The sequence below is a fragment of the Lepisma saccharinum genome, chromosome 15 (assembly GCF_977018435.1).
Source record: "Lepisma saccharinum chromosome 15, izLepSacc3.1, whole genome shotgun sequence".
NCBI lineage: Eukaryota > Metazoa > Arthropoda > Insecta > Zygentoma > Lepismatidae > Lepisma > Lepisma saccharinum.
The window spans coordinates 7541074-7779760 of record NC_139243.1 but is presented as its reverse complement, the minus strand read 5'-3'; the positions used below and the strand labels follow the sequence as shown (position 1 = coordinate 7779760).

Below are 238687 nucleotides of genomic sequence, written 5' to 3'. Positions count from 1 at the left end.
GCCAATTTTGCCTAATTGTGAGATGAATGATGATATGATGAAATTGATGATACACACTCAAGGAATACCCATGCCCTTACCGGAATTCGAACCTGGGACCCTCTACTCTATCTGTTAGTACTACTCAGATGCTATTTCGGGGGTGAACTTCCTCTCGGCATGCCCTTTCTTCTCCTGATCTATTTTTGTTTTTATAAGAATTATATCATTCAAATATTTCTTGTAATTAGTTCCAAAGTGTGTGAGAAAATGAACTATATTTGTATCTTGTTAACATAGTTTAATTCCACATGTGTTTTTGTTTATTTAGTATGCTGCAGAATTAGGTGCAAAACTTCCTCTTCTATTAAACAACTCTTTGTGGAATTTGTAAGTTTATTTCAATGGTAGGGTAAGGCATCTGAAGTACAATATTTTTTGGATCATCATCTCACCATCAAAGCTTGCTGATTCAAATCCTGACATGCAGTGGCGTGCCCAAGGGTGGTTGGTGGGGGTCATAACCCTCCCCCCCTTTTGACTCAGTATTCCTAAAGAAAAGAACGTCAAAGCTAGGAAAATATGGCAAAATGAGAGATGACTACCATAAATGGTGTCCAAAACCCCACCCTTTGGAAAATCCTGGGTACGCCACTGCTGGCATGGGTGTCCTTTTACATTCATACACCCTACGGCAAAAGTAATAGTAAGCGATTACTCTATTACCATTTTCATTGTCAGTTTGATCATGAAGTGAAATGAAACTGTAAGTAACCAGAGAACAACATCTGCGTCGCGTCAAGAGAATTCCATTCCTTAAACCAACACAGGATGAAGAATAAAAATGATAAAAATAACGATGGACAATTTGACTACTATTATTGTCTTTGCCGTTGGCTGTACATATAACAAAGGAATTCAGAGTTTCATGGTTTGACACTTCGTGGATTGTTTACAACTGTTTCAACTTTGAAGAGGAAGATGGAATTTTTAAAATAGCATCATGGCTATACCGTGGTAAAACAGTTCTACTGTTTCAAGCACTTAATAACAGTCGAAATGTTCCGTTGTCGAGAATGTTCAAACAGATAGTTGTAGTGCTTTGTACGAGTTCCGATATTTGTAGACCAATGAATAGGCATGACCAATGCAGTATATGCAGTTTCAATACAAACCTGCAACAAGAATTTAAATTCCTCCATCATGACACAAACTGAAAAGACAAATCTTGTTTTGTGTCAGATGTGTGGGGAGTTTTATGAACTGTTGATGAAAAATAAAGTTGTTCTCAAGAAGATGATTGGTTCTTTTGATGAATACTTCTGGGACTCTGGCACTCCTCAACTTCAGCATCAGGCTAACATCAAAGGTCAGAAGAGACCAGAAACACTATATAAGTCATACCGCATTTATATGCCTTTTGACAACGGGAGATCATATTTCATTTATTGTTCATGATGTATCATTTTTGTGATCCATATTTAATAACAATAATTTTAAAATTGGCTCTAATCGATTTTTCAGAAAGGATGGGGGGGGGGGGTGCATAAACTGACCTTCGGTATATCCCTTTTTGGGAACAAAATATTATGGTCACCCTAGTGAAAAATGAATCATCGTTTAAGACTTAAAGGATGAATCAAGTAAACAATTGGGAAGATTTGAATTGTTGTTTTTAAGTCCACTTTATGCACAGAAAGGTAATGTGGACTGGATCTACAGTTTAAAGTTGGATCCGAACCACTATGTGACAGCTGGGTATTGAAGCCGGGACCCCTTGATTACAAGGAGACGACGCTATCACTGCGCCATCGGAGAGGCATAAGTGGGAAAAGGGAGAATATAAAGTTAAAGGTACTTTTTGTTAGAAGTGTCGTCCGACGCAGAAGGAAAGAAAAATATAGAAAAAGGAGAAGATAATATAACGAGAGAGAGAGAGAAGGAGAGAGACAGAAACAAAGGAAGGAATACTGAAATAGAAAAGGATGAGTGAATGGTGGTAGAGATAGAGAAACAAAAAATGGAATAGACAAACTGAGGAAGAGCTGTACACAAAGAAAAGGAAGACATTGTTTTGTCAAAGTCTCAAGACTTCCTTATATTCCTTCACCCAATTTTACTTCCATTTAATTCGTAGTATGTGGTATTATGTGTGCTTCAGTGTCCATGTTGTCATGGCCAGTTCAGAGTCCAGCATGTCCTTAGCGAGGGTTAGGCAAGGAGGACTGAAGCCTAGAGCGCCATTCAAAGTTTTCTTTTTCTTTTTTAAGACAACAAAGTCAGAATATGTGAGTAATGCGACGGAGAAATTTACACTTGGAATTTTCTGTTTCCAAAAGTACTAGTTTTAAAGATATTCTTAAAACACCAAGACTGGAAGACAGAACTGAAATATTCTTATAAATGTGCTAAACTTTTTAAAATCAGAAATGCTAAATGAATGAGTTTTTCTTTGTTTCCTAATTTCAAAATTTGTAGGATGTAAACATCACAAACCATGGCATAAGAAAATATCGAAGGACGTACAGTCAACGGCAAAGATAATAGTAGGCAAATTAGCTATCCATCACTATTTTCATTACTCTTTATTCCACACCCTGTGTTGTTTTAAGGAATGAATTTCTGTTGGTACATAGCAGATGTTGTGCTCTGCCTATTGACGTTTTTACTTCAATTCATGATCATCACATTGTGGAAAATGGACTGAATGAAAATGGTGATGGACAATTTGCCTACTATTTCTTTCGCCGCAGTGCTTAGTAGTGGGGGTGCTGCCGGGGCGCCAAAATATATAGGTACGGAACTGAAATCCAGTTTCAAGCTCACAAGATTAAAATTTGATTGAAAGGTGTAAAATAATCTCCCGGAATTTTATTCTTTAAAGTTGGCAAGCCTATCCACAGTATAATCGACGTAAGATGCTAATATACAGATACACGCAAAATAAATATCCAACCCATGTTACCGATTTGAAGGGATGCTAACACAACCGGCATATCTCGGCGAGCTGTACTGGCTACCTGTAACCCTTCTACAAGTTGGCACCACTGGACAAGCCAAGCCAAGGTGTTTGTGTGAATTAATTATCTCACTCCATCAGCTGGCGGCAAGCGCTGAACTTGGACATGACAACATACATGAGTGTTACAAGCTTTGTATCAAACTCAGTCATACAACCATCTATATAGTTTTTTTGTATTTCTTACAATGCAAAAAGAGAAGAACAGAATGTATTAATATTTGAAATGTGCCCAGATCAATAACAAGAAAGGATTATACACTGGCGTGTATTTTTCATGATTTTCAACTAAGTACAGACATCTGGCTACAAATCCAAGAAAAGGTTAAAGGAACACTCCTTCCCCCATAATGAAACACTACCCTACGCAGGATTTTATTTTCGTAGGGGGCTGGAGTTGTAAAGGTGGATATTATATAGCTACATTCGGAGGTGGGGGAGGGTTAACAGTATTTTGTAATTACAATTTTTAACATATGTTTTAAAAGTTGTTGAAAAACAAAAATAGTAATCGGAGGTTATTTTAAGGGAGATTTCAAACCGAAGCGACACGCAACACAACGCTTGGGAACGAACCAATCAATCAAAGTTTCGTAACGATGTGCTCGCTGGTAACTGCATAACAGGCTGCACAAGCCTGTGTTTGATTGGTGAAATCCCCAAGCGACACGTGTCGCTTGACGCTTCGGTCTGAAATACCCTTAAGGGGAGTTTGTTTTTAGCACTGTCGTTTTCCCCAAGTTCCTCTACGATTTCATTTGAAAATTTTGATTTTCTCAAAATTTCTGTAGGGGCTGTAACATCAGATCGCCCCACCTTCTGTACGCCATTGAGCAGAACAGAATATTCCGAAATGTGCACTCCTTGTAATATACATTCACATGTATCAGGGACGTAGCGGCCGCCCCCCAACCCCCCGCAATGTTCTCTGTGTGCTCCTGAAATTTTGAATAATACCAGAAAAAAAGTGTCATTTATTAAGAAAAATGACAATAATGACACAATTCGAACTAGAAATTCTTTGAGGAGAGCACTGAATTGACTTTAGTTTAAAGCTGTACAAATTGAAAAGAAATTGTAAGAGGGGGAAATTCGCTGACTCCCCCGTCCCCTACAATGCTAAAAATTGCTGGTAGTAGTAGAATGGTTGTCTTGGAAATAAAAATTGAACCAAACGTGAGGAACATCACATTTACGCATTTATACCTCCATATTTTTAAATAAAAACGTCACAAATATTACAGCGCCTTGAATACCAATAAATCTCAGTGAAGATGACTGACTGGTAACACTTTTCAAGCAGAGCTAATGTTTCATGCTGGCAATGAGGAGACATTGTAAGATTCTCGGGCTCAGTGAAATCACAGATACACGAATAATATGTTTATCTGTGGTAAAATATCCCTTACTCTCAGCGCTCCATATTTGGCAAGTGGAACAGCCATAGGCGGAGTTCTGGAGAGGCCAGGGAGGGCCTGGGCCCCAATTTAATAAAGGCTAAAAAATAACACATGATTAAGTTCAGTTACTACATTTTTGTTATGAAGCCATACCGCAAATCTTGACGTTTGGCATGATGGCATGTGCGGTAATTACGCTGCAATAGCGGGCCTTAGACGATTTGATTGATGTGTAGTTTGAAGAAAGAAAAATGTAAAATTACTTTGTGTTGAGTCAACAGTTACTGCTGAGGCATCAAAAGAATTTTCAATTTAATTTTTCTAAAATTTCTGAAGCTTACTATTGTACCGTAACTTTTTTAAAGTAATACGAGTATTTATTGCATCAATAAAAAGTTAATGAAATGCAATAATCGTACTGTTTTGCTTCTTTTAAAACTGACAACCAATATACTAATTAATATTTGTTTACTTAAGCGAGGATATTTAACATTTTCAAATCTAAAAGGCCTAGAAGTCAGTGTTTTTAAGTTGTTTTTTTTTTTTTTTAAAAAAAATCCGGGGGAAGGCCTCCGGACCCCTTCAATAACCCTCAGGTACATCATATGCTTCTCCCAGAGTCTGCCCCCCCCCCCCCCCCAAAGCAAAAGCTCAAACTCCGCCCATGGGAACAGCACAGCCAAATCCCAAACAAAACATAGGGACGTGACGTGAGATATCTGGTCAACAACCGTTTTGTATTCCCACCTTTCTGACTGGCTTCACAGCCAAGCAGGAGATTAGATAAGGAAATCTTTACAAAGCAGTGTTGCTGGATAAGTACAAAATTATTTCTTCCCGAGTGCGAGCCGGCGAGCCGTACGTGCTCAGTTCTGAAATACATTCTTTAAATAATAATACCAGAGGCGAAGATATAGTACAAGCAATGCAAGCACTGCTTGCATTATTCGAATATCATTTAATGTACTTAATGTTTTAGCCTTATTTCGTTTCCATCGCACTCGATTTAGCGAAAATTTACGGCCGCAAACTCCCTCAGCAGCTCTGTAGCAAGCACCAGCCTCAATGCTTGCGGCTGCTCTGCGGGAAAATAACGCACCCGAAGGAGTCACATGGCGAAGCGTGAAATTCGAGTGGAACCCGTCCACAACGCTTATACCAAAAGCTCTGCTTGCTGAGCTTGCGTTATTCCCGAAAATAGCCGAGCTCAACCGAAAGCAGAAGGATATAGTATTGCCACCAAAAACTAGGAGTAAAGAATATTTGTCTTCATGAACACGTAAATAAGATCGCGAATATAAAAATATTTCTTAGTCATAAAATAACTAAAATAAGTTATTATCATTGTTCTAAATTCCATATATATATATCATTTTATATTACAATTTATTTTAGATTTCGCGAATTGTAAAACGCGTAGAAAAATGGATATTGGGAGTTCGGGCGAGATGGTAAAGGGCGGGGGTTTGTGTTTCCAGGAAGTGAGATGTCTGCACCCCAGAGTTTCCCCAGGGAGGGAGGGAAGATTCGACGAACCTTGGTCTGCAGCCTGTGTCCAGCTCGGTCCAGCTCAAATTACGTCAAAAGTGTTGACCGCACCAGTGTTTGCAACTGCCAAATTATTTACACAGTAATTCAAGTGAGCTGTTTCACAAATTTTACAACCACATTCAATAAATTGACTGCTTTTGAATAAAACTTGGGGTGAAAATAAAGCTATCTAAAAAGAACTCTCTACTGATATTTACACAGCACAATTAAATCGTATACATTGTACACATTATGAACACAAGAACATGTTTTAAGTTTTATTATTATGACACAAGTGGTGCTCCCAGGATTTTTTGTAGTAGTCTCCTCATTTTGTCATCTTTTCCTGCCTTTGACTTTCCTTTTCTTAGGAATACTGGGCCAAAGGGGGGGCAACCCTCCCCCAGCCCCGGCCCCGCCTCTGTATGACACTTTATTACTTAAATATTATGTATATACTCTTTCTGCTGTAATGATTCTGATTCCACCGCTTAATTTCTATCTCCATACTGATATATATTTCCTTCCCATGAGGGTTAAAATGAAGGAAATAGGTTGGTATCACTTTCGGTCGTTTCAGAGATTTCCAAAGTGATCTTGCGTGGATGCTTTCCAGTTGTGGAAAGAGCATGGGAGTGTCTTCACGTTTTGAGAACCTTGAAGCCCTAAGATTTGTTGAATTGTTCGATAGCGGGAAATTTCCTATATATGCAAAGGAGTTTGGAATTCTTTGTGGTGAGTACATCGTCTATGCATGTGTTTCTTTTGTTTGAAATGGATTTTTTAAAGTTTGTGTTTAACTTTTTATTTTAATGTTTGACTCCGAATGCGATTTTTAGGGTGCCCACAAATCCTAAATTACAATCACGCAGTGTAAATTAAATAAATGAGTTATTTTACCTAAATCCGTTTGGTCACCGTTTGTCCACATTAAAAAATTATGAACAAATAAAAGTACTAATATATAAATAAGAAAATACGTACCCCTTTAGTCGTATGCGGAAAGTTCGCATATGTAAGACGTTTACTACCATACGAATAACGTTACCTGGAATTTCGAAAGTAAATGTGACGTTTGAGGATCATATGGTTTATTTTTAGAACCGTCACTTTATTATGATATTTTGACAAATCCAGCGACCGGGCCAATGAGGCTATAAACCTTCAATCCCCCTCTTGGCGTGCCATTGTACTACATGTTTTGTTGTACTGAAACATTGCTTGCCTCCTTCGTAAGACTACGCTTCGCTACTGAATAATACAAAGGAATAGATGAAGTTGTAAGTTACCGGCAAGACATTTTATGTTGATTGCACACATACAGACCAGCGCGCTACGACGCCAGGTGTCCAGGGTTCGAATCCCGGGCTAGGCATGGGTGTTCTTAGTGATTGTTCCTTCATCAATTTCATATTATCACTCATCGTCATCTTCACGATTGGCCAAAAGTGGCAGAAAAACGAAGTAAAATAAACCAATCAGTGAACAACGACAGACGTTCACAGCACTGAAAAACATCACAGAGCGACCATACCACAAACAAGAAAACCGGCTAAAATTCTTCACGCACCTTATCGGTTCAACTCGGGCCATAAGGAAGCATGCTCAACTTCACCCCTTCCCTCCAGTGAAAATACGATGTACAGGAGTCGCAGGTCTGCGCAGGCTCTTTTTCCTCTGGTTCCACTATAGCAACTTCTCATTGAGACATTTTTCTCGTTAAGGTCTCGTTTCGGACCTACGAGCCCTCGAAAAAAGGGCATTTTCTATATAGTCCCCTCCTCGTGTGTATGCAACTGCGCTGCACTGACTGTTATAGTGATTCACTGTTTAGTCTCAGAGCTCAAAATAATTTTATTAACTATTTTTTATTGTGTTTGTGTCTCATAAAAAGAAGCAACCTTTAGTTGCCACTTGGTACTATGCATACAATGGCGTACGCAGGGGGAGCTGATGGCGGTACAGTCCCCTCCGAACTTTCAGGAAAATCAACATATCCAAAGGAAAGCAGTAAGAACTCGGGGGGGAGAGAAGCAATAGTGGTAAATGCAACCCACCCTTCAAATTTAACTTAAATCAAAGTATTAATTACGAAATATTCTATTATGTATCCACTCACTCCCCTTAGAACGCAGCCCCTCCGAAAAAAAATCCTGCGTACGCTAGTGCATGCACAGCACATAATCAAATCATCTGATTCTTACAGTCAGAGGCGAGGTGTCCGGTCATCGGGAGATGCGGCGATGGCCAAGCAAAATATTAACAATATTGCATTTTAAATATTTTAGAGAAGAAGTACGAAATAAGTCAGAATATTCGCATATTTGTGCGAAGTAAGCCAAGCGAGAGGATGAAACAGCTCGAAATACGCAAGAGATTCGCTAAAGTGTAGCGCATCGAAATGAGAGCACGATACTACCTCTCGCACCGAACCCTACCGCCAAGTTTCCTATTGAAGCCAATGGTACGAATCCCTCTGGTTTCTGTCGGTGCCGAGAACAGCCGAACGCTTCCGAACAGACAGACCCTACGACAAGGCCCAACAAATACTTTCCCTCACTCTTGAAGGTCTGGGTCATAACAGGCCTTTTTTCAGCCCCCATCCCCATGTTTACAGCCACGGCAGGGTTTCTCTGGAGTCATCAAGATTCTTCCCAGTGTCCAGTGGCGTACTCAAGGAGGGGTTGGTGAGGGTCATAATCCCTGATTAGGCTCAATATTATTTAAAAGAGAACGTCAAGGACAGAAAAAGATGGCAAAATGAGGAATGACTACTAAAAAAGTACACGTGGTAACTCACCCCTCTTCGAAAATCCTGGGCACGCCACTGTGAATGTCTGCTATTTACATTTGTTAAGAGGAAAAACACATATTGAACGATATAATCATATTTAATAATTCTCATCGTATGGGATAGAATTGTGTGTTTTTTGTAGTTGTAAGGTCTGTGCAGAGAAATATTGTGACTACGTGAAGATGTCACGCTTCGCCACTGCTTACAGTCTTACAGAAATGGTATCGTGAGTCGGACTCTTGCAGTAGCGAAGCGTAGTCTTACGAAGGAGGCAAGCAATGTTTCAGTACAACAAAACATGTAGTACAACGACATGCCGAGGGGAAAGATTCAAGGTTTATAGCCTCATTTACCCAGTCGCTGGATTTGTCAAAATATCATAATAAAGTGACTGTACTAAAAATAAACCATATGATCCGCAAACGTCACATTTACTTTTTTTAAAAAATCCAGGTAACGTTATTCATATGATATTAAACGTTTTGCATATGCAAACTTTCCGCATACGACTAAAGGGAGACGGAATTTCTTACTTACTTATTAGTACCTTTATTTGTTCATTATTATTTAATATGGTCAAACGGTGACCAAACCGATTTAGATAAAAAAAATGGGAATCATTTGTTTATTTTACGCTGCATGATGTAATTTAGTATTTTTGGGCACCCTAAAAACCGCATTGGAGTAACTTAAACACTAAATAAAAAGTTAAACACAAACAATAAAAAAATCATCTCAAAGCAAAGAAACACATGCATAGACGATGTACTCACCACAATAAATTTCAAACTCTTGGTCCATTGGATGCCACCCTTAGTGACGATATTCATACTCCATTCTTCTTTTCTTCTCTAGAAAATGTTTAAGCACACAATCGTAAAATTGTGAGATTCTGCTTTTTCATGTCTCTGTAATGCATTGTGCACGTTATTCAGATCACAGTATCCCTCACTTGACCACACGGAGTTCGTCTTGTGCACGGCGAACAATACGCATGGCCAACAGTACAACCTACTGCGTGCTTCACAACCTGCTAGCCAAATAAACTTGTGGTACAAATTGCTTTGGAAATGTCGCACAAAGCCCCTTGGGCTAACTTGTTTTAAGTCCGGTAAATGCGGTGTTGGTCGACCCCCTTCCACGATTTTCATTTTAACACTTATCTCTCTCGAGCTAAACGAAGCAATTTTCAATTGCTCAATAATACACCCGCACTTCACATCAACCGTTCCTATGTAAATACGCGTTCATTCCGATAAATTCACAGCACAAACACCAAGCAACAAACACTCACACTATCCCACGCGCTTTCCACAACTGCAAATGCAAGCATCCACACAAGATCACTTTGAAAATCTCTGAAACAACAGAAAGTGATACCAACCTATTTCCTTAATTTTATCCGTCACAAAGGAAAGATATATCAGTTTGGAGATAAAAATTACGCGGAGGAATCAGAATCATTTCAGCAGAACGAGTATGTACATTAATATTTAAGTAATAAAGTGTCATTCAATGGCGTGCCCGGGGCGAAGGGGGGGGGTGGTAGATATAACCCCCTTTTGGCCCAGTATATCTAAGAAAAAACGTCAAAGGAAGGAAAAGGTGACAAAATGGGGACCGTAAAAAGACCCTGGGAACACCACTTGCGTCATAATAATAGAACTTAAAACATATTCGGGCCTCCCCGATGGCGCAGTGGTAGTGTCGTCGCCTTGTAATCAAGGGGTTCCGGGTTCGATACCCGGTGGAGGCACAAGTGTTTCAGATCCCATTTCAAACTGTAGGTCCAGTCCCGATTAGCCTTACTGTGCATAAAGTGGACTTAAAACAACAAATCAATCAATCAATCATTAAAACATATTCTTGTGCTCATAATATGCAGAATGTATACGATTTACTTCTATGCCATGTACAAATATCAGTAGATAGTTCTTTCTCAGATAGCTTTATTTTCACCCCAAGTTTTATTCAAAAGCAGTCAATTTATTGATTGTAAAATTTGTGAAAGAGCTCACTTGAATTACTGCGTAAATAATTTGGCAGTTGCAAACACTGGTAGCGGTCAACACTTCTGGCGTAATTTGAGCTGGACCGACCAGGAAGCAGGGTGCAGGACCAAGGTCCAATCTTCCCTTCCTCCCTGAGAAAACTCTTCACGGGGGTGCAGAAATTCCACTGCCCCAACTCCCAATGTCAACTTTTTTTACGCGTTTTACATTTCGCGAAATCTAAAATAATTTGTAATATAATATGATATATATATGGAATTTAGAACAGTGATAATAACTTCTTTTAGTTATTTTATGACTAACAATTATTATTATATTTGCGATCTTGTTTACGTGTTCATGAAGACAAATATTCGTTACTAGTTTTTGCTGCCAACGTACCCATACATGAATCCTTCTGCTTTCGGTTGAACTCGGCTATTTTCGGGAATCACGCAAGCTCGGAAAGCACAGCTTTTTGTAGAAGCTTTGTGGACGGGTTCCACCAAAATTTCACGCTTCGCCATGTGACTCCTTCGGAGGCCTTATTTTCCAGCAGAACGGCTGCAAGCATTGAGGCTGGTGCTTGCTACAGAGCTGCTGGGGGAGTTTGCGGCAGCATTTTTTCGCGAAATCGAGTGCGATGGAAACTAAATACGGTTAGAACATTAAGTACATTAAATGATATTCGAATTATGCAAGCAGTGCTTGCATTGCTTGTACTATATCTTCGCCACTGGACTCTTGGATCTATTTCTTAGCAAACTAACAATCATTACTGTGGTTCAGGGGTGCCCATCCCCCCCCCAAGGCCCATGATGCACTCCCCCCAAAAAAGGTAGAACATTTCCTCCCCGTTTATGCCGAATTAATTACTCAAATTACTTTTGTCAGACAAAATTTGCGGAAAAATATAATACCAGAGGTGCAACCACGAATTTTTGACTGGGGTGTGTGGCAAGTACCAGGATAAACGTACCAATAATAATAATAACATTAATGATGGCTTTATTATTACTACGTAGTAGTAGTAGCATGAAAGACGTTATTATCCTCAACAATTACGCAAAAAGGGGGTAAAAGTTTGTGGTAAGGCATTTGTTTGGAACAAACGATTTGAAATATTTTTCCAACGCCGTCAATTCCACATTGGCTAATAATGGATATCAAGCACACAAACTGTATTTTTGAACGGCAGAAAATGAATGATAATTGCATTCCGAAGATACGTGTGTAACTTTCACGTACAACATATGTTTTACACATATGCAACATGGAGCGACATAAAATAGAAAATACATATGCAACAAGCTGACACTAAATTGTGTACGTATTCAAAGCTTATTCAATACAAATATAGAACACATATTATTATTACATTACAGAAAAGAAGTAGAATGCGAGCGAAGCGAGCAAGAAGATTTTTAGATCCAATGTTTGCAATTGAAAACAATATTGATTTAGTAGGGCGCAAATAATTTCACTGTACGCTATGGCATTCTCTCTTTTACAACTTTTTTTCATTTAGATAATTCGGCGCCCATGGCCGACTTTCGCCGCCCCAAGTTACAGCTCTGAACTTGACGAAAACGAGAAAAGCATATAATGCGAGCGAAGCAGCAACAAAATTTTACAAAATGAATTTGTATTTGCATAAAATGTGAAGTCGAAGTGGTAATTGCTTCTCTGTGCCACCCCTGCAGTTGCCCTTGGCCTTCAATGTTTGTCCCCCCTTGCTACCCTAGAATTGACTTCCGCCGAAGGTTGGTGAGGGGGCAATGCAACACTGTGGTTGCGTCACTGTATAATACGTACATATTTAAGCAATATATGTTTACTTTAGATACTTTAGGCTGACTGCCATTAGTCAACCTTATTTCGCACAGTTTGTCTGCTCGACTAACCTTGTATTAATGCGAGTACCACACCTCCCCTCCTCCATCCAAACCGATTCTAAAGGCATAAGAGGTGGTGTTTCATTTCAACCCTATCGCCGCGATCACCCCACAGGTAGGTAGAAGAACTGTACATAATAACCAAAACTAAAAAGCAATAACAAGTAAATCAAACGAAACGATCCACCCCATTTTTGTGGGAAGATACAGATAGAATTGGTATAAAATTTTGTCCCCCCAAGAAACCCCCTGTGGGCACCCCTGCTGTGGTTCCAACTTGTTCCTGGTGCCCTCTTGTCTCAGCGACAGCAACTTGATACCCTCGCTTGACTACTCAGGAATGCTGCCCCCCCCCCCACCTCCGCTACATCCTACAAAGAATTCGAGCGTTCAGCTGAGCACGTCTCGCTCAAGATTCCATTTCAACACAAACTGAGCAAGTGAGCATCGACAAATAATATAACACCTTTTATGCAAAAGCTGACGCTTACGTGTGAGTGTGAGTCATTTGACAGTTGTTGAGGAACTGGGGAGGGGGAGGGGGAGAGGTTCGTTATCCTCGTTGCAGGAAATAAATACACTTCTCCCCCGCGTGTTTGGGTTACAAGCTTGCAATGTGGACAAACGACAGGGTTGCCAGTGACAACAAATTTATCAGTGACCGAGAATGTTCATAGTTCTATTTTCGTTGCTTGATCTTGTCGACGAGGACAGTGGCGCCAATGTATAAGGATCCGTGGGGCCTGAGCCCACCCAATATTTTTTCGTTATTATTAGTTTTATATTTAATGTCGTGATTAGTGGCGGACTGCTTATTGAAATCAGTATTTCATTGTTTATTGTTTTTGCTTGTTTATTTTAGTTTATTGTATTTTATCTTATTTTGTATGTGTTTTTTTAACACTAGTGTACTGTTTTACTGTTGTTTCTTTCCGATTTATAATGGCTTCTGATGTAGTCGGAAATTTCAATAAATAAATAAAATAAGGAAGCATTGTATCATTATACTTGGATGAGGATTATTGACAGGGGCGCCAACCTTTTAAAAGACTAGGGTGGACTTAAAAACCTGAATGATAAGTTCATAAAAATGTCATAAATCCTCCATTTCATGATAATAATGCCCACCAACAATGCATCGTAATTTTATTTTAAATATTTACTGATTTCAATAAGCACTCCACCACAAATCACGATAAAAAATATAATATAAATTATAATACCACGACAAATTGTTGGATGGGCTCGGGCTGGCGCCACTGATGAATAATAATATACCGACCGCGATTTTTTTTCCAGTCAACTTGTGAATGCGGTTTCATTTCTTGATCTCTGATTGGCTGTTGGAAAGTTACAGTGCTGGGATTGTGAGAGTATCTTATTTCCTATTTTTCAGCGCAAATTTGCTGCTTTCTAACCTAATCTAATCTAACCTAACGTACAGCGCAAAGAAGATATTCTCACAATCACAGCACCGTAACTTTCCAACAGCCAATCAGAGAGCAAGAAATGAAACCGCATTCACAAGTTGACTGGAAAAAAATGCGCGTGACCCCCATGGTTCGTATAACGTGCTACGATGCCAGGGTTCCAGGGTTACGTTTTTAAAGATTTTCTTCAAGCATAACTGAAATTGTTTCAAATATGCTAAACTTTTTTAAAAATCAGAAATGCAAACAAAATGTGAGTTACATTAAAAGATTCGTAGTTTGCATTTCTTAATTTTTAATGGGTCATATGTTTTCTCATTTCAAAATTTGTAGGATGTAAATGTTACAAAGCATGGCAAAAGAAGAAAATATGGCGCCAAAAATGCGGGGGGGGGGGAATATCTAACTGCAGTGATGCTCTGGGCTTCTGGCTGTGTGGAATCTTCCATTGGGAGGACATATTCTTCTAAGGGCTAAATATTTGCAAAGGACTCACGATTTTATCACTGTGGGTCCTGGCCAAGCTATGAGTGTTGCTTGCGAATGTCCATTCTTCAGTTTTATGTAATCATCACTGGACTTCATAGTCGCTGTTAGTGGGAAGTGCCAGAAGTGACATTGAATACTAACAGAGTGATTTATTAAATTCAGTTATTTTACTTCGCTTTTCTGCTACATTCGTTTAATCGCGACGATGAGAGTGAGTGATAATTGAATTGGTTTATTTTACCCAGGGTGCGAAATCATTGAAAACTGGTGGGGGAGCCCCCACGAACATATGTGTAAATTATACGATATACATATTTGTAATGTTATTAAAAGTAAAAATAAATTACTCAATTTAAAATATATTATTATTATTAATTACATAAAGGAAATTGATTTGTTACTTCTATACGTATCAGATATTGTATAGCAGCTAACTATTTCCTTTATTAACTGGTTGAAGATGTGTTTTTGTTTAGTTTGTGTTTATGTTAATATAAATCAATTAGATTTCATAGTTATTATTGTTTTGCATTCTTGTTTTACTTTTATTGTGCGTATTGATGCAGATTTGTTAATGATCTTTTGAGAGAGAAAAAGCATTGAACACTCACAACTACACTAATTTGTGTGTGTTTTCAATATTATTCTTAGTAAAGTATATTTGAAATTAAAAGTAATTGCTTATCTTCTGTTTGTTATAACAAGAACTCTCCCCCCAGAAATTTTTGGTGGCGGGTATTTTTGAGGCCAAGATTATTGGGGAGAAACCCCCTGTCCCCCCAGAATTTCGCACCCTGATTTTACCTCGCTTTTTTTTGCAAATTTTGGCTAATCGCGAAGATGGGGATGAGTAATGATATGATGAAATTGATTAATGTACACTTACAAAGAACACCCATGCTCAGGCTGGTGTCGTAGCGCGCTGTGCTAACCACTCCGCCACGGGGATGGGCAAGTCTCGGTCTCGTTTTGACAATTCTGCAAAGGTATGCTCTCGTTCTCGTCTCGATTTATGAATACTATCTCGGCCAGGTCTGGAATTTGAAGCGTTCAACAGCACGGAACCACTCTGTACACCAAAAAACAGTGTGCGAAATCCTGAGGGGATTTCCCCCCACCAACAATCTAGGCCTAAAAAAATCATCGCCACCAAAAATTTCCGGGGGGGGAGAGTTTCTGTTACAACAAACAAAAGATAAGCAATTACTTCTAATTTCGAATATACTGTACTAAGAATAATATCGAAAACATGCACAAATTAGTGTAGTTGTGAATGTTCAATGCTTTTTCTCTCTCAAGAGATCATTAACAAATCTACATCAATACGCACAATAAAAGTAAAACAAGAATGCAAAACCATAATAACTATGATATCTAATTGATTTATATTAACATAAAGCAAGAACTAAATAAAACACACACATAATAAAACATTCAACTATTTCATAATTTATTAACATCTTTAACCAGTTAGTAAAGGAAGTAGTTTGCTACTTTATAATATATTGTATATAAATAAAAGTGACAATTTTATTTTGTAATTAATAATTAATTTTTACTTTCAATAACATTATAAATATGTATATCGTAGATCGGGGAAGGGGAGAGGTTTGTAGATTAATATATTTCTCCCCCCCACCAGTCTAAAATGATTTCTCACGCTGTCAAAAAACGAACATAACAGCGCTTATAATCGCATGAAACCCCTATCAGCAACATGTTTTGTATTTTTAACAGTGATTTAAATAATCAATTTGTTTCTACCTTTCCATTTCCTGTTTTTTACACATGTTTCAACCTACATGCAACATCATTCGCTCAAACGACTTTTGATTGATTGATTTGATTAGGTTATTTTACGTTGCTTTTCTGCCATTTTTGGCTAATCGCGACGGATGGTTATAGGTTGAGATGGAGAATACAACAGTCACAAACAGTTTAGTTCATCGAACTCTCCAGCATAACTATTGCCTGTCTTTGGTGGGGGGGCTAGGTTTATTAAGCTCTTGCCTTGGTTCATCTCACCCAACGGTGTCCGGTGAAAATGGCAAATGGAAAAATGGCGAAAGTAAAAATCACAAACAGAAAGCAAAAGCAAATGATAAATAATTGATATAAATAATTCATATGTAAATTGTAAAGAAGAAAAGTATTGATGCTGTGTTTAACAAAATCAATATTGATTCACCTTGGGTTTCGTCACCTCTTACTGTATTTAACTAACAATACTTATTCACCTTTGATATTGTCATTTTACATGCATTGCAACTTTAGGTTATGTGCTGCTCCTCGTAAGAAATCCTGCATTGTTCTTTTCTTAGCACTGTCGGTATAGATTCTCGTAGTTTTCTTCTTTTGTAGTTGTCCTCTCTCGGCCTGCAGAATAATCGCTTTCACTGCTGCATTTTCTTGCTGGGTGCACCTGATTAACTTCCACAATATAGCCTACAGTCTGTACTCGTAGGATGTTTGGAGCCCACCAAATGAAAAACCTTGTTGTTTTATTGTTTCTAACTTCACGTATATTGTATGCAATGTTCTCTTTCCGTCCACCAGAATTAGGACACTTGGCTATCTTTACAGCATCATAATCAGTTCGATGATTATGGTCATAGGAACACACAGGATTTTGTTTCAATAATTTTGTTTTTAGAATTCCTCGACACCTCCACCTTATAACATTTTTCAGATTAGACTGTTTTGTACACGTGTAGAGAGAATAGCTTATATCCAGCTTTCCGAGATTTAACAATTTTCATTTTGAAGAAATTTAATGGGAGGCTTGAAGTCCTATTAGTAACAAACACGTGAGATGGCTCAGCAGGTGAGCGCATCCTGCATTGTTCTTTTTTGTTAGCACTGTCGCTATAAATTCTCTGTTTCCAGTCAAAATGAAAACCCAGACTAAGCTGCCCCCCCGAGTTTCATTACACATGCTTCAAATTATATATAAAGGTTACCTTTTATTAACATGTGATTCTATAGCTGCAGTAACTCCTGCCAAAAGAAATAAATAAACGGCATAATAATTATTTTTGGAAACATCAAATAAAATGTATCCATTCAAAGACAAATTAATATTAATATTAAATTTTAATTTCAAAACTGTGAAATGCGAGAAATTTTTCAATTTTCAAGTAAAATCATAATTGTATTTGCCACTTTTATTCTCGCTATTTCTACCGTTGTCATTTTTTCATTTGCCATTTTTTCCCTTTACCATTTTTCGTTGCCATTTTTGCCTAAATTGCACCCAACAGGTCGGTAGGTGCCGGGGCTTGCCCCGAGTTGATACCTTCCTGGAGATGAGGCCTGCTCGAAGAGGAAATAAAAGGTTTATTTAGAACAGTCACGAACATATGTGGACGACACAACACAATTCCCACAGAGAATTATCCTATATAATATATATATATATATATATATATATGTCTGTGTGTGTGTGTGTGTATGTATGTATGTGTGTGTGTAAATTTACAAAGTTATGGAGTGTAGAAGGGGGCAATATATATTTTCCTGTAGAGAAAAAAACAATATATTTGTGCAAGGAAAGATTCATCTTATTTTTTTTCTATCTAATTTTAACTGAAAAGCTTTCAGAACATAAACCTGTACATTTTATACACCATATTGGAATGTTTTTAACGATCGATAAAATTCTGCAATTTCTCAGCACGCACGGAACTTTTGCCCGTACATGTACTTCATCTAGCTGCTGGAGTTGAACGGAAAGTGGCTTGGCCGCTTGCTTGCTGGCAATCGATATATTCCCACATGCTCAACACAGAGAAATATATGCACAAACTCACTCTTGCTAGCAAATATACACTGCCTTTTACAAAGCAACACGTAACTTTTATTAGAAACACCACTTTATTGTTCCCGGACTTGTTTTAGAATTAAAAACGATTGCCATAAAGCGAAGAATTTTGAGGGTTAAACTGCAGCAGTTGGCAACAATGCAAGCCAACCGAGGACAAAGATAACAGCTCGAACCTGCTGCAGGCGGTTACAGCCAGTTTTCGCTGTTCGATTTGAGTTCGCGCATGCGCCGCTGGGGCTGGGGAAAAGGAAAGGAACCAGGAAGGTCGATCTCGTCTCCGTATGAAGCCAGCGTCTGGCGTTGCTTTGTGCCTCATGCGCTACAGGCAGACTCTAACAGCTATGCAGGCCGCCTTGTATGTTCTCTGGGCACAACATGGCAGTAAATGACTTCAAATAAATGCACAGAATTTCGTTGGCAGGCTTCTAAAGGCGTGGACATTGTCATTGTCATGTTAACGCAAATGAAACTTCAAGTGCAATTCAAGCAATACGAGGCTCTAAATGGGTTGTACGTTATGAAAACACATCAGCCAATCACACTTTATCACCCAATTCTGCATAATAATAGTTCACTGCTTTTTCACTATACAAAAAAAAACTAATTTGTTCAATACCCAACGTGTAACGTGACACAACTATAATAACACTCAATAATGTCTATACTTTCTTATTCAATACTCTGTGACTAATACGTTCATATTTTTTGTTTCCGAACAACAATATTTTTTTCATAAATTGCACACACACATTGTATGCTGTTGATTGTTGTTGTTGATTTGGTGTTTTAAGTCCACTTTATGCACAGTAAGGCTAATCGGGACTGGACATACAGTTTAAAGTGGGATCCGAATCACTATGTACCTCCACCGGGTATCGAACCCGGGGCCCCTTGATTACAAGGCGACGACGCTACCACTGCGCCATCGATGCCAAGATAAAAAAAATATATATATTCAAAAATGATTTTACAATTTAAATTGAATATATCAGTGTAGACTTTCGAGCAAGGGCATATATACCATTTTGAATCTCCCGCGGGGGGGGGGGGAGGTTGCAAATGTGTTTTATGAGAGCGAAAATGTAAATTACCAAATTACCATAAATTAAGTACTTTCAAGACATTTTTGAGGATGTCGGGAAAGTTGATGGAGTTTTGGAGCTGTATGAATAAATAATTTGTTATGATTTATGCATATATTTATGACCTATTAGGGATAGGCACAGCCTTGGAATGCAACAACGCATGGTATCTTTGTTTTGTCTACTAGACATCCACCGTACCTATTACCTATTGCGTAATATAACAATCAGTAGCGTGCCCAAAGGGAGTTGGTGGGGGTTATAAACCCCCCTTTGGCCCAGTATTCTTAAAAAAAGAGAACATCAAAGGTAAGAAAAGATGGCGAAATGAGAGCTGACTACCAGAAAAAGTGTACATAACCCCACCCTTTCGAAAATCCTGGGCACGCCACTGATAACAATATTCCTACTGTAACTTTTTGTGAGGAGTGTATTTGGGTAACAATTTCGTAAAATTATGTCAATTTTTACGCGTTTACGTCGCTCACGACTTTCTTTTTCTCTCTCCATCTTTGTCTCGTTCTTTCTTTTTCTCTATCTTCCCTTTTGTGTCTCTCCCCTCTTTTCTAGGTTCTCTCTTTTAATTTCTATCTCTTCTTCATCCTCCTCCTCTCTCTATATCTCTCACCCTCTGTGTTTATAGATCTTTCCCTCTTTTCACTTCCATTCTCTTTCCTTCTATCTCTTTTTTCGCGTATTTTCTCTCTTTCCATTTCTTTCTCCTTTCTTAATCTCTCTCTCTCTCTCTGTCTGTCTCTCTCCTTTTCTCTCTTTCTCCTTCATTCACTCTCTCTTCTCTATTTTCTCCCTTTCAATTTCTTTATTTTCTTTCTCTCACGCTCTTTCCCTCCTTTTTCTATTATATCTTGCCATTCAGGGTGCCAAATCCCTTCCCCTCCAACCATCTTGAACTAAAGATCCCCTCCCCCACCAAGAAAATCCGGAGAGAGAGTTTTTGTTATAACAACAAAGATAAACAGTTTGTTTTGAATTCAAATATACTTTATAATATTATTATTGCTATTATTTTTGTTATTGTTGCTTTTATTATTATTATTACAAATTATAAAATTCAAATTAAATTGACTTTAAACTATATTGATTAAATTGAGATCAAATTAAACTTTGGCGTTGTATAAAAGTTCAGAATCGAGTCTACTATTTAGATAGAAATTGGATTCGCCTTCCTTCCTTTCAATAAACATCACTTTCTTGATGAACAGTTTATTGTCGTTTTGTACTTTTTTCACAATGCACAGATATCAATCAGACACCACTTAATATACATGATCCATGTTTTTCCGTGCGGAAGGATACGTTAGAAAAGGAATAATTCAAAATTACGGTGTGTGAATTATCGAGGTCAGGTCCCGACTTCGGGAAATGATTTACCAACTATTCGTAATCCAGAAAAGCGAGAAATTAGAAAATGATCTTATTTAAAATATGTTAATTCTTGTCATTTTCTGCGCTAAAAGTGTCTCATATTTCTTCAAATTAAGTTTTTATTCCGGAAGTTCAAACACAGTCACTTGAATGGAAAATGGTGCATCGAGAAATTCCGAAACTTTCCAGACTTGGTCGGGAAATAAAGGATTTTTCCAGTCCCGAAGTCAGGATTATTAATATTTCCTTCCCAATGTCGTCCCGCACAAACCCTAGTTGCTCCTTATCTACAAGACAGGGCAAGTACCCCCGGCCCCTCTCTGCGGGCGCCCTCGACGCCGATTACAATATTTTATAGTGTACCCCACCCCTCCTGGAACGCAGATATCTAATATCCGCCATTATAATTCCATCTCGCTCCGAAAAAGTCACGTCTCTTCTATTTGTACTATTTTATGTATCTTTTGGCTAATCGTGACGATGAGGATGAATAATGATTAAATGAAATTGATAAGGCACGCCCGTGCCAAGGCCAGGATTCTAACTGAGAATCTCAGTGTGACTCGAGTCAAATCTCATTCGTCTCAGTATCATATCTAATAAAAGTGTTAGAAATTATAATTCCATCATTTTCTTCTGACATCTTCGACGTGACGTCACCTATTAGTATTCATTGAATATCCTGAACTGACCAACCTACATAATCATACCTTGGGCTCTGCCTTTCAAAGCACCAACATTTTTTATTTCAAAGAGTGTTTCATTGACAAAATAAATATTGGAAAATAATTTTTATGTAGCAATTAATAAAGGTTACGTATGTCTTTGAGTCCCTTGGTGCAATGCAAATTTGTACCTCAGCGTGTCACATCTTAGATCCTTCTTACTTCTGTGGCAACACTGGCGTTGTACTTGGATTTGAAATTTCGGTTCCTGAAAAGAGGAACAAAACAGTAGAACTACTTTCTTACAAGTAGTGGCGCATGAACATTTTGAAGTTTTGTGTGTATGTGTGTGCGTAGGGTTGTCTATGTAAAAACATGGGCCATTGTATTTCAAAACAGACAACATAGCTCGCAATTTTTTAAATGAAATTTGCATAACTTGTACTTATTGTAATTATTCCTTATTGACGGAGTAGCGTTGATAAAATTTTATGTCATAAAGCAGTTATCTGATTATTGGCGGAATGGAGTGTAACATACCAATATCATATATATAGCTACACGATATATCTGCTGATTGAAAATAAAGGGTTGAAAACGCCAGGGCATCTTGCATTGAGGTAATGTCCTAAAACCATGGCCCTGCATTTTAAAGGACGGAAAAATTCCACATGTACAGCAAAGCAAGTAGTCCATTATATTTGCTTGTAAACTTAAATCAATTAAATTCAATGAGAAAAAAATGGAGTTCCACTTCCACAAATATCAAATTATTTGGCTGACATTTGATTTCAGAGTTGTAGTTTTCTTATCTTTCTGCCTCCTTACGCTAATCGCGACTATGAGGATGGTGAGATGAAATGGATGAAGGGACACTCACCGCACTCAGCAGAAATGGTCTCAGCCCATGGAAACAATGTAGCATAGGCGTGCGCAGGTCCTCTGTTGGGGGGGGGGGGGCGAAAGTTCAGTCAGGGATAGAAAAAAGTACATTTCATCTCACTGTTTTATTGCATTGATGGGAACGAAACGGAGACGTATATAGAGTGTGTTCGGACACATCGAAAATCACTGTATTAGAAGAATTCTGAATTCTCTGACACTCTTTACTTCCCCTCTCTGTGGCTCAGAGACTATTTTACACACAAACATGATTTCGTAATGCAGATTCACAAGAATTACAAGTAGCTAATTTATTCATTTTCAATGTGTGAACAATTTAGTCTGCAGACAAATAGAAGCAACGCAACTAAAAAATTATATACGTGGGACTCTGGGAGTGTTAAGAACAAGAAATTTGTTAGAGAACGAAATATATAGGAACAAATGCAGTCCCGTCCCCCTCCATAGCTGCTTGGAACTTTCGCCGGCTTGAAAATACTTAATTTTTCTTTCGTTTATTAACCGTGATAAGCTTCCTCTACACTAAATTGCTAAGTCAGAGTATTAGGGAAGAACTGTCCCCTGTTTTTCCCCCGTACGCACGCCTATGAGAAAATTTCAAAGTCGTTTATCGTTAAGCTGAAGAATCATATAGTTATAGAGAGAGATGGTATAGAAAGAGAGAAGGGAAGATATAGAAAAGGGGGTAGAAAAGTGACGATAAAAATAAAAGATGTAAGTAGTAAGAAGAAGACAGAGGAAAAATGGAATTGACAAAGAGAGCGGTCGAAAGAGAGTGAATCTACATACAATACATGGAATGAAACCTAATGCAATACAATGATAAAATAGTACAGAAAATTATTTTTTTAAGTTGCTGTTTTAAGTCCACTTTGTGCACAGTAAGGTTCATCGGGACTGGACCTACAGTTTAAAGTGGGATCCGAACCACTTGTACCTCCACCGGGTATCGAACCCTGGACCCCTTGATTACAAGGCAATGACGCTACCACTGCGCCATGGGGGAGGCCCTACAGAAAATTATTGAGTGAATGCAGAATACATATAATAACAAAGATATATCAAATTTGTAAATATAGAAATGTTGTGTACACTTAAATGTATGTGTGTGTGTGTGTATATATATATATATATATATATATATATATATATATATATATATATATACACATATATATAAATATATATACACACACATTGCAAGTATGTAATGTATTTCTTTATGGATGTATGGATGTGTGTATATATATATATATACACACATATATATTTGTTACATATCAAAAAATTCATCCACTTTGTAATACATATTCTCCAAGAGAAATTCCTTGCCATGATTTCTAAATGTTTATTTCTTCATTTTCTTGAATACATTGGATAATTTATTGTATAGTTTTAATCCTGTGTGGTCAATAGTATTTTTTGTTAACTGTAATCTTATGGTCTCTAAACGTTTGCTGTTCTTGTGTTGTGTTCATGGAAGTTGTAATTTTGGTTAAACAAGTGTGCATGCTCGTGTATGAATGTTTCTAAAATATATAAGCAAGGCACTGGTAGTATACAAAGATGTTTAAAGATTGGTTTACTAGGTGCTCTAGGAGCTTCTTGCATTATTATTCTTACAATTTTTTTTTCTGGAGTTTGAAAATAGTTTCTACTAGAGAGGTTGGGGGTTAGCAAAGATTGAAAGTCAAAATTGTTTTGCCCTAATCGAAGTTTTTTTTAGGCCGATGCATGGAGTCCATATGACCAAGGTTCGAAATGGAACGCTTGACTTTCTTTAACATGGTGTTGTCTTTTGTTGTCTCTGAAAATATTACAGCTACGAGATTAACGACCAGTGAAATGACGCGCTGCATTACAATTAATAATTCAGTCGGTAACGCGTCTGACTACCATGCTAAAGGTCCCGGGTTCGATCCCCGGCCGGTTCAAACCCGGGAACTTTTCTAACCATGGAAGCTGCCCCGGCGCCCACCCAGCGTCGATCGACATGGGTACCTGGGGGAAACCCTGGGGGGGGGGTAAAGGCGGTCAGGGGCGTGATGCTGACCACATCACCCCCACTCACGACCGGATCAAGAAAGTATGGGGCGTTACCCCCACACCCCCTATACGCCTTCATGGCGTGGTGCTAAGCACTTTACTTTTTTTAACCTAGTTAATATTAAAATATTTGCAAACATCAAATAATGAAAAATACACGAAGCATCTAGAAATGTCTTCTTTTTAAAATTTAAGCAGACAGAAATCGTGAATGGTAGCCAACTCTCCCGAAAGGGGGAAATAATTCTGAATTAAATGTACATATCCTCAACTGTTTGTCTTAGTAATACTTATTTAAAAATAAATTTGCACAAGTGAAAGGTATTTCTATATTTTCATTTTGCGTGTGATCAAGGATTGGATGGGATGTATTGTTTTACTGTTGAGTTAATCGAGGCAAAGAGGAAAGGGCAACAGAAAAAGCACTAAAAATTGGAAATTAAAGAAAGAGGAAATGCTACAGATGCGCAGGTTGCAATTCCAGCCGTAAGTACTTGTCTCCACCTTAGGTAATACAGGCGTCGTCATACTCTGCTAAAACACCCCCGCGGCAACAACTCATCTCCATGTATAGTGGAAGCTATATAAATGTTATAACATGTAATATTAAGGACTATTAACAATTTAGTTCACACTGAAATGGAAAGTGTAGTGAAACATCTAAATAAAAGTTAGTTAAACGATGCGGACCGGTCCATTGGAAGGGGGAAGGTTAAAGATATTCACGAACCGGAAAGCCGTTCCGGTCCATTTCGAGCCCTGCATACGACTGTACTATGTGCCTCAACCGGGGATCGAATCTGGTACGCCTTAACTACAAGGCAACAATGTAACTACTACAAAAAGGAGCAAAAAGACTCTACTCCCTCTGAAAGTTTTTCGGCAATGTACTGCGACATTCTGTATACACGCCCCTTCCACCTCCCCCATATATATACTTGCAAACTTACAAACCCGAAAAATCGTCAATGTTATTTTCCTAGATTTTTGTAAGTACACATGAAAACATTTTATAATTCGAGGGAGCATGTCTCCCGTGGGCACGCACCTGCCTAATTTCAATATATTTTAAATACATCTACTGCCGCACCCAGGATTTCTTATTTCGTAGAGGGATGGAATTATAAAGGTTGATATTACATAGCTGTGTTCTTGGGGCGGGATAGACTCTCTAAAATATTTCATAATTTCAATTTTTATCCTTCGTCATAAAGGCTGCTCAAACACAAAAAGTTGCATTTTCAGTTACCACTTTCCTTTCTCCCCGAGTTCTTCATTGCAAAATTTTGATTTTTTTTAAAGATTTGTGGGGAAAGGCTGTAGCTCCATCAGCCTCCCTTCTGCATACGCCAATGGCCGCACCCATAGCCAACAACATTACAAGAAGACCGGGAAACAAAATTTTTAAATATACTAGCCTATCCGACGCTATCAATATCTGAAAGTGGTAATTTTCTTCAATTCAGTTTCACTTTTTTAAACACTTCGCAGGTTTGTGTGTGCTCCTCCAGTTGCCGGCGTCTGAATATGCCACTTTCAAGAGGGGAGGGGGGGCATAGATTATGTGCAGGCAAAAGGCCTATTTTAAACAGAAACAGTTTCAATGCGGCAATACTTATTTTTAAAAAATATATAGCTTTTTAAATTTTGAATCTCTTCGATTTTCATTTACCGCGACCTATGAGCAGGCACGGACCTAGAAATATATTTCGGGAGGGATCCATACAGTGCCGGATCTACAATCCGCAAAACCCCGCACTGCGGGGGGGGGGGGGGCGGAGACAAGTAATCTTTTAGGGGGCCCTCGGCCTTCGACATAGTAGAGGGTTCGTATTTGCGTACGTAAAAAATAAACGCAGTTACTCAGGGGTTACAGAAACGAATGCAATATGTACAGGTAAAGGTGAATTTAAAGTTCCCTGTGCATATAGCACCGTTCCATGAAGGCACATTTAGGGGCCCATATATTTTCGCTATCGGACATCTTCGAGGTGATATGGTCAGCACTACGCTCCAACCGCCTTTTTGAGGCTGGTTGGGCCATGGAGCCTATTTATGCGGGGACAAAGGCGGAAGACCTTCAATCACCCACTCCGGGTCTCCCGCGTGGTAGTCAGACTAGAATCAAATCAGGCTAGAATTTCACGAGAAATGCAGCGGTGAAGGTTTCTTCAACATATCTTTAAAACCTATCTTTAATCAGGAAAGTTATGACTGCATGATTGTAACAAATGTATCCTTTTCCAGGTGTGAAAAAACATTGGCATATATATGTATATCACATCACCACGGGCGCCGAAACCTTGAGGGAGGGGCAGGGTGCCAGGACCCCTCCAGTTCTTGTTTGGCCTCCACCTATAAGGAGCCTAATGTAAAACTTTCAACATGTTACATAACTTTTGAACACAGAAACTTCGCACGCAACAGGTTGGAAATTACGCTCTGAAATGGGCAAATTCAGTAATATGGAGGCCTCTCTGATGGAGTAGTGGTAACGTCGTCGCCTTGTAATCAAGGGGTCGTGGGTTCGATACCCGGTGGAGGCACATGGCACAGTGGTTCGGATCATACTTTAAACTGTAAGTCCAGTCCCGATTAGCCTTTCTGTACATAAAGTGGACTTAAAACAACAATTCAATTGATCAATCAATTCAATAATGTGGGACTAGCACTCAGTTTGAGTGTATTTCATGTGCTTGTGCGTTTACTATTTCAGTATTTCCTTTTTCAATCTGACAATGAATTAAGGAAAACGCATGGTATATTATGAATGAATATGTGCGAGAATAGAGAGAAAAGCATGGGAATACTGTAGTCCTCATGCTCTTCAATGAGCCAGTCCCATTGCAAAATAGTCTAAACTGTTTCTATCATGACCAGTCTAACTCCATTACTTTTCATAGGGGGTGTTAAGGGACTTTTGAATCACCCTGTAGGCCCTTGTATGTGACTTTGTCAACATGAGATCAAGAATTACACACACACACACACACATTATACTATATATGTGTGTGTGAAGGTAGGTAGGCAGATGGGGGCCTTTGCTAATATTTTGCGGGGGGGGGGCAAGGTTTGTAGATCCGGCACTGGATCCAAACAAAGTGTCTCACAAATAATAATAATACTATTTATAATTAATATTATTATCACATGAATAGGTAAAAAACGGTATAACGATAGAGATTTAACAGCACGTATTATTAGGAACCTTACTTGTAGTTAAGATCGTTAAAATATGTATAAAAACAACTGTTCTAGCAAGGAAATTTATGTCAAAAATAAAAAAATCGAATATTTATTGAACAACATAAATAATGTTAAATCTAGTTAAAGAAAATAAAGATCGTGATTAATATTTTGTACATATTAGCATGGACGTACGCAGGATTTTTTCCATAGAGGGGCAAGCAAGGTATTTTTTTCCAGGGGGGAGCAAAGGAGGCATATTTTTCCCAATAATTGTGATGCCCCTCAAAAAACACTGCTTCAATATGAAATTATCACGTTCCTTCAACGCCCTTATAATAATTAACATAAATTACTGTGACTGAAATGGAATACTGTGTAAATATATAATTTGTAGGTGGACATTCATTTTCCAGGGAGGCCGTGCCCCCTTCCGGACGTACATGCCCTTTTTGTCTAAGTAGGAGTCAAAGTGTGCATAAATCTTCAATCCCAACCTAATAATGATAATAACAATAATGTTTTTTTTTTTTCATAATACCAAGTACATAGGCCACTGAACAACCCTCGATCATACAACAAATGCTAAACATGTGTTTTTTGATTATTTAATTTTAGTACTTGGTAAATTTAAATATTTTGGGGGAGGGGTCCGGACTCCTTGGACCCCCCTCTAAATACATCCTTGCCAACGAGGGAGTTATCATATTTGTGCCTCCTTCGCGTTAGTCGAATACGCGCCAAAATATTTGTTTTAGCCACCTTACACGAGCCTCTAGACTGAAACTCGCCTACGAGATTTTGTACAAGGACTTCACATAACACAGTGTAGTTATCGATCCTATTTGAAAGCACGTGTGTTATGTTTATTGTTAAATATGTAAAACAAATCATAATAACGTATATATTATGATCCTAAATACCAAAAATTACTTTTTCAGCGTTATTTTTTGTATTATACATTACAGTTTAAATATTAATGAAGGACTACTTTCTTCGCGCGGATGATTCATTGTACCGGTGAATGCTTTTGCTTTCTTTTTTTGGCGCTCTGACTAGCTAGCGTGCAGAAGGTGCTGAGCATCAAGTTCTTTATAGTTTACAGTTAGAAATAAGTAAGTACGTTTCATTGCTTTGAATCTGTAATTTAATCCGGTTCAATTGAGCACGTTGAATACATTATGTAGATTTATTTTGCATATTTTTGTGTACATATTTAGCATAATGCTTAATTGTATTGGACGCTCATTTTATGTACCAATGTCCGTTATTTTAAATCGGTAGACTATAAGAAGTACTTCTGTGCAACAATTGAACGTTGTTCCTATAAATTGCGTGTTTGTGGTGATTCGTAAAATATCTGTAGCAAGTATTGGTATATTTTCTTTACTACGAAAACTTTTTTTTTAATTTTCCGCGGTAAGCTTTGAATGAAGTGCACGTTAAGCATTACCTAATTTCTAGTGCAGTTAAACTGGGAGTTATTTGATTAAGTTTTATTATTTGCTATTAGTATTTCAATATGTTTTGATTTATGTAAGAAGTTGTTTTGTGATAGGTTGGACAGCTCTGTAAATTATTATAAAGGTAGATATTGCTGCTGCAATGCCGGTTCAGGGTTTCCATCTTGTTCTTGTAAATGTTTCAAGTAACAGGTAAAACGTTCATGTTAGGAAGAATTCTTTCGATTATGCCGGTGGAATTTATGCACTGTACTTAACATTATCCGGTATGTACCAGAAGGTAAGTTATAAGAAATGTTAAAGGTCTCACTTTCACCACGTGTTAACACTTTATTTCAATGTCCTTGGCAGTCGAAGAACGTTATGTGAAATACAGGAGTTCGGATTTCAAAATTACATTTTTTGTACTTTTTAAATTTAGTTACTGAGGTCGTTGTTAAATCCGTGGGTGCAACGAACTTCCATTCAAAGAACAATTAAATACCTGTATGTGGGAAGGTCAATGGGGGCGTTTACCTACTGTACCCCCTCGAGAATTACGTCGAATTTGTTTTAATCTACAGTTTTCAATGCTTTACGTAATGTAAAAGTGGTTACAGCGTTAGGAAAGAACAAATAACGGAGATATTTGATCTCAATGGTCCTAGTAAGTTAAAACATGCAATTTTGGAGTATTTTCGCCGCTTTTTGTAAGTAAAAACTGTTGGTGTATGCACACTAAAATAACAAAAGAACACGTCGAAAATAACTATCAGTACTAAACCTAACTACCTGAAATTATAGCTGCTGTTGTGGGAAGTTGTTTTGGGTGCTATGTTCATCCTACTTTGGTAGGTGACTATAAGGTTCATACTTTTTTCCTCTATCTGACTTCTGTGTCAGATTGCTTATTTTTAAGCACAGGAGAGAAACAAATAATGCTTCATTGTTTGACTTTTCATAAGGTGGTGAAGCTAGCTTCAGGCGCGTGCCCAGGATTTTCGTAAGGGGGGGGGGTTATGAATCTAACACATTTTCCAGTTCACAGGTCAAATTTCTTGTAATAAATTAGATAATTAATATACTTGGATTTTACCCCCAATGAACGCAATCAATGTATTTGCTATGGATGCTTCATGTTTTTATTGCATCATATAAAAGCACCTGCTTGAATATTTCCAAATTATTAATATTTTATATTTAATTGCTCAAATATAATTTTTAAACAAAAAGTATGTGCACTCAACATTGTAACAACATTAAAGAGATTAAGACTACTTGATGTCTTAAAGACAGTAATAAATAAGGTACCACAGTTCAACAATTTAAATTCTGAAATTTAGGCATCGAGGTTTCTGTGCGAGTTCTGACAGTATGTCGTCACAAGTAACTTTTATATCACGGTGAATGTTCAGAGCAGCTAACCCATTTAATCTTTCTTCGCAAATGGTATTTCGAAGATAGGTCTTCAAGTGCCTCAAAGTTGAGAATGATTTCTCATTTGATGTTGTTGTTACTGGGATTGTACATAATATGAGCAAACGTGTGTTTACCCAGGGAAATATTACTTCACTGCACATATCAATTGCTTCAAGAGCATTTACTAGACGTCTTTGCATTGCTGCAAGATGACGATACCACAGTTTCATTTCAGGGTGAGCGTCGTCGCCTTGTAATCAAGGTGTCCCGGGTTCAATACCCGGTGGAGGCTAATAGTGGTTCGGATCTCACTTTAAACTTTAGGCCCAGTCCCGATTAGCCTTACTGTGCATAAAGTGGATTTAAAATATCAATTCAATCAACATTGTACTTGTTGTGGAGATGGTTTTGCTAAATATTGTGTACATTTTTGGCATTGTATTATTATATTATTGGTCAAAACATTTGTTTGACAGTCGACAAACAAATACGAACCGCTTCAGTAATTAACATTTTCTACTACAGTGTCATTAATGTGTCATATTCATTTTCATATTAGGTCTATGGAGAGGAATTTTGTATAATGTTAACGTTATGGAACTGCGAAACCAACTGTTGAAGGGGCCACTCCCCCCTTCCGCTCCGAAGCCCAGTACCGCACCACAGGATCTGTCACTGAGCCCGACAAAATCTTGCCAGACAGTGCTCGAAATGCAAATTCGTAGCCGAAAAGGGAGGGGATGTTTGATCGATTTTGGAAATACGAGGGGGTACATCCTTGTATGGATCAACATGGAGACAATACAGTAGGTGGAGGATGCTCAATATGAAAATTATTCTAATTGGGGGTATGATTTGTGAAACTTTCTTAACTGAAGGCAGCATCCCCTACTTCGACCACTGATGCCAGAAAAGATGCTTTCAGAAAATGAATTTATTACTGCACACGTATATTACTTATTGTATTTGTTGCGTTTGTACAAGAGAAACATTCAGAAGATTTGTAAGGAATATTTACAGTTAATAGGATGCCTATCTTGTCTATCCCGTGTCGTAATACAAACTTTATCCCTTTCCTACAAAATAATAAAACTGTCCGTGCCAACCGTGATTTTATAATGTGGTTGCATACATATACACTAGAGACATTAGTGCCACTGCTCCGACGCCAGGGTTTCAAATACCTTGGTGGATCTATAAGATAGGTAATATAGTTTTTCGAGGGTTTGTGAACAAAACAAAAAGTAAATGATTTTAAAGTCCATTTTATATTCAGATACGTTAATCGGGACTGGTCTTAAAGTTTAAATCGGGATACGTACCACTGTGCAATGCACCTTCACAGGGGGTCAAACCCAGGACCTCTTTGATTACACCACCATCGGTGAGGCCCCCGAAATCATTGAGGAAACTTGTTCATCATAATGTTCTCTAGCCCTGCGAAAGTTTATTGGTGATATAGGGTGACATCCTACACACGTCTTCCAGACATACACACTCGGGCACACCCCTCCCCTGCACACACACGATTGTATGCTTACAGCACATGCTGTGCCCTCCCAGAAAAACAATTCTAAATCCGCCTATGGATATATCTGCTATCAAATAATGAACGGCACTTACCTCGACAGTTCCTTGACATAATTTTGCAACAAGGTTTGCAATATCTTCTGTTATGCCTTCTTGTTGAATATCAAGAGTCTGAAAGTTCGCACGTTTCACTCTCGCAATTCGGATGGAATTCCTCTTAACTTAAATCGACCTTTTCTGACGTTCTATTTGTGGAAGGTGAAGCTTCAACTTCCATTTTTTGTTTCTTTTTGAAATAATCTAATAATGTATTTCTCCTCTTTTTTCTATCCATCTTTAGTTCCACGTCAAAAATCTATTACACATGCAGAAACGTAACACACAACACGACCACTTCGACTTGCTACCTTGCAGACTGCAACTCGCTGCAACCCCAGTGAACACCAGGACTTGGGAGAAAGATACCGGGCGGTCGAATGTCTGAACCATGCATCCATCTTGGTCCAGCTCAAATTACGTCACCAGTGTTGACAGCAACCAGTAGTGTCAGTGTCAGTAGTGTTGGCAACTGCTAAATTATTTACGCACAAATTCAAGCGAGATCTTTCACACATGTTACAAGAAAATTCAATAAACTGAAGGCTGGAAATTGGTTGCGAAAAAAATATCTAATTTGTAAAGAGCACAAGAGTAAAACGTATAATATTTTGGCATATTAATTGCTTTTATTTTGTTTATGAAACTGACTGGGCCAGTTGCGCTATATAACGCATCCCTCCCTTCCTCCCGGCATGCTATTGTACAAAACATCGATTGCCTACTTCGTAAAACCATGCCTCGCTACTGCCTGCAACAATTATTATTATTATTATAATTATTGATATTTTGAAATAAATATGCATCCAGGTGCGAAATAAGATTTTGACTTACTTTGCCTACTAATTGTAGTGATTCAAATCTCACAGAACTTTGCTCTGCTGGTATAAATGGTATAAGAAGGGGAAAGAAAGAAATGGGAAGTTAGCAGCACTGTCGTAACAGGAAAGGGACGGTCATTCTCCTAAGAGGGTCATCGTGGGTGAAAGAAAGGGGAGGAGGGATTCCTTCAGTTCGCATTCCAAGGGGTACGGCTCTTTTCTTGACCATACTGAGAAGGAAATTCTCTTTCCTTTTCAGTGACTAAGGAATGAATGAATGCCTGTGCATTGCTGTAACTCAACTCCAATATTATCAAAAGTAATTGAAGAAGCAATACATTTCTCATTGCCAAATGTAAACATTTTACAATATTGGCAATTTATGAAATAAAATGTATTTCTGCTTTGAATTTTTTTAAATGACGAAACCAATGGGGGGGGGGGGGTTTAACCCCCACCAACCCCCCCTGGGCACGCCGGTGGCTAGCTTGGTACTTACTACTTTACTATCCCGGTACACACCTATCAATGATTTATTTCGCAATTTTTTACATTGCTTACATTCTATTCTAGGTAACAGTTTCATGCATCGGAGACACATTTCTTCAATTTTACACAAGAAACTACTTACGGAAATGAGTTTCTCCAAGGTTTACAACCTCCGTCGATATATATTCTTCCTAAAACTTCATCCTACAATGCAGCAGAACAATAAATAATCACTTTTCATGTAATAATATTGCGAATTTTGTGAAAATCGACATCATGCCGTTGTTTCCAAGATGTACCTGCAGATGGCTCTAGCGTCGGAAGTCACGCGATCTCGCTAGTGGAATCAGGGTTTCCAAACGCGCAATTTTTTTCTTCTTCGAGAAAGGAAAATGGTTTTTCGATGAATTTAGGGGTGAAATGGGTGCTAATGGAACCTAACCTAACCTCGTGTGAATGGTTCGTGGGGCTACCCGTGGATGGTTTTTGGGGCTAACGTCAATGGTTTGTGGGGCTAACGTCAATGGTTTGTGGGGCTACCCGTGCATGGTTTTTGATCCCCGGTTTTTTACAACTTTCATGCACAATAGAGTTGGAAACATTGATATTCGAAAACAAAAGAAGCGTTACAATTCGCAAAGCAAGCGATATCGCACCGTGACGTGCTTTCCGTAGCATTAAGGAAAATGGTTTATTTTAGCAGAAAAAGTGTTTGTTTTCGTGCAAAAAGCATATTGGCACCTTCCACTATGTTCCGCAATACATAATTGGTAAGTACAAACCACGAGAAAGACAAAATATCCGATTTAAATGTGTCTCCGATGCATGAAACTGTTACCCTATTCTACATTGCGGAACATTTCTTTAGGTGAAATAATGAATTTCTAATGAAAAATACCTAAATTTAAAAGAAAAATTAAACATTTCACGAAATTTTTTAACCAAGAAAAGTTGAATTTTTGACATAAAGAGTAATTATTAAACCATTGATGTTAGCCCCAAAAACCATTGATGTTAGCCACAAAAATCATTGACGTTAGCTCAAAAATTCACAATGGCCCCACGAACCATCACAGGGACGAGGTATGCCTACTAGGTTAGGTTCCATTAGCACTCCTTTCGTTCAATTTAGCATATACGGACATCAGTTTTTCTCGATGACATGCAGAAAGCAAATGGCGGCAGCGCAATAGCGCGTCTGAAATAGATTTTCGTAAAAAACCACATGCATTCGCATTAAAATGGATCAAAACTACATTCCCGAACGTCAACAACGCTACAGAAAATGATTTGTGTAAGTACTTTCTCCTGTAAATTTGAAGAAATCCGTCTCTGGTATAGTAAAGTGTTACCGCTAGCTTTTGAGCTATTTACTTTAGATTTTAAACTGCATGTGCATGATCTGGCCTGGCCTGCTACATGGATGTGTGTATTCTTTAGTTGATACGTACGAAGCTTACGTCAGTGTGCATTTATTTTCGTGCAGGAGACTTTTTTTTTTATCTATATGCCATGGAGTTGGGAAAGTACCTCACGGTGTTCTGATGTGGACTGGTTCTGCTAACGTTATGAGGGGTATTACATTACTAAATGCTTTCGTTGAGAGGTTTAGGCTATCAGCATTAAAATTACTTCGGAAAATACTTCCCCAACACCTGATCATGTACTTTCTACTATTTTTGCTACTTGGTGATAGAAGCAGTCACATCCATTTTTAATTTAAAATAACTTCTTAGCAGTAAGTTCAACAATGATGAATATAATAATCTAAGATAAAATACAATGTTATGGTATGATTCAGATAATTATGTTGCTGGTTAAAATAGCCACTTACGCTGTTCTCTGCAGCTGGTGAAAATAGCCATAATGCTATTCTCACCATGTGGTGAAAATAGTTGCGGCCTTTTATTTTAGACTTCTCATGGGTGTTCAATGTAAACATCAGGAGTAGGGCTTGAAAAATCCCAGTTGCCATGACGACTAAAAATTTCAGCCTGACAACTGATTTTTTGCTGTAACATTGCCTAGAGTTGCAAAAAGCTGGCTTTTTTTGAATGAATGTTTTTTCGATAAAAAGCTGTCTTTTTTGGAAAATAACCAGAAATTTTGGCTTTTTACCAATTACAGCTAACCTATTGCACTTGAAGTTAGTTATGAGTTTACAGGTATGTAGTAACATGTTCTACAACTAGCTAAAAAAATGGTGTAGCAGCCTAGAGGCAGCAGATCCCAGTTGACACACATTGTACCTAGTCTTACCATAAATACTGTCCCAAAGTTGTAAGTAAATAGACACAAAATGGTGAGAGATATTGTAATATCAGAATAACATGAGGTGCATGGATGCATTATGAACCAAAATCACAAATAATTATTCGAAATGGCCACCTTTAGCACTGACACACTTCTGAAGTCTTCGTGGCCACGCATCAATTGAATTACGCAACACATCGACTGGAAAATGAGCAACTGCCTTCAGAAGAGACCGACCGCTTTAAACTTTCAATATTGGGATGTCTCTTCTTCCAAGCCATCTCCTGAAGCTTGGACCACAATTTGTAGTCCAAAGGGTATAGGTCTGGACTTGCAGAAGGCCAATCTTAAGTGGAAATGAAGTCTGGAACATTTGCTATGAGGGCACGCTCCATTTCTGTGAAAAGGGGGTAAAAACATCAGCTAAAGTGTACCAGCAGACAGTGCTTGAGAAACTATGCAAGAATCTTACCGACACCATCTTCCATGGAGAGAACTGGAGCTTCCAGCAGGACTCAGCCCCAGCACACAAAGCACGCACCACCCAGCACTGGTTGGAGGCAAGTTTTCCTGACTTCATTTCCACGTCAGATTGGCCCTCTGCCAGTCCAGACTTAAACCCTTTGGAATACAAATTGTGGTCCAAGCTTCAGGAGATGGCTTGCAAGAAGAGACATCCCAATATTGACAGTTTAAAGCGGTCTCTTCAGAAGGCAGCTGCGGAGTTTCCACTTGATGTGTTGCGTAATTCCATTGATGAGTGGCCACGAAGACTTCGTAAGTGTGTCAGTGCTAAAGGTGGCCATTTCGAATAATTATTTGTGATTTTGGTTCATAATGCATCCATGCACCTCATGTTATTCTGATATTACAATATCTCTCACCATTTTGTGTCTATTTACTTACAACTTTGGGACAGTATTTATGGTAAGACTAGGTATAGTGGTTCAGGTACAATTTTAACCCTAGCTTACTGAGGGGAGAGGGGAAGAGGACTTGCAGGCCCTCTACATCTACTTTTTAGATTTTTCAACTGTTTGAAAATAATCTACATTGTTCCCTAGGATGTTCCCAGTATTTCTGTATTAATTTTGATCATTAAAAACACAAGTATAATGTAATGAGGAGGCAAAATGCACTTTGTGGGCTTATCAGGCACCTTCATTAAATGTCTCATTCGAGACACTCATGCCAGTGACAGTGTACAATTGGTTGGTAATGATGGTAATTATTATATTTAACAAATTGCACCTTGACAAACATTATGGATTTTGAGTGTTTTAGTGAATGATAAAATACAAGGGTTGGATAAAAAGTAATGGCAACACTGGTATAATTGGTACTTGACTGTATTGGCAGAGGATCACGTGTTACATTCCTTCAAAGTAATCGCCCCTCATCTCTACGACCTTCTGTCACACGTATGGAAGGCGTCGTACACAGTCAGCGTGTCCATCTGTCGATGTCCCGCAGTGACCGCCCTATAGCACGTATGATGGCTTCGCGCGTGTCGTAGTTCTTCCCGCCCAGTGGTTCGTTCATTTTGGCAAAACGGTCGTAATCACACGGTCTCAAACCGGTGAATACGGCGGATGATGGGACACCGTGCCGTCGCTTCCTTCTTAATGCGAGACGAAGGTGGTGTTGCAAGAAGGTGCAGAAGTAGGCTGCATTGACCGTCTGCCTGAGAGATGTTGTTCTTGCCTAAACATATTGTTAGGGCGCTTGCACTCTCGTCCTCTGCTTCAGAGCACTGCACTGTTTTTGACTGAATAACATACAATCGCTCGCACTCACTATACTTCCCCGTCTGACATTCCTTTATCAGCCACGAAACGCTTGTGGCGCTGTGACTCACCCCTTTCACGGGACAGCAGTGTTGCCATTACTTTTTATCCAACCCTTGTATATGTTTGATATGATAGTTTGCTGCATTTTTTGACAGTGCAGGTGTATCACAGTGCCAGGTGGGTGCAAGGGAATGACGTTCAACAAAGTAGATGAATAGCAGTGTTAACGTTCAGAAGTTCCAACAAATGCCTGCCTACATTCCTTTTGTTAGCATACACCACATGCTGCTCTGATCAAGACTTAGTGCAACGGTGCAGACACCAAATCGATGAAGGTGACAACCTGGTATTGCACCGTGCAACCAACTAGATGGGCTCCTCCATGCCAGGTCTTTCCGTTAATATTTTCCGTTTGTTTCTCCAATTCTTCCATTTAAGGCGAGGAGATTCAGTTACGGACTGTGTGCATTTATTTGAATATCGTCGGAATGGGCAATGCTACTGAAGAAAAACGTGGGAGTACAAGAGTATGAATTTCTCCACATGTGGCAGGTCGAAGCATTTTCCAAAGTTAATTATTAAGCTAGATACGACCTGTAAAAATGAATAAGAATTTTCGGAATCCAATGTATCCCTTATGCGCAATGAACTTCAACATCAAGTTACGGCTAATCAAATGGGAGTTTCGACTTTTCTGCTGGGCAATCACTTCTTCAAACTGCTCTCTTCCCGTTGATATCATTTTCGGTACTAGTTTACTATCCTTCGGACACATTTATTTTTACAGAAGACACCACTTACTGTAATAAGTTCCTGTAGCATTGTCGAACATCGGGAAGTTGTTTTTGTGTGATGTGGGAAGAATGTTTCATAGCTGAAATTCATGTTGTTCGTTGAAAATTAATTCTCCGACTGAGAATAGCGTTTGGCACGTACACCTTTGTACACCATCACACGTAGTTTTCTTCATGCATCACTCGTTGTGATTGTGTTTTGTTCATGTTCGTTGGGTATCCAGTGTTTCAAACTGTCTGCATTTGCAACGAGAGTTAGAAGGATGGCATGTCGCTAGCCGCACGAACCATTGGCACGTGGTTAGGTTAGTTCGGTTAGGTTAGGCAAACATAGTTAAAATTTGGTGTCGTGTTATTATCAGGATCTAGAAATTGGAAATAATTGCGAACCATTGGCACTAGCCCCACGAACCATTGGCGCGTGGTTAGGTTAGGAAACATAGTTAAAATTTGGTGTTGTGTTAGTATCAGGATCTAGAAATTGGAAATAATTGCGAACCATTGGCGCTAGCCCCACGAACCATTGGCTCGTGGTTAGGTTAGTTCATTTAGATTAGGAAACTCTTAAAATTTGGTGTTGTGGTAGTATCAGGAATATATATATTTGGTTGTGAAACAAAAAAATTTGTGAAAATAGACAGTTTCAGTTCCGAAAACTAATGCCTTATTATGGCTTATTTTGCAATTTCTAGATGTTTCCCACTTATTCCAGGATGGATAGCACCATGAAAGATTACAATTTTCTTCATAAAAGAATGAAAAAAAATTAAAGAAATAGATCTGATGAACTTTGTTCATAGGCATTTCTTGGGTTCTGAAGGTTCAAACGCTGCATAACAATTGAAAATCAAGACAAGCCCGACGCGTCATTATGTAGGAAGGTGTACGCGCCATATTGTGTGTGAAGCAAGCAGAAAGGCTAGGAGAAAGAAGTACTGGTAATGTGAAAAATTGCTCTTGTTTTCATCAAAACGTCAATACACCTTCAGGAATGTTCCGCGAAGGAGATATGTAAGTACGAATGTCAAAAATTTGACAAGACAAGCACGACGCACGATTATGTAGGAATGTGTACTCGCTATATTGTGTCTCGGGCAAGTGAAAAGGCCTACCAGAAAGACGTACTTCTAATGTTGTAATGTAAAAAATTGCTCTTACTTTCATCAAAACAATGTCAATACACCTTCAGGACCTTCAGGAATGTTCCGTGAAGCAGATACGTAAGTACAAATGTCAAAAATTGACGAAACGAAAAAATTAGAGGTGTCTGAAGGATAGTAAATTTTTACCCTAAAAATACCTATTGATTTATTCTTAATGTGTTGTTAGTTCTGTATACAGGACATGATAAATGCTGGTGCGTGGTACTGGTCTAGGTTATGGATCAGCGGTTCTCACGTGCTGGTTTGCCGGCCCACGTGGCAGAGTGGTTAGCACATCACCAGGGATCCCGGGTTCGTATCCCATCCTGGGCATGGTTGTTTGCAAGTGTCCATCATATCATCACTCATCTCATCTTCACAAATTAGCCAAAAGTGGCACAAAAAGGCAAAGTAAAATAAAGCAAATCAATCATTCGTGTGGTGGTTTGTTTTCAATATCTCATTTGTCAAGAAGTTAGATGAAAGTCTTCTTGCATGTTATGCTCTTGCACCCTAGAGTTTTTAGTCACCTGAATACCAGGAAAGAACTTCATGGCACACATGTAGATGGTGGCTGACACTGATGTTACATTCTAGCTACAGGGCTATATTACTTGTTTGTTGCTGTGTGTGAAATTAGAATTAACTTTATTTTAGGCTTGAGCTGGTAATTATTTTTCAGCCAACAGCCCTGATATTGGTGCACTTGCAGCTGTGATAAGTACGGGAACCTTAGTTTTCTTGCGCCCAAGATATTGCAAAATAAATATTTTCAACTAAGCAGTAATTGTTCAAGTTACTATTCAGATTATTTATTTCTTGCATATAGGTACTTTGTAACTTGAAAACTTTGCGACTTTCATGATCATCCCTACTAAAAGTACAAGATTACATATAGGTGGAATGTGTCCTTCCATCACTGACATAATTATACTAAATTGTGTACATATGTTGCACATTATATTTGGTGTATAGGAGAATGTGATATAAAATCTGCATGTAAAGTTGTCTTTTTAGCGTATAAATTTCTACTAACTTATTTCTCTCGCCAGGCAACAAACATGAAAAAGAAGTACAGGGAATCAGACTCCGATCCTGATGAACCAGACGAGTTGCAAGATTCTTCGGATGACCCAGCATGGAATCCTACGGAAGAAGTTAGTACACTTCTATTCTATTTATTTCTGCAATTTTTTTAAAATTTAGTTGCTCTTGTAGCTGATTGTATTAGTGATTCTGAAATTATGCAATCCTAACTTTGATATTTAACTTTTAAAATCGTCAGGGCATTTGTCCCGTCACTTGGAATGACAGGTGCTCACCTATCAAAAAGACAACTGTTGCAAGCTCTTGGATCAAAGTGGCATGTGATGGTCATACTCAAGAAATGAGCAACCCTTGTCACATTGACTAAGCAGTTTCTTTGTCATCTTGGTCTGTTTAATGCACTTGTGCAGAACTGATTTTATTAATGGGCTGGACTGGAAAATGCCTATTCTGCTGTATCCAATTTGTGGTTGTCTTGTCACTGTATTTGTCCTTATTGGCATATCAATAGCAAGATGTTTTGAATAAGTAATGGGAACATACCTGCAACAGAACAAATTTTCTTATTTCTGTTCTAGTGCCAATTGGAATAATTGAACTTCACGAAACTGCACTATTCACTATTTTGGTTTAAAGGGATAAGACAAAATTCTTCTGGGGTTAGGTCTTAACATGTGTGCTTCTGTGTCACATTTTTATGTGATATTCAAACTGCAAGAATTTTTGTGAATGAACCCATGCCCATTTACCCTCTCCAGTCTTAGCAAAAAAATGCTGATTGTATGAAAGTTTATCATTGCATTGATTAGTCACTAAATTTTATCTGAGGTCAAAGTTAACTTGTGAATTTTCTTCGATTACACATTTCAGCTGTTGTCCTGGTGAACATTTGCCATAAATATGTTGAAAGTGAGCATGTGAGGTAAGATTCAAAGATGGAAGGAAATTAAATTTCGTAGATCTAGTTTCAACAATAGTAATAAACAACTGTGCATGCACGAGTGTAATTAGGTCTTGGAAGCAGTGGCGTAGCAACATATCGCAAGGCCCTGGGCGAGATTAGAGTGCGAGGCCCCCATCCAGTCTTTAAATTTGAAATCTGAATGTGAATCCATATAAAATCTTCAGGGATCCGCCAGCAATTTTTATATTTAAATAATGATAATAAATTACTGATGATAATGATATTTAATAATTTATCTCGCACGCTGTTTTCTGGGACCTGAAATCTGAAGCTGTAGGACAGGCCGGTACCCAGCGGAGGGACCAAGGGGACCATGACTTCTCCTCTTGAACTTGGAGATATAAATACCTAAGGAAATATCATTGACGATTATTCAGATTGTTCAAGAATTTCGATTTAGTCCTTGCATATAAATGTTTTTTTTGGGGGAAGAGCCAGGCCTCCAGAAGCCTGCAGTCTGCAACGTTGAGTAAGTTTTGTTTTATAACATGGATGCAGGTCTACAAGACATCCTGATTTAGTTGGGGCAGTCCATTCTTTTTAATCTCTCAAATTTTTCATCTTGTTTCCAAAAGTTTTTTTTAATTTTGTTAAACTCATTTAGACACATGTTCTTCATTTTAGTAGTCATTGCTAATACATATCATGTAATTTATAAATATATTATTCTCTAACCACATAATTATCATGGCTGTTCAATGGTGCTGGTATAAGAATTTTTTTAAAGAAATGAAAATAATGTTAATTTGCCAAAGATAGTACAATGCGAATACTTCTGAGAATAGAATGTTAACAATAAGCACCAAGCTGTACGCCATTTGACAACCTTTGTCTGTAACCGACTGTGTTGCTCATTGTGTGTGTGTGGGGTGTTTTGGTGAGTTTGTTTGTTTCCAGTTACTTTGGACCACAACATTGTAACCTTGTACTGCCAATATCAGAGAAATTGTTCATTTTTACAATTCTGTTTTTACTGTACATTGTGTTTTGTTGTAAGGGATGCAAAGCTGATGTTGAAATCTGCTTAGTGACCTTTTTATTTCAACATGTTATCACTGTGGAAGACTGAATGAAAATAGTAATGGACATATTACTTTTGCCGTTGGGTGTACACTTAACACTAGCCACAATACTACCATAACATTGGTGATCACATCTAATACTCCCAACAGCTTTTTCCCGACCACCGTGATGCTGCAGTGCCATGCACCCCGGTTTCGAATCCCGAGCTGGGCATGGATGTCCCTTTAAGAATTTCACATCACTCACATTCAACGTCGCAGTTATCCAAAAGTGTCAGAAAATTGAATTAAATAACCTAACTCAATCAATCGAACAGCATTTCGAGTCTTCCCTTTGTTCTACATTTTTGGAGCTGCCCCCACCTCCTCAAAAAAATGCTGGGCACGGGCCTGCTCTATAGGAAGGAAAGAAACAATGCAAGCATTTAAATGCCTTACATCACACTTGCTTTGTGGCAGTTGGAGGTGCTTTATTGTTAACTTATTAAAATCGGGATTGCAAGGTCAAGATAAATAAGAAAACACAAGACAGTGCTTTTTATGTAAATAATATTAAATGTGTAAGAATGTCCAAACAAGTTATTGTGAATTTTTGCGTAAATCTTTGACATGAGAAATATAATTTTTTCCTTGCTTAGGTTTTGTACTAGCCTGCCCCTGATTTGACGTATTCATTCAAATTACGTTTAACTAGAATTTAAAAACAGAATGTTTAATATATTTTTTTCTCAATTCTATTTATTATATTTTTCATATCAGCCTCATGGGACACGTTGCCTCGGGAGGTCGCCCTTCCCTTGCTATGCCCCTGCTTGGAATTTGATGACTAATCATCTTTCTTTCTGAGCCTTGAAAACATAATTTTCATTTTTTGGCTTTTTGGTCCTTTTTCAGTACTATTTGCCATTATTATTGCATATTTTAAATTTTTGAAGGCCTCGGTGGCTCAGTCGGTAACGCGTCTGACTACCATGCTAAAGGTCTCTGATTCGATCCCCGGCCGGTTCAAATCCGGGAACAACTTTTCTAACGATGGAAGCGGCCCCGGCACCCACCGAGCGTCGAATAATATGGGTACCTGGGGAAACCTGGGGGGTAAAGGCAGTCAGGGGCATGGTGCTGATCACATCACCCCCACTCACGACCGGATCAAGAAAGTGTGGGGCGTTACCCTCACACCCCCTATATGCCTTCATGGCGTGGTGCTAACCACAGGGGAACACTTTACTTTTTTTACTTTACATTTTTGAAGATTTTTCCTTCTCCCTCATTTCGTGAATTTTAAATGCATTTGCTAGCATACCTTGCGTAGCAAGTTCGCTCTTAGGGTCAGTGGAAAAGTGCACTTATTATTTTAACTGAAATGTTCAGCAATGCAATAAATAATTTATTGCGGTAAATTTATTTTTCCTCCAGCAGACTTAAAATACTTTGAATGAAGCCTACTTTTGAGTTTCCCTTTGTGGCCTCTTATTGCTTTAATCTGTAGTTTTATAGTAAAATTAGTCACAATATTTATAAAAATATATATGGTGTGCATGAACCACAAGTCTTTTCAGATCCTGGCCAACTCTACTATTGTATCGTGGAAGGTTCACTTTGAAAGATGAATGACATACAGAATAATATTGTGATTAATTTTTTTGTAACTTTGTAGTAAAAATAGAGAACTTGGCACTTAATTGCTTTTATGCCGTTGCTTCACTAGTTTAAACCACCATCCAACTGGTTTTATCAAATTATTCTACTCCCTTGTAATTTATGAAAATATCAAGCTTTCATTTTCAGTAAAAAAAAAATATAGATTTTTAGGTCATAGCTTATAATTTTAAGGCTATTCTACAGGTCATTGACATTTTTTAGGTCGTGAATTTCAGAGCCTTAATCCAATATATATATAGCCCAAATCCCACCACTGACTGACTCACTGACATAAATGTTCTCCATGAAGGAAGACCTGGAAGTGAAAAACACCCAATTACGACCACCCATGAAATTGTCCCAAAAGACCGAGAAAATTAAAAAATCGCTCAATTGGCCCTTCCTTAAGGGTGAAGATGCCCTTTTCTCACGTCCTTAGCAACCGTTGCCATGGGCTTTTTTTGCAGCGCACATTGTTTCCTTCAATTGTTAATTGTCAAGATACATTATATTTCTCACAGATCAATAGCACACAGATGAATGAACTCGTGGTTTTGAAATGGTGCCTGAAACAAGGGTGACATCTACATAAGAAGATTCAGCCCAGATACAATTACGTATATATTGTTATACTCTATGCGTAAATATCTACATCGTGTTTGCTTTAACTAAATGTTTAGGGGGTATAAAGACATGCAATTCCTTAGAGCTTGCCGTGCCTGTTGTCCATGGAAACGGACGTTGCTAGGGAACTTAAAGAAAGTTTTTTTTCACCCCGGAATCTACTGTAAGGGAATTATGCTAGACTTTCCGAATTTCAAAGTACGAGAATTAGAATTTATTACAGAGGCAAGCTAGGAATTTGAGGGGAATGACGGAAAACAGTTATTATCCAATTACGTTCAAAAATGTAAAAAATGACAAAAGAACTTAAATATTGCATTTTCAATTTAGTCTCTATTCAATTCGTTGATGCAAAACATCCAACTACTTATCTTGGAACTGTTATTACTTACTCAGTTCATTATTAAGAAAATAAACAATATTATTTTGAATATTTGCACCTTATTAGAGCCCATACATACATAGTTACTTTCTAAACTTTTCAAATGAGTGAACTTGTACACATGTTCCCCATCATCCAATACAACATGCAGACATTTTCAAAGTCATTAAGATCATTAAGGAACTCCATCTAAAACATGATTGCGTTCACATCGTGGCCGAAGGTCACGCATGCGAGCGTACAAGACGTGGCCAAAGGCCATGTCGAAAAGACGCGAGTATTAAATATATTTCCTTTCTTGAAGCTAGCAAATAATTTAGTGTTATTGTTTGCTATTTGAGGTGTCATGTTTTTTTCTCGAAACTGCCCAATTAGTAATGGTGCATTCTTACATTCCTTCATTTACCTTGAATATTAGTTTGACACTTGATCTTTCTTTTCAAAGGACTCTGGCAAAAGACGATCTGGTCGCCTTCGAAGTGCCCGAATAAGCAATAGGAAACGACAAAAGACAACTGAGAAGAAGTCTCCGGAGAAGACTGAAAAGAAGAAAGAGAAGAAGGAAAAAGAGAAAGCGGAGAGTGAAGAAGAAGAAGAGGTGGAGGATGAAGAAGAGGAGGAGGAGGAGGAAGAAGAGGAGACTCCCAATAGCACCACCACAACCACAAAGACCGCAACTCCTACCCCCGCACCAACGAGCACAGTGTCATCCACCACAACCCCCTCCATGATCAGCGGTCCTCCCATTCTGAACAGACCATTCCAGGTATGAATTTTGCGGTTTTGTTATAAAATGGCCTTCTTTACTTACATGAATGCATAGATGATCGTGGGCTGAAACTACCATCGTGGATTTTTACACAATTATTTCTGTTTATTGTCACACTGAAATGATTCTATGCATTTGATTGTGGGAGACTCAAACTAGTATGATCAAACAAAAATGGTCCCGTGCAGTACTGTAGTGTGCAACAAGCATTTAACTTGCAAAAATGCTATCACCTGATTGACTTGCCTCCATAAAGTGCTTCTTATATTTTCCCACTTTATACATTCAATCTTGATGGTCCCAACATAGCAAAATGTTAAAATTTCCCTCAATTTTACATATTCCTGCATTTTCAGTTTTTTGCAGCCTGGTCCCCCCAAAAATTGTTTCTACAGTATTTAGTGAAACTCTCTTTTTGCATTCCCCTGTTTTAAATGTAGGTAATATTACGGCTAAGCCTATGGTTTGAATTTTTTTCCCCGATACCATTGTTTTGAGCCCCTTTTTAGAGGTTGATATGCCAGCACAAGAAGTCCTGCATATAGATTTTCTGAGAAATGCTGCACAAACCCCTACCCTCCTGGGAAACAGATGATTGACAAGATCAAAGGCAGAGCAAAGTGAAAGCTGCTCCCACACTTCTCAAAGGCATCTGACTGCCTGGTAAAGGCTATGTGGAAATGAAATAAATAATTCATTTCCTATTCCTGGTTGCAAACTCATGGGGTGTTTCTGAGCCAGAGGAACGTGGAGTTGTTAGACAACACGGATTAAAGTTCGGCTGGGCCTTTGACCCATGCCAGTCAGTTTTTTTTTTCGAAAAGCTGCTATGATATTACAAAATCAGTAAAATTACATGTGTTTATAATTCCTTCTAGATCATTCACATGAATTTTGGTGTTTGCTTTCGTTGTTGCCTATATATTCTCAATAGTTTGATCATTACTTAAGTCTAGAAAAACTGAAAGCAAACCACACAAATACCGTATTTATGCATGTATAATGCGCACCCTGGTTTTTGATGGGTAAAACGACAAAAAAAATTCTCTTGTATAATGCGCAGTATAATCCAGGTTCATGAAATAGCTTTCTTAGTTGCAGCTCGTAAAGCTGTTGCTATGCCAATGAAGAGCTAGTAACATCATACCTATTCAATGAGTCAGTCACCTGTTGCTATGTGAACCAAGAAGAGAATATCCTCATGTGTAAACAATGTTGCCAACCCAAGTCACCTCCCCCCCTCTCCTCCATTGTGTTTAGCATCCCAAAGCTTTAACTCTTTAACCACCTGATTTATTCTGTAGTAGTACCGTGCGTCCATTTCGATCTTCAGCCGAGAGATCGGGAGAAGCGTGGCGGGCGGCGCTGACGGAGATGCTGACATTTGCGGCCTGTAATGCCCACTTATTTTTATGGACATATGCAGACATTTATATAAATATTGCAAAACGAGCACTAACCTGTGTTATAAGAGTACGGTTTTAATTTTTGTACCTTAGTGGTTGCATGTGCTGATGATTTTGACACGCCCATCTCCTGTGAAACACGGCGTAGAGGTTTGTTTGGAGAACGTTCTAACGCTGCACCAATTTCATTGCTTCGGTTAGAATCCATCGTTTTTGCTTAGGTGTTTTAAAATTTAACGATCCATTTTATCGTAATTTAAGGACAAGATGTCTAACCATATCTCTATGTGGAGGTGAAATGCTTGGGAATTTATGTACAAATTGCCTACACACGTCTCGACACGAGTCTGTTTTCACGTAAGTGTCATACATAAAAATTCTTTGTTCTAACGTGAACCTTGCAGCTGGCATTCCAATCATCTCACTGACACAACACACTGCAATAATACAAACAAGTAACCAAGAATAACACTCTTGCACAGTACGAAATTAACATGCTCTTGGTGTACATCTGCTCGCCACTATAATCACAGCTCTGTCTTAATCTAGTCGTGAAGGAACAAAAACTAGAGCTCGGAGATTTCGGATTGCAAGGAAGCTCACGAAAACCATTGACTTTTAACGGTTTCGTCTGCAGCGTAATCTTGATACAGTGTTGCACATTCGAAACCTCCAAACGATCCCCATCGATACAAAACTTTCAAGGATATAAACTTAAGCAGGACGTTACTGGTCAAAACTATGATTGAAATGTTTTATTATCTGTGGCTCTTTAACATCGTTTCTAAAGCATATTTATTTGTGTGATGAATTACAGAAGAACGTTTGCGTGTTATAACACAGGTTAGTGCTCGTTTTGCAATATTTATATAAATGTCTGCATATGTCCATAAAAATAAGCAGGCATTACAGGCCGCAAATGTGGGCATCTCCGTCAGCGCCGCCCGCGACGCTTCTCCCGATCTCTCGGCTGAAGATCGAAATGAACGCACATTAGAAAGGGAGATCAAAATTACGTTATGGATTTGCAGTGCTCTGAAAGTTATTTCTCACCCAAGAAATACCGCTGATACACATCGCATGTGATAGGAGGTGCATGATTGAATTCTGCCTGCTTTTTTTGTCGCAGAACATTACATAGCAAAGTGGAAAATCATTGAAAATGGCCTTTAAAATTTTATACGTGGTTTTGATCATTTTCTCTTAACTTTTTCTAAAAAAAACTTCAAAATCTATACTTTTCCATGACTGATGAAACATTTTAGGAGAGGCCCATTCAGGACCCTCAAACTAGCAGTTAGCAGAACAAGATTTCTTTCATTAAGGCATTTACACACTCCATATATGTCATATCATTTGGCCAGTAATACATTTTAATTATTTTCTTTCTCCTCACCTTTTCTTTCATTCAAAGTGCCTAAGAAATCTGAAAGTTCCTTCATTTTGTGATTAGCTTATTTGAACTGCATTGCACATTGGTGTTGCAATCTTGAATGGAATACTGTTGCCATATTCATAAACTACAGAATTCAAGCTTTACAGTGATATATAACATAATAGGGTTCCGTAAACATGAAAAAAAAAATATTCTGTGCATAATACGCACCAGTTTTTGGGTGCAAAAATTTTGGAAAAACTGCACATTATACGTGAGTAAATGGATCTAGAAGGAATTATAAACAGATATAATTTTTCGGATTTTCTAATCTACTTACAGACATGCATATTTCGTTTTTGATGAAAACACAGTGTGAAATAACACATTGTAATGTTAACTTTTCATGTTTCTGAAAAGTGTGAGGTGCATTTTGCTACCCTGTTTTGTCACGAAATAATTAATGTGAAATGAAGTGGAAAATGCGAAAATACTCTTCTGAACATGGAGTTTAGAGTTTATTTACAGACGCGACACTTTCTGAAGTCAGAATTATCCTGCAAGTTATGCTGTGCTATTATTAGAAGAGATGTTTATTTTGTGTAGTAAGTGCAGTTTTTAAATCAAATTTGGGATTATATTCACATTATTTAAAACCAAAATGTCATTTTATATACAGCTTTTTCACCGCAATAACAGCTAAATTAAATTAAATTTAACTCTTTTGAACCCGGAATCCCAAAAGTATGTGCCTCTAATCTTCGAAAAGAGGAAACAAAAATGCTGTCCTGGCGTAGGCCTAAGGTCCAGCCGAGCCTTAAGGTCACTGAAATTTGATTTATTTTATCTATGTTCAAGCAGGAAGGATGGTTGTGGATTTAACAATTTCCTTTTATTCTTTCTATCTTTGTAGGAGTCTTGTGTAATGGTATGGACTGTACCGCAGTGACTTGTTTTTGTAGCAAATGATTGAGAATAAGGGAGAGCAGGGCATAAGAGTATTACGTACTTAATTGTATAGTATCTAAATACATCATTATTTGACTGATGTACTTTGTAATTTATTAGTTGTTGATATATTATCATCTTTTCTACAGCCTGGTGCGTACGTGATACTGAAGACAGACATGGAGAGTGGCTCGAAGGATCCTCCCATTTGGAAGATTGACGGGAAGGCTCTTCTCCAAAAGTATCTGCCTACAGAGATAGATGGCAAATTGTTGTACAAGAATAGTTCAACAGTAAGTATGAACATCTAGTTTTGTTTACCATAAATTTTGTAGGAATGGTAGTGGCTCTTTTTAATATTTCATTTATTTATTAGAAAAAATGTTAAATGTATAGTATTGGCCACATTATGGGACTCATTGTAAAATAGAAGCATATTTCCTTGTTTTGAAAGGGTTCTAACTAACAGAAAACTGTTTGTCTGCTTCGATATAACCTTGATTCCCACAACCCTTTCTTTTACTGCGTCCCAAGAATACATGACAGCACAATTCTTTGCATATTTGCAAAAATGCCTGCAACAATATGTTAATTGTTTATACAGTGTTATTTATGCTATTTGTTTGGTTTTAACAAAGGAAATAATATTAATTCTGTTTTTTGTAAGGGTGTTCTTTATTTGTATCTTTGGAGCAACATGTAATTTCATAACCATGTGGTTTGAAGTTTAGAAAAAGTGACGAAGGAATTGTACACAATGATTAAAATGGGCTCAAAAACAGCCAAAAGTGATCATGTGAAGTACTGACAGTACTTGCAGTGTTTATAACAATGCAATGTGTATCACAAAACATTAAATTTGTCAAATTTCTCTACATAAAGTTAGTTAGTGTGAGTTTCATTTTTTCAAATAATGAGTCCCATAATATGACCAATAATGTAGTTTAATGCAGATGTTTTTTGACAAAAGATTGTCCTTAGTAATAGCTATAGTGGAGGAGGCCTTAGAAAGATCGCTTCGCAGGCTTACAGCAGACTACAATATGAGGGTGTGTCTGCGAGAACCAATCAGGTCCGTGAATGAACGAGCCAGGTTGCCACAGCTAGCTCGCTGGAAGGGTGAATGACCTCTGCCTCTTTCTACCTCGGCCTGTTTGTTCGGCTGAGGAGCAGACGACACGAGAGTATCGGCAACAGTGTGCAAGTGACGTCTGCTGTTAGCCCGTGAAGTGCTCTAAGGCCTCCTGCACTATACACTGATTTTTAGGTTCATAAAATAGGCTCTAAAATCCTAAAATAGGTTCTAAAAATCCTGAAGTAGGTTCCAAAAAACTTAAAATTGTACAAAATTCCTGAAAATACTGATTAGATACAGTCGTTAAGACCAAAATTTCACAAGAACAGTAAGAAATTTTAATAGATATATATATAGCAAACAAATATTAAGTGTCTAGCCAAATTATCAATTCTTTACATAATTTTCAAAATTATCCACAAATTATTGTAATACTATACTTGTGCTGTTAGCAAAAGTTACTTGTTGATATGAAGAATGCATTATGTATGTATAATTTGCTGCACAATATCAGGGTGACTGCTCATTTGGAATTTCTTGAACTCCGGGAATTATACGTGAATTATTGGCACTGGGGATTGTGTGTGAATTTTGGTAAAACATGGAAAAAGGTACAAGCAGATGTTTTCTCTATTCCACTATTTTCCTCGTCTCCCATTATATTTATACATATTTATAAATGCTCCAAGGAAAGCTTCTCTCAGTTTAGCTTTTATTTTTATCGAGGAAGAAAAAGAAAGCAAAATGAAAAGAAAAATAATTTTCTCAATCCATTTGCTTTGTAAGTGTCCTTGCAGGACATTCTGACAGATTATTACAATATCTTGAAGCTGATTAGGTAAATTTTTGGGTACATTGGAATCACATAGACCCTTTATATTGTTAATATATTTGTATGTGGTGGTGGTGAGAATAGGTAATGTGTAAGGTTGGAATAGAGGAAACATCTGCTTGTACCCTTGAATGTTTGGAAAGTTTGGGAACTATACTTGAATTTTATCGTGGCCATAATAATCACCCTGAATTTTTTTCATGTTAACCACAATCAAACGCCACATTTTGTCTGTGAGGATTATTTTGTATGCTGAAAATTATCTTTCAATAGTGCAAATTTGAATACTGAAATGTTACTTCGCAAGGGGGGAATGCCACAAAAGGAGTGAACTGACGTGAAAGTGAACAAGACCACGAGGATCAGAAGTTTGCACCTTTGACAGTTCAGGCTGTAGAGGCCCCAAAACTGGGAAAGTTTACTTTTTCTTAGACAAGGCATAGTACATAGTGATGGGGCAAAAAGTAGGGGGAACTGCCCCCTCTAATCGCCGCCATTGTGTGCAGGTAACAGTGGCGTCAGACATTTTGTTTTCTTTAGAGCTTTGAAAACAACATAGACTGGGAGGGAGGGGAAGTAGACAGAAAACATGTTTCAAACATGCCAGCCATTGAATTGTTTAGTCACCAAACCGATCAAATACCTTTGCGAGATATAAAAATCGTGGAAAACCTAAAATATATATATATAAAAACCTAAAAATAGGTTTAATTTAGACACATAAACCTAAAATAGGTTATTTTAGGCACTAAAACTTAGTCAGTTGTTGCATTTTTAAATGAAATGCCGATATAACTTGTTATTTCTTATTTACCTGCAAAGGAAAAAAATAGGTTAAAAACCTAAAATCCGACGTCTAGTAATAGCACACTAGTTAGTGTGATCGTTGTAATAAAAGCAACCCAGACTCCAATCTGTGCCTCTGTGGCACAGATTTCACTTGAAATGATTCCACTCCTAAAGTCTGCCCGGCCAAGCAATGGACTTGAGGAAACCCAGACTTTCCGCCTCCAGTTCAGGGGTACAAAAGCGGTGTAGCTACCAGTTGCTACACGCCTGATTCTTCTCCAGTCGTCCGCGACACATCTTCCTGTCAACATGCCCCCTTCGCTCACATTTCAGGGAGAGGTAGGGAATTGGAGACCCATTTGCTTGTTACGCGGTGGAAACCATTAGGCTTCTCCATGCTTGGCTTTGATGAGTGTGCCACCTGTTTCAAAAAGTACCCAAAATGAAAAATTTGGCAATGCAGAATACCACGAGAATTCCCCCTCTCCATGGCAAATTGACAAAACAGATTGGTTCAGTGGTTCATGTGCCCCTACATGGCTTTCGACAGAAAAGACAAAAATGGAATATCCAAGTCCATTATTTGGCTGTATCCACTGTAGCATGAAGCAGTCTTTGATTATTGTTCCGTAGCTAAACTAATGTGAATCAAAACATTTAAGCAGTGCTCTATATGTGCCTAAGATCTTCTGTTTCTGTACATTGGCCTGAAGATAGAAGATAAGTAATGTATTACTTCATTTGTGTACTGTTTTTTTTTTTTTTTTCTGTTACGATATGCAGTGTTGTACACAAAATTTTCACACGGTATACACTAAATTTCGTGAAGCGATAAAGTGGAGATTGTTTCCAATAACTTTGGAATGTTTCCATTAAAATTGACTTCACAAAAATGTCATTAGTGTTAGAATAATGATCTACCTATAATTGACATAGGCATTATTACAATAGGAGGCATTTTTAAAACAAAATAATATGAAATTCATATTTTGATGATTGCATCTAAACATACAGGTTGCAAAATTTTATAGGCTACAATACAGGATGTTATTGTATTATTTTTATTGTTGATTTTGCTTTTGTGAATTATCAGTTTGTACACTGTTAAGGTGTGGTGTGACAATTTCACACCAGGCATACATGTATTTAAATATTGTCAGAATGGCCACGCATAATTTGAGAGTATGAATTTCTCCCCATGTTGCTGCAAGTGGAAATTGTTTTTAAAGTTGATTATTAAGTTAGATACCGTGTGAAAAATATAATTAATAACTATTTACAGAATCCAATGTATTCCTTATGGAGAGACAACTTCAAATTCAAGTTATGGCTGAACAAATAGGAGACTCTTTCTAGCACAAATATAATCTTCAATGGATCCTCTACCCGATCATGTGTTTTTTTCTGCCATTGGAAGTTTGATATCCCCAAGAAAACTAATAAAATAATTCTCCCATAAGCACAATGCATTTCTCCTTGCATCCTACTGCCATCTTGGCTGTGTTGCCAAACCTGATGCACGTAAAAGAGGTAAATTTCACCTTAAATTGAGCTAAAGTTGACTTTCAAGGAGCTAGATTTACGATGGCTGGATAAAGTGCCTCCCATGGTAATTTTAGTTGTCAAGGCGATGGGAGGGTGCTGCTAACTTTAAAACGATGACAATTTAGTCTTAGTTTTCACCATCTAGATCTGACGGCATCACCCACAGATGGTTGCATGAAATCGAAAATAAGGGATTACCGGATAACAATATTGTCATCTTCATCTCAGCCAAGGCACTATATAAAAGTAGCTGTGGAGGTAAGATGGGGTGGGACAAAGACGCCAACATAATAATATCATGTCACGTGCAAAATATGCATGGCAAAATTTGGTCTATGTGGGCCAGGGCTAGTGATGGCATCATAGAGAGGCAGGGAGTTGGGTGCCACAATTCACAACCAAACGAGTGCACGAACGAGCCAGATCTGGTCCCAAAAGAGCTATGTTGGCAACAGTGCTCCCAGCTCCCTGAGAGAGAAGGAACTTTAGTATATTGCCACTCTTCCCCTTAATAACTTTAATAATACTGGTAATTACACTAAAATTGAAAAACTGCAAGAACTTGTCACAGGAAGTGAAATTTTGATGCCCCACTTTATTCAAACTCATATTTGGTTGGACCATGCCGACTTTCAAAATTAATATACTGTATTAGACTAAAATTTCATCTCTTTAAAGGTTGAACCGATGCTCTTGGATTTCCACAGATAACTATGCTTTAAAATTGTAACAATAAAGGTTTTTCAAAATATTAATACATCTTTTCCCATTATAAACATCAATTTACCGGTTTTAAAATATTCAAGAAATTACATCAGAATATTGAAGAACCTGTTATGCAATCACAGAATGCAGTTTTCCTAATGAAAGACCAAAAATGCCGGAAAAGTATCGTCTGGTATCAGTAAATAAAATCCAACAACTTTCTGATGCATTGACAAAGCCCTATTTCTTATCCTCCAACTGCACTCTGAAAACTTTACTTCCCACAAGAGCATAGTATTTGTTTGACAATCAAAACCAACTTTAAATGCACAAGTATCGTATATGCTGGCATATTAGGAATCCACCCCCCTTCCCTCTTGTTTTTGCCCACATTTTTTGAGGAAGGTCTTTTCACTGAATGTATAATTAATTTACAGTATTTCAAATGTAATGTCTGTCTACTTATCAACAAATAACTAATGTAATCTAACCAGGAAAAATACATTTTAATCTTTTTCACACACCGCAAGAAAGAAATCAGTATTTCAGAACAGAAAATTTTCAGAAATTAAGGTAATCAAAAACTGACTATTGACATGTAATATGCCCTCTGTTGACCTATTTTTAAAGAGAAAAAATTCATCTTATATTCCAGCTTACGGTTAACTATTTTTTTCCTTTTTTTTAAATAAATCTCTCTAGATATGGAATGTGTTGCTGAAGACCTGAGATCCGGAGAGGCTTTACAGCATAAAAATGTCCCATCTGCTAAAGATAATAATTTTAGATAAAATGACAACACGATTCATGCGTGTAGTTGAAATGTCTGATTCAGGTTTATTCTTTTGTGGTAGCTGTGTGTTTGATATTCATACTGTAATGAATTATTTTGTCCCATTTCAGTATTCTGGTTGGACTCAGCAAAACAGGGATATGTATTTACCTGCACCTGTGAGGTTCAAGGTGCAGAACAGGAAGGAAACAATTGTAGAGTTTCTTCGTGACCAGGTTGTCATGGAAAAGAAGTAAGTGCTTTTTCTGAAATATTCAATTTTTGCCTACAATTTCCCATTAATCCTTTTTCACATGTCCTGAACTATATTTTGTCAAATAAGGTTGAATTTTGAATTTTTTATTACAACCACTGCTTACAGTGGTGAATATAATCCCAAGTTTAATTTTAAAATTATGCTTGTACAAAATAAAATTTTCTTCCTAATAATACATTTATGTAGTTATCCCAGATTATTCAGATTATTCACATGTAAAGTAGTCCATTTAAGCTTCTCAAATTTTTATAGAATTAATAAATTTTCTGTGATTTTGCATAACACTAAGGATAATTCAAACTTCAGAAAGTGTTTTGTTGGTACATAAATAGAGGCACATATTTTGGGTAAATAAAAGAGCAAAATTTCTGTGCAAAAACTGAGTCAATTTCGGATTCAAAAGCATTAAATTAAATTAAATTTGGCTGTTATTGCGGTAAAAAAAAACTGTATATAAAATGACATTTTGGTTTTAAAAAATATGAATATAATCCCAAACTTGATTTAAAAACTGCACTTACTACACAAAATAAACATATCTTCTAATAGCACATTTACGTCCTTACCAGAATATTAATTCATATATGGGAATGAGAGACGTGGTAATAGACAATGAAGGTACTCACGTTTTCCCTGAAGTTGTTATACATTATTTTCTATTAATTTCGGTAGCCACTCCCACCATCCTCGTAAATGTAAAACAGTTTCGTGGGAAACGTGAGTACCAGAAAATTAAGTTTATTCCTGTATAAAGGGTCGATTTTTGCTTCTCAAATATTTACAGCAGAATTAATGTATTTCCATGAATTGCATAACTCTCAGGATAATCCAGACTTTAGAAATTCACATCTGTAAATAAACAAAATTTCGTGTTTGAGCCTATTTCACATTTTGCAGTTCATTTTGCATTATTTCGTGACAAAACAGGGTAGTAAAATGCACCTCACACCTTTCAGAAACTTGAAAAATTAACATGGGAAGCCAGTAAAGTTAGGCCTGCTTTAGACAAAAGCTTTAAAACTTTTCTTAACGTTTTTTCCATGACCAAAATGTTACCGCATAAAGTAAAATATCTTATGGCATTTCAAAGGCCATGGCATATGTTCTAAGTCACGAGTGCAGATCTAATGGCAGCCAAGTGAGATGTAAACAATGTATCACTTCACATTTTTGCAATAGCTATACAACCAAGAGGAATAATGTTTGATACAAATAGGTTTTTGGTACAAAGCAATGGTGCTGCTTAAATACATACTTTATAATGTATACAGTACACGTAAGGAAGAATATTTTATTTCAATGGTAATCACAGAAGCTAACTGAAAACTTACATGAAAAGCATCCGTGTAGAGTACTGTCTGCTGTAATATTTTTGCTATGATGGTTGTCACTGGTTCGAATCTCATCCTGGGCATGTTTTTTTCTGAGTCTCATTTACATTACATTTGTTGAAGTGTGTCCCTATATTATACGTATTACATTTGTTGAAGATTGTAAAGAAAAATTCTATTGTAACAAATATGTAGAGGCACATATTTTTGGTAAATAAAAAAGCAAAATTTCGGTACAAAAACAGTAAATTTCGGGTTCAAAAGCAGTAAATAAAATGAAATTTCGCTGTTATAGTAGTGAAAAAGCGGTATATAAAATGACACATTGGTTTTAAAAATCCAAAATTTGATTTTGAAACTGCACTATTACACAAAATATACATATCCCTTGTAATAGCACATTAAATCATTACCAGAATGTTTATTCCTGTATAAAGGAGTCCATTTTTTCTTTTCAAATGTTTGTAGCAAAATTTATCAATTTTCCGTGAATTGCATAACTCTCAGGATAATTCAGACTTCAGAAATTGTCGAGTCTGTATATAAACTGTAAATTTCGTGTTTAAGAGCCTATTTCGCATTTTGCAGTTCATTTCGCATCATTTCGTGACAAAACAGGGTAGGAAAATGCACCTCACACGTTTCAGAAACATGAAAAATTAACATTACAATGTGTTATTTCACATTTCGTGTTTTCGTCAAAAATGAAATACATGTAGAGGCACATATTTTTGGTAAATAAAAAAGCAAAATTTCTGTACAAAAACTGAGTCAATTTTGGGTTCAAAAGCAGTAAATATAATGAAATTTCACTGTTATAGCAGTGGAAAAGCGACGTAAAATGACATTTTGGTTTTAAAAATATGAATGTAGGTAATCCAAAATTTGATTTAAAAACTGCACTATTACACAAAATGAACATATCCCTTCTAATAGCACATTAAATCATTACCAGAATATTAAGTATATTCTTGTATAAGGGGTTAATTTTTGCTTCTCAAATGTTTGCAACAGAATTAATCAATTTTTCATGAATTGCATAACTCTCAGGATAATTCTGACTTCAGAAAGGGTGGCGTCTGTATATAAACTGTAAATTTCGTGTTTAAGAGCCTATTTCTAGAGGCACATATTTTTGGTAAATAAAGAGGCAAAATTTCGGTACAAAAACTGAGTCAATTTCGGGTTCAAAAGCGGTAAATAAAATAAAATATTGGTGTTATAGCGGTGAAAAAATGGATGAAAAGTGGTATATAAAAAGGCATATTGGTTTTAAAATTGTGAAAATAATCCTAAATTTGATTTAAAAACTACACTTATTCCACAGAATTAACATTTCACTTCTAATAGCACATTTATGTAGTTATCAGAGTATTAAGTTTATTTCTGTGTAAAGGAGTCCATTTTTGCTTCTCCAATATTAACAGCAGAATTAATCAATTTTCCGGAAATTGCATAACTCTCAGGATAATTCAGACCTCGGAAGGTGTCGCGTCCGTGAATAAACCCTGAATTTCGTGTTTAAGAGTTAATTTTGCTTTTTGCTGTTCATTTCGCATTATTTCGTGACAAAATATGGTCACAAAATGCACCTCACACCTTTCAAAAACATGAAAAATTAACACTACAATGTGTTTTTTCAAATTTCGTTTTTTCGTCAAGAACTAAATTTGCATGCCCCTACCTATTTCACATTTTGCAGTTCATTTCGCATAATTTCGTGATAAAACAGTGTAGGGAAATGCACCTCACACCTTTCAGAAACATGAAAAATTAGCATTACATTTTCGTCAAAAACGAAATATGCATGCCTCTACAAATAGGCTATTTTGTCGCAATCAACCATTGAGTGATTTTTATATTTCCAGGGATGAAGATAGTGAATAAGCAGGGATACTCTTTGATGCGAGTGACTGAAGTGAGATGAGGACTGAAATGTTTCGTTTACCTGCAAGTCCTTTACTGCTAATGTGGATGTATCAAGATAAATACAGCTGTTATTTTAAATATCTTTCTGAACATGTACTTGTAGATATTAAGACTAATATAGCCCAAATTTCAGCAACTTTCATATTTTTTAAGAGATTACATGCACTTTACATCCTACTTTCCAGTTAGTGTGGAAGAAGTGTCTGTATTTTAATATTCCTGAGATCTGATTCACACTGGCACAGAGTAGAAACTTCAGTAGAATCGGATACCAAAACACTGAATAAATATTGGCTGAAGTCCAAAATAAAGTTTCCAATCCATGTGTGTGCCACATTATAAGCAAAGATACACATTACCATGTACGTGTAGTTTAATCTTTCCATGCTTCTGAGACTCCAGATTGAACCGTAGTTAGGCTGCAATATTTTTATTAATTTTTAAGAAAAAACTTAAATGTTCTTTGTATTCTGCAATTTCATTTTTGTTACTAGAATCTTGGGTTTTAAGTGTTTTCGAAGTAAGATCCTGGAGTAGTATTGATGGTACAAACTGTAATTTCTTCATAGTTACGATATGTGTATTTGTGTGAATGTGTTAAAGAGTATTTTTTGCATGGAAAGAAAAACTTGAAATTATATTTTTTTTCTATTGATCCTGTACTTGCATTTGTTTACTGATGCTAAAACTTCAATTGTTCAAGAAATATTGTACACATTTTCAATAAACATTAAATGTATATCCTGTTTTTTTATTGGTTTTACTTTGGTACAGTTGTTCTCATATTTCTTAGGGCGTTACTATGTACCGTATCAGCCAGAACTGATGACAATTTTAGTCAGTGACATACTTAACGTAGTTTCCATGGACAAAGTTGCTTTTGCAGAAATTTTCTAATTTAGAAGATAAGTTTCATGAAAAACATATTTTGTTCAGCAACTCCAAGCAATTGAGCTTGCTTATATGAAAAGGGAAGCCAATCGTGGTTCTGCACTATGTATGGCTGAGTATAAAATGCTGGAAATTCCAGCAGAAAACTAGTACATTCTTGTGTAGAGCCAGGATTTCACTAGAAGCCAGTCTTGTTCCTGTTCGAAAAATGTAAATGTGTTCAATATAGGGAATGTATTCCCAAGATTCCTCTTCCTTTCTGCCATTCCAAACAAATTTCCAGTCTATATCTATCCGTAAGCTATGCTTCTTTTCCTGGTGTTACTTTCTTCAATAATATGCACCATTTTATCTTACTGTTTGGCCAAAGTGCTCTCTTCTACCACCACACTGGTGAAGCCTCAATTTTAAGTTTTTCAGGGTACTTTTTCAGTGTCGACTAGTCCTTACGTGCATAAAGTAGACTTAAAACAACAATTCATATTCAGAACCAAATAAAAACTGTTAGATTTGCCCCCTCCCACATGTTACAAGAAAAAATGTAATATGATTATTGGTATTTGTCAGTTTTGTAATTCCAATACAAAGGTGAAGGCACAATGATATACCCATTTGATAATATTGTTGCATGTTGTGAGGGGACTGCCAATCCTCTGGGGAACTTTATTTCTGTCCATTGTTTTATGGCTGTCTATGCAGCTGTTACACACAGCTACTTTTGGAAGGAAAGAGGAAGTAAATTATAACTATTATTCATTCTACCTGGGATTGCATTCCCTAATCTCATATTAAAACGTTTACTTTAACTTTGCTACAGTGCTTTAATTCAAACTATATTGTATGTTCTGGCGTATTCTGAAAATTTTGACCTATTTTACAGCAACAATTCTTATTTGTATATAATTAGATATAAATAAAATAGCAATTTCTATATTATTAGGGATGTGCGGATATGAAATTTTGGCCGATACTGATAGTTCCGATGTAAAATTTACTGATACCAATATTCTACTGATCTGATGTAAAGTTCCAAATGGTCCTTGAAGAACCTGAATGGATCATTGACTTTAATAAATGCACGTTTTGGTATGACTGCAGTGCAAAAGAAGCTTCATATTTAGACTTTTACTTTTTTAATGAGTAGGGCATGGAGATATCCATGAAAATATATTTCTAGATATATCGGACCTGTAATTTTACTGATACACCAATATGCCTATATTGGCTTCTACTTAATCTGTCCGATCCCTAATACGTATAAATGGGTAAACCAAATAACATGGGAGAATAGATCTGTATTGCTGCTACATCCATTTTTAGTCATTTAAAAGAACCAAACCCAAGAAGCCTAACCTAAGCACCTCAGATTATTTAAGAGCCAATGGGAATGCTTGAAACCGTTGTAGCAGCAATTACTACTGGGAAAATATGCTGCTGCTCTGGCTTCCATATTCATGAGCTACTAAATACAGCTCACCACTCAGAAGATCCCTGCCGGAAGTCAAATGACGTAGAGGCAGGCGACTCCCACTATTAACGTTGGGGGAGTGCACTCTGGGTCAGAAACAAGCGCTTTGGTGTGTCTGTAAGCTGTAAGGCTTGATTCACATCTATGCTGAAGTCACTGTCCGTGCACGGTCAGGGTTATCCACATTAGCGGTCAAGGTATGATCATAGTCAATCTGGTGTTGATTTCTTCACAGAGTACACAGATTTTTTTTATTATAAATAAAGAACTTTACGATTGTACTAACTACAATGTTTAAGATATTTTTATTAACGACTGAATTGGCTGTTACAGCACTGCCGTTCGAAGAAAATGGCAAAGAAAAATAGGAAACATTTATTTGCACTTAATGTGCAGAGTTACAAATGTCAACAATAGTAAACATTACTTTGTCGATCTAGGTTTGACATGAAAATTTTAGGGCTGATCGATTCATATCAACGGTGTTGATAATTTATTTTATTTCAACGTTTCAGAGACAACACAGCTAAATAATGTACAGGATAAGCAATACAAAAAATATGTACAGTGAAAAGAAAAACGGCAACCAATTAGAAATAAACAAATTCATAATTCAAAAGTAATTGAATTCATGATGACATTCATGTTAAAATCATTGAGAGTCCATTACGGTGAAATGGTGTTTTCCTAATCTTTCCGGAGGAAACAAGTTTTCTCATGGGTGGCCAATCATTCCGTTCAAGCGATTCTTTCCGAATCCTCTTGATCATCGGTTCCGGCAAACCTGTTGCTGCAAACGCACACTTGGTGCTCTGCGTAATTGACAGATTTCTTTTCTTCAGATTCACGATCTCAGAATTCAATAACTTTGCTGATAATCTCACGTTCTTCACTGTGCACAGTAGCATCTTTCCTCCTTACACCTGCCATAACTCTCAAAACACCATGAAAACCATGTAAAATCCCCCCAAAAATCACAATTATATACCCACGCATAAGCACTTCCACAATGACAATGACAATGACCACAGCGGAAGACTTCCTGCTACCTCTAAGATCTGCAAATAGACCATCTTCCCCTGTCCCTCCGCACATCCTCTACCCTCATTTGGGGATCTTCTCGTGAGCGGTGAGCTGTACATGTATTTGATTAAGGGGTGACACCCAAATGTCAACATTTCTTCTACAATGTAGATTGTAAACACTATTTAGCAGGGTAATGAAGCTCTGGCTTCTGGACACTGCTGGTATAAGCCTCTTTTTGGCTTGTGTTCTGTCCATAAATGTGTGTGCGTATACTTTCAACATCATTCATCCTCATGTTCGCAATTAGCTAAATTGGCAAAAAAGCAATGAAAGCTCGATAAATCTATCAAGGCTTATTTGATGTAGGAAACCATATTTACAGAGAAAACATCATTCCATTTTCACAGCATGTATAGTCTGTAATTAAGTGCAACGTGGATAGTGTCCACAATCTTCTAAGATGGCATCTATCATTTTAGTGGGTTGACAAAGTTTTCATCTGCATTGGTTGATGTTCATTGTAAATAGTCTGCGTGCATACATACTTGTTTTTGTTCCTTGTTTATTCATAGTTTTCATCTTCATTATAATGAAGAGAGAGGCAGAGTAGGGTTTACCCAGGATTCAAATATACCTGGTGTGCCAGTTAATAATTCTTAATTTCGGCGTTGGAAGCAAGGGTTGGTGCACAGTCTCGACTGTTACGTCAGTGTGTTGCCAGGACAGTGCCTGTCAAAACGCCGTGGATGTACAACCGAGTGCGAGTGATCGTGATATTGGGTTTGTGTGGTAAACATGACCTTCAAACCAAATAAGGAGCATGTGCTTTTCTTGTTAAATCAAAAGAAAAACGTGAAAGCCATCGTCTCCTTATGGAAACGTATGGTGACAATGTCCTAACGCAAGATGCGTGTGTGCGTTGGTTTCGACGATTCAAAAGTGGTGAGTTTGACTTTAAAGACAAAGATCGCTGGGCTAGCCGAAAAAAAATCCAAGATGCCGATTTGCAAGCACTGTTGGAGGAAGACGATACACAAACGAAACAACAACTGGCAGAGAAGTTAAATGTTGGTCGCCAAACCATATCTTATCGTCTTCATGCCATGGGAAAGATCCAAATTGGGTGATTAGACACGGAAAAGTGATTTTGCAGCACGACAACGCCTCATCACATGCAGCAAAAGGCGTCAGACACACCATTTCTGCACTTGGCTGGGAATTCTTGCCCCACCTGCCATGCTCACCAGACTTAGCCCCTTCGGACTACCGCTTGTTTTCATTGATTTCTCACTCACTTTCCCAGCAACACTTCAACAATTACGAAGATGTCGAACAATGGCTTGCTGACTGGATCACCTCAAAATGTGAACGATTTTTCTGGAAGGGCATCCACAATTTGACGAACAGATAGCTATCGATGGCACATACTTTGAATAAAGCATTTGTTACCTTTCTCCCCAGATACACTTCTTTTCTTTCGGATCAATTAAGAATTATTAACCGGCACACCTGGTATGATCCCACAAATGCACAGCTTTATTGCTAGCTGCTTTTTTGTATCACTTAGCTTTCTAATTACTAGCCTAATTACCTTTTTTTAACGATCATTCTTTTCCTTTCTTGTTCAATTACTTTCAGTGCAGAACAGAAGTCTGCAGAACTGATAACCTCTTGCTTCTTTTCCTCTAGGAAGGTCAATAAATTCTCAGCATCTGTCCAGGAAAGAGGAAATTGTAGGTACTCAATCTTTTCCTATGTAAAGAAACAAGGGGAAAAAAATTCATTTTGCAGATTTCATTAAAATGTTAGTTACCAGTTTTTCATATTACAATTGTGTTCACAAGTTCAAATTTTACTTAAAACATATAGCAAACACTGGCGTACGCAGAGGGAGGCTGATGGGGCTACAGTCCCCTCCGAAATTTTAAGAAAATAAGCATTTTAAAATAAAAGCAGTGTAGATATCGGGAGAAATCAGATTGGTAAATACAGCTCCCTCATTAAAATGACCCCTGATATCCATTTTTGACAGTAGAAAGTTCTGAATATACGAAATACCTTATTGTACACACCCTCTCCCCAGAAAGCAATTATGTGCTACACACCTTTACAGCCCCTCCCGAAAGACGAATCCTCCTCATGCCAGTAATGTCAAGTGATTACAACAACAAATGCAGGTGTTAGTCACAAACCCATGCGAGGAGGGGATGTTTTGACATACAATGTAGAACGTTGATTGATTGATTTGGTTTATTTTACTATACTGCTGGACAAAAAAAACCGGACACTTGCATTTTTTGTGATAACGCAATGGGTCGATAAAAACTCTGGTACAAGGGCTAACTAAATGTTGCAGAAACTGAATTAAGTACGAATGCATAAACAAAGTCCGAGCCTATGAATGGTGCATATGGTACTACATGATCTGCCGAACATTCTGTAATATACCTGCGAGCTGTTATTGCAATTCAGATGTCAAATATTAAAGTGTCCGGTTTTCATTGTCCAGCAGTATATATGTAGAATGTGAAGTGAAAGAAGAGTCAATGGTAGGTCATCGAACACTATTGTATAACATTTAGAAGTCAATGAATTTCTGAAATTCACTGAATAATGCACACAATTATTAAAATTCCCATTTCAACTAAATGTTATTGCTCCAACTTGTAATAGTCTGCCTCTGTGGTGGAGTGGTTAGCACATCATGCTGCGATGCCAGTGGTCCCGGGTTCGAATCCCGGCTTGGGCATGGGTGTTTGTGAGAGTTCATTCATCATATCATCTGTCATCCCCATTCGCAAATTTGCCAAAAGTGGCACAAAAAGCGAAGTAAAATAAACTAAATCAATCAATCAATCCAACTTGTAATACTTTTACAAGTTTACTAACTTTAAAAAATTGTTGTTTAGCGTTGCTTTTCTTCAGCCTTTGGCTAATAATGTCGACGAGGATGAGTGATGATACGGAACTGGTGAAGGGACACTCGTCAAGAACATCAATGTCCAGGCCGGGATGCGAAACAGGGACGAACCCTGGCGTTGTTACGTGAGTGACAACCAGTCCGCCAAGAAGGTCCACAAACTTGAAAATTGGGAGATGGCGAGTGCCCTCCTTGCCCCTCCAAGTTACGCCTATGGGTGTAGGGACAGCGACATTTTAAATTAGGCTCTGCGTAGACTATGTAAACTATAAACAACCAAAGCTAAAAGCAGACATAAATCGACAGCATGCGACGCACGCGTACCACCGGCTACATTCTCCAGCAAATAAATCACAACTAGTAGCGACGTATACTCTGGGTAGTCTAGGTAATCGGAGATGACCCGACTATATTTAAATATATATATATATATATTATTTCTTCGCAATATTCTTCCGAACCAATCTTTGATTCATACATTTCTTTGCTTCCAGCGCGCGAACTTTTTCAACCGTTTTCCGCTGAATGTCCGGGAGTTCTCCAGCTGGTGGAATCACGGCAGGGGTAGGATGAGATTCCACCTGCTCCCTTTAAATCCCTTGGCGGGAGGGAGGGGAGAGGGGGAGGAAACACTGCTTCTAAGGCGCGGTGATTCCGTGGCCAGGTAACCTTTGGGAGAGAGTCCACCGGTCGCACTCTCCACCCCAGAGTCTTTACCCTCCGTTGGCGCCCTCGTCTGCCATTCTTCCCCGATGGCCTTTGTATCGTAGGAGCTGTGTTGTTTACGACAGGGAAATTTATCAGGAACGGGATTTCTGGGTTCAGAAATTACGTACTGAAAAGGGAAGTAGGGAAAATATATCTGAAAGTGCGCGAGAAACAGGGAAATCTGAACAACATTTGCGAACCAATTCTATGTTAATTCTCATTTTACATTTGCTTCTGTCTTCCTCATCTCTGCTATTTGAACAGAATTTGTCAAAGGGGAAAAGCTTAAATATTGAATATGAAGATATTTAAATAAATTTAAATTTAAATTAAAAATTCAAGAAATTACACCGACCTCCGTGGCCGAGTGCTTAGCACAGCTCCTTACGACGCCAGAAGCACAGGGTTCGAATACCGGCATGGGCGTTCTTTGTAAATGTCAATTTCATCATATCATTACTCATCGCGATTAGCCAAAACAGGAAGAAAAGCGACGTAAAATAACCTAACTCAATCAATCCAACAACATTATTTTCATATTGTATGTTACAGGTTGTTTTTATATAGGTTTATTTACTTTCTTGTTTTATTATTAGATTAACTGCAATCACAACAATTAATTGATGGAGGTCGCAACAATAAGGTAACCTTTTCCAGACACGTATTCATAAATTCTGTATTGATGCTGAGGAAAATTTGCAGGGAGACTTCAGGAGTGAGTGGATGAATCAAGTGGGTCGGAGATTACCCACTCGTTTAAACCAGCATACGCCACTGCCGACATTTGTGTGTGTTGTACAGTGGGATCCATGAGTATTACCGTGCAAATTGTCCATCACCATGTTCGTGCACTTTATTTGACCCAATAAGAGATTCAAGAATTAAATGAATACTCGAAACTAGCGGTTGACAACTTCTGCACCAGCATACATAAAAATCCATATCTTAAATATCTTAAAAACACATAGGATGTAAGAGAAAAATCAATGAAAATATACATGGACAATTTCTCGAGCAATACTAGTGGATCCCACTGTACATGTCTGTAGATGCTCACCTTAACTTGAGCGCTTTGCTCCTCCTTTTTGAAGTGGGAGATCTCGCTTTCATTAATCGAGTCGCCATTTAGATACTGTTTCATTAACTTTAAACATGGTGGAAGCAGCAGTTGGTCTTTCCTTCGTACCGTGCGTTTGCTTTTTATTATTGAAGTCGAGCTTTTCGGTTTCTCGTGTTGGTTTTCTCCTGGTGGCCGAGAGATCACATTACAAGATTTCCGGTGATCCATATCGCCTTGTTCCGAAATGTCCTTAAGGCTCTGAAAAATAAAACGTCGAAAGTCATGTTTCTCCGAAACAGCCATTACATGCAGATTTCATTTCATATGTTTGCTGACGTTAGACTCCACTATCACTGGCGTACGCAGAGAGAGAAAATCAACATTTTGAAATAAAAGCTGTGAACAATTCTGGGGGAAACATTTTGTGGTAAATGTATCCCTCCTCTTTAAAATTATCCGTGTTTACAATTTTTGTTTTGAGCAACTATTATTACAACGAATGTTAAAAATGATAGTTACGAAATATTTTACGAGCATTGTAAATCCAGCTCCCTCTCCAGAACGCATCCAGTTTTACAATTCCAGCTCTCTTCGAAAAATATCCTGCGTACACTAGTGTCCATGAGTATGTAAGTTTTTGAGGGACTTAATATAACAGATTTTCGTGATTATTCCCTCCCCCTTTAATGCTCATTTTGCCTTTTCTATTCCCGATTAGCCCAAAGTGGAAGAAAAGGGAAGTAAAATTAATTTTACCTGTTTTGTGCATGTACGAGTATTTAATTTCATTGTACGAGTACTTCTTTTACAGCATGTTCATGTGTCTTGGTTCATCTTCAAGTTCATCTTCTACCTATTTTAGGTCACCTACAAGTGCTTACTTTGCTTGTTTGGATGTCACTTGTTTTATAGATCTTCAAGTGCTTTTCTGCTTCAGCGAGTCTTCAACAGTACAATTCTACCTGTTTTGGAGCATCGTCCAATACCTGCGTATTTCTTATCTTTTAGTGCTTTTTCAAATGCTCAATTTCGCTGTATGCTTTTGTTTCAAGTGCTTGTTTCATTTTAGAGCGTTTTCACTTATATTTTCTGTTTGAGTGCATTCACTCTCTTCTAGAGCTTCTTCAAAGCCTACTTTAACCGTTTGTTTCAATTTCACCCGCTATATTGCATTTTCAAGGCTTATTCCTACTTAGTATAGACGAGGCGTTCGACTCTGTCTCCGCCCACTAGCTTGTTTTTCTTTACCGCGTGCAACAGATTCCCAGGGCAGTTTATGTCCAGGAGCGTTTGATTGTACTCTGCAGTCATGCCACTCGAACGCCACCTAACGTGGTTTTCTCTGGCACTGTGTGAAGTGTTGTGTAACGAAACGGAGTGAACCGGTGTGTTTTTGTGTGTATCCTGAGTTGAGTTGTTTACGGTGTAGTTATTCGTACTACATTATGCAGGAAGCACATTAAGTTAATATTATTAGCAGTGAAGAATAGCGTGTACTATTGGGGAGCCGGAACAAGATATTGTGTTTAGTTCAAAGCAATAACCTTTTGGTTCACTACCATTTGAATGTTATGAGAAAATCAAGAAATCTACAACACAGTCATTCACAAATTCGCCACGAAAAGAAGGAGGCTCGACTTTACGTACAAGGTAAGACGTTTTAAATTAATTAGGCATATTTTACTTCGTAATTCAATTTGTTATATTTAATTAGAGGAGGAACACAAAGTAATCAGATTTCGTAATGTCCACCGTATGGGACAACGGTGGTTGTCTGTGGTCGTCCTAAGATCTCTGGAATTGCAATGAGCTTTTAAATTTGAAAATGCAATGACCTTGCAGTTTACCGTGAAGAAATATTGCGACCTCCACCCCTTTTGAAAGATCAACCCCCACATTCGGCAAATCGTACGACGACTACATAGGAACGTGTAAAAGAATGTCACGCCTCGCCACACATGCTTATTTTCCCTGTTGTGCATATTCAAATAATTTCTCTTGTAATATATATTCTACAGAGCATTCCCTGACATTCGCTACGATACTCGGCGGCAATCGGCCCGGCATCAGCGCTTGTCTTTCCCGGTGAACGGGTCCGCGACAATCGCTTATATTAAACCTCGTAAAAAAGTTTAGAGTAACAGGGTCAGTTCTGAATAAAAGTGGAAAGAAAAGTGGAGAAATAAAGTATACAAAGACAATCCGCACACCATTCGTGAGTTAAAAGAGAGTAGTGTACGAAAAATCGGGAGAATTATAGTAGACGAACTTGCACGTGTAAATGCCAATTTTCTTCGGAGATGCCAGGAATATGTTGCAGGAGAGGGACATCATTTTCAACACCTTCTGTAGTCAAGGTTAGTACACAATATGAAAACTGTAATTTTAATAGCCGACTCTAGCGACTGTCGCTGACCCGTTCACCGGGAAAAACAAGCGCTGATGCCGGGCAGCTTTCCGCTGAGTCTCGTAGCGAATGTCAGGGAATGCTCTGTAGTAGTCAGTAGCGGCTATTGGGTGCCAAAACTGGAGGGAGGGGGACAAGGACAGTTTACTTTCTCTTGGTAGACAAGGATTAGACTGAAGATACCATAGTATGGGGGGCCCAAAAATGTGTGTGTGGTGGGGGAGGGAGGGCAAATTGCCAAGTCTAATCGCCGCCACTGATTCTAGTAAATATTTTCTTACTTTATGACTTTGAGAATAGCCACAACATTTCAAGTTTCTTCTATCTTTTGTATTTTTGCCCTTTTTCCTTAAGTTCCAGTAAGGTACTTCATGATTAGATCCAGAACATTGACCCTAAATGCCTATTTTATTTCTGTGATCAAATTCGCATGCTTTCAGTACAGAAGTAGGTTACAATACAATCATTTTATGTGAATTCCAGAGTGCATATAAGGCCCGTAGCGAGGGGTAGGCTAGGTGGTGGGCTGAAGGCTAAGTCTCCATTCAAAGATTAATAATAATAATACAACAAAGAATATACGACGGAGAAATTTACACTTGGAATTTTCAGTTTTGCAAAGTAGTAGTAGTAATAGTACGTTTTTAAAGATGTCCTTCAGACACTAAGACATAACTGAAAGATTCTTAAATATGCTAATTTTTATTTTTAATAAGAAATGTAAAGTATGAATCTTTAAATTGATTAGTTTTCCTATGTTTCCTCATTTCAAAATTTTGTAGGATTTAAATATCACAAACCATGGCATAAGAAAAAAAAATGGTACTACTTTACTATACCAGAGACACCTATCAATGATTTATTTTGCAATTTTTTACATTGATAACGGACTCTTCTGCATTGCGGAACATTTCTTTAGGTGAAATAATGAATTTATAACGAAAATAATGTCTATTTCTGACATTAACGAGTACTTACTGTTGTTTCTTATTTCCCACAAACCATCTACGGGTAGCCCCAAAAATCATTGACGCTAGCCCAAAAATTCACGATAGCCCCACGAACCATCACGGGGATGAGGTATGCCTACAAGGTTAGGTTAGGCCTGTTAGGTTAGGTTCCATTAGCACTCCTTTCGTTCAGTTTAGCATATATGGACAACATCGTGGCGGCAGCAGCAATAGCGCATCGGAAATAGATTTTCGTAGAAAACCACATGCATTCGCATTAAAATAGATCAAAACTATATTCCCGAACATCAACAACGCTATAGAAAATGATTTGCGTTAGTACTTTCTCCTGTAAATTTGAAGAAATCCGTCTCCGGTATAGTAAAGTGTTACCAAAAAAAGATCGAAGGACGCACATAAAATGTTGGTGCATGATGGTTTGTGGGTGTGAGAGGAGGAGGGTCCCAAAACACAATACTGCGTTGGGCGCGAAAATATCTAGCTACGAGGCTGATGCCTATACTGTCCTATTTTGCTTATTGGTGCCTGCGAAATCCGTATTATTGTGCCATGTTAGTTTAGGTTTCTTCACAGGCGAATTCAGGGGGCGCAGGAAGATGCTTCCCCTTCTTTTGACAACTAGATCTTAACAGTCACCCCTATTCAATGTGCATAGGTGGGAGGTTTTTTTTTTTATAGCCACACTCGTGACCGAGTTCGTTCAACGGCCAATCCCACGATCTCGAAACCGAAGGTTCCAGGTTCGAATCCCAACAAGGGTATATGACTATTACTTTCTAAATGACCTCTCATCATGAATGCAGGGAAAATGTACGCTGTAAAACGTTTCTGTTATTTGTGGTTAGAACAGATAAGTTTAAAAATTTTCCTGTTTTGAAAAGGAATAAATAATGTATGCATACTGTTTCCAATCCTCTGTATGCATTATAAAATTACTACCGTTAATGTTATGAATACGGATCGGAAGTTGAGGAAAAATCCTTTTTTTCCTAGTGTCCGAAGACGAGGCCCAACATAATATATGTTAATTTTGGGTCATTATAGGCCAGAAAAAGGTGGGTTTTATTTGGCCTTTTTTTTGCCTCTTTCGGCGTTTTTTTGGCTTATTGGTCCTTTTCAGCCCTTTTTTTTAAAGGTCTTAACGGTTTTTTTTTTGCAACTTCACCTTCTTTCGACTACGTTTTTACTGCCCATTCTCAATTCGAATCATCATCAGTTCATCACCTCTTAAACATCCTTTCTGTAGTAAAGAAATAAAAAAAAGAAAGAAAGAAATATATTTGAACCATCCCTGAAACGAGAGAAAAACATTTTTGGACTGAAAGAAGAAGCATTTCATTCATATAGTTTTTTCGCACTGTGTGTTCCATACCACCAGATTTTTAAATTTTTTTATTCATTAAATATATAATTAAAACTGAAGTTATTAATTAATTTGGATCACATTTATACGTCTTATTTTCCTTTTTTAGGTCATTTTTATATTTTTTAGGTCTTTTATAGGTCTCTTTTTTGGCAATTTATAGGTCTTCAACTTCCGAGACCTAGTTATGAAGGAAGTTATTACATTTTAGATGAGAAAATTTTAAAATGTGTTTTTTTCATTATTCACAGTGTTGAAAGCGAATACCTATTTTATGCCTTTTTAAAGGCATATTTCTTTTATGCGTTACCCCCACACCCCCTATACGCCTTCATGGCGTGGTGCTATGCACAGGGGAACACTTTACTTTTTTTTTATGCCTTTTTAAATGTTAATGCCTACTTTCCACATTTTCGAGTGCCTTTTCGCCTGCCTATTTGGACAGTTTTTAACCCTAGAAGTACTGGAACTACATGAGACATGAGTTAGTTGCTAGTTTTGCCACAGATAGCATACAGTGATCATTACCAGAATTCTTTGTAGCACATTTATCTCCATTTTTGTCCTTCGAGATTTGTTCTGCAGGTAAAACTCAACATGTTCCTTCTCATACTGACTCTTGAAGTTCTGTCGCTTTACCTTCCAGTCTTCAAATTCGGTTAAATATCTTCGCAAGCTGAGGGGCAATGGTGGCATATCGTCATCCATGCTGCTTCTCTGTTCCGAAGAACAATTTCGAGCCTTGTATTGCAGTGGCTGTTCAGTTCTAGCACGTGACATGTGGAAAGGTGCTTGACTTGCCATGGTGCAACCTTATCTCTCGCTATCGACTTTCTTCACTCCAGCTTTGTTCGCTTTTCACTTTCTGTTGGCTACAAAGTTTGATATGCAACTCCACTGTTACAGATTAATTTATTAAGCTGGATCAGCGAAATCTCTGGAATGTTTAGAACAGCAACTGACAATATGAGTACGTTAAGCTTTGAGAAACGTTCTTTGATCGTCTCCTAGTTACAGATATTCTCAACAAATACAAACCGAACAAATGCTGAGGAAATGAGTTCATGAGAGATACGAAACTATTTTGGAAATAATCATGCTCTATTTCCAAAATAGTGTCGTATCTCTCATGAATGCATTGACTTTACAAAGATAGTGAAAACTTATTTGCTACAAGGAACAGGAACGTTGGCCAAAGCCTTTTTTGTTTCACAGGGTCAAAAGAAGGATTGATTGGGTTGATTGATTTGGTGTTTGAAGCCCACTTTATGCACAGTAAGGCTAATCGGGTGTGGACCTACAGTTTAAGTGGATTCGAACCACTATGTGCCTCCACCGGGTATCGAACCCGGGACTCCTTGGAATGAATACTGCAACACGACCCATAAAATAAGCTTTAAATCGCAAGAGATAACTTGATTTTTTTAAAGAACTATAAAAGTTAATTTAGATATTAAAAGTTAATGTTAAAAGTGAAGTTTCCCGTGCATATTGCACACCATGAAGGCACGTTTTCGCGGATGTGAGGCTGGATCTCAGCCATTTTGGAGGTGATGCGATCAACACCACGCTCCAAAAGCTAAGCTGGATTTTAATTATTAACTTGTGACAGTACGTGAATAGTACCAATACGTATTTGAAAATGAAGTTGGGAGGAGGGTGAGTCCAGTAATTTCTATCGAAGCATCGGGGTATTTTTATAAAATTCCCACAAGGGCTAAATATTTGCAACTAGAGGGGTTGTGGGTATACAATATCCAGTGGGAAGGAATCCCGCCTCATCCTTATTTACAATACAACCATGGCCGTACTTAGAGGGGGGTTTCTAGGGTTCAACCCCCCCAGAAACATCTGACATGTTGGATTAATGGAAGTTCAGAAACCAAAATCTGTAACTCATTTTCAACTTTTTTTCGAAGCATCACAAACGTACAAGGATACAATGTTGAAACGATCACGCTATCATTTTGATACATTTGGAATTCTGAAACTTGAGTGAAACAGAATTTTTTCTCGGATTCGCAGTCCACCCGCGAGCCCTCCATTTTCACTTTTGCTGTCCTCTTTCCAGTGTTGTTCCTGCGTCACAAGGAATATAGACTGAAAATTCCCTTGTGATTTCCCTGTCCGATAAAGTCGAAAATCCCCCTTGATAGGAGTTCAAACCTAGGATCTTCAGTTTCACAGCGCATTACCTAAGTTTTTAAAGAGAATAACTGGTTCTACACTTTTCAAAATTCCAAAAATTAAGTTTTAAGGTCAAACAACAAAAACTTTATGACTAAAATTTGCATCTAAATTGTAGAGCTTTTCTTGAAGGTATCTAAAAATTTAATAACAAAGTATAATAATTGTGCATTTCAGTACTATGAAACGTAAAAAGAAAAATAACCTTGTGCTGGATATTCACTCATCTGCTGGATTGAGTAAGCTCCCTCAAGGATATAATAATAATAATAATAATAAAAATAATTACAGTAAACCCTCGTAAACACAAACTCGCTTAAGACGAACACTCGGTTAACATAAACAAAATGTTGGTCCCGGCAGGGATGTATTATATCTTCTAGAAAGTTTTATCGGTTAACGCGAATTTCGGTTACCACGAATTACGAACTGTTTTTTAGTCCATTGCGTCATTAGATCTCATAAGAAATCGCTCAACAATCTCTATCATCTTGTCAACAATCAACTTATACAGTAAGCAACAATTTCAGATCAACAATGCATTCAAATGTGTTTTTCTATTCTTTAAAACATACCCAGTACGAGTAATATGAAGATTAAAACTTGGGTGCAATTGCTCGACAATCGCGTCAACAATGAGCTTATACATATTTAACCAACAAATTCAGTTTTGTGTTCTGATGTGTTTTTCTATTCTTTAAAACGTAGCCAGTGGGAGTTTGATCCGAATTGACTGGTAGTTTTACGGAAGCTATGAGTACAGTTGGCCGTGAAGTTACCAGGCATTTGCGTTCCCGTCTAGGACAGCGCAATATACAGGAATTTTTCACCAGAAAATGATCTATGAGTACTTTCTTTAAAAGTTAATTACTGTAGTAGTAGTAGTGTTTTCTATGATGACATACGTAATACGTATTGTAAATGGTTAATGTGTAGAAAGAACTGTATTGCAACAATGAAATTTGAGTCTCCGGTTACCACGATTTTTTTTAACACGAACTCTTGATTTTTTGGTCCCTTGAGATTCGTGTTAACGAGGGTTTACCGTATTATTATTATTTTGGAATAAAATTGTTTTATTATTATGAAATTTTAATTATTATTGTTATTATTTATTCAAATTTCTGGCGACGCCCATTGGAACAATTATGAATGAACCCCCCCCCGAAAATTTTTCTTGCCTACGGCCATGAATACAACCCTGTATACAACCAAATATTTGGTGATTAAACTATCGAAGCGATAGAGTATAACATAGGTGTTAGTGTATGTTTAATTTGTAGCTACTGCAAGTCTTCTATTCCTCCCTTCTTTCTGTTGTTGTGTCATCTGCAAATAGGTCCACTCCCCCCTTCCTCTTTGAACTGGAGCCGAAGATAACGATAGATTTTTTGATGCGTTCTTGGAGGAAACAGGGTTGTTAAATTCTAATTGGTTCCTCTGCAGGACTGGAACCTTTTTTATCGCACAATTTCAATTCGGTCCAAGTTGAGTTTTGTTTCATTTCAATACGGAACTTGGACCGTATATACTGAACCGAATTGAAATACTTTTACAGATAAAAAGGTTATTTACGGTCCAGAACCCATTTACGCTTGCTGATTTTCTCTCCTGGACCGGAATTGAATTTCTTTAAAATTCCTGGACCTTTAACAACCCTGGTAGGAACCAAATGCAGATGAGAAACCTTAAAAAGCAATGTTTTCTGGTCCTAACTCAAGAGAAAATATCGTCATGTTTAGCAATACATTCAGGGGTTAGAAAAAAATTGATGACATTTCATAAATTCCCCAGTCTTAATCATTACCAAAGTCAGTGGCGGCTGGCAGCTAGTATGATGGGTAGTGCCAACGTGATCAAGAAATCGAACAATTTTCGCTATCATATGTCATAGAAATCTAATGAAAGAGGTAATTTTAATGGAACTTTGTTTACTAAAATTGCAGACAAAAATTCCGAGTTCTTAAGATTGGTTTATTTTACTTCACATTTGTACTACTTTTCCCTAATCGCGAAGATAAGGATGAGTGAACACTCACAGAGAACACCGATGCCCAGGCCGAGATTCGAACCTCCTCGCTCTTTAACGGCGGAGACTTTTTCATGCCTCCGCGCATGCCTCTGCGCACAGGCCAGACTATGCTGGCTCAGAGCAAGTGACAGAACAGCTGGGGATGCGGCGCAGTAATTGAGGCGGCCGTAAGCTCGAACGCTTACGAGATTTGAATCTCCTCGTTCGTAAATGTATTAATTTAACTATATTTGGGCAAAGTAAGTGATTTTTCTTTTTCTGAGGGTGGAGCCATGGCACGGCGCCGCTGACCAAAGTTGATCGAGGATCAAAGATGCAAGACATGTAACTTATGATAGCTTTTAGTACGAGGGCAGTTATAAAATGAGACGACAAGGGATTTAAGAAAATGTGTTTCTTTTATTTTCTGCAGCTTGTGAAGGTTTGTCAGTGTTGTATTGCATAAATTACGTTATTTATTTTATTACAGTAGACACTTCCAGTAACTAATATGGAGAATGTTTTTCGGTTCGGATGGAGTTGACGGAGCAATAATAAACAAAAGTAAAAGTTTTGCTTTTTATTATTAAATAACATATTACAAATGTAAACAAATCAATATAAATTACTACAAAGATTTACACTTGCATACCATAATCATATTTTTTATGATATATTTCGTTGTTTCACACTAGAAATCTCTCTCATTATGATGCACACTACTTTATCTTCTTTTCGTAACTCGTATGATATGGTGAGGCTTTATGCCTAAAATTAATATTAATAACCTTACAAATACTGGCAAGTCTTGCTGTCTTGATCCATTCAGGCACGGATCTCGTAAAAATAATATTATTTAGGCCACGGTGATAGTTTTTTTTAGGATAAATTGCCCAACTTATGCGGCAAGAAAAGATTCACGAGTTAGCAGAAAATTAATAGCAATAAATTAAGATTTGTAGTAGTTGGAACACAATATAATTTCTAGACAGTAAAGTAATAATAAATTTAACAAATTTAATAAATTTGAATCTAAAATTGTAAGATTACATGGAAATGCATAAAGGGCATCATGTATGTGAAATATTTTTGGGATACATTTGTGTTACTGTTTTTCCATAAAAATCGTTACTTTTTCAAACATACATAGAATTTTAGATATGTTCTTAATTTTCTTGTAGTAAAAAGTTAATGGAGCCTTTTTTATGTTTTACCACATTCATTTCTATAAATCAGGAATTATACCTAGTAGTAATTATGATAATTAAAAGTTATGTCATAGGAACAGATAATTTGATGTACAGTGGGATCCACTAGTATTACCGTGCAAATTGTCCATACCATTTTCATTATTTTATCTCTTACATCCTGTGTGTTTTTAAGCAATTTTTATGTATGCTGATGTAGAAGTTGTCAGCAGCTTGTTTTGAGTTTTCTTTTAATTCTTCAAGCTCTTATTGGGTCAAATAAAGTGCACGAATGGTGATGGGCAATTTGCACGGTAATACTCATGGATCCCACTGTACTATCAGATTTTAACTAATCGAAAAACTGACAAAATTATGATAATTTTTTAACTTATCGTTTGAATGAACAAGAAAATTTACTGTCGAAATCGTATATTTCTTCAAATTTAGGTTAACTTTAAAATAACGTGTGCCAGTGCTAAATCCAAAAGTATATAAATAGGAACTAAAACAAATACTAAACGTACTGTTTCAGAGATAGTCAAGAATATTAATAAGCATGATGAATGTTAGAGGCAGAAAGTTTTTTGATTTGAAATTTGCTATGGTTGTTTAACTTGCTAAAACATTTCACCCTTACAAAAACGATGAGCAAGTGGACTTTACTCCTTCATCCCTGATTGTAGTTCAACAGAGTTAAATCTATGTTAATACTTCCTGCAACTTGCTTGTATGTTGTTGGTCGTTCTAAGAAAATAGCTCCATATTGAATTAGGGAAATCTAATTATAATTTACTCGAGCAGAGAACTTTCTATTTTCCATAAGTGTATAAATAATTTGGCGAGTATATATTATTATGCATAAATATTTTCATGTGCTGTGGGTATTGCGTATGAAATTCGTGTGCGGTGTAAGTAGTGTTAATTCGTCCACATTCGAATTACAATTTCACTTTTCCTAATTTCCTTGGATTATAAATTGGCATAATGATGAGATGAGTAGTCCTGAGGTCAACCCTAGATTCATAAACAGTTATCTCTTATACTATGCATGGCATAAAATAAACAGTTTTTCCTTTGGATGGAATAGGATAAAGATAAACGATAAATTCCGAACAAAATTGGTGAAATTTCTCCCAAGTTGAGAAACACAACCTACAAAGAACTACACAAAATAAAATTTATACCTTCAGACCTTTCAAATGTAAAATAATAAGATTTAAGTGTTTCTCAGACACACTTCTTATGTCCATGGTGCATCAAGGAGAAGTATATGAGCTGGTTTGGATATGATGAAGACCCCATTAAAATTTTCTTGATGGTTTTACATTATCACGTTATATCAATCCGAATTCGGATGTGTTCAATATTATAAACAGTACCTTTATAATCTGAGAGACTTGTAAATACTGTAGTATTTGATGCTAATATGTTAATGAACCTAGGGTAAAACGGGAACAAAGTTTACAAAAGACTTGTATCGTCGAAAATAAACTAAAATCCTAAAGTTTATATAGTATTCTAGTTGATATGATCCACAAAGGAATCTTATGACGTAGGTCATAATAGTGCACTCATGGGCTCAACTTAAGGACACTTTCCACCTGTTTCATAGATTGAAAAATTTGAACCTATGGAAACATTTCCATTAAATAGTCTTGTACACTATGGCAAATACTGTGTACAAAATATTTATCACTATTCAGCTTTTATACACATTCACAACTACAGTTTAACTAATCACTTATCCACTGTACAAGTTTCTGTCACAAAACGCATTTTACAGACTGGATTCGTTTCTTGTTTTTTTGTAATGCCATTTCTCCACACTGTCTAATTTCACGCTTTAGAAAAAGTATACATCACTTTTCTTGCTTTTTACTTCTTAATACAGTTTCCGTTATCCACCTTTCGTACATCGAGACACGGGTATATACTCCAGGAGTGTTTTTTCTTCCGCAGCCGATGCCGAAACTCACCACCCCGACCTGGTACCACTGGCCATCTTTCTCGCACACCAAGGGGCCGCCACCGTCGCCCTTGTCAAAAGAAAATAACATTTATTAAACATGGATATTTATAAAACCATAAGGGATGAGTGTAATAAGCGAGAGACAATCGGGTATTGTCTACTCAGAATTTAATATGATTCACATATTCGTTTACAATGCAGGTTGAACATTTTAACAAATTTCTAGGCTTTTAAAAACTTTTTACATGGAGGTGGACGTAAAATAGACTTATCAGAAACATGACAATGAATTAGGCTAACTGGAACGAGATAGATAAAAGAAGAAAGGAAGAGTGGATAAAGGGGATTGTAACATAACATTCATGATTCATTATGTATCATTCCGAGTATTTTCACACTTGAGCCATTCCATGTGAAAAGGGACAAACAAGGTTAATTTTATTTTTATTCAAAGTACGTATCACTTATTGTATATGAAATTAAAGGGAAAACTATGCAGAATTTATAATTATTAATACAAACATTAGTTTCATGGCTTTTAAATAACATATTGTTTCAAACCTGTTACTTTTTATAGTACGCAGAAGCGGGATGTTATGTGTGGTGTCTCCACTTGATTTGATTTTATTACCATAAGAAAACTAAATTAATTCTAATTTCGTTCTAATTGTTTGATTTATTGTCTCTATATATTAAGCTCTGAAGTATCCTACTTCATTTATGAAAGAAACCTTAGTTTGAAGAACCTATTTATGATAATTTTCATAGCCTTTGCATTGTTCCATAATCCTACAAAGTAAACAATGTGCATGGTGTCACACCCGTCAAAAAAAATTTGTCACGCCCGTCACAGGCAAAAAATGTTTATAAAAAGAGTATGTAGTAATATTTTTATAAATTAAAAGCATTTAAATGTCGTAAAGTTTGCTTTATGAAAATAAAATGAAATTGTTTCAGTAAACCCATATATTTCACACAGTTTTATGAAAGACTGAGGAAGGTCCCAAAGGCAAGTCTTAGAAGTGTCACACCCGTCACAAGTACAGTCACGGACAGTTCTGGGTTGTAACGAAAGCATTGACTTTCAATGGAATAATTACAACTCAGCAGTGTCCATGACTGCACAAGAAATATATTTTCTGTATCTGAAAATTGAGATGGGATAGAAATATTCTGAAAATATATAACTTTACATATTTCAAGATGCTAAGAAAATAACTAAAAATTGAATGTAAATGTGTCTGAATGTCACATCCGTCACAATGTAATTGCCCACTTGTAATTTGTCGTGCGTGTCCAGTGGCGCAGAAAAATTGGGGATTTCTGGGGGGGATATACAAAGTTCAACCTCCATGTGTGCGTGCGTGCGTGTGTAGAAAGAAACACCATGAGAGATATAAATATACATACGTCACAAGCATCTCTACCCTCTGTGCCAGCGCACACTGATGTATCTGGAAGGACATATCCTGGGCCGAACTGTTGCCTCAAAGCCTTCTGACACTGGGGATTGGTCCAAATGGGAACGGGGACTTCTTTGAGGACAACCGAGTGATCGGCGGCTGAAAGAGGAAAAAGTTTACGTCACAAAACTTTGTATACAGATGTTTGGAAGTAATAGTTTACTTTTTCCAGTACTGTATAGTAACTTTTTAAATTAAGAAAGTTATAGTTTGCTGAAATAATATAAATAAGATTTTCATCTTCATATATGCATTTGTTACGGGCAAATATTTTATGTGATTTAATTCTTTCAAGTATAAAGGTTTAAGCTGCATGTTTTAACCTTTACAATTTCATATTTCAACATATACAGTTTATTATCGTTTAAATAAAATGTTAACTTTAGAAGGTATTCAGTATAAAATGATCAGCCCGCTTACAGTTTAAGCATGCAACACGATCTACGAGTTATTTCTTTTCTACACTGACAAGAAGAAAATTGCAGATGATAATGTACATAGAAGTTTCTGTTAAATAAAATGAAATTGTGAAGATGACCCTTAGATCTGGCAAGAAGTGATGATCCCTAGAGTAATGTGTACAGTATAGGACGCTTCTGGATTGTAACAATCCCATTAACTTTCAATGGAATTGTTACAAGCCAGAAGTGTCCATGACTGTACTGGACCTTAATTAAAAAAAGAAAAAAAAACTTATTGTTAGCTTGAGACGTCCCCTCCGCTCAGGATGTCTACTCTTTCTCCTGCTGTTTGTACACGATCAAATGAATCACGAACAAGTCGTTGAATTGAACGCTTAAATCGACAATTGAAAGTCGTTGAACAGGAAATCTTGAATGGTCTGAAATTGCACATGTACACCATGACAGAAAAATTGGAAAAGTTCACATTTTACCAAAACGTGGCAGTGTGTTCGGCACGAGAAGAAATAGATTAGCTGTAACAAGATAATAAATATCTTCCCAAAGGAAGATGCAGGGCATATTATAATCTCGAAAGAAGTGTGATGTTGATGTATTTTCTCGGTTTTGATTGATTTCCTTAATTTTACTTCGCTTTTTGTGCCACGTTTGGCTAATTTGCAAATATTGGGATGAGTGATGTGATGAAATTGATGAATGGAGACTCAAAAACATCCATGTCCAGGCCGGGATTCGAACCCGGGACCCCTGGCGTCATAGCGCGATGTGCTAACCACTACGCGACAGGGGCCGGTGTATTTTCTCGGTATTTATAGTCTAAATGTTATCCGAGACACCAGAAAAATATTTTGATGAAAATCTCATTTCCACAGATAATCAGATAGTTGTTTCTCGTTGTCTTTATCTAAACTTCAATTTAAGATCAACAAAATATTATGTTTTACGGTTGTTTGTCGAACATATTTTATTATCAGAGTACTCACTGCTGTTGAAATGCACATCATTCTTTGCTGTATAATTGCGATTAAATAAATACAGACGAAAATGTTCCACAGCTCCACCTTTCCTTTCTAGCAAATCACAACTGTGTCTTGATGCTTCTTTTCGATAATCGACTTTAAAAGCATGTGCTCTGATTGGTCGAGAGTCAAGCTTGGATGGCGTTTATTTCGTTCCTAAATAGAAATTATTTGACCTAATCTTGAATCCAATGAGAAAAAATGACGTGGTCTCTGACGTCATTTAGATTTAAGCGTTCAATTCAACGACTTGTTCGTGATTCATTTGATCGTGTACAAGGCGCTTTAGACTCTACTTACACTCAGACCTACGTCCCCAGCCTGTGACGTAGCACCTTAGTTCGGAAGTCAGCTCTGCGAAATCTGTCTGTTTCGGCATGCAGACTACATCGATGTTATCCTTCCTTCTGGCCGGCTGCTTCAGGCGCACAAGGGCGATATCATGAGCCAGGGACCTGTTGTCGAACCCTGGGTAGAGAACTATGCTCGTGACGTCGAACTCCTCGTGACGTAATGGCTCGTTCGTGTTGGTGACGTCATACTCACCCAGTCGTACTTTCAGCACATCCGATAACCTTTTCTGAATCTTCAAGCTGTGGAGAAATGAACATTGATGATTATAGAGTGGCGTTTCTTCATTGATGATGTAATCATCTGACTTTGCCAGTACTTTCTTACAAGGAAGGCCTGTGCAGACTATTTGCTTACATGCAACCTCATCACTGGTAGGCCATGAGTCGCAAAACATTGTCGTCATCTCAGTCCGATAATATCACCATACAGCAATCATTATCTTATATTCACACATATACTAGAAATACTATGTTCAAGTTATGTCAGTTTCTCGCCCACTCAACACACATTTGCGACTCTGTGCTGACATCGTGTGCATATCCATGACCTACCAGTGATTACGTAGCATGTACATAAAGACTCTGCACTGGCCTTCTTATAAGAAGGCATTACCTGGCTCACTGAATTCACTTCATGCACTTAAGGTTGAAATGGACATCAACTAATTTTCCGAAAATGCCCTTATTTTCAAAAACTACACTGATATTCTAAATTCTAACCGACCAGTACTGTTTAGAAACTCTGCTACAGGATTCTGTATAATCTTTATGTGGATATCATTTACAGTTTTTTTAAAATATTAAAGTATTTGCAAGATTATGCTGCATTATAAATATCTATATAACTGTGAAATTTCTTCAGAATGTTTCTCATTTCTAAACGAATAAAGGTGTAAGACATTAGAAAGGATGTGTGGTTTTCAGAAACGATTGATATTTTTATAAATATGATTTAAGTTAGTGAAACCTCAACAATTTTGAATATTTTATTTCAAATGAACATGCATTATTATATATTTATTTGTTAGTCTACATTGCAGTGCTGATAATAAATTTGATGTAATACAGCACTTAAGTAAAGGCATTTACATAAAATTGCATTTTAATTAAATGAAATTTAATGGAATGTAATATTCACTTAATATTTATAATTACGTACACATAACCCTACTTTGCTAAGAACTGAGGTTACACTACATACTGTTATTGCTTTGTTAAAATAGAATTAGTTAATCTTTTGCTTATTTCTGCTAGTTCGATGGATGATATTCAACTTGACGTCATCACGCAGTGCAGTTTGGGAAAGAACAGCATGAAGTCCGGCAAATAGATTTGCGGGTGTTAAGGAAAGCGTATGAGAAGCCTTGTTACAGCGAGAAATTTGCGAAATTTTGTACGTACACATTCCTCATATGATCACAATAATCACACCTTGAATCATTTCGACAAACCATACGCACAATGTTTACCCGGCGTATTTTCAAGGCAGGATCTGATCTGTTTGCCCAAAACATGGAGGCGGAGCGTGATTTCGCGCAATGAATTGTGGGGAAAGTTGTTCGCTGAATATCATCCATTAAAGCTATGGTATTGTAATAAAAAGAGATTTGATCGAGGTAAAGAACGGTATCTTGGACATTATTTATAAAAAAAATCAGTATGCTCTGATCTCAATTTAAAGTTTTGAATTCAATATTCACATAACTTCATATTCCATGCAAGAGGCGTAATGAAGGAATCACTTACTAATCATCCACACAGTGAGCGGCTGTAAGTACCCAGCTTTCATCTAGTAAGGACGCCCCACACACATAGAGATCGTCTGGCTTCTCCAAAATGGCTGCCTGTAATGAAACAGATAATAAAAGATTTATACAAATCCAAGCATTAGCAATGTAGTTTATGAGCACAAGCTCTGTTTTTCTCTGTGCATTCAGATGTTATTTAACACGAATAGATGTACGTTTAATGAAGATAAAAGGAGGCCAGAACATCAAGAAACCTAACATCGAGAAACTTTAGGGATGAAAGACAAAGGAAAATGTTTGAAACAGAGTTGAAAGAAAATGTAGTTGAAGTGAAAAACACGTTTAAAAACAGTGACACGATCTGGCGAGGAATAAAAGTTTGCCTTAACAAAGCCGTCGAAGACACTTTAGGTACAGGGAGAGAAAGAAATGCAAGAAACCATGCATTACAGAAACTATGCTCGAAAAATGATTGAAAGAAGAATATGGAAAAATATTAATAGACAAGAAGGAAGAAGAAAATGCAAAGAACGTAATAACCAGCTAAGAAGGGAAGCAGATAAGGCAAAAGAGAAATGGATGAAACAAAAATGCGAAGGAATAGAGGAATTAGAAAAAAGAGGGAGATATGACCTGATGTACCGTGAAATTCAATGCCTGGATTTACAAAAAAGAAGTGGGAAGCAATGTGGATATATTAAACACATGAAATATTAAACATGGGAAGAGTATGTAAAAGATCTATACGAGAAGGAAAAACCGACCAGATACTCTATGCATAGAGAAAGAAGTTCAGGTATCTGAGGACGAAAAAGGGCTACCCATCAGGATGGTAGAATTTTAATTTGTACTCAAAGAAATGAAGAACGCAAAAGCAACAGGAAGTGACCAAATTCCTGTAGAACTCATAAGAAATATGGGTGAAGGAAAGAAAGACATGCTACACTTATGCAATGAAATCTATGAAAAAGGCATATGGCCAGAAAATTTCGTAGAAACAATCGTGGTGCCTATAAAGAAGAGAAGTAACGCCAAGAAATGTTCAGAATGACAATCAGTTTGATATCACAATCAGCAAAAGCTCTTTTTCAGAATTTTAAATAGATGCCAAAACTCTAAAATGAACAGAGAGATAGAGGAAGAACAGTTTGGTTTTAGAAAGAGAAGATGCACGAGAGACGCCGTAGGACTACTGAGAACACTTGGAGAAAAATGCCTGGAAAAAGGTAAACAAATGTTTGTAGCATTTGTCGACTTGGAGAAAACCTTTGATAGAGTGAACTGTACTGTACCAAGCTCTGAGGGATCCTGAAGAATATTGGTGTAGATTGGAAGGAAAGGAGGCTTATCTGCAACCAGTATATGAAACAACGTGTAAAAGTGAAAATAGGAGAGAAATGAGCCAAGGAAGTGAAATTGGAAGAGGGTACGACAAGGCTGCTGCATTTCACCTACATTATTCAACATCTATTTAGAAGAAATAGTAAAAAAATGCTTCCAGAGCAAGGGAGGAGTAGCAGTAGGAGGATAGAAAATATGTTGTATAAGATTTGCAGATAACATGGCCGTGTTGGCAAAAAATGAAAGAACTATAAATGCAATGATAGTAGAAATGAATATCCACTGTGAACAGTTCGGAATGAAAATAAAGGTGAATAAAACGAAAGCAATGGTTATCGGAAGAAAGCAGAAGAAGGCAAATGTGAATATCAGAGATAAGAATATCGATCAAAATGACAGCTTTAAATATCTTGGATGCATCATAGGCAATGATATGAAATGCAGCCAAAAATAAAAGTAAGGATAGTAATGGCGAAGGAAGGCTTCAATAGAAAGAAAACTATTTTCTGTGGATCTGTGAACAAAGAACTGAGGAAAAGAGTAATGAAATGCTCTGTATGGAGTGTAGCTCTGTATGGTGCGGAAACATGGGGACTGAGAACAAGTGAGACAAAGCGACTGGTAGGTCTGGAAATGTGGTTATGGAGACGAATGGAACGGATGAAATGGACAGAAAAAGTGAGAAATGAAACAATGGTAGAAAGAGTTGGGGAAAAGAGATCAGTGCTGGACATAATCATGAAGAGAAAATGAAATTGGTTCGGCCACTGGATGAGAAGAAACTGTATCCTAAGGGATGCTATTGAAGGAATGGTCGAGGGAAAGAAAATCCTGGGAATAAGAAGATTCCAAATGATTGACAACATCAAAATGAATGGGTCCTACGCTGCTAAAAGCGAAGTGCTGAAGATCGAAAAGTATGAAGGTTGCAAGGAAAGACCTGCCCCTGGGCATAAAACAATGAATGAATGATGAGATGTAGCCAGACTAAACCATGAAATTTAATTACAGCCTTCGTGGTATAGCAATTTATTGACAAAATGCATGTACATAAAAATTTCAAGATGGCAGAAATTTTTCGAAAATGACGGAACCGGATTAGATAGATTGAAAGGGGCTGGGGGGTGAGTTGCTTAGAGCTCTCAGAAGGCCCCCTTAGTATTTCTCCCTTGGGTTTTCTTTTTGATGTCCGTCTTCCGCCCCCTCTCTTTGGCCTACTTTGGACTGTATAAGCATTTTAAATTTGTCTTTGATGGAGTATTGTTAGCGTCTTCTTACCTTTTTAACGGGTTGTATATGTCCTGTGGAAGTTCCTTTAAACCCTTGCTCTTCTAACCTCTCTCAGGGGGCTTTTTACACCAACTTTTTAACTTTCAGACAAGATAAGGGGATTTTCCTCGTTAAGTTTGAAGGGTGAAAAATGGCCACTTGTGTTGACGCACCAAAAAGAAGAATATTAACTCATTTATACATTCTTCCTACCAGTGGCGGCGATTAAGCGGGGCGAGGGGAGCAGTTGTACCCACTTTTCGCAACTTTTGCCCTGGCACTATGCTAAACCTTATCTACAAAGGGAAATATACTGTCTTTGCCCCCCCCTCAGTTTTGGCATCTTGCCCCCTGGTTTTCGAACCCAATCGCCGCCAGTATGTGCTTTCAAGGAATTTGTATTGCGTTTGTTCAACAGCAGCTTTTTTGGTGTTTTGTCTCCATTCTTGAATTACAACACACATGGTAATGGACAGGAGTTTATCCAGAATTTTCTTAACTGAGGTTTGTATTTAGGAGGTGCAAAAGTAAATTTATAGCTAAAATGACCTAAATTTGACCCTGTTAAAATTGTTGGTGTAAATTTGGAGGGTGTGTGTGGATAAACCACTTGTGATGGACAATTTGCTTAGTAATGTTTATATATCCCACTCTGACAATTTAGCACAACGGCGCGGGCTTTTGCCCGGTCAATATTTTGATATGGCGAGAAAAACTGAACATTCGTTAGTGTTATCATGCAAATTTACAAGACCGTGAAGTTTATTAAGAATGATTATTTCAAAAAAATATAAATGCAGACGGTGAACTTACGTGCCACGGCCATTCGGTGAGCTCTGCGAATCCTTCCCTGCCCGTGTCTGCCCCCTTGCGGCCGCAGCGGGACTTAATCGCAGACGGGAAGAAGCCGACTGGCTTGGCGTTCTTCGGAACGAAGCAGCACACACTGGACTCGGATATCCCGCAGTAACTGTACGGGTTTCCTCCGCTGAAAGAGTAAATGTTCCTGTTATATGCACAAAGATAAAAAAACAGTATATATTATTTATTGGAAGAAGTTAATCATACGCGCTGTACCTTTTGGAGTAAAGTAGGAATGCCCTAGTTGGCGCTGGACTGGCTAACCATTTGCTACTTTTCGCCTCACACGATACTTGTCACCGCGTACTTGTCGACAGACTTTTGTTCCTATAAGACATTGCGCAGAGCAATCTGTACTGTAAAGATGGACGAGCAATTTGAAGAATGTTGTAGGAGAATTGCTGCTTTGTGCTTTTATTGAAAATTAAAAAAGAAAAGTATGGATTAGAGATTGGCTCTAAAAAAATACAGTAATCAATGCGTACCGAACAAGCTTTTTAATTAACTCAGGTATGCATATTCATACATGAGATTCGCAAGTGTCACGTACACAAACTGCGTTGCTTTTCGTTGAAATAAAGGACCATAGATGGCAGCATGCAAGAGGAACAACGGTTATAAAAGATGCGGCATAAATAAGTTTGGAAAGTGGGTAAGAGATGGCACCACCCAGGAGAACTTATACGATTATAAATAGAGACAACGGAAAGAGCAGATGTGATGAAATAACGATTGTATATATTAATACTAATTATAAGGAAATAAATAAATAAGTTTAAAGTAATAACAGGATATAAATAAGGAGAAAAGGGGAATTATCATTCAATAATGACATAAGCGATTAGTATACAAAAGTAAAGAAGTCGAATTGCAATTTCGATTTTGCGTCTTTTACAGTTCCCACGAACTTAGAGTTTCGTGTGGTTTTTGGGTTGTTTTTTCCCAGGTGTAGCGCCATTTCACGGCAGCACCCAAGCACTTTTGGAAGCGCATACATTGTAGCTCCAAGTTAAGGTTAGCGCCGGTCAGGCGGCGATCTTTAACTAACCCCTTTTTTCTTTGTTTGTCTGGGAGATCGATTTTATTAATATTTCCGTCAATTTGAAAAGATCGATAAAGGAAAGAAAGAAGAAAAAGTACACAATATGTATTAATTGCAAGAAGAAGCAGCCTTAGCAATTATAAAAGGAAGAATCATTTATTAATTATAAGAAGAAGAAGCCTTATAAGAAGAAGCAGCATTATTAAGAAGAAGGCAATTTAATTATTAATTGCAAGAAGAAGAAAATTCATTAATCAGAAGAAGAAGATGCCATACTGATTATAAGAAGTAGATGCCATATTGATCAGAAGAAGAAGATGACATACTGATTAGAAGAAGAAGAGGCTACAAGAAGAAGATGCTATATTAATTATAAGAAGAAGATGCCATACTGATTATAAGAAGAAGAGGCCATAAGAAGAAGATGCCATATTGATTATAAGAAGAAGAAGCTCGAAGAAGATTTGGTTAAAATTAATAAAAAATAAAAGAGAAGAAAATTACTGTATGAAAAGACTTCAAAAGATATTTAATATTTGTACATAATTAATCAAGAATATAGTACGAATTGTACCCTCAGTAGTGGGTTAAATCTGTTGTTTCTTTCCATATATTTGTAGCGTTAGTAACCCTGATCTGTACCCAGAGGTATCTCATTGTTTCTACCCTGTGCTAAGCTGGCAGATGCTTACGCGAGGGACGTGGCATTGATTAATGGCGACCAACGTGTGGGGCACGATACAGACCAGAGGTTGAAATAACGCGAAGAATAAGAATTAGGATGTCCGATGAAAGACATGAAGAAACCAATAGAAAGATCGAAAAGGAAGCTTCAAGAGTGAATGAAGAATGCCAGCAGAGGAGTACAAGATTAGAAAACAAAATTTTGGCAAATAAGAAGCAGATAGATATTAACATCTCCAAAATAGATGAAGTAGAAAACAGAGTAGAAGAAATGAAAATTGTGACAGAAGAAACAATAGTAAAAGAAACTTTGAAATTCAGAGAAATGATAATTAGAGAACGACAAGAAGTTAGGGAAGAATTAGAGGAGAGTAATAAGAAAATACAAACCATCGAAAGTAAGATCGACAAAGGAAAGAAAGAGAATAAAGTACAATGGAGAGGGATAATCCCTAAAATAGAGGATATGAGAATACAAGATAAGCTAATAGGTTTCAATCGAGAAGGAAATGATGGAAAAGAAGAATATGAAAAGATCAGAATAAAAAAGGAAAGTAGTAGCGACGAATCGAATACAGAGGAGGAAATAAAGCATGAAAGGAATCATCAGAGGAAGAAAAGGAAATGGAAAGGTAGTGAAGAAGGGAGCGACAATGGAAGATGGTTGGACAAAGTAAACGGAAGTAATTTGGAAGAGGGAAGATATAAGACAAGAATCCCTAAGCCTAACGAATTACAACACTTGCCCAAGTTTAATGGAAATATATCTGACAAGTGTCCACGAAAATTCCTGAAGGAACTAACAACTAACGTGAAGCTAATGAGGATACCAGGAAATATGATACTGGACCTTATTGAAGGATGTTTTGAAAAGTCTGCAGCAGGCTGGTATCAGTTAAATCAGCACAAGTTTGGAACATTCGAAGAGTTTAGTAAAATATTTTTGGAATATTATTGTAGTGAGGAAATTAAGGAAAGGCAATTAGAGACATTGAAAAGAAAATATATAGATTGGTCCAAGATTGAGAGTTTGGAAGCACACACATGGGAAACGTTAAGGAGCTTCAGAAATTTGAATGAAAAGTGGAATGAGGAAGAGTTGGTTAGACAAGTGATACAAACACTACCAATATGGACACAAAGAGCGGTGGCTGTAGTAAAGATAAGGAAGGTGGACGATCTGATAGACTACCTCAGAACAGATGACATGCTGAAAAAGACTCAAAGGTCATGGGATAAAGAAAAGGAAGGTAGATATTATCCTAAGAGGCATCATCCTGAAGAGGAACAACGTCCAGAGCAGAAATTCCGGAAACAAGAATTCGGGATTAGGAACATAGAAGTCAGAAATGCATATAGAGGTAGAGGAAGAGGATTCTTAGAAGATAACGGAAACGGCAGAAGGCGAAATAATGTTCAGGAAGAGCAAAGAAATTATGATAGAAGGAATACAGGACCGTGGAGAGGAAACCGCGGATATAGAGGAAGAAATGATTATTGGCAAAATGTGAATCAAATAAATTCAGAACGAAGGATGGAGATAGAAGAAAGGCAACCTAGAGGAAACAATTACAACGAGAGGAACGATAGGGGAAATCCTGAGATAAATGAAGAGCGAAGAGAAGCAGTGGAATTAGTTAGAAGCCAGATGAAGAACGAAGTAGGAAATGCTGGATGGCAGCAGGTAAATGAGGAGTCGAGGAACGTGGAATCGGTCGAGAGGCTAAACTTGTAGAGCTCTCGCAGCAACTCCCAGGTGTGAGAGCAAAGGAAAATGATGAATATGTGAAGGGAGAATATAAGATAAATGAAGAAGGAATTTTGAAGTTATTTTTAATTGGAGAGCCGAGTTTTGAAAACTTAAAACCTGGAAGATCATTGTATGTGGAAGCAGAAATAATAGAAATTAAGGTTAAATGCTTGATCGATTGTGGGAGCGTTGTCGAAGTAATGAGCTATAAATGTTGGCAAAGAATTAAAGAGAAATACCCACAAGCAAAATTAGATGCTTATGAAAAGGACAAAGTCAGATTAGTTATGGCTGCGGGAAATGAAGAATACAAAATTCAGGGCACGGTACGCATCATGATGAGCATCAGAGGAGCTAATTTCGAAGTAAAATTTCTGGTGATAAAGGGTTTGAGGTGTGATATAATCCTAGGAGTACCTTTCTTAGAAAATTACAATGGGCACATACACATAAAAGAAAAACGGCCAAATCTAGAATCAATGGAGAACATGAAAGTAGATATCCCTATGGAGGATGAAATAAAAGGTTCCGAGAGCGAAATAGGCATTAGGAAGCAAAGTCTTGTATATCAGAAACATGATGCAGTGTATAAGAAGAAAGACTACGATGATATAATTGAAAATGAAAATGTAAAATGTAATGAAAGAAGAAATACAAGCCAAAGTGGATGAGTGTCATTGGATCTCAGAAAATGAAAAAGAAGATTTAAGATATATTTTGTTGAGACATAGGAGAATATTTAGCCAACGCCCAGGAGTGACGGATGTATACACCTATAGGATTGAGGTAGACACAGCGAGTCCAATAGTGTCAAAGCAATATCCTATACCCTTTGCAAAGAGAGAAGCTGTAGAAAAGGAATTGAAGAAATGGTTAAGTTGGGGGATAATAGAGAACTCCAATAGCGTACACGTAAGCCCAATGCACGTGGTAGACAAACCGGACGGAGGTGTGAGGCCCGTACTGGATTTAAGAGAGCTAAATAAACATGTGCTACTTCCCAGAAATCAAGTAGAAAGAATAAATGAATTACTACACACTTTTTCAGGCAGCATATACTTCACATCATTTGATATGACTTTGGGATACTTTCAGGTAGAAATAGAAGAAGAGTCTAGAAAATATACAGCGTTTCGATATGGATCAAGGTTATTTCAATTTAGAAGGCTTCCATATGGTTTAAATTCATCAGTATCAGCTTTTATGACGGCTCTAAATAGAATATTTAGTATAGACACAAGAGAATGGCTTGCTATATATGTTGATGATATGTGTATACATACGAAAATTGGGAGACACACATAGCAAAAATAGATTGGGTATTAAGTAAATTGGCAGAAGCAGGATTAACTGTCAAATTGGAAAAATGCTCTTTTGCAAGGAAGGAAATACGTTTCCTAGGTCATGTGGTATCTGGAGGTGAAATAAAGATGTGCCCAGACAAAAATGACGCTATAAGCAAGTTTCCAAGACCAAACACAAGGAAACAACTCCAAAGATTCCTGGGAGTATGTAATTGGCGATCGAAATTTATACACAATTTCGCAAGCAAAGCCAAGCCATTATATGAACTTCTCAGAAAACATATAAAATGGAAATGGGAAGGAGACGAAGAGGAGGCTTTCCAAAGACTTAAGCAAGACCTGATACAAGCGCCAGCCATAAGCCAACCTGATTTCGGGAAAATGTTCTTTTTAGGTACAGATGCATCAAACATTGGATTGGGAGCATAAAACACACCCAATAAGTAAGGCCATTGACCGTACAATTAAAAAACTGTTTTTCAAGTACGAAGGTCCGTATATGGTATTGGAAACGTTTAGGAACACTATAGTTAAACAAGATATGGTGACAAAGGAAGTAAGAAGAGAAAATTTAGATAATGTAAAAAGATATAATTGTACGGAAGACGTTAAACAAATGTTGAAAAGTACATATGAGAAGTGAATAGTAAGAATGGATGTTGAAGAAAATTTTTCCTTGCATACGAATCTTCTCAGAAGGAAAAAATTTACCCAGAGGAAGGGAATTTTGTGTCACGTACACAAACTGCGTTGCTTTTCGTTGAAATAAAGGACCATAGATGGCAGCATGCAAGAGGAACAACGCTTATAAAAGATGCGGCATAAATAAGTTTGGAAAGTGGGTAAGAGATGGCACCACCCAGGAGAACTTATACGATTGTAAATAGAGACAACGGAAAGAGCAGATGTGATGAAATAACGATTGTATATATTAATACTAATTATAAGGAAATAAATAAATAAGTTTAAAGTAATAACAGGATATAAATAAGGAGAAAAGGGGAATTATCATTCAATAATGACATAAGCGATTAGTATACAAAAGTAAAGAAGTCGAATTGCAATTTCGATTTTGCGTATTTATTATTATTATTATTATTATTTCCATAGGGTTACAATTAAGCCATACAACATTTCATTTTGAACAAAATTAATACAAATAATGACTTGATGCCCTATATAGTAAAAAAAAAAAAAAAAAAAAAAAAAATATGCAAAAGCTACATCTAAGGAAAATGTGATGAATTTACATTAGTATATATAGTGTTCTATAGTAGCAATGAAATAAAGAAAGTTTGAGAGTTATACACATTTAGAAGAAATGAAAGTGTAAAGGTGTGTGGGTTTGGATATGAGTGTGTATGGAATTGCTGTTCGAAGTACAGGGATGAAAATTTTAAAATATATGTGTGTGGATGGGGTTGGTGAGGAGGGGGGGGTAAGCACTGAAAATAATATTACTGGAGTTAGAATTTATAGACATGTGAACGTAGAAGACGACAGAACTGCGCTTTGCTGGTACTGAGTTTGATCTTTGTCGGGAGTGAATTCCAGGTTACCGCTGCTAAGTACGAGAAAGACTTCTGACCAAATCTGCTTTTGTTGGGTTTGGGGATTACTAGGTCTCTATGTAAGGACGATCTAGTGTTTCGGGTGCTGAACTCTGAGCGGAGCTTAATCCTATTATGCAATGGAGATGATTTGTTATGTATGCTATGGAATACCTTATTCAAGTAGATGTAATGTATTCTCGAAGTGACTGTAGGTATATTGTAAATCTTGCGCAATTGTTGGGAATTATATTCTTGGGGGTGCATGTGTATGATTCTTAAGCAATTGCTTTGGATAGTTTCAAGCTTCTTCAGATGAGTTATGTTACCGCCAAAAATAAGACTAGCACCATACTCGAATACGGGACGAATAAATGAAAGGTAGAAATGTCTACTCAGATTTCTATTAAGATATTTACGAATTTTTCGAAATATGCAAATATGGTGATAGATTCTACGAATATAGTTATTTATTTGATAATTAAAATTTAGCTGAGGGTCGATAATGATTCCGAGATATTTTAAATGATTGCTCAAAGATACTCTGGCGTCATTAAGGGTAATATCTATCGTGTTAGCCGGGATTCCCTTACCGGTGTGAAGCACCATGGCCTTCGTCTTTGCAACGTTAAGTTTCAGGTTGTTCATGTTGTACCACGTTAATACTTTGGGGAATGAGTTTTCCATTTTCTCCTTTACATCCTGGTACGTATCTCCAACATGGACGAGAAGGCAGTCATCTGCGTACAGAGTAATCGATAAATCTGAATTTATTAGTGTGATATCGTCAATAAATAGGTTGAATAATTTTGGGCCAAGTATAGAGCCTTGTGGAATGCCTGCAGACACTGACTGCTCGGTGGAAAGTGAACATCCTACTTTCGTTGATATTTTTCTATTTGCGAGAAAACTTTCCATCCAGAGAATTGTTTTGCTATTGAAACCAAATCTGTTCTTTAATTTTTCTATTAGCAAATTGTGATCAACGGTATCGAAGGCTTTGCATACGTCCAGGGAAATTAATCCAACTAGGGAATTGCTTTTTTTGTCCAGTGTCTCGCGCCATTCATTAATTAAACTAAGTAATAATAATTCCGAGGATACATCCTTCCTGAATCCGTACTGTCGATCAGACATCAGATTGTTGGCTTCCAGGAAAGTTGTCAGTTGCTTCTCTATTACTTTTTCCATAACTCGGCTTAATGTTGAGGTTAAGGAAATCGGCCTGTAGTTACACGCTAGGGTAGGAGATCCAGATTTGTGAATTGGGGTTATTATGGAGTGCTTCCAGTTCGTTGGAAATTGGCCACGTTTGAAGGACGTGTTTATTATGTCGGCGAGGGGCTCAGCTATAAGTGGGGCCAAAACCACCAGAACGCTGTTGGGAATGCCGTCCGAACCTCCTGCCTTTTTTACGTTTAATTTATTTAGAATTGCCAAAACTTCATCGACCGTAACAGATTTTAATGTGAACTCTTCAATTTGTTGGACAACAGCTGAATTAGGGTCTTTTCTTAGAATATTTATGTTCGAATTGCGAGGATTAACTTGCGCCGATGCTTTGCATATATTAGAAAAATGAATATTTAAGTAATGAGCTATGTCGGACGGGCTCGTTAGGAGGACATTGTCGACTAGTAAATGATTAATTGTAGTTTTTGATTCTCTACCCGTGATCTCATTGATAACCTTCCATTTGCAGTTGTTATTGCTAGTGGTCTGGTTCACCATATCTCTGTAGTAATTTACTTTTGCCTGCCTAGTAATTGTTGTGCAATGATTTCTAAAAGATTTGTATTGGTCCCACGTATAGTCACAAGAAGGATCCACCGCTTTCTTGAACAAGCGGTTCTTCTGTGAAATTAATTTAATAATTTGAGGGGTGATCCAGGGCTTCCTGCTTTCTCTCACCCTGAGAGTTTTCAAGGGAGCAAATTCGCCGAGTGCAGTCGAAATGAGAGACTGCAGATGACTGACCTTGTCGTCCACGGTTAAGTCGGGAGATGTACTTGCGTAGAACGGAAGAGAGGACGCGAAGGTGAAAAAATGAGGTTCGTATATTTTATGAATTTTACGGGTAGTAATTAGCTTCCTTGGCGTGCGCGTTATATTAATTTTGAGTGTGGTGTAAACGAGAAAATGGTCACTCATGTCCTCATAGACAGTTCGTGTGACTGTGTGCAAGTGAGGGTTCGAGGAATAAATGTGGTCGATTAACGATTCGGATGTCCACGTAATTCTTGTAGGCAGAGTAACAAGTTGTTTGTGTCCTAGGACTGATAACGTTTCCATTAATGTATCTGAGTCTTTGTCATCTTTCAGCAAATTTACATTCATATCTCCAAGGAATATTGATTGATGGCTCGGTGGTAAGCTACTGATCATCCTTTGCAAGATTGCGCACGCTTTTACAACCGATCCGCTAGGAGGTCTATATCCGCAACCTACGATAATATTTTTATTTGTTTTTGGGCACGAGACTCGCACCCATAGTCCTTCAAGGTCACTTTCATTGACCGAAATTACGTTAGAGGCAAGAAGGTTGTTCTTAACGAAAATAGCGGTACCGCCTCCCCGGGTGTCTCGGTCGTTTCTAAAGAGATGGAAATTTGGAATGCTGTACAGAGGGTCAGGAATAGATGATTGCAGCCATGTTTCGCTCAATGCGATAACATCGAATTTTTTTATTTCGGATGCGGAGAATTCCGTGAATTTGTTGTCGAGGGACTGAATGTTCAGGTGGCAGACGTGAATGTGGCCTTCCCCCTCCGCGAGCTGGACGTCCGGCAGGGTAGGATACAACCTCAAAAGCACTTGCTTTAAATCTGTCGGCCCCTTGAAATGTGGGTCAGCGGTCGGGGAGGGGGTGTCTTCGAGGCTAGCTACTTGGGGTGGAAGATCAGCCATTTCTTGCGGACGCGAATGACCTCGGTGTGACTGCAAGTGTTGCAAACTCGGTATCAGCTATGGCGCAATTCGTAAACTGTCTTCGCGTTGTTTGTTCAGTGCATCTGGGGGGATCGGGGAAGATAAGTACGGACTTGTGGGGTGAGTTTGTAAAAGTAGGGGGTGTTAAAAATTTGAGATCCTGAGAGTGAAATTTAGACATTTGCATAAATGAGGTAGATGATATGAAAGAATAAATAGCTACTTAAAATTATTTGAGTGAGATTGAAAAGGTACTTTCAATTCTTACAATGAAAATGTAAATAAAAAAAATGAAAAAGAAAAAAGAGAAAAAAAAGAACGGAAATAAAATAAAATAAAAACACTTGAGAATGACTCAAACTAAAAGGCGGTTGAATAACAATGTTCCCAGCAACCGATCACTGTGTTTTGTGTTAGAGGCGACCAAGTTCATCAAAAGTTGTGACGTAGTGCCTGGCATTGTTTCTTTTAACCACAATGCGGCCATCGAATGTCCACACACACTTCATACCGAATTTCTCGATTGCTCCCCTGTAGAGCTGCAATCTGGAGAAGCACAAATCTTCTTTGATAGAGATTCTACTACCTTTAAGCTTTTTCTTGGAGTTAAAAACTCTGGCCCGGGAATGATAGTTCGTAAATTTAACAATGATTGGTCTGATCTTACCTTCAGATTCGGCCCCTATCCTGTGACTCCTGCATATTTCAGATGGCTCCAATTTCACTGCTAGCTGTTCCTCAAAGAGAGAGAGAGCAACATTATCTGTGTTTTCATTCGGGGTCTCCGGAATTCCGAATATCCGGATACTGTTCCGCCTCTGATACTGCTCCAGATCCACCACCTTTTCTTCTAATTTCACCAGCTGATTCTTGACCTCTTGGTTTTCTTCCTTCTTCCTCCTAAGCTCTTCCTCGAACTGGTGAACTTTCTCTGTGTTAAAGTCGAGGAGATCTTGTAGACGAGCCACCACTGCTTTGGTGATCGAGTCTATGAGGCAATCCTTGATCATCGATAGAATGTCAGGGGATTGCACCACTGACTTCACCTCCTCCGTCACTTGTTTCAGTAAGTTCGGGGGAAAACACTCCTTGACGGCAAGGGACGGGCTGCCTGCCGATGCCTGCTTCTTCGGAGGAGCCATATTGAATGCACAACACTGCCAATTCACACGCACACGAAAGTTCAATAGAAGGAGCACACTGCGTAAAGATAATCTTATTTTCGCACACGATACTGTTCCTACAGCTATTGTTTCACGCCAGTAAGATGCTACAAACGACTGCAATTTTTTCCTTCTCCTTCTTTATAGAAAGTGCTGGGACAGCGTAATTTGCCCGTCTAGCTAGCTGCCGCCATGTTAACTCATGTTCCCACGAACTTAGAGTTTCGTGTGGCTTTTGGGTTGTTTTTTTCCCTGGTGTAGCGCCATTTCACGGCAGCACCCAAGCACTTTTGGAAGCGCATACATTGTAGCTCCAAGTTAAGGTTAGCGCCGGTCAGGCGGCGATCTTTAACTAACCCCTTTCTTCTTTGTTTGTCTGGGAGATCGATTTTATTAATATTTCCGTCAATTTGAAAAGATCGATAAAGGAAAGAAAGAAGAAAAAGTACACAATATGTATTAATTGCAAGAAGAAGCAGCCTTAGCAATTATAAAAGGAAGAATCATTTATTAATTATAAGAAGAAGAAGCCTTATAAGAAGAAGCAGCATTATTAAGAAGAAGGCAATTTAATTATTAATTGCAAGAAGAAGAAAATTCATTAATCAGAAGAAGAAGATGCCATACTGATTATAAGAAGTAGATGCCATATTGATCAGAAGAAGAAGATGACATACTGATTAGAAGAAGAAGAGGCTACAAGAAGAAGATGCTATATTAATTATAAGAAGAAGATGCCATACTGATTATAAGAAGAAGAGGCCATAAGAAGAAGATGCCATATTGATTATAAGAAGAAGAAGCTCGAAGAAGATTTGGTTAAAATTAATAAAAAATAAAAGAGAAGAAAATTACTGTATGAAAAGACTTCAAAAGATATTTAATATTTGTACATAATTAATCAAGAATATAGTACGAATTGTACCCTCAGTAGTGGGTTAAATCTGTTGTTTCTTTCCATATATTTGTAGCGTTAGTAACCCTGATCTGTACCCAGAGGTATCTCATTGTTTCTACCCTGTGCTAAGCTGGCAGATGCTTACGCGAGGGACGTGGCACAGGATTCATTCACAAATTTTTTAAAAAATCAAACATTTAATTTAATTGCACTTGTAATAATAAGGATTTTAATTTTCGGCTAATCATATTTGTCACGTACATATCTCATCGCCTTGCATAAATTCCTAAATGTTAATGAACTGAACACGAATGCAGTGTACGTCATCTCGTTGCTTTTGTTTTATCGAGAAACTTACAAAAACAGCCAACACTAGGAAACCACAGACAAAAAACTCCCCTTTGCAAACTCACAGATTATTTTCAGATGTCCAAACTTTGCTCTGATTGGTTGTTCCACAGAATCCAGTCGAGGAAAGCCAGCAGCAATTAGAACATGTCCTATTCCTCCAAACAAGTCAAGCAATCAGCTAGGCAGCCTTCACATCCGGGCAGATAGCCAGTTCAGCACCAACTAACTGGATATCCAGTTCCGTGTGGTTAGGCCTTTAGTTGGTGTATTAGTTTTCGAACTCTAGTGAACCGACCTCCGTGCCGGAATGGTCAGCACAGCGCGTTACGAGGCCAAAGGTCCTGGGTTCGAATCCCGGCCTGGGCATAGATGTTCTTTGTTAGTGAATGAATTAATTAAAAGTTTTGGGTACGTCGGCACTTCAGGCCATTTTGCACCCTTCAATATATTCGGGGACATATCCCCTTACCTAAAACTGACTTCAAAAATTAAAACAAGGGGTGTAAAAATCCCCTTTGGGAAAAAAAAATTAAAAGGGCAAGGGTGTAAAAAGACCTGCACAAGACAAACACAACACATTAAAAGGTAAGAATGTACTAAAAGATTCCTTAGTGTCTATTCATAAATTTCATATCATCACTCATCTTCATATTCGCGATTAACCAAACGTGTCAAAAGAGTGAAGTAAAATAAACCAAATCAATCAATCTAATCTAATCTGAGCCTCACCGATGGCGCAGTGGTAGCGGCGTTGCCTTGTGATAAAGGGGTCCCGGGTTCGATACCCGGTGGAGGCACATAGCGGTTCGGATCCCACTTTAAACTGTAGTTCAGTCCCGATTAGCCTTACTGTGCACAAAGTGGACTTAAAACACCAAATCAAATAAAAAAAATCAATAATCTAATCTGAGGACAGCCATGGGAGTCGCCAAAAATTGTTGTAGGCGGTTAGGTCATTGGTAAAAATTGAATAGTTGAAATAATAATAACAATACTAGTCTAATAATTATTATTATCATCAAGGTTATGATTATTATTATGTAATATTAACTATTGTAAACTAATAAAATGAACCAATTATATGGCAATGTACATACAGGTAATGTAGTGAAATGCATAGTTATTCCATTTTGTTATTAACTCTTACAAACCTCGTTCAAGAAGATGCTTGGAAACTTAGGAGGAAATTTTAGTCATAATGTTCCTGGAATCTAGGACAATTGCGATGATGCCAAAATCACGGACAATTGCGATGAAGCCAAAATCACTGACAATTGCAATGATTCTGCCGGCGGAGGTAATTTTATAAATTAATGGAAGGGCAATTGCGACTAACCGAACCTTACCTAACCTAACCAGTCCTGCCCTGTCCTGTCCTGTCGCGTGGTTGTAATGCAAGTTACAAGCTACCGTCATCGCAATTGTCCACCCGCCCTTTCACTTCTAACTTTTTTCATCGCAATTGTTCGCCATCGCAACTGTCCGGCTACCATTCATGCTGTCTGACCTCCGACAAGCAACTCTAATTTTTGAAATTTTGAAAAAGCTGTGGAATCATTGTTTCTGTGTATTAAATTGTAGCATGTCAAAACAATCAGGTTCCTGTATTTAACACTCATTTTTTTTTCGATCTAACGCTGGTTTTCCTTAATTTCTTTTTTGTAACTTGCCTGTTCGACCCCCATGTCATATCCCATCATGTATTAATGATTTGATTACTTTTTTCCTGAGGCGATTGCTTTTGGAAAGCAACATAAATACAGTTCAAAACTCTTCCCACGTAGGGGAAGGAAGGGTAAAGTGGCCAGTGCGGGCAAAGTGGCCACGTGAGTTTTCTTCGCTGTATAGTGCTTCCGCCACGCGGGAGCCGGGCAAAACAGTCGCCACGGATGCTGTCAGTGTTGTCCGTGACTTTGAAGCGGGAGGCTGCACTTTTCTAGATGTGAACTCATTTTATTGTTTTTTCGCAAGTCTGATTTTATCTAAGTGGTACAAATTGTTGATTATAGGTAAATAATAGTAAGCATGGGCGTCCGGAAGGGGGGGGCAAGGGGGGGCCGTTGCCCCCCTGGAAAATGAAAGTCAACAAAAAATTATGTATTTCACACACATAATTTCATTTTAGCCACAATAATATGTGTTAATTATTGCATGAACACCATAAATTCAAATTTAAGAAATGTTTTTTTAGGGAACAACACTATTTTGGGGGAAAATGTGCCTTGTTTGCCCCCCTGGAAAAAAATACCTTCCTTGCCCCTCCCTGGAAAAAATCCTGCGGACGTCCATGATAGTAAGTGTTATAATGATATGCTCTTGTGCTGTTTGATCATCGTAAAATAACCTTTTAAATGATGTCTGTTTGAAAACGCTAAGTCATGTAGGTTAGACGTTAGACCTCAGTTTTTGTAATGGCGTCATTCCGGGCAAAGTGGCCACGAAACAGACAGACTCGAAAGGCAATGAAGGATGGATTAGATGTTTGAAATGTAAGAAGTGGGCACATGAAGAGTGCACCGGTTGTGACGAAGAAGATGATGAGTTTGAGTGCGAATTTTGCAAATAGGCCTACGCCTAATCCTTTATTGATAGACTATTGATTACGAATTACTATTTACTTTATCTTGTAAAGATTTCATACTTAAGATAATACTTAAAAAACATAATACTTATTCTTAATGTGTATTACTTCAGCTTGTGTTGATTAAATACACACTCTGAATCAATGTGATTTGTTGATTTACCTATGCAGGTAAAATGGGAAGGGGCTGGCCACTTTACACAACCTAGGCGGGCAAAGTGGCCACTTCGTACTTTTTTTTAAAAAAGTAACGTGTACATTTCTAAACAACAGAAATTAAAAATAATAAAATAGAAATTGGAAGTAAAGTTATTATACTTACTATTGGTCTATGTTTCTATAAGTTTGCTGATTAAAAAGGTATGATAAGAATTCATCAATCCTTAGAGTGGCCACTTTACCCTTCCTTCCCCTAAATATCTTATGGCCAGCAGGGTGTGAAATCCTTAGAAAATGGTTGGAGGGACAATGTCTGTATCAGTGGCGTATGCTGTATTCACGACCTGGGCTATTATGAAACTGATAAACCTGATGATATTATGACACTGGTGAACGGACACTCACAAAGAATCACTGGCGTACCCAGGATTTGTACACGTGAATAGTACATAGGATAATGCTTTTTAGGAGGGGGGGCATACAAAGTATGCTATTTCGTATTTTTAAAACTCTCAAAAATGGCAATGGTGTCGTGGGTCATTCATTGTAAGAGAGGTATGCATTTACCACTCTGGTTTTTCCCTACTCACTCTGGTATCATGTCTTCAAATGTTCCTTACGTTTTGGAGTTTTTTATTGAATTTCCGTTTTCCTTTAAAATTCGGTCCAAATTTCCCTGCAAAGTGAGAAAATTCCCTTCATGTGGCAACACTGCGTCAAGTTATGCTGTAATACAAGTTTTTAGCATTATTTATCCATTTAAAATTCGGTCCAAATTTCCCTGCAAAAATGGAAAAATTCCCTTCATGTGGCAACACTGCGTCAAGTTATGCTGCAATACAGGTTTTCAGCATTATTTATCCATTTAAAATTCGGTCCAAATTTCCCTGCAAGAAGGGAAAACTCCCTTCATGTGGCAACACTGCGTCAAGTTATAATGTAATACAAGTTTTCAGCATTATTTGTCCATTTAAAATTCGGACCAAATTTCCCTGCAAAATAGGAAAATTCCCTTCATGTGGCAACACTGCGTCAAGTTATGCTGTGATACAAGTTTTCAGCATTATTTATTCATTTAAAATTCGGTTCAAATTTCCCTGCAAGAAGGGAAAACTCCCTTCATGTGGCAACACTGCGTGAAGTTATAATGTAATACAAGTTTTCAGCATTATTTATCCATTTAAAATTCGATCCAAATTTCCCTGCAAAATGGGAAAATTCCCTTCATGTGGCAACACTGCGTCACGTTATTCTGTAATACAAGTTCTCAGCATTATTTGTCCATTTTTGAAACTAACAATTCCATTCTGTCTGGTAACGTGACAAACCATCCCCCCTCCTTCCCGCTTACCTCATGACGCAGGTCCAGTATTCCATGCAGTCGCACCCGAAATCGTTGTGGGCCTCGTTCGAGTGAAGTATCTGCGCCGAGGTGAGCCGAAAGGTCACTTGCACGAAGGTCACCAGGGCCAATAGGAGCGCCCCGTTGCTGCACAGCGCTGCCATCTTCACCTGCAAAGGTGAACCACTTTCATTACAACTGAGAAAGTATCCTGTGTCGGACTGTGTGTCACCCGACAATTTTCCACTAACAAGTTTCGAATAAAATCAATACAAAGAAAATATAATACTTTAGGAGAAAAATCAAGGAAATTTTATGACTATTCTATACATAAGGTTAACATATTTAAAAAAAAAAAAACGGGACTGCAAAATATTAATAAAAGAAAAACAATGATTGTGAAGCTCAAAAATACACTAAATGCATGACAAATGCACACTCCATTGACATGCCCGTGCAGGAAGCAAGGAAAATTACAGCAAAAGTGCAGATACTTATTGACCGACCCTCGTATGTAGAATGATTTCTTCAAGTTTTCATTATTTGGCCTTTTGGATTTGAGTTGTCCTAACATTGGGGAACATTCCTGGGAAAACCTTTCCTTTAGTATTTAATTTCGGGTTAGAGCAAAATTTTAGCTAATTTCACCCTAAGTTTCGATCCCCAATTGTTGTTAGTTTTCTATGACAGGTTTACGCTACTCATTCGTAGCTCCCCAATTTCCTCACGATGGTGCGTGGTCCCATACACAGGCCGAAATCTCAGGAGAAAAGTTGTTACGCTTCCGCCAGGAGACTCGAACCTGCGCGCCTCTCGTGGCCGGAGCTCAAAGCTTGGCACCCACCGAGACGCTGCAACCAGGGGTGCCCATAGGGAGGGATTATGGCGCAAGTTGCGCCATCGAGATTTTTTGTGGGGGATTTTTTTCCCTTCAAATAATATAAAATTCAACATTTATCTCTCTTTCCAAAATACAGTAGACTCGCGATTAACCGAGGCTCCGGGTTAACCGAGGGAGTGGTTGGAAAACATCGCGCTTCATAACTCACCACCCTGTTTGTTTATAGAGTCAAGTCACGGTCCGCGCTGCACGTGTTCGTTACATTGTCGGTGTATCCGATTGTTACGGTGGTGTTTAAGTCTGTGTAGGCCTATTCTAAGCGGGAAAAGTAATCTTCTCATTTATGTTGTACTAGTAATAAATAATTACTATACAGTTATAAGTTTTGTTTCGTCATTTACGACCTATTAGCACATTATCTCCGTATTATCCGAGTTTTCCCGTATCCGAGGTAATCTCGGTCCCAACTAGCTCGGATAATCGCGAGTCTACTGTATATGTAAAACTTTTACACCTTAAATGAACCATATTTATAATCCACTAGATGAAGAAAGCAAAGTGTTTAAGGGTATTATCCGAAGGGGGGGGGGGAGAAATATCCAACCCTTACATATTAGGCCTTAATTGACACGTGGGTTCTGGGGGGGAGGGGAGGTTCTGAATTAAAGTTTGGGGTGGACAGTATCCAAGTATAGGTCTTAGATTATGGCGTGTATTTTAGTTAGTCTAAAATTGGCATGGAAATTTTGGTGGAAGGATTGAGTATTCAATTTAAGGGGCAGATCGAAAGCTCTTGATAAAGTATTAAATCTTAGATTGTCAAAGGATTTCTGTAGTGGAGAGAGAGTTGGAACATTCAATTTCGGAAACTGTATTTACACGTTTTCGACCCCGAACGTGCCAAAGGAGAAGCTGGAAAAGACTAAATATCTCTGGAATGGATCATAAGAAAGAATTCATACCCCCCATTAAATTAATATTCTTGAAACCCTGCAAAGAAATGGATGACAATATTTTCTTGCTTGCTTCGCTCGCAATAGTGTGTTGCGAGCATGCGTGTTTGGCACTTTAATGAGGTGAATGTGAATAGCTGCAATACAAAACAAGCGATATTCTCGATTTTGATGAACGATTTTAGGGGTGGTCTTGAGTGATGAGCATCCCTGTTTAGGGAGGAGGGGCAGATCAATTATAATGTTCAGGGCGCGAATGATTTGATTTGGGCGGGACGCATGACATGTTTTTTGGGGGGATGCGCCATTGGCCTGGGGGGGGGGATGGGCACCCCTGGCTGCAACAAACGCGTTTCCGGCTTCTCAGTGAGCGATAAGCTTTAAAATAACCTACAGACTTCTGGCATGGAAATTCCCGCTTCGGTCCCCTGCTTTTTCCTGTAGTGGGCGTTACACCATTTGATTTCAATAGAAGCAGACAACAGAAGTTCTGTTGCTTTCTGTTGCCGCGTCTCAGTGGGCGTCAATATTTAGACCGCACGTCCACGGTGCGGGACATAAACGCTATCTGTATGTGTTAAATCTCAAAATGTTGGGCAATTGGAATTGACTGCACGGAGGTAGATGTATTTCCTTCTGTTATTGGAATGCCGCCGCTTCACGCCACACCGTCATGGCAATTAGTATCTGTCAGAACGGTGGAAATTAAAGGAATAAAGTCGTAATGAACGTTGACGTCAGAGAGAAGGCAAGCTCAATTTTCTCTCGAACGGAACTTCACGACGACCTTTCGCCTCGTGACCTTCAACTCAGCAGGAACTCGAATCGGTTTTTTCATGTAATGAGGAGGAACGCCAGTCGATTGTTTCATGGAAGCAGCAACCTGTTTCACTGGCATCCTCCAAAGCAGAAACTTAAGAATTCCGTGAAAATCCAGCTTACCTCATTGTCAGTCTTTCGAGCTAATACTCGCATCGCTGCAAGAGATTCCGTTCTCCCACAAGGATTCCGAATAAAGAATTTGTAAACATGTTCTTGGCAACTTCTTCCTCAACCGTCTACATCATTTACTGTTCCAGCTAAGGTGCGTCACATTATGTAATTTTGTCTCACATCAACGTTTTGTCCTTGGCGCTTCTTTTGCTTAGGTTTTCGCGAGATACGAATCAAGAAATTTATTTGGGGGGATCCAAGTGTGTAAGAAATAATAGTAATAATATAAATGTTTAAATTAATACATTAATATAGTTTATAGCCTATTCATAATAATATTTAAATTGCGGTGGCGGCGATTCTGTGCCAAAACTGGGGTGGGGGGTTTGCAAGGACAGTTGACTTTTTTCTTCGTAGACAAGGATTAGCATTAAGAGCTCTTTAATGCGGGGGTAAAAAGTTGCAAAAAGTGCCCGTTGCCCTTCACTGTTGTATTGTTATTATGATTAGGTAAAAATACCGCATAAGAACAGAGATATAACAGCACGTATTCAATATCTCTTAGCTTACGTGTAGTTAAGATCGTCAAATTTGTATAAAAACACTGTCCTGGTAAGGAAATTAATGTAAAAAAAGACAAGAAATTGAATATTTATTGAATAACAAAAAAGAATGCGAGATGTAGATGACGAATAGGTAGAGTCAGATTATTTTCATAACAACTCCAGCTAACAGCGCGAGTCCAGCTAGTGAGCCTACCAACAGTCAAGAGCGCAAGCAACAGGGATAGTGATACGTTCTGGGTTGAGATGACGTCAGCGGTTCGATTGTTGATTGGTGGTTTCTGGAGCTATCACTCGCTTCCAAGCTGCCAATGCATAACAGCCACGGATGTTACGAAACTAATCTCACTCTACTTGCTAACCAAATCAACTGTATGTTTAAAGCAGTATGCAGACATTTGTTGAATCTTTTGAGCTCGAATACCGCTTTTGTTGCATACCTGGTTGAACGCAATTGCCTTGCACCAGCCTGACACGTAGAGCAAACGGTGCAGACACTAAACTAACGAAGTACACGACTCAGTGTTGCACTTGCAAGCAACTAAAAGCACGGCCATGAAAACAGGCGGCTGAGCAGAATTGCGCAGGTGCCACATATGCGAAAAGCAAAGCAAGAGCGGGACAGACGTCGCTGGTTCCCTCGCACTGTGTGATTTGCAACACCAGGAGATGGAGGATATTGGTTCAGAAAATGGAAAAAGAACTGATATGGAATGAAATAAGGGCAAGAAGAAAGGAGATAAAGATAATAAAGGAGAACCTGACAAGAATTGAAAAAGCTATTGAAGATGGTCTCACCATTTTTACGAGAGAATATACATTTCATGAAATGAAAATCTGGCAGGAGAAATTTAGAGAGAAAATGAAAATAAAATTGAAGAAGAAAGGAGAGGGACTAGGATGGAAAGAAGAAAGAGGAGAAGAGGAAGAAGAAGAGGATACCAGAAGAAGAGTTGTGGTAATAGGGAATGTAGATCTAACAAAAGAAGAGGAAGCTTTTTTAAAACTAGGCAGAGGTTTCAAAGTTAAAGAAAGAAATGTAGATTATGAGGAAGTTATATATGACATTGAAGAAGCAGTGCTCCATATAAAAGAAGAACCAGAAAGAGACAAGATTAGAAGAAGAACAGCAGCCATACTAAAGAAAGAAATGGGAAAACAAGGAAAAGTAGATAATTTGAGTCAAAAAGAAAGGGAAGGGATGAAGAAAATCAAAACAAGAAATGATGTGGTGATAGAGCAGGCAGATAAAGGTGGAGCAATTGTGGTGATGGAAAGAGAATGGTACGAGAGGAAGTTTGAAGACCTAAAAGAAAATGGATATGAGGAGATTTGTGGAACAGGTGAAGAACAAACTATAAAAGAAAGAATCATTAAAGACTGTAGGAGGAGTGGATTCAAGAAATGCATAAAGGAGACAGGAAGACTACCAAGTTTGAAAGGCTTTCCAAAGATACACAAAGAGGAGATAAAGTTAAGACCAGTAATGAACTGCAGAAACAATATTTTGGAACCCTTAGAAAAGAAATTAAAGAAAGTTATTGAAGTGTTAGTAACACAGCAAGAAAGCAGAGCAGTTAAGAACAGTGAACAAGTAGTAGACCTCATAAAAGGACTTAAGTTAAATGAGATGAAGACAACAATGTTTAGCTTAGACGTGAAAAGTATGTTCCCGAGCATCAAGAGGGGACACGTTTTGGACATTATTAAAAAGAGAATGGGACAAGAAATTATAGGAGAATGGGATAGTGAAAGGGTAGTGAAGGCGCTGGAAACCATTTGGAATAACGGTTACAGTATAATGGGAGATAAAATAATGTTAATGAGTGAAGGACTAAATATAGGTTCCAGTCTAAGCCCAGCATTGGCTGAATTGGTTATGAATGAATGGGAAAAGAAAGTGATAGAAAAGGGAGGTGACAAAATGGTTCTGTTTTGCAGATATGTGGACGACTGTTTTGGCATTTGGAAGGGAACGAAGAGGCAGCTTGACATTTTTGCCAAAGAAATTCAAGATGAAGAAAGAGGGATATTATTGGAACTTGAAATAGAAGAAGAAGACAAGTTAAGCTATCTAGATATATTGATGAAAAGGGAAAGAGGACAAGAAATTGAAACCGCTTGGCATCAGAAGAAGTGTGCAGCAGGGGTATTCTGCCACAAAAGAAGTGATGTAAGTGAGGTGACAAAAATAAATTTTATAAAGAATATGGAGGACAGAATCAAGAAGATATGCATGAAAGAATGTGAAAAAGAAGGCAAAATAAATAGCCTATGGAAACAGCTGGAAAAGAATGGCTATGAAAAGCAGGATAGACTGGACATAAACAGAAGAAGTAAGAAAACGGGCAGGGGAGAATTGGAAGAGAAAGAAAAAGAGGAGAGAAGGTTTGGAATAAGGAGTATGGGGAAGACCACAGAAAAGATATGCAAAGTGCTTAGAAAAGCAGGAATTAAAACTTACAGGAAGGGAGGGAGAAGCATCTTAGGAATAGCGAGGAATGCTAACAAGAAAAAGGAAAACAGAGAAGAGGAAGAAGAAGGGATTATCTACGAAGTAAAATGTAAAGAATGTCAGAGTGTGTACATAGGAGAAACGAAAAAAAGGCTGAAAGACAGGTTGAAACAACATAGGGATGATGTACGACTTAAGAGAGAGAGAAATGCAATATTTAAACACACGAGAGAAACAGGACATGACATAGAGTGGGATGAGGCTAAGCAGATAGGAAGGGAGAAGAGAATGCTAGTGAGAAAATGGAAGGAAGCCAAGGAAATAGAGAAGAAAGGCGAAGAAGACACAATGAACTGGAATGGGGGACTGAAGTTAAACAAAGAATGGAAGAAGATGTTGGAAAGAGTGGAAAGGACAAGAGAAAAAGAGGAGAGGAGAAGGAAGAAAAATGAAGGGAAAAGAGCGTGAGATTAAATAGTCCAACCACATTCTATATGGAAGTAATTGTGTTTAGCCTTTTAGGTGAAAGTAAAGTTGGAAAGGAAAGTCATCTGCTAGAAAGTTCCTAACAACTTTCTAAATAGTCTGGAGGGAGTAATGTTTGTGTATATATATTACCCTTCTTGTTGTATCTGGTTACTTTTGTACTTGATACAGAGTCTGAAGAAGACCTTGCTAGAAGGTTGAAACGTTACGTTAGTTTATGTTTTATAATAAAATAAATTACTGCCTTGGTCAGCATATTTAGTTTTTCATTATTTATTTATTTACCAGAGAATTCCAAATACAGCTTTGGCCATTTTACATTGGAATGTAATAACAATGGAAATAACAAAAATAACAATGGAAGTAACAATAAATAATAATAACATAAACTAAAATACATAATTTTTTCCCTTCATACTTCACGCTTGTGCATACATACATATGAGATAAAGTGGATTACATGTTGTTACACAGTAGCATTTTAAAACGTGACTGGTTTTCAAAAATATCAACTTGGTTTGGTAGAGTGTTATATTGGCTGGGTAGTCTGTGGTAGAGAGAACGCTGGATTAGGCTTAATCTGGGTTTCTAATATGTGAAAAGCTGAGTGCTCCTTGTGGTGCGGGAAGGTACTCGAAAGTGAATTTCTTGAAGAAGGCGATCACTTCTTATGTTCCCATTGGTTATTTTATGGAGGAAAATATAATCTGCAAGTATGTCTATCATGAGGGGTATGGATATTTAGCATTTTCAGAAGGATGGACTTTTGGAAATGTATTGTGGACGGAACTCGGTGGCGAACAATGGGCAGGAAGAAATTTAGAACAGAATTTAGTCTATCTCATTTTGAGGGGCATGCCATAGACAGATCGGAGAACAGTATTCAAGTTTAGGTGAAACGAAAGATTTGTAAAACGTGCCGAGAGCAGACAGGTTGTTTATTTCAGTAAAACGATAGAGGAGACCCAGCATACGCATGGAACCCTTAGTGAATAAATTAGTATTAATCTGAGACTATTTGAGCATTCTACTTCGGCTAACTTTGTTTGGAAGAAAAAACATCGGAGCACGGGACCGTATACAATTCAGAATGCCCAAGTGAGAAAAACGGGCTTGGGAGGGTCTAAGTCCCCAAATTCCAATGAAAAAAGAATTAAAATCTGGCGTTCGCCCCCTCTTCTCCCGCTATTCTTCCAACTTCAGCCTTGGAACACACCACCCAAGATGTTGACAAACGATAGATCGGGTTACCCAAGCTGGGAGGCAGAAAACATTCGTAAATCTCATATGCGGACTAGGCCTACATTTTCGATGGTCCCGTAGGGAATCAGTGGCCCACTAAGGCTCTGTCCGAAAGGTACAAAGTACAGAATTGGAGTATGGTCTTGGCGGAAGTGACGTCACCTAATACAGTTCGAAAGCGTCAAGAACAGAAGCACGCAAGTGCACAGCTCGCAGTGCAGATGGTTGGCGACTAGGTCATGTGGTTTCCGCACTCGTTGTGCATTTGTTTGTAATCACGGAGGTAGAAAGCCAGCGACACAGATAGATATACGTTATGGGCCAGCAAGTTGTTGGTTATAGTTCTTCTAATGTGTGGAAATGTTTGTGTACGAACATTTGAAAATGCTATGTGATTTCTATGGTGAAAAATAAGTGTTTAAAACGCGAGGAAAACAACGAGTACTCAGTTTTATCTACTGATCGTATTTGGCGCTGCAGTCGAAGTGTAATTCGAAAGACAACACTTCCAGTCCACGACTTGAAGACCGCACTCCAAGATCATACTCGGAGGATGCTCGCTTCAAGTACGGGCTTGTGCTCCGACGTGGCAACAGCGCCAACTTCTGCCACCCGCCTAATTTCATGGCCGTGCGTCTAGACACGTGAGTGCAAAGAGAGTCAAAAAGAGGAGCAGATTAGAAGCTGATGAAACTCAAGATACAGAAAGTATCCTTGCCGTGTCTGTGGGTGGTGGAATAAACGTAACACAGGATTAAGAGCGAAACGGATTAAGCGCGAATGTAATAAACGCGAAACCAAACTTTAATACTGTACTTAGCGCGAAAGGAACAACAGCAAAACGGATTAACCGCGAAAATTTCGGCTACAGCGGGATTGCGCACACTTTTCCGGTTTTGTCAGTGGTATCTGATAAGCCGTTGACAAGCTGTCACAATGTACAGGATTGCGCACAAAAAAATGAGGCGATGTTGTCGGATGTGAAATGTTCTTAAGCCGTTCTCACTTCTGTTGTGAGAATTACGTCGATTTTTCTTAATCGACAGATTTCAACGTTTTACGTAATATAAAAGTGGTTCCAGCGTTAGGAAACCACAAATAACGGAGATATTTGATCGCAAAGTATGACCCGCGTAAGCACAAGAAACTTCTATACCGGACTATTTTCGCTCATTTTTCCCGTAAAAAATATCCCAAACAGCAGCAAAACTAACACTCCTGGCGTATCCTGGCATTACTACGACCACAAATTTTAACTATGTTTGCCTAACCTAACCTAACCTAACCTCTCTTCTTGTCTAAAGAAAGAAACAGTTTTGCGCACAGTGGCAACATTGGATCAAAATCTGTGCGCAAAACAGGTCAGTGATACATTCTGGGTTGAGATGACGTCAGCGGTTCTGACGACCCCGTGTCTGTGATACTGGAACCCAAATAATAGAAAATATTTTACATTGCAATTACCAATATGGTTAAGGAAACCCATAAAATCGTCTCTATTAAGGAAGATGCCATTTCGTGATCCGTCTAATCGGGTTCTTAATCGTGAACAAGTGAAAGTCGAATGGCGCACGAGAGGGGTTAATATCCGGATGTTCCAGTCGGTAAGTAAAGGAAAGGAGAGGTGACCTTTTGACACCGGCCTCTTTTTCAATTTCTGTCCCGGCTTTGTTTTCTCACAGGCTACCTTGTGTGGGAACAGTGCTACCGTATGGTTATTCAGAAAAGCGTGATTTACAAAAGTTCATTTCCTTCTTCTCCGTGATTGAGTTGGAGTTTTTAAGTCCACTTTATGCACAGCAAGGCTAATCGGGACTGGAGTATTTAAATAAAGATACGGTCGTATATTTGTGTTTGACCCATTATACAGTTCATCATACATTTTTACGTCGCTCTTAACCCAATAAGTAGAAAGGCGACGTAAAATAGAAATATACTAACTCTAATTTTGGGGATTTTTTTTCTTGCTACTTCCGGCTCATAAATGCATTTTTAAAGGCTTTAAATTTATTTAGTAGCAACGCATAATTTTGTTCATTAATGTTAAAATACGGAGCCGCGGTCGACTTTCGTGGCGGAGTGGTTAGCAATGCGCTACGGCGCCAAAGGTCCCGGGCAGGCACGTATCTACAGAGCATTCCCTGACATTCGCTACGAGACTCGGCGACAAGCGGCCCGGCGTCAGCGCTGAACGGGGTCCGCGACAGTCACATGCTACAATCTGTTTTTTTCGCTCTCCCTGCCTTCGCTCTCTTTCCCTTTCTGTTGACGTTGCAGACTGATGCCAGTATAATCCTCCCTCGGAAGTTGTGTTGTGTCCGTGTGTTGAAGATTGTGGCTTAATATGGCACCACAAAAGTTTACATTACAACAAAGGATTTATCTTGTCGAGTGTTAATTCGGAAAGAGGAATTGTGGAGAAGTGCGACGACGTTTTGCAACGAAATTTCCTGCTGTTCCCGTTCCACATAGGACCACTATATTTAACCTCGTAAAAACGTTTAGAGTAACAAGGTCAGTTCTGAATAAAAGTGGGAAGAAAATGGGGAAATCTAAAACATAAAGTATACAAAGACAATCCGCACACCATCCGTGAGTTAAAAAAGAGTATTGTACGAGAAATCGGGAGAATTACAGTAGACGAACTTGCACGTGTAAATGCCAATTTCCTTCGGAGATGCCAGGAATGTGTTGAAGCAGAGGGACATCATTTTCAACACCTTCTGTAGTCAAGGTTAGTACACAATATGAAAACTGTAATTTTAATAGCCGACTCTACCGACTGTTCGCGGACCCCGTTCGCCGGGAAAGACAAGCACTGACGCCGGGCCGCTTGCCGCCGAGTCTTGTAGCGAATGTCATGGAATGCTCTGTAGAAATATGTCTCGGGTGGGGGGCGGGGGGTCCTAACCAAGTGTATCAGGAATAATAATAATAATAATTTTAATAATAAAATAATGTTTATGTAAAAATAATTATAATTAAATCAAATTAATACTAATTACAATACATAAATTAATATATTATTATAACACAATTAGGTAAAAAGACTGTATAAGAATAGAGATATATGTAAGAGTGCATATTCATGACGTAGCTTACCTGTAGTTAAGATCGGAATAATTTACATAAAAACAAGGCAATGAAATTAATGTCAAATACATTAATAATTGAATATTTATCGAATAACAAAAATGATGTTACATGTAGTTGGAGAAAAGTAAGTTTCTGATTAAAATTTTATGCATATTATTTTGAGTAGTAGTGTACATAAATCCTCTTTGTAATGTCATTCAAAGCCGTGTGATCCCAATACAATCCTTGCCTTGTAAAAAGTTCAGAGGAAATTAATAACCATCGATTATGCAACAAATGCTAATATTTTCATTACTTAATTTTAGTACTTGGTGAGTCTTTCGGGTGGTCCGGACCCTCCTCCTCCCTTAAATACGTCCTTCCTGTCCTTGAAAGCCCTATGATCCCAATATAATCCTTGTCTTCCAATAAGTTCAGAGAAACTTACAACAAATGCTAAATGAGTATATTTTCATTATTTAATTTTCGTACTTTATAAGTCTTTCGGGTGTGTGTGTATGGGGGGGGGGGGGTCCGGACCCCCTAAATACGTCCTTCCTGTCCTTCAAAGCCCTATGATCCCAATATAATCCTTGTCTTCCAATAAGTTCAGAGGAAATTATACAACAACGGCTAACGCTATGTCCAACGTGGATACGGGCAGCACGGTGCGTGCGGGGCGATGCGAGCAACGCGGCAGTCGTATCCGATCAAACCTGTAGTCAGAAATGAGCCCGTCCTACGTAGACACGTGACGCGTGCGATTCGTCCGCTCGCAACGCACGCAACGTTTGATTTTCAAACAGGTTTGTTTTGTATCGCATTTGCCGTCCGGTGGTCAGTCGCCAAGAAAGATGGAAGGGCTTATTGCAGAAGTGCAAACAAGAAATATGTTGTGGGATAAAAGAAACCCTCGTTACAAAGATCGTTTAATTGTTGATAAGGAGTGGGATTCCGTAGCTGAGAGTACAGGAATTAATGATAACAAGCACCATCCAATTTTTTCACAATATAGTCAAAGGTGTTTATTGTCATTCTTGTGTACTGATGAAATGCATTTTCATCTGCTCGTAGCTGCGGATACAGATGATGAGATACGACAACCTATTCCTGAAGATTGTGTGCGTCTTTTGTCTGTGACGTTTCTTGTGTTCCTTCAATATTTTCATTTTAATTACACTACTTTCCATTAATAGCACGGAGCGCACCGAACTGGAAGCCATGTTAGTCGCAACTGCTCAACACAATCGCACGCAGTAACGTTGGACACTCCCTGCGTTCACGCACATATCTGCGGTGCGGCGCTCGCATCACACCGCACGCACCGCGCTGCCCGTATCCACGTTGGACGTAGCGTAAAAGAATATATTTCTCATTATTTTAGTACTTGATAAATCTTTCGGGGGGGGCGGACCCTCTGCACCCCCATAAATACGTCCTTGGTCCCGGGTAAAACATGGATGTTTGTGTTTGTCTGTCGTGAAATCCTGAATGAGGTAGGGCGTCTGACTGCCATGCGTGAGACCCGGATTCGATTCCCGGGGTGGGTGGTCTTAGTGAGAATTCACACCGAAGAAACACGCGACATGCAACACGAAACACGTGTCGCTTGGAAGCCAACACTCGGTAATCAATGCAACCTTCGAACCGAAGAGACACGGCAAGATGCGCGTGTCGCGTGTCGCTTACGTGCCTCTCGGACTGTGCCGTTTTCTCAATACCGTGCATCGTGTTGCTTCATTTGTTGTTCGCGCATGCGCAGCGAATGCTTCATTCCAACGAGCTGTATTTAGACTCTAGAAGAGAGCCCAACCGGTATTATGTTTGATCCTCTAATTTGTGGATATAATAAAGTATCGATATGTACAATGTTTTAACAATGTTTTAAGATTTAAACACAAGGTACATTTCGCTTTATCAAGTTTTTTGATGCAGTTATCTATCGGCTGTAATTTGCCTTCAACATCGTGAAAAGAGGCTGTGTTTTGGCCATTTACCTGACTGCTTTTATTTGAAAAACTCAGCTTATGGAGGCACTTTAGTCCAAAATATATTTGTCAACATGGCAAAGTACTCTAGTGCATTGTTTTTCAACCACCGGACCGCGACCCGATACCGTGCCCTCGTATCAACTATACTGAGCACCGAAATGTTCTGCTGAAACTGGTTGACAACTATCATAATCCCAATATCATATTTGAGTTGTGAGTTTTCGTTTTTTAAGTCCATTTTATGCACAAATAGACTAATCAGAATTGGATCTGCCCGGTGCCTCCCCGGTTATCGAACCCGGGATCACTTAATTACAAGGAGACGACGTTACCAGTTTGACTTCCATATGCTTATATTTGTCAACAATCCTACACACGTAATCAAACTGTTATTACTCTTATGATTATGCTAGAATTTATTTATCAATATTTAATTTCATAGGTACATGTTAATTCATGTATAAAATCTTAAATACTGTAAAGATTTAAGAGGAAAATTTTTCAGCTAAGGGCATTGACTTATAAAGAATACCGTGACATGGTTTCAAGAAGGTTGAGAATCATTTCTCTAGTGTTTAGGTATTCGTTTTATTCAGGCTGAAAAGTCTAGCGTATACAGTTTGATTTCAGTGCATATTACGTATTTCTCAGTTTTCTCGTGCACAACATGCCTCTCCCAAGTTTCAATAACTTGCACAAATTTTACAACGCAGTTTACATGTCACAATGTCTCTCATTACGTTATTTTCGGGTGACAAATAAACTGATTAATGCAATTATATCGGTACCATCATGCAAACTGAGCAAAGAAACCAGTGTCGCTTGCCGCGTGCATTTTGTCTCTTCGGTGTGAAACACTCGTGTCGCGTGTTTCTTCGGTGTGAATTCTCCCTTAGGTCCAAATTTTTCCGGTCTTGTCTCTACACAACCGGCTCCTGGGCTCAATCAGCCTCAAACAAAAGGGTACCTATGACACGTTCTAAAACTAACTTATGTATGTACTCGTCGTATTATTATACTATTAATATTAACTTAATAATACTCAGCGGTGAACGATGAGACTCGGTGAAGTACACAGACTCCTCTCAGGTACAGGGATAGTGTTAGGCAAAGACAATATTCACAGCACAGAGAAATAAAACCACATTACTGCCGTATGTATAAACTGAAAAGTTTTATTCTTTATTTATTGCAATTATAATGCAACTATACTTGAGACGAGGGCGAGGATTTCGCTTTGTCGATGAATTGACTCAATTAAAACGCATAAAACTCAATGCGTGGCTATCGGCAAGCCTATGATCACATAGACCTAGCTTGCGCCCCGAACTACCACACCAAGAGATATGCAATGATAACCGAGCCAATATTTGCTCTTTAGCCTTTTATTTCCAAATTAATCTTTAGGCTAACTTTATTATTTTACGTAGAATGGTTGCAGTATTGTGCATATCATCAATGCATGGCTATCGGCGTACCTATGTTCACATAGGCCTAGCTTGCGCCCCGAACTACCATACCAGGATGTATGCACAACACCAAGGAGTTCTTTTTAAGTTTAAAAGCTTCGACGATCCGTGGCGAAAGTGTGATGATTTCTTACGCGATATCCTCGCTTTTATACTCTTTTCGAGAACACAGATTAAAGTACAGATGAATCACTCCCTATCTACAAAAGGATACTATCAACAAAACTGACATCTATACATCTTTAGAAATACATCGTATAGTGCACTCTTGCAAACATGAAGATACATTAAACTACTTATAACAAAGCATAAAATACAATAAACATTAAACAAAAGATATACATTACAAACCAGGTGCGTTATTACATATAATAACTATAATAACAAAGAAATTACTCTTTCTTTTACAAAATAAATACAATAGTGACATATTTTCTACTGATGACGTCACATAAAAATATGGATCATATCATCTGCCCCTTCCTTTCGAAAACTAAGTTTCAAGAAGGAAGTTATCTACCTGGAGGAAACTTAGTTTTAAAGTACGAAGTCTTTCTTTTTATCCTTCGAAAAACGCACTAGTTTCAGGTTATCCAAGTTAACCTTATCATATAATTCTTTAGTCCTTGGAATAAGCAATGTCACAACATTATTTTCCACTTTGTCCACTATATAAGGTCCAATCCACAACATAAATAACTTTTGAATGGTCCTATCTAGTGAGGAGCTTAAGGAATGGTTTCTAACCATCACGAAGTCTCCAACTGTCACTGTCTTGGCGTTTCCCTTCTGTTTTAAATCTTTCGACAGCTTTTTCTTCTCCCTGACTTGGGCTAAGAATAATTTGGACTTCCAATCCGGTTGGGCTTCTTCCCGTTCGGGCCAATTGAAATGTGTTAGGATCTCTCTGGGTATAGGATGATTGAAGAATAGTTCAGCAGGCGAATATCCAGTAGTTTCGGAAATAGAATAATTAATTAACCAAACAACTTTTGATATGTATCGCGACCAAGTCTGATGTTCTCGATAACAAAATAAACGAAGTAATCTTACTATCTCTTGATTTGCTCGTTCTACCATGTTCCCCTTTGGATTGTAAGCTGTTGTGCAAACATGATGGATACCACGGCTTTTGGTAAATTCTTTCCACTGCTTAGAGGTAAACTGAGCTCCTCTGTCGCTCAGGGTAAACGTAACGTTGGGATAGTGAGCAAAATATCCTCTCTGAAGCGTATTTATAATTTCTGTGGTGCTGGCAGTCCGTAAAGCATATGCGGAGACAAAACGTGTACCCACATCAATAAGGCTCAAGATGTACTGGTATCCATTAGAACGAAGAAGCTTCCCAATCAAGTCCAGAGAAAGCATCTCATGAGGTTGCTTGGGACTGATATGAAGGGTCTCCTTGAGTATCCCCAATTTGTCTGGTTTACTCTGGGCACAAATTTCACAATCTCGGATGTACTGTATCACGTCATCCTTCATGCCTTTCCAGAAGTATCGTACTGCAAGTCGCTTCAATGTCTTGGATGCTCCAAAATGTCCAGCTTCATCATGAATTACTTTCAAGAGAGGTTGCTTCATTAACACCGGAACACACAATTTCCAAAGGGACTGATTGTCTGATCCTCTCTTAAATAAAATTCCTTCTTGAATGCGATAGGAACGATGCAATCTGAGGTTAGGTTCCTGAGAATTTAGAGATTGGAGTAAATTTTTGCAGAATTCATCTTAGGATTGTGCCTCTCTCCACTTGTCGACGTCATCTATATCTCCTCTTTCGGCCCACAGGTAGTTTATTCTGAATGTCTGCTGGCTATTTTCAGGATGAATCTGGGGTATATCATCAGCAGGATACCGAGATAAAATATCTGCCAGATCGTTTTGGCGACCAGAGACGTATACTATTTTATACTGGTACTGTTGGAGTTTTAGAGACCAGCGAGTCAAACGACTGTTCCAGTTACGGGCGTCTTGTAACCATACCAACCCTTTATGATCACTGTAGATAGTGAAGGGTCTACCTTTCAAATAAACAGCATACTTCTCAACTCCAAAGATTATGGCCAAACATTCTAACTCATGGATGGAGTAATGGCGTTCGTTCTCCTTCAGTTTTCGGCTTGCATACTGAATGACCTTTCTCTCTTCACCATCCATTTGGAAAAGAATACTACTCAATCCTTTCCCAGAAGCATCGCATTGGATACAGAATTCCTGTTCAAAATCAGGCTGTGCTAATTCAGCATCTCTTACAAGTTCATTCTTCAGTAGCTGGAAACTTTGTTCTTCCTCGTCTCCCCAAATCCAACGTTGATTTTTACCTAACAGCTTGGTGAGCGGTTCAGATTTTGCTGCAAAATTTTCAATGAACTTCCGCCTCCAGTTGGCGAGGCCAAGAAATTTCCGAACATCCTTTCTAGTTTTAGGTTTAGGAAATAGCTTAACGGCTGAATTTTTGTCTGGTTGGATTTTGATCGCATCTCCAGAAACAACGTGACCCAAGTAGGTGATTTCCTTTTTTACAAATTCACACTTTCGCAGCTTTACAGTCATCCCCACTTCTTGGAGTCGCTGCAACACTTCGTCCAGATGTTCGAGATGCTTGGAGAGTTCTTTGTCGAAAATCAGCAAGTCATCCATATATTGAGTTAGATACTCTTCGGTTTCAGGACCAAATACAGCATACATGGCAGCTATGAAAATTGACACAGCACTAGAGATACCAAAAGGCATTCGAGCAAACATCCATTGACGTCCTTTATAGGAGAAGGCAGTACATGGTTGGCAGTCAGCTTTTACAGGGATCTGTAAATATCCAGAAGCCAGATCCAGATTTGTAAAATAACGAGCACCTTTAAATTTTTGTAAGGCATCCGAAATGGGCTCAACTGAATTTCGTGGAACACGTACAATTTTATTCAAATTTCTGAAGTCAATGCAAGGGCGTACTGTACCGTCAGGCTTGTCGACTACAATTAAAGGGTTCAAGTAAGGGGAATTACAAGGCATTATAACACCCCATTGTCTCCACTTTTCTAATTCTTCCTCCAGGAGTTTCCTTTTTGCTATAGGTATGGGATATGGAGATCGATACACTGGTTCTGTGGTGGTGAGTTCAATCTCACACTGGAAGTTTTTAGTAGTACCTGGTCTCTCGGAAAATACATCTCTATGCTTCAATAAGACTTCTTTCAATTGGCTTCTACCCCTTTCGCATAAAATCTCATTCGCATTGACCTTCTGAAGAATGTCGTCAGGACTAGCCGTCCACTGATCGACATGGGAATCTTCACGGACTTTTCTTACATACGTCACTGTCGAAGATACATTATTCACGAGGTCCTGCTCTACCGGAACTCCGTCTACGGTGAGGGATAACTTCTCGCGCTGTAGGTCAATTCCTGCTTCATATTTCCTGAGGAATGGGTAGCCCAAAATAAAGTCAGCTTCGAGACCTTTCAAGACAAACATGTCTTCCAATAAATGTCTTCCAGCAATCTCTAGATATACTTGTCTACATCCCACAACTCTAGTTTTGTTTCTCCCAGTGAAATCAGTCAGCCTAACACTGGACATGGTTGTAACTGCAATGACGGCAGCTTCTATTTAATCTTCTTCCAAATGACGTAGCTCATGAGATTACATTCGCTTCCAGTGTCCAGAACACAAATAAAATCGACGCCTGCTACAGTTGCTTTAATTAACGGAGCCCTGGGTAAATTTTCCTTTCTAACTGCCTGTTGTAGTGCTCTATCTAAACTTTGTTCTCCTTCATTGAGGGTTAGCACAACAAAAAGATGATTGTCTTCACTATTTATAACGCTGTCATCTGTTCCCAGAGAAGTCCAAGATTTTAGCCCAACCATGATCGGGAACGAAGAATTCACGTTGGGCGACTGGCTAAATCCGACTGCATACCACTCGGATTAGCACTAGTCGAGGGTGCCCAACAAAAGTCTCTTGTTATGTCGACGCTTTGACGTTGCTCGTTCGTCAAACGTGAAGCAGAAGGTTCAAACGGAGGCGCCGTCGCTCTGAAATTACTGGGTTCAGAGGCGTTACGTGAAGAGTCACGGGAATGGTCTTCTGGATCAGATCTGGAACGACGCGGTCCACGTGCGTAGTTGTTCCTGCCTTCCCTTCTAGGAGGATTACGCCGCCTGTTGTAATTGGAATAACCATTTCTATGGTTCTGCGTAACTTGTCTGACCCGGGGGTTTTGGTTTCCAATTCTATTTTGTCTAGGAACATTTCCCTGGCCAGCACCTTCTCTATTCCACGAAGGCTTCCAACTGTCTTGTTCCTCAAGCACCTCGAACCTTTTCAGAAAGTCGGCTAGTTGGCGTACAGTTTGAGGAGAATTAGCTAGACTCAGACTGCGAGCTCTATATGGAAGCTGGGAGATGATTAAATTCACAATCTCAGGTTCTATGTAACGAGCAGACAGATTGCGGTAGGCTGAGTAAATAGACCAGGCATATTCCTCCATGCTCATACCGGACTGCTTTAAGTATCGGCGAGATCTCACTGCTGTCAGCTGCCTCTCTTTGGCCTCTTCTGAAGCATATTGTTTGCGAAAACGACGGCAGAAATCAGAATAGGACTTGAACTCTAACTGGTTTGCTCGAAACCAATGCTCAGCCTGGCCCTTGAAAAGCCGAGGAATAATTTCCAATCGGTATTCGTATGGAATCTGCATTAAATCAAAATTGATATTAAGTTCTTTTAAGTATTGCTCAGCATTTTGGGCTTCCAGGTCTCCCTTGAACTTTGACAAGGAATTAAGGTCTGCCATCCTTGGAGTTCCAGTCATTGCTGATCGCTGATTTGTTGGCGGCGAGTCATCTGGCCCGCTCCTTGAATTCCTTGAATTGCCATGCCTTCGTGTTCGCTTCCTGATTTTTGCTTGATACTGAGAGTCAGAGCTGGTGCTGGAAGAGGAGGAACTGCGATCTTTCTTCCTTTCTAGACGTTTCCTCTTTGCCCCTTCTTCATAATGACGATACCGTGCCCTGCGAGATTCACGCTCTCTGTAACCTCGGTCATCGCCCGAAAGACTAAAGGTAGGTGGAACAGCAGACGCCACTTCATTAGCTCTTGAACCAGCAGCAACTCGTGGGCGACAAACTTGTTTGTCTTCCCTAGTTCTCTCTCCACCGGCTCTGTTCATCGCTTCATTTAGTTCAATGTTCATGGTTGGCAACGCTGCACTCTCAGCAACTGCAGACGGATGACCAGCTGTTCGAGATCCAGTTTCTGTTTCTGTTTGCCGGGTGACGTGCATGGTCTCTAACTGATTCGTAAGCTGTTCTACTTGAGTCTTTATTTCCTCAACATCCTTGCTTCTCTGAGATACAACAACGGAAATCTGACCAATATCTTCTTGAACCTCAGATCGGAATCGTATTTTGTCAGTCTCGGCCTCGGTCAATATCTGTTCCATTGTCAGCTGTTTTTCAATAATCTTATTGCACTCCGCAGTGAATCTCGAATTTATATCCTCTACATCGATGCGAACACTTTCCGTGGCTTTATTTACATCGGCAGCCAAGCTACGCCGGAAGTCATCAAAGTCTATCTCTCTAGCCTGCCGGATTTCTTCAGAGAATCGCGCCCTAGTTTCCTCATTCTCAGACTTCAGTTGTTGAATCTCACAGGCCATCTCGCCTATTTCAGCTCTTAATACTTTTATAGATTCATCGTGCTGCTTACCGATATCATCCTTTAGCAACGCACATTGTCTGAGGATATCTTCTTTTAATATGTCAGATTGTCTACAGATATCAGCTTTCAAGCTGGTAATGGAATCAGCTTGTTGTTTAATATCAGCCTGTAAGGTTTCAGACTGTTTACACATATCAGCTTTCAAACTGGTAATGGAATCAGCTTGTTGTTTAATATCAGCCTGTAAGGTTTCAGACTGTTTACAGATATCAGCTTTCAGTGCTTCAGACTGTTTGCTAATATCAGCCTGTAATGTTTCCATACTTTCAACTTGCTGCTTGCTAATTCCTTCAATCATGGTTTTTAAAGCTTCAAACATATTTAATGGATCAGATGTAATAGTTGTAGACAATGATTCACAGTCTTTACAAACGAAATCGGTAGCTTCGTGGCTTTCAGATCGAACATGTAAGCCACAACATTCATAATGTAGAAGCTTTGTACATTTCTTGCACACAAATGTGGTTTTATCTTTATCAATGTTCCGACAACAATCGGGAACATTAAGCTCTGAATTTGAAGCAAGATTTTTATTTGCGCTACGCAAATGTTTTCTTTCCATTTCGAACGAAGTAGTTCTGTGCTTTTCTATAAATATGAAAGTTCAGTGCTCTTGCACAATTAATCTCAACTTTAAACAATGGTCTTGCCCTTGTACACTACAAAATCGAGCCAACACGTTGAGCTGCCACTTGACACGTTCTAAAACTAACTTATGTATGTACGCGTCGTATTATTATACTATTAATATTAACTTAATAATACTCAGCGGTGAACGATGAGACTCGGTGAAGTACACAGACTCCTCTCAGGTACAGGGATAGTGTTAGGCAAAGACAATATTCACAGCACAGAGAAATAAAACCACATTACTGCCGTATGTATAAACTGAAAAGTTTTATTCTTTATTTATTGCAATTATAATGCAACTATACTTGAGACGAGGGCGAGGATTTCGCTTTGTCGATGAATTGACTCAATTAAAACGCATAAAACTCAATGCGTGGCTATCGGCAAGCCTATGATCACATAGACCTAGCTTGCGCCCCGAACTACCACACCAAGAGATATGCAATGATAACCGAGCCAATATTTGCTCTTTAGCCTTTTATTTCCAAATTAATCTTTAGGCTAACTTTATTATTTTACGTAGAATGGTTGCAGTATTGTGCATATCATCAATGCATGGCTATCGGCGTACCTATGTTCACATAGGCCTAGCTTGCGCCCCGAACTACCATACCAGGATGTATGCACAACACCAAGGAGTTCTTTTTAAGTTTAAAAGCTTCGACGATCCGTGGCGAAAGTGTGATGATTTCTTACGCGATATCCTCGCTTTTATACTCTTTTCGAGAACACAGATTAAAGTACAGATGAATCACTCCCTATCTACAAAAGGATACTATCAACAAAACTGACATCTATACATCTTTAGAAATACAAATTCGTATAGTGCACTCTTGCAAACATGAAGATACATTAAACTACTTATAACAAAGCATAAAATACAATAAACATTAAACAAAAGATATACATTACAAACCAGGTGCGTTATTACATATAATAACTATAATAACAAAGAAATTACTCTTTCTTTTACAAAATAAATACAATAGTGACATATTTTCTACTGATGACGTCACATAAAAATATGGATCATATCACCTAGGGCCTCCCCGATAGCGCAGTGGTAGCGTTGTTGCCTTGTAATCAAGGGGGCCCGGGTTCAATACCCGGTGGAGGCACATGGCACAGTGGTTCGGATCCCACTTTAAACTGTAGGTCCAGTCCCGATTAGCCTTTCTGTGCATAAAGTGGACTTAAAACAACAATTCATTCATTCATTCAAAAGAATACCTAGGGATAACCTGGGCGGTGAAGGCGGCCGGAGCGTGGTTCTCATTACATCATTACATCAGTAATGTTAAAATGCAACAAGAAACTGTAAAAAAGTAACTGCATTTTGTTACTAGAAATAAGTAACTGCATTTTGTTACTAGAAATAAGTAACTGAGTGTTACCGTTGCTCTAAAAAATAACTTGTTACTTCTACAAGCTGCTTATGGTAGGGGGATAGAACTACCCTTGCAGTGGCGTGTCCAGAACTTTCGAAAGGGGGTGGGGTGTTACGTATACTTTTTTAGTAGTCAGCTTTCATTTTGCTTTCTTTTCTTGCCTTTGTTGTTCTTTTTGCAGCAATATTGGACTAAAGGGGGTTATGAACCCCAAGAATCCCCTTGGGCACGCCACTTTTAAGGGGAGGATCCTTACGTTAATTCACACTCCAGGTGAAGGGATTGTTATCCAAAACTACATTAAGGACATATCCGCTTATTAACTGCAGCAATTAGTATTGAAGTATATTTTTCTCTGTCAGTTGTCGCCGAGCAGATACAAATATGATTTTAATTCCTCCCAGTAATTTATCAAGATAAAGAGATAAAACACTTGAGCCAAGTATACAATATTTATCCACGTCATCTCACACCTTTGCCGTTTTATGCTTCCGCTTGATCATAGTATACAGAAAGCCTGGTTACTTAGAAGGAACCAATTAGATTCCTCGTAAGGTCATGCGAAATATTATCTCCTTTGTATCTGCCAACACTGTGAGAAATCACAAGTTACAAGCAGAGAGAAAAATACATGCTTATGTAAGACGGCGAAAGAAACGAAGATTGGAGTAGGAAATTGACGTTTTGCGTTTCTAAATGTTTGCGTGTGTAAATAATTGTTTTCCCACCGCACGCGGGTGAAAATAATTGCCTGCTATTTCTGACAATTTTTGTGAGATATCAAGGTAAAGCAGATGAGGCAGATGTGGTGGAATTTCAATGCGTGACATCTGATGTAGTACACGAAACTGTTGATAGATGGCTCCAGCTGACCTTATCAGTTGAGTTCATTTGACAGGGACTGGTGTAAAATGGTTATTGTACAGTGGGATCCATGAGTATTACCGTGCAAATTGTCCATGGCTATTTTCATTAATTTTTCTCTTACATCCTGCGTTTTTTTAAGCGATGGATTTTTATGTATGCTGGTGCAGAAGTTGTCAACAGCTTGTTTTAAGTTTTCTTTTAAGTCTTGAAGCTCTTATTGGGTCAAATAAAGTGTACGAACATGGTGGTGTACAATTTGCACGATAATTCTCATGGATCCCACTGTACAGCCTACACCATTTTCATCCTTTTTTTCAGTCCCGTAGCTAGATATTTTGGTACCCTTGGCAGGATTGTGGTTTGGCGGCCCCTTTTCTCCCCACTACCAAGCACCTACAGGGTCCGTGGTCATCTAACCCACCCTCGATTTCGAAAGATTGTTTTTCTTTTTTATGAAGATTATGTGTTGCTAAGTGTCAATATAGAAATTCTGGAGCGCGGAAAGAAGTATTTAGTACTGTACAGCCGTTTATAGTTGAGATGTAGCCGTTTAAAGTTGCGAGGTGGAAGTCTACTTGCGGCCATGTTAGTTTCGTAGCATCCGTACTGATCGATGTATGTGAAAGTCGGTTTTTCAGGGCTGTACCCCAAGAAATGTCATGAAAATTGCTGTCAAAATTTCCCGTCGATTCCGGGCTCCGGACCTGGGGTAATTAACCTACCGCTACCGCGGCTCCGCCCCCTACCGCTACCGCGGCTCCGCCTCCGCTTCGCTCCGGCTACCCGCCTTTCTCTATAGAGTCCCTTTGGAAGGCATGTTAGAAACCTGCCCAACACTATTTTCCGCACTGAAACATTATAAAGGTACCAAAAAATCTCATAAGGTAACTCACCTCTTTATCCGCAGGCCAGGCACTTGCGGATCGAAGTTAAAGTTGAGTAAGTCGTATGGCCAAAGTCTTTGTTGTCCTTTTCCACAGAATACTACCCTCCCCGTACGTTCCATCATATAACAAGTCTCAAATTATCCCATCCCACAAGTCATTCAGAAAATACAACCCTCCCGTTTACGACCTGCAGTTGCCAAAAAAAAATGTGCACGATGTTCCACGTTGAGGATACCGTTCAACAATAAGTTGAGTGATATTCCTCATCGCGTCTCGCAATAACATATCGCAAATTATCCCATTCCACAAGTCAATCGTAAGAAGAAAAAGAGAATGTGTAGACGTGCGTCTGTGACATGAATCCATGGTGGAAGCCCTGAAAAATCGTATGAACGTTACGTAGGTAAGGAATTTAAATATTAAAAAATGTAAGTTTCGTAGCACGTAGAACTCCAAAAATTACTTTCCGCGCTCCAGAATTTCTTTCTTCACACTTAGCAACACTTAATCTTCATAAAAAAAATCCTTGCGAAATCGAGGGTGGGTTACATGACCACGGAGCCCGTCTACATTTTATGTGCGTCCTTCGGTATATTTACATCATAAACATTTTGAAATGAAATAATTGTCAGATATGTCTTACTACTATGTGAAGAACTTTTTCCAAAACATATGAAGACCCAGGGGGAAAAACGATGAATGTCGATTTTTCGCCCATTTTGAGATCGCAGCGCCATCTGATAACTCAGAAGCTGTACTATAAGAATGTGAACGGCCTTGGTTGGGAAAACGGTGAGAAGTGCCTGAAAAACGCATTCAAACATACGGAGCAAGGGGGAAAAACGATGAAAATCCGAGCGTTGGGGGAGAACGATGAGTGTTTTCTGTTAAATAATGTCTGCCTCACTGAAACGGTTTAGCGCTACGGGAAGGTTATTCCAGTCGTTCGTTGTACGTGTGTTGAATCGTGCAGTGTTGTGATCAGTTCTATTGTGTACTGTTTGTGACTAACCTGAATGTTTGCTTAATATTTGTTGAGATATTAAGATTTTTAAATGTTTGTTATTCCAAATTATGTGCAAGATGTCACAGACAACTTTAATTAGATTGGTACAGTTGTGGTTGGAACTTGTATATATGTTTAGTGACTCGTACAAGTCGCAAAAAGCTGTGGTTAAAGCTGGCATCAATGACTGAAAAATCAAAAAGAGTAACAGAACTCTCAAGACTGGAAACAGAACACAAACTTCATTTACTGAAAACTCAGAAGTTTTATTCCATCAAGAAGTTATACAAAAAGAAGAGTGGAAAGGATGACACCATAGCTGCAGTTACCATGGATGTTCAGAAAAATTTACCGACCCCCAACATTAGCACCAATGATGTGTATTATAAACGTCAGTTGAACTTCTACAGCTTCAATATTCACATCCTTTCCTCTGGTGATTCAGTTTTCTTCACGTACGACGAGACCGTTGCTCATAAAGTGTCAGATGATGTGTGCTCTATGGTAGACAGTATTGTGCACAACGTTTTGCCGGAAAAAGTTCCTCGCGTGGTCATCTTTTGTGATTCTTGTGCCGGCCAGAACAAGAACTATACAGTCATTCGATACCTCCACTATCTCGTGACAGAAAAACGTCGTTTCGATGCCATCAACATGTTTTCCAATCAGGGGCCACTCCTACTTAAAGTGCGATAAAAACATGAGCTACATAAATCAACAGTCCCATGTTGAGTTGCCGGACGAATGAAGAGATGTAATAAGGAGCAGCAGACACAAACCAAAGCCATTTCCTGTGGTAAACAGTACGAAGGAGCTCTTCAAGACGTGGACTGAGTTCTTGAAGCCAATTTACCTGCCAAAATGTCCATTTCCTACCAGGCCAGTGCGTTGTTTGGAGATACGAGCTGAAAACCCTACCAAAATTTTCTACCGCAATACCTATATTTGCACTTACTTGCGCGCTGATGTCATGTGGCGACCACCGAAGCGAGGAAAGATCAAAGGGACCTCTACTAGAACCATTTTGAGAAACCTGTACGATGGACCGCTGCCCATTCCTTTGCTCAAGTACAAGGATCTCCAGGATTTGAAGCGATTTCTCACCAACCCAGAGTCTCAATAGTTTTACGAGATCATGCTAACCACCAACGCTACGGTAGAAAATGATGAGGATCTCTCTGTGGACTACTTAGTTGATGATCAGGAATAGTTTGTGAGTTACCCCCAAGACTGATCCAACTTTTTTCATTTTGATGATAGTTTGATAAATAACAAACCACTCTTTTTAATGTTGTAGTGTTACTCTCATTTTGTCTTTGTTCATTAGTGCACACCTGCAATGTAGAATTAAAACCACATTTTTCGGCATAATTTTGCTTATTACTCCTTTGGTTTCCTCGGATTCTCCAGCAACATTTTCCTATGGTTAACTACATCTGTGGGAGTAAAAAGGTACTTAAAAATAATTATTTTGGCATATAATGGCGTATTTATGAATAGAAATACTTGTTTCTCATTTCCTGGCAAATCGTCTCGAATCAACATTCATCGTTTTTCCCCCTGCCCCTTCATATTATTACTACTACTTTGGGTCACTACAGTGCGTTACCAGAATATAAGCCTACAAGTGAAAGGAGGAAAAAAAAGTTGAAGAATAATAATTACAATAAGAAATATAGTCAGTGTGCAGTATGTTCTCAATAGAAAATATGTAATTTTAAATTATCCAACTCTGCTTGAAAAAGAAAGAAATACTTAGGATAATACTAAGAAATGAAAATGATATTAAAGAGGAAATAAAAAGCAGGCTTAATTCAGGAAATGCATGTTACTTTTCTATTCATAAACTTTTGTCTTCTCTTATCATATCTAGAAACTGAAAATTAAAATATACAAAACAGTAATTTTGCCTGTAGTATTATATGGATGCGAAACGTGGTCCCTTACATTGAAAGAGGAACATAAATTACGAGTATTTGAAATTAAAATCCTTAGAACAATATTTGGACTTAATAGGGATGATGAGACAGGTGAGTGAAGAAGGTTACATAATTTAGAACTGCATAATTTGTATTCATGTCCAGATATTATTAGAATAATTAAATCCAGAAGACTTAGGTGGGCACGCCATGTGGCACGAATGGGAGAGGAAAGAAGAGTTTACAGGATTCTCGTTGGAAATCTGATGGTAAGAGACCAGTAGGAAGGCCAAGACGAAGATAGAGGGGATAACGTTGAGATGGACATAGAGGAGATCGGCAGGGATGGTAAAGAATATATAGATCTTGCTCAGGATAGGTACAGATGGAAGGCTTGTGTTGCTGCAGCCATGAACCTTCGGGTTTAAGAAGGCTAGAGAGTTAGCTTGGAAAAATAAGATCTTTACAAACTATGCATTACACATTATTCTAAGGGAAATATACATTTTTTTATATAACACGACTAATATCTCAGAAAGAAAATAATTAGAGTGATGCAAAATCGTCAACAAGGTTTAAGGGTCTAGTAACACCCTGTATGTTTTCCTTCTCCCCTTACCTCTGCAAGTGTAAATTTCGTCGCATATTCTGACTTCCTTGTCTTTAAAAAGGCTTTGAATGGCTCTCCCTGTGCCTGGTGATCCAACCTCCTTATCCTACCCCTAGCTACGGGCCTGCGTATTTTTAGTCCACATGCCGTCTAATCATATGATCAAACTATGTAATCTACAAATAGAAAAAAATCAGTGGGAGAGGAAGTTCGCAGATTGGCTAGCTTCTGGATCTACAGCGTAAAGTGGACAAATGTCGAACACAGGTTTCATCGGCTCGATTGTCTACACATAGAACTTGCAATGTATCAAATCACGGTTGATGCGCTTTTAGGCATAATTAAACGTTCAATTTGTTTCAAATTATCTTATGTGATCGCAATTTAAATATTTTAGTGCATTACACGACAGAGCAGCTGATTCTGTGTGTATTTTCACACACCAAAAGCGTGCATTATTAGCAGTTTATGCATTTTGATGTGTTACTGGAGTAAACATATTTGTATCAATTTACACATTTTGGATTCTGTGTGAAAGTTAGGAAAATAGTTTAAAGAACTATCTCTATACATTTAGCGTATTTAAGGGATTTGAGAAAAAATATCATGCTTGAGTTCCTTGAAATACTATTCGTTGACTTATAAATTGTAGACAAGCACAAATTCGAAAGAAACTCTTCTCCAAAAACGCTACAACTATCATTATGGAATGTTTGATAAGTTAACTTTTCTACCTTAGAGGCATAAATCGGTACGTATTAATGAAAACATTCTCAAAGAGTGAAGTGGGTTACGATAAGTGGGTTTGAAATTAAGCAAAATTATAATAACGATTGCCATCTATTGGTAAGTTTTCCATCTAGTTCAAACTTAGCATCAAAAGTCAAAGCTGTGTTCAGGTATGTTAAATGTATCGTAACCATTGGATGAGAACATAGTTCATCGTAACAGAAGCCAGTCCCACGCATCCCGTCCATAAAATGTTGCATTCCTTCTCGGAATTAATGTGTAATTTGTGAAATCATAGACAGTTCCGGCTCGGGCACATTTCCCGATTGCTCCCGGTAGGAGTAATAGTAAATAATGCTTTCCTTGACGTCATAATGACGATGACGTTCAAGATGGCACCTTTTTCACGGATCTTCGTTGTCCTTGGGTGTGTGTGGCTTCGAGACAGAATGGCTGCAGGCGACAAGCGATTTCTCTCCATCCCCTGGGTGTGTGTGTGTGTGTCGGGACGGGGGGGGGGGGGGCTATTACTTCACGTCCGATCGAAGGTCACAAGATATCTAAGGTGTGAAAATTCATGTACAAAAAGTAGGCGGCAAAGTTGTGGCAAAAAGTTGCATTCATAAAGTTTTGCATAAGGCAAGGCCGCCCGCAGAATTTTTCTTTTCTCAGGGGTGCAGCAGTGCTTAAAGTGGAGGAAACTGGGAGTGATTGTTTCCTCCAGTTAAGTGCATTCTCACAAATCATCCCCAGCAATAGGATAATTTGCATATGTACTTTGTCTGCTGTCTTTAACGGCATTCCTCGTATATGTTTTCACGCTACACTTTCACAATTAACATTAGATGATGTCTTTATAGATATTTCAGGGTGGACACTTGTCCCCTGGCCCCCTCTTCGGGCGCCCTTGACATAAGGTGCTCGAATTGGAGGGCTGCACGGTTAATAAATTTTTCATAAAACATCCTCCAGCTAGGCGGCCAGGGGTGTGGTGCTGATCACATCACCCCCAACTTTCGGCCGTGATCAAGAAAGTGTGGGACCCTAACTCCACCCCCCCCTATACGCCTTCATGGCGTGGTGCAAACCACAGGGGGAGCACTTTACTTTACCTTTACATGTTTTTAATATGAAAATATCAGGAAATATGCAAATATATGTACTTCCTGAGTAAAATATGTCAATATATGTATTTATGAACATATTTTCGACACTTTTTGGCATAAAACGCAAACATTTCACTGATATGATCTGAAAATGTTAACACAAGATATATAATTACCCGGCCCCTAATTATTATTATAGGTTTAAGAAACTTTCAACAATTCTCCCCATGAAAATCTTGCACAATTCCTGCGCCTATGTGAGAGTGCAAACAACCATGTTGTCCCTCGGCAGTTTGTTTACCATTCTTCGTGCCTCAGATTGTTTGTAAGCAATTTTAATGGACTTGGGGAATCCAAAAGCCAGTCTCGACAAACACTGAATGTCTCATTGTTGATTCTCTTCTCCATTGTTGTCCCTTCCACAAAATAGATAAAGGGGACCTTGGTTTTTCTGCGCTGAGTCATTTCAGACGTAATGAAGTGATAAAAAGTGACACTGAAAGACAACAGCAGTAGCATTCATAAATAGAAAGGACTGAATCTTCTGATATCAGACCTAAGACGTTCAGAAATAGTCATTCTTTATTTTCTTTCACTTTTTCTTTACCAACTTAAAATTGTTTGGATAGTTTTGAGATGCCCTGTACTATTCCTGCTAAATTTCATTGCAACTACCGCGTTATCCCGGTAAAAATTGACGTAACAGCGCGCACGTGAGTCAAGCTACCAATCAGCTTCGGTAACCATTGCTGAGTCGCTCTCTGATTGGCTCTTCTTTCCCGCGCTTACTCGTGGTCGTGGAGTGAGGTTTCTGGCAGGCAGACCTTTACGGGTACACATATACTTAATGAAGGCGTTTTGAAATTAAGAAAAATGCGAAGAATGAAGCACCTACCTTGTTTTCTCTGAAACCTATCCGCCCTCGGAACTCTGAAGGAAGTGTCTGAAGTCGGCTGCAGCGGGCGACAGTTCCGATGGTCTGAAACGGAAGGTGAGAGAGAGGATCAGTCGGCGTGTTTTCCCATTTACCAGAGTGAGAGTTGGGGAAAAATCAGGACAGAGCTGCCATCACCGACAGATTTAGAAACTAACGTCCCACGTAATCGTGCAACCATCCCGCATGAACTTTAATGATGGTGCGCAGGGATCATTCTGTGTCAAGGGCTTTGTCCGGGAGATTGCAGACCGATTGACAGTCGGTCTGTGACGGTTTTATGTATAGAATGATAGAGAAGGACAGAGAGAGAGAGAGAGGGAATGCTAAAAATAGATAATGAAAATAAGGAGGAAGAAAATAAAGAAAAAGGAAAGATAAAAGAGTAGAAAGAGAAAGACAAGAAAGATGAAGGAAATAGTAATTGAGAGAAGGAAGAAAAAGAAGAGAAAAAGACAAAGAGGTAGAAGAATAGAAGAGGGAAAGAAGGAATGAGAGACTAGAGAGAGTGAGAAAGGGGGACGATGGTACATAAGGAAGAAAAGAATGAATGAAGTGAGAGAGAAAAACTAAAAAAAGAAGAGAAAAATGGAGGGAAGACAAGAAGAAAAGATAGAACAGACACGAAAATGAAGAAGAGAAATAAAATAGAAGAACGTACATAACGATGAAGAGAGGAGAAGAGAGATAATGCGAAAGAGATTGAAAATAAGGAGAGCGAGATAAAAGTACAGAAAATAGTAATAAGAGATTGACAAAGAATAAAATAGAAATGAAATAGGAAGAGAGAGAACGCAAAAATAGGAAAGTATAGAAAAAGGGAAGACAGAAGGGAGCAGCAGGCAGTTTTGTAAATAGAAACCTAACATTGTTTGACTTTTTCATTATCTACATAAAATGAAACTATGAGGATGAACAATAAATGGGCACCATTATACATGAGTGGTTGGTGCTCTTGCCTTTGATACGTGCGGTTTCATTCCCAATACGAACCACAAAATTTTGGTGTCAACCTATGGCCAGTTGCATATCTGTTTGGAAAGACGTTGAGGGCTCGGTTAAGAAGAAGAAGAAGAAGAAGAAAAAACTATAGATATAATCATACTGGAATTTTGGGTGTTATAATGCTTGGACCATTGATATGTTTTTGAATACCTTAATTTCCCTGGAAAAATTGCGCAGAAATGTCCACAAATTTATGAATGGTGCAGATCGGATGCAATCCCAATTCAAATATACGAATAGAAGAAATAAATTTAAATTTGATGATTGCTTCAAATTTTATAAAGTTTTGCAATCAGGAAACAGGAAAGCTTACTGCTCTAGTGAAGCAAAATCTAGGCTGGAAACACTGTCTGCAGTTGAACAAATACATATTTCCGTGAAATAACAAATTCACATGTAAAATCGTAAGTCGTTAATTAGAAATTGAAGCGCACACATCAATTCCAAATTATTTCAAAAGCAGAAATACACGAATATGAACAAATTGATAAGTAAAATGTATATAACGAATTTTCCCCCCTTTAACGTGTAACTCTGGGCAAATCCGAAAACGTTCTTGCGTCATTGGTGGCTCGCATAGTTCATTTCAAGGGCGGCGAACCAGCTTTCCCTAATGCACTATTTATCCACTACTGAACGAGCATAATATCTCCCGAGGTGGCACAGATGAAGTCACGCCGCTGCAGGTCGTTTTCTTCTTCTAAATGGGCCAGCCCCATCTCACTGCAACTGTGCGCCATCCGACCGGTTGCGCGAGCTCGTTCAACTGGTGTGCAACTTTCTTCCAAGTTTGGAGTATAAATCCTCCTCCTAGATGTCCTACCGGTCGCAGAAGTTTTTTAAAAATGAAGATTCGCATTAAGGATAGGATAACGAGTTAATACCGAAGACAGAAAGTGATTAAAATTGTTCAGAGTGCTAGTTGAATTATCGCCTGAAATCCCTCAATTATAATTGAACAAATTACCAGCCTTTCTGACATTTTTGCTGTTGAAAAGGATCGAATCAGTTATATGTACTGTGATGTGATTCTTGTTAATTTTCGTAGATATTATATTGAAGACACAGTGGCGATTCCTCCATGTAGGAAGTGAGGAACTTCCTACAGTTTCATTTATACTTATTTCCAGTTTTCTACTTTTCAAGAGTATAATGAGCGTTATAAAATTTTGAGCGCAATCAAGGTTCGCTACTCGACTGTCAAGAGTCAATGTGCTAGCTATCACCCGCTCGTTCCAGATCTGTTGCCCAAAGACGACCGTCTTTGCCTGCCGCTGAGGAACCTTTCAAGTCATCGTACAGGCAGATGGGTGAAGGACAGTGCAAGGAAGGGCGGGGGTACGCGGGGGGTTGCCCAGTTATACGGTCCTCGAGGAAGGTCCCGTGGGTTCCTCAACAGTGATGCCAACTCTAGCACAATGGTTCTAAAAAACCTAGCAAAATTTGAATCAAGCATCATCTCAAAAACGGCCGTCCCTGGGAAAAAGAGAAATTGAATTCTAATGAAGATATTTTGAGGAAATATTTATTTTTAAGAAAATGTCCAGATCTTGTTTGTACTTCTCTAGCGGATTTGTTTCAAGCAAAAGGAATTATGCCGACCAAGATACAAGCTTTTACAGGCCCTGATTCATCCTCTTGTTTTCATATTTTCTTTATCCTCCCAGATCTAACAAGGGAGGAACATTTCATAAAAGGAAATCGGTACAAAGAGTTGGAGGTCACAAATAAAGCAAACGGACGTCGTTACCAGTCGTGGAATTTTCTTCAACTTTTTTCAAGCACTATGCTAAACCCATTTTATTGAATGGTCGAAATTCCTAATGTTGCTTAACTACAATAAATAATCAATAACGCGGTTCACAACTCCAAAATAGCAAAATAAAATTGAACTTAAAACAACTACAGTCATCAGAAAATGATGATAATAAATTAATAATAATAATAAAAAACCCTAGCATAATTTTATCACATTTAGCGTAATTTATGAGTTGAAACAGCACCTTTTCTTATCAGGAGGTTGGTATTGGCAAAGCTGTTCTTAATCCACACATGACAGGTAGGGAGGGCCTGCAGCTAACATTACAAATCCAATTGCTAATCCAAGGTATAGGCGATACATGTCACTGTGTAATTGAACGCATTTTCGAAAACTTTCCTCGGTCTGTTTACCATAACTTCCTACACCCCAAAAATTCCACGAGTCGCCACTATGAAGACTGTTTCGTCCAGTCAATGTGAACTTTGCACCATGTGTATCCACGCCCCCTTTTTCTCTCGCTTGCTCTCTTCTGTTTCTCTCTCTCTCTCCTATCTCCCCTTACTTTTCTCTTCTATTTCACCTTCTCTTTCTGCCTTTTATCTTTTCTTCTTTTTCGTCTCTCGTTTACTATTTCATTCTCCCTTTCTTCTTTGTTTTCCCCTATTTTACTCTTTGATCTCTTTTCCTTTTTCTGTCCTTCTCTTTCTCTCCTTTTTCCCAGTCTGTATTTTTCCATTCTCTTAAACCTAAAGGTTCGATAAGTTATTATTCTTAAAGTAACTGGTTTACAGTTACAGTTACTTGTTTCATAAAGTTACTTAGAGTTAGAGTAAGATTATTTCCTGCATTTGCAGCTTGGGAGCGAGTCACAATTTCCGAAGCAGCCAATCAACAAGCGAGCTACTGAAGTCACTCCAACCCGGCACCAATCGCAGACCCTCTTCCTCACGCTCCTCGCTGTCGGTAGGCTCACTAGCTAGACTCACGCAGTTAGCCAGAGCTGTTCCGAAAATAATCTGACTCTACTCATTTTAAAAAGTGACTCAGGCTACTGGTACAATGAAAAGTAACTGTAAGATATTTTTATAGTTACTTTCTGCTGGAAATTTTATTGCAAACGAACAACATATAATCAACCATGGGCGTACCCAGGGGAGGGGCCATGGGGGCCATGCCCCCCTCTCGAATCCTGAAATATTTCAATGCGAACCTATAAAAAACTACAAAAATAACATCGTCGATTTTTCAAATTTGTAAAAGTTTCAATTTTGTTCTTACATAAATGAATGTGTATCTTGTGTAGATGTCTCCAGTCTACAATATTTGGTAGTTTTAGTTTTATAGTATAATCATTGATGCAAGGCGATCCGATTCACCGATTTTTCCAGGATCGTGGGTTATTTTTAATCCCTGTCCCGACTTTTTCGAAATATTTTCTAAACAGAATTATCATGGGTTTTTTCAATGGCACTCTCATAAGAAAATGAAGGAAATTTGAAAACATTGTTAATTTGCAGAACACAAAACTAATTGAACTATTTTGTAATATACCGGGTGGTCCAAAAGTCCCGGAACGGTCACATATCGTGAGAAATACACATCGAATCGGGAAACGAAAAAATACACACTTGATTCTCCACCCCCGCCCCCTGGGAATGGGGCGGGGAGCAACTGTGAAATTTTAAATGGAACCCCAATTTGTATTGTATAATCGGAAAGAGGTCTTCATTCCGAGTCCAACGAGCTATCAACCATCCTCCTAGCTCAATTAGGAACGGAGATATGGCGATTTTAAATTTTCGGGACGTATTCAAAGGGACGTATCTCTGCCCCTAATTGAGCTAGAGTGAAAGCGATTGCAGATTCGGAATCTGCATGTGATCGTAGACCCCCCACCCCTCCCTTCCATATACTCTATTGAAAGGTCTTGACGTGCAAATTTAAAATCGCCATATCTCCGTTCCTAATTGAGCTAGGAGGATGGTTGATAGCTCGTTGGACTCGGAATGAAGTCCTCTTTTCGATTCTACAATACAAAATGGGGTTTCCATTTAAAATTTCACAGTTGCTGGGGTGGGGAATCAAGTGTGATATCATTGAATAGCTTTCTTTCACTTATTAAACACTTTTTTTTCGTTTTCCAATTCGATGTGTATTTCTCACGATATTTGACCGTTCCTGGACGTTTGGACCACCCGGTATCTCTCTCTCTCTTTCGTTTCTGGCCCCTCCCTCAAAAAATCCTGGGTACAACCTCCAATCAAACGATATGATGAGTCTTCATATATTTATATTAATACAAGTAAATGATAGAACAAAGCTTTGCTTGAATTATTTTCATTGGATAAGGTCGTCCGTATGCCGGACACGGTTTTCCTACATGTGGTGACATGAATTCCCCTTGCACCTGTCTCTTTCTCTTCCATTCCATGCTCCGCAAGATACACCAGGTCCATAATGTCTTCCTTCTAGTTCTACTACCGCGTTCCAAATGAATGCAAGAGTCCATCCGCAAAAATCCTGTCACCTTATCAACCAGAGAAGACGCACGGTTGGTAACAGAGTAACTAAATTTAGCTCTTCCTGCACGTTACAAATTTTCGAGTTAACAAATTTACGTCGTAAAGTAACTGCAGAAAACGTTACTTCTATTTACCAAAAGTAACTATGTTACACTTACAGTTACTTAGCCTACGTTTAAAAGTAGCTCGTTACAGTTAGAATTATTCAAGAAAGTAACTGCTACTTGTAATTAGTTACATCTAAACACTAAATATTAAACGCTGCTAATTAAATTAACCCTCATCTAGTCTGTTCCAGTCAATTTATAATAATCATTATGTCTGTTCGGAGGAAGTATATGAACTTTATATTGTAACGATTTAAAGCTTGGTAACCCTTTTCTATGGAATACTGGTGTGCGGCAGAGGGGAGCTGATGGGGCTAAAACCCTTCTCAAAATTTTGTATACCCTCTACTGTAGGCTTAATATCCACATTTAAAATTTCAGCCCCCTCCGCAAAAGGATCTTGGGCACGCTAGTGCAAGACTGCATCAAGCATGTGTGGAAGGCTAAGGATGGACGATATCAGAAATCTGATATCGCGATATATCGTCACAGACGATACGATATTTTTCCGTGTCGTGATATCGGCGATATATCGTCTCCACGATAAATATCGCCAAAATATCGTGACTATATATCGCCAAAATATAGTGACGATATATCGTCTGGACGATATATTGCAGGCCTCGAGGCTTCACGTTTCAACTCAACTCTGCTAAGGACGAGATGATCCCTGTAGCATCTCTATCATTCATTTCTCACCCACGCATCTACTTCTAGCTTTCTACAACCTATTCCCTAGCTTTCTACAACCTATTCGCTGCGAAGAAGCGACTGGATGTGCCACATCCACGTCCCCGAAAGCCACACACACGAGCATGAGGCTTCCAACTTTCCCTTGCGCGCGTTTCCGAACGCAAACATCCACAATGACTCTTCGTGGGTGTCATCATTCCTCGTGACACGTCCATTCATGCACTCGTGACGCAGGCGATTGCAGTCAGGTGCTAATCATGGCCCTTTCCAGGAACTCAGCCGTCACGTGACCAAACACATCGTCCGAAACAGTTTCTTCTTGAAGAATGCTACAGTGTAATTGTTAATCTCGATATAGAATGCATGGCAAGTCATCCTTCTTTTTAATATTACAAGATTTTTTGTTTGTTAACCAGTTATCTAATTGTTGCATGATTGTTGCTTGGTAGCAAATCATTGTCAACCAAACCCTTTACTTTGAACAGAGCAGATTTTTCTCTTCATTTCTAACTTGCAGAAGATGGTATTTCACCATTTGCACACCTCAATTAACTATAACAAGTCAGCGATATTGATTGACATGGTTTATTTTACTTCGCTTTTCTTCAACTTTTGGCTAATCGCGAAGAAGGAGATGAATGATGATATGACGAAATCGATGAAGGGACACACACAAATAACACCCAGGCCGTAATTCCAACCCAGAACCTCTGGCGTGGTAGCGCGATGGGCCTAACCCCTCCGCCAAGCTGGGCGGCATAATCAATGATTATAATTCTTAATGCTAATAATAATAATAACCCATGGATCGACAGCCCTCGAAAGGGACTGGGCCCAGAGGCGTCTCGTGAACGCATGCGTCAACTGTGGGAAAAAGGACAACCTGCTCTGCGACGACATTCATGAGCATTTCTACATTCTAATTTCTTCATATAGGAGAAGTATTTATTTTACACGAGAGCGCTGAACTAAGCTTATATTACATTTCTTGGATCTGAAGTGACGCATACGTCAATTGTGGGAAAAGAATTATTACTTTTTTTCACTTCAGATCCAAGAAATGTAATATAAGCTTAGTTCAGCGCTCTCGTGTAAAATAAATACTTCTCCTATATGAAGAAATTAGAATGTAGAAATGCTCATGAATGTCGTCGCAGAGCAAGCTGTCCTTTTTCCCACAATTGACGCATGCGCAGCATGCACCGCATGCGTTTACGAGACGCCTCTGCTGGGCCTATATCCCGGCTGCCAGTCTCCCTCCCACAATTCTACCTAAAGGTGTGGAGTTCTTCAACCGGCAATGGGGTGATGTTAATAGCATCGATTATTATTTGATAATATGAATGAAATAAAAGATTTGTTCTTAGCTATGCAGCGAAAATTCTTTCTAATTGGAAAAGTCCGTCGTGTGTGAAAAATTAGAATGAACATTTCTCTGTACTTGCATAACAGAATACGAAGTTTTATATTTGCCTGTTAATGGGTAAGTCGGAGAAAGAGAGAGAGAGAGAGAGCTCTAGTAATTGTGTTCTTCGTCTCTCTCACATATACTTTCTCTCCTTTTTTTCAATCTACCATCCATATTTCTCCCTATATTCTTCCCTCCCTCCACCTCTCTCTCTCTCCCTCTCTCTCAGAATAGGAGAGAGGAAAACACACACACACACACACACACACACGCAAACATACAGAGAGAGAGAGAGAGAGAGAGAGAGAGAGAGAGAGAGAGAGAGAGAGAGAGAGAGGAAGAAAGAAATTGAACGTCTGTGCCTGCTTGGAGCTTATCTCCCATATTAAAAATAATATTCATGAACACTAGCTTTCATTTGATTAATCCAGGCATCACGTCGTTGGGTACATGTACCATGCCGTTCACCATGTTTGTATCATTAAACTCTCTAAATTCCTTTCTCTTCCGATAGGTTACGCTGCCAGTCAGCCATTGACTCCCCCCAAGAAGTTCCCCAATCTTCGCTGGAAGTGGCTAGCAAGAATCGTCTGCAATTCAAGGCACGTCATAGAGCCTTGCGTCGACTGAACGCGATAATTTCTGGAAATGTTTGTCGGACGAAATGTTTGCAAGGACGACTGCCTTTTCACTCGCGGGCAGATGAATACCTCAAGGTCTAAGACGGTGTATCAGCCCATCGGCCACATTCTTCACCTCCTGTCCCGTCGTAGCGGCGGCAAGATAGTTGGAGCTGTGCTAACGACTTTATGTGCATAATCACGATAATAATATGGACACTCTACGCTACTCTACTTACATTATAGACATTTCATAAGCAGCTTTAGCAATATTTTGTTATTAATATGGTCTAGTCGGTAGGGCTTCTGACTGCCACGCGGGAGACCAGGGTTCGATTCCCGGAGTGCGTGATCTAAGGTCGGAATCTTCACCGTCCTTGTTCCAGCTGTAACGAACCTGAGAGTTTAAGGTTTTATATTTGTAAGAAGTTAAGATTTCTAAAATGTTTGTTACTTCAAATAATGTGCAAGTTGTCACAGACAACTATAGTTAGATTGATACAGTTGTGGTTGGAACTTGTGTATATGTTTATAAATACGTCAAAATCTGTTCGTGTTGACGTCACTTTCTCATCTCAGCAGAGGAAGTGAACTCGCCGGAATGTTTTCTCCTGACGACAGACTGAGTTGAAAAACAGGTGAAGGTGAGAAATCAACAGAAACGTGTTAACGGTTAATGGAATGCCAGAATAGTGTAATTGGTAATTATTTTCGTTTCATTCTAGCTATACTCGGAAATAATAATTAAGTACAGAAACTTTCGTGTATTTACGTTTGTCTTGTCCAACGTTAATTCTATATGCAAGTGTGTTTAGTGATTGTGATATGATTTAATATGCTATAGAATTGTTCCTCTTCAGGCAGAAACGTAAGCAAATATGTACCTTTCTTGTAAGTCCACATACGATAGGAAATATAAGTTATTATAAAACTGCGTTTAACTTTGAATACTGTGTTGTGTTTCTTTTCTACCCAGCAAGCCCTGATGATTTGCAAAGATTCTCATGTTCCCGACTAAAGGAGTAGCGGACTAACTTTCTGACGACTGGTGTACAACCGGGGGACGTTGCACAGCATGAAACAGCTCTAGGGCTCACCCAGCCTCAAATCAATGGGTACCTGTGGGCAACCCTGGGAGGTAAAGGCGGCCGGAGTGTGGTGTTGATCACATAACCTCCAAAATGGCCGAGATCGAGAAGTTGTGGCCGTGAGGCCTTACTTCCACATCCCCTAAATTTGCCTTCATGGCACGATGCTACATGCACGGGGAACTTTACGTACCTTACCTTATTATGGAATTTTGGAGTCCGAAATTTAGCTTTTAGGGAATTATTCCCGCCTCCCGGCATTAGGCGCCTTGTCCCCTTCATTGATTGGGGTATTACCTTTTAAAGAAGGCCTAAAAACTTTAAACTTCAAGTGCTTTACGGCACACGTTTCCATTGTTGGAGTCAATTGAAATTTTACACGGTTTATTTGCTTGACGAATGGTATCATTTGATGGGGTGTCCTGGAAAGAAATGCAAAAGTTGTAAAATAAGGGTCACCCTAACGAACAATGAGTAAGTACTTTGTGTAAATTTTCAAATGTAAATGACAGTTTATTGTCAGCTAACGAAGCTTTGTACCTGGAAAAGTTTCTCGAAACAAATGATAGAAGGAACTTGTATATACAGTATGTAACATTCTTATTCGTACACACGGATTTTCAAAGAGAATTCTTTAATATCTGAAAGGAAATACACTCTTTTGAAATTGTTTCTTTACAATGCAATAACTAATATCATTACGAACATAAAATCTTACCCAAATTCTGTATAACCAATGACAATAATAAATTAAATTAAACTGAAAGAGAAACATGCCCTTTTTTGTACAACTTTTCTATTCGTACACTTAATAATATAAAAGAAAAAAGTATATTCAGAGCAAATTGAATGACAGTTCTAATACTTTGATGCATATCCTTTGGCTTTAATTACTGCTTGACACCTGTTCTTCATAGAATTAACCAGTTTCCGACATGTTTCAGAGCTTATTTTATTCCACTCGACTTGCACAAGAGTTTTCAACTCTTGTTTGGACTTGACGCCTGCTTTATGGACTCGCCTCTTCAAAATTGCCCATAAATGCTCAATGAGATTTAAGTCTGAACTTTGAGCTGGTGTTTGTAGTAGTTTGGGCACATTCCATATTAGCCAATTCATGTTAACTCGCGCCTTATGCTTACTGTCATTATCTTGTTGGGATGTGTAGATAGGCGGCATGCCCATTTTTTGTGCATCTTGCTTTACATTGTTCTTCAATATGTACAAATAGACATATGCATCCATAAACTGATACCATGATACCAACACCTTTGAACGACATACAGCCCCAAATCATTAATGACCCACTACCGTATTTAACTGTTGGAACTGCGTTAATGTGATCATTGTCTTTATTTGATTTTCTCCAGACCCTATTTATCCCATCTGACCCGTATATATTAATCTTGGACTCGTCTGACCATATGACACTATCCCAAAATTCCTGGTCCTTGTGGATGTGCTCTTTCGCGAATGAAAGTCTATTCCTGCGATTCACCTTATTTACATACGGCCTCTTTCGTGGTATTCTGCCATGATATCCATGCTTCCACAAGGCACGTCGGAGAGTTTGATCGTACATCATCTTTCCAACAACATTTTCTACTAACGGTCGTAACTGAGGAACACTTAGTCGGGGTTTCTCTCGCACTCTTTTTAAAATAAAGCGTTCATCACGTTTATTCAACCGTCTCTCTTTTGGTTTTCTTGGCACATTCTGTGTTGAATCTTCCTCTCTAAATTTGTTTACTGTGTATTGAACTGTGGAGTGTGATTTATTAATTGCATGTCCAATTTTTCTTAACGAATAACCTCTAAGGGCCAAATTTATAATAACATCCTTCTGATCGGAACTAACTACCCATTTCGAACACGCTGATAGATAGATGATAGGCCTACAACAATACCTACGCCAGCATTCCGCTTGACGGGGAGCGCGCCTGCATGTTCAAACTTGTTACGAAGTTGCAAACTGCACGAAATCGCCCGAATAGCGGTGGCGCTGCATGCGAGGAAGATTGAAACTCTTGCCTGTACGAATAACAATGTTGCATGAAACAGCGTGTTTTTCTCTTTTCGCAAAATTATATGCTCTGTTTATACACTTTGAACATACATTTTTATTGACATTTGTTGGTGAAACTTTCATTAACATTAATTTCCAGGTACATATGAAAATGATTATATTTACTAGTAGGTATGACATTTTTTTCCCTCGAAAATCCTATGTGTACGAATAACAATGTTACATACTGTATTTCAACGCCACTTTTCAGCGATTTTAGATTAATCACGAAGATGAGCATGATGATGGGAGACAAGGAAACCACTCAAGCCCAAGCTAGGGCTCGAATCCTGAACCTTCGGTGCCGAGATCTAGAGTCAACTACTCAACCCGTTCGCACACCGAAGCAGTGTGTGGCAAAAGGGGGGGCACTTCGGAAATATACGTACCTTGAAAAAGCGAAAATATGCTGCATATGATCGAAAAATTCTCAGTCGCGTAGAAATGGTCAAATATGCCAACACATATTCCGTAACAAGACACCTCAATTAATTAGTTTCATAACATGGATTTCTATATATTTCAGGATCATATCAGCCGTATGTAAAAATTATAAAGTCATTATAATCCTAGCTCTATTGATCAGTAAATTCCCTATTCCTAAATCGTTCCCAAATGTGAAGGCCCTAAATATAATTTTAACTGAGTTTCATGCAATTTATATCTCACATGTGCAAAGTTACAGCAAGAAACAAAGAAAAGCAGTAACGTGCTGTTCTAATAAGTTTTTGACAATTTGAAATAAATGTCAAAGTATTATCTCTTGTAGGGATGCAGAGTTGGATGAATAGTATTACCAACCAAGCAAATTGTCCTTCTCAATGTTTATTCTCTTTGTTTTACGCAATGAGAGCTTCAAGAAATGAAAGTAAACGCCAGACAAGCTGCTGAAAATCTCTGCACGACGAGCATACGAAAAAATGCATTCCTTAAAAACACGTTGAGTGCAAGAGAAAAATTCATGAAGAACAGTCATGGACAATTTGCCGAACAACACTTGTACGTATATCGAGACCAAGAGCTAATCAGTCGTTCAATATTGTCCACCATGAGTCCAGTTTTGCTGATTAACATCCTAAAATTGAGTTTTTTAAACGATTACGTCATAATATGCAACACGCAAGTTCTTCTTTGTTAAAAAATAAAGAAGCTTTAGTTTACCTTCCTGCTATTTACGAAACACAGGAGAATTTATCGAATAAAAACAATCAAATTTTGTAATGCCTTGTGGCCAATGCTTGCGTGTTACGAATACCGCAACTGCCCTGCCCTATACATTTACAATGTAACAACATGCAACGTTTGACACCGTCACACAAAACTACACTTAACCATCAAGGATTTTCATTACGACAGAGATACAAGTTTATGGCTTTTTCATGTCAAGAGTCCTGTTCCTACATAATGTGGGGGCGTGTCCCGTATGACTGCCTCTGTCAATGACATGATGTGAGAAGAGCGTGTCGCTTTTGTTTTCTTGTTTTTTCCTCCTCACATTGCTTTCAGCGCTATTTTACAACTGAACATTGCTCACCGGTTTTTTAGTTTAACCCTGCCTTGGCCGATTTTCTTCTAGACAAGATAACGTTGAGTAATGACATCTAGCGGAACTGTTGCGAAACACCTCCTGCAGAAGGTCTCACGATTTTGATGGTCGAGGCGTTTGCTCAGCATTCAACTGCTGGCATACATTTTATAATCGGAACAATATCATTTTGATGTAAAAGTTAGTTGTTCTCCTTGCATAAAGCATAACAGGTAATTTTTTTGTACAAATTTATGATATCTTGTTGCAATTTTTATGACTGGTTTCTTGAAGTGATTTAATATTCGTAACATGCACATAATAACCTTAATATACTTGCCTCTATCTTGTAATTTATATTTTATAATGTTGGTGCTCGTCGACTATCAAAACCATATAAATAGAAAACACGTAAGCTTGAAGTATTATCTAACTCCAAGATATGCATTTTTTGGAATGTAAAGGTACTACGTTTGCTTTTAGTTTTATTCCCTTCGTAAATAACTTGTAAATGCAGTTTTCTATATTTCACTGGGCCAATTAATCATTTAAGAACCATTATATCATAAAATGATTCGTATTGTACGAATCAAGTGTGACTGAAATAATAATACCCTCCACTTTTAAATTCAGTGTTTAATAAATAATTAACATGGAGCACGGTTACATTTTGAAAAGAAGAGCAACACTTTCTAATGTTTCAGTTATGCCTATGTAACAAACGGATTCCAAATTTCACAGATAGATAGATTGAAAAACTTAGAATGTGCTATATGCGAGTAATGGACTCTATATCAATGTTGGGATGGTAGTAAATGTAACAGTTAATGCAGTGGAGAGTCCGGTCCTTCTCTTTGTACAATTCATTATAGTGTTTCAACATATTTGGCAGAAGTTCATTTTAATGAATGATATTCAGCAAACAACTTCTCCCACAATTCATTGCGCGGCTAGACTACACAATCGACCCTTGTGTTTTACCATTTGAAAGTAAAAAAAAATGTGCGCTAATAGTACGTATTTAACCCTTCGAACTGCCACTGTGCACTTCTCAATTTCAAGTTACATTTCTACGAAATGATAAAATAAAATACTACTACATTACTTACGATAGCTGGTTTCCTTGAACCTAATCCATGTTGTAAACACACAGTATTGCCAGGTCGAACTTTGGTTTTCAACGGGAATATATATGCGAATTTCCACCAGGATTCAACTTTTTTTAAATCATGTTTTCATTCGTATTTTTTCATGTTTTCATTCAAAGGAACTCTATAGAAAAAGGCGGGGTCACGGTAGCGGTAGGGGGCGGTAGATCAATTACACCAGGGGCGGAGCCCGGAATCGGGGGGCAATTAATACTACTCTTTTCCACTTCCAATTGTTTCCTCACCTTAAATTTTACATTTCTGGAATCCTTGATTCATATCCTTTCCAACGATGTATCATACATATTTCTATGAAGAAGGGTCGATTCGACATCCTTACCCATTGCGCCATATTTCAAGCAAACAGATCAGACTAAATATATAATTATCGCGATCATGATATGAGGAATGTGCACTTTTTACTTCTTTCGAAGCTCTACAGAAACCGTGAAAAGTGTGTAAAGTGGTTAAATGCAAATTTTCTCGCTGTAGGAACACAGATGGTAAGGTCTGTTCATACACCTTCCTTAACACAACGCCAATTTGTTTGTCCGATTTCTTCCCAGAGTACACTGCGTGATGACGTCAAATTGAATATCATCCATTGATTATTCCTACTATCAATAGCAATAAGCGTGTAATTTTAAATATATATTTATAAATTGTGAAGTCCATTTCTTGAAGAAATATTTATCTTTAGAAGTATCGGGTTATTCAATTTTCATCAGAGTTCACATCCCAGTGGAGTGGGACAATAACAGCAAATCATCCATGATTGTGACAATCCATTTGTACCACTTAAATGTAAAGTCTGCTTAAAGCTTACAGAGAATTACTAAGGTTTCAAAACATGCCTGCCATAATATTGCAGAGCATAAATTAGGATGAAATTAGTTTGTTTTTTTAAAGTTTGATTTTATTTATTTATTCATTACGTCTTGTTTATCATGGCGAAGTTAAGGCTTTGTAGCCTTTTCTACCACTTAACCATGTTTACATCGAAATTTTAGCGTATGAAAATTAGAAAGCAACATTTAAGGCAATAAATAAAAAGGGAAATATTGAAAGCAAAGAAGGAAATATATAAAATTACAAGGAAACATTACAGAAAGAAAGAAACAGAAAAAAAAGTCATCCGGGAATAAAATTCTAACCTATACTCACGGGCATACAACAAGGCACACAGTCCCCTTTATGCCCAGGAATACTAATTGGGACTGGACATACAGTTTAAGGTAGGATCTTAACCACTTGTGCCTCTGGGTATCGAACCCAGGAACCCTGGATGAAATTAGTGTTGGTGTTTCAACCTTACTCCCCCTCCCTACGAAGAGTTATCTTTAACTATAAATCATTTCCCCTCACACGCACAAAATTATTCCTTCTAAATTTTTCCAGGTCTTTGTATTTATAGGGGACGAGTCCTAGTACGAACTTAGGCTCTGTCCGAAAGGTACAAAGTACCAGGTGGTTATAATTAAAGTGACGGTGTTCAGAGTGGTACAGCACGGGCTGTAATGAGAGTAGCAGTCTGAAACTTCGTAGATATGATAATAAAGCAATGCGCTCGCGAATTATGCCAAAAAAAAAAAAAAAAAAAAAAAAAAAAAAAAAAAAAAAAAAAGTTCCAATTCTCGCCACCAGGGTAAAAAATGGCGCTGTAAGCAGTCAAAACGTGGAATTTTCCGTAACTCTGACGTCAAAGTCGGTGACATTGCCTAACCATTGTGTGAGCTCCCTGGTTGTTGTTGGTGACGCTTGTTGCTTTTTTTTTCCTTTAGTGATGTGAATGTTCGCCGAACATTAAAAGTTTGATTTTTCCCGTGTAAAAAGCAATGGCTATTGCGAAGAAAGACCGTGCACTGCTAGTGAAGATGTTTTACCAGAATGGGAGCAATAGTAACGCTGCACTGCGGAAATATCGCCAACAGAAAGGGCTGATAAGAGGGCCCATGTCAATTAATGGTCTGAAGAAGATGATGAAGAAATTCGAGGAAACAGGTGAATTGGGTGTTGCACCAGGGAGAGGAAGGCGGCCCATCCCCGTGGAAGTTGTGGACGAAGTTGCTGTAGCTGTAGCTGACCGTGCAGCACATGCCTCAACTTCTGCAACCAGTGCTAGAGCTGTGGCACGTGAATTGTCACTCCCCTGGTCAACAGTTCGCAAGGTATTGCGGTGCATTTTACACTGGTATCCCTACAAGATTCAAATTGTGCACCAATTGAAACCCCAAGATATTCCACAACGCCGTGAGTTTGCCCATCGGTTTTTGGCACGCATGGAAGTGGATGACATGTGGCCGGGGAATATTCTGTGGACTGACGAGGCGCATTTTACTCTGGTCGGTACAGTGAATACTCAGAACTGTCGCATATGGGGTTCCACTCGTCCACATGTTGTGCAGGAACAACCATTGCACTCAGTTTACGTGACTGCATGGTGTGGGTTCACTAGCTCCTTCATTCTTGGTCCGTTTTTCTTTGAGGAGATGACACCTCGAGGGCCTGTTAGGTGTACAGTGACATCTGCACGTTATAGGGACCTCCTCGTGCAACACGTGATTCCAGCTTTGCAAGAACGGAACTGTGAACACACCACCATTTTCATGCAAGATGGGGCAACACCACATGTCGCTCGCCACGTGAAAGATTTGCTGCGAGAAACCTTCACTAATGACCGCATCATCTCTAGGCAGTTTCCAGATGATTGGCCTTCCAGATCCCCCGACCTTAATCCATGTGACTTCTGGCTGTGGGGATATTTAAAAGATCGTGTCTATCAGGGACATGTCCGGTCTCTGCCTGATCTGAAGGCTAGCATACAACGACATGTCGCTCAGATTTCACCAGACATGCTGCGAGCAACCGTCGACCATGCCGTGTTACGAATGCAGCATGTTGCTGAATTGGGAGGCCATATTGAACAGTTCTTGTAACCATAGTTCCTAATAAACATGCCAGAGCCATTGTTCTCATGTGTTTGATCTTTCCTGCCTTTTTCCTGTAACTATACCACGTTTTGACTGCTTACAGCGCCATTTTTTACCCTGGTGGCGAGAATTTTGAACTATTTTTTTTTGTTGCATAATTCGCGAGCGCATTGCTTCATTAGCATATCTACGAAGTTTCAGACTGCTACTCTCATTACAGCCCGTGCTGTACCACTCTGAACACCGTCACTTTAATTATAACCACCTTGTACATACTCGAAGCATGGTCTTAACGGAAGTGATGTCGCTTAGTACAGTTCGAAAGCGTCAAGTTCACGAGGTATCGAGACCACAGGACAGAGCACACGAACTTGGAGGCTTGGTCACGTGACGAGTGGACTTGTTGTTCATTTGTTTGAAATCTCGGAGGTAGAAAACCAGCAAGTTGTTTGTTGCAGTTCTAAGGTGTGGAAATGTATGTATTAGAACATTTACAAATGCGATGTGATTTCTGTGGTGAAAAGCAATGGTTTGAAACGTGTAAAACCAACGTATTCTCGGTTACATCTACTGATCGTATTTGGCGCTGCAGTCGAAGTGCAGTTCGAAAGATCTTCACTTCCAGTCCACGACTTCAAGCTGGCACTGCGAGACCATTCTCGAAGTTTTCTCGCTTCAAGTACGGTCTTGCACCTTTCGGACACGGCCTTACATTCTGTTCTTACTTGATCACATGCCTTCATTAGTTAGTTCTCTTTGTACCACGTTGACTCTTATAGACGCCACTTATGCTGAAATATAAAAGCCAACGATACGTACTCATGCCTTGCGCAGGATTCGATTCAGAAGCCATTGTGTATATATAGACCTTCTTGTTTTGCCAGTCTTGCTTTTTAGCTAGCTCTGCCTACAAGGTGTCTCGGACTAAATTACGTAAGGAGCACCTTGGCCATATTTACCGCACGTGTAATCAACTGTGATTCAATAAAGAGACATTCGATCACGTGCCGTCACCAACGTAGTTATGTCGTCACGTAGATTCTGACTCATATTTTGAAAGTTCATAGTTTCTCATCCTAACCTCAACCTACATTTCATCACGTTAAGACTACACATTCCTACGAGACATGAAATGCAGATCCCTACTGTCTGGTTGTCAGACACAGTTTTAATTAGCGCACATAAATATTTTCAAATGTACTCAATTGGTTAAGTTACTGCAAGATCCAATCAGTCTCCATGTTCTAATAGTTGGCATATTGACCTACAGAGCTCAAGTGTTCGAATCCTGAATATAGCAAAGGCAATTTGTTGCCAGTTCGTTGATATACCTAATCTGTGTTTGTAGTTACAACGTGAAATTGGCGGAAATGTAGGAAAATATAGCACCTGAAATCTAAAAATTATGTCGTATGACTTATTATAGGCTATGTCTTGGATTAGGTTTCCGCTTACGAAAATCAAGAGAGTGGTACGGATTCTGCAAATTGCATTGTGTGTGTTTTTTCTTTCTTTTAAGCACGAAGGAAAGGCGGCAAGAAAATTTGGTGAAACAGACACACACGAGAACATATGATACAAATTATAAGCACGTTTTCAGTATTCTAAACTAAAACTAAACGGCACTATTTTTTCCCTGCTCTTTTATAATGAGCCCGGCGTTGCCCGGGTATTTATTTATCCCAACCTTCTATTAGACAAGAAAATAATGAATTCTAACTATAGTGAAAAATGAACTTGGAGTTGAACGGCATTGGGAGTGTCACTATTCATCTTAGCGACCCCGAAAACTATGGATTCCACACTAATATCGGTCGTTTTCGATTATTTTTACGTCACCCCCTTCCCACCCCCATCCCAAGGGGTGCCAGGGGTGTCTTACCCACACAGTATTTCTTTCCATATTGCAAGTGATATGTATACCAAGTTTGGTTGAAATAGCTCCAGGCGTTCGAGAGTTATGGCGGAACAAACAAACACACACATACACACACACACACACACACACACATACATCCATTTTTATGTACATTAATAATTCGGTGATTCACAATAACACGGGCCACATTGCGATTTTTATTGGGATAAAATGAAATAAAGAAATGCAGACAGGAAGCGAGAGTATATATTTGATTTCTTGTTTTAAGTCCACTTTATGCACATAAGGCTAATCGAGACCGGACCTACAGTTTAAAGTGGGATCCGAACCACTGTGCCATATGCCTCCACCGGGTATAGAACCCAGTACCCCTTGATTACAAAGTGATGACCTTACCACTACGCCAACGGGGATGCCCTAGAAAAGCGAAATAAAATAAACGAATTTATTCATTGTCACATTTTCCTTGACATTAAAAATTGCCCAAATTCGATTTGGTGGTATGTTTTGAAAGTAAAATAGTAATCTACATACATAGATTTTATTGTTTCAAATAAAAAAAATAACAAACCAGCATGAAATTACCGAATTGTATAACAAGAAAATTGATATGGGAGGGCGTGGGATTTGAGATGTGTTTTCTTGTATTATTTGTTTTATTCTATTAAAATAGAACGTTCCCTTATTAGAAATTTGGAGTATTTTCTCTGCATATTACGTGGTGTCTCGGTCTTCAGTTCCCTGGCATATAGTGATTGATTGGCTGATTTTGCTTCGCTTTTCTGCCAATTTAGGCTAATCGCGAAGATAAAGATGAGTGATGATATGATGAAATTGGTGAATGAACACAAATAAATCAATGCCGGGTCGTTATTCGAACCCGGGACCCTGTGTTGTGCTAACCAACCCGCCACGGAGGTGGGCCCTGTCCTAACCTGTTCTGCTGTATTCTATTCACACAGCACAGCTGCTTATATGTACTAGATAGGCAATAGCATGTTGTGAAGGGGGATAAAGAATTATTGGTTTCTGTAAAATCGCCCAGTGCCTGATTGGATAATGGTGGAGTGTCGTGTAAATCTCGCATTCCGCCCTAAAAGTGGTTAAATCACTTATCGCCTCCCACGCGCAGGAGGTTCTGACAGCTGCAAATTCTCCTCTCTAATCGCTCGTGCAAATTGAACTTTCCCACGCCGGACAGCTCGCGTGCGATCCGCAAACTCACGGCCTGTCCGGAGGAGGTTTAGCAGCTGCCACGATCGGCCGGACGATCCCGGTGCGTCCGCCCGTTGCGTAAAGTCACGCAAGGTTACGGCTTTCTCTCTTCTACGTGCGGGCGGTCAGGCTCCGTACATCTCTTGAGTTCCTTGGCGTGGTTGCAGAATGAGCGTCCTCGCCCATTCACACACTCACACGTGTGTAGAAATGCTTATTCTTCTTTTTTTCAAAGTGCAGACATTTTGACATTCTGCCCCTTTCCAACTTCCGTCTTCTTTGGCCAATCCTTTTGCATAAATGTTTTTACCTCTTAGTTCCACAGCGTTATTTCATTCTTCACGTGTTTTTAATTTTCAATCAGGGTCTCCCCGATGGCGTAGTTCTAACGTCGTCGCCTTGTAATCAAGGGGTCCACGGTTTGATACCCGGTGGAGGTTTGGATCCCATTTCAAACTGTAGGTCCAGTCCCGATTAGCTTTTATGTGTATAAAGCAGGGTGAATAAAAATCATGATTTTTATTTTTAAAAAAAATATTTTTGATAAATGTTTTATTTAAATCTTCTGACTTTCGTTAAAAGCTGAGGTTGTAAAGGAGCACTCAGCACAAATAAGGACAAAACACAGGACATCACAAACAAAATTATACTGGCCATGGGGCCAGTCGCCAGAGCCTCGTTAGTCTGCAGTCCAGGGTGTACTACGTGGAAGTGAGGTTGACTATTGGGTGCACTACGTGGAAAGAGCACCCCTTACACCCCAAAATACGCTTTAAATTGCTTGTATGGTTTTTGGCAGCATATGTATAGATGTATTTTATTACAGAAAGGCTTTTTCTATTAAACGGCCCTGTAAAATATTTTGACACTTTGATAAAAGCAAATAAAAAATATTTCTAAATATAGAATTTTCTCTTGCTGATAGTGTATATACAAACCTACTATAGAAATGTTTGTTGAGTGTGTTAATGAAACTATAATAATTTTATCCCAGTGAAAATAAAACATCCTGGATGGAATCTATAATCGTAACTTAAAATATTTTAAAGTCTCTGTAGCTGAACTTTAGTAATATTTTAAATGATAGTTTGAAAAATATCAGCTGCCATGTTTACTTACAGTTTAATGATAATGACACGGTTTAACGTGATTAGTGTTTTGTATATTTTTCTACCCAAAATGTTTGCTATTTATGCCTATAAAAATTAATGAATTTTTACGTTGAGTTGGTGCTTTAAGTCCACTTCATGCACAGTAACGTTAATCGGGACTGGACCTACAGTTTAAAGTGGGATCCGTACCACTATGCGCCTCCACCGGTTATCGAACCCGGGAACCCTTTATTACAAGGCGACGACGCTACCGCTGCGCCATCGGGGAGGCCGTTTAATGAATTTTAAATCAAATGAAATTGAAATGTGCTTACAGTTTACATATTACATCAGTACATATATTTTGTTCCCTTTCTTTTCCTTTCATAGGGCCTAATAAACACATTAATGATTACGAGATTAATGTACTTTCACCAAAAGTGATTCTGATGTATACAAGATCGTCATGTACTCATCCTCATATCTCATGTATTCTATAAATTATTTCTTTAAAGAGATTTCAATCAGTATTAAAAAAAATCACATTAAGATCAATCTACCTTGGCATAAAGTGGACTCAAAACAATTCAACCAATCATTTTTCAAATAGGTTCCATTCGATTTCGGATTCGAACCCGGGACCTCTGCCGTCGTAGCGCGCTGTGCTAACCACTCCTCCACGGTGGTCGGCAAATGTGTTGCTTCGGGGTTTCGAACGTTTATAGTACAAGAACTACATCACATGCAGGAAAACAGTGCATATCAGTACATAAAGAATCTCTCCCAAGGTTGCACTCGCGATAGGCCCCATCACGTAATTGTAGATTTAGCCGCTAGGTGGCAGAATAACGCAATTAACGCAAACATGGCGTACACTTAAAATGTTTTAAATTTTCTACACGCAGGAATGCCAGAAAATAAATTATAATTAGAGATTGTTTGCGGACGGGGAATACATGTTAAAAAGCCCACAACTTGAGGATAAGATAGAAAAATTTAACAGCATATTTATGCTGCAGTTGTCTTATGAAATCCAACACCGATCATCTTTTGTTGGATGCAAGGGATGTAAGTTGGGGATACCACACAAAACTGTAGGTCCAGTTCCAATTAGTCTATCTGTGCATAAAGTGGAATTAAAACAATAATTCAAATTGGGGACAGAGATCGGTTGAATTTCTATTCTACAGCCGTCATTGTAAATGAATGATGATTAAATGATCTGTTTCGTCCTGACAAACCGACTAACCCTATGTTATTCTGTTTCAGATCATCGGATACGTCTCTCGCCTGCAGCCGATTCAGATGCTTAGGTGTTTCCTAGGCAACTTGGCTTCTGAGTTTAAAAGGTAGGTGAGCATTTGTTCAAATATTTACGTATACCGTAGCGACTCTTAGAGTTAGATATCGGAACGCTCGAAGTTACTCTTGTTACCATGAGAGACAGATTTTCGGGGTCGTGGAAGAAGCGAACAATCCAAATAGTCTACAGCATTGGTTCTCAAACTTTTTCCTCATTGTACCCTTTAGTGGTAACCAAACGTCTAATAGTCTCCGAATAGTAATTTTTGGCTGCCTGATTTGTTGGGCGTTTTCGATAAGTTGGACGAGTGATTTGTAATTCGATTTGCTTTATTTTACTTTGCTTTTTGTGCCACTTTTGGCTGATTTGCGAAGATGGGGATGAGTGATGATATGATGAAATTCATGAACGGACACTCACACATATCCATGCCCAGGCCAGGATTCGAACCCGGGACCCCTGGCGTCGTAGCGCGATGTGCTAACCACTCCGCCACGGGGGCCGGCGTGTATCTGCAAGAGACCACAATGTGGAAAGAAGGTAAGCAAATAAACATTAGAATTCTGCGTTTCTTATTTTATTGGGTGTTCCTATGTTTACAATCTTTGTCGTTAGTTACAAGAATAAAAATATGAAACACCACATGCATGCCAAGAAGTATACAAAAAAACTTTAATTTTCGTATATTATTTCCAGAGTTGTTGAAAAAAAAGTAAAGATCAAAAATAAGTTTGTAAACAAAGAGTAAAGCACAATCTTGGAGTTTTTATTGCAAATCCTCAGAGTTTCTAATGAGAAGGATGTGCCTGCATAGCCTGACACACTTTCTTGATGTCTGCTTGTGCACTTGAAACTTTCAAGCAACCATTCGGCTCCGAATTTAGTCTATTATAGATTTAGAACGAGTATTTTACGTATTTCAAAGCACATGGATAAAGATAAGAGCGTCAGTGACAAATTATCAGCCTTATTTTCCTCTTGAGTGATAAAGCTATGAAGCCTGAAACAACGCACCTGCAGCAACGACATTTCTCTTCCGAGCTGATCGCGTTGTCCCTTCAAGTAGTTCATGTACCCCTGGGCGGGTACGCGTACCACAGTTTGAGAACCACTGGCCTACAGCGAAATTGACAGTCACTCGGGTATATGTACCTACTCTGCCAGGATAGTGCAGACAGGGCCCGCCCTAGGTGGCGGGGCACACAATTACGCGGGGCCTACAACGATAATTTTTTAGAGATGTGAAAAATCAGATTTTTGTTCGTTAGTTTGAAGAACAGTGTCCAAAAATCGCAATATATACATTTTTCATATTAATACCTAAGAGGAATAGAAGTTGCTGAACTATTGTTTCTTTTCGGTTCCGATGTGCCATTGGTACGACGTTCATTATATGTAATTACAAAGCTGGGTGTGTTCAATCAAGGGACAATGTTAATCATATCTAACAACATTCTATATCATAATTCTCCTACTATTCACGAATAGTACATGTTCACTATTTTTGGTAACAGTTCGTTATATCGGAGACACATTTCTCCATTTTTACATAAGAAACTACTTACGGAAATGAGTTTCTCTTAGGTCTCTAACGTTTGTCGAGGTATTTTGTGTCATCGTGGAATCTACTGACCGGGAAATCATGTATTTTGCAAGAGAAATATCTCACTGGCGCACAATTGCCATCCTGCGTGAATCGGATGCTCCATACGTTTGATGACGTGACCCCCTGTCAGTGTTTCCAATCCCCTTTTTTTTAAAAAAAAAACTATGCTTGCCTAACCTAACCAAACCTAACCTAACCTTATCGGAAATGGTTCGTGGGGCTATCCGTGAATGGTTCGTCTGGTTATCCGTCAGCTACCCGTGCATAATGTGCAATTTGCACACGTGACGAACACGATAGTAGGTATTTTTCGGTGAGTAAGGTTGGAAACACTGCATACCGACAACGGTAGTCAACGTGTGCCCGCCATATTGTGTGTTAGGGAAGCGAAAAAAGGAATAACAAAAACTACTCTCTATGTGAAAAATTGTGTTTGTTTTCGTGTAAAAAGCATAATGGCACCTTGAACTATGTTTCGCAATACACAATTCGTAAGTACGAACCATGAGAAACACAAAATATCCGATTTTAATGTGTCTACGATATAACGAACTGTCACCCTATTTTTGATTGAAATATTTGAACACGATTTTTATGTAGTACAGTACCAGTACTAAACCTGTATTGGTTTAGAATATGATTTTAGTAATTTTGGATATTTTTATGTATGCGAAAACAACCCGCGAAGACAGGAAAAATCAGATAAATTGCTTAATTGAAAGCACAAGCGTCCTGTCCTAAGGCCGATTCCGAGTGCAAGTATTCGAGATGAGAAAAAAGCAGACAACAGTATCCCTGTGGAACACGAGATTTAATAATACCTTCCTAATGGCTGGTTTACGTTGGTCGAGTAAACGGGAAAGTTACTAGGACGAGTTACTGGCCTGTCAGCTTGACTTGACCCTTCTATGGTGAGTAGCTGTTTACACACTATCTACTCGACTCCAGCAAAGTGGGATAGTGGGTGCAGCTGTTTGGTGCCCTTTGGTGCGATTTTAAAATAAGCTCTGAAACTGTTTAAACAATTTTGTTTTACGAGAATGAAAATAATAATGCACGAGGACATGTCTAGAAAGAAAACTGACTTCCTTGATTTTTCTATTTTTAATCGTTCTTGGTTGTACGTAAAACGTAAACTTATTTATTTTCAATTTTACTTCTCCTACGCCAAATACATGAGTCCCATATCCTGCACTTATGGCCTCATACGCCCGTAGTTTCTTTTGTTTGTTCCTATAATCGACACAAATTCCATGAACACTCATATTCACTGTACAGTTCTACAAACATTATGTTGTTGGACTTGGACCACCTCATATTCATGGTTGATTAAAGAAATACAAAAAAATACATTGTACTCTTCAGACTTCCCCCCTTCTCCATTCCAAGTTTCAAACTTCTATCACCAGGGGTTGCTGAACTAGAGCGAGGAAAATGGCAGCATGTTACCATACTATGTCGGTGCACCTAAAACTGCGTGTGGTGACAGAGTTTCTAACTGCAGAAAATGTGTCCCCCAATTTGACATTCATTGGGCTGTTCATGCTCACAATGAAAAACCCCTGCTGAGGAACTCTCAACGTGTGTGACAAAGCACGCCTCATACAAGCAAACTCACAACACTCTACCACAACACTAACTCTACACTCTCCTCAGAAAGCGTTTACATCGACCCCTGTCGAGTTTACTCGCGAGTAGAAAAATCGATGAGGAAGGAAGCAACTCGGTCTTTTCATACCCGGTGGAGGCAGTGGTCCGGATCCCACTTTAAACTGTAGGCCCAGTCCCGATTAGCCCTTCTGTTCATAAAAGAAAGAAAATACACTGCCGACGTATGTGATCAAATAGACAGCAAGACGTATGAAAAGTATATTCGGAAACAGTTATTTTCAAATCTTCCTCCTGCACGGACCGACCAACAGCTGCAAGAATGAACAGCTTCCCACCAAATCATGGAGAAAGGGTTTACATTCTTGTATTGAACAGTACCCATTGACCACTAACTTTTGTTTCTGCGTGTACTACAGCAGACTCTCGATGCGTGCTGGAGCTTTCTTCTACTGCGCACCATGCGGCAACACTGTCGCCATAAGCCCCATACTGGGCTCACCAATAGTCGCTGTCCTCCGTGGACAGCCACTCGACTGTCCTGACTACTGGAGCGAGTACTGGCTCCAGTACTCTATATAATCCGTCGCGCAACAGCCCCTACCGACTGCCGGTCTCCCTCCCACGCTTTCCTTCGTCACCTCTAAGCGTGAAGATCTTCAACCAGTATTGGAATAGTCGAGGGGTCAGCCCGACGTATCCCCAGCCGTTATAGTAGGTCTCCGTGACCCTCAGTTGTTTACGCAAGGAGAGTAGCTCGCTTTACCCTATCACTCCAGCTGCACTCCCGTCTACTCGAACAATGTAAATCAGCTTGCTTTAGAAAGTCTCTAAGAAGCTGTCATGGCAGCATGAGAGAATAAGATCTGGGGATATTTTCTGCGAAAAGAGTCACAGAACGAAGACAGCAAAGCTTATTGCACAAGATTTAAAAACAGCGAACAATGTTTAGAAACAGGCACAGCGGGACTAATTATAGGCCTGGTCTAGAAGATACGGCAGGATTGTGGTGGATATGCAAAATATTATCAGCGAATGCATCGAGAATCCTTCTGTTCTGGTCGTAAAGAACGCTGCGTTAGTTTTATGGCCATTTTATTTATACATTTCATTACCGGTTTCATAATGACACCCACGAACCAATACGGATGTGCTAACAATACGAACCAACGTTTCAGCGGTAGCCCAAGGAGAGGTTGGTGGGAGTCATAGCACTCCCCAACCCCTTTGGCCCAGCACCCCCCCCCCCCCCAGAAGATCGTCAAAGGCAGGAAAAGATGTGAAAATTATGTACTTCTGAAAAAAAGTACACGTAGCACCTTTTCCGAAAATCCTGCACACGCCACTGCACAGTGATCCAGAATGCCAAAAAAATCGGCAAGAATCAGCAGCTCACTATTTGACCCCTAAATCAATACAAACGTGTAAGATTAGCAATTTTAAGGAATATTTCACACTTTGGGCCCACAGAATTCACATGAGATTCATTATTTTGATTTTTATACAAAAAGTATAATGTTGACCTATTTCAATACACACTTGGAACCACAGTAACACTAAACAATACACTTGGAACAGGCACGTATCCAGAGGGGGGGCTTAGGGGGCTCGAGCCCCCCCCCGAAAGTTTTAGGTTACCACTAGTTAAAATGAGGTTTTTGATTTCTTGTGGTGTGAAATAAAATAATGTGACAATAATTTAAGGAGAGAAATAATTATCGAGGCAAGACGGAGAATGTTCCGTAACCCTGTTATTGATAATAGCACGTATCCAAGATGGGGCACAGGGGGCTCGACCCTCTCCCCAGGAAATTTTTCAGTTTACGTTAGATAAAATTAGGTTTTTGGCTTCTTAAATAATGTGAAAATAATGTAAGAAGAGAAATAATTATCGAGGCAAGACGGAGCATGTTTTATACCCCTGTTATTGTTAATGGCTCGAGCCCCCCCCCCCTCAGGAAATTTTCAATTTACACTAGATAAAATTAGATTTTTGGCGTCTTGAATAATGTGAGGATAATAAATTTATAAATCTGAGAGAAATAATTATCGAGACAAAACGGAGAGTGTTCTATAACCCTATTATTGTCAATAGCACGTATCCAAGGTGGGAATCAGGAGGCTCGAGCCCCCTTCAGGATTTTTTTCTGTTTACACTAGATAAAATTAGGATTTTGGCTTCTTGAATAATGTGATGATAATTTGGGAGAAATAATTATCGAGACAAGATGGAAAATGTTCTATAACCCTGTCATTGTTAATAGCACGTATCCAAGCTGGGGTTGAGGTGGCTCGAGCCCCCCCCCCATGATTTTTTTTATTTTACACTAGATAAAATAAGGTTTTTGGCATTTTGAATAATGTGACGATGATTTAAGGAGATAGACAATTATCGAGGCAAGACGGAGAATGTTCTATAAAACTGTTGTTGATAATATTGCACGTACACTTTTCTTGAGCTTTCGGTGTTGTCGCAGCGCACTTGAGCACTATGTAGAAACTTGTCAGCATTTGGAAGCTGCACAACAAAGGTAGCGCCACACGTAGGGCGATTCGTTGTAATTTCTAATCTCTGGAAGGCGGGAGAGGGTACGTTCTTGAATGAGAGAAGGAGTCAAGTACTGGCGATATTAACGAATCGTTTTATCTGCGGAACGTTCTAGAATATAATGAGGATGTAAATACGCGGATTCAATTTTTCGGTTGATCTGTACAAAGAATCGGTTAATGAGATTTCAGAGGTAAGTGTGACAATTCACACAGTCGATTGATGATCAGATCAGTCAGCGTCCTCTGATTGATTTATAAGATATAGTGATACGAAAATGAAGACATTGACGACAGCGGAACTTCCGGGGCACGGTTCGAGGGCCGAAGAGATCAAAGGTCTCTCTCTAAAGTGAATACTTCAGCAATACCGGATATTGGAGTGGTTTATTAAAACAGAAATAAACTGCATAGATCAAATGAAAATCAAAGTTTTGAATGATGATTTAGTTTTGCCAGAACTAAATTTCGTATATGCAGTCCGAGAATTTCATGGTATAAAAAAATACTTTTGTTTAAGCCTACTGGGTTCGAAACACATTCAAACACTTAACTACCATAAAGAGACAGCCGAAAATTTTATGAATGTCGAGAAGAGAAAGCAAGATGATGTTGCATATGTAGACATTTTAGGCGGTAATTGCAGGCTCTGCCAGGACCCAAATCAGGCCTCTACCAACTAAGCCACCTAGCCATACTTGACTTCAACCGATTTTTCGTTAAAATGTCTACATAGTACATGTCCTGTGTATATCAAATCGTAAGGCGTTTCCTGTATAGCGAACAAGCACAGAAAATATAGGAGAGAGAAGAAAACTGAGGAGCATTATCACCGGTTGAGGATAATTTTTTCTGTGGTCAACAAGAGCTACTACTTTGAGGTGACAATGACAGTGGCCTAATAAGGGAGATTTCACACCGTGTCGCCTGAGATTAGGTTTGTGCGGCCTTTTGTGTCGCTACGGTGTGAAACGTTGCTGTTGATTGGCCCATTCCAATCGACACGTATCGCGTGTCCCTTTGGTCTGAAACCTTCCTAAGTCTTGAAAATCCAAGTCACAATGATGGAAAATTAGGGCCTTGTTAAGGTTAGGTGTGAATGCAGGCAGACGACAGCACCCTTAAGGATCATATCCAAACCTGCAGGAAGAACGCATCTTACTTCAATGTCCAATACGATGATAAAAACTTCTGGTGAGTTGATTTTAAAAAAATGTGTCCGAGATAAAGAGAGGCTTGCCCAGGATTTTTGGAAGGGAGAGGGGTTACGCATACTATTGTTGGTGGTCAGTCCTGATTTTGCCATTTTTTCCCTGTCTTTGACGTTCCTTTTTTTTTTTTTTTTTTTAAGAATACTGGGTCAAATGGGGTTATTACCTCACCAAACCTCCCTTGGGCACGTCACTAGAGATAAATGAGTAAGCATTTCATCATACTGGGAGACGAAACATTAGATGTGTTGGGAACGGAAGGGTTTTCACTGTGCATTAATTGTTTCGTGATCCACCTTTATTCGAGAAGACTTCCTTTGTTTCGTGCCGATATATGACAAGACAGCGGAAGCTGTAACAGGCATTTTTGAACACTTGTGAGTGCTAAGGCCTGAATCTGAACAATTTGTTGGGTTTCGGCTTTTATAAGAGCTGAAAAAATGGGAGGACAAAATACGTTAGTGGTGTTCAGGCTCGAATCAGAGAGAAATATTCGAGAGCTGTCTGCGTCCAGTTCGCAGCCCACAATTTGAATCTCGCGTTGTCGAGTGGATTGTCCATCCCGTGCATGTGTAACAGCTTCGTAAAAACACTCAAAGACACCATATATGATTTTATGCCTGATGAGAAGAAATGGACAAACCCACATACTGAGATGGTTCCGGCACAGAGGAGTCGAGTGGTAGAAAATGTTCCGATTTCACGTTCTGATTAAAATGATAGCCTTACAGTGGCAACGATTTAAGGGATAGTTGCTCCCCATTTTTATTTTTTTTGCCTCAACATTATTGCATCTTAATGTTAAGCCTTGGCTACCAAGAGAAAGTAAACTTTCCTTGCAACGCCCTCCGCACCCCCCTCCCCCCGTTTTGGAACCCAATTGCCACCTCTGGTCTTAAACACACAATTGTGAGGTTCGTACTATACCCCTTAAAAAAATGGTGTTGAGCCCCCCCCGAAAGGAATTCCTGGATACGTGCCTGACTTGGAAGACCGAAATCCATTTCCAGAAATAGATTAAATAATAACAAAAAAAATGATAATAAGGATAATAATGATAGTAATAAAATAATAATAATAATAGTAATAATAATTGTGAGAAGTATCGTTAAGACTTTCTATCAAATCACTTTCAAGACAAATTAATGTATTTTAAGGCAAAAAATAATATTTATTCTCTAGTTCCTATATCTTTGCGAGTTCCTTACATGTATTTTCCCGGCGAACTTCTTCAGTTTATCGCCTTTTATTTCTGTCTCTACTTTCTTTAAAACTGATAATCTGCTTTTGAGATTGCATAGAGTGAAGAAAAGTCAACCACAAATAGCCCATTTTTTAAAAAGTCAACTGAAATTATTTTAAATAAAATTATCTTCTTCTCAGCAACAGTTTTCGTGCTGCAGCACCGCGACACCAACAGTAAACGCGATATTTTCAATATTTATAGAATCTAACACGAATGTGATCATTTCTATCTTCATCAGATTTTTCAAGAACAATGTTTTGTGGATTTCTATGACACACCACCACCACTGAAGCGAAGGACACGTGAATGGGTAAAAATGACCCAAAAGATTTTGAAATATTTCTTTCATCTTTACCAATGAGTGTGCCGGAGGCGACCCTTCTCAGTATTTTTCCAACAAACACTTTCGAATGGCACGACCCTGAATCAGCTGTGAGGCTTCGTTAGTAGTTATTTCATGGAAAAGCTTAAAGTATTGGTTTAGAATAATAATAATAATAATTTCACTTCATGATTTCATTCTGTAATGAAACGAATAGTGCACGTTAACTATTTTTGATTGACATATTTGAACACGATTTGTATTTAAAGTTAAGTTCATGTTGCACAATTCAGAGTAAACTTTACAAGAGAAGCAAAATAATACATTAGATTATCTTAAGCAAAATTATTTGAGGGGCTCTGCCCCCACATCATTAACATTGGGGGGGCTCGAGCCCCTGAAGCCCCATGGAGTTGGCGCCTATGACGGTACACAGTCTGCGCCTATGCGTAAATTGTGTTACATTTATTGCCACAGGAAGCACCTTCTTCAGCATCGAGATTCGTACTGGCAACACTGATTTGTGTTGCTCAGTTTCTTCAGGGACAGGTCCGTAGCAAGGAGTAAGCTAAGGGGCCGGGGCGCTATGCACAGAGGGAGATGAAAAACATACAAGGTGTTACTCGACCCTTGTTCCCATTGAAAATATCGAGTGATGAGGTGACTGTTCATGTGTGTGTGTATGCCAAAACAAGCGCTCTGTAAACTGCACACAATGATCGAGTGCCCCACTTTAAGGCCGATTCTGATTGATTGATTGATTGACTGGACAATCAACTTAAGAGAAATATAAATAGACACAGGCTTATATTCAAGGGAGCAGAAATAAGAAGGATCAGAAAGAAATAAAAATGTGAATATGAATCTGGAATTTGACAAACTGTAATAATGTAGGGTCAGAAGTCTTAAAATTTTCCTGAAATTGTGATATTTTTAATCGAAATTCCCTTTTCCCTATTGGCAAAAACTTCAGAAGGGAAATTTCCCTTCATGTGGTAACACTGCTTGGATATTTAAAAATAATGTTGTTAGATCCCGCTGACGAAAAGTAAAGTTCCTGATGAATATTTTATGCACATTATTGTAAGTATTTAATAAAACATAACATAACCCATGCTGCACAGCCCTCGAAGGGTCTAGGCCTATCTCCCGACTGCCAGTCTCCCTCCCACAATCCTACCTAGAGGTGTGGAGATCTTCAGCCGGTAATGGGGTGACGTGGGGTCAGCACGTCGAACCCTCGACCGTTATAGGAGATATCCGTGACCGTGTTACGCTACTCACTCGTATCTCCCCAATTTCCTCACGATGGTGTGTTGCCACCGGTCCTATTGATAGGCCGAAAACCAAGAGACTGAACCCAGGCGGACTCGAACCCATGTTGTAAGTCTTCTTTCGTACTGTTACTCAGTCACATGATCCCAATCTAATCATTGCCTTCCATATTGCCTGCGGGAATATATAACCATCGATTATACAAGAAATACTAAACAAGTAGATTTTCATTATTTAATGTTAGTACTTGTTAAGTATTGCATATATATATATATATGTCATGAAATATGTCATTAATTAATTAATATCCTTAATTAATTTATTTACATAGCCTATATTTATATTTATAAACATATGTAAACAAATTATTTTGCTACATTTATAAACTAGCAAATTAATTCTTTTAGCGACTGGTTCAAAATGTCAAGAAATTAGGTGAAATGTTTTTAATAAGTATTAGATTTTATTTAATTATTGCTTTTTATTAAAAATCATAATTAAATTTTCATACTTTTATTGTGTTATGTTTTTATAATGGTGTAAATCTATTAATGGTCTCTAGCAAGAAAATATTTCCTTATCTGAGTTGTAGCTAGAGATGTCAGCGCCCAGGACGAGAATGATTTTCGCACCCCCTACCTAGATGTATCTGGCATACTTAGACATTGTAGAAATTTTATGTACTTACTCTTTCCCGCTGAATCCGATGAAAAGAAAACTTAGCATTCAAGAAATGTAGCTAATAAAAGGACAGTCGGTTGTGCATCCTACACCATCTTCATTGAAGCAGTGTGTGTTATTGTTCACATCTGCAAAATCGATAACTAGGTGGAGGGACAAAATATGAGAAACTTTAAGACTACATTAGTTTCCAATTATATTAACATGTAAGTGCTATGTTTTATTCCCGACGAAAGGAGGTGAGAAATGGAGGAGAAATGACAGGTCGGTCTAATTTCTATGTTCCAGGGGCCTAGGGTGACAATGACAACAACCTTCGCAGCTACCACTCCATTTCTTACTAGTCCAATTTGATATAATCTTAAAATCTTATCTATGAGGGTAGAAGTACGTTTTTATCCCATGCTGTTACCAGCTCTAAAGAGAGAGAGAGAGAGAGAGAGAGAGAACAAAAGATGCAACATTCACACACAGGCAGACATCATTCTTTGTATGTGTTTATGATGGTATTCTTAGTAAAGTATATTAGAAGTCCAAACTAATTGCTTATCTACGTTGTTATAACACCAACTCTTACCCTCGGAAAATTTTAATGGGGAAAAAAATAATAGAACAAGGTCGTCGGTGGGAGGGTGGGAGATCCCCCTTCCGTCATGGGAATTTATACCCTGAATGTGACCACCAACGCCATGGAATTATCTTTATATTGAATAACATGTCTCAATGTGAATTAACCACAAAAGGAGGACATTTACTCATCAAGACTGCAGTTCGAAAAAAGTCAAAACAGGGAGTAAATATGGTGAACTGTCCCTACCAAATTGATACATTTAGTAGCCTCGCATAAATGGTTATAAAACTAAAATTACTAAATATAGTAGACTGCAGACTTCAGGAATCTGCCTCTCTCCAGAGACAACCCATTCATTTATGCAAGAAGAAAATCTAAATTCTTGCAAAATCTTCAAAATTATGCATGTTGTTTTTGTAGGTTTGCATCAAAATATTTCATGGCTCGAGGGGGGGCATGACTCCCCCTGGCCCCCTCTTGGTAAAGGCCTGGGTCTGGCCACACTGGCAGGGACGGCACTACGGGTGGGCGAGGGTGGGCAAGCGCCCACCCAAAAAATTCTCTGCCCACCCGATTGCCCACCCAAAATCAAGGAGTATTAATAAATATTTAGAAAAATACAAATGTTCCAACAAAAATATATTCTTGTCATGACTCCGTGCATATTTTCTTACGAATTTTGTCTATAGGAGAGAGGCTCACAATATCATCCTGTACGAAGTTTGGCTGCCTTTGGATTTACATTAGTTTACCGAATAAGATAGCGAAAATCGTAGCAAAATATGGTGAGAAATAAATAATACCGATTATTATTGAATTAATTATAAGTATTCTATATTTAAAACTTGAAGCATAAGAGAAGCCTCCCGGATAGCGTAGTGGTTACGTCACCGCTTTGTAATCAAGGGGTCCCGGGGTTGATACCCGGTGAAGGCACATAGTGAATCGGATCCCACTTTAAACTGTAGGTCCAGTCCGATTAGCCTTACTGTGCATAAAATGGACTTAAAACACCAAAACATTCATTCATTGAAGCATAAGACTTGTGATCGAGTTAAGACTTCTGTGACTGCTATGTATTACAATAATATCTACAGCCAAAGTACACTTTTCCCAAGGTGGGATTACAAAATCATACAGGAAGAATATCTATAAAAACCAAACAAAAAATAAAAAACAGCTTCACGTTACTTCCATGTAGTATGCAAAAGAACTTAGATTCATGACTAGGCTTCTTTCACCAAGCATTTTGGATAATGGTTGACTTTTTTCGCTCCCATGTAAATTGTCAGTAACTGAAACTGTATCCAAGAGTTTCAAAGCGCAATGAACAAGAGAACTCCATTTGTATGAAGGTAAGGTGTGAACAGGAGAATAATTGCCACATACGGTATAGCTACAATGATCAAATTTCATTTTTTAAAACTAACTTACTGAAACGTGTCCGTTTTCTCAATCTCTAAGCATATTTTTATTGAACCACATGAAGTATTTCTTTTTCCTGCATAACTCAGGTCACGATATACTTCAGCAAGTGTTGGCATCGATTTTTCGATGTTCATTTTGCACATATTTCTTTATTTTTACAATTTTTATTTTGTGTGAAAATTCCCGTTTTTATGCGAGGAAAGTTTAATGGAGAATGAACAAAAGTACTTTAAAACTTTTCTGACAGGCATTAATTAAATTCAAAGATTCACATAAGCGGCTACACGTATCAATTTTGAACACCCCTTTGAGCCAAGGAAAAGCATCATCCATTAAGCTTCAACAAAGAAGTAGTGCTCTTTCCAGTTAAAAACTCATTCTTAAAATTGTATATTTAAAATCATTCCTTTTAATGGACAAAAGACAAAAAACATTTCTTCACTATTGTCGGGGTTTACTTTCTTAAAGTGGACTTAAAACAATAATTAAATGAATTAATTACAATACTTTCTGTCATCATCCTTGAATATTTAATATATGGATCACACAACATTGCATTTCAAGGAAAAACAAGTTAGACTATTTCGTTTTGGAAAGTACGTCAGTAGTAGCTAATAAAGGCGGACAGTTGAAACTTGCGCAACTGTAAATGTCGAATCTTTGGTATAACTTGCTTTCCGAAACTAAATCACTAAAATTACATTTCAAATAGATTTGCTGCTAGGTTGCTTCACTCCATGAAGCATTAGGACTTAATCCTCCACAAGGGACGGCGCTAGATTAGCACGTACAAATACTTATTGTAGGTTTCGGTGACTCTTGTATTTGTAAAAAAATTGTTCCATAATTTTTTCATAATTATCGCATAAATTAAGCCAGAGGTCTTCAAACTCACCGAGCCATTGAGCTATACTTCCAACATTTGAAAATACATGATGAGTGTAGATTGAAAAAAAAATCATAAAAACCTTAAGATAAGTAATGTTTTTTTACAGCACTAAGACGCCAGGGGTCTCGGATTCGAATACCGGCATGAGCATGCGTTTCCTTTTTGAGTGTCCCTTCATCAGTTCCATCATATCATCACTCATCCTCATCGTTGCCATTAGCCAAAAGTGGCATAAAAGCGACACTAAGTAACAAAAGTCAAATCCAATCATATCAAATTAATATTTTTAATTTCTATGCAACATACAGAAGCTGGCATTTCTTAAAGAGAGTTCAAAACATGTAAATACCTTTCTTACAAACAGTCAAATTTTCAAACTTGCTTCTAATTATTATCATCTTGCTTCTTACCATGTTAATAAGGATGACACTCATTTTCATCCACAATATTTGATAGGTTGTGCAAACTGGTTGTCACAGATATTGGAACGAATTGTCCAGATGTCCATCTCTCCGCAAAAGCAGATTCTTCTGCCACTCAAATATTGCCGTTCTTATCTACAGTCAATTCTAGCCAAACCCCTTACGAGCTACTGGAAATTACCCAGCGAGCTACCGGTAGCTCGCCATCAACGGTTTCGCAATCCCTGAATTAAGCAATATACTCTAATCTGCCACCTATACTCTGTCCCGGAGCAAGCGAAGGAAAACAAGTCTCTGCGCAAGTAGGGACGCGAGACAGCTCTACCAATGAACATGTGAGAGGAAATGTGATTGCATGGAGGGAGGAAATCGACTGCAGTTACCAGCCTTCGCAGCAGCATGTACTGCTTCGCTCTGCCCACTTGATTACCCCCTCCCCTTCTCCCACTATGCGCGGCCTCTCTAGAGATAAACGGGACAGAGTGTAAATGTCAACCTTTCTTCCACGTTGCACTCTGGGCTGTATTTTGCAGACGAGGCTCTGTCGTCTGTACTCACAACCTGTATAATCCTATGTGTATCTAGTTTTGTTATCTGCCCATACGTGTTAGTGACTCGTTTCATCTATTTCATTTCATCACAATTCATCTTCGCGATTAGCCAAAAGTGGAAGAAACTCGAAGTAAAATAAAACAAATCAATCATATCAATTAATCTAATCTGCTTCGTTCAGCTAATTAAATTAATTAAATTCCTTCTTACTTGAAAGGATTAAGACAAAATATCCACTTACAAAGCGAAGTATACGGTGAGCAGTTGAAAGGAATGAGCAGGGAGACAAAACGAAGGGAAGGAACTCTTCAATGAGAGAAATAAGGAAGGTATATCAAGACTGACACAGGGAAGATATAAATAATAGCCAATCGGCTTTACAACAGGTGACGACATGGAGTCACTTCCTACTGTTTAATCAGAAGTTTGGCGAACAGATTACCCGTTCGAGCGCATGTATGTGTGTGAAAGCGACGGAAGGTGGTGGTAATAGAAGCATAGGCCAATGGTGGAAAAAGATAAATAACACATACCTACAACAGCAAAGAGAAAAGGCGAAAGAAATGCAGGAGAGGCCGAGAGAATACATGTTTCTGACAATCATAAATTTTATATCTGCCCACCCTAATTTATCAATATTTTCCTCCTGCCCACCCAGACAAAATATTCTGGCGCCGCCCCTGCACACTGGACACGCTGGACGTCCTTGCTTGCAGCCATTGGCGTACGCAAGATTTTATTTCGGGGGCTGGAATTGTTAAGGTGATATTAGATAGCTGCATTTTGGGGGGACGATATACACAATAAAATATTTCATAATTTCTATTTTTAAAAATTGGTTTAAAAGTTATTCAAAAACAAAATTAGTAATCGGGAGTCATTTTAAGGGGGTGTTTCTCAGTTATCAAGTTGGTTTTTCCGAGTTCTTTACTGTTTTGATTTGAAAATTTTGGGAGGGGCTGCAGCCCCATCAACTCCACCCGAGCGTACGGTAGTGCTTCCAGTCAAGCAAAAGCAAGACAACTTGAAGTTCTTCCAGTGCTGCCACCTATGAGTGAAGGCAAGCATTTCGTGTCACCTAACCTACTTCCAAGCAGCGCGCATCAGGATTCTTCCACGATGATTAAGAAGTAACGGAAGATGTATTTATCGGCTCGTTGGTCTAGGGGTATGATTCTCGCTTCGGGTGCGAGAGGTCCCGGGTTCAAATCCCGGACGAGCCCACCTTCTTTTTTTTTAAAACTGCATTTTATGATTGTTGGTATTGTTATTGTTGTGGTTAAGCGGTTGGTGTGTCCTCCTCCGTAGCCGAGCGGGTTAAGGCGTTCACTCGTCTTGAGATCGTTCGCTGCGGGACGGCGTAGGTTCGAATCCGGCTCTGGTCGGAATTTATTCGGTCTACGTATAGGGCCGGTGGCAACCCACCATCGTGAGGAAATTGGGAAGCTCCGAGTGAGTGAGCGTAACCCGGTCGAGAAGATCTACAACAACGGCTGGGGGTTCGTCGGGCTGATCACCCGTCACCCCAATACTGGTCTAAGATCTCCACGTTATAACAAGTGACGGAGGGACAGTGTGGGAGGGAGACCAGCAGTCGGTAGGTAAGCCAAGGCTCTCAAGGACTGTCGCGCTGTGGGTTATTATAAGCAGTTGGTGTATTCACAGAACATGAACCTCAGGTTGCTGAAGACTTTCAAAATACCCGTAACATGTACATTTTAATAATGATTGAATTGTTGTTTTAAGTCCACTTTATGCACATATAGGCTAATCGGGACTGGACCTACAGTTTAAAGTGGGATCCGAACCACTATGTGCCTCCACCGGGTACCGAACCCGGGACCCCTTGATTACAACGACGCTACCACTGCGCCATCGGGGAGGAAACCTGGAAATGTTGGAATGGTCCTTGGCCCCCACCTAACAATTTCTACATCGAGAACTGAGCCTACCCAAATAAAATTGTCTGGCTACGCCACTGATTGGACCTCTGAAACTTTATCTCTCCAGCATGTTCCGACGTTAATTGATGCTTTGTTGACATCGACAATAATTGTGATACCGCCGCGTGACATTGGAGGGGAAGGCGGCAAGCGGCAGATAAACGGCTGTGAAGTAACCGTACGCAACTTCCGCTTTCGGTAATGAATACGCATGGAACACACGGGCGGGAAATTATCTATGCTGTGTGAAGATGCGGGGGAAATGTTAGCTAATTACATAACACCTTCTTTCCTATCTTGGTATGGCTCTGCATAATTTTCTTATTTGCGTCGCTTTTCTGCACCTTTAAGCTATTCACAACGATAGGCACATAGGCGCCGACTCCATGGGGCTTGGGGGGCTCGAGCCCCCCAATGTTAACGATGTGGGGGCAGAGCCCCCAAATAATTTTTGCTTAAGAGGATCTAATATATTATTTTGCTTATCTTGTAAAGTTTACTCTGAATTGTGCCAAATGAACTTGACTTTAAATACACATTTGAAATGTTCTAGACCATCAACTTTGGGGGGGGGGGGGGGCTATGACCAGAGACAGCAAAACATATGACTTATTACTATATACAAAGTATATAATTATGAGTATTGTTAACATTTTTACTAAAAAGAGTTTGAAAAGAAGATGTGCATGAACTAGGAGAGTGGATGGGATGTTCGGGATACAAATGGCTCTCACATGACATTCAAAACGAGATCATTGATATATTATGGAGATCTGTTTGCGCTCCGTGGTAGCAGATATTAAAAGTCTGGAATATTTTGCTATTATGGTTGACGAAACTTGTGACATATCCATCCGTGAACAATTGACATTTTGCACTCGAACTGTAAATGAAAATTTTAATTTAATATTTTTGAGGAATTCATGGGTTTTTACGAGATTCCGAACACTGAGGCCAAAACTTTAAAAATTTAGGGAGTGAGTCATTCATTCATTTGTTTCAGTGATCAGAGCCCCACCCCCAATAATTTTGACAAGTCGGCGCCCCTGCATGAATAATGATTAGATGAAATTGATACAGAGAAAAGCACAAAGAAAGTAATATTCTCGGGCGAGGTCTCGAACCCGAAACCTTCGCTAGCGAGATCGTGGCTTGATTGTTCAGCTCAACGCATTTGATGGTTGTACGCTGATTTATTTGGGAGCGAATTGACAATATAGAGAAAGTCTCCAATTTTGTTAATTTTCAGTATACTAACTAATTTTGGCCTCCTAATCACGAATCTGTTGTAAAAAACCGGGGGTCACGTCTGGAAATTTGAAAAAAAGCCGATTGAAGTTTTTTTAAATATAGGTGTATATGCGTAGTTTTACGAACGAAATGTTATAACCAGAGTTAGGATTTTTAGGGAAAATTTCATTGGGAAAAATGAAGGGAAAAGGTGCTAAAATAAGATCCAAAAAGGGGCAAAAAAGGTGCTGATTGGGGTAAAAAAAGGTGTTGATTGGGGGTAAAAAAAAGATGCTGATAATTATACTACTTATTAAAACTTTCCCTCCTATTTTATTAGTCTAAGTTATTCACTCGAAGCTGTGTACACATCATACACATAGGTTGTGTTACAGTTATTCACCAGAGTCGGGGAAAAACACAAAGCTGTTGTAGCTTACAACATTAAGCATTTCTAAATTTTTAAAAGTGAGTTTGTTTCTTTTCGGAGATAAAATATCTTTATATAAGCTGAAGTTTCTCTCTACATCCACAGAAACAAGTGGGGCAAACTTAGTATTCACTCGGAATGACAACTCTGTGGAAGTGGCAAATTCCACAACATCCGGATTGTTGTCAAGACTAGCCTCAAGTTTGTCTCTGGCAAAACCATCTAACTGCCCCCTCACAGTAGTAAAGATATCCCATTGTTTTTCCTTTTCGACGCCTTGTTCTCCTAAGCTTTTGATGGCTGTCGACTGACGGCTGTAGGAATGTACACAAAATAGTTATTTTTGCAAATCATCTATCTTGTCTGGGAGGAGAAGTTGCTGTGCCTTGGAAATTGCTCCTGCGTCGGTTGAATCCAGGGAATGCACAAACTCCTTAATATTTTCAAAATTTTCACACAGAAATGCAGCACACTAAATCCATGATCCACAGCGAGTAATGATGGGGAAATGTGGCAGGGGCAGGCAGGTAGTTTCTCTGTAGGCAAGAATGCGACTCGGGGCCTTAAGGAGTATTTTCTTCAGATCAGATATGAACTCATTTACAATGTTGTATTCGTTCCTAATAGATTCAGAAACCATGTGAAGGGCATGAGCCAAACAGGTTACATGCTTTAACTTAGGGAAAAACGGCTTCAATTGGTTAAATGCCGAAAGCATGTAGGGAGCCTGGTCAGTAACTACAACAACTTTTACGAACTGAATTCCACCGGGCCACAGTTTTTGACAGAAATCCAGAAATGACTGCATCACTGTACTGGCATTGGTTTTCTGCAACTCATACATGTTTAGTAACATGGGCTTAACTTCCTCACCTGTCAGAGAAAAAACCAAAATGTTCAAAACATATCGTTGCATTGAGTCCGTCGTCTCATCCAGAATTACGCCTATATCGCAATCTGACACTTTCACCTTAATTTTACGAACAGTTTCTTCATACAAAGGTTCAATATAGTTTCTCTGTAACGAACTCTCATCGGGCACTGACAACCGTGTGTACTTTTCAAGGAACTCTTTCAAGGCCAAATGGTTCACCTTGTTGAGTGGAAAGATGCACACAAGTCAACATTAAATTCCTTTAAATTTTGGTTCTTGGAAGAACACTGCTCGAATGCATTGCGTAAGAGAGTCTGCCGAGATTTACTTCCTTGCAGATTCTTGTTCTTTTGATGCTTAGACCTGGAAATATGTTGCTGGATGCGATCTCTCTGGTGTTTTTCATCTAATGTGATTCCCGTATCACAAACCGTGCATCGAATAACAGTTCCATCACTTTCTATGAACTCGTGCTTAAATTCTTGAACCAGACTGAGATATCGGGATCTGGGCACTTTCGGCATGGTAATGTACATGCACTAACAGGATCTAACAGAGTGAAAAAGCAGGTAAGGAACTTACATCCACAAACAATATCTGTCCACTGCGCACACATGAAACGTGAAACCCACCACTTCAGAAACACATTGTTGCTTCACTGCTTCCAAGACCAAACTGTGTTTCCTTCTTCCTTCTATCTTAAAAAAAAATAACGGCGATCTGGTGCATATCAGTATCGGTCTTTCCATTGTTGATTTCAAATAGGCAACAATCCAGCACAGTTTAAATACATTCAATTTCAGTTAACAATGTGAAAATATCTTACAGAGAAAAGTGTCGCGAGAAAAGAAAATAAAAATTCAATGATTTGCTGAGGAAATATATTTAACAACACCAGTAAAAGGACACAAAAAGGGGAGGAAAAACGATTAAGAACACGAAAAAGGGGAAAATATATAAATGTCACAGAAAAGGAAGGTAAGGGGAAAGGTTATCAAAAAAGGGGAAAAAAGGTGCTGAAAAATTAGCTCCATTCTCACGTTGAGGCAACATTTCACACACTGAGTCCTTCCAGAGAAGTCTCACTTTCACTACGAAAAAAAGGTGCGCACCTAAAAATCCTAACTCTGGTTATAACTATGCTTGCCTAACCTAACTGAACCTAACCTAACCTTCCGTGAATGGTTTGTGGGCCAATGATCACTTTCAATAAGCAATTCCTAGTTTTGTAGCATGTAACCGCCGAACAATGTTTCATCACTATGGAACACGCCACATGGAGAATTATCGCGGTAAATAACAACGTTATTTTACAACTTCTACACGTAAATGTACAATTTTAACATGCAACCCCCATGTCGTAACTCCAGATACTTCACCAGGAGTGTATAAGAACTCGGAAGTGAACTACAGACTTTCTCTATATTGTCAATTTTTACCTTTATTTGGTTTTTGGCTAATCGCGAAGATGAGTTATGATATGCTGAAATTGATTAAGAGACATTCATTGTGAGTGTCCATGCCCAGGCTGGGATTCGAACCCGGGACCCCTGGTGTCGTAGCCCCACTGTGCTAACCACTCCGCTACGGGAGGCGGCTGTACAGTCCCGAACAAATGTGCGTTAGTGTTATGAGTGGAACCGTACAGAAAGGCACATTTTGGACTTGAAAACCTCTCAGTCCCTCCGTGCAGTCCATAAAAAACCTAGTACAAGATTTATTTTTATTTTCATGCTTTATTACAGTAGCTATAGCAACCAATTTCTCATATCTTAACGTTAAATGTGTAAAATCATATAAGAAAAGTTGGTTTACCAACGACAAACGTGGTAGCATGGGGAATAAATACCCCACTGGTCATTAACAGCAGTGGTTTGCCTTCCTTCTACGCTGACTATACTAGTAAATCCCTTTACATTGCAGCCAGTATCGTTAGCGTGGACGAGTGGCGGCAATTAGGGCAGCTAAGGGGGGCAGTTGCCCCCCTTTTTGCAACTTTTGATCCCGCACTATGCTAAACCTTATCTACCAAGGGAAAGTAAACTGTTCTTTCCCCCTGTTTTGGAACCCAATCGTCGCCACTGGTATGGACTAACTGAAAAACACCACGAAATTTCGACAACTTTCACCCCAGAAATAACATTACTGCGTGTACTCTCTTAATTCTTACCACTGTCCGACTTGTCTACCAGAAAGGAATATAAATTATAGCAATTCCGAGTGTTTTAATGATTTCATAACAAGGGCAATTTTCCCTGACGGCACATGAAGTTAACTATTGCGAACTGAAGCCATGGCTTTTCCCATCGAACCAAGGTTGGCTGCTTCAATCAGCATTCACTGGATAATTCCATGCGTCGTGACAGCCTTTCGGATAATCTACTAGGTAGCTCCGAGCCCTCGTGATCCGTTTGTCATTTATAATTGCAATGTCCGCCATGATCCATTGGGTTTTTTCTTGGGAACGTCGACGCTGGTGGGAAAAATTGGTTTTGAAATTCGTTTCTGCTTCCCAAGGGAGCGCTCTTGATCTTCTGAGGACCGGAGGCTGCCCTTGTGGCCCTGAGTAGGCATCAACGATTGACCTTCGCGAGTTCTCGGTTCGCAGATCCTCGTGGGTTTGTCCTTTGCGTCGATCTAGCTTCGTTTCGAGCCCCAATAATTTGGAAATCTGTCATTTTTAATTCTTGAACTATCATTTCTACCAAGTCCGTAGTCAGAATTTTTATTTCGAGGGGCTCATCGCCAAACAGTATCCAAGGCGAAACATTGGGCGGGTAGAAGCCCTGAAGATGAATTTCTCAGTATATTACAACTTTTTATTCAAGGCGTTTAATCTTGCTAAGGAAGAAATATTAATTACTACTATGCACTATTTAAATTAGATATATATATACTGTAAACTTTTGAGGAGGGGTCTTCAGTCCCTCGAGCCCTCTTCCAGGCTACGTGCCCGAGTCCTACTAACCTTGAGGAGGAAACTAACTTTTCTGGTTTCATTATTTTGTGTATATATTTAAGGAGAATTCAGTTAATATTGTTTGTTTGAGGTGTTGTTGTAAGTCCACTTTATGCGCAGATAGGCTGATCAGGACTGGACCTACAGGTTGAAGTGGGATCCGAATCATGATATTCCCCCACTGGGTACAAACCCAGGACACCTTGATTAAAAGGCGACGACGTTACCACTAAACCACCGAGAAGTCCCATTTCAGTCGATATAAGAACGTTCAAATTTAGTAATGTTAATATTATTTTGGTATGTACAAATAACTACATATTTTGATTGATTGATTTGTTTATTTTATTTCGCTTTTCTCCCACTTTTGGCTAATCGTGAGGATGATATGATGAAATTGATGAAGATATACTCGCAAAGAACATCCATGCGCAGGGCGCGATTCGAACCCGGGACCTCTGACGTCGTAGTGCGTTGTGATAGCCACTCCGCCGCGGAGGTCGACTGCGCACATTATTGGAGACATATACGAGTATATATATTTCTGTGAAAAGAGATTCCGGCACTCTTCAAGTTGGTTTGTTATTTATTGTGTTCGTTTGTTACTATGCTTGTCATATGAATTACTCAGAATATTGTGGTATGTTCATAAACGATGTTGCATGCATGTAGTCACACACGCACATACATATTTCCTTCGTTAAAACGAAATGTTATTAGTTTCATTCTCACCTATAAAAAGGTGCCGGAACGGAGTACCGTTACGTATCTTCCGTACTTCGGTGCACATTTTTTAATTATTAAGTGCACATTTGTATATATATATATATTGTCATATTAAGTTACATTAATCTGCCCTTTGCACACAAGAACCGGCACTGTTTTCAGTTACGCTAATTCGTGATCCTAAAACGACGACAACAACGACCTTGAAGTCACTTCTATTTCCAGCATTATTTCCAGAAGCCATTTTAAAGTTAGGCCATCGCATTTTCCATTGGACGCTCGGCTGAATGCAATGAGCAGAAGGACAGGAGATACAAAAAATAATTTGTAAAGGGCGGAGGACAGGAAACGCGACGAAAGATCTTCAAGCTTCCTGAATCCGTTTATTGCAGCCGTGGTTAATGAATTGTGTCCGGGAGACCTTGCCCCCCTTTCCACACGCCATTACGGCAGGAGACGCGCATCTCCATTCAATGCAGGAACCATCCTTGGAGGCTTCTTCCAAATGGATGACTTCCCATTTCCGTTATGACTTCTCCTCTACGCCAGAGATGGCCAAGCCCGGATAAAATTTTATCCGGATATTGGATATTCTGATTTACAAATTATCACGATATCCGAAATTATCCAGATTATTGGGAAATCTGTACTATCCTGATATTCGAATTATCCGTTGCATATGAGACGGATATCGGATAATTTGAAATCGGTATATCTGTTATCCGGATTTTTTGGCCATCCATACTATACTCTGTCTCGGTCATCTCTGGAGCAAAACCGAGCATAGCGGCAGAGAAGGGGGGAATCGAGTGGGCTGAGCGAAGCAGTACACGCTGCTGTAATGGCTGGTCAATGCAGTAGCTTCCCCCTCCACGCAATTCCGTTCCCTCTCACGTGTTCTTTGGTGGAGCTGTCTCGAGTCACTACTTAAGGAGAGACTCGTTTTCGTTTGCTTGCTCCAGAGAACAGAGTGTGTGTGTGTGTGTATATATATATACACACACACACACACACCCCACACACACACACACACACTCACACACACACACTAATATATATATCTCAGAGCCGTTGTCCTTTCCGGCGTGAATACTCCTCTTTCACCTGTTGCTTCACTGTGGGAAGTAGACGACGTGATTGGTTTGCCTTTCCTACGCGTCACAACAGGCGCGTGAAAGAGGCGATCAGGAGCCGTCAAGTATCAGGCGACGCTCGCTGATCAAGATTTTCGCTCGTTGAGCAGACAGATCATTTACTTGACGCTGTTTGCTCATTGAGCAAAATATCAGTACCTTTGAATAATCTGTGATCAATGTGGCTGCGTCGAGTGGACAAGATTTCGGTGTTTGAAAGGCTGTTAATTATGGAAATAGAATAGTTGATGTGAACAAAACTATCGAAATTTTCATTTTCACACCCTTGCACAACTTTCCAAAACTACGGTGCATATTTGATATTTGAAATAAACAACACTTTCATTTTAATACCATTACAAAAATTGGAATATTACATCATCACCTCCTGCTACTTGAACTTCCTCTCTAATTACGCTATACCGCAAGCCGTTCATCATAAATATTTCCTCATTGGTCGCCAACCCGCCATCCTCATACAGTTTTCCTCTTCTTTCCTTTGCCTCACGAGATCGAAACACAAAAACGCTATATTCTGTGGCTGAAACCTATGGCGAGCAAGGTTCAAGTTTGCTCAGCGATCAAGTGAGCAGCGCTCGCGGAGCAACGCCTATTTGGCCGTCAAGTAGCTGAGCGATCACGTTGCTCGCTGAGCGCTCAGATACTCGACGCGCCCCAGACCAGCACGTTTTTGGAATCTACCCGCGCTGTTAACCTATTCCGTATTGGAAGGCAGGAATAACGCTGGCTGGCTGTTCTTTAATACGAGACACCCGCGCGAAAGAAACATAAGCGGTGCTCAGTGGAAATTCCTAGCTGCAAGGGAATGCTTGTATGGTTCAACATGGAGACATTGAAATAGGTAGGGGATGTTTTAAGTTGAAACATCAACTTGTATGGTACATACTTGCGTGCGCATGATGGGGGTGGGGAGGTTACAGCCCCTCCAAAAATTGTGATAAAATCAAAATTTTCAAATAACTACAAGGTGGTAGATGCAAGCCCTCTTTTATGCTCGCCGATAACAATTTATGTCCTTGAACAACTTTGAAAACGAAAGTTAGAATGGTAATTACGAAATTGTTTATTATGCACCCCCTTCCCCTACAACACGGGTAGTAATATCCAGCCTTAATATCCCAGATCCCTCCGAGAAAAAAAATGTATATGCTAGTGATGGTACAAGATTCGATTTAGGGGAATATTAACTTTAAAGTCTTGCATATGAATATTGTGAACTGTTCTTCCTAATCCCCATACAAAGGTACAAGAAAAACTAACTTATATATTTATTCTGTGAAGAAATACAATTCTTGTGTACAAAAGAATAATCCGAATAGATCGTGGACGCTCATAAAACTCATTTTTGTAATGAAGTGGTTGATTCAATGTGAAGTTTTATTATTTTAATGTTTTGTACAGTTATTGTTGATGATGATGATAATAAGAACAATGAATTCATCTAACCTCGAAAATGAATACATTTATTGTATACTTACATCCTGCATACTGAACGGCACATGGCAATCCTTCAGTAAACGTCAATATTTATACTTTACATTGCACAGAATTATTAATTTTTATTGTATTTTTCTAAATTCTTCTATATATTTTCCTCTCCATTAACACTGGCGTACACAGGATTCTTCTTCGGGAGAGGCTCGAATTGTAAAGATGCAGAACTCATAGTTTTTTTTTTGCGGGGGAGGGGGAATACACAATATTTCGTATATTGAAATCTTTCCTCTCTCAAAAATGGCAATTGGGGGCATTTTAGACGAGTTTGCATTTCGTGTTTCCCTTACTGCTTTTATCTGAAAATGTTGATTTTCTCAAGATATCGGAGAGAGCAGTAGCCTCTTCAGCCCCCCTCTGCGCACGCCAATGTCCACTAATATTGCAAATTCTCACTAATATTATTCTGTACACCACTACATGATTTATTTTTTACAAACTGTAGTAGAAATGTATAAACAGTTGAGTTTTAAGGCCATGAAATGGAATAAACGTTTTGTAATGAAGAAATTACTTGAACCATATAAAAGAGGGCGGGGGAAGCAATTTTGATGATTGTAGACACTGAGAAGAGTCTCTTTGCTATTATTTTGCCAGTTCTTACAATTCTGAAGGCAACAAACCCTATGATATGCCTTCTCAAGCTCTTATGTAAGAATCCAATAAGAGCCCAGTACACGTTTAGTGTTCGTGACGGCCACGCATAGAGGAAAAAATCCCCCAACGCCCCTTTTTGTTCGACGATTTCGTATCGTCATCACGACGAGTTGAATCACTTTTGCTTTCTCCTGTTTGCATAACTGACTTCGTCATGGTCCCCGAGAAGAAACCATACGTTAATATCTCGTCTAATATGACCTTGAAATGAGCAGCGGTAGACAGGGTAGATAGTATCTACTCGAGTGCTGCAGCGAGAGGATTTCGTTCGAGTGTCTAATAGTTCGCACGGACGACGCTAGATAGCGTACAGAATTGAGAGCTTTTTCACTCGAGCGAATGACGCTCGAACAGGCAAAACGAACGGTATACACGTGTAACCGTAATTTGTCTGTGCTATGGGGTCCTCGGGTATAACTCATGAAGTGAAAGACGGAGTGAAATTGAAATTTATGTGAACATAGTCATTATCTCCATGTTAAAATGTAGTCTATCTTACCAATACAGTGATATATGAAGAAGAAATAGATGATTGTGGGCTGAAACTGGCAGGACGGATACGATTAAAATGATATTCCATTGTATACGCTCGAACGTGGGAAACTAGAACGAGTACGAGCGAGCGAAAGTGATCCTCTGCAGTACTCTAGTACACACACACTTTTGTAATCTTCTATATATCTATATAAATATTGATGTATGTGTGTGTGTGGGTGTGAATATTTGTTTGTTCCGGCATAACTCGCGAACGCCTGGAGCAATTTCAACCAAACTTGGTACACGTATCACTTGCAATCTGGAAATAATATTTTGGGGTAAGACACCCCTAGGGGTGGGGTGGGAAGGTGTGACATGTAAAAATAATCGAGAACCACCGATATTAAATTCCGCACAGACAGACATCCGTGACACTATGCAATCCGCACAACGATAGTGTTTCTCGGATTGTCTAACATTCAGGCTGTGTTGCGAATGGAACCCATAGTTTTCGTGACACTCCCAATGTCGCACCAGTGGCACATCGAAAATTGAAAGAAACATACATTTAGAGACTTTTATTAGCCTTCCATAATTCTTGGATTCACCCTTCAACATTTTATGCTCGTTGCTCTTAGATAATATCACAACATTTATAAATAAATTGTTTATTAATTGTAATTATGCTTATATTGTAATTATAGGACACCTTAAGGAACAAAAATCCCTGATTTTTTCAGATATCTTTGGTTTGCAAGCCCTCGTACAGTGGGATCCATAAGTATTGCTCAGCAAATTGTCCATGTCTATTTTCGTTGGTTTTTATCTTCATTCTATGTAATTTTAAAGGATTGTATTTTTACGTCTACTGGTTCAGAGGTTGTAAGCAGATTGTTTGGTGTTTTGTGTCAGTTCTTGAAGCTCTCATTGCCATGGACGTCGTCAGAAATTTTTGGCAGGGGGGGGGGGGGGGAATGATAAAAGTTGAATAGTACATAAATAATAAGTATTATTACCACGGGTGTAAATGATATTATACAATAATAAATATTATAAACTAACAAAGTAAATTTCGAAATAATAATAATAATTATTATTATTATATAAATGGGGAAAGACGATCAACCAAACGAGTGAATACCAGCACAACTACTTACCATTATTTATTTTGCATTTTATTCAGTTAGTGTCTGAATGCATTTTGATATTATCGTTTGCACGTCTCGTTCAAGAAAAGGCTTTAAATGTTAGGGGGATTTTTTAATATATAAAGTGTGTTTGTTGTGCGACCTCTCACCTACAACTGTAATTAATAGAATTTTGAAAACTGTAAAACCATTTGTTCTTTGGATGAAATGGTAGAATCTTTCTTGTATTTTACACTCAATGTTTTCATGCAATGCATTTTTACTTTGATTATTCTGTTGGAATACTAACTAAATGAACGTTATTTCTATTCTTGAGTAACAAACTTTCCGCTTTCTTGTATCTTTAAATGAACAATGTTAATTTCCTGTGAGGGTCCACCTATCCGTTCAACCCCCCTCCCGACGCCCATGCTCAACATTGTATGCCCCACCTAGAGCCGGCCCTGACTTGTGCATACTTTGAAGAAAGCCTTTCCCACAAGCTAAACATGTAAATTGATTAATCCACAAGCAACACCTTGTGTTTTCCAGTGCTTGTCCCATACCCGGATCCAAGTCTTCATTATGCATATCTAATAATCACGCTGTTAGCAACCCACGAGTCCCTGCTCTGCTAATTGGATAAGCGTTCTTGAACCCTGAGAAGGAAGATTCCAACAATACGGAATTCCCAACAATGTAGCGTGACATCCAATTCTTACAGAACGTGCTAGGGGCTACTCCTTACGTGGTTGCTTTGCCGGGTAACAAGTGAGCAATGCTCATCAGCGTGGAAAAATGGCGTCTGCAAAATGTCCTCCTATCAGTGTTGCGTGCCAACGAGACCGGAAATCCGGTTTGTAGCCATACGTGTAATAATTATTATCGCTGGCTGTGAAAATAACGGTGATGGCGGACATTCGCTTACCCGGACAGGGTTTCTAGTAGTAGACAATAGAATTTTGGTGTAAAAATTACAAAGTGACCTAAAGGCTTGAGCTAGAGTTCTGTTAATTGATTTGGTTTATTTTACTTGTTTGTCTGACAGTTTTGGCTAATCGCGACTATGATACAATTGAAGAATGGACACGGGTGTAACGAAAAGAAAATATTTTTTTAGAAAAAATTCTGACAGTGCGAAAAAAGTTGGCTTTTGATGTAAAAACGAGAAAAATTAAATTTGATGGTAATCGGAGCATGTCTTGAGGTGCCGCAAGTACGATAAAGTTTCATAAATTTGAAATTGTTTTGCTCTATTTCAACCTTTTTCTCTAGTTTATTTGCTCCATAAAAGCCCAAATCAAAAAGTTCGTACTTTTTATGCCTTTTTGTTAATAGAACAAACGTTTTAGGGGGGTTTAAATTTAATATTTTAATAATTATTTTCTTATCCTCACCTTAAATTTAACCCCCCCAAAAAGCTTTGTTCTATTAATAAAAAGGCATAAAAAGTACGAACTTTTTGATTTGGGCTTTTATAGAGAAAAATGCTGAAATAGAGCAAAACAATTTCAAATTTATGAAACTTTATCGTACTTGCGGCACCTCAAGACATGCTCCGATTACCATCAAATTTTATTTGTGTCGTTTTTACATCAAAAGGCAACTTTTCCACACTATTTGAATTTTTTTTTAAAAAATATTTTTTTGTTCCACCCTAATGGACACTCACAAAGAACACTCATGCCCAAGCCTGGATTCGAACCCTGAACCCTTGCGTCGTAGTGCGCTATGAAAAACCACTCTGCCACGCAAGTCAGCTGCTAGAGTAAGCAAATTATAAGAAGAATAAGGATTGATTAATTTGCTTTTTTTTACCTCGCTTTTCCGTCACTTTTGGCTAATCGCAAATATGAGGATGAATGGCGATAGGTTGACGAAAGGACAATCACAAGCACATATGGACTGGAAAACACATAAGTACCACAGAGAATTATACTGCCTTTGAGCCCAGACGCCAGAGCCTCGTTTGTCTGCGAGAAGCAGTGTAGGCTGTACTACGAGGAAAAGAGTGTGAGAATGAGGAAGTCACCTCTTCACCCCAATTAACATGAATAACATTAATAGGAATATGAGAAAATATATAGGAAGTAAACCAGTTATTGGAATAATGATGCAATGAAACGCATCAAAGATGTCTCCTTGTAATCAAGAGGTCTTGGGTTCGATCCAAGATGTAGGCACATTGCATATCACTGTAAACTTTAGATCCAGTCCCGATTCTCGTATCTGAGCATTAGTTGGGCTTGAAAACAAACTTTGACAAGCTATTTGAAATGTGTATATGCAAGATTCAAGTACAAAAAATCATTCCGTGTCGACACCTCTTATTCTCCTGAACAATTAAAAATTTGATCAGAGGGGATATTTCGAAAACGGCTTCGATCATATAAGAATCGATCAATCAATCAACGAGCAAAATTCAGACAGAAATAGCAACAGAGCAATGACAGTTAATGGAAGGCAGAAGAAGCTCTTTCTTACAGACAAGCCAATTGCTGTTTACGCAAAAAAATAAGCATCCAATTACCGCCTCATGAATACTTAATTCTCCTTCCTCTGGAACTCGAACGTACAAATTAAGGTCGTGTCGGGAGGTCAAGCTTTTGTTTCGTGTCCTACAAAGCAGCAGAAGAAACCGCGCTGGCAGCGAACCCTGAAAGAAAGGGAGGTGAAGACGAGGTAATTAACGGAGTCCTTCCTCGGGAGCGATCAGATGCACAAGGTAAAGGAGGATTAATCGTGTGAGTGCAATTTAAATGGATCCTTGCCAAAAGAAACAGCACAGATGCGCCTGAGTGCAACGAATGTGGATTCTGAACTGAAGTTCATCTAGGATTTACTACTTACTACGACTCAAATCTAAGATGCTCTGCTCAAATTTAAGATTCGATTGCAAAATTTAGGATTCGTTTCCAAACTTAAGGATTCGATTCCAAACTTAGCATTCATTTCCAAACTTTAGGATTCGAACCCAGACTTCCTTTCCAAACTTAGGATTCGTTTCCAAACCGAGGATTCGTTTCAAAAATTAATATTCGTTTCAAAAGTTAAGATTCGTTTCCAAACTTAAGATTCGTTTCCAAACTTAAGATTCGTTTCAAAAATTAAGATTCGTTTCCAAACTTAAGATTCGTTTCCAAACTTAAGATTCGTTTCCAAACTTAAGATTCGATTCCAAACTTAGCATTGATTTCCAAACTTTAGGATTCGAATCCAGACTTCCTTTCCAAACTTAGGATTCGTTTACAAACTGAGGATTCGTTTCAAAAATTAATATTCGTTTCAAAAATTAATATTCGTTTCTAAAGTTAAGATTCGTTTCCAAACTTAAGATTCGTTTCCAAACTTAAGATTCGTTTCCAAACTCAAGATTCGATTCCAAACTTAAGATTCGATTACAAACTTAGGATTCATTTCCAAACTTTAGGATTGTATTCCAAACCTAGGATTCGTTTCAAACTTAAGATTCGATTCCGAACTGAGGATTCGTTTAAAAAATTAAGATTGGTTTCAAAAATTAAGATTCGTTTCCAAAGTTAAGATTCGTTTCCAAACTTAAGATTCGTTTCCAAACTTAAGATTCGTTTCCAAACTTAAGATTCGATTCCAAACTTAAGATTCGATTCCAAACTTTAGGATTCGAATCCAGACTTCCTTTCCAAACTTAGGATTCGTTTCCAAACTAAGGATTCGTTAAAAAAATTAAGATTCGTTTCAAAAATTAATATTCGTTTCTAAAGTTAAGATTCGTTTCCAAACTTAAGATTCGTTTCCAAACTTAAGATTCGTTTCCAAACTTAAAATTCGTTTCCAAACTTAAGATTCGATTCCAAACTTAAGATTCGATTCCAAACTTAGGATTCATTTCCAAACTTTAGGATTGTATTCCAAACCTAGGATTCGTTTCAAACTTAATATTCGATTTCAAACCTAGGATTCGTTTCCAAACTTTAAGATTCGATTCCATTCTTCGTTTCCAAACTTTAGGATACAATTCCAAAGTTGGAATTAGATTCTAAACCTAAAACTCTTTTCCAAAACTGGGATTCGATTCTAAACCTAGGATTCATTTCCAAATTTAGGATTTGATTCAAGTTTAGGATTTGATATTCAAATTCAAGGTTCTCTGCCTAAATCCAGGATTTGCTGCTGAAATCTAAAGTTCTCTGCCTGAAACCAAGATTCACCATCCAGATTTATGTTGCCTACGTAAATCGAGAAATCGTCACCAAAATCTAGGATTTAATACCTAAATGTAGCAATAACTGTACATAAAATTAGCACTGACGCCCCTCAAACAATTCCTAAATCTAGGAATCTTCTACGCTGAAGTCTACTAAGTCTTATCTAAGTGCGCCCTCCGATTTCCATGAAACTTTTCAGGTGTATAGAGGGGCCCAAAGGAAGAAATACATGTTTTTTTTGTCTCGGCTAAAAAGCTGTTTTAGGGGGCAAACCCCAAATTTGACATTTCAATCTTATCCACTCTTTTGTTCCTTCAATTATTTAATATAATTATAATCCACCATCATTGGTGTAATTAAACTTGAAGTAACATTCTAACTACTAAACTCTGTGGCGCAACAGCCCTAAGGGGGCAAGGGCCTGTTACGTTGAGTGACGCGTGGTCGGCGAATAGTCCCATCCCTGCTGTTTTCTGGCTTTTAAAACCAGAGACCGCAACTTCTTTTCAAGTAGCTCTTTTTGCGCTTCCACCGAAAATTGAACCCGAGACCGATCGCACCAAAGGCGAGAACGCTAACCATTTGACTACGCGAGACATTTAATAATCTAAAATATATTAATAATGTTTTTGGTATTTTTTTAAATGTCTATCCTTCCCTATGATATTAATTTAGTACCAGTAGGATGGTAGAATTTGAAGCATATTTCCTCTTAATGCGTATATACAAGCAATGAATTTGAATTTGAGTTTAAGAAATTTTGGGTGCGTCAGCACTTAGGCTATTTTTACAACCGTCACATTAAACAGGGTATAGCCCCTTAACGTAATTAAAAAAAAAAAAACAACATAACTGTAATGTCATATAACTAATCCTGTGCGTTACAGCCCATGAAGGGCCTTTGCTTATGTAACTAAAATATTAAAATATTCTGACTTCGGTTAAAAGCTGAGGCTGTAAAGGGGCACTCAGCACACATAAGGATAAAAAACAGGACAACACACAGAATTATACTGGCCATAGGGCCAGACGCCAGAGCCTCGTTAGTTTGCAAAATGCAGTCCAGGGTATACCACGTGGATGTGAGGTTGACAATTGGGTGTACTGGAAGATCACCCCTTTACACCCTGGTGGGATGTTAAAGCACATTATGCTGACGTATTCCCTAAGTATCCAATACTGATGGAATGTGCATGTCGCGTGTCTCTCCATTAGGGAGTCGGTAATAGTAAATGGAAACCCAGAGGAGCTGTTTTCTCACCGACAGATTTTCTCCCAGATAATGCCACGAAGCACGCAGCTTCCTAGTCTTGCTCCGTTTGGTTCAAGTGTGGGAAACATCCCACCGTCATCTCCCAAATGCCACCGGGAAGGGACATTTCCTACGTTACGTAAAGCACCCTTTGCGGATTCTTGATAAAGTTGCGCAATTGTAAGGGTCAGCGATTGTTGATCTTTTAAGCTTCCCTGACTCTTGTGGTTATTGCCTGTTGGTTCATCAACTTGTTATTGAACACTAGTGAGGCACATTCCAATAAATTATTTTCAGGAGAGCATGATTGAGATACACAAAGGTACACACACACACAGATATATACACAGTGCAATTTTTTAATCATACAGGCTCGTATCGAGTTGAAAACAGTCACTTTCAAAAAGGTCCTCCATTCCCTTTCAAGCATTGACTATAGAGAAGAAATGAAATGTAGACAGAAAACACGTGGTAGTTTTAAGACAAGAGTAATTTTTATTTCCAGCAATAACGGTAATATTTCATTTGTTCCTGGGTGCATGACCGTAGATATGGGGAGGGTTTAACGGATCCAAGCCCCTTCTCTTCGGTTCAGTGTACATTGTGCACTAATTGTGTAATAAAATAATCATCTCAAAATTGGTCAAAACGTCATTGGTTTAAAAGTTTTTGGAAGTTATATTAATGTCACACACATACAAAACACGTTTTCAAAGATAAAAGCCCAACCCTAATAATAATAACAATACGCCTATTGTTATGATTAATATAATTAATGTAGGCCAATACTAAGCTAATATTTATCCAAATTGTTCAGAGAAAAAATATTGGTTGTAAATTTAAATTGTTTATCAATAATAAATAAATAGCAACAAATGTTTATATATGATCAAACTATGAATGTGTATTGTATTTTGAACTTTTTGTATGTGGTTGACTGTAAGAAAAGACATGAGCCTTAATATCCGCCATAATAATAAGAGGCAAATAAATAAATGATAAATAATATAAACAATTAAATTATAACAGTTAAAACTGTAACTTTTGCAGTAAGTTGAACCCCTGCATATGCAGCCATGCCTGGTGGAAAACTTTTCGTAATTTTAATGATGAGTGTAAAGCACTTTTTACACTGAAACCTCTCTTGTTACCCACTGCCATGTTGGTTACGCCTGATAGTCTACACGTTACTGGAAGCAACAATACTTGTTCTAGAGCTTCTTGTGATCGTATTTCCCAGAGCTTCTACACGTGAGCGCGGAGGCCCTTGACCTCGGAACGAGTTTCACGAAAAGCGGAACTCACCAGATAGACACTAGCACTACAAGCAAGTTTGGATTGGCATATTGAATAAGAACCTTACCTCAGACTTGAGCTTCACATTTACAAGCCGGTCCCCGGGATTCAGGAACTGTTTTCTTCTGTAAGAAAATTGAATGGAGTTAGTGCAGGTTTGCAATGATTCGATAGCCGAGAATTGGATAACAACTCAGAAAACATTTTGTTGCCTACTCTCACTTCAGGTTTGACAGCGTCTAGAAAGAAAAGATACACGACTGTCTTGAAAGGGTACCACAGCGAAGTTTGTTTTGTTTCAAACGAGACACCTCCTTCAAGGGAACTTGTATAATAATTGGAATATACTCGTACATTTCAACGATCTCATAGCCACAAGGTCTTCGTACACACTACTACAATTTCTTCTGATGCTTTGTATTTTCATCTGTGATTCTCCTCTCCTTGTTTCCGTTTTGTGTCTAGTCTTGATCCCAGTGGAGCCAACTTTTCAGAAACATTGGGTGCGCGTCCGGAAGGAGAGCACACTCCTTCTGGAAGATGAATATCAACCGAAAATTATATTTTTCCAGGGTGGCTACTCACCGGGAATTCCTTGAATTCCGGGAATTACCCGTGAATTATTGGCTCCGGGAATTGTGCGTAAACTCTGCGTGAATTTTTCTCCATAGACGTTAAAATTTGCAACTTTTATTAATCCAGATCCCATGTAACTTATAAATATTTATAAATGCTCCGAGGCAAGTTTTTCATACTTTAGCTTTAATTTTTAATCCACGAAGGAAAAGAAAGCTGCTTGGAAAATAAAACAGAATTCTTTCAATCCATTTACTTTGTTAGTGTCCTTTGCAAAACAATCTACTTGACAGACGGAAGATTATTGCAAGTTAAGATATCTTGAAGTTGATTAGAATCTTTTATTATAATTTTCGGATACAGTGGAATCACACAGTGGTGAGAGGCTGTAATACGTAAGTTTGAAATAGAGAAAACAGCTGCTTGTACCCTTGAATTTTTTGAAAATTCTCCTTGAAAACCGGGAATTGTACTTGAATTTTATCATGGACCTAGAGTGGCCACCCTGATTTCACACATAAAATTTCGTTTGTCACAGTAATTTAAGCTAATTATTACAAGGCGTTGGAGGAAGATTATAACCTCAAACTGATGGGGTGTTTTTCTATATCCCCTCTGGAAAAAAATCCTGCAGACGTCCATGTCTTCAGTATGATGATTTGGAGAACATGGTGAAAACTACTAAGATGAACGTTATTATATTCTTTTGCAACTCATTTACATAATTCCCGACTTTCAACCCTTTAAGTCTTCCAGGAGTCGTTACAGGTGTAGGAAATTCTCATGTGTAACGATTATAGTGACGTCATTTTGTAATTTTTCCTCATCCGTTACCCATTCTTGTCGGCAACATCACTAAGCTTGGTAACACAAGCGATGAGTTGGCAAACCTGTGTTTGTACTTTGTTGAAATCAACAATGCTAATTGGCAGTGCGCTTCTTCCTACTTTGGTAAATGAAGTTGGCTACTTCCGCTTTCTGAATGAAGAACCTTGCATCGCTTGTTGCGAAGATGCTTCGGGAATTTGCAGAGTCATCTATTGGCAGGAAGTGAAAGACGATCGTGCAGAGAAGGAGCCTTAATTTAAATATAAATAGATTTCACGAGCCCTTCGTGTTATGCGTAGGAAGGTTGTTTAATTTTTCACTGTCGCTTTTGTTTGCTTGAATCTTCAGCACCGACATGATGAATATCTACCGTTGGCGTAGGGAATGGCGGAAATTGGTATATTTTAGTTCGCTTCTGTGCCACTTTTGACTATTGCGAAGATGAGGATGAGTGATGATGTGACGAAATTGATGAAGAAACACTCACAAAGAACACCCATGCTGGATTCAAACACACAGCGCGTTGTGCTAACCATTCCGCCATTGAAATCGGTTTGGAGTGGCGGAAATAGATGAATGTGCTCAGATTAATAGATGTGTGAAATAACCTAGGGAGTGGATTAAGATATGAGAGTATATGAATTGCCCCTTTTAAATTGTTAAGGCACTAAACACAATTAATGGAAGTGCTCTCATGTCTGGCGAAATATTTGAACAACGCTGCAAAAATTGCTGTATAATTATTAGTATTTGTATGACAATTAGAATAGGATACCATAAACCAAGAGAAACTAAGCCATGGTTTGATAATGAATGTCATAACCTATTAGTAGGGACATTGAATTTTCGCGATGCGCGAAATCGCGAAATGTGAAAAAAATATGCAATTTTGAACACCTAACTACACCCCCAATGATGAAATATCCATGAGTTTTATTCGCGAAGTAATGCGAAATGTGTGCTCTTCCACAAAATGAACGCTTTTTCGCAAAATAACCGTGAAATATCATCAAATTAAGTAGAAAACACGCAAAAACCGGCAATCGAGGTTGTGCGCGCCAACTGTCAATTTGTAACGAAACGTTTGCCTATAGTTTCCTACCACTTGCAGCTGAAGAACGTTTTATCTTTGATCACATCAGGAAAACGCTGCAAATTGGGATTTCCCATGCACATAATCTCAGTTCGTAAACTTCGCTCCCTGTCAAGCTGCATTCCTTTCTTCCCCCGAATGTCTACTCAACTTCCAGTTTCATTGAACTTGCCAGCTGTAGCAGCGATAAGATTAGTCTGTTTCCGCACATCAAGGGAAACAATGATGTCATTTGTGTTCAGTCATGAATGAATTTTGTTTTTCATCATGTGATTTTCAACACGTGTTTGTGTATGTGCAGTAGTGATTATTTTATTTGTTGGACAGCAAGGATATCCTTTAAATACATACAATGAATAAATCACTTGAGATATGCAATTTAGAAATGAAGTGATTTTGTGTTGATGTTTTCTTTTTGGTTGGACAGCTAAGTACTTGTGTTTGTGTACAGTATATAAAAATGAAGTAGTTTATCAATTTATAGCTCTTTTGTATGTTGTCTCCTCTCATAATGAAAAAGTGTGTGCCATTTTTTTTCCACCGCTGGTATATACCGCTGATCTAACATTTTATTTACCGCTCTCCTAAGTTTTTATTTACCGCTTTCCTAAGTTTTTATTTACCGCTCTCCTAAGTTTTTATTTACCATAAATTTGTCTCCTACCTATTAGAAATAAGAAATCAGGCTAGACTTAGGTGGTTAAATAACTCTGATGATACAAATTTAAGCAATTATAATAGAATAAGGCGAGAAGTTAACCGCACGTTTAGAAGTAAAAAAGATATTACTTGAAAATCAAAATTAACGAAATTGAAACAAACAGCAAAAACAAATATATCACGAGATTCATATAAAGGTGTAAATTAATTTAGAAACGGATGGCAACCTATAGTAACTTGATAAATGATAAAAACTGTGATATTTTGGCTGATCCAAGCGATATTTTAAATAGATGGATGAACTACAAATGACCTTTTAAATATTCATGTAGGAGATAAATCAGAAGTAAATGAAGTACACACAGCAGAACCTTTAGTTCCAGAACCTAACTTGACTGAAGTTAAAGATGCTATTAAAAGGCTAAAGAATAACAAAGCACCTGGCATTGATTTAATACCAGCTGAGTTAATTAAATATGGTGGAAATTCATTAATATGTCAAATTCATAAATTAATTTGTTTAATATGGAATAAAGAAGAAATCCCTCAACAGTGGAAAGAATCCATAATTGTTCCTGTGTTTAAATAAGGTGATAAAATGAACTGCAATAATTACCGTGAAATTTCTCTACTCTCAACAACATATAAAATATTATCTAACATTATTTTAACAAGACTAACCCCATATGATATTGAAATTATAGGCGATTTTCAATATGGATTTAAACGTAACAGATCAACTGTATATCAAATTTTTCACAATAGACAGACACTTGAGAGAAAGTGGGAATATAATCTAAATGTCCATCAGCTATTCATTGATTTATAAAAAGCATATGATTCGGTCAAAAGAGATAAATTATAGCTATAATATATTAGTAGATTTTGGAATACCTAAAAAGCTTGTTAATATGATAAAAGTATGCACCAGTGAAACAGAAAGTAAAATCATGTAGGTATTAATGTGTCTGACAAATTTACAATTCATGATGGGTTAAAACAAGGAGATGCATTATTTCCATTGCTCTTTAATTTTGCTTTAGAATATGCTGTTAGGAAGGTAAAAGAAACTAACGAAGGACTAAAACTAAACGGTGTGACTCAGTTGTTAGCATATGCAGATGATGTAGAGATATAAATACAATTAGGAATAATGCTAAAATATTTTTCAAAGCAGCTAGAGAGAGATGTTTGGAAGTTAGCAAAGAGAAAACTAAATATATGCTTACAGGCTTCGTTAGGTAATAATCAAAATTTAATTATTGATAACAACTCGTTTGAACCAGTTTCCAAATTCAAATACTTAGGAGTAATATTAACAAATGAAAATTATATTAAAGAGGAAATAAAAAGTAGGCTTAATTCAGGAAATGCATGTTACTTCTCTCTTCATAAACTTTTGTCTTCTCGTTTAATATCTAAGAAACTAAAAGTTAAAATATACAAAACAGTAATTTTGCCTGTAGTATTATATGGATGTGAAACTTGGTCCCTTACATTGAAAGAGGAACATAAATTAAGAGTATTTGAAAGTAAGATCCTTAGGGAAATATTTTGACCTAAAGGGGATGACTGTAGTGTTGCCCACGGGACGAGAAAGGACAGGCTTTTAAAAATTCGAGACGAGACGAGATTGATCATGTGTCCCGAGACAAACGAAGATTTTCCAGACGAGACAGCATTTCACAGCATTTCCACGAGACGAGACAGGCCAAAGTCTCGTCTCGTGGGCAACACTAGGGATGAGGAGACAGGTGTGTGGAGGTTACATAAATTAGAACTACATAATTTGTATTCATGTCCAGATATTATTAGAATAATTAAATCAAGAAGACTTAGGTGGGCAGGCCATGTGGCACGAATGGGAGAGGAAAGAAGAGTTTACACGATTCTTGTTGGGAAACCTGATGGTAAGAGACCAGTAGGAAGGCCAAGATGAAGATGGAGGGATAACGTTGAGATGGACCTAAAGCAAATCGGTAGAGATGGAAAGGAGTATATAGATCTTGCAACAGGCCTGTGTTTTTGCAGCCATGAACCTTCGGGTTTAAGAATGCTAGAGAGTTAGTTAGTTATGATAATAAGCAATATACAAGGATTATTTATTATGCAATATATAATTGCAACATGTTGCAAATTATTTCGAATACTATGGTATTATATTGCATACAGTTAGGTATTTTGTGTGTATACATGGGTGATTTTCGTTCTGGACTTAGTTCGTAACGATTAACCAGAGAGGTAGAAAAGTGACGTAATATATAATATAAACGAAATATATATAAAATAATCTCTTTCCGTTAGAAACACCTAAATACAAAACTTGTAGAAGGTGGCGTTCATCCAAAACATGTTAATGTTTACGCATGTATCCACGGACGTCGTTAGGAGTTCGGGGTTCGGTTCCTGGTGGAAGCAGTCATTGGTTCGGATTCCACTTTGATAGGTCCGGTTCCGATTAGCCTATATGTACATAACAGAATGCTGCAGGAAGAGCATTTCGCTCGAGCGCCAAATAGTTCGCGCGGACGACGCTAGATAGCGTACGGAATTGAGGGCTTCTTTGCTCGAGCGAATAACGCTCGAATGGGCAGACCGTTGTCCGTTTGCTAACAGTGATCGACTCACCTGTTATTCACTCGCCTTCTTCGCTATCAAAGCAGACACTGGGACACTAAGAACGGTTCGTTTAAGAACGATCGCTGTCGCAAGAGAATCTACGAGCTATGTCGTTAGGAGAACTCGGACAGACGGACGGACAAGAGGATGTTCCCGTTCGCTCACGAACCGCTTGGCTGGCCGCAAAGAAACCTGGAAGGCGTTCACTCGATGTCCTCGGCAGCTGCTGACACGCGTGGTCGCCTCCTCTGACGACCATCTTCCTGTTGTCGAAGAGGGAGGATTCGTCAGAAGAACCGACAATGGAGACCTTCTAGATCTTTTGCAACCGGCCATTGTGTGAGTACTCTCAACCACCCACTCAGCACGCAGCCGTGCTCAGTCGGGTACTCGGATACGTACATTATGCAAATCTTCTTGCGACTGCCATGGGAATTAAAGGTGAGTGGCCGCTGTTTGCAGTTTCGAGCTGCAAATGCTAGCGAGTCGCTGGGTTGTGAAATTCATTGATTGCGGAGAGTTCGACAGGCGGTCAGGGAGGTAACCCACGAGGTCGAGTGTGGTACAACCCTTCTCTTGTTTTCACGTCTCGTCTAATGTTGGTAAAGTTGCAGAGGCGGCGCCTATCCAAATGGGACTGGTGCGAGGCACACCCAACTTCCACCAAAAGTCAAAACCAGGCTTGTAAATAAATTCAATTCCGGTCCAGGAGAGAAAATCAGCAAGCGTAAATGGGTCCTAAACCTTAAAGAACCTTTTTATCTGTAAAGTATTTCAATTGGGCGTAGGAACAGATTTTGTCCTGATCAATTTAAATATGGTCCGGGAACCTTTTTCCGGCTGAATTTAAATCCGGTCCACGAACCCTTTTTCAGGCTGAATTTAAATTCGGTCCTGGAACTTTTTTCCCGGCTGAATTTAAATTCGGTCCAGGAACCTTTTTTCCGGATCAGTTTAAATGGTGTCCAAGTTCCGTATTGGAATGAAACAACACTTTATCATTTCATTATATTAGTTAAAAAACAATAAAAAAAAATATGGTTTATTTATAATGGACGATCACATGTTCGAAAATTACAATAATGTTAGTTTCTTTATTATTATAAACTAAGCATAATTCAGAATTTGCTATGGAAAATATATCATAATGGGCAATAATTAACTGTATGTACTCCGGTAACTCTGGTGCTTGAACCCATAACCGATACAATTTTCTGTGTGTTCGTCCTGTGTTTGTATTTATGTGAGCTGAGTGCTTCTTTAGAGCCTCAGCTTTGAATTGGGGTATGGAGATTTTATCCTCAGTATTATTAATCAATATTTTCGACTACAGCCGGATTGCGCACACTTTTCCGGTTTTACCAGTGGTATTTGATAAGCCGTTTACAAGCTGTCACAATGTACAGGATTGCGCACAAAAAAATGAGGCGATGTTGTCAGATGTAAAATGTTCTCAAGCCGTTCTCACTCCTGTTGTGTTTGTTTGCGTGGGGACTTAGACGTGTTTTTGCTGGAAGGGTAGCATTAGATAGGTATAGAGGATGAACCTGATTGGTGGACTAGAATGTAATGGTCGGTTTGTTGTGCAGTCATTACCCTAACCTAACCTAACCTAACCTAACTTGGTCAAATTATATTTTTTATTTAATCCTTAAGAGATTTACTAGCACAGACTTTAAAGCTATCAAAGTGGCAACGTTCAATCAAAATCTGTGCGCAAAACAGGTCAGTGACATTTGTGCGCAATTCTGGATCTAAAGTGTGCGCAATTAGGTTGCGGCCATATTTTCAGCAACTTTTAATTGTTATAATTTTCAAGATCGTTATCGGTTGGAATTGTTGATAGTATCAGTATTGGAATGGGCGTAGGTTCAAAATTGTATTGGCCCAGCCGTAGTTTTAAGGATATCCTTCGATATGCGAATAGCGCCGGACCCTGTGGCCGAGTGGTTAGCACATCGCGCTGCGACGCCAAGGGTCCCGGGTTCGAATCCCGCTAGGGCTTGGTTGTTTGTGAATGTCCATTCATCAATTTCATCATTTCATCACTCATCCCCATCTTCATAAATTAGCCAAGAGGCACAAAACGCGAAGTAAAATAACTAAATCAATAAAAATATGCGAATAGCAGCGATGAATGCACGATTGTTAAAGGATTCTGTTGTGGGCAGATTGCACAATCTCGCTGAGTGCTTTGTCTAGCTCTTTCATGTGTTTGTGTGTCTCATTTGAACCAAATAGATGAAATGAACCCACATATCAACGACAGAGCAGGGAATTATGAGGAACACCCTCTGCGTTGGTCTGTGTGCTGGTACTGTAACACACACGCACTTACAAATTATAACATATTCCATTAACTTTTACGTAACAGAAAAGGCACTTGACCCAGTTGGATATGGTATTTGTATGTTGAACACAAATAGATAAATAAGAGAACATCTCTCAACAATCGTCTATTTATCAGTGGCGGCGCTATGGGGTGTGCAAGGATACTTGCGCACCCCAAAATTTTCTTCCGCATCCCATCCTCAAAATCTATTTTCGACCGAAAACACTGTCATCATCTCCCAACATGGATGATAAATCTTTGGGAAGGTTAAAACCGTGTCTGAGAAAATTAAAATCAGTACAATGCATAAACACACACACATATATAATTTCTCTCCCTCTTGATTGGAAGAAGAGAGGAGGGAGAGAGATAAGATAGTTTGATTGAGTTGTTTTTTTAAGTCCACTTTATACACAGTAAGGCTAATCGGGACTAGACCTACAGTTTAAAGTAGGATCCGAACCACTATGTGCCTCCACCGGGTATCGAACCCGGGACATCTTGATTACAAGGCGACGACGCTACCACTGCGCCATCGGGGAGACCCAGAGGTAAAATAGAGAAAAATAGTTTCTTTGTTTTACTTTTTTCTTGTTTCTCCTTTTATATTTGAAGAAGAGAGAGAGAGAGAGAAAGAAAGAGAGAGAGAGAGATAACCACAAGAAAGGGAACATGATTTGTCTTTCCTCCCTCTCTCTAAAAGTGAATGAGAGTAGGAATATAAAGGGATAGACGCTACCCCCTAATTATATGAAGTTGGCACCACTGTCTATAATACATGCACAAATGCAGTTTCGAGATTGAGCTACGTGCCGTCTGATGAACTCTCCGTTTACACCCCCGAGCCCACCTCTTTCAAGAACTTGGCATCTGACGTGAATTCGACAGTAATTAAAGACACGAGCGTGCCGTACAGAATGGTTGCCGGGTATATAAGAAACTGCGCAGCACGAAACGATCCCTCATTTGCCTCTGCCCTGATTAAGGCCTCTGCTCTCCTGCGAGCGGTCACGAGGCCCTAATGCCAGAGTTCACTCAGTGTGTGTGTGTCGCCTCGAGTGCTAAGCATTAGGCGGTGCATTCGCTCGGCCTCCTACGTACGTTCCGCATTCTTCCTCGTTGCATAATGCTGACGGGATGTCACTTTCCCTGCCAGCAACGGTACCACCAGGTTTTGTTCGCGCTCTGCATAGCCGCCGTGGTGAGACGTCCGGTTTCTGTGAGAGAGTCCCGGGTTCGTCCAGGGGCATCGTCACCGCCGCCCACCCAAATAAACCACATGAGGAATTTTCAGAATTATTTATAATTGAGCAAGATTAACCTCAGAGGCACAGTCGTACGCATGATTTTATTCTCGGGAGGTGTTGTAAAGGTGGATAGTACAGCTTTCTATGGGGGCGGTATATACAGGGTGGCCCAAAAGTCAGTTTCCCCTGAGAGAAACTGTATAGCCTATGTAATTCTAAGAATTAAATTTAAAGTGTTGTTAAGACTTCCACCGGGCGTTTTCTGTGCACATTGTGTTCTCTTACCTTTCTCCAGCAATATATACACATTTCCCTACTACAAGTATCATAATTTCCTTCTCTCCTAGGGGAAAATGACCTTTTGAGCTACCCTGTACAATAAGATATTTATTAACTTTAGAATTTTCTACTCTCAAAAATGGCAGGGAGGTTTGAATTTATTTAATTTAAAAATGTTCATTTTTTCGAAGTTTCGGAGGGGGCGTCGCCCCATCAGCCCTCTCTGCGTACGCCAGATAAGAGAAGTTTTGTTTTGAGCTCACTTTGTGCACATATAGGCTAATTGAGACTGAACGTTCAGTTTGAAAAATGGGATCCGAACCACTATGTGCCTCCACCGGTTATCGAACCCGGGTGATTAAGAGGCGACGAAGTCATTCTTACGCCATCGGGGGTGTCCAAAAGAGAAAGGGGATATACGGAATTAAAGAGATGTTTTAAATTTGTTTTATTTTGCTTGCTTTTCTCCCTCTTTTGGCTAATCGCGAAGATGAGGATGAAAGGTGATATAGGATCAAATTGACGAATGAAGAATCACCATGTACCCAGTGACGTGCCCAGGATTTTCGAAAGGGAGGGGTTACATACACTTTTTCTGGTAGTCAGCTCTCATTTTTTCATCTTTTCCTACCTTCTACGTTCTTTTTTGAGGAACACTGGTCCTAAGGGAGGGTTAAAACCACCACCACCCCCCTTGGGCACGCCACTGCATGTACCGGACAGCACAAGTCCCAACAGAGGTGTGAGTGTAGACGCCAGAGCCTTGTTAGCATGGATTTCCGGTGGAGGTACAGTGGGATCCATGAGTATTACCAAGTAAATTGTTCACGACTATTCTCATTAATTTTTGTCTTTCATCCTGTGTTGTGTGTTCTATTACTCGCATGATAATAATGCAATTATTTTCTTGTTCCAAATATGCCTGCGATAATTTCCATGTGTATTTTGACAATGTCCTGTATTTTGTTGTCCAGGGGCGGAGGGGGAAGGGGAATTTTTATTCAGAAATTTTGGAATTTTCCGGTTCCTCCCCTCCCCCCGGATCCATATATACACTCAATGTACATAAATTCGGACTACATACAATTTATGTACATTGAGTGTATATATGGATCCGGGGGGAGGGGAGGAACCGGAAAATTCCAAAATTTCTTATGTAGAATGGATAGGAGCGTAGGTGAATACTATTTCATGCTAGATCCATCGTCCACATGGTGTTATTCCTGCCTATTGGAGCCTATTAAATGAGAAAATGTACCTGCCCTTGAATGTACGACTTTTTCAACGGCAACATTTTTCTCTAAGTCATTATTTTTCCGCCAATTATTTGGCATATTTGGAACAAGAAAATAATTGCATTATTATCATGCGGACAGCACTAAAAAAACTGAAATTCAGCAGTAATGAGTTGATCGCGAATATGTCCTGGGTTGGACCCAAGCAAATATGTTAAGCCTAAGAAAGTAGAGAAAATAATAACAACAATCAGAGCAAGTATCCATTTACACCCATACAAACACACGCACGTACGCACATACTTCGAATTGTGGAGAAACAATAATAATAATTAATAACATTAATAATGTTCCAACAAAATGTTAAGACTTTTAAGTAATCCCGGACGTATGGTAAGCCTATACTTTCTACTTCTTTCACAACTCATTATTGTCTCAAAATTGTCTACGCTTAAAAATAATTTTTGTTCCTGAACATCATTATTTTCTTTTAGAGTGCATAGCAATTCTTTGGCAGAATATGGTATAAATTTATGAGTTTTTCTTTCCTGGACAAATTAATTGAGAACATGTCAGAAATGCTTCTGTTGCTGTGATAGAATTAGCTTACAATTTCAAAACTACATTATTAAATAACTGTAGAGAACCATGCCAAAATTTCAAATACAATTCACTTTCTGGATTTAAAAAAAAAATCTAATAACAATTTTGGGCGTTTGACACAAGAGAGGAAGTATGAGTTTAGCTCATCAAAAATGGAAAGAATTCTTTCTTATTGCAGGCAACAAACTAAGGAACCTTGTGCTCCTATGCGATAATACTTTTTTGTTAACGTTAAATACACACTTTCTTTTGCCCATTGCCAAATGCAAAGCGCTTGTAAATAGTTATAATTATAAAAAACGTGTAGACGAGTTACTTCACACGCTTGCAAGACCACCAAGACGCTCACGGAAGTACGGAAACGAAAACGCTCGGAAGTCGATATCTCGAAGGAAGAAATGGTATAATCGATCCTTATAATCGATCGATCCTTGCCGGTCATAAATTCTGGTCGTGAATATTCAATACCGGTAGATATTTTCACGTTCAGATTCTCAAAACCTCGGACATTTTGCAATCCCGGACAGCACTAAAAAAAACAGGACTGTCCTGGCTAATCCCGGACGTATGGTAAGCCTATACTTTCTACTTCTTTCACAACTCATTATTTTCATCTTCTTCCTCGACTGCGCCTCTCATTCTTGTTCTCTCTATTCCGTCTTGTAATGTTTCTACTACAGTGTAGAAGAGGCTTGGTTGAAAGCTGTAAAAGAACACGCAGCTTCTCCAAGTTCACATCTCTGGAGGCTCCTCATGACGTCAGAGGTCCTCCCGTGACAGATGCTACGTGCAGAGAATTCCACGCAGAAGACGTTTCCTCTGAAGTATGCCATTGTTGCGCGAGGACGTCACGTCTCCCATTATATTTCTCCACGTTGTATGCAAGGATTGGTCTTAGTCATTTCTTTAATTTCATTCTTAGTGATACGAAGCTGAACTGCAGAAGGTGTCTCGTGTGTCCAAACCAGCGTAGTCGGGCTGGAGAAGGAATCCGGTGGTATTTGTTCTCGCCGAGGGACATTTCGGTGCTATTTATTTCGACGGAGGGGTATTCTGGTGTTATTTAATCTGATTGAGGAGCAATTCAGTGCTATTTATGCGATATAAGGGACACTATAGTGCTATTTATTCTGGCGGAAAGGCTACTGCAAAATTATATGTTCCGATTGAGGATCACTTGGGTGCTGTTCTGCCGAAGGTGCACTCCAGTGCTATTTATTCTGTCGCAGGGGCACTCTACTGCTATTTATTCTGTCGAACGGGCACTCTGGTGCTATTTATTCTGTCGAAGGGGCACTCCGGTGCTATTTATTCTGTCGAAGGCACTCTGGTGCTATTTATTCTGTCAAAGGGACACTCTGGTGCTATTTTTTCTGTCGAAGGGTCACACTGGTGCTACTTATTCTGTCGAAGGGGCAATTTGGTACTATTTATTCTATGAAAAACTCAATATGCTGACCAAGGCAGAAATTTATTTTATTATAAAACATAAACTAAACGTAACGTTTCAACCTTCTAGCAAGGTTTTCTTCAGACTCTGCACCAAGTACAAATGTAAATAACAAGGTACAAAAACAGAACGATATATACACACAACATTACTCCCCTCCAGACTATTAGAACGTTGTTCTGGAACATTCTAGCAGGTGGCTGTCCCTTGTCAATATTCAATGTTCCAGAACAACGTTCTACTGTAATAGTCTCGAGGGGAGTAATGTTTGTGTATATATATCGTCCTGTTTTGTACCTGGTTACATTTGAACTTGGTACAGAGTCTGAAGAAAACCTTGCTAGAAGGTTGAAACGTTATGTTTAGTTTATGTTTTATAATAAAATAGATTTCTGCCTTGGTCAGCATATTGAGTTTTCATATCATGGAAACAAGGCTTAATGGTGTTATAACTATTTATTATTTCTATTTTATTTATTTTTGTAAAGGTTCTGACAGACGAGAGAAGTTTAATCTATGCATCAACCTCGGACCAAATGTTGAGCTTCTTGAAGAAAAAGAAAACGCACCTAGTTCTAGAAAGCAAGATAACAGCGACGACGGGAGTCGATGCGCTGACCACACGCTCCACCAAAGCACGCCTGTGTGCGATGCATCTGACTGTTGTAATCACACGGCGTGACTTTCCACCACGTGGCAATGACCCTAATCACCCACTCGCCGTTTCCGGCTCTCCTCATCCACTCCTTCGGAACAAAAGGCGATAGACGCAACCTACATACTCTCGGGAGCGCCGTTCCACTTCTACAGGGAGGGTCCCCAAATGAACCACTCCCCTTGGTAAAGTTATTTTGATCTAATTGTACTCGTGGCAGGAACATAACCGTAACTTGAGCCTAACTTTGCGGAGGCAGAATCAAACCTATAGCTCAGCCTTAGACTGGCAGAATCAATAGGTTTTTCAAGCCCATAAATATTGTATCCTGGACTATTTTGATAAGTAACTGTTACATTTGCAAAATCATAAAAATTACTCGTTGCTTTGCCCCTTGGGTTCAGGAGGTTAAGAAAAGTACCATTTACTTGTAAATTTTCAAAAACCTGAAAATATTTTGGGTAAGTGCACCCTTTGCCCCCGCCAATTACGCCTATGAACACAAGCAAGGAACAAAAGTGATGAGAACATGAACATATCAAAGACCTCGTCCCGGTTTCGAATCTCGCATAGATATTCTTTGTGAGTGTCCCTTCATCAATTTCATCATATCATCACTCATCGTCATCTTCGCGATTAGCCAAAATCGGAAGAAAAGCGAAGTAAAATAAATCAAATCAAACACTATAGTAATTAAACACTCTAGTAGATCAACATGAAAGCTCGCGGTGAAATGCTGAGTGGACGAACAATTAAACAACTGTATCTGCGCGAAAGTTTAGAGTAAAAAGTAAAGTAAAGTAAAGTGCTCCCCTGTGCTTAGCACCACGCCATGAAGGCATATAGGGGTGAGGGGGTAACGCCCCACACTTTCTTGATCCGGTCGTGAGCAGTGTTGCCAAGTTGGCCCTTTTGGGGCCAGAACTGGCCCTTTTGAGTACGTACTCAGCCCCAAAATTCAGCAAAAGCCCCAAGGGGCTTTTTAGCCCTACAGAGAGAAATCTTGCTACAAATCTAGCCCTTTCAGTAATTAAATGTTTTTTGGTATATTCAATAAAGTAAACTCATATTTTCAGCTTAATAAGAAACATTACAACACTGTAAAGAAGAATTCACTTAACCAACTCCAACCCTCCTCTCCACCTGCAAGCTCCTCCTGCGACCCCTCCTGGGGAGCAGGTAGCAAGTCCACATTGTTACTTTATCCCCTTGTTTCTGGTTTTGATATGCTGTGTAGCCCGAGGCGAATTACGGATAGCGTCGATTCCAGAAAATGCGAATCTTCGTTCAGTTGCATTGCATCTGGTTCTTGAAAGTTCACAGAAATGAGGTGCGGAATCGACGAATCGTTCGTAACAGTGATGCTCACCCAGAGACTAGTTCGTGCGTGCGGCCGTGTGTGTGTGTGTGTGTGTGTGTGTGTGTGTGTGTGTGTGTGTGTGTGTGTGTGTGTGTGTGTGTGTGTGTGTGTGTGTGTGTGTGTGTGTGTGTGTGTGAGAGAGAGAGAGAGAGAGAGAGTGTACGTGTGCATATATATGAAGGAGGAATATGCCGAAAATGTGTAATGCTTTTGTCATCACAATTTAAGGGGGAAATAAATTATTTAAGTTAAGAAAATTTAATTTGGTTGAGCGTATGTCCCTCATCTTGACAGTTGATTAGTTGTGTTCCTTGAGTTTCAGAAATTTTGCACCAAAACACCCAAGAATTAAAAACCAGTTTGTTTTTTTCAGTGCGCAGCCGTACCTTTGTAAATCTAGCCCCTTGGATGTGAATTTTAGCTCCATTTTGGGTGCGATTTAGCCCGTTTTTCTCTCGTGCTGCTGGCAACACTGGTCGTGAGTGGAGGTGCTGTGATCAGCATCACGCCCCTGACCGCCTTTACCCCCCAAAGTTTCCCCCAGGTACCCATGTCATTCGACACTAGGTGGGCGTTTTCCAACGTTAGAAAAATTTCCAGGACCCTTTAGCATGGTAGTCAGACGCGTTACCGACTGAGCCACCGCGCCCACTTAGAAAGTTTAGAGTGCGATTAATTATCAATCAGCCTTTGAAGAATTAAAAAATAAATAAAGTCACGTGATTGCGGAAAACGAATTAATATTAACCTAACTCCGGATCCCATTTTTTAATTTTGTATAATTATTGAGTAATAGTGTTTTTTTAAAGGAAATAAAAGACCCGCTTTTGAGAAAATGGTACGCAAATTTTGATTAATACCACCTTCAAAAATTTCTCCTCCTTATATAAGCCTGCAATATCTCGTGTGAAAGAGCTTCTCAAGACCTTTCCTGTGGGATCTGAATCACTTCTATAGGTGCCCTAATTGTCGAATGATTGATTGATTTGGTGTTCTAAGTCCACTTTATGCACAGTAAGGCTAATCGGGACTGGACATACAGTTTAAAGTGGGATCCGAACCACTATTTACCTCCACCGGGTATCGAACCCGGGATCCCTTGATTACAAGGCGACGACGCTACCACTGCGCCATCTGGGAGGCCTCTTCTAATTGTCGAAATATTGCAATCTTATATTAACAAGATGGCGAAAAAATTGGCTGAAATTACAAATTTTGCACCCTCGAAATTTCGGAAGTATAAATGATTTGGATCTTTAAGTTTGCGTAGGTTTCTACCTCAGGTGGCCCTTTCAGTATACCAAATTTTAAATGAATCGAAAATATCAGAGGTTGAAAAGTACCTCTTCAATGGTTCGTTCCACATGGAATGACCGAAATACCCCATCATAAAGCGACTCTTCGTACCACCCAACCTCGCATCAATGGGTACTTTCGAGCTAAAGGTGGCCAGAACGTGCTGCTGACCACTCACCTTCACTATATCCTGTCCCAGCTAACTGTAGAGCAGGGCCGCGCATATCGGCAGAGGAGGAGGAAAATAGAGTGGTGAAAGCACAGTGTTGCCAACCGTACGGTCCAGGCCTTAGTCCGTACGCTAAATTCACGGCTTGTCAAAATTTGCTCTTGCAGTTTTATCCCTAATATTTCCCTAAGAAATTCTTGAACCAATCGTACGGACCTGGAGATAAAAATACGGTCCGTTTCCAATGTGCGTTCGGTATTATCCTTTTCAAAAGTTTGCAACACTTACAAGAAATCGGGTAACTCCCGTCGCCCATTACACAATCCTGTTTCCCTCACTGTTCATTGGTGGAGCCGTCTCGCGTCACTACTTGCGCAGCGACTAGATCTCGTTCGTCTGGTCTACAGTTAGCTGGTACGGAGTTTATGGCGGAGATTGAGAATGTGTTTGGCCTCCACTTCCCCTACATACCTCCAGGACACGGTGCAATGCACAGCTTTGCCATTTACGTTTATAATGTCAACGTATGTTGCAAAGTACACTTTACTTCAGTAGAAAATATCAAGGAGAATGAGTGAAGGTAGGGGTCAAATTATTCTGAATTGGTATGGAAGTTGCCCTACTTGAAACTAAGGCCGTGTCCGAGAGGTGCAAGTCCGTACTTGGGAATGGTCTCGCAGTTCAGTCTTTCAAGCCTTGGACTGGAAACGAAATTCTTTCGAATTGCACTTCGACTGCAGCGCCAAATACGGTCAGTAGATAAAACTACGAACACGTTGTTCTTCCTGTGTTATAAATTTCTACCATAGATGTCAAAAAGCATTTTGAAACAGTTCCTACACTTACATTTGCACACGCTAAAAGAACTACAACCAAACATCTGGCTGACTTAGGACTTCCATGATTTCAAACAAGTGAACAACTGCACGAGTCTAGTTATATTCCTTTTCCGGAATGTCTGGAGTAAGAGAACGCGAACGCGTCCTTAGCGCACGTTGCGACTGTGTGCCTCGTCCAATGAACGCACGGAGGGGAGGGGACTGCAGTAGGGCTAGGATTTTGATGCAAATGCATCTTTTTTTGGTAAGGTAGAAACGTTGCATAAGTAGATAAGAACGTGTTTTACACGTAAGTGTTATGCCTTTGCTAGGGCATTTTTTTGCATTTTTTGACCATTTTTTGGAGTAAAGGTCATTTTTTAAACTTTTTAAAACGTTTAAGTCATTTTTCGGCCTTTTAAAAGTCATCTTATGAATTTTTCTATATTTGTGTGAAAGAAGGGACATTTTACATGCAAATGTAACCCTTTGAAGGAGAGAGGTTCCCGACTCTCGTCTTATTGCCTTCAGGGCAGTTCTGAACGACTGTGTTTGAAGAAACAAAGACATTCTGTGCAGTATTGTTGATACAAGCTGTTGTGTAACAATTCAGCTCAAACAATGTGATTTCCCCCTCTATCAGTAAATACATTGGCGCCGAACGGATTCAAAAACAAGGGGCACAAAGTTTTGTGCTCTGTACAGGACATTTTGTCAGGGAAACAATTTGCACTCCATGGAATGGAAAGTGACTTAACAGCAAATGATATTGTTCATATCAAGTCAAGCCTCCCCCATGGCGCAGTGGTAGCGTCATTACCTTGTAATCGAGGGGTCCCGGGTTCGATACCCGGTGGAGGCAAAAGTGGTTCGGATCTCACTTTAAACTGTAGGTCCAGTCCCGATTAGCCTTACTGTGCATAAAGTGGACTTAAAACACCAACTCAAACCAAACCATATCAAGTCAAGTTCATTGTAAATCGAGAGAAGTTTTTTCATGTACAAGGCTCTCTTGTCCGATAACCTACAATCATTCATTTTGAAAATTTGCATATGATTTTTTCATTGTGTACTGCAACTAAGTACTTAAAGTGTAAAAGATGACAAAAAGTGAACTTTCTTACTTGTACTAGCATACGCAATGAACATGTGCTAGATATTGTAACATTAACTTGTAATTTGAATTTCTCTTGGTAGTTTATAAATTTGTTCTACAAATCTTTCAGAATTTTTGGGTGATTTTTCTAAGTTTATAGGGCATTTTCGTGCATGTATTAGGTCATAAATGTATTTTTTAAAGGTCATTTTTTGGCAATTTTAAGGTCATCAAAGTCCTAGCCATAGTTATTAGCATCTAAACTTGTGAAGTGGTATACTGTGTCTGTGTAGACGCCATTTTTAAAGATACGATATTAAGGATCGTGTGAGACCTCCTTTGCTACTTTCGCAAACTGAGGAAGTAAGAAATCTTATGGCAGTTTCCAGTCTGAGGTCGATCGACAAGTAATTACGTACCTACCGTGTGAGACTGGCTAAATCCACACACTCGACTCTGCATTGTTGATTGGCAACAGAAAGCCCCCCCGAAGGTCTTTCTCGTTGCTGCTTCCATTGTTTCCACGCAGTACAAAGGGAGAACAAAGCTGACAGACAGCATAGATGTTCCCCCGACTGTGTTAACCGTTACAAGGATCCCAACCAGCGTTACGTTCTTCTCTGCGTGTTACGTCAGGAAAGAACGTGTTCTTCTTCACGCACCCCGGATCGTTGTTTTCGGTAGCCAGATGGCTTGCTGATGGGAAGAACGGCTCTTTTGATTCGAGAACCGATTCTTTTGAGTTAGCCGTCCAATTGAACCGTTTGAGTCGGTGAGCGGTATCTTCAAGGAACAAGTGTACGCGTATCTCTTAGGGAGAGTTCAGGCCGAAGTGACACGCATTAGGCGACATGCGTGCCACTTGGAAGCGTTCGATAAGCTGCACGTGGCGCTATACTAGGCCGTTTTCTGAGAGACTTTTCAGACCGAAGCGACAGACGACACTGAGATTTCACGCCGAAGGGACAAGCGACACAGACCCCTTCAATCTGCAAAACATTACCGCGCATGCGCGAACAACAGACCCAAGTGACGGTATTGAGAAAACGTCCCAGTCCGCAAGCGACAAACGACACGTGCAGCTTGTCGTATCGTTTCAGTCGAAAGGTTGCATTCATTTCTGTGGGCCTGTTACCAAGAGACACGTGTTTCTTGTGTTTGAAAGCTCCCTCATTGACCAGCATCGTATCACCTTTGTCTGTTGGCATGCACGGTGAATGCTTGCATATAGATTGAAGGGGCATGTCGCTTGCCGCGTCGGTGTGTAATCCCGTGTCGTTTGTCCCTTTTGTCTGAAACCTCCCTCAGAAAGAATGAATGAATTAAAAATGTTTGGGTGCATCAGCACATATGACAAGTTTTGCACCCTTCAATGTGTACGGTCCCTTATCTAAAATTCTTACCTGAGAAAGAGGTGTAAATAATTCCTTCTGAATGTTAAAAGTGCAAGGTTGTAAGGTGTAAAGTGATCTGCGTAGGACAAACACAGGACATTGAAAGGAAGAGACCCGCTCTTCTCAAAAGATTAAAAACATTTTTTAAATGACTGTCTCGTCTCCCAACACGGACGATAAACAGTTGGGAAGATTTAAAGTTTGTCTGAGAACAGTAAAATCGGCACATCCGATGAGAATATGCCGAACATTTAAAATAACATTTGTAGAGTCGAATTACTTTCGGAACATCTCCAGCGGACTACGCGAGTCTGTCTAGCGAGCCTAGTGGACATGTAGAGCCCGAGCAGCTGGCTTAGCGATAGGTTCTGGGTTGAGATGACGTCAGTGGCTCGCTTCGTTGATTGAGAGTTGTGACTCGTTTCGTAGCTTCAAATGCGTAACAGCCAAAGATGTTATGGAAATAATCTCCCTCTACACACACTACGCATTGGACGGTCCAGCCCTTGCAGAAAATGACCATGGGTGAGACGGAACTGTCCAATCCAATCGTTTAGTTAAATCAGTGAGCGGTATCTTAAATTTTAAGTACACTTTATGCACTAATGGGGACTGGACCTACAGTTTAAAGTGCGATCCGAACCACTATGGGCCTCCACCTGGTGTCAAACTTGGGATACCTTGTTTACAAGGAGACGACGTTACCACTACGCCATCGGGGAAGCCCCGGTATCTTCAAGGAACTAGTATAGACGCATCCTCTAGATTTGATCATATGTTTATGGACTCTCAGTGATCAATAGATTCAATTCAAGGCAGGGTGCAATTTGAAGGGGGGAAAGATGAGCCATCCCATCCTCTGGTCATGAATGACACATACCAACTATGAATAGTCATTTCCTACCCACTGGATGTGTAAACTAATTTCAGAGTCCCATAGTTACATATAAAAATACACAATACATCGTTAAACATTTTTTTTAGATTATTCATTAATCGTTTACAACACTCTTCATTCCTCATTGTTCATGAGTTGTAAATTATGCGATATTGGACTTTTAGAGAAATCCAATATGAATCAACTGATGACTATCATTAGCCTCTGCATGTTTGAAAGTTTGTTCGCGCTGTACAGCGACACGCCGTATATAAACAAACAGTAAGATATGGATTTCCAATTAACGAAATCGAATTTGATTGGGAGAGAGAGTTTCTTCAAATTCCAAAGTTAAGCCGTGACAGGAGGAAAATAAGTTAATATGTTAATAATGACCATATCAATCTCTTTCGACCTTATTTCCCATAATCCTCCTGTGTAATTTACATCTGCTCGCGAACCTTCTCATAATGTTGCTTTATGTAACGCTCTTTGTCGCCTTTTTAAAGCAACGTAACGCCTCTTAAGAACTTTCATCTGGCAGAAGGAGAAATGCGAAATGTCGCTTTTGTTGAGGTCCACTGACCCACATACCGGCTTCTCCTTTAGTAGGTCAGCGCTGCATTGGAAGATGCTGCAACGGTGACCTCTTGCGGGAAGACGCAGATGATGCTCCCGTGGCCTAGCGGTTAGCGTCAATGAATGGTTGCTGTAGCCTATCTTCCCAGTAGAGTCAAGTTTTGAGAAACATTGGACGGGCTGAACACGGAGATTTGTTTTATACTTTTATTAGAGCTGAGCAGATACCACACTGAACCGATACTTGCAAATGGTAATACAGTAAAACCTCGTTAATCCGGACACCGATAAGCCGGACTTCGCTTAATCCGGACAGAATGTAAGGTTTTAAATGTGGCTAGAAGTCAACAAGAGAACTTCCCAAAGAAAAGGCAGTCAACCACTGATGAAATTCTGTTTCCCGCAGACTCTGTACTGTACTGTATAGTGTATTTAGGCCTATGCCCTTTAAATACACCATAATAAAAGTGTTTTGTTGCTATAAACGGAGTTTTAATGCACTTTCTACCGTTCTTTTAGGTTATTTCAGTCAATCCGGACTTTCGTTAAACCGGTCAACTTATCCCCCCATTAGACCGGATTAACGAGGTTTTACTGTAAATAAAAGTTATTCAAAATCTTTATTAGTATTAGTGTGTAAGTATTCCATTATATATGAATCAATTTACCAAGATATTTGCTTTAAAATACTCAAGAATTATATAAGAATATTAAATGATATCCATGTTATCATAAAATTCATTTTCTCACACACAAAACTTGTGCAAAATCAAAAGCAACGTCGAATTTTGCATAATTTCTATGATAATTGGACTGCAAAAGCCTTCGCGCTGCATTTTTGCGGAGCTCGTGGAAGACCCAAATATCGGAAATATATCGGCGGGTGTAATGTGCTCCCTTATGCTTTGTACTACGCCATGAAGGCGTATAGGGGGTGTGGAGTTGGGGCCCCACACTTTCTTGATCACGGCCGAAGTTAGGGATGATGTGATTAGCACCACGCCCCTGGCCGCCTTTACCCCCCAGAGTTTCCACCACTTTTAACGATACTGGGTGGGCGCGAGAGGCGCTAAATTTTAAACCATAGTGGAAAATAAAACTAAGAAATGAAAGGAATAGAGACTGGTATCGTCCCGGGTTAGAATCCTGGCCTGTGCTTGGATGTTCTTTGCGAGAGTCCCTTCATCAATTTCATATCATCACGCATCCGTCATCATCGCGATTGGGGTGAAGGGGTGACCTTCACGTAGTACACCCAATTGTCAACCTCACTTCCCACGTAGTACACCCTGGACTGCATGTTGCAGACGAACGAGGCTCTGGCGACTGGCCTTATTGCCAGTGTGTTGTCCTGTGTTTTGTCCTTGTGTGTGCCGAGTGCTTCTTAGCAGCCTCAGCTTTTAACCGGTCAGAATACTTTAATATCTTAGTTACGACACGACATTACAATTATGTTATTTTAGTTGTGGTAAGGGGATGGACTCCGTAGAAAGTGACGGGTGCAAAATAGACGCACCCAAAATTTTAAATTCAAATTCAAGAAATTATCTTCGCGATTAGCCAAAATTGGCAGTGAAGCGACATAAAATAACCACATTCAATCAATTAAGCAAAATTTATTGATTCGTGCATTGAATTTAAAATTTTGGGTGCGTCAGCACTTAAGGATATTTTGAACCCGTCACATGATAAGGAGTCCAGCCCCTTACCTTATCTAAAATGATATTCGGACTTCAAATAAAAGCTGAGGCTGTAAAGGGGCGCTCAGCACAAACAGTCCTCCGAAGATTATACTGGCCGTAGGTGCAGACGACAGAGCCTCGTTAGTTTGCAAAATGGAGTCCAGGGTGTACTGCGTGTATCACCCCTTACAGCTCTCAAGCAAAGAAAAATAATACAAAATAACATCGCTTTTAGCATGATATGAAACTATCATGGACGTCCGCAGGAATTTTTCCAGGGAGGTGCAAGGAAGGTATTTTTTCCAGGGGGGGCCAAACAAGGCATATTTCCCCCAAAATAGTGTCGTTGCCTAAAAAAACCTTGCTTAAATTTGAATTTATGGTGTGCATGCAATAATAACACATATTATTGTGGCTAAAATGAAGTTATATGTGTGAAATACATAATGTTTGGTTAACTTTCATTTTCCAGGGGTGCCACGGCCCCTCTTTCCGGACGCCCATGGAAACTATGTATTTACATATTAAATCCGCTCCCAGGCTATTATTGAAGTCAAATGTGTTTGGTAAATGCTCTCTTTGCATTTAAAAGTACGATCGTTATATTCCCAACACCCCTTGAGAAGGCTGTAAAAACGGGCGGGAGATGTTTACGAGATACGGCGCCACCAGCAGCTGCTCTTCATGCGGGATCAGGTGAAAGGCAGGCTGAGGTCACGAGGCTATGGGAAGTGAAGGCGCCGAGGATAACATCCACAAAACTGTTTCACTTGTCTTTTGGTTGTTCTTCCAAGCTCCCAACAGCTTCTGGTGCTGCAACGGGACTTGCCACGAGTTCTTGGCTCGTGTCCAAAGAAAATTGCTGAAAGGAGAAATAACATTCGAAAAGTGGCAGAATCAAAATAAACCAAATTAATCAATCAATCGCCAAACACAAAATCAATCGTCCGTAAAGCCCAACGTTTCACAGGTGTCATTAGTTTTTATTTATTCGGCCCAGTAAACCTCTCGGTCGTATATTTCTGAAAGTAAGGTCATAGTAATATACGTACACGTGAAGTATTTTCTCAGAGAATAACCAACAAATAGTTCTCTAATTAATTGTATTAATTCTCTAATTAATAATTGTACATCTAACACAGTAACATTTTAACCTTACTAAAACTTTTATATGTAAACCAATGATTTTTCTGGTCTCCGAATAATCATATGGTGTTTTAAGTCCAGTTTGTGCACAGTAAGGCTAATCGGGACTGGACCTACAGTTTAAAGTGGGATCCGAACCACTATGTGCCTCCACCGGGTATCGAACCCGGGACCCCTTGATTACAAGGCAACAACGCAACCACTGCGCCATCGAGGAAGCTAAAAAAAAAGAAAACAAAAAAAGAATGGAAATTACAAATAAAGGATAAAGAAGAAATATAAACGGGTGAATCCGGTAAATATTTCGCTTAACTGATGTTCCGGTATAATTTAAGGCACCAGGACAATACAACATAACTCCGCATGTATGTGGTTGGAGGAGGGCATTTCTCGGGGGTTGTCACCCTTTGATTTTAAATAGTTGTTTTTGTTTAAGATCGTATCCTAGACGTATGATAGGATTATCGAAGTAAATATATTTATTACAAGTACGTACCTATAGTGCAGGAGGCCTTAGAAAGAGCGCTTCGCGTCGCTCGCACACTATTGCCGATGCTCTCGTGTCGTCTGCTCCTCAGCCGAACAAAGGTAGCAAGAGGCAGAAGTCACTCACCCTTCCAGAAGGGTGCAGCGAGCTAGCTGTGGCAACCGGGCTCGCTCATTCGCGGACCTGATTGGTTCTCGCAGACACCCCTTCATATTGTCGTCTGCTGCAAGCCCGCGAAGCGATCTTTCTAAGGCCTCCTGCACTATAGTTTCTTCTTCTTAGATCAAGCATATTTGTTTCCCCTGCATTCGCTTTCATTTCGCACTGTTCTTGTTAGGTTACCATGCCTGATATTATGAGGTAACATGATTCTCCTTCGTCCTGAAGAACAAACCAACTTTCCTTTGCTGCTGTCAATGTCCTTTAGTTCCTAATGAGCCCCGACCTCGGCCATGGACTTTGAAATGGAATGAAAACATATTAAAGTAGAGCAGCGGCTGGGGATTTCCCACTGCACGTACAGCGATACCATCTCACGTGAGACGGAAGAATTAAGAATGTGAGACTTGAGGACACTGAGAGGGAAACCAGGAACAGACTGAAGAAGAGCATGTGTGCGTTGCTAACCTTGGGGGAATAATCTTCACATTTGAGCGCGTTCAACTGTTTCGCTCTCGTTTTCGTCCACTTGGCTCGATGTAAACCGTTTGTCCTTTCGCTGGACTGGCTAGCTTTGAATTTCCACCTCGAGGTACCGCTTGACATTGCGTGACAGTTTGTGAGGACAGTTCGTTCGACGTGATCTGCATTTCCCCAATGCATCACCTTCACATGAGACAACAAAGATAATAACTGTATTCTGAAACCCTGGTAACTGCATTGTTGCAAGCCAATGAAGCTCTGACGTCCATGATCCTCCGTAGGGCTGTGTTTGTCCTTCTATGTGCTGAGTGCACCTTTACAGCCTCAGGTTTTAGTAGGTGAGGATATTTTAGTTTCCAGAGATAGTTTAGTCTTAGCTTGAATTAGTTTTAGAAATTGAATAAGGAATTTTTAACATACCTATTTTATTTTCATGTTAGAGGTTTTCTTTTCGTCGATTGATTGATTCATTTGGTGTTTTAAGTCCACTTTATGCACAGTAAGGCTAATCGGGACTGGACCTACAGTTTAAAGTGGGATCTGAACCACTATGTGCTTCCACCGGGTATCGAACCCTGGGCCCCTTGATTACAAGGCAACGACGCTACTACCACTGCGCCATCGGGAGGCTATTGTTTTCGTTGAGAGAAATATCCCCGTTCTAAGTGAAGGGCAAATATAGCATAGGTGCTGAAGTACCCATAAGATCAAAACCAATTAATCAGTCAATCACATGCATTCTGAACTTTATGCCAGTATGTACTATGTAGTAGAGACAACACCAGCAGGAACACCGTGTGGGCGCCCCAACAGGGATGCCCATCCCCCCAAGGCCAATGCCCCCCCCCCCCAAATCGTGCCATTCGTCCCCACAAACCATGTCATAATCACCATGAAGTATTTAATTACGACAGCGTGTCTACTGAAAGTAACTTTTTCCTTAGCTTTACTGAACCCTATACTTGATCTACCCCTCCTCCCTAAACAGTGGTGCCAATCACCGCAAGCCCGTGGATGCATTACCCCCACCCCAAATCGTTCATCATAATCCCCCAAAAACAGTTTGGATGAACATGTAATAATTTGTTTATTTGAATACAATACCATGTTAAAGTATCCATATGTTTTAATTATTTAATTCTCGAAATAACGGAATACTATATTAAACAGTGCTTGTGAGCGGAGAATAAGATTTATAAAACCCACAATTTGAGAGAAAATTCATCCGGTGCAAATCAAATAACATGCTGCAGCCGTGTGACAGATTCAATTATTGTTTCACGAGACATTACATAACACTAGCTAGAAATTCCTAAGCTCAGGACGAGAATGTAATACGGTTCCTCCTTCAAGGAACTCGCCCCCTCTGCTTGGGAAATATAATTATTTTAGTAAAACATAGAAATAATTGCGTGGATTTTATCTTCAGCGCAAGTTTCACTTGTTAAAATAAAATTGTCGTGTGACAAGAAGGTGCAAGTAACGTGCAAGGTGTTACTATTTCAAATACGCTTAGTACAACCACAGATAAGGATATCCTTATCTGTAGTACAACTATTACAGCACACAGGGTATCCGAAATACATAATATTGTGTTAGAAGTACAACATCCAAATGATGCACCTGCTTTGAATTAAGCGGTATACCAACACTAAGTGGTATATTTTAAGAAGTGATGTTATTAATGAATATCGAGAATAACGTTCATGTCTTGTAATGCAAGTATACTGTAGTATAAAACTTCACGTTCACCTCACGCCAAACACGCATTTTCGTAATATATAGTATTTTTACATCCATTTCTTTGCAGGCTTTCAATACTCTCGTAGCATCCAGCGATATTTACTCTTTTCCAGCTTCTCTTTTCGCACTATCGGCACCGAAAACGTGTGGATACCATATCGCTAAATATAGTTCCCAAAAATGTAATAATCGAACTCTTTCTCCACTACAGCAATCCCCTGACTATCTAAGATTGACGCTTTATGAAGAGCTTCATATCTCACCCTTAAAATTTCATACTCAATCCTTCCACCAAAATTTGCATGCCAATTTTAGACTTCCTGTTTATATTGAAGAGTGGATATTGCCCCATCCAAGACAAATAATTCTCAGTTTCCAAACCAGAATTTTCGCAACAGTCTTAAGACAATAGTAATACACAACAATTGGATACCCACCTCAATTCAGATAGACTAAATTCCGTCCTAAATTTCATCCTGGCCATTGTTCGACACCGAATTCCGTCCACAAAACACTTGCAAAAGTCCATCCTCCTGCAAATGTTAAATATCCAAACTCCTCAAGAGAGACATAGACTGGCTTACCATATATTTCTACATAAAATAGTGAATGGCAACATCAGAAGTGACCGCCTTCTTCAGGAATTTCACTTTCGTGGGCCTGCCCGCTCAACAAGAAGCACCCAACTTTTTGCTTCTCAGAAGCCGAGATTGTGCCTCATCCAGCGCTCTCTGTTCCATACACTGCCCAGTGAATATAATAATCTAGGAAGCCAAATGGACATTTTTGAAAATCTGGACCGCTTTAGAAGAAAGGTAACTAAAAATATGTAAGTCTCTTAACCACATGTTATTATTTTTGTTGTATTATGTTATTATTTTTGTCCTTATGTTCTATAAAATTGTTCCAATGTAAAATGGCTAACGCTGTATTTGGAATCTTCTATTAAATAAATAAATAAAATAAATTAAATGCTCAATCCCCCCATAACTAAAATAACCTCTATAATCTAAGACTTAACACTGATATTTAAGAGTTGAATATTGACCCCCTCATAATACATAACACAATTCCCTTGGAAGTATACAAATTGCTATTTATGTAGCAGCAATGGTTAATTGATAACGTAATTCAACTTGTTCCAATGCTATATTGTTCATGTCAAATTTCCATCATATCTTCTCTGATCAGAGAAGAAGTGAAAGAAAGAGAGTAACTAAGAGGAAACAGATCACTAGGGATAGGATTTTTTACCTAAAAATCACTAAAATATGCTCTTATGACGTAAAATTGTACAAAATATGCACTATAATTTGAAAAATATGCCCCTTATAACTGGACTGTTTCAGACATGAATATCTAAATGCTGAGATATTTTCACATTCGTACTATTTTTTAGTTCACTTTATGGGCCCTGAGTTTCAATCCACAATTAATACTTTCTGTAAATTTTCAAATGAAAATTAAAAAGATTTTGCTGCAGTAAAAAACAAACAAAAAAACCTTCGAGTGAACCTGAGAGTAAGAATGAATCCACTTCGAAAATGAAAAGCGAAAATATGCTGAATATGACCGAAAATCCATCAAAATATGCTCTATCACGCAGAAATGTCTAAATATGCCAAAATATGGTCTTAAGAAGCAATTAGTTTCTTCATAATATGAATTTCTATATATTCAGGGAACACATCACCCTTACGAAATAAATATGCTAAGTCATGAAAATCCTAGCCCTACAGATCACAGAATTGTACAGTCACCAGCAATAGAAATGAGTCACCTAGAACCTGAAATTCTCCCTTCTATGCAATGAGTTATGCGTGTTGCATAACTCTGCGTCGTGGAGTGGCTTTTAACAGCAAATTTTCAATGACAATATCTGTCACTGCCTTTGAGTTAGGCAACCCGTATTAGGAAACCGAGTATTCCAGGATTAGGGGTCCCTTTTTTATTGCGGGTGACTGTACAATGAAAACAACAAACCCTTTGCGCGTTGAGAAGAAAACGCGGCCTGGAGAAGCGAGTCCTTGCACAGTGGAACATATCGTAAAGAAATTTCTTTCCTATCCTTGACGAGGTTCTCAAAGTCTCTTGTAACTCTAAATGTCACGTATGTAAAGGCAGAAAAAAGAGACAAAAGAAACTCATCTTGAGTTTATTGCCACAAGATGGCCTTCCGTACCATTTCCCTTACAAATGCCGCTTTTATGTTTTCAAGATCCTAATTATGCAACATTCGGCCTCACAGCTTTACACACAGAAAACGACTTTGGGGACGAGAGTGCTCAAGGTCTGCTTATGTGAGTATCTCTTCCCCACTATTTTAAGAATAACGAATAACTGTTTTTAACGATTGTGAGGTGTTTTTGTCATGTTAATGTTGAGCTTTTGTGTTTTTCTTTCAATGCTAATAGAACGGCACTTTCTCTGCTCTTTCCTGAGTCCCATCTCTAGTAATAAATGTATATATTATTCAACGACGCTCTTACTGCCAGAGCACCCGTGGTTTTCCATTCTGTGGAGAAAAGTGCAACTTTTGATGACACGTGGAACATTATTAGACACAATATCTCTGAGCCGATTGCCGCCGAGCTTCATGCCGGAGCGGTTATCACTAGTACTGAGCGATATATTGAAAAAATATCGACCAGGCGATGTCAACTAGACGACATATCGTCACGATATTTTGGCGATATACCGGGTAGTCCAAAAGCCCCGAAACGGTCAAATATAGTGAGAAATACACAGCGAACCGGAAAACGAAAAAATACGTGTTTAATAAGTGAAAGAAAGCTATTCAATGACGCCACACTTGATTTCCCACCTCCGCCAACTGTGAAATTTTAAATGGAAACTCCCATTTTGTATTGTAGAATCGGAAAGAGAACTTCATTCCGAGTCCAACGAGGTATCAACCATCCTCCTAGCTCAATTAATTGAGCTAGAGTGAAAGCGAATGCAGTTTCGGAATATGCACGTCAAGACCTTTCAATAGAGTATATGGTAGACCCCAGAAAATTTAAAATCGCCATATCTCCGTTCCTAATTAACCTAGGAGGATGGTTGATAGTTCGTTGGACTCGGAATGAAGTCCTCTTTTTGATTCTACAATACAAAATGGGAGTTTCCATTTAAAATTTCACAGTTGGCGGGGGTGGGAAATCAAGTGTGATATCATTGAATAGCTTTCTTTCACTTATTAAACAAGTATTTTTTCGTTTTCCGATTCGATGTGTATTTCTCACGATATGTGAATGTTCCGGGACTTTTGGACCACCCGGTATATCCTGTCCGCGATATATCGTCACGAAATTTTGGCGATATATATCGTGGAGACGATATATCGTCACGAAGTTTTGGCGATATATATCTTGTCGGCGATATATCGCACGACGTTTTGGCGATATATATCGTGGAGACGATATATCGTCACGAAGTTTTGGCGATATATATATCTTGTCGGCGATATATCTTCACGACGTTTTGGCGATATATATCGTGGAGACGATATATTGTCACGAAGTTTTGGCGGTATATATCGTGGAGACGATATATCGCCCATATCTCGATAAGAAAGAAATATCGCATCGTATTGTCTGTGTCGATATTTTCTTGACGATATATCGCGATATCAGATTTCCGATATTGTCCATCCCTCGTTATCACAGCATGCTACGACGCCAGGGATCCAAGATTCGAATCCTGGCCTGGGCATGGGTGTTCCTTCTTAGTGGCTCTTCACTCGTCCTCATTGTCACGATTAGCCAAATCAATCAATGAGATAGACACCACTGCTTAAAATTCGAGACTAGAAAGAAACCAAGCCCTTCGATACGAGACAGATCGATAGGAAACCGAGACTCGCCGTTCCACTTGGGAATTGCCAGTGCAGAAATAATAATAATAATTTTAATGCGTATTTATCAGTGGTGTATGTTCAGTCAAAACTTGGACTAGCCCAGTATGACACGTGGTTCTAGGAAAAGACCAGGCTCGTTTCTTTTGCTCGCTCTTGACTTCTTTAAGAAAGCCACGTTGCCATCCCAAAAGCAGCCAGGATGCAAACTTCTAAGAATTTGGTTGCAAACTTTTAAAAATTCAGGTTGCCAACTCCTAAGAATTCCGGTTTCCAACTTCAGAATCTACATAATTTTCTTACTGAAACGAATAAATTTTTTCGCAGTTTCTAATCGATTTTTTTGTGTGTTTTTTACTCTCTGAGATCCAGGCTTCCCAGATAGCCTAGCTACCTTAGAATATACGCTCCTGATATATATACACTGGCTGACAAAAAGAGTGAAGCACCCAGAAGGAGTGAGCGAAGATTGCCCCATTTCGGCATAAATGCATACCATTGATGTGTGAGTAAATGATTAGATGTACAAGGATCTGTAATGTGTAGAACGCCCACCAGAGGGCATTTGTGATGTCACCTCCTGTTGCTGATAAGGTGGGACCAGTCACCTGCTGTGAGTCAGACAGTGCAGCACGAAGTTCAGAGAGGGAAACGAAGCACCGGCGATGCCTCGCGGACGCGTTAGACAGCCGACCCAGCAATTGACAGCATTTGACAGAGGCCGCATTGTGGGACTGCATGAGGCGGGTTGGTCGTATCGGGCAATTGCCAGGCATGTGGGCCATTCAGATGGCACAGTGGCTCGATGTTGGAATCAATGGGTACATGAGGGGACCCATGCACGTCGTGCAGGTTCAGGTCGACCAAGAAACACCACCCCGAGGGAGGACCGTCGTATGGCGCTCCAAGCAGTGCAGGATCCCACAACTTCGGCACCCGTCATCCGAGAACATGTACTGGACACTCTACAACATCCTGTGAGTTCCCGCGCAGTGTCTCGATGACTCGCATTCGCCGGATTCGGGTTCTACCGCCCCATGCGCCGGTTGCCGTTGACACCGCAACACCGACGCCTGCGGTTGGCGTGGTGCCGTTCTCGGGAGGCATGGACAGAGGACGAATGGCGTCGCATCATGTTCAGTGATGAGTCCCGCTTCTCCATGACCTCCGATGACCATCGTGTGCGGGTGTGGCGGCGTCGAGGGCAGAGGGCACATCCTGCCTACATTGTGGAGAGACACACAGGTGTGACCCCTGGCATCATGGTGTGGGGAGCCATTGGATATGCGTTCAGGTCACCTCTAATAGTGCTTCGACAGACATTGACGGCACAGCGATGCGTTACGGACATTCTGCGTCCACACGTCCCACCCCTTATGGCACAGCACCCTGGGACAGTGTTCCTACAAGATAATGCACGCCCACACACAGCTCATGTGTCTATGGACTGTCTAGAGCATGTTGAGGTCCTCCCGTGGCCAGCACGATCCCCAGACCTCTCCATCATTGAACATGTGTGGGATGACATTGGACGGGGACTCCGTCCTAGTGCCAACCTGCGGGATCTGGAGTGACAGCTGCAACACCTGTGGACGAACGAGCCTCAGGAGAGGATCCAAAGGCTGTTTGACACTATTCCGAACTGCATAAGGGCATGCATTGCGGCCAGAGGGGGCGCAACACCCTACTGACCTGGCGCCACCATTCTACCTATAACTGCCAACGGCCTTGACTCTTGCATCCTATATTGTAATCAGTTCAATAAAGGTACATGGAATTTAATATATATATATATATGTGGCTCAGTCGGTAACGCTTCTGACTACCATGCTCAAGGTCGCGGGTTCGATCCCCGGCCGGTTCAAATCCGGGAACTTTTCTAACGGTGGAAGCGGCCCCGGCGCCTACCCAGCGTCGAATAACATGGGTACCTGGGGGAAACCCTGGGGGGTAAAGGCGGTCAGGGGCGTGATGCTGATCACATCACCCCCACTCACGACCGGATCAAGAAAGTGTGGGGCGTTACCCCCACACCCCCTATACGCCTTCATGGCGTGGTGCTATGCACAGGGGAACACTTTACCTTTACACTTTTTTTTATATATATATATACACACACACACGTATATAATATACCTGGCGCCATGGCGCCTGAATTTTTTTTCTCAATATTTCGAGTTTGCTTATGGAAATTTTCTGAGCCACATGTATCGTTAAATCAGAGTGATAAACAAGACACAATTTTTTTACACTGTTGGAAGCCTAATTTCAAAATCTGCAACGATATTGTAGAGTCGACTAAATTTTTAGGGGGGAGCTTTGTTTGGGTGGCAACCCCCGTGAAAGAATTAATTTCTTTTAATCTAATCGTGTATTAATTAAAAAATTAATCGTTTCAAGATGACATTTCATAGCTTATCTTAGTTGGATACATGTCTTTCGTAGCCCGTATGTGGGGGAAAAAGCCGGCTCTTGAGAAAAAGATGGTCGTACCTGCATTGTTTCTAGTTGTATACCCCTACACACACACACATACATATACATGTAATCGATTTATGAAAAATATGACCATGCCAAAACGTCTCCTGTTTGCTGATGATACAGTAGTTGGATGCAGGAATGTGAAAACACGTCACATCCCAGCAGGATATGCGAGCTCTGCAGGAACGCCTTCTCTCACGGGAGACTTTCAGTTTCTCTTCCATAGTCAGATCTCGACATCTTCCTGCGGTACAGTGGGATCCATGAGTATTACCGTGCAAATTGTCCATCACAATTTTCCTACACTTTATTTGACCCAATAAGAGCTTGACACGTCCTTTCCCATTGCACTAATATTTATTGTTATTAATTAATCTTTTTTTCTTGTACAAATGTTTAATGTTCTTTAATCTTAATTTCTGTAATTTACCTATCACTGCTATTGTCAGGATAGTGATTAACCTGTATATATTTATCTTGTAAGGGCTCTTACCATGGCAATTACGAGTGTCTTTTGTCTTAACTTGAAAGTTCGGGCTCGGATTTTGAATAGAATGATCAAGTTGAATTATAAAAAGGTTAATTTCTTTGAGTGACATGGATTATATGTTAGGCATATAAGTATTTAGTTTGCAAAGAAGTAAAATAGACTTCCTGTTTCTTAGTGCAAACTTAACTTTGATTTTTTATTTGGTTTGAACAACGAAGAGAGATATTACCCCATACCCTGAGAGGCTTCACGTGTATGATTTCGAGTCTTGCATGTGAACTTATTATTGGCTCTGGTAGTTAAATCATGTTATTTTGACTAAAGAACGTGTCAAGCTTCAAGAATTAAAAGAAGAGTCCAAACAAGCTGTTGACAAGTTCTGAACCAACATACATAAAAATCCATTGCTTGAAAACACAGGATGCAAGAGTAAAATTAATGAAAAAAAGTCATGGACAATTTGCACGGTAATACTCATGGATCGGAGTGAAGTTGTTAGGAATAAAGGGTGAAGAAGAGAATTGAATGTTTCCAAAAGAGAACCTACATACAGGGTGTTTCCAGGCTGATGATACAAACTTTCAGGGATGATGGAGAAGGGCACATGTATCAATTTGAGAGAAGGAGCCTTGGTCCGGAAACGACTTAGTCGAAAGTTATAAGCGAAAATCGGTGTATGAAGATGTAATACTTTTATTACCTGCACAAGTTTCACAAGCTGCTACATTCACAACAGTTTTTCAAAGTGGCGTCCCCCTGCTTCGCTGCAGGTATGACATCGTCGCACAAAGTTCTGGCGTACCCGTTGGAAGGATCTCCTGGCAAGAATTCTCGCTGCCTGCGACATTATTCGAACACCCCGGGTTCGTTTCCGGACCAAGGTTCCTTATCTGAAATTTATATATGTGCCCTTCTCCATCATCCCTGAAAATTTGTATCATCAGCCCGGAAACACCCTGTATAGTAAAGAGGCAAGCAAAACACCGAAGGCCAGAAAAGGAAATGGAATTCAACGTAGAGAAAGAGGGGAACATATAATATAAATAGAGAGAAAATATTAACAAAAATAAACAAGCGAATCCAAGAGAAAATCAAAGAACAAAATATTGATGAAACAGGAAATTACAAATAAAAAGGGGTATGAAAGCGAGAGCAGCTCATACCAGGCTAAGAAAGAGAAAGACTTCAAAAAAGAACAACAATAAGGGGAAATAACGAAGAACATAAGGTTTGATTGATTTAGTTTATACTACTTGTCTCTTCTGTTACTTTTAGCTAATCGCAACGACGTCTGTGAATGGTGATAAGTTGAAATGGTTGTAGGGACAATCACAACCACATACGGTCAAGAACTCTAACCTCAAAGAGGACTGTAGTGGCTGTAAGTCCAGCCGCCAGAGCCTCGTTAGTCTGCAAGACTGCAGTTACTGAGGGGGTACTACGTGGAACTGAGGTTGACTGAGAAGGTTAACCCAAAGATATAGGAGAAGACATGCTTTGCAAACAAAACAGTATTAAGTAATGGAAAAATAAGTACGACACTAAACGACCTGTGAAAGGTAAGTAACGGGACAATACAGACTAACTCTCTAGGATTCTTAAACCCGAAGGCTGCAGCAACACAGGCCTTCCATCTATCCCTATCCTGAACAAGATCTATATACTCTTTTCCATCTCTACTGATTTCCTTTAGGTCCTTCTCAACGTTATCGCTCCATCTTCGTCTTCCTACGGGTCTCTTACCATCAGGTTTCCCAACAAGAATACTGTAAACTCTTCTTTCCTCTCCCATTCGTGCCACATGGCCTGCCCACCTAAGTCTTCTTGATTTAATTATTCTAATAATATCTGGACATGAATACAAATTATGCAGTTCTAAATTATGTAACCTTCTCCATTCACCTGTCTCATCATCCCTTTTAGGTCCAAAGATTTTCCTAAGGATTTTATTTTCAAATACTTTAATTTATGTTCCTCTTTCAATGTAAGGGACAAAGTTTCACAGCCATATAATACTACAGGTAAAATTACTGTTTTGTATATTTTAACGTCTAGTTTCTTAGATATTAAATTAGAAGACAAAGTTTATGAAGAGAAAAGTAACATGCATTTCCTGAATTAAGCCTACTTTTCATTTGTTAGTATTACTCCTAAGTACTTGAATTTGAAAACTGGTTCAAACGATCTGTTATCAATAAAGACAAATAAGAATAAAAAATAATAAAGATTTACAAAGATAAGCACAGATGAGAAATGCTAGCACAATAAAGAAAGTTATAAAATATGAGAAGATTAAAACTTATGCTAAGGTTATACGTTGATGGGAGTATATTATATAATATCTAATTACGGATTTTGTACTTACGATATGAATAGATGTAGGCCTTGTCGACAGTGCTTAGGGGGACACAGAGTTAGTTTACGTGTCGAGAAAGAACCACATAAGGAACGCACACGGCACACAAACACTACGTCACACTTGGAACATAGAGGAACACTTACACCGGGAGAGTGAACACCTCGATCTGCCCACGACGGTAAACGCGCCGACACTACCTGAGCGAACGTCACAGGTAGAAAGTGTTCGTCGCTCTTCCCTCGTGGCCACGAAGGTCAGCTGTCCCCGTCCACCAATGACGAGGGCGGCACTCGGCGTTTCAGCCAATGGGAGACGAGATCTTCCGCTGGAGCATCTTCGTGATGATGGTAACCCGCTCCTGTAGGAATTCCCTCCCACGAAGCAAAATTTCCCTTTCTCTTAACAAAAATCCCTCGCCTGACAGAACAATTACATGGGGAAAGAAAAATACCGGGTGTCCCAGAAGTCTTTCCCTGATTACAAATTTGATTCATATCCGCTATATGCAAACTAGAGATGTGAAAGTGCTGCCAAACTGTTGGAAAACTAACCAAGTTTTATTTGTTGCAGGTTTCAGTAACGTGGCTGTAGTGTAGCAGTGTCAGAGCCAAGAATCTACAGATTCTTTTGACCTTTTCGACTAAACCTCTGATGCTTCTAAAGTTTAAACCATTCTTATCGTGATTCATTAGTTCTCTGACTCCCTCAAAACAAAGCTTTCCTTCCAACCCCTTCTTCTTTTAATTCTACATAAGTTAATCACAAGAAAAATCGCATGATTACGTATCTGATAGGCAAAATTTATGTGTGGAACTAGGATTTCTAAATAGAATTAGTCACCTATTCAGGGCCGTATTTAGGATCTGTAGACCCCTAGGCTCAACTTGTGCTGCGGGCCCTACCGGCTGGAATTTTTTTGAAAATAATGTTTCAATTGAAAATAATATTTTAATTTTAAACATATTGTAATTTTAAGTAAACATGTTAGGCAAATGCAAGATAAAAAAAAGGAATGTAACAAACAAGCAAATGTTACTTATATTTAATTCAAATACAGTACCAAACAATCAGACTTAAAATGAAATTGTCAAATAATCTTAGTGGCTAATTCCTTTGCGCCTACACTTGATACTAATGAAGCTACTTATATCTTCATAACTTAGTTGTTCGCAAATTAGCCAAGAGGAAGTATAAGGTATGCCCAAATGAAAAGGAGACCTTTGCTGTAGCGGCATTGTATCTAATCGAAGAAGGTAAATATGTTGCCGATAGATGGCGCAGTGTTTGTCCCAGTTTGCAGGTGTGGCGAACGGTTTCGCCTGCTCTTTCCTCAGTTGACGAGAGTGGTTTTGTGCGACGGGTGCATTATGGATTCCTCCAGATCAGCGCAGAGCTGTAATACAATTTCTTCGGCCAGAATAAATTTATCGCAGGATGAAGGACCTCTACTCATGGACTGGCGGTACTGCAACACGTTGCAGAGGTTTAAACAGGCCATCAAAAACAAGCGCAGAGGTAAGCTCTTGAAGGGGATAGTGCTGTTCAAGGACAACGCTAGGCCACATGTGGCCAAGAAGTCCCTCGACCTGCTGAGAACATTTCAATATAAAGTCCTCATACATCCTCCATACGGCCTGATATTTCCCCATGTGACTCCCATGTCTTTGGCCCCTTAAAACAATCACTAAAAGGTCAACGGTTCACCTGTGACAAGGAAGGCAGAACACCGTGGAAAACTGGATCCGTATAAGCAACCCAGGAGTTTCTACACTGAAGCCATCCACTCCCTTCCTACGCGCTGGGGTCAGTGCATCAATATCAATGGCAATTATGTGTAGGTATCATGTTACACATTAATTGTAATTCACATATTATGTAATGCAAATATTCTGTAATATAATCTTCTTTCGATATAACCGTAGTCTCCTTTTCATTTGGCACACCTTATAAAATAAACTAAATCAATCAATAAACTCATATCAGCTATCCACTGAAGAGTTCAGCCGAATTAGCCCGCACAACACACAAAATAACTGCGTCGACGTCTTCTATGATTATAAGAGGGCCCGCACCACAGTATTAAAACAAATACATTTTATTTTATTTTAGTCTATTCAAAATTAAAAATCTTAAACAGTTTTTTTTTGTGGTGCGGGCCCATATGCTGCAGTGTAGACAGCCTGCGCGTAAATGCGGCCCTGCACCTATTTTCAATTCAATAATTCAGTTGCTTTTTCCAAACCACATAACTATTACATCAAAATTGGTATTGTAGTGGTTATTGTGATTGCTTCTTATTAATATTTATTAGTAGAACGAATACAAAGTTTTTATTTTGTATACCATGTAGATATTTGAAAATGACAGGTATGTAAAATATAAATATAAAAATTGTAATGAAATAAAGAAAAGAGACACTTCTGGAATTTCAATGTAGACCTAATTAAATGTCGAAATAATTTAATGTTTTGCTGGAGGAAGCAACGCTGAGGTTTTTATTTGTTTATTTAGAGATTATTTTAATCATATGCAGGCTTGGATTTATATATGTGAAGACCCGGAGCTTACAACACCAAGACCCCACCCCAATCCCCTCCACAGTTTCAGTTATAACTTTTGGCCAAGCTACATGAGATGGTTAGTTATACGTATTTCTACATTTTTTCATCACATCCGAAGCACTTATTTTCTTCTTTATGTGGTACTTTTAAAAGCAGTTTTGTCCCCAGTGAAGGCCCAGAGCTGCAGCCCTAAAGCTCACCCTAAATCCTGATATCATGTTGACCATACCCTGCATAATTTTGCGCCTCTTAAGCCCACTAGCTGCTTCCAATCATAGAAGTATTCAATTGGTCACAGTTTTCTTGTTTCAAGATCTCTAGTAAATCCCTTTGCTTTCTAATAACAAAGTTAAATCAGCTTTTTATGGGATGATGGTATATGTAAACATTTCAAGTATACATAATGTTCATTAGTAAAATATACATGTAATGAATACCAGAATACACTTATTTATTGCAACATTCACATATCTCTAAGTATATGTACTTAGTGAATTTGATTGGGTGGGCACAGGAATTTTTGGATGGGCGCTTGCCCACCCGTGTCCACCCCTGTCGCCGTCCCTGACACAACAGGAAACCCGCAGAGGATTGTACTGGCCGTGAGTCTAGACGCCATAGCCTCGCTAGTCTGCAAAATACAGTCCAGGGTGTATACATGGAAGGGAGGTTGATATTTGGATGTCTTAAGAAAAGGGTCATCCCTAGCACCCCAAGTTTTCATTGTTGTGAAGTGACGTTGGTAGTTTATTATCCGCTTTGCCCGCAACGAAGTTACTCTCTGTTTAATTACTATTACGCGGACAGATCATGTCTGCGATGAATATTTTGCCGTTATTAACCGAAATATAATATTTTCTGGTTACCTCTCCGTGAGAGAGTGACTAGCGCAGCGTTCTACGACGCCAGAGGTCCCGGGTTCGAATCCCGGCCTGAGCATAGGTGTTCTTTTTGACCGTCCATTCATCAATTATCATATCTCATCATTCATTATCATCTTCGCTATTAACCAAAAAGGTGGCAGAAAACGAAATAAAATAAACCAGCAGTGCTTCTCCCTTTTCCGCACTCTTTTGCAATATTGTGCATGTAAAAATAATACTTTGCCTGTTGCACTTTATTATGCTTAGTAAACCAACTAACAAACACATTCTACCTGAAACTATGTAAATTCCATTTCAAATACATGTCTAGTTTTTACCAGAAAACCCAAACTTATGATCCCAATTTATCTATTCAATAGCTGTCTAAATTCTCTCTCAACCTCTCGAATTTCACTCACTAACTCACTATAACATACTCATTTTACTAACATTGACACCCTCATCACTAACAACTTATAATATCGTCGCACGAATGCCAAAACCACGTGCGCTAAATCTTACTTTTGGAATAAAAGCTATTTTGTATTCATAGTAGAAAAGAATATATTATTATTAGCTCATATAAGTTGGCATAGGAATATATCAATAAAAATTAGTCACACACTGCACTAAGTGAAAAAGTCAAAATTCGCACATTTGTGTTTTTGGCACTTGTGCGACTATATGAGAACCTTGTTATGTTCTGGGGTACTTTTAGTAGGCCTATAAATAAAAATCCAGGGGCGGCGATTGGCTTCCAAAATTTGGGGTGCAAGGACAGATTACTTTTTCTTGGTAGATAAGGTTTTACATAGTTCGGGGGCAAAATGACAAAAAGTAGGGGGGAAACTGCCCCTCCCACACCTCCTCCCTAATCGCCGACACTGCCTAAATGCATGTAATCATAAACACAAAATACGATAATGTAAAATGTAATGAAAAATGTAAAATTTGAAACAATTAACTGATAAAACACAGAATCTGGAAACCATAAGTTGGATGATGTGCTGCTTTATTATTTATAAGCGCATAGCCCAGAATGTATGCAAAGGGAGGCGAGTTTCTTCAGCTGTTCCTATGTTTCTTTTTATATTATATTATGTATTTTTGAAAGATGACACGTCCTTTCCCATTGCACTAATATCTATTGTTATTAATTATCTTTTCTCTTGTACAAATGTTTATTGTCCTGTAATCTTCATTTCTGTAATTTACCTATCACTGAGTAATGTCAGGATAGTGACTAACCTGTATATACTTATCTTGTGAGGGCTGTTAACATGGCAATAACGATTGTCTTTTGTCTTGACTTGGAAGTTTGGGCTCGGTTTTTGAATAGAGTGATCAAGTTGAATTATAAAAAGTTTAATTTCTTTGAGTGAAATGGATTATATGTTAGGCATATAAGTATTTAGTTTGCAAAGAAGTAAAATAGACTTCCTTTTTCTTAGTGCAAACTTAACTTTGATTTTTATTTGACGAACTAACAGAGAGATATTACCCCATACCCTGAGACCATTTTTGTGTTATACTTATAATGTTATAATTATGTTCTTTTGAATTGAAAGAACGTGTCAAAGATTACAATGTAATAAGAGCTTATCTTTTGTTTGTTTTGCAGATCCCCTAAGAATATTGAAGGAAGCAGGATGTAATGGGAACAGGTGCAACGAAGATAAAGTACTATTTTTCCTTCACACACATTATCAACCCCCTTTTCCTTCTCACTTCCTATGTCTCTTACTTATGTCATATAGAAAAGGGTATGGCGGTTGAAAGGGTTGCCACCTTCCTTCGGCGGTGAATATCGGTTGATATTACACACAGTGTTGCCAACAGCACGAGAGAAAAACGGGCTAAATCGCACCCAAAATGGAGCTAAAATTCACATCCAAGTGGCTAGATTTACAAAGGTACGGCTGCGCACTGAAAAAAACAAACTGGTTCTTAATTCTTGGGTGTTTTGGTGCAAAATTTCTGAAACTCAAGGAACACAACTAATCAACTGTCAAGATGAGGGACATACGCTCAACCAAATTAAATTTTCTTAACTTAAATAATTTATTTCCCCCTTAAATTGTGATGACAAAAGCATTACACATTTTCGGCATATTCCTCCTTCATATATATGCACACGTACACTCTCTCTCTCTCTCTCTCACACACACACACACACACACACACACACACACACACACACACACACACACACACACACACACACACACACACACACACACACACACACACACACGGCCGCACGCACGAACTAGTCTCTGGGTGAGCATCACTGTTACGAACGATTCGTCGATTCCGCACCTCATTTCTGTGAACTTTCAAGGACCAGATGCAATGCAACTGAACGAAGATTCGCATTTTCTGGAATCGACGTTATCCGTAATTCGCCTCGGGCTACACAGCATATCAAAACCAGAAACAAGGGGATAAAGTAACAATGTGGACTTGCTACCTGCTCCCCAGGAGGGGTCGCAGGAGGAGCTTGCAGGTGGAGAGGAGGGTTGGAGTTGGTTAAGTGAATTCTTCTTTACAGTGTTGTAATGTTTCTTATTAAGCTGAAAATATGAGTTTACTTTATTGAATATACCAAAAAACATTTAATTACTGAAAGGGCTAGATTTGTAGCAAGATTTCTCTCTGTAGGGCTAAAAAGCCCCTTGGGGCTTTTGCTGAATTTTGGGGCTGAGTACGTACTCAAAAGGGCCAGTTCTGGCCCCAAAAGGGCCAACTTGGCAACACTGATTACACACCAGGGTGGTTACTCACCAGGAATTCCAGGAATTATGCGTGAATTATTGGCTCCTGGAATTCCACGTGAATTCTGCGTGAATTTCTCCCGTAGACGTGAAAAAATTGCATCTTTTATTAATCCAAATCTCATTGAATTAATACATATTTATAAATGTCCTGAGGCAAGTTTATCACAGTTTATATTTTATTTTTAAAAGAACAGAAAAGAAAGCTGCTTGAAAAAACAACAACAGAATTCTCGCAACTCTCAATCCGTTTGCTTTCTTAGTGTCCTTAACAAGAACAATCTACATGGCAGACTGAAGATTATTTCAAGATAAGATATCTTGAAGTTGATTAGGTAAATTGAAGTTTGAAATTCTTATATACAGGGTGTCCACAAAGTCCTGCTACCGTTACAATGAAACTTAACTTCTGAACTATATGAGATAAATACATCGATAAATCCGTGTTTCTTCTCCTCATTGGTCTCTAGATGTGAGGGACCTTTTGGATAGACATTTCCTTGGGAGATGGATTGGCCGCAATGGACCAATCTTCTGGCCACTGCGCTCCCCTGATATCACTCCCTTGGATTTTTTTCTTTGGGGGTACGTCAAGAATCATGTCTACGAAACCCCTGTCCCAGATCTTGTCACACTTCGTACACGGATTGCAGAAGTTCTCGAACAGGTTGAAGTGTTGTAATTGTAAATAAAACTTTGAGAGCTGTAGAACACGTTGCAAAAAACTGCATGTATTTATCTCATATAGTTTAGAAGTTAAGTTTCATTGTAACGGTAGCAGGACTTTGTGGACACCCTGTACAATTAGCAATTTTTAGTAGTTTAATATATCGAATAGGCCGTAACGTTTGTGACTTGTGTTTGTAGATGTATTTCGTGTATCAGTATGTGAAATGGCAAATGTAAACTTCGCAAATTAAAGTACATATTTTAAATATATATATAACTTTTAATTGAATTGAAGTAGAACTTTTAGATAGACTGGAATCGCACAGACCCTTTACATTGTTAATATATTTGTGTCTTTATATGTGTAGGTGGTGAGAGGCGGTAATGCGTAAGGTTGAAATCAGAGGCGTCTCCTGAACGCATGCGCAGCATGCACCGCATGCTTTCTGGAGACGCCTCTGGTTGAAATAAAGAAAACACCTGCTTGTAGCCTTGAATTTATGGAAAGTTCGCCTCATGGTTCTATAGTGGCCACCCTGCACACACATAATTCCATTTGAATGACAAGTCATTGTATGAGACTGGAACTGATTCGCTGTTGGTAACCCTCTTCTTCAGAATTTAAAATGTCAGTGTTTCTGCCCAGTGGTTAGAACAGAGCGCTAAGACGCCAGGGGTTCCGGGTTCGATTCCCGGCCTGGCCATGGTTTTCTTTCTGAGTATCCCTTCATCATATTTATCATCACTAGTTATTATCATCGCGATTAGTCAAAAGTGACAAGAGAGCAATCTTAAGTAACAAAAATACATGCAAAACGGCAATAATTGAATTTATTTCACAACCTCTCTTACCATTGAAAGGGAGGATTTCTGTAGTTTTACCAGATTAGTTAACTGAATCTCTTTTGTCGCTGTTGGCTGATTGTATTGTGGTTAAAAATACACACAAGACAAATGTAACAAATATTTGTATACAGGGTGTCTCATAAGTAATTGCGTAAACTGACACAGGTGAAAGTACACAATAATAGAAGCAAAAATGTATCAGTAAACATGGGTCTGCAAACGAACCGTTTTCGATATAATTGCGAATGTGTGGTTACAAGCCGCCACTGAATTCATTGTTTGTAAACGTCGTCCTAGTTGGTAAAATGCTAATGATGTGTGCGAATGTGTCAAGGTGTCACTGATTGCATTTTGTAAACACTGAGTGCTTTACTCCTTGCGCGGTCCGAGGTTTGCTCTTTGTAATGATGCGATCATTACTGGATCCTTTTTATGTTATAAATTGTGTATGTCTATGTCTATGTCCTGTACGTTTGAGTTCTTGGCCGTTGGGGAGCGGTAAGTTTCCAGTAACGGTTTAGGTCATTAGCGGGGCCTATAAAAGGAAGGGAAGGCAGCAGTCGGTCTCAGATGTTTCGGTGCAATTCGGCGAGGTAAAGAGGTGTTGTTTCTCTATGGGGCGAAACGAAGAATCTTTCTTGATAATATGAATAGGCGGATACTTTAACTTTCTTTCTTTCTTTTAATACACACACTTGCTCTTTTCACACTATCCCAATAGTTTATTTCATGTGGGAAACCGGGTACACAACACACATACCTTCAGCCACCTTTTTTGGTACTGAGGGTTATATTTTTTTTTTACTCGTGGAGCCAGTGGCTACGCGAGTCTACACACTCTCTTCGGGAAGGGGGGGCAGGGTACACCGGAATGTAATTTTGTGAATAACGGCCAAGAATTAACTTCTGTAAATATATTATGAATAAACCTATATATATCTAAAAGGAAATGGGCGTTAAGTTGTAATTTGAAGAGGTACGTGTCTATTGCCTAAACTAGCATCCACAGAACTTCAGGTACTGCAAGTTTTGAACCTCGGGACAAGGATTCAAAAATGTATGGTTGTGTATATTGTGTATGTTGCTGAGAATCAGCTTAAAAGCACAAAATATACTGTTACATCTTTTACAAAACAGAACATTTCCGACAGGTGGCGTTGCAATCAAACAGGATGGATACAATCAGTACGGAGAATTGTACATGCTTGTGACCAATTCCGAAATGTACCGGAGGTGTTCGAACGCATTTTACCAACTAGGACGACGTTTACAATCAATTAAATCAGTTGCGGCCTTTAACCAGACATTCGCAATTATCTCGAAAACGGCTCGTTTGCAGACCCATGTTTACTGAGACTTTTTTGCTTCTATTATCGTGTACTTTCACCTGTATCAGTTTGCGCTATTACTTTTGAGACACCCTGTATACAGAGAAACAAATCATTGAATCACAATCACAGAAGTAGTTACAAATTATGTTCGTTGGTGAAATACAAATTTCTGTGGTATCTGCAATAATAATAATTCTTAATGTGCTTGCTCCAGGTTCTATAAAAAGACCACAGAGAATGAAAAACAGAGAAATTGCGATTGTTCACCACAAATAAAAATAGGTAAAAGATATTTCAAATGGGATAAATACGAGAAACAGGAAAGTAGACAGTTGGAAGATGGAAGCATGCAGAAGACGGGAACATGTTATAATATTATCAGGAAGGAGATCCCATGTTCTAGCAGGCAGATAAATCGAGTGATCTTTGGTCGTGTCAGCTATTGTTGGACTTAGGGACTTCTTCATCATTTTGTTTACATGATCCTGTGGTTCAGGCATTTACATACTTTAAAAATTGTGATTTACCAACGAGAGAGGAGGATGTATTGTACGCGCCTGTTCATACAAAGTGGCACAAGTGTTCAACCCTCTAATTTGTGCCACTTTATGTGAATAGGAATGTACAATATCTGAAAAACCTTTTGCAAATAGACATTATGATAACGTATGGAGTATATTGTTGATACTTGGGAAGGATGAATATTTGTTTGTACTTCAGTTACCTTTACAAATAAAATTCTGGTTATGGTGCTCTCTCTCTCTCTCGCCCACACACACACACAGGCACAAATATATATATATATATATATACACATATATACAGGGTGTCCACAAAGTCCTGCTACCGTTACAATGAAACTTAACTTCTAAACTATATGAGATAAATACATGCAGTTTTTTGCAACGTGTTCTACAACTCTCAAAGTTTTATTTACAATTACAACACTTCCACACCACATACGCCCCCGTTAGTTGCCCTCAGGACGTCGAGACGATATTCGATCTCCATCCATACACGCTGCAGCATAGCAGCATCAACCTGTTCGAGAACTTCTGCAATCCGTGTACGAAATGTGAGAATATCTGGAACAGGGGATTCGTAGACACGATCCTTGATGTACCCCCAAAGGAAAAATCCAAGGGGGTGATATCAGGGGAGCGCGGTTGCCAGGAAATGTCTATCCAAAAGGTCCCTCACAACATAATCTGCAAAAACAAAACAAATAATAATAATAATAATAATAATAATAAAATACCCACTACTTATTAAAACTTTGAGAGCTGTAGAACACGTTGCAAAAAACAGCATGTCTTTATCTCATATAGTTTAGGAGCTATGTTTCATTGTAATGGTAGCAGGACTTTGTGGACACCCTGTATATCTGATCAAAGTTTAATGTTATATTCACTAATTAATATTACAAATAATTAATATAAACATTATTGTATTCATTAATATGTAATTTATGTACATTAATGTATACATTCTCAAGCCATCAGAATTACCCCTGTGGCGAAGTGGTTAGCACATCACGCTACGACGGCAGGTGTCCCGGGCTTCGAATCCTGGTCTGCACATGGATGTTTTTGAGTGTCCATTCATGAATTTAATCATATCATCCCTCATGTCCATCTTCGCAAATTAGCCATAAGTGTCACAAAAAGCGAAGTAAATTAAAGCAAATGAAATCAAGCCATCAGAAAGTGAGACCGACTACATTTTATTTACATGATTTTAATATGGCAAGTTTGTCATAATGTTATTGATTGATTTGCTTTATTTTACTTCGCTTTTTGTGACACTTTTGGCTAATTTGGAAAGAAGGGGATGAGTAATGATATGATGAAATTGATGAATGGACACTCACGAACATCCATGCCCAGGCCGGGATTTGAACCCAGGACCCCTGGCGTCGTAGCGCGATGTGCTAACCTCTTTGCCACGGAGACCAGCACACACACACACACAACATGAATCTCAAGATGTATTGCAATGACAGTAACATATTTATTTATATTTAATTTTTCTTTTTGGTGTCATGAATATACATTTGTTTTATAATAGCCCGTATGTAAAAATAACAGTGGAGCATAAGAATTATTATAGCTCGAGTTAAATCAGTTTCACCGAATACTTATTCTGCCTTGATAACCAACATAAAACGGAGCAAGTAGTTCTACCATTTGTCAACAGATGGCAGACGCAGCGGGCTTGTTCTAGAAACTGACGGTAGATGGCACATTATTACAGTGTACTTTTAAAGTTTCAATGCTGAAGCAATAATGCACACGACATCCAAACAGTTAATATTATTTTATACAGTAATATATGGGTCCGAATTCTAGCGTCTAATATTATATTAATTGTGAATAGTAGAAGGAATATGAATAGATGTATATTACAATCCCTGGTCAATAAAATTTAAAGAATATACAAGAAAAGCTACTATGAAGCCCACGTGAATTACATTGCATTTATTATATTGGTATGGTCTGAAACTCGAAATACAATAAAAATAGTAAATAAAATTAAATAAAATTGATAGTGAATATGGATTTGAAATATATACATAGGATTTATATGCGGTAATTGCTTGAGTTGTTTGAAGTAGAATAAAACTAAATGCGAAATGAAGGAAGTAGCTAGTTGTGATAACATGGCAAGACAATTATTTAGATATTTAACCGCGAACTTAATATTGATAATACATTTGAAACGTAGAAGATTACCAAATATAGAGTTTGATGCTGGTTAAAGCGAATTTCAGGTTGGGAATTATATAAAGGAGAAACTTCTGACCAGGTTTATTTTTTTTTTATTCTTAGATGTTAGAGCAATATCTTCATGTGCATCTCTTCCATTTAGTGTATGCTGAGATCTTTAGTAGACATGGTTATTCAAATAAATAACAAGAACCTGAAACCATACCTTGAATTCGTCGTGTGAGAACCACAGGGACGTAACTCCAATTTATGACAGGAGAGAGGAAACATATATTCTTATGACAATGTTAAAACATAAAACCGCCACATATAACAAGTCCTTCATTGTTACAGGGATCAGGGAATGGAACAAACTGCCTGCACCATTGACTAACATGATTTGCCATCGTAGTTTTTTACGAAAGAACTATAGGACTACTGCAACTACATTAACCTACATATCTTAATAATTGCACCTGCACTTACACATCATACCTATCTCCGCAACCCCACACACAATGTGTATCTTTATCTTTACTCCACAGTATACATACTAATCAACTAAATGTATTATTTTATCATTGTGTAATCTTTATATCATCTTTATTGCATTATCATGATCATTATATTTTTCATTGTTTTTATTGATTTATTGTATCTCTGACAAGGATTGGTTGCAAGAACGGCCCACGAGGCTGCTTAAATAAATACCATTCTATTCTATTCTGATATCGAGTCCATCTGTTTGAAATTAGACTCCTTCAGAGAAGTTTATTGAAACAAAACTGAAAACAGCATTTTTGGAGTTACGTTCAGCTGGATCTCGCAGAACAAATTTACAGACACACTGTCGCTGTATTTCTGTACCAGAAGATATACTGCTTCCAGATCCTTTATGAGGGAATACAAAGCCATAAGCAAATAAATAAATGTTGTCCTTCTTGACAAGACATGTAGTGAAATTGTGGAAATCACACCTACGCATAAAGTACTTATGATTTGAAATAGAGTGAGTGACATTATGATATATACATATTCTAAACAACATACGTATTGCTTATATTATATTTTGGCACCTTCAATTATTACTTCCTAACATACTAACGATTCATCATCCTTAGAGTTTTCATTTTTATTATTCTGTTATTCTCCTATTGTGGTCATTGTTACCTTGGAAGGAGTCACCCTTCCGCATGTAGAGAGTCATCTATGCATTTTACATAGTAAAGTGTCAGTGTAACCATGCATAGAAAGGGCAATAGTTTTCACAGTGATATTCATCACTATATAATTCATTACAGAGACACCATATTTTCACTGCGAA

General features: G+C 38.9%; 2 protein-coding genes and 1 non-coding gene across 4 annotated transcripts; 2 read left to right on the top strand and 1 right to left on the bottom strand.

Annotated features, from left to right (window-relative positions):
• The first annotated feature begins 28625 nt into the window (after nt 1-28625).
• Nucleotides 28626-59568, top strand: LOC145999550 (uncharacterized). Of its 2 annotated transcripts, none has more exons than XM_083136553.1 (6): nt 28626-28733; nt 40447-40551; nt 45520-45840; nt 49722-49865; nt 55422-55543; nt 58767-59568. In XM_083136553.1, the coding sequence occupies exons 2-6, from the start codon at nt 40456-40458 to the stop codon at nt 58783-58785; spliced, it is 702 nt and encodes a 233-aa protein (XP_082992679.1). In that variant the 5' UTR covers nt 28626-28733; nt 40447-40455; the 3' UTR covers nt 58786-59568. The 2 variants fall into 2 exon arrangements, with proteins under 2 accessions (XP_082992679.1, XP_082992680.1); XM_083136554.1 differs by having other exon boundaries at nt 28719-28737.
• A 16836-nt stretch (nt 59569-76404) lies between these two features.
• Nucleotides 76405-225815, bottom strand: LOC145999549 (chymotrypsin-like protease CTRL-1). Its single transcript, XM_083136551.1, has 9 exons — nt 225621-225815; nt 189630-189687; nt 132999-133082; nt 103236-103396; nt 87427-87601; nt 84002-84099; nt 82203-82495; nt 80409-80560; nt 76405-79065 (listed from the first exon to the last, which is right to left on the bottom strand). The coding sequence occupies exons 4-9, from the start codon at nt 103388-103390 to the stop codon at nt 78889-78891; spliced, it is 1050 nt and encodes a 349-aa protein (XP_082992677.1). The 5' UTR covers nt 103391-103396; nt 132999-133082; nt 189630-189687; nt 225621-225815; the 3' UTR covers nt 76405-78888.
• Nucleotides 170908-170979, top strand: TRNAP-CGG (transfer RNA proline (anticodon CGG)). The gene has a single exon. It is a non-coding gene; the product is annotated as a tRNA-Pro (tRNA).
• Nucleotides 225816-238687: the final 12872 nt, after the last annotated feature.

Excerpts from the sequence above, each read along its gene's own strand:
- LOC145999550 (XM_083136553.1), top strand. The coding sequence starts at position 40,456 with ATGAAAAAGAAGTACAGGGAATCAGACTCCGATCCTGATGAACCAGAC. Across the intron at positions 40,552-45,519 it reads CATGGAATCCTACGGAAGAA|GACTCTGGCAAAAGACGATC; the intron begins GTTAGTACACTT and ends TTCTTTTCAAAG. Across the intron at positions 49,866-55,421 it reads TGTACAAGAATAGTTCAACA|TATTCTGGTTGGACTCAGCA; the intron begins GTAAGTATGAAC and ends GTCCCATTTCAG.
- LOC145999549 (XM_083136551.1), bottom strand. The coding sequence starts at position 103,390 with ATGGCAGCGCTGTGCAGCAACGGGGCGCTCCTATTGGCCCTGGTGACC. Across the intron at positions 80,561-82,202 it reads CTGGGGACGTAGGTCTGAGT|CCGCCGATCACTCGGTTGTC; the intron begins GTAAGTAGAGTC and ends TTCCTCTTTCAG. Across the intron at positions 79,066-80,408 it reads AGGGTAGAGATGCTTGTGAC|GGCGACGGTGGCGGCCCCTT; the intron begins GTATGTATATTT and ends TCTTTTGACAAG.